This window comes from Synchiropus splendidus, chromosome 13, assembly GCF_027744825.2.
Source record: "Synchiropus splendidus isolate RoL2022-P1 chromosome 13, RoL_Sspl_1.0, whole genome shotgun sequence".
In the NCBI taxonomy this organism is placed as follows: domain Eukaryota; kingdom Metazoa; phylum Chordata; class Actinopteri; order Syngnathiformes; family Callionymidae; genus Synchiropus; species Synchiropus splendidus.
In genome coordinates this window covers 11,786,544-12,037,500 of record NC_071346.1, presented here as the reverse complement: position 1 = coordinate 12,037,500, position 250,957 = coordinate 11,786,544, and the positions used below count along the sequence as shown (strand labels likewise).

Below are 250,957 nucleotides of genomic sequence, written 5' to 3'. Positions count from 1 at the left end.
TAGCAATGACGACAGTCAATCCATTTATCATTATCTCCCTGAACCAGACTGGTTACTTTTCCTCTCCATATCTGCACACATCCGCATTCCATGCATCGTTATTATAATAATTATTAGTAGTATTAGTAATATCATATTGTTATGATCGAACTGAAAAATAAACCTCTAAAATGTTTGAATCTTTCTGATGGTCACATTGTTTTTGTATCAGCTTGTAACCGTCTTCACATGTTTTATGAACTGATTTGTATCGTCCACTGACTTAGATTTATTATAAGAAAACACGGTTGAAACAGTGTGTGTATGCGTTGCAGGCTGCCAGGGTCCGCCGGTGCTTTGCTGCCCCGGCATCGATGACTCATGTTTCCGAGGCTGCTACTGTGATGAATTTTGTGTTGTTGTCAGCGACTGCTGTCCTGATTTCAGTCGTGTCTGCCAGAGATGTAAGCTCGACTCTGTCAGCTATAAACTCGCTGCCATACTGGTTGCGTTTATTCTACCTCTCCATTGATTCCAGCTGCAAGCAACCCTACGACCACAGACACACCGCCCACAACAACTCTACCTCCAGGTGTTTCGCTGAGTCTTCCTCAGGCAAGAACAGCACAAGCAGGAAGCAGCACAGCACCAGCCTCCTCACACACAGCCACAGGTCTATCATCCAACAGAACACCCGAACCAGGAAGGAGTACTGCACATACTACGCAGGACGTCAGTGAAAATATCTCAACCATAGAGACTCCAACCGATGTACCCACACATGTCACCACGCCGTCGCCAGCCACAGACTCAACACTAGCATCGAAGAGCAGCCCTTCGACAGCACTGGCGGATGGTAGCTCTGCCTCAGCAACAGTGTCCGTTGCCATCCTGCCATCGAGCTCTCCATCGACACGATTTAAGGATAGGACCCTGGGGGAGCCTCGAACAAGAACTTCACCAGCGAGTATAGATACATCTTCATCTAAAGCTGATGTTGTTACAACTGTATCAACCCTTGAAACACCCACCAAACTCACCCAAACAACACAACCGGCAACTAGTGTTGCTGCAACTTCGCTGAAAACAGTGACGGTAAACAGAGGACAAAAAGAGCTCACAACATCCGACATGATCCAAACTAAATCGGGAAGCAGCGCGACATATTCTCAGGCCGATATTAGAAAAACATCCTCCACTGTCAAGCCCTTCAAAACCCTGGCAACAGACAGGACACCAGGCAGGCGCAGTACTACGGTTTCCCCAGGAGAGGTCACCACAGCACCAGTTTTAGTCACCGCTGTTCCCACCCGCACCAAATGGCAACCAACTGCCGTGAGCTCTACCGCAAGCACCGAAGCAGCCACTTCGAGTCATCTCCCAACAACAGAAACCAAAGCTCCAGGTCAGTTTTGGCCACAAATTTCACTGCACTCATGCGTTTATTCATTCTTTTTCCATCTTAGATGCGGCGTTATCCAGTGTTGTGTTGAAAGCTTCTCTTGTCTCCAGTGAGGAAAATGAAGACGCAATTCAGCAAACTTTAAGGGAAGTAAGTCAAATTAAATATATTTTTAATAGATCAGAAAGTAGTGACACTTTCAATACGCTGTTTAATTTGGATTTTGTGTCTCTCTTGCAGTACTTGGTCAAAGCCTTGAGCGCGCAGAAATGTGACAGATGCAGTTTCACTGTGCGGAAACTCAAGCGTCACTGAGACTTCAGCAGCTTATTGGTACCTGAATTTGACTGTGACATCATCATAATATTGAGTTATATGTTGCCTGCAAAATTCAAATATATAAGTCCACCAACGCCTTTAACACCTTAGCGTTCCCAGAAAATAAAGGATTGGAATTATTGAATGGTAAAGTAAAAAACTGTGGATTTTTTTTAATCTGTTAAAAAGATAATTTTGAATATTGAACGTTTTTATAGGTCACTGGTGACCATGTGAATGAATCAACTATCTTACATGACTTTCGGGAATTTATCACTAAATTATTTTTTATTTTTATTCCTAAAATACACCTGAAAAAGGATACAACATTTCACTTTACTTCTCGTGTTTGAAATAACTCAAGAACTTGAAGTAACTTTAGCTGCTTTTATATTAAAATAATTGAATAACGAGAGACTTTTTCTCTGATCTAGCGACACGATGGCAAAGCTCAGTTATACAGTATTCTTGAAGGCGGTGTCAAAAACAGATGGGAGGGTGCCATGTGACCTGAAATGTTTCCTCCAAAAGTCTTATCCTTTATGGGCGACATGTTGTACTGCACTCTGAATACTCAAAGCACTGCTGATACAATGAATAAAAGGTGACTTTAAAATGAAATGAATGCTTTTTGGGCTTAAAATGGGGTCGACTGACCAGGCCAGTGAAACCTGGGTTTGAATGACCGTCTTGAATTGTAAAACACGTTTGTTCTGGAGATATTTGAGTATCTGTCTCTTCCTTTTGTAGGCTGGTGACCCCGACTCTAAGGGAAGAGGAGACAACTACTTAATAACCAAGGAGGAAGAAGGATCTGTGCCTTGCCCAAGGGTCACTCTGCACCTCTGGGGTAGGATAGTTTCAATTAGAGAGGACCCATCAGCTCTGACAAATCCCGACCCAGATTAAATCTGTACCCTCAACGCTCCTATTTGGACATGCCCCAGTCTCTGAGGTGAATCCACAGCTGCTGCTCTTCTAAATGGTGAAGGTTGGTTGGTGCAAATTGGAAGCGTGTGTTTTGGTGGAGATCTGCTCTTCAACCCAAATGTGCAATCGGAGTTAATTCCGCAGGGCCGGCGCTGGGGTTCACGTTTCGTCACAGCTTTGTAAACCTAGATCATACGGGGTCACTCAAAGTTTGAAGCCGCGCGTCCACTCTCTCCAAGATCGGTTACATTGTAATGGCAAAGGAATGTCGCTCTGCCCGAGTGGCGTGTCCTTCTTATTTAATTCAGAGTGGCGAGCGCGGCTTGTTAAGGAAAACGCAATAAAGTTGTTGTTTTTTCTCTCGATCCTGTGCGATGTTCTTTATTAGCTGTGTTGAAGGGAGAGGAAATGCATGGTTAGGAATTGGACACACACACATATGTCAGGTGTCCAAGCCAAACTGGCTCCCTGCGGTGCCGGCGTGTCCAAAACCCCGGTGTTATTGATCCTGATTGGGCCTCACAGGAGGAGATTCCTGCCTGCCATTGACCCACACTTCTCCATGTTTCCACCCTTCGCTCAGATCATCAGAGGCAGCCGTCTCCTCCGTCCAGCGGACCTGCATGCGTGACATTTCTGATTGTCGGCGTGAGGGAGGGAGGGGGGGGGAGGAAGGGGATGAATTTACAGGAGATTTTTTTTTCTTTTTTATATGTGTGTGTAAAATCACAAGCAGGTCTTGGTGGACATTTTCCTGGCTTCGTGACTGTCAAAACATCTTCCGTGTGTTAACACGCTTCCTACTACTCCTCAGAAAAATCCACTCGCAGGCCGCCCTCCTCTTCAAAGCGGAGCTCAGCCATGTGGCCTGCGTTGGATTTCTGCATGAAGCGCTGCGTGCCGCTTGCGTACTCCTCCTCGAGCTTGCTCTCTGCGTCGCTGCTGCTTCCGAAGCACCAGAAGAGCATCAGTGCGAGGAAGCCGTAGAACAGCATGACGAACAAAATGTACAAGTAAGCGCTGTCGTGACTCCTGGGGTCGCCAGCCAGAGGGCTGCTGTCGTTCCTCAGACTCTCCTCCAGGCTGGAAACGGTGCTCTGGTCTTCTCTTGTCCTAGCATCCGCAAAAACCTGCTTGCATCTGGAGAGTAGAGAAGGCAAGTCTGTCCCGTTCATGGGCTCCATTCACAATATAAAGCGGGATAAAAAGGGAGACCTTTAGGAGACACTCAGTGTCGTGAGGCGAAGCTCGCTGTGAGTCATGACTCAACTCCCCACAAGAGTCTTGATAAGGAAGCTCTGACCATTTCCTGGACCCAACACCATCTATTTTTAGCTTGGCATTTCAACCATTCCAAATAGACTCAATGGGAGGCAGCTATAAAGGGAGGTGAGGTGTGTTTGATTTAAGCTGTTCCTCGTATTTGTTTTTTCAAATTATTATTTTTGATTCTTGATTTTCAGTCAAGAGGAAAATGATTTATGGTATTCATAGATAAAGTCAAGGGCAAATAAGTGCTGGAAATAGATGGGATTTTATTTTAATATACAACATCCGACTTATGCCCGGGATCGGTTCCAACTGGTCGTAAGTCGAATACCATTCAAAATAGCTGACGCGAGGGTTACAGGTGCTACTGTAGTGGTAGATGGCTGTGTGAGAGAGAGATGCTGGGATACTGTGCTGCTGTAACTGTCGTACATGCTGCCATGCTTCTACGTGCCACGGTGCCAGACATTGAATAAAAGAAAATAAGCGTCAGCTCATAAGGACGGGTGGATGTAAGTCGAGCAGGTCGCAAGTCGGATGTTAGTTGAATGTATTTTTAAAGAATAAAAATGATTTATTCAAACATGAAAATCAAACCATTTGAAAAGGTTTAAGATATTCTGGTCGTATCAAGAAAGAACAGATTGAGATGGACAGTCTGCAGTCCTGACTCCACCACCACACCACACTGAAACTGGAGGCAATGCTCGAGTCTTTTTAAGCAAGTTAGAAGACTAATAATTTTCGAAATACTATATACAGGTATTTAAACTGAGAAACCAAAAAATCAGAAATGGCATTCTAAAAAAATGATCTTGAATAAGTTGTCTCTTATTAATTTGCGGAATTTTGGATAGTTTTTACTCGATGACCCGTCCAATCTAAAACCACTCTCCATCGTGCGCCACTCTACTTCACCACTCACATGTCTCTTGGGTATAATTCCACTTTTTCTTTTGTTCAGCTGATCAGGACGATTCCTGTCCCTCTCCATTCAGCAGCCTTTGAAAAGTGAAAGAACTTTTTTTTTTCCTTTCTTTCCTTTCACAATCAATTTGAGGCCTTTGAAAGCTGCTGAGACTCACGGATGGTTGTCAGCCTGGTCAAGTAGTCTGCCCATTTCAAAGCGTGGTGCGGTCAAAGGTTAAGTTGTCTCCAGTGTGTTGCTGCTTGACTGGCACTCCAAACCTTTTAACTTTTATACCTGTTGTTCCGAACAATGTAATCACTTGTGAAAATAAACAACTGAACCTGTCATCTTTACAAACAAGCGGACATTGAGCCAGCTTCAATAGTCTCATATCTTGTTATTTTTCAGATGTGTCATTGCGATTAATGATAACTATTATTCCAATAAATCTCACTCTGAAATCTTGAGCTGCAGAAACATGAATGACTTGAACAGCTGGACTCAAGCTTCCATACACCCCCGGATGAGACAGAAAGAAAAAAAAAATCATTGTTGTCTGTAACCTTTTGTGGAATCTGCCAACTGCTGGAACAGTGTTTTCACTTGTGTTGGGCGCTGAAGTTGAAAGCTTGTGAACTTTGCACAGCCGTGTCAGTGACTGATGTCCCAGTGTGTCTGTGGGCCACTGTGCTTATATAATTTACAGCACGTCTGCTTTGGTCATTAGGGGGTGTGAAGGAGCCCCCAGAGAGCAGGAATTTGTCCAAAAGGAGCGGTCATATATATGTATGATTTAGCGCTCGACTGGAGGTCGTGGTCAACAGAAGAGCAGTGTGCAGACAAAGGGTGGTAACATTAAACATGGCCAACATTGTTCCCTGGTGTTTGTTATGAATGGACTGTTGGTGAAGCCCTCCCACCTCTCATCTGCCCGTCCCATAATGTGCTGCAACAGTTGAACACAGTCAAAGGTGGCTCTCAGATGGGTATGGTTACCTTAAGAAAAGGTGTTTAAGAAAGAAAATTGGAAAAACAAAACACTGTGGAACGAATAAAAGGAATCTTTATTACTCGATTGTGTAGTTGAAGACTTGGTTAGAAAGGCCGTATTTAACAATACGATCGATCCAGACGAAGACACGAACATTTTCAAATAGAACCACTCTTGGAACTGATCTTGGAAAGTTGATTTTTAAGTGACTGAACACTCTGTTTCATGTGGCTGAAACGCCTGCGCAGCACAGCAACAACCAACACGTTTTTGTCTTAAATTTCTCTTGCTTGTTCTCAAAAGAATCAAAATACATTCAAAGATTACATAGAATTATAATGAATAAAAAGTTTATATACATTTTCATAGAAACATTTCCTATTTTTGTCTACCATAAAAACAGCCGCCCGAGACCAGTGTTACTGTGTACTTTGAATCACTAAACTTGATACAGGTAGTTTGCGTGTGGCATTGTCGGCAACATGTTGTGTCTGGAGCGATTGAAGCAAATGAAACCATATTTATAAACCTATATTTAGCAGGGAACTGGGCAAAGTACAGCATCATTTTAACAGTATTTTTAATCCATAATATTTTTGGATTTATTCATAAATCACATTGGAAAAAATAGCTTGGAATAAAATGCATTTTTAGCATTTTTTACATATTTTACCCGGAGTTTTATATATATATATATATATAGTGTACAGTATATAATGTGGCCCGATCAGTATTTTAACAAGCCAATTCAACAGCAAAAGTACTTCATGTTATAGCAATGAAACACAAGACCAAATGTGGCTGCAGCCTGTTCTTTCTTCTCAGTTGCATGATCATGTTGGATTGTTGAACCCCAGACTCTGCTGGGGTGAAATCAGACTGGGCAGGATTCACAACAACTGCCTTGTCCGCGTTGTCAGGACTCACACAGACACGAGAGACAGGTCAAGTTTTGTATTACACACAGCAAGGCCACGTTTGAGTATCAGGACTGTGTACAAGGTTTGTGCAAACTGAAGATGTTAAGACTGAGTTGAGATTCAAGATGATGGTCCATGTTTTGATTTGTTTTTACGATCCTCAATATTAATCGATATTTTTGCCATCTAAAGTGATGTCTTTATTGGATCATGTCTGGACTAGAAAATGGTGAATTTGTCCACGATTTATTCAAAATGCATTCATTATTGCAACCGCACATTTTGCTCAGCATGTTTTGAAATATTGTGTATTACTCGTAATTTTTGCCTGAAAAATAATCTTTTTGGCTGAAATGTTGCAGAAATTTAATCTCAAATTTAAACATACATTTGTGTTTTGTAAGTTACTCACTAAAACTTAATAAAAACAAGCATTAACACAATGGACATGTGCTCAATATATAATGAAAAATATAAATAAAAATGTTCCGTTTCTGTTTATAAGATGCTGTGCAGAGTGAACCTTTGGTGAATATTCTTGTGTGAAAATATAGTCTGGATGTACAAGACGTTAAAAAGTACATTACAATAAAAAATAACTGGCTAAACATATTTTTGTGGTAATATATGTAGTATAATCTAAAGTGTTACTATTTTTTTTTAGATATGTAGTTAATATCTGTGTCATGAACTTGCAAAAAATGAAGTAGACTTAGAAATGTGCCATTATTTTGACACAATAAGATCTTTAAATTTAGAATAAAAATACATTAAGTGAATAAAAAAATTAATTTAGTTAAACAGTTAAACACTCTCCATAACCACCCAGGTTAGGTGAGTTCAACTATCTTAGTTTGGTGATCTGGATAAACCTTCGCCGCCACTGTTTTGATTAGATTAGATTTCCTTTACAAAGAAAAACAACCAAGAAATCTGTGTATTTTTCATATAGTTTATTATAAATAGTCAATAGTGCTGTATTGTACACAGAACATTTACAACAAAATCATTATATGAAGAGTGAAGATAGTAGAAAAGCAAGAGGAAAACATGAATCACAAATGAATAAGACATGTGGAAGCTCTTTAGAGAACACAATATAAAAAGAAAAAAAAAACTAAATAAATAAGAATCATCGGGACATTTCTCATGGAAAGTAATTGAAGACAGAAAAAAAATATTTTCCTTTTTGGCTTATTGACATCTCGTATACAAGTCCACCATTTCCCCTGATTGGTCAGTGCACACAACCAAACATATAAATGAAAGTTGAAGATCCTTGTTTCCTTCACATCAACTGAGGTATGAATGTATTGCACTTCTTTGGGCTACTGTGGTTCTTTCTCTGTGATATTTCAATTTCATCGATGTCAATACCAGTCAAATCGGTGTAAAGTAGAACAGTTTATTTTAAGACTCTTCATGAGGACGTGCTGTACCCTCATGTGGTCCACTTCCAGACTGGACCCAAACAAAATTCTTTAAAAGTCTGATTCAGCTTACAAAGTCGAAGACGGATATATCCATTTTGTTTTCTTCTCAAAATAGACGGGAGGCGCCGAACAGTTGTTTCCATCAGGAGGTTGTGTGGGGAACACCTCGACCTGCTCGACCAATCATCTTCTTGCTCTGTCTCCTTAAGGATGTTGGTGGTCGGGTTTGTCACGTTGTGGAGTTTAAATAATGAAAGGCACCTGAGGAAGATAACATTTGATTAGACAAGACTCGCGTTGAGCACTGTAAAGCAACACATCAGGGCACGATGTAAACATGGTTTTAGCTTCACTGAAGCTAAACAGGAAGTCAGTTGCCGACCTTGCGTTCCAGAGAAGTAATGCTAAACATCGCGCTGGTCGGTGAAATTTCCGAGTACTGGACTCTTTTTAGCTTTAGCTCGACTGATCCCGGTTCTGCTCCACTGATCAATAGCAACTTTGGATCTGACCTCCAGTGGGACACATGGTTCTAATCCCAGCCTGCCAAGGGCCATAATAGCCCCCTGCTAAAGAGCCCCACTCACACACAAACACACACGCTTGTGCTTTAATATACACACATTTCGCAAATCAAAAAAGCTACAAGTGGTCTCTCCCAGGACGCTCCAAATTAATGGCATCAAGATGTTGCCACTGATGGAGAGTCAAAATGGAGTAGTGCCGCTCAGATCAGCGCTAACAAAACACAGCTCTGACCCACGCGGACCCCTCCCTCCTGTCAAACACGCTTTAGGAAGTGGCTCCTAACATTCGGGTTGCTATCTTTGTTACATGGCTGGGTGAGCTGCATCAGAGGGCGAGCTCATCACACGGGGTCACGGCAGGAGAGTGAAAATGTGCGCCTAAGAGTTAAGTGGATCCTCTGCCGGTGGTAACCTCGCGAGCGTGCGGCGGTGATTTGAGACGCTTGCTCATCAGAAGGGTTTTGTAATTAGCGTGGTTTTGGTTACGCTGAAAAAAAGCTAAATAAACAACTCAGCCATATTTTACTCGCCGCATAGCCCTCGCAATTACTTGCTGCTACCTATGTTTTCTTCGCAAGCTTGATTTTTATGGTTCGATATTGGCTTTCAAGTGGATACGAGGCTCACCTTGCTCTGACTGTATTGGCCGTACTGGTACGAGGGGTGGTGGTCCACGGCATAGGCTGGGGAGGTGTAGGATGGGGGGCAGTAAGACTGGCTGCTGGGAAGAGCAGGCATACTGGTCAGGCCGGGTAAAGCCTCCAGTCGCTGAGAGCCATGACAGCTGGTGGCCATGCTGGCATTCGGTTCCAACCCTCCGGTCAGTGGGGACAAGGCAAAGTCAGTTTGGGGCTGATGTGGAACACCGCCGGGGTTCAAGAGGCCCATCACCTGTAGACAGGAAAAGAGAGAAATGTGGTCAGTTAAACTGGCCCATCTATTTATTTTCTTGCTTGTCCAATGTGGGGTGATGGGGGCAGCAGCCCACACAAAGAAGCCCACAATTCTCTCCCCCATGGAATCGCCTTCAGTTCTCCTGAGGACGGCACTTCTGGATGACTCCTGTTTCTAAGGCAGAGTCGAAACATCCTTATTCTATTGGACACTACCCTGTTTGTACCATGGATCAAACAGTAATGTAAAAGCTTTGCCTTTTGGCTCAGCTCTTTCTTCATCTTCCTCAGTGCTAAATCAAAACAGGCTCTGAATCACGCCGCCTCTCAAAACCCGAGACCATAGTCTCAGATTTGAGGGGCTGAGCCTCACGCTGCTGCCATATACTTCACACGCCATATTTTGTTACACGTATTATGAGCTAAATATCAGTGTGTATGTGTGTGTGTGTGAAAGCAATAAAAAAAGAGGTCCCTCACTTTCTCCTGGTGTCTTAAAACCCCTGCGTCCTTTGAGGCTCGGGGTAAAGAGGCCAAAGGGTACGTGGGAACAATAGGTGTGGGAGTGTGAGTGGGAGCTTTGTCTCCGGATCGGTGTTCGCAACAGTCAGTGTCTCTCTGTGTGTAGACGCAGGCACCAGCTTTTTCGCTCTGATGTCAGGGGTGCGGGGTATCAGTGATACATCGGGAACAGCTGCAGCAGGTTTGCGTGAGAAAGAAAGTCATGAAAATATTTTAAAAATATATGGATTCTTAAGAGCCACAGAGGAAGAGTTATGGCCCGTGACTGTATTATACCTGTTTTACCAGCAAGAAACCTATAAAATTTGCGATGACAATACTTGTGTATTGTCAGTTGTGTTTTGCTAGCTAGAACAGTTTAAAGCTACCGCTTTCTAGATTTTTGCATTGCATTGAAGCTTGTAGCAAATAACGGAATAAAACTCAGACTTAAATGTTCTACCACGATCAATAAAAACTGGACGGCCAGGACGTTTGTCTGCACCAACCAAACGGCAGCCCCTTCTGACCGTGTGTCTGTTTTGAGGTTGTTCCGCAGATTAGGTCTCAGGGGGGTGCAAATCCCAGCCGCTCGCTTCCTTGGTGAGAACGGATTCCTTAGGTATGCGACCAGATCAGCTCCGAGGAGCCAGAGAACCCAAACCTCGGTCATCGTCTAACTCCTCCAATAATATTTCAGCATGAAACCAAGTTATTATTGTGAGATCTCAGCGTGCCCAAAGAAAAGGTGAATGTCGACGGAATTCAGCAAACAGCTTTTAATAGGGTGTTAAATAAAATCCTCTTTTAAAACCGGTGCCGTTTCCATAAAATAATTACATCCCCACCTGAGGTATTAAAAGCATCTTGCAGTCACCAGCTGCACTGAATACACAAATTAAAATGAATTAGCCAACACAGTGAGTCATTTGCATAAATTACACACTGTATTACAAGCGGACACGTTTCTTCATCCCGATCTATTAGGTGGCCAAAACACCCAGTGATTGGAATTCCAGACAGACGCAACATTCCGGCCTCTGCCAGATGAGCCGTCCATTCCGGGCTGAGGTTAATGTTTAAACCATACGCTGCACCTTTGGCCTGAGAGTGAAGAGCCCTTCTGCTACCTGGAGGGTTCACACGTGCTAGAAAGTGAACACTTTTAAAGCAACTGCCGCAGGAGTTTTTTTTTTTTTTATCAGTGCTTGACAGGAGTCTGATATCCCCTCTCATGGGAATGAATACCCAGCATGCATTGCGTGCCAGCTCGCCACCCTTTGTGGCTGTTAAAAGCTCGTTTTCCGGCTGTTAGCGCGTCCGCGGCGCTGGTCGGGAGCCGCTGATGGACAGTGATGACTGTGTAATCGGCCATAATTGTCTTTTCACTTCTGATCTGTGTCATCGGCGGACGTTCCGATCTCATCAAAGATGTCGGCCGCCAAGATTGACATTGAGCACTTCTTGAAATTATCGAATTGCTAATCAGACTAAACGGATACGACCGAAGAAAGATGTTCAGAGCTGACACATCTTTGTCAAGATCATGGCACAGGGTCAAAAGTGGATTTCATTTTCACTACTTAGAATGTTTTCCAATGTACTTGTCTCATCATAAAGCAGAGGCACACTGACAAAACAAGCTTGGCATTTGCTCAAAAAGTGCCCGTAGCTGCTTGATATCAAACACAATAAAGTCTTTTTGCCATAGATTGCATGCCCCAAGCAGTTTTAAAATCCGCCTTATTGTCAACAGTACTTGTCTTTCGTCTGGGTGGTATTTTTGTATAGCATTTTGCAGCCGTCTTTGTTTTCCTCAAGCAGAACACAGTGAGATCTCTCACTGTCAGGCGGATGATACGGAACCAGACAAGGACGTACCTGTGGTGAGAGGCTGTTGCTGATAGCAGGGTTGACAGTGTTGGTGTGTCCAGTCGCAGCGACAAAGCTGTCTGAATATCCAGAGAAGCTGTGACGTCCCGAAGACAAGCAGTATGCGGAAGTTCCGTCCTGGGAACCCGGTGGCGAACTCAGTCCAGTCTGGTGGACGGAGGTGGGAGGCAAAGGCTGTGGTCGATGGACTGTTCCTGGCTCAGACGCTGCAAATAAATAGTTGTTTAGCCTCATTTGAACACAACAAACCTGAGTAAAGTTTGTTACGCTTCCCACCTTGAGCTATGGACGTAGCAGGATAGGGGCTGTCGGGCAGCTGATACGGCTGAAGGCTCGACATTGTAGATGGAGGGAAACCACCAGGAATGAGGTGGTTGAAAGCCATGAGCTGGTTGGCTCCTGCTTGCTTTCTCCATCGAGCTCTCCTATTGCTAAACCAAACCTGAAAGGAGAAAAAAATGTTTACCCTTTTCTCGATAACAAAAAGAGACTCTTGTCACATCCCTGATGTTTTTCCTGTCTAAATGTGTGTGAGGCCTCAGACTGCAGGACTGATGTGTATCTGGACACGTGAGAGTCAAACCGCAGACACCCCATCTTTGTTGATCCGACATGTCACTGGGTTCAGATAACGCCAGAGGGCTGTTACAGTTATTATAGTCTGCATTAGCACATTATGTCAATGAGGCGTGTATTTGGGAATCCTTACATGCCCTCTTTTAACACATAGCCCTGACAAAAATAGGAGTGTGCCCTTACACAGTGGGTGCAGTGTGTAAATCTGGGTTTGTCTGTGTCTGGATGTGTGGAAGGGTGTCTGACACGGGGTCGAGGGATGTCAAGAGGGGACCGTGTGTCTATTAGATGTATGGAATGCATGGCGACATCCCATGGCAATTTAACACTCACATGATACGTATAAGTAAGGTCACGGATGGTTGGGAAGGGTCTCTAACCTGCACTCGAGCCTCTGTTAGTTTGGCCCTCTGAGCCAGCTCCTCTCGTGTGTAGATGTCAGGGTAGTGCGTGCGCTCGAAGGCTCGCTCCAGCTCCTCCAGTTGCTCGGCGGTGAATGTGGTCCGGCTACGTCGCTGCTTCCTCTTCAACGGCAGGCCGGGTTCTGAGTCGACATCCGACCCTTCGTCTGAGTGACTTGCTGTAAGACAGAAGTAAATATGAGAATGGTACTGTTGAGACTGAAACAATCCCATCGGTATATGTGTTGGAATGGACTTCCTGTAGTGAGAGGTTTGCTTCCCCCTTTCAGACATGAAGTTCAACCAACAATTCCCCAAACCGCTGCAACAGTTAAGCTGTTGGCGATGTGCCGGCACACAATTAAAGTAGCTGCAATACAAATGAAAGACAAAGAACTCTTGTGAATGCAACACGTAGCACTTCAGACTCCTCCTGGAATTGTAAAATCCTAAGACGTTCCCGAGGGGATCAAAAGCTGGAGTTTGCTTGAACATGGATTAAAGAGCACCAGATCCCTTCAGGGCATCTATTGCCTGGGGCACAGTGTCTCTCCGTTTCTCGCTGTGCTGTGCACTTCCATTGGGTCTCAGTGGTGAAAGACAGACAGCCCTTTGCAGGTGGCTCTTAATCTATTTGTTCAGTTGAGGGTAGGAGAGAGCGAGTGGGTAACTTGGAGACCACTATTGGAGGCTAATTCAGCAGAAGGCCCAAATCAATGAAGGCCTAAAACTTGAGACTGAAGGCCCAGTGCTTCATCCAGGGGGAGGTTACTCGTCTATTAAATAATGATTAGGCATCACAAACTACCGTGACAGCCAGTCATTGTCCCCAATTTCATGTCTGCGATCCCCCATCTCTTTCTCCGACTCACAAACATGCATCTGTTACGTCTGCTCGGTGTCAATGCGGCCAGCGCAGATGGGCTGGAAAGATTCTCCTCGCAAATCCACTTGTTGAGGAGGGTTCACTGCACTTTTTTAGAAAAAGCAACTCCTCTTGTATGAAAAGAAATATCTGAAAATGGAGACAGGTGAAAGCAGCGAGATGGTTTAGACCGGGGGAGGGGGGGGGTATCTTTTCTGCTCCTGCCCTCCAGATTTAAAACTTTAATTAAAAAGCGCCAAGTCAGACATGGAGGGGGGTAGGAGGAATCTATCCCAGGCCCTGGAGCCAAGCCGGAAATGCTGGTGGCCAGTCTGACCAGGCATTTCACACGGATTTGGTCTTAAGGAATGCAGGTAGTGCCCTCAGCCTGCCAGTGCAGGGACTCTGCTAGAGTGCCACGCTGGCACCGATACTACTTTGCTCTGTGGATTTGTTTTCGCCAAGACGACTAGATCTAGCAAAACATAAAAGTCAAGAAGAGAAAACTGCATTTCTCCTTACACACTTATTGGAATTGGCGTGTTCTATTTGTTACATGGAATGCTTCAAAAGATAAAATCTGAACTCAAACACAATGAGATGCAGGTGTGGACCGGGGTGAGGGGTGTAATATGCCTCAAAGTAAAAGCTTTCCATTGGCTGCGTAACTCATCTTGTGATAGGGGTGGATCTCTATCTTTCCCTCTTTCACTGTATATATACTTATAGGGGGAGAAAACACTCAGTCACAGACTCTCCCTTAATGGCACATGACAGTGTTGCTTTTGTCATCCTTTGCCATGCGCTTTCTCCGACGCACTCTTCCTCTCTCCCTCTTTTTTATGGAAGTGATGTGGCCAAGTCTTTGTATCATAGTGGGGAAAGCCTGTGGCAGGCCTCTATTGGTCCGATTACCACGCTCCATCTGTAGGAGCCATCAGGGACGCCAGAGCCCGCATTCAGGAGCTTGTCACCTGCCCAGCAGGGGAGGGGGTGGTAGGATGGGATGGGGGGCTGTAGGGCCAAGCGACTGAGTGGGGGAATGATGGGTGGAAAGAAGGGAGGGCACAATGGGGTCCAGAGAAGGGCCACTGGGGGCTTTGGAGGGGCACAGCAGGGGTGCGCTCCTTCATCCCCTCCCTCAACTGCCTGAGGGACATTGAGTGGGGGGAGGGATGGGTAAGGTTGACAAGAAGCGGGGATGCGAGGCCGGGGGCACCTGAAGAGGATGCTGTTGTGAGTGCCAAGCGAAGGAGTCTGAAGGTCATCCTGAAAAGTGGACACTCACAACTTGGACATCTTTGGACTGCCTTCTCGGAGCAGGCCGTTCCCACACTTTCCCCACGGCAAGCACCAAAGGAGGATACCAAACGCACAAAAGGAGGCCTCGACCTTCTTACTTAAACACCCAAATCAAATTTTACGCTGGCGCTAAAGCCGCACTGGAGCTGAAATTGCTCCACAGTCGCTCACAGTCTAGTTGCGGCTCCGACAAGAATCTTAATTGAAAGATATATTATCATCCCTGAAGCGGAGATTAGGGCTGCCGCGGAATTACCCTTAAAACTGACATTTCATAACAAAGATAGACTGGGTGATGCACTGTTAAGATAGCAGGAACACAATTGAGAACCTGTGAAATGTACTTCAGCAGCGGTGAACAACAAGTGTATGCAACAGGCTGCGTTTCAAAATCGAACTCACAACGTTTTGATACGAACACTGACATTTCAAAGGGCGATCGCCGTGCCACTTTTTTAAGTTAAGATTTTCAAGCTTGTGCCGCTGAGATTTAAATGTATCAGACAAGGAAGTGACAAAGGCATGGTCCTAGAGAAAGAGATGAGGTGCAAAAGGCGAGAGTTTATGGTGGAGTTTAGTCGGACTGACAAGCCCTTCCTCCCAGGGTTGTTAATAGAGAAGGTAATTGAGCCGGTGACATGTGTCCTCAACCCAAAACAAAGAGCAGAAGAGACAAATGAACTAGTTATTTGACCAGGGAAGTAGATCAGGCCTTGTCAGACCAGAGCTCATAGTGAGCGGAGGCCACTGAATAAAATATTGGCGGGCCTTGCCGAGCCAGAGCAGATGGAGGAAAAGAATGGTTAACTGACAGCTTATGGACTCAGCTGGGGTTAATAGTTAAAATGGCAGTGAGTGGGCTGCTCACTTGACTTGCTAAAGAGCCCCCGGGAACCTGCAGCTGCCTGGGAAATAAGAGGGAAGATGATGATGTGAAGGGGAAAAAATGATGTCAATAACCTGTGGAGGTCGGCACAAAGAAATAACGGGTGATATGACGTTGAACGATGTATCCCTCGATGATGTAAGACAAAAGGCCACAAACGGCGCTGTGTGGCCATTATGCAGGGCCCAGCGTGGGGCGGTTATTATTTAGTTCCACTGCGGCTCAGTTAGGTGACAGTTTCACGGTGGCATTTCCACCCTCGGGGCCGACACAAAGCATCTGCATGGAGCCCACACGGGGCTGCAGCAACAGGCCAGTCTGCCACACGTTCCAGTCAAATGGGCACTAACCAGCTAAGTGTAACCAACAAGCAAGCAAATCGTGAAAGGCCCTGCCTGGCTTTACAAGTGACAGAATCAAGATACATTCGAAGTGAGCTCAGGGATGCCAAACATTATCGTAACCTCCTTCAAGGGGCCTGATAGTTTTAACAGTCAAGTGACCCAAGGTTGGCCCCTGACCTTCTCGCAACTTTTACACCGCTCTGCTGCGAACACAACCTCAGCGCTGACCCTCTGACCAAGCTTCACAGGCGGTCCACAGACAGGAAAGAAATCATTACATTCCTTTTCCCCCCAACAACTGTGCACCTTTACCACAAGTGTCTTGAGCAGTTTTGTTTCTTGTTTTTTGTTTTTTTTTTTTTATGAACGCTACCAATAACAATGAGCGGACCTAGAGAAAACATGGTTGGAGACCCGGGAACTGACTCGATAAAACTACAGATCTTGTTCAAGGGAGCTCAAGATGTTTGTTATTTTATGCGGTTCCGCCGCTAGATCAGTCCGCCCCACGTCTTCATAAGACATGACTGCTCTCAGTTCTTTGAGGAAATTAAAAAAAAAATGTTTGTTTATATGAAACAGAATCAGTCAGGGAGGATTGGGAGGAAAATCAATTGTCAGTTTTACTGTTCCCTGATGCGAGCTCTAATGCGACACAGCCACTTTCACTTCTCACAGTAGGGTCCATGAAGAAGAACATATTGGTATTTTGTAAACAGCTCCGCATATTTCAAGTTACTTGGCTCGGAGAGTTTGAGAAGTACTGCGCGAAAAGGGAATGGCTCCATAAAACGGAGGCTAAACAAAGTTAAGTGATTGACAACGCTGTCTGGCTTTACTCAATTATCTGTCCCATTGTGCTCCTCTTTACAGAGTCCATCGCCCCTGACTCCTTTTTTCTTCCCTGGCCTTTATCCTCCCCATCACAGAGTTTAGCTCAGCTAATACTTGCAGGGAGAAAGAAAACTCTTTCTCCATCGGGGCTGCTCCCCTTGACCTTCCATTGCTCGTCGCTTCTCTTGTAGTCGCTGCGCAGTGTCTGCGGGGTGAGCGGGGAGAATGCGGAGAGTACATCAGCGTCGAGGGGCAGGCTCGGGGCAGGACCCCGGCTCATTACTTCAAAGTTGGTCTGAATTCATTAATTGTCCTTTGAATTGATATTGGTGGGATCACAATGCGGGTGCCAGCGGAGAAAGAGGCTTTAATGAAGCATAGACTGGGCATTCAGTTGCAGATCAGCCTGTGTGGACTTTCGCTTTGCTTTTTGAAGTCGGGAGAGCGGAGTGAAAGAGTCCGGGAATCAGAAACAGATACATGCCCATTTAAGTTATCATTAAACTCACGATCCGGGAAATAGAAAGCGAGCCTTGGGATATGTTTCTGATCAGCCAAGTTCCCTCACTGAACTGTTTCATTTGCTCTCTGCAAGTTAGAGTCAACAAAAATTGGATTAGTGACCCGCACACACACACCGTCGACACAACAGTTGGGAATACACCTTGCAACTCTGTCAGTCCTGAGCACTTTCTGCCGCGGAGATAAAACCCAAAGTCGCAGGGAGCCACTAACCCAGTTTATTTACACAAACAAAGTCCTACTCAGCACCGGCGACAAAAGCAGCTAAATCTTTCATGTTTTGTCAGCACTTGATTCCTCCTGTCCCCCGGGCTATTTGCCTGCCGCGGCACAAAGGGAGCGGGAGAATGGCAGCAGATTGTTGGAATGCACCTCAATGAAACCAATTATTACATGTTGACTGCGTTCACCATGGCACATTTGAAAGAACTGGCTTCATTCAATTTGGCACCGCAGGATCCCCTTTAAAGAAAAGTTATCCCTTTGACTGTTTGCATTTCTGAGCTTTCTTCCCCCTTACTTCTCTGCCTGCCTTTCACCCCCGCTGCCATAAACGGATAATGCAAGAGTGGCCAGCTCGCCTTTTATGGATTTCATTAGTCAAATAACAATAACTACCTCAATGGAAAGGTCAAGACGACAAATATTCCCAAAGGTTGCCGGCATTAAAAATCATGTAAAGACCCTTGAATTTGTACTCATTATTAGCACCTAAATAATGTGACCCAAAAGTATCATTTATATTTCAGATTTTAAACCCAAGCATTTTGTCGATTGTAACAAAGATTTTCAATGACTCCCAAAACAGCATCGACTCCCTCCTGATCTGCTTAGTTCACGCCAAACTCCCCAAAAAAAACTCCACGTTTCCCAGACAAATAAATCTAAATGAGCCAGCTTTGATCTCAGCACTTATGGAAAGCCGACAATAGCGTCAGAGGAGAAAGGGGCAGAGAGCAACAGGCCTCTCTCCGGCACAACAATAGCCTCTACAAACACCTACTTAATCAATATTTGGCCAGAAGACACTCTCTTGGTACCCAAAACCTCCCTTTTCACATTCTAATGAGGGACTATAAAAGGGAAAAACAACAACCACTTCCACAAAGACACGCAATAAAGAAATACTGCTGCTGTGTATATGAATAGAGGATACTAGCCAACTGTGGCTGAAGGCGGTATCAATAATATAAGCAAGTGTTTGCATTAAAAATCCACCAATATAGTTGGTTATTAAAGTTGAAATGAGAAGATCGGAGTCAACAACTTTGCGGTCAGTGTTTCGGGCCTGAAGACACGGAGCTAAGTGGCTATAGATCTGGTCTGAATGCGTGCGCCCCAAGGCGGAAAGGAAAGGGGCGGACTTTGTCAGAGATGAAAGTGGAGAGGAATAATGGGTTTGGATTTAATCTAGTGGCGAGAAGGGTTTCCCCGAGCTCAGTGTGTTACACTCACCAGTCCGGAAAAAAAAATTTACAAACTAGCTCTGTGTATTTTGACACTAAAACGGCATCACTAATAATAGTTTACTCGTCATTATAACAGATTTTTTTTCCCTTAATCACTCTTAGATCAACACCAGGTTTTTAAAGAGCAGAGAAAGTTAGCAATGGCCTTGTGCTCCCTGAATAATTCATCGCTCATTGCCAGTTCATAATGTCTTCTAGCAATCTTTTGTGAGCCCAGCTTTCTCTCTCCCTTTTCTTTCCTCTGCTCTGAAAGGCCCTGGCGTCTTATTGTACACCACTGAGCCGCTCACTGCACTTTGGCTTTTGTGCGCCTCAAACTGAGGTGTGAGTTTCAATGGACTCTCCGCGCTTTGTCCCTGAAGTTCATCCTCAAGTGTCCGATTGGATGTTTGAGGAAAAAAAAAAAAAAAAAAAGACGAAGACGAAACTCGCAGGCTCCTCAGTTAGTCAAATATTTAACTTATGTTTTGTTAAGCCCTTCATTTTTCTAAAATGTCTGTTAAGCTCACAAAATAAAAATAACACAGAAATAACTTGCATCCATAAGGGAAGTCAATGTTGTAATTCCCTAACGGTGTGATCATTCTTACTATAAATGTACAACATGGTACTGGAAAAAAATGCATGACTTGTTGCTCCATATGCAAATACTGATGTTTGTTAAAATGTTACTTTTGGTCTCAATATTTTAATTCAAAAATCAAAATATGTATCTTTGTGGTGCTAATGATCTGGCATTTAAAGTTGTATTTTTATACCATTAAAATTCAAATCGTTGTGTTTAGCAGTATTATTTAATATTGCAGAGAGATTACTGTGAGCAACACAAAACATCATACTGTGTAGGAGTTGTGGTTTGCTTTTTTACTTTTTTTTTTTTTCAAGAAAGTAAACTTGACACTAAGTCTCACAACTAGGTCTTAACAGGCCATGGTCATTGCAGTAGGATGTATCTTGGTAAAATAGCAGTGGTTGTACAAGTACTGGTGTTTGTTAAAGTGCTACTTTTGGTGTCAACAGTTATTTTAATTGTAAAAATCTAAGTATGTGTCTTGGCAATGCAAATGATCTGTCATTTAAAGTTCTCATTTTATATCATTGAAATTCAAATTGTTGTTCAGCATGACTTTTTTTAAGATTGATATTGCAGAGAGATTATTGTGAGCTGATATAAAACATCATACAGACTAGTAGTTGTGGTCTACATTTTTTTTTTTTTTGAAAGGTAAACATGACAGTAACTCTCACAACTTAGGTCTTAACAGGCCATGGTCAATGTATCTTGCGTGAGTAAAATGGCAGCTTTTTTCAGGTACATTTTTAAAAACAATGAAACAACAGCAGCAAAATTGTTTATGTGTGAGGGTTCGAAGCTCAGTCAAATTCAATAATAATAAGTCTGTATATTTTTATATTTCATCAGTGGTTGGAACATAAACATAAGCAGTTTTATTATAAGCAAAAATGTTGCTAAATAAATTGTCAATTATATACTAAAGTTGAAATAATATTAAGAGATGAATTAACAACTGTGTTTCAAAAGCATGTCAATATTATAATACAGTTATATCTGCAGTATTGGATGAGACTAGGTACAAATGTTCAGAGCAATACGAAAGAAATATTACAGTTAAGTCTGGAGATACAGTTGCAGGAGTTTTCAAGGGACTGACAAGTGATTGTTCGACTTGATACTGAAGCCGGGTTAATTCACCAGACTCAGAAAAGCAAACGGTCTTGAGAGCGAAGGTATAAAATGAAAAGTGTGTACAGGTGCGGCAGAGTGTCAGCGGGTTGCCACAGTTGTGAGTATTGTTGATGCAACAGTTGATTTCAGAATGATAGCAACAGATCAAGAAAGCAGCAAAAAAAAGTATCTCAGAACTCAACATCTCATCTCAGTTCAAGCCACGGTAGCGCAAGGAATTTCAAGAGACTTACATCTGTCTCCTAGAATCCCATCGATGCTGTGTTTTGTCCGGGATTCGTTTTCCTCCATCTCCCTTTTCACCACTTCATCGTCGTCCTCTTCATCCTCTCCAACTCCTCCGAACTTGAATCGCAAAATGCGACTGATGGCGCTCACTTGGCACCAAAGAGGGAAGGAAAAACAGTCAATTCAAAGTGTCCAGGTTCTGCGTAAATGACTCCTTGTATTTATGTGCTTACCTGACGGGACGTTGTTCCTGTCGCACACTCCATCTTTCAGTAACTTGTCTCGGATCTCCCAGCTGAACATTCCCGGGTGTTCGCGCTTGTATTCCTCTATTTTCTTGTCCAATTCTGGAGACGCGTTTTGCTTCAATTGAGAGAAAAAAAGAGAGTTGTCGTCTTTAAAATATAATTTTTAAAGTAAAATAAATACCATCACATAAAGCTTCCATCTTGCCTTCCATAAATTTCTGTCCATTTTCCGACAGTTTGAAATGACTTACCTTTGGTTTGCTGCCTCCGATGGCTCCGGGCCTGATGGACCCGGTCTCCTGGTACCGGCACAGGATTTTGGAGACGCACCCGTGGGAGACGCGCAGCTGCCGGGAGATGACGCAGGGGCGCACGCCGTGGTGAGCCATCTCCACGATCTTATGTCGGATATGATTCGGCAGAGGTCTTCCGTTGATGAAGACTCCACCGAGCTGGTTGACACGGCCTTGTCCCAACGGAGTGGACACTGGGAGAACAAACGTAAAGTTATGAAAATATAATGATGTAAATAAGTCAATAAAAAGGGTGCAAAATAACGCACTTCTTCAAACAGATAAAGCAGTTCCGGTGCGTGCAGTTTAAACAACCCCGCATCATTCCATACCATTGTTTTATAACTTCTGAAAAAAAGTTTTCGTACCTTCCAAAGAGTATCCTCCTCTGGGGTAGTTCTGGTGTGGAGTGGGTCTCATCATTCTGGGTAAACCTCCAGCAATCGCCGTCATAACTCCTGACCTCTCTGTCAGGTTCTCTTAAAGACGCCGAGCTTTAATCCGCCGCACACTGTTGGCCGTCTCTTTTCTGCTCCTTTTTCTTCGACTCTGCCACTAAATCGATCACCGTGTGTCTCCGTTCCGGTCCTCCAGGTGTCGTGGAAAAAGTCGTGATGTGTTTCGGGTCAGAGGAGTCAGAGGATGTGTGAGAGGATGGATGGGAGTCAAACATTTTATCTGCGCGAGCTGTCCCCTCTGACTCCGCGCTGCGCTCTCCGATTGGTCGAGCCGGTTGGCCACGGAGGCTCCCGATTGGCCGCTTGCTCTCGGCCTGACCTCAGCAGGGTCAACCTGTTGTGTCACAAGCGACACACGAAACGTTTCACAAGTTTTGAATACGATCTGATTGCTATCTTTTCTCCAAAACAATGAGCAGGTGACCAGACGGGGAGTGAATTCAAACGTCACATGATTCCAAGAAACGCTCAATCCTTATGTCGTATTCCACAAAACCCTGTGTGTCATTACTATTAAAGATTCTAGCGAGATTATAAAGCATTTTTATTTTATGATTCCATTATTTTTATGATTCATGTCAACACTGTCTGTTCGTTGCAACACGAGGATCGATACTAGATCAAATCCTAATGTGATGACGTCATGATGTTTAAGATGACGTTGAGTCTTTTTGTGTTTGTAACCTAATGTTGTGACAACCATGTTTCATAGTCCTCAACACAAAAAATATGTTTCTCTTAATAATAAGCAAGAGATGATGAAACAACCACTAAATAACCAGTGCACACTCCAACATAAATATGATATTAAAGCTTGTTGACAAACTTTTGCTGACTTTAAAAAAATAAATAAAGAGGAGAAAATACACTTAAGGAACTGTAGTGAAGTTGTAATGATTATATTCAAGATATTACATGAGCTATTATTATATATATTATTATATATAAAAAAACGACATTTGAAAGGTGCTGAAAACTAGTTTTATTAAATTGTTGACAACGGTGTTTATTTTTCTATATTAAGGATTTGAACGAATATCTGAATATATTTGTCAATATGTTGATAACGGAAGTTAGTTATTAAGTCGTGCCATCAAATTATGACAGTTGATCATTCGTGATTTCAAATTTACCTTGTGTATTCCTCGAGTATTAAAGGTATTATTGTTGTGTATGTTGATATATATATATATATATATATATATATATATATATATATATATATATATATATATATATATATATATATATATATAATGTTATAGTATCTTTTTTTTTAAAGATTCTTCAAAAGAAAAGCGTGAGTCAGGATGATCTACTGGCTGCGCACGTGTGTTTTCTGTCCGCGCAGCGGCAGGTAGCGGAGCCGCGCAAACTGTTGCACTTGGGGAACAAAGGGGCACCACGGCCCCGTGGCTCAGTGTAACACATCCGTGCAAATGGACGATTACAGAGCCATAGAAGCACATGAGGGATCATTTGACTCCAGAGCCGCCGTGTAGGGTCGTGATAATGATGATAATAAGGCGTGTTTAATAGAGCCACACACTGCTCCGAGTCTCTCACTGGGGCGTTTTCACGCACCGTCTCTGCTCCGCGCGCCTTTAAAACATTTGTATTTGTTGCCAAATCCTGCCAGAGCAGATGATCAGCCGCGGAGGATGACGACCGGAGCCATCTGTCTTGGCACTTAGAAACATATGCTGCCGATGAAAATAGTTTTAATTCTTTTTATGACAACGCACCTGAGTGGAATCAAGGTTGCGTCATAATATGATTCTATTGCGGTAGAAACAGGATAATTTATTGAGGAAAGACTCGGTGGACTTGCACAAACATCTGAAATGCTCTTATTTAAGATTCTGCATTTCTTTCCCTTCATTGTAACCAGGTTTCTGTTTCACAGCGGGAACATATTTGTTGCATTAAAGCATGAATACATATGTTACAAACTGGATTAATATTGATGATCGCCTATATGTCTGTGTGGTTTTATGACCTGTAATGGGTTGACCACCTTTCCAGGGTGTCCTCCCCTTCTTACCCCATGTACCTGGCATAATCTCCTGCCTCTTGGGACCTTATAAAACATGCGTTAAACCTAAGGCCCAGGGGCCTGGTAGAGCCCACCGAGTCAAGTTATGTGGCCCGTAAGTGTCACTCAACATTAGGTTTTATTTTTTTCCAAACATCGACGCTAAAACTGAAAATGTTCAGGCTTATATTTATACTTTAATATTGGCTGACTTTTAAACAATATTGACACAAATTGTGAAAATATTGTATCATGAGAAACAATTTTTTTAGTCCATTATCTAAATTTGAGCTGCGTGAAAGAGTTTGCTTTACAATTCTTGTGCAATTGTCATCATTTGCATCCTATTGTATGTACAAGAATTATTTTCTTGTACATACAAGAAACATTCTTTACATTCTTTTCCTCTAAATGTTGACAGTAGGACAATTATTATTTTTAATAGAATCAAAATAAAAACTTTTAACATGAAATGCGAACCATCATAAGTGTATGGAAATTATAGAACATGCATAGGAATGCCAGTCGGGAACCTTATTACGTTCATTTATTAGCACTGTGCTAGTGCAAGTTTGATATGGAGGGGACACACTGGAAAGGTTCCTTCAGAAGGCGCAAGATGGATGGATATTTCTGAGTTACATATGTAAATAATATTATATATGACTATGTACAGAGGCATATATTGAACATTAAATAATACAGAACAATGTCATTATTGTGTTTTAAGTCAAAATATATAAGAAAAAGCACAATAATCTACATTACTTCTAGCATGTATTTATTTAGTTTTTAGACTGTCCTGTCAATCCCACTCTCTTGTGGGTTTATGTCTAGTTATATTTGTGTACAAGTTAGCGCACAAGTTATTGAGGGATTACTTGGGATTAATACTGGAGGATAAATGAATGTATTTCATGATGGCGAGACCCAACAGCAAACAAACGGGAAACATGTTCTAGATTATGTTGTCAGTGGTGCGTCAGTGAAACTGGAGATCTGCCTTCATTACACCATAACACAGTGTGTCCTAATATTTTTATATCATTTAGCGAGACATTCATGTAGAAACTGATGCTATGTGTTCAGAACATGTGGAAACATTATACGACCATAAAAAGTCCTACTAAAGTTTGACGATCAAGAAAAGGACATTTGATCTGGCGTGTCAAATCCATTGGAAAGGTAAGCTGAGTCCAAAATGTGCTGCGCTGGCAGAAGAAACGCAGCAGAAATAAGAACAAAATGGCTGGGAGAGACATAGTATGGCCTTCGACTGAAGGACCCTCTGCATGGATGCACAGGGAAGTGTCCCACTCGTGACAAGCGGGTCATAAGATAGAAGCACAATCTCAATCATTTAAATCATTGTTTTTCTTTAAACTACAACATCTACGAAGACTTGAAAAAGCAGAATGACGAACATCATTTGCATTATTTATTGGAAGTATTGAGTGCTGGAATAACATTGAGCTATAAAAGCAGCATGTGTTTTGGAAGGACAAAGGACCTGCTGTGAAGGGATTTCAATATCTGTTGAACCCATGTTGCTTTGAAATGAAGCACCATTACTTCTCCTTTTTCTGAGAAAACTGTACAAGTTATTTTTATTTTTATATATATATATTTTTTTTGTGTGTATATATATATATATATATATATATATATATATATATATATATATATATATATATATATATATATATATATATATATATATATATATATATAAAGCTCTAGATATACAATTTTTTGGGGAAAAAATTGGTTAAATACTTTGCTGTCCTACCTTTCCCATTTTTCATTTAAATGATTTTATTTTGCTGCCTCAGTTAATCGTTTCATTTTACCGTAACACACGACTAATGACAGAAACAAACAAACCAAAAATTGATGATTATATAACAGTCATTTCACTCTGCTCCTTTTCAATCTCTGTATGATGTCAGAAGAATTTGTGACTGATGTACACAAAGCAACATTTAAGGAAGCCATGTGACTTAATAGTTATAGGAACACAGCTATAGAGTATTAGAGGAGACTGAAATAAACAAAAATTGTATTCAACAGTATGTATTTGAATTTATGTAGTGTCAAATATTTTTCACATTTTCTTTTGTTTTCCATTTTTAACACTCCACTTAGTATTAAATTCGTTCCCCCAATAATGTTTTGTGTTTCCCATTAAAAATGTATATCATCAAATTTTGTTTTCTTAAACTTTATTTTTAAAACAATAATAGTAACAATAATAATAAAATAACTATAATAATAATAGCTATTATTATTGTTATTATGAATGTACAACTTTCCCTAATTTACTTCAGTATTTTTTAAATGTATTAATAATTGCCATTTTAATTACATTTTTTTTCTGGTTACATTTATTTATTTTTGTCTATTAACATTCTTAATTTCATGCAAAAAAAAAAAAGGAAACATGTCACAACTGTCCTCAGGCTGGTTTAAGATGGATCGATTTTCCACAAACATTCAGTCACTTGGTCCCCCGAACCTAACTTGATTTCAGATGTAGGAGAAAAAGCCCTAACAGAGCAGAAACCTCACTGACCTTCCAACTTCGAGGTGACCACTGATAAAATCTGCATCGGCAAAAGAAGGACATCCTCCCTCCGATTGTCAGCCTTGGCATGCTACAAAGTTCTTCCCTGTTTTTCGGATGTGTTTGATGTTATCTCACGCATGTGAGCCACACCAGTTCCAGGGGGGCTCCTACTGAGGGGACTTATAATAACAAAGACCCCCAGCGTGAGCTCAGGTAAGAAGGTGAATAGACTAAAACAAGTGTTGCATTTGTTAACCACACAGCCTCTGGTGATGAAACCACCTTAGTTTGGTCACCAAACTAACTTTTTTTTTCCCCTAACGTGTGTTTCTAAACGGTAAACAGTATTTCAGTGTCTTTCCTCGGAAAGTCCCGTTTTCCCTTACAGACTTTGAGGCTGTGTGTTCATTAACAACCATAAGTCTTTTGTCATTTGTCACACCAAAATGTGTCACAGGTTTGCTTGGCGTTGTGTACAGGTTCAACTTTTCAACTCTGTTATATCTGTATTTTAGAAAGTAGGGTCTGCTTCATGAGCTTCACTTGTGGGGACTTAAAAATAAATAAATAAATAAATAAACTATATATATATATATATATATATATATATATATATATATATATATATATATATATATATAGTTTTTTTTACAGTCATTTAGTTATGTGAGGCTGTGAGAATATTAGAAGAATAAATTGATATGAAGAGCAACACATATATTTAAATAAAGTCATTTTGACATGAAAGGCTTCAGTTCTTCATTTTATGCACTAGCTCAGTGGGTAGTGCATCCGTCTAGTATATATATTTATTTACTTTTCCTCACAGCCTCATATAACTAAATGACTGTATCATCTGCATATTGAGTGAGTTTGACCGTCATATTTTTGAGGACGTGGATGTCAGGGTGAAGAGTTCAGCATCTTCTGAGCTGATGGAACTCTTCACAGTCCCATGAGGCCAAGTTTCCTCCAGTTAGATCTTTATCTTCTAATGTGCCTTTACCTCAGGTGATAGAACATGACCTGGCCGTGTGCATGCTATCTATTGTGTTATCAGGTGTTGCCACAACACTGACCCTCTCCCTTCGCAGGAACTCAGAGCGTTAAGATGAAGGACAATTAGGGAGCATGTTTTCCTTTAGATCTGTTTGACAAACACCTGACTAGAGGTGTGGAAATGAGTTGTTTATATGTGCAGCTCAAATGTAATCGCAAGGATATACGTGGTTGGATGAGCATAATAGTCACTTGAGTGTTGTTTTCTTGGCTTTAAATCAACAATACTCGCTTTGACAAAGTGTAAGTGAAAAGTCTTCTAGACTGAATGGATGTAATCTATATAACTGTATATCTAAATATATCTATCTATATCTATCTATATATATATATATATATATATATATATATATATATATATATATATATATATATATATATATATATATATATATATATATATATATATATATATATATATATATTGTCAAAGCTATATATATATATTTTTTTTTTTTCGGATCAGAGAGGCGGAGTTACTGAGCTCTTAGAACAGGTGTGGCAGACACGTTTAATTCAGAGTTTATATCTCTGTATGCAAAATGAAATGGATCCGGCAGGATCCAGGAGATTATTTATTATTATAAAATCTACCCTTTCATCTTTCCATCTTAATCTCCACCACCCTCTCAGTCATCATCATCACCACCTGATGATGGAGACCCCCATGTTACATTTCTCATTCCAATTCTTTTCATTCCAATTGCATCAACCATCTACTGTTGAACTTCAACTTGTTTGGTGGTAAATTCTTAACCGCGGGTGTGAAAGAAATGTTTTCTGCTAATAATTCTCCGGGAATTGATTTGTGTTTCTGTGTATGCCGTTGCGCCTTCACTGTGGCTAAATACCAGGAGATGCTTTGAAGGTAGATTCCGTCAAGGATCCAATTACAGGGTGAAAATGTTACTGACATTTTCTTATTAAAACGTCTCCCTCAATGAGACATTTGTTTCCAAAAGCTGTAAGTAAACATGTTTTTGTGTGTTATTACTAGCATATACAATGTACTCGCCTAAATACGTCACGGAAAATCTGTGTTTGCAGAAGGTTAATACTAGCGAACAAATGTTGTTTTGTAATAACAATATAAAATATTGAACATATTCACGCAGCCACAGATGATGAGACAAGCTGCTGTCCACTTGTGTGGTGCTGATATCCAAGTGGCTCCTGACTGTGGCTGCAGGCGCTAAATCCCAATGACACGCTTACATGAGCTTATCAAATCCTGCGCTCACACATGACCCACGCAACCAGGTGACAGGGACCAGATCTGAAAATCAATTTGAAACAAGGCTGGAATGGCGCAGATTTAGATGTTTAAGTGCCGTTCAGCGCTGCTAATGTGAGTCTGCTGAGCTCTGGATAGTTTCCGGTTCACAGGACGGGCCCCAGGCGGAGGGTCCCTCATTGTCTTGTCTTGTCTTCATTGTTATTTATTTGGCTGTGAAGGTGGTGCCTCTTTTTCATAAGTGCACCCACTCAACCTTACAGTATGTACATTTAGTTTCAGCAGATACAAAGAAAACTCATGCATCATGCAATGCTTTAAAGGGTCAGAATATTCAGCAATGGCAGTGAAACTTCCTGTCTGATAATGACTGTGAAGATAATCCAGATATGATGATGAAAAAGGAATGTTGACATATGACTGTACATATCATAAGGCTTAGTTGTTGTCATATATAGTATTGACTGAAATAAGTATGACCACTAGCCGCTGTTTCAGGGTCATTTTAGGCTGAAAAAAAAGCTTCATAATGAAAATCTGAAATGTATTTATATTGAAGAAAAAGCATAATATAATAGAAAAAGCAATATAATAAGCTTAGAATACAAAGGGTGTTTCTTTACTCTTTATAAATACACAAAGCCGTTCATGTGCAATATCAAGGAGCAAGAACATCTTCTGTCAGCAAAATTTGGGGGTTAAATTATTATGTGGTAGAACACCTTTGTAAAATGTTCCGGGCTCAATAGTTCTCAGGGACCTCTGCTCAGGTGCAACAGTAGAAAACACTGTAATTCTACACCTCAGTACGACCCTCCACCGTGGTGTTCATCGAGTCCACAACCTCATGAGTCGTGATAACAGCTATGTCTCAAGATATGACTCGAGCTCTTGCTTCATTCGGGTTGGAAAACACAGGTTTGCCTATATTTATATTGAAGAAAAAGCATAATATAATAGAAAAAGACATATAATAATTGTAAGTAGATGTGATAGATAATATTGTATAATATAATGCATAATATATAATAAATCAAAAATAAACTCTTTGTAAAGGTATAGGTTATTTATTTATTTTATTATGATTTTTTTTTTTTCTTTTTTTGGGAAAAAGTGTGACTGAGGTTGGTGTTGCTCTTGGACTGAGCTACTGGCTGCTGTTTGCGACATGTCAGCTCTTTGTCTGTTTGATTTATAAGCTCATTCACAGCAGCTTATGACAGCACCTGCCAGCATCACATCCACCTCTGTGTAATTACCTGAACTCCCCCATGGTGGTTGTGACCAGCAGGGGACCCCAAACACCCCCCGCCCAAGGGAAGAGTCGCCTTCACAAGATGAGAGAAATAACCATGGAGCAGGGGGTCTAAATAAGTAGTGTTGTAAGTAATGAGACAGAAGAAATGCTAATTCCTCAGCGGGGTGTTAAAACATTAGACGCAGTTAATATCTCTCATCTACACCTTAAGGTTTTCGGATCGCCGTATTGGGTAGTGTGAAGAAAATACAGCGTTGTGAGGGGGAGAGGGAAGGGATATAGCAAAATGGATTGCAATATATTGAGTTAAAGGGCAGTTCAAAATGGTGAATAAACAAATAGCATGAAGACGGAAAACAACAGTACAGGGTGTATCTACATAACTGTTGCAGAATGGAAAAAAAGATTTTCCCTTTATGAAGGCGTATGATTCACAAAGATGTCATAACTGTATAGGACAAGTCGAACAAAGGAAAGCAACAGCTCTGCACTAGAATTTCACAAGCCTTTAGTAATGTTTGAATAAAGTTCTCAGAGAACACCCGGACACCTCCAGTGGCCTGGGACTGGTCAAATGAGGTGTCAGTTTACTCATGAAAACATCGTCTCCTCATGTCTTATTATGAATTCAGTCATATTTCTTGCTCCACAGAGAAAGCTGCAGCAGAAACTACACGGCGTTCATTGGGCCAGAGACAGAAAACAACGGCTCGATATGGGTTTAAGAAAGGTATGTTCATTTTGCTAAGATACTTCTCCTTGACAGTATGTATGAGTGGAAAACTGCGCACCTTTTTCTGACATTGTTTATGACGTTTCAAGTTGGTAACCAAATATATGGTACCACTGAAAACCATGGAGACAAATACTGCTTCATTTGGTACCTGGCCTTGTTTATAGAAGTATTTTAAATAAGAAGTTTTAGGCCAAAAATAAGTCTCCAATTACAATGAAATACTGTTTCACCAAAGCCGCGCGGCAAGAAACATGTATATAGGAGCGGCTTGCACTGGCTCAACATTAACAGGAAACAGGATGAAGAGTCTGAACACAATCCTCCTTTTTAATTTTTGAAAGTTATTTTCAGCATGAATCTTCTCTATGGTTTTTGTTCTTCGCAAACACAAGGCACAAACATTAAGCCATGAAACTGGCTTTCAGCAGTACATCCATTTTTACCTTACTTTTTGGTTTCACAAAGCTGCTTGTTTGAAATGGTCTTTCTGCTTAGAATACAAAGGGTGTTTCTTTACTCTTTATAAATACACAAAGCCGTTCATGTGCAATATCAAGGAGCACGAACATCTTCTGTCAGCAAAATTTGGGGGTTAAATTGATATGTGGTAGAACACCTTTGTAAAATGCTCGGGCTAAATGGTTCTCAGGGACCTCTGCTCAGGTGCAACAGTAGAAAACACTGTAATTCTACACCCCAGTACGACCCTCCACTGTGGTGTTCATCGAGTCCACAACCTCATGAGTATTGATAACAGCTATGTCTCAAGATATGACTCGAGCTCTTGCTTGATTTGGGTTGGAAAACACAGGTTTGCCTCAAACATTAAACTTGCGTTTTTATTTTGCTGGTCTGTTGCGAACAGTCAACTGTTTGAGTTTTTTGGAAGTTAATAAAGGTTGAAAGTCTCTATATATTTGCAATGCAACATCACATTGACGTTTTTGCACGTGTAATAAAAGTGTGATAAAAGTGCGCTCGACTGACACCTACAGGTCTTTCAAGCTAATATAAGTTTACATATACAACTGACCAAGAAGGTTTCAGTTTTATGGAAGTGATCTCGAACTAGAATTCTTCTGGAACAGCAATGTAACATAACCCTTAATAACCCCTGGGTTATTCAAACTTTCAAGTTGAGTGAAGCTATTTTCTGACAGGACGTGACCCGATCAGAGAGTGAGGACTGTAGAAAATGATTCTATTCCATTTATAGTTTTCATGTGGGTCAGTTCGACATCACGCGCTCTTATTTTTAAGTCATATGTTTGTGGATTTATTTTTAATGTGACCAAAAGGTCTCACTTTTGACAAGATAGTGACAGTTTTGTCTTCGCATCTTCGAACAGGAAAAAGCACAGCAGGCATTTATCTGGACTTAGTGTTGTTTTAAGAGGCGACACTTGTCTCCAGAGTCAAAATCCATCTCTTTCTAGTCTCTCAAAGGGGCTCTTTCACTGGGTCATCCAGTCAGTGAGTAATGCCACTCATGTACCACCGTGACAAAAGCTGGAGGGGGTGGGAGAAGAGGGGCGGTGGGCTTCCACTGGGAGCCACAGGCAACACCGAGTCTGGACCAAGGAGCTTCATTTCACAGGCGGTGTGAGGCTTAAAGCTGAAGATTACTTTGAAATGTGCTTCCCCTCCACCAAACTTGGGCTCTCCCTCCAGCCGTCACTCCTGCTCCCAGAGAAATAAAAAGATGTTGCTAAAGAGCTGGGGTTGAGTCGGGAGTAGATCCTCTTTGATGACAGAGAAAGATCCTTTTGTTCTCTAATCCCAGCACAAGCACTGCCCCTCCTGATCCAAAATCCAAGTGGACGTGGAGGGGCTTCATTAGCAGTCAGGGGCTCAACAGTTATTAGTTTACCTGTTGGAGTGAAGTGAAACACTCGTGGCTTTGATGCTCTGATTTCTACTTCCAATTGTCAGGCTTTCATTACGTTCACAGCTCCAGGCTCATGGACTTTGGTTCGGCTTTAGAGCACTTTGTCATTTCGGAGCATCAAATTAAATGAACTTTCAAATTGAATAAAGTGAAAATATTGAAGGAAAACATATGTTATTAAGAATTCATACGAGCAAATTTCTTATTACAGTACACAGTGATCCGATACCTTTGTACTGCTAGACCAGTAAAAATACAGTACAAGTGTGTTTAACCCCAGTGTTGCTAGCAGCAGTAGTAATTGAAGTAGTTGTAGCAGTAATAATAGCTGCAGTAGGAGGAGGAGGATGTAAAATACCGCTAATATTAGCAGTACTAGGAATTGGAGAAGTACAACTATTTGTAGTGGTAGTCATCGTGGAAGTAGAAGAAGCAGCAGCTGGGGTAAAAGTGGGCAATGTACTTGAAATTTTAGAGGTCGAGGTAGTAGTTACAATGTAATTACAAATTAGATTAGCAGTAGCAGAGTAGGAAGTAGTCGTAGGCTAGGCTTTAATACAAAAAACATTATTTGTATGCTTCTTTTTGATTATAATAAACACATCATCCCTCAAATGACCACAATGTTCTTGCTCACAAGTACCAGCTTTTTCCACAAGGTGTTTTCCAACACCGTACGCATGGTTTCAGGTCCAATAACGACTAGACTGTAGCCCTTAAGTTCATGAATTTTTTTCTAGGTTTATTTAGGCCGCCTTCTCAAAAAGTCTGATGCTATCCCATCAGGTGAACGTGGTGGTAAATTTTTATTTTTTTATTTTTTCATGTTCACCAAAATTTTCGGTCTCCCTTCCTGTGTGTGCGGAAGCTTCATCCAGTTGGAACCATCATCTTTGACCCCTTGATTACTTCCTCAAAAACATATATAAACTATATTGTCAAATACAATACAACAATATTTTTTCTTGAATTTAAGAAATGTATATTTGTAAAAAGCAGTTTTTATATTCTTCAGTCGTTCAGTACTCGTCCTACTGGAGCGGTGGTGTCAGTGTTAATAGTCACAGAAGCTTGAGTTTGTTGTAGCACAGCATTAGAGGTAGCTGTAATAGCAATTGTACAGTGCATGTGATCAACATAGGGTGAGTACCCTGTTGGTGTGGCTCTTCTCAAAACAGGTAGAATTTTACAATGCCAATGAAACGCCCTCACAATGTACTCACGGGAGAAAAAAAGAAAAACAAAGTTTGAGAAGTTTGCACTTGGCCAGTTGGTGATGTCAGTCATCATTCAGGAAAACAAACAAGGTATGATGTTCAGATTCAAGGATGTTTTATTGACATTCCAGTTCAGTAAGAAATCTGAGGCCCAAACTGAAGTCGTTGACAGCAAAATAGGAGCATTCACTACCATAGAAAACATATATCAATGATAAGACCGAAGATAATATATATAAATATATATATATACTTATATATATATTTTATATATATAAGTATATATGTATATATGTATGTACCCTATTAACATTTATCTTTTAGTATGTATAACAAAAGTTTATTTATTAACTTTTGTTTTCAAAAAACTATTTTCATTTAAAAAATATTTTCCAAAAACTATAACAATAAACCAACAGACTACTCAACAGTGGCAAGTTAATTGAAATACGTGTGAAGTCAGGAAATCATAAGACCCGGGTCAAAGGTCACCAGAGGTGTTTTCCTTGCGAACAACCTTTAGCTATTAAGCTTGCCGTCCAGGAAGAATGGGGTCACTGAAAGACAGACAGTCGCAGGGATACATTTCCTCCCTTCCTGCCCTGCTCCATGATGTTGCACAAGTGTGTGCAAAGTGTGTCTTTGAGTCATTATCAGATTGGACACACATATTTGACAGGGCAGATGAAAGTGTTCCTTTCGGTCACAACATCTGTCCTGTCAGGATGACCTCCAACTCATCGCCCGAGGAAGCGATTATCTGGAGAGACACACTGGGGCGTCATGTGGTTGTGTTGTCTGTGTGTGCGTCAAAAGGGACTGCACTGCCTTAATTTGTGTGACAGCTTTATGTATTTGCAAGTTATGTCGCACTATATGGCCTTCTTCATTTGGTGATATTAACCTCATATTCTGCGTATATATATATATATATCAGAGAAAGTTTACTTTACATTAGAGGGCTGGGCATCATATCATACAAGACTGAATTGAATTTTGCAGAATAAACAAATAGTATGCTTATGCAAAATAAAGGGAGCTTTATTTTCTGTTGAGGTGTAGGGCAGCCATATTGGAATACGGCCAACAGCATCTTCATTATATATTATTATTTAGTTATGACATATTATTCCAAATGAGGTTGAAAATAACGTCCAAATGTACCTGGATTAATGGTCACTAGAGAGAGGCCGAGTTGCCTGGTTGCATGATGATGATGACCAGTAGGCTTCATCTTCCTTAGTAAAGCCACTGTTCATGTCAAAGTCATGAACTTTGGTTTTAGACGGCCTGCTTCAGTCAAACGTAGAAGATGCGCTGCTACTCTAGCACCCTCTGCCGAGAAGAGTGGAGAATGCAGTGTGTAATGTAGGATTTTAAAAGATACGTAGGTGGAGGGATAACGTCAGCCTTGTTTGTTTTGTTTTGTTTTGTTTTGTTTTTTGTTAGGAGGAGCCACAGAGAGAAGCTTGGGAGAGTTTCCGGTCATGTTCAGAATCAGGTATTTTTTCTTTTTTTTTTGTGAAGAATGTAGCTATTAAATATAGCAGACCCCATATTGATGTATTAGCAGCTACAACAAACAACTCCTCAGCCCCATCTCGCTCATAATTTTGACTTTTTTTCCGATTTGCTCAACTGTTTTAGTTGACCACGTTCATCTTGTTTGTTTTTTTTTTAATTCAGGCAGACTTAAAGAGACCAGTGGTGCATGCTCACATGGTTGCTCGTATTTGTCACCTACACCACCAAATACCTGTAGACATTCTTGTCTGGGAAAACATTAGTTTTTTCTGCAAGCTCTGTGACACTCTACCACGGTCCAGTGCGGAGACAGGAAAGGTTTTACACCTCAATATGAAGAAAAATCAGCCAGTAAATGTAGCTAACGGGACACGTCTGCATACAGAGGCTGCGTTATACACAATAACAAAGTGCGTCGTGGGTCAGCTGATCGGTCCGCGCACGTTATGGTTTTTCCGGCTTTTTTCGGGGGCATTCGAGTTCTGGATTTTCGTTCAAAATCCGAAGGAAAAAAATCTCAAAATTTTTTCGAACTCCCGATTTGTTTGAATTCGGGGACGTTCGAAAACTGTAGCACTGTCCTCATTTTCATTTTGAGTGTTCTTTGGAGGGTTTGTGTGGACCCCCCATTTGTCGCTAATATAAGCGAAACGGGTGAGTGACGCACCTGGATTCGTAGAGCTTAGGTTGCCTTCAGGTAACTACTATTTACATCAACTTTTTATTTCATCTCATTGCCCATTCACGTTTGACATCTTTTCAATATTCATTTTTCATTTTTCCTCATTTTAAATTTGATCCCGACAAGGTGAAACTCAAGTATATATTTCATTTTAGGATGATTGAATTTGGGGTGATAAAAGCTGGAGGTTCACTGCTTGCAATGAAAAAAGATTTCACACCATTTATCCGCTTGCAGGTTGGTTTTCTGGTCGTAGGAGAAAACCGGAGTCCCCGGAGAAAACCCACGCTTCTTTGAACGTCTGCTGTGTTTGAGTAAAACACAAATACTCAGCATTCTTTTTTTTCCAGGGTCATGTCGGAGTGCTGAACAAGAGAACATTTTCCTGTCTTCCCCTTTGACGTTTGATCAAGCTGAGACACGCTCTGACTCTCCTGGACGTCACAGCCTCTTTACCTGCATGTTTTTGGTCTGTAGGGGCAAACCGGAGTTCCCGGAGGAAACCCATGCAGACACAGACGAAGGAAAGGCTGTGGCCACTGAAAGTCAGCAGTTACGGGCCAGTCTTGTGGCCTCCTGAGTGTCTGCGTGTGAGGTAAACACAAAGCAGCTGGTTCCTTCCTGGTTCAAAAAGAGACCTCAGATCCAGCGTGTACATTTTGACTCTATAAAACATAGTTGTACACTCTGAGGTCCTCCGGAGTCCTCTCCATGTACTCTCTCTCTATCAGTCCTTCAATCCGTGTTTTGATGAACACGGGGCTGGGTTGGAAACGTCCCTTTAGCTGCTGTGTGACCTGCAGACCAACAAAATTTCATCAAAGTTGTCTGAAAAAAAAATCTTCTGAGCTACCTCACCTCTGCAACCAGAACATTGTGATGCATCTTCTTCCTTGACTTCATGATTCGCACGATTGCCGCTTCGATCTCGTGCTTCCTGTCGTCGTCCACTTTATGTCGCGTCTCCCTTAATTCCACATCTGTTTCTCCATGTTTAGAAGCCACTGAAAGAGATATGGGGTGTCACGAGAAGGTGGATCAAGGAGAGGTTTTCAAGTGAGTTGGCATTTTCTATTTGCTCCAGGAGCCTTTAGCTGACACTGAATAGGATGTCTGGGTTTGGTAACACTTTTTAACGGCACTTCAAGTGCATCACAAAATTCCACATCAACAGTATTGAAGGGTTGATGAGGTTTCATGAAACAATGTCTTGATTTTCTGAGGCCACCAGATGGCACTGTCTGCCGTATAATGTTTGGTCTTGAGAAACTCAACAGGGCTTTACTGATTTTATGATGAAAACCAAAACGTATTGGAAACTACTCAATATTTGTGTGTTGTACAATTAAAAATCGAGTAAACTTCATGTGCATTTTTATATATAAAACTATATATCAATTCAATTATTGAACTATATTGTAACACTATTGGGCATTTCACTGTTTATTATCCCTCATATTCATTGTTTTTTATTAATAGTCATGTGGCTAAAAATACATAATTCTCTACACAAACATGGGCTTTTGTATGTTTTCACATATTCATTAACTTATAAAAAAACAAGCTTTAAATAATGAAATAAAACTAATAATATGACACAAATTATTAGGATTTAATCGTTTTGTCCATATTTTAATATTCATTACATTTACAGAAAATGAGGCATTATTTTGTGTCCCCTCTTGTGGCTGTGACACAACAGAACTGGTTTAGATTCTTACTGCCATTTGATCTGTCGGCAACAGTTTTGAAACCTTTGCTCAACATCGCCTTTGCAATTCCTTGTCCTCACAAAAACATAGCTATGACTGGTGATGGGTAGATGAGGCATCATGAAACAGTATTGCTGGGTTGATGAAACAGTGTCCTGATTTTCATGGGCCACTAGATGGCACTCGTGGTTTAGAAATGATGTGAGGCTGTGAGACAGTGCCACCTGGTGGCCTCTGAAAATCAGGACACTGTGTCATGAAACCTCATCTACCCTTCAATACTGTGTCACAAACCCTCAATTCCCCATCACAAACAATAATTCAAAGATGGCGTACGCGTCCAAACTAGATCAAAGTGTGGACTGACAATGGACTGCGTTCAGAATGGTGCGACTTTCAAAGGGGAACGCTGGAGGTAAAGGGGTGCCACGACAATGTTTTCAAAAAGTGGTTGTTTTGTTTTGATGAAGACGTGACAGCAGGACATCCGAAACAGAACTTGTATGGATACAGCCGACACCATCTTTGTGTGACCTTCACATATAATGTCCTCACAAGATTAGATTGTGATCAAGACTACACACCAGTTAGTATCTTGACTCTGTGCAGTTTAGAGGCAAACTGGTCATTGACTGTGAACTCATGATCCTTCTCAACCTCTTTGGACCTGGGCTCTTTGATGAGAACTCTCTGTGTCTGTTTCCCACACGCCAAAGACTGAAGCGCTCGCACCAACTCCCGCTCTGGGATGTCCGTCTCTTGCTGGATCTCCTGCAGTTTGGAAATAACAGATTGATTTGAAGTTAATCATCAGAAGAGAGGTGTAGAAGGTTGTGCACCTCAAACGTCCACTTGTCTCTGTTGTTGAAGAGCATGAGGATGGTCATGTGGAAAGTGGAGACCTGCAGAATGTGCTTGCGGGTGTTGTTGCCTGTCACCTGGGCGCCTCCCACACCCACATCAGAACCGTCCTCCTTTAAAACAGACATTGTTCAGCGACTCTGAAGAATACACTTAGAACCCTTGTTCCAAGTGACACACACCTTCACTACGACTCCATAGAACATTGCATTTAAATCTGCGCTACCCATATGATGCTGCAGGGTGAGCCGCCGTCCGCTGTGTTTGGCCAGATAAAACCTGAAAGAAATGTTGGAGATGGTGGTAATGGAGAATAGGTGTGACTCAAGATAGGATCAAATCGGAGTGGCTGACTTGCTGTGGCAACCCTTGATGGGAAATAAAGTAAAACCTATTGTCAGACCCACTTACATCCTGAACACTTCAAACGCGTGTCGAGGAGAAGAGTGGATGTTGCACCTCGGCGTGGCCAACTGCACCGGCCAGAAACCAGTTGTGAGAACTCTGACTGTGAGATCTACACCGCTGAGTGACGTCTGTGGGAGACATTTGCTAGGGTCATGCAAGCCTTTTCGCATTAGAGAATCCTGTAACAAACTCACTGATGTGGACTGAATATGCTGCCTGAACTCGTCCATGGTTGTGACGGAGACGCACATGTCTCGAAACATCCCCTCCAGTTTGGACGTAAACTGGCACCCACATTCCGTCTGCAAATACGTCCAAAAACAGCGGTCAGAGAATAGTTGCTATTTGAGGCATTAGGAGTGAGAATGTGTTGGACAAGTCGCATTGAGTCATGTACCTGAAGATGATACACAGTGACACTTAGGGATGGGCGATAACTTGTTGTACACAATATACCGCCAAACACAATCTCCACGATGACAGTTCTGCATCTCACAATGAATTAGATAAACACGTGCCACACTCAGAGCATCGGACCTGCACATGTGACCGCAACTCCACACTGCGCTCTCCTGCGTTTGACAGCCGACACCGCTGTGTGACAGTTGAGGACAGTGTGGTGGACTTTCATGATCGTAGTTGTAAACATATTTTTAATACAGGGAACCTTTCATAATGACACTGGTCGACTCAAGAGTGTCTGCACTCATGTTTATTTTATTAGACGGAGTGGTCGTCTGCCTTTGTTCACATCAACACACGCAGCTCCTGCTGCGCTGGCGCCTCTATTATATTAACTATTATATTTAAACATAAACAAATAATGATGTTGGAGACAAACTCCTCCAATAAGTTTCGTCATAAAACAGTTTCACAAGAGACTGTAGTGTCCAACACGTGGAATAGAGTGAAAATGTATTTAGTATCGCCAAATTTACAACATTTATCGCGATAACTTTTTTTGGTATCGTATCGCCCATCCCTAGTGACACTTGGCCAAAGTTGACGTAGAAGACAGCCTTCAGCAACGCATGTTGACGCAAAAGGCTTTTCAATTGAAGCAAACGTTTCCCTATCAGCAGCGTTTCCTGATGTTAAAGAATGGCTTGGACAAGGAAGCACATTGTTGACAATCATATGCACATTACTCATGATGTTACTTGGTCTATGTGGTACCTCGTGAATATGAGCTTTCAGCACCTTACAAGCTCATTATCACAAGGTATGATATATGTCAAGTGTATACAAGATTGCTGCCTTGGCCAATGGCTAAACCCTTGCTACAACTGTTTAGAATGCGCTGTGAAGCTCTACCAACTGTGTTGGACATTTTAGGAAACACCTCAGTTTCTTCTAGGTTTTGCAGGCAAATTTTGAAACAGTCGTGCTACCAACTTCAATGGATGATTTTTCAGATGTGTTGGTGGAGGTCTGTGCTCTCTGAGTGTTTTTCTAGCTGTGTTTGTTGAAACTTTCACCTTGAGTCGAAGCAACATGCTCTTCTCCGGGTCGTCCGACACACTCCTGTTGCTGAGGAGTCTGCGGGCTAGATGCTGACGGTAGTATCGTTCGAACACGTCCTTCTCCTGCAGGAACCTGAACAACACGACTGACTTGTCAAAAATAGACTCCAGCTCCTGTTCTGCAGACTGCTCAAGGGGGGAAACGGAGATCATGAGTAATGTTGCACCTCATCAACAAGTAATGTCAATACAGTATCTAGGTATCCACAAACCCCTTTCACCCCCTTTTTAAGTTTATCATCGATGAAAAGAGAAAGGTACTCTGGGGAGCGGGAGTTGAGGTTGAGGAAAAACTCAAAATCTCCGGCGATGGTTTGTTTAAAAATCTTGTCGTTGTTGAAGGACCCGAAGAGGAAGGTGTCAAATTTTGTCTTCAGGTCGAGCAACCCCTGGAAGAAGCAGGACGTTATGGCATATGAAGAATGTCTTTTCCTCTTCTCAGGAACATACCTGAATTAGTTCAACTGGGTTCTTGCTCTTGCAGTCCTCCGACATGATGGCCTTCCCCTGCTCCCTCAGGTAGGGACTCAGACAGTCACACATGGTTTTACGGCCATCAGGCACACGGCAGAACATGTTGAACATGTCTCTCATTTCTGAAAAGCAACATGAAGTTTACGCTAGTAGCAAGAGTTTCAATAGATTCCAAGCGTCATGTTCTCATGCGTCATTCTTTCGCTTTTGTTACCTTCCATTAGTCCATTCTTCAGCATGTGGACGAGTCCTGAGTCCTCCATTTCAACTATGGTCTTCATGTGCTTATAAATCATCTCGTTCTCCACGACCTTCACGACGAGCTCCTCTGTCATCTGATCCAAACAGTGCGTCACTCTGTCGATCTCCTCCTGGATCCTGGCCTCCACTTTCTTAATGTAGATGATGGCACTGCATTCTGGGAGGAGGCTTTGACTTTCCAGCTGAAGATGCAGGCAACATCACAAAGACCTTCCTTTGACAGTTTGTTTGTGATTTATAAGCACGATGGAATGATACTGACCTGATAGAATTCTTCGGATTTCACTAAGTAGGGCATCTCAAAACATTCTTCATAAACAGATCTGCTCTCCAGGCCGAGAACCTTCAGCATGTGACAGGTGTTTCTTATGGAGCCCCTTTAAAACAAAACAAGAATTAAATCTTACGGAGCCCCTTAAAGCATTTTAAGATATTCCCACTAGGGGGCAGCACGTGATGGTGCTGTGGTGGCCATGGTGTTGGACAGACCAGTGTCTTCAGTGCGATTTCCTCCATCGGCATGTGACCATGAGTATCTGCTTGATTTCGCAGTGATGGGTAGATGAGGTTTCATGAAACAGTGTCCTGATTTTCAGAGGCCACCAGATGGCACTGTCTGCTGTAAAGTGTTTGGACTTGAATTCAATGAAACCTCACAGCATTTTCATTCCAAGAGCGTCACCTAGTGGCCTCAGAAAATTAGGACACTGTTTCATCTACTCTGCAATACTGTTTCATGATGCCTCATCCATCCATCACTATGACTACGATTGGGCTATTCTATATATGCAACAGGTTGGCTGCTGGGTTGGGTGCTTATTGGGTGCAAAATTCTCACCACTTAACATACATTTCAATTTTCTTTGTTTTGACTTGATCGTAAACCAACATTTGGTCACGCACAATTTACCTGTCGACAGCTTCTCCTCGCCGTTCTCGCAAGATCATGTCGAGAAGAGTGGCTTGTAAGTGATCTTGTATAATGCTGTAGTTGATCACCTGCACTTTGAAGATGCTGAGGCCGAGGTTGTACACATTGTGATTGTTGCCTTGCTCCAAAAAGACTTTGTCCTGTTTTGTAAAGAGTTGTCCAGTTTTAGAGCGATAATTTCAAAGTGCAATTGTTTGAATTCATGTCGCCCCACCAGGTACATGAGGATGTCTTTGATGAGGACCATGGCAGTCGTGTGGTCGTTCCATGCTTGAACCAGTGTGTGAAGAAAATTATTGTTTATAGAGTTGAGGATGTCTTCCCGAACCTGTCGTCATAAAAGGGCAAATGAGTATTTCTAAAAATGTTGCATCATAGTTTATTGAGAGCAAATAGATGATAAAGAAAAGAACATCATGACTATGGAAAGAAAGTGGAAATAATGTAAAAACAGAATCTGGAAAAAAATTCAAGTCAAATAAAAACATGAAAATCACTTTTTAAAGTTTATATTGACTTGAGAGAAATTCAGAAATTATAAACAAAGAAGTATATTAAATATTTCATGATTATTTACTTTTAATTATTTTGAAATTAATTTATTTTAGTCAAAAATGTTGAGTTTTTCTGTTTATTATAGCTAATCTATTTTGAATGTAATAATTTTGGAAAATGACATTGTGAAAAAAAATATTATTGAATGTATTAATAAGAATGTCTATGTTGCAGGAAATAAGATGAGGAAGAGTCGGGTAAATAAAAGTGAAATTTGAGCTCGAACATAAAGCAAGATTAATTAAAAGATATTGGTATTTAAAAACAGGATTTATGTTGATGCAAAATATTGTTATTTTCATACTATTGTTTTTTTATGGTAGAAAAATGGTTTCATTACTTTTCATTCTATTGTTTTTTTTTATGGTAGAAAAATGGTTTCATTACTTTGTTGATGAGATGCTCCGTGACCACCTCCTCCAAGCCCGCGTAGAGCTTCTCTCCGTGTTTGTAGCGGACAATTGTGTAAGTGTTCCGATACAAATCATCAAAAATGAGCCCATTGTTGTTCTTATGGGTCTGTATCTCCTGGATGGCGGTCCTGAGAATGTCCCAAGCATTCAGACACCTCTCATCCATAACTAAATGGAAAAAATACATGTCAAAGTCAGGTTTTGAATCCATATCAATCTAAGCACATTTATACATATAAACATTAATTGAATTATTATACATATTATTGTGGTTAATAAGATCTGAATTCACTAGAATTATTGTCAATGCTTTAAATTTGTTCATCTTTCTTCAGGGACCAGAGGATGAGAGAGGACGCAGGAATTAGAGGTGATAAAAACAGGTCAAAGGGAAGTGAAGAAGACAGTGCCGGGCTGTTTTCATTGGAAAGGACAAGATTAGAAACAAATACATCAGTTGGGAAAAGTTTGATGCTCATGGAGAGCCGGACATGGAATGTACGAAATGTCGGAACAAAGAGAAGATAAAGATAGAGGATGCCCAGGGGGCAAATGCAGGGAGACAAAGATCAAGAAGTTTTCCTTCCCTCAGTCCAAAACCATCTGTAGCTGTTGGCGTTTTCGGTGTGTTTACTGTCGATATGTGTCCTGTGAAGGACTTGCGACCTGTGCTGGGTGTCCCTGCCTCTTGCCCCAAGTAGCTGGGATAGGCTCCAACCCCCTGCAATTCTGTCAAGCAAATAAGCTGAATATTAGAAAAGTTACAAAGTCATTTGGTACAGACCATCTATGCTTCATTCTGCAATCTAATCTGTAACAACTGTGAAGGTGCTCACGATATAATAATGCTTTATTAGACGCGCACAAATGGTGTCCTTGATGTGTTTTGCATGTGAACATGTAAAGAGTTCTTACCGTAATATTAAATTCTAGCTTCTAATTATTTGGGGGTTGTTGTGATGGTTCCACAGCTACTATATATGAACATTAATCCTTTGATCATCAAAGGGTTTTTTAAAACAGCCTTTTGACTAAAACAGTTGAAAAGCAGTTTTTGGGATGATCTCATCTGCCATCTCAATATAAACTGAGAATGTTGGGGTTATATCATTTTCACATAGAGAGTGCTGTCTCTTTTTAAAAGATAAAACAGTCGTCCATGAAGCTCTGCATGTGAACAGCTGAAGGAAACCAGCACGAGAGGACTCGAGCGTCCTTTGAAACCAGTTTCCTCAAGTTGGTTTTGAACCTGCATTGACAACTACGCCTTAACAGACATTCCACCTTTAAACATGAATAGTCAAAGTTGAAAGTTTGGGTGAATATCAGTGCTTTAATCTGGTTACAACGGAATGAATATTAGTTTTAGTGTTGCTGGCATTGTGGGAAAATGAAATCTGTCAGTCAAAAGTATCTGGAAAACGTGAATACGAGCTAAATACGATTTGCAGAAAAAATGTCATGACAAGAGGAAAAAATAATGGGGGGAAATTCAGGCAAACAGGCATGACCCAACTGTGATGATAACAATACTCAAGGATGCAGTTGTGCATTGGGGCGTCCTTTGATCCCAAGATTAGTATCAAAGTCTTTTTTTTTACGAATTTATTTCCGTATGTTTTCTCACTCAATTGCATTGCTCTTCACTGTTTCTACTGTGTATGTGTTGTCAGAGCTTCTGCCCCCTGCTGTTCGGCATCCAGGAGATATTTTCCTAGCTGAACTTATTCACCAGATTTTTGTGGGTATAAACATTTCGTATGTAGTTAAAAATGTTTTTAAAACGTTCATTTCATGTGGCATTTCATAATGACAATCTAAAAAAAATATCCCAGCACAGACTTGCATAGCGCAACATCACCACACATTTTGCACCTACACTTGCCAGCTTGCACTGTTGCCATTGACAGGTCACCCATCTTGTCTGTGTCACCACCCGACTTGTTGCACCTGTACTCTTAAAACACTTATTACCTTCTTTCTCTTCTCTTTCCTGGTGAATCTTCTTGTTTTTCATTATACACGGCTCCGAGTTAATGTTTTTCTTTGTCTGCTTTAGGATGGCAGGCGACGTGACAAATGTGAACAACCTCTGGGAACTCCTGAAAAATGCCATCCAGAAAATCCAGGTTCAGGACAACGATGGCTTGAGCTTTGAGGAGCTGTACAGGCACGCGTACACCATGGTGCTCCACAAGCAAGGAGAGAAACTGTACAAAGGTGTGCAGGAGGTCGTCACGGAACATCTTGCCAGCAGAGTAAACGCTCCCTTATTTTCTAAAAGAAACAACGTTTGTGAGACCGTATTATTTGAGGAATAGTTTAGTGAGAGTTTACCTAAATGTTGATGTATAAAAGCATCATTTGATATGTGTCTGCCAGGTGTTGAAAGAGGTTCTGAATGCTCCAAACTTTTTGCAAACAATGAACCAAGCCTGGGCCGACCACATGAATGCCATGGTGATGACCAAAGACATTGTCATGTACTTGGTAAGGAGAAACCAAGGATGACGTCAACTGTGAACTCAGAGAATAAAAACTATTTTGCGCTTCCAGGACAGAGTCTATATTCAAACCTACAGGGTGCCAAGTGTGTACAACCTCGGCCTCACCCTCTTCAGAGGCTGTATTTTAGGTGACGTCTGCGTTCAAGACCGCCTCCGTCAAACACTGCTGGACATGATCTCACTGGAGAGGAGGGGAGAAGTTGTTGATAGGTAAGAAGGACGGAGAGCGCTTGAGTATATAAAGGCATTGATGGTATAAGGCCAGATCATTTATGCTTTTTATCTTTCAGGAATGCCATTAGAAGTGCCTGTAAGATGATGGTGACCCTCGGTCAGGGCAGCAGGTCTGTGTATGAAGAAAACTTTGAAGAAGCCTTCCTGGATATGTCGCAACACTTCTTTAAGGTGTGTCATCTACTTTGGTTTCTTTAAAAAAAATTACCTAAACAATTCTGAAGACTGAGTCACTCAATTTTTCCTCCATTTACTTTGCGATAATAAATGTTTTGTAACTACACATATAAGCAAATGAAAGCTTCAGGGGTTTGTCGGCAGTGGGCTGATCTGATTTAGGGGTGTCATGCGACACCAAGCAGCAGGTAGAAAAACTCACTCACACATGCTCAAATCCACAATTTAGACTCTTGGGCGCTTGGAAGAGACGTACAAACTCCTCACAGAAAGGATGTTGAGGTCTGGACTGGTTTCTGGAGCATTATGAGGTTGTGAAACACGTGTTTATGGGGACATGTACAAGTGTTTCACAAGCTTTTTTTGCACATTATTATTGTATGTTGACAGCTATGGAATCACAGAATTGTCTGTGCAGGTGTAAAATCCATGTGGAACTACAAGCTACTATAGAAAGGACATAAATCAAAGCCATGTTTACCAAATTTTGGAGAGGTGGATTTTAATAACGTAGATAACATCACTCTTTATTATAGTTTGTTTGTCTCTGAGTGTACCAGTGATGCTCCAGTGACAAGTGGCCCTATTTTTATCTCTATAAACATATATTCCTTGGAGAAGGTGGTTCAAACAGCAGCAGCCACATGAAGTATCATAATAAACAACAATAAACAAACTAACTTCGCCCCTCACCCATGAAAAATGACATTTTCAGGTGCGCAAGAAGCCTAAACCGAAAGTCTTCAGCGTGTAAATGGGGCGTAGTTTTTTGGCGCTTATCTAATTTCACTCAAAAGTTCAGTTTTATTCAGAGTTTGCAGTTATGTTTCCACGTGGTCTATCGTGTTTCATGATCTTGTGTTTCTGCTTAGATGGAAAATGAACGATTTCTTCAGGAAAAGAGTCCAATTGACATCATTAAAAAAGTGGAGGCCAGAATTCTAGAGGAGACTGAAAGAGTTCAGTCTTGTTTGGACAAATCCACGGAGGAGCCACTGGTCAGATTGATGGAAGAGGAGTTGATTTCTAAACATGTGAGGAATATTGTGACAGCTGAGAGCTCTGGCCTCATCCACATGCTTCAGGAAAACAAAACAGAAGGTAAACATGAGTGAAGGGTTCATGAGGTATCATGAAACAGTGTTGCATGGTTGATGATACTGTATTAGAATTTTCAGAGGCCACTAGATGGCACTCTTAGTTTAGAAATAGTGTGAGGTTTCATTGACTTAGCTCAAATCCAATTTATAGGAGACAGCGCCATCTGTTGGCCTCTTAAAATCAGGTTTCATGAAACCTCATCTACCCATCACTCGTAAACACCAACCGGTCAGGCTGTTCTCCATCAACAAATGTCTTTATTTTTTGTTCTCCTATTAGACCTGGCCAGCATGTACAAGCTGTTCAGTCGAACACAGGGTGGTATAAATACTATGTGCGAGTGTTTGAGTACTTACTTGAGAGACCAAGGAAGAGCTCTCATGTTGAAGACACTGAAGAACATGAACCCAGTCACCATCGTCCAGGTGACTTGAGAGATGCATTTCTCCCTTTAAAGAAACCTGTAACTCGTAACTTCTATCCATTTTCCCAGGGATTGTTAGATCTGATGGCCCACATGGACCACTTCCTCCTCGAATCTTTCAACAATGACTATGAATTCAAACAAACCATTACAAGAGACTTTGAGTATTTGCTCACCCTCAGTCCTCGATCGCCGGAGTTTCTCTCCCTGTTCATCGACAACAAGCTGAGGAGGAGATTCCATGGGGTGAGTGGCTGCTCTCACATGTGCAGATAGGAACAAGGTAGCTGATGTTGTCTGATCTCTCTCACTAGATTCCAGAAAAGGAGGTGGAGTGGAACATTGTGAAGGTCATGCAGCTGTTCAGATTAATGCAAGATAAAGAAGCATTCAGGCGTTATTACAGCCAACATTTAGCCAACAGGCTGCTCTATGGCAGAAATTTCTCAGAAAAATATGAAATGAAGATTATATCTAAGATGACGGTAAGTCTTCACTCTTTATATATTTATTAAAAGAGATGATAAATTGACTTTCTGTTCAGGTGGAGGCTGGCGCTGAGTTTACCTCAAAACTTCAGGGGATGCTGACAGATATGAGCACGTCTGTCACCACGATGGAAGAGTTCAGTCAGCCGTCTTCAGTGGTGAAAACAATAAAAAAAAACAACAAAAAAAGTCATTTTTGCAGAGGATTTTTAAAGGATTGTTTCTTTTAGGAGCTGACGGTGAAAATCCTCACAAACGGTTACTGGCCAGTGGAGTTGGATTTAAACAAATACAGCATACCATCGTCAGTCAGACACATCTTTGACAGCTTCAGAAAGTGAGCATTGTGTTGAATGTGGTGATGTGATGTGAAAGCTTTCCGTGCTCACTGAAAGCTTTCACATCACATCATATATATATATATATATATATATATATATATATATATATATATATATATATATATATATATATATATATATATATATATATATGATGTGATGTGAAAGCTTTTAATAGGAAAACTATACTGTTAGTCATGTGATAGTTCCTGCCTTGGAAGTAGAATAATTCACTTTCTTCTCAATTTACATGAAGTACACAATCAAAACACATTTACTCCCAAACTAATCAATAAAACATGTCTTAAACTTAAGTCATCTGGTAGATGCTACTGTCTTTATCAGGATGTTTTTACAGACCTTGGTGAAATGTTTAGAAATTGAAGTTACATTCTCACGAATTGACAATTAGAAACTACTCAGTAAAATTTTTCTGGACTCGACTCTTGCGCTTTAGAAGTGGATTCCTCGCTTTAAAATATGAAAAAAAAAAATCCTTGTTGCATCAACAATCCATGCAGCAAAATGTTTTTACTTGATTGTAAATCTCAAAGGAAGTTTTGTCCGATCAAGAAATACTAGCATAAATCTGATGAAGTCCTTCAAGGACCTGAAATGAGTTCAAATACTCTTTTTGAAGGTAACATTTCTTGCTTGAACACAACTGTACATGAACAAAAAATGAGCAAGCATTTCTCCCTAATTGCAGTCTGCATTATTAACATACATAATACTTACTGTATTCTTGGTTACTTTTTTTCTTGCCTAATTTTCAAGGAATAACAAAGCAGATCTGTTTTTTAGTCTAAAGTGCCACTACGCACCTGATACTGATGTTATTCTATTGAACTGCCATCTTCTACAGTAGCCTCTAGTGTGCCTTGATTTGATGTACGGCATGTGTAAATAAAGTTATGGACAAGAGGATAAAAATGTGAGTAAACAGCCATTCAACTGATTGATATTGACCTTATTGTCTCCACAACATTTTAGTGAAAACCCTCAAAATCTATCGTCCACAAACATCTATTGTAAAACCAGGTTCACCAGTCACATGCTAAGATCAGGGAAACCATTTAAATCATACATTCCTGAATATATAATGGACTTGAAACAAGAAGGAAAAATGCCTTGCAATATTTATTTTTGAGCTAAAGGTTTGCTCATATATGACAGTTTATGGAGACTGTATTTTTAAGAGGTTAAAGTTGAAATGAAGTCAACTTAAATTCCGTCCACAGATTTTACCTCAGCAAACACCCCGACAGAAGACTGATCTTACAGCCCCACATGGGCGTGGCTGATGTGCATGCAACGTTCCAAAGCTCTGCTCAGATGGTAAAAACGTTTTCATTAACGTTCTCATACACACTTTTCACTGTTGATGTTCCTCTATATTTTGATCAGGAGGAAGACGTGTCAGAGGAAGACACTGGAGGAACCCAGATAAGCAGCGCCTCTCAGTACATATTGCAAGTGTCCACTCTCCAAATGATCATCCTCATGCTCTTTAACAAGAGAGAAAAGTGGACGTTTCAGGTGGGACACAAGAACTTTTTTTTATGATGTTTACACTGCTTCTTTAACCTAAAATTGCTCTGTCTCAGGACATCCAGCAAAAGCTGAATGTCAGAAAGTCGCCGTTGATTTCAGCGCTGCAGTCTTTGGCCTGCGGGAGTCGGATGCACAACGTTCTCAGCAAAGAGCCAAAATCCAAGGAGATCAAGAAAGACCACGTGTTTGTCGTCAATAATCAGTTCAGTTCAAGGCGAAGAACAGTCAGAATTTCAAGTGTCCAAAATTTACCAATGTTTTCTTAAATGCCTTATTTATATCGACTGACATTTATTTTTATACAACAGGGTTTTGTTGAGCCATTCCAGTCACACAATTGTGCAGGCTGCAACATGGAACATTTGTCCTTCCATCAGTGAATCATTCAAAAACTCCTTATTATGCTCCAACTGTCTCAGTCGAATATGAATTTTATGCGAAAATAACCTGATGCAGATTGCATTTACTGTAATGAAACCAAACCATCGCTGACCATGACCAATCGAAACACATTTACGCCAAAACTAAGCAATAAAACGTGTCTTAAACTTAGTCATGTGATAGATGCTACTGTCTTTATCATTTACTGTCATGAAACCCAACCATCGCTGACCATGTCATGTCGCTTAAGTGTGATGAAGAAAGCAGCCCTAGTTTAGTTGCGGTGTCGTGCAATGCTTCGCCACTAGGTTGTGCTCTTTCACCACACGACAATTTTCATTTTCCAGGGCCGCAATGCCGCAATCACGACCTGTTAAAAGTCAAAGATTCATCCGCAGTTTTGCCAATAATTACCCTAATGGAGCTCAAAGCCCCTAATCGAATGTAGTATACATAGAGAAGTCCCTGATCCGTATTAGGTCAACATTATGACTCATGATTTCAGTAGCCTGTTTTTGTGTGTCAAGACAAATATTTGTACAATAATTTCAACAAGGAAATCATGCGGCTTTTTGGAATTCAGTGTACTGGAAAATAATGTGTATAAATACTTGGACGAAGCTTTATAGTGTTATAACGTGATATTTGTATTAATACAGTAATATTGTATATAAAAAAATATATAAAATGGGTGAAACGTAAGCGAAACATTTTCTGCTTTTATGGTGAGAAATAAACATTCAGCGTGAAGCAACACAAGTCAGGTGATTTCTCGCGCCTTTCGACCAGGCGGTCGACCTCCAGTTTGGCTTCTGCCCTCTTCCAGCAGAGGAATGACACTTTCGCAGATGGATGGCGGCGCATATGACCGGGAGTAACCTTGCTGGCGTCACCGCTGGCCCAAGCACGCGCCACCTCCCGTCGTCCAATCACATACGGGATTGCGTATGACGAAATGAAGCTACTTCCGGGCTGCTAGCGTTGGCCGGGTGACGGCACAATTTATTTTATTCTAATACAATTTTCTACACATGGTGTGACATATATATATTTTTACATTTATTTAACGAACGAAGTCTCGGCGGCTTCAGTTCATGTCTGGCGTCCCGACTCGTCTTGGGAGCGCGTGCGGCGGAAGAGAAGGTGAGAGCGTATATTGCTATGCAGATGTTGATGTGAGGATGCGATTGTTAGCTACTGGCATGCTAACGAGCGGTACCAGCCATTGTTATAGAAGACTTAACAATGAACTCTTACAACCTTTTCCATTTTTTCGTCACAAAAGCTTTGCTTTAAATGGGGTAACCGAACCGTTCGTCTCCATTTTTACCGTTTGCGTGCTGCTAATTGATCCGAATGTATTTTACGCCTCGTTTCAGACGCAGTTGTGTCAAATAAACGTGAAAACCGAAACACCGTTATTTGCGTTTCATACACATTTAAGGTCAGTCGAGGTTTCTCCCGCAGTGTTTTCCGTTACGCCATAGCTTGATCGCCTTGTAAACCGAAGGAGGGTCTCAGCCGGTTGCATTTATAGTTGCTATATTGAAAGCACAGTCAAGACTTATCATTTATTGGCATGTGCCACTTGGAATCCATCCATCCATCCATCTAGTTCAATCTCCCCCCTTTATTCATGATGGTCTTTGTTAATGCAGAACATTATAAATCAACTAGGGTGCATAAGAATGTGAGCATTTTATTCATCCTGTGAAAGCTTCAATGACCTCCTCAGGCTCGTGTTGTTTTCTTTACTTCTAAATGAACTGCATGGCAGTAGACTCTTGAGCGCAGTGATAGATTCTTAGTTTGCATAACTCCTTATAGGTGAATAGTTGTGTGCAAGCTGATGATCATAATGGACTGTCACTCTGCTCCTTTTCAATCTCTGAATTTCAGTCTATATTGACTGAACTGCATGTCATCTAACAATAAACATGTTATATAGATGGTCGGATAAGATATTGGAATAAACATTCATTCATGAAACAAGTAACACCAGTAAAATGAAACTGTATGTGTACTATACTTTTGTCTTGGATAACAGCACTTCTGTGATGACATTTAGTTAGACAAGTTTAGAAAAGCACACCCTGCTGTCTAGGTTAAAGGTCAAGTAGTCTTGGTCAATACAATGCTGAAGCTACATAGTATAAGGCATCGTGCATATTTGGTTTGTGAATTGCTCTTATGATAATATGGGTGTGTGTGGTCATTCATCAGCTGGATTTACTGGTTGTGCATCAAAGCTATCTGCACCTTTGGGTGTGCCAAATAATTGCATGGTTTTTATAGAACCGTAAGTGACTAAAAGTCATGTTGAGTAATAAAGTGATGGCCACATAAAAGACTTTTGTTGGATAAAAACAAACACAACTATTGTCTTCATCCACTTTTTGATAAGATATTGACTAGTCATTTTGAGTATGCAGTATTTGCAAAGGAAGTCAATCTATGTGAACAGCTTAGAAAATGTAAGTTTTCATTTTAATATCTCTCAGCTTCAAATGGTTCTCTTGAGCAGTCTATATAGTGTTATGCACAACTGCATATGTGAAGGTTAATAATGAGTTTAAAAATGGCATTGTTATCAATAGCTTTGGTACTGTACTCATTGATGCAAAAATTGCAAGTAAGTGGTAGAGTCGCTCTGCAGTCAAAATGCATACTATCATCTTGACTCAAGATAAGTCCTGAAGAGTGAGCAAAGCTCTGATCAATGGAAGGAAGAACAATCCCCAAAAGGTCACGTCTTGTCATCACAGGAGCTTATACAGTGTTGACATACTCAGACACCTCTGTTGCATCTCAAGGTGCAGCATTTTGCTGAAGGACATTTGTAGGGAGAAAAGGAGGTGGTGGGGGTTGTCTTGGTTGCGGATGAGAAAAATAATGCTGACCTAGCAGTTGTCTCAGAATAGTCAGAAGTGCGCTTTTGGTGCAAGGATATGATTACAAGGGGGGCGGGATCAGATTAGATTTGTTCAGACACTGATGAAGGGTGTCATGAAGGCCGTGTGACTTAAGTTTCATGTTCTGTTTCGCAGGTCTGGTTGAGTCCTGAGAGAAGCTCTGCCCGGAAGGGAAAAGCAAATATCCTATAGCATCTTGACACGTGTCTTCAGCTTTTGTGCTCAGCTTCAGCCTCCAGCTCTGAGTTCATCCCTCGAGATGAAGTTAAAGGAGGACATAAACCCTCTGCTGCTGCAGGTCTTCCGCTCTGTTGCTTGGGTCTACTCCGTCATCACCTACATACCATGGTACTTCCTCTCTGGGGCAGGCAGCAACCAAGAGCGCGCCAGCCGCATCAAAGCGCTCTCAGTCAGCGGACACCCATCGGGGCCTTACAGGGCCATCAACAGTCAAGAAAAGCTGGTGGCATGGTTCCACCCTGGCGTGGATACACTGGATAAAGTGTTTGAATACGCTGTCAAGAGGTTTCCAACAAGAGACTGCCTGGGCACCCGAGAAGTGCTCAGTGAAGAGGATGAAATCCAACCCAATGGCAAAGTCTTTAAGAAGGTGAAAGAGATCGTCTTTACATTTTACTGCAGAATGTTACATCAGACATTGAGACAGAAATAACCCTTCATAGCGTACTTGGCTTCTTAGGATAATTAAATGTAGACTGTGAAGTGAAGAAACAAATTGTTCTAAAACATAAATTATTACATTTTGTGGTCTACTATTAGTGGGCACTGAGTTGTGCTATGCTTCTAAAATGGATGCACAGGCTGTTTAAACCCAGATGTGTGGGCTTTACGTGGTGAAGCTGTTTTAGTTTCACCTACAATTCTGTAAGACTCCAGTAGATGGCAGTAGCCGACTTGATAAAGGATATGATCATGAGGACAGCCATGGCATCAGAATTTATCCAATGTTTGTTACGCATCGGAGTGGATAGTGTTGTTATTCTAAGATGCAAATAATGTTTCTGATATTTTTCAGCGCCTTGGATTAACATGTTGACTTTGTTTTGTTTGAAGGTAATCCTGGGGAAGTACAACTGGCTCTCATACGAAGAAGCGTTCCATGCAGCCCAATGTTTTGGTAGTGGGCTGGCTGCTCTCGGGCAGAAGCCTCAGTGCAACATCGCCATCTTCTGCGAAACCAGAGCTGAGTGGATCTTGGCAGCGCAGGCCTGTTTCATGTACAATTTCCCTGGTGAGTGAATGACAGTTATAATAAGACAAAATACTCGAGATGACTAGTTAATGACTTGTTTTCCCCTCTATAGTTGTCACCTTGTACGCCACCCTAGGACCAAAAGCAATAACTCATGGACTGAATGAGACGGAGGTCACGCACATAATCACAAGCCGAGATTTACTTCAGAGCCGCCTTAAGGTGCGTTCATCACGGCGCACTTTCTGATTCACTATTTTGTGATGCACCCTCATAACACGGACTACCTTCTATTGCACCCCTTAGAACAACTTCTGTTTCACTGTTTACACAAAGTATTTTCTTTATTTCAGTATTTTATTATTTGTCTGAAATGGTGTCACAACTACTCACCAGAGCAAACGGTCCCTGTTGCATGGCTGGCCATTTCAATGAAGTTGACTGCCAAGCTGGAGTAATTTGCTCCAATGAGAACACGCCACATTCCTTTCACACCTCTCTGGGTCTAGAATTGTGGTAGCTTACACAAGCAGTGAAAACAAATAAAACAAAAACAATATTTGAATAGCAAAAAAAAAATTTGGCATTGAGGCACGCGTTGCAAAAAGGCTTTCTTATTTTCCCTTGATGGAATTGTGTGAAAATACATTTTTTCTCCACCAATACAATATATATATATTTTTTAATTATATATATTACATCCAAAATGTCCTTTCCTATTCTTTCCATTTATTTTTTTTTGAAGGAAGCAAAGGAGTCTCTAATCAAGTCGAACTCAGTGCTGGTCTCCCTCTAGCAAGACAGTGGATTTTGTAGTAAAGTAAAAATAAAAATAATAATGATGAAAAAGAAATGCAATAGTTAATGTTTATTTAAATTCTTGGATACTTTGTGTGTTTGAAGTTATATGCCATTTGTAACCACTATATAGCACATGGGTCAAGACAATGAGAGCAAAATTAAGAAAATAATTTAAAAAAATCTTTTCCAATACTGTTTTTTCAGCCTACATTTTAATTTTTAATTCAGCAATCCTTTGTTTCAGCGTATTTTCTCTTATCTGCTGAGCGGGTACTCACTAGCCACATACATCTCCACGCTACTTTTGATACGGAACACAGCACATTGGTGTATTGAAACATGGATGTGGCCCAAGTGTTCCAGCCTTTATTAAATGTAAACGCCAATACTGGTATTTTTAAACCATTATCACTGTCATTCACAGTTTCCTTTCTACATGCTGTAGCATTCAGTAAAAGACTCAATCAAATGTTTCCACTGTTTCATGCTTAGGCCATACTGTGTGACATTCCGAGGCTGCAGTATGTCATACTTGTTGACCGGAAGCCTTCAAGCTGGCCAGATATTCCCAGAGGCATCACTGTCTACACCATGGACACTGTGAAGGAAATGGGACGTCAGCCTAACAACTGTGAGTGACTGACTGCGTGTTCCCATTGACTTTGTGCTGTCTTTCAGGCTTATATCGACACCCTTCAGTCTATATCGTTCTGAAACTGTTGACCTTCCAACTGGAGTATAAAAGAAATCAGTGTGTTTGTGTTGTGGAGCTAAGAAATAGTGCACTATCTGTCAGCAAATCAATGCATATTGAGGTGACGGATTAGCTCCAACGTGTTATTACAGACCTTGTTTTAGGCTGAGTTATACAACACCCACTACAAGCCCATTGGTGTATAGATGCAGTGATGCAAGACTGCGGGCTGATGTTTTGAGATTAACCGAGTTAGCGAAACACGTTGCATGCTAGATGGTGCACATAATTATTCTTGTGTCCGTTACTGAGGTGTGCTGTTTTTAACCATCATGTCCTCTGCCTTATGGATGTTTGTGAGTAACAGTTATCTAAAGCCATTCAGTGCAATGGGATTAAAAAGCTTTCTAATTTTGCCCAGGAAATGAAAGTACACTGATGGCAGCTTAGTGAAAATCCAACACTCTGGTGAGAGGTGTCGTGAATGACAAGTCACCATGAAAACATGCCAACACATGCAAATGCTGCCTTTATTTAAGTTGGCATATTTGTGAAATACGTATTAAACTTTCACTCTGTTTTAATAATCCTGCGTTTGGATAAACGTTTTCTCTTTGTCTGTAGTTGCAGTTGAGCGCACTAAGCCCAAGTCCTCTGACATCGCCGTCATCATGTACACCAGTGGCTCCACAGGGAATCCTAAAGGTGTCATGATCTCACATGGGAACATTGTTGCTGGCATCACTGGAATGGCTGAGAGAATCCCTAATCTCAAGTACGGAAGTATTACAATAGCTCTACAGAGGTCTTGTGATAAAAGTATATTTACAAATGTGTCTCCTCTGGCAGTGAAACAGACACCTACATCGGCTACCTGCCATTGGCTCATGTTTTAGAGCTCAGCGCTGAACTGGTGTGCGTCTCAAATGGCTGCCGCATCGGCTACTCCTCCCCTCACACCCTCGCTGACCAGGTCAGTTATTCATATATCACGCACAAACAAGTTTGCAAATATTGGCTTGATCTTGCTATTACTGTGGATACCTAATGAATTACACTTCCGTGAGATTCAAGTTGCTTTTTTTTATTGCTCGGTTTTCAAAGTACGATTTCTCTGGTACCAAATATGAACAGCAAAAATTTCACAGCAAATCGAAAAATGTAAAATGATGAGTGAATGTGCTTGTGTTATGTCGCAGTCCACCAAGATTAAAAAAGGCAGCAAAGGCGACACCAGTGTTCTAAAACCAACGCTAATGGCGGCTGTTCCAGTAAGTTTTCTATACCATTGCTAATCCTGGTGATGCGGTGTGACGAATGACCATGTGTCTGCTGTCAAGGAAATTATGGATCGAATCTATAAGAACGTGATGACCAAAGTGGAGGGGATGAGCAAATTCCAGAAGACGCTGTTCGTGCTGGCGTACAACTACAAGATGGAGCAGATCTCCAAGGGCTACAGCACTCCTCTCTGTGACAGGTAGCGCGTCATTTCTGATCGCTCAGGAGATTGTTTGTCTGAGTGACTCCTGTTTCGGCTCTTTTTTTAAAATGCCTTCTCCCTCATCCTGATTCTCAGTTTGGTGTTCAAACGGGTCCGTGCTCTGCTAGGCGGTGAAACAAGGGTGCTGCTCTCAGGCGGTGCTCCACTCTCAGCAGCCACTCAACGCTTCATGAACATCTGCATGTGCTGCCCAGTGGGTCAAGGCTATGGTCTGACAGAGACCTGTGGGGCTGGCACCATCAGCGAAGGCATGTGGAGCCTCTTTTATTCTGTCGACCTGCTGATAATCATAGTGATCTTATATTCAGACATTTGTTTTGTTGCTTTCCAGTTTGGGACTACAGTACGGGACGAGTGGGCGCTCCTTTAATATGCTCTGAGATTTCACTTAAAAACTGGGAAGAAGGTGAGTTTGAAAAAAAACATGGAGTGAGAAGAACCAGAAATTCATCAAGTCTGGGTTCATGCTTCTTTTAGGTGGCTACTATAGTACTGATAAACCAAACCCACGAGGGGAGATCTTGCTCGGTGGGCCCAATGTAACAATGGGGTACTACAAAAACGAGTCCAAGAACAGGGAAGATTTCTTTGTGGATGAAAAGGGCCAAAGATGGTTTTGCACTGGAGACATTGGAGAGATCCACCCGGACGGTTGCCTCAAGATCATCGGTAAGGCTGGCATCAGTGAGGTGAGGTGGAACACACCAAGGTGTTAACACTCGTCTTCTTCCAAAAGATCGCAAAAAAGACCTGGTCAAACTGCAAGCTGGCGAATACGTCTCCCTTGGAAAAGTGGAAGCTGTTTTGAAAAACTGCCCACTCATCGACAACATCTGTGCCTACGCCAACAGGTACACACACACAAACCCTCATCCCACTGCTGAATCCCACTGAATCATGATGGGTAGACGGGGTACCATGAAACAGTATTGAAACGGTGTACTAATTGTCAGAGGCCACTAGATGGTGGTCTTGCTTTAGAAATGCTGTGAGGCTCCATTGAATTAGCATACTGTTTTAGCTTTGAAACTAAACAATGAACTTCGATGTGAGTCGCAGTCTTGGACTATCATCAGATCCACGATCAACACAATTTACATGACTTAGTTCCACGTTTCACTTTGTCATTCCCTAAACTGAACGTATGGCATGTGTTTCACCTGTTATTCATTGTTGATCGCCGTGAAGTCTGTTAAATCCACTGTTAAATTCGGTGGAGTGAAGATGCCACGTTATTGGTGGCATGAGCCACGTAAAAAAAACACAAGTAAAATAAATGGCGCACACATTTCTATCTATGCTGCTTGATATTTCGAAGAGGATCACAGTAAAATGTATGAATTTTAAAAATACATGCACTAGTGACGGATACGCCAGATGCGAACCAGCAACCTTGTGACACACAGGGAAGTGCTTTAACCACTATACTGCCGGAAATTCACCGGCTGTTCTGGTGAGCCTTACAGCCTTACATATTTGTAGGATGTGGCTCTTTTCAGCAACACAGTAAAACAATGTGGCTCTCAGCCTCTGACTGGTTGGTCATTCCCGAATTAGTTGTTCAAGTCCAGACAGACAGCGCAATGGCTTTCTCTTTGCTGCGCTTGTCTGGTCTGTAGAAAACGGATCTGAAGGTGTATTGCCTTAAACAAACAGGATTGCTCAAACCCACAGAGAATAGTTGATGTGCCACCTAGAATGTCAGCTTCATAACCTTTACTTCTGCTCGCAGTGACCAGTCCTACGTCATCAGCTTTGTGGTGCCGAACCAGAAACAGCTGATAGCCCTCGCTGAGCAAATGCAGATCAAGGCCTCGTGGGAGGAGCTCTGCAACCACCCCCAGATTGAGAAGGAGGTCCTTCGCATCATCACTGAGGCGGCCGTGTCAGGTAAAGGCAGAAGGACTGATGTTCACTTGGGCTTCTAGTCTAGAGTTTTGTGGATCTTCCTTTCAGGAAGTCTGAAGCCTTGCTATTGCTCTATAAATGTAATGACAAAATTGAGGTTCAGCGTTAAGTTTGCTCAGTGGATGTTCTCTTCCTATTTTAGCAAAACTGGAGCGATTTGAGATCCCAAAGAAGATCCGGCTAAGCGCTGAACCCTGGACCCCCGAGACTGGCCTGGTCACTGACGCGTTTAAACTGAAGCGCAGGGAGCTGAAAACGCACTACCAAGAAGACATTGAGAGGATGTATGGTGGGAAATAACACACACACACGCCCAAAAGAAAGAAAACACATTGCCAAAATTCCACACGTTCAAAAGAATCTCAGAAGCCACTTTAAGGACTATTCCACACTACACAGACTGAGCGGTTCAGTGGTAAGAACCGCAGAGGAAAAACAAAAGTTCCAGGTTGTAGCCAGAAGGTCGCCTGGGGCCGTCGGGAATGAAGTGCATGTTTTGCTCGTGCCTGCGCAGGTTTTGGAAGGGCATCAACTCCACCGGCACATGCGCGTCGTTCGTCTATTTCTGCTGCTGCTGATCATCACTCTCTCACGGACTCTGGACCAAAATCAACAGCCCTGTATGTTTCACCAGCTAAACAAAATGAAAAGCATCATCAAATAAGTACATTTTTGAAACCACAGTGTGGCTCATTGGATGTGGAAAACGGTGGTCGAATACTTGAATGATAAAATGTCCAAATGTTCAGGATCCAAAGACTGAAATTTCAATTTAGTCATGGTTCTCTTATTTATATTCACAAAAACAAGGATGGGAAAAATGAAATGCTCTGTGGAGGATGTGTAATGTAACAAAATATTGGCACATCTTGATGTCACTGTAAACGTCAATTTATGCCAATAAATTATAACAGTTGTGCTTTTAAGATTTTTTTTTTTTTAATTCTCCATTTTTATGTTTTTATTGGGAAGTTGAGGCATGTACTTTAGCATGCTTTTCTTGTCTCCTCTAAGGTTTCTGTGCCCCACATTTATGTTTTGTTCCTTTTTTCGCCATGCCGAATGTAACATCTTTCCATATCAGAGGAGCATGTGAGGGCTGCGGGACCTTTAGTCCAGCGGTTAGCAACATCCCGACACCTACAGTGCCCAACAAAAGTGTGGAAGAGAGAGACAGAGTGCAACAGTAAGATCAGAACTTGTCTTTTTTTATGTATATGTATCATATACATATGCTCATCTTTTTGTCTGCTCGGTCAAAAAAAGCACAAGCCCAACTCTCAAGCTGAATGAAAGGTTATGGTCATTGTGGATTCATGCTGACTGTTTTCTGGTGATGGAACAAATTTCACCTGAATTCAGTTTGTCAAAGTGATGCCTATGAGTCCTGTTGCACACAAGTGCAAGACCTAAAAGATGGTCTTGTTGGGGTTATTAGTTCTGTATTATTTAACTGGGAACCATATAAGAGGAATCACTTTTGCGTGGCACTCTATCCCCCTGTATTCATAAAGGAAATCTGTTTACGTATTACAGTTACTTTAGTGTGCAAACTTCTGTTTTGTAAAGCCCTTTTTTTGCTACTTCCTTTACCCCTTTTTATGTATTGATATGAACTGCAAACGAATGTGCAATATTTATACACATTTTAAAGTGATGTAAGGAAGGAAGACGCGCAGCAGTCTGTGGATGCTTTTTAAATATCGCAGTATGTAAACATAGGAAAGCCAGACGCGGTAGAGAGACACTGAAGATAACCAGATGTAGCCCATTCTAACCCACTGTAGAAGTAAAAATATCTGGCTGTTCAATGACTTTTACGGATTAAATGCATGTCAAAAAGTGTACTTGAATATTCAAATGGGCAAAGCTGCTGTCGAAGAAGGCTTTTAGAAAAACACTCCCATTTCAATTACATTTATCCTTAGATTTATAGTAGCGTGACTTCAAACTGTGTAGAGACAAGTGATAAATTTCAGTTGAGCATACAGAATACTCATCATACTCTTGGGCAAAGTTGGGAATCATCCCCAATTTCACTCCTTTAGAGTAATAGCGTAATCTGGGTCTGACTTTTTTGACTTGGCTCGGTAAATATATTTATAAAATACAAGTATTCGTGTCTACAAAAATCTCTCATGAAGAGAAATTAGCTTTGAATCATAAGATATAAGAAGTTTTGTGTCAAGAGGAGGTTCAGATTCTGCGCTCAAGTTCAGTCTTCTCTTGGTATCGTACGCCTGTATATGAGGCAAACCTTATCAAAAATGTAGAGGGCAGCATTCCCTTCGGTTTCATTGTAACATATCCACTATCTCTGACTAAATCATTTCAACACGAGGGGTATAAATATTTTGGCCGATTCCATTTCACCTCGGCTTCATGGACTGATGGATTGTTTGTGTGAAGACAAATGTTTGTGAGATGTGAAGAACCCACCAAGGTACAGTCAGGTTACACGTTTCCGATGTCTGCTATCTCAGTATTTGTCGGGGTCCTAAATATATTGAATCCCTGAAGACCTCTTTTCTATGACACGTAAACCTCCTAAATACTCGGTAGCTTACTGTGCTGTTTGCTGCTTTTCCTCTGCCTGACTTTAGGCGGCTAGTTGCCTTCCAACACACATGAGCTGTCCCCAGGGGTCAATAGAATATCAAGCACTCCCCATGTTTTTTGATGGAACACATGCTGCTGCGCTCCTTACTAACACCGAGGCAGAGCTCAGTCATCGCCGCCTGCTGTAAATAACTGGTAACATAAAGAGAAGTAAGTGATCAAAGCTCAGTAAATATGCCATTATTGTACAGCTGTTTACAGATTTAACGTTTGTTACTGCATTTTCCATTTTCATTTCCAGTCAGGGGTCATCTCCTTTCTTCTCTGTGTTTTTAGCATCCCCGCAAGACGGGTCTTTGCAAGTGTCTCCTTCTTTATTTATTTGTGATTTGGCCTTGAAACTGTAATAAAATTCAGTTTGTGTTGAACAAACGTGACTTTCTCTTTCCTGAGCATCGTATCGCTCGCGACGTGTGACGGAGTCGACCAGCGGTTTGATCAGAATCATCCTCAAGCCGCGGTTACTATGGCAACAAAGAACTCCCATGCGTGTGTGTATAAGCGCAGGGGAGAGAGGGAGGGGCGTGTTTGCATTATTGCTCATGGAACATTCTGTTTTAGCCTCCATCATTTGGTTTGTATACACATTCTGTCTGGTCGATAAGATGAATGTTTATCACACTCATGAGTGTGGTAAACATCTTATGTTAAGTAATTTGTTTGCTTTTCTGAGATGCTGTTTTTAATTGTATGGAAAGTTTGAGTCGTGGGGGCAGCAATCGGAGCAAAGAGGCCCGAGTCTGGGTTACAGAACCCAAAACCCCTCACCAAGAGGGGGACAAGATCCTCAAGCCAAGAGTTCTACTCTGAGTCTCATACAGATGACCTGACTTGTTTCGCTGGTTATTACTTTAAGCCTGTGAGCACAGATGAGGATGAATCAAGAGCTTTGCCATGTAGCTCACTCCTTCCCCTGTTCAGAGTGGACCAGCCTCCTCATAACTGAAGATCCTCACCTTGCAGAACCCCACCCTCTAGCATTGCATTTCTAGTTCCAAATGTCCTACATGGACATGGGACTGCATCTTTTTGCATCTGAGAACTGAAGTCTCAGACATAAGCAACTGTTACATACCCAGTTTTTCCATCTCCACCTTAAAATGTGTTGAGTCTCCCCTTACATTACATGACGCTAGAAGGTACTATCCAATTCCCATTCGATGCTCCAGCATCAACTTTGCACAGTGTCTCCCAAGCCGAGTGAAAGTAGTGTGGAAGAAGACATTTTCGGTAAAATCAAGTGTATCATTCCGCTCGAACATGATCTCAAGACTGATAATCACTGTAAGTATGCAGCACTTTTTTTTTAGCAATTCAGGAAGAGTATAAATTCTGATAGGGAACAAACTAGAGCAGAGGTGGGCAATTACATTTCCTGAAGGGCCACATTAGAAACAGCAAGTGTTGTGAGGATCCATCATCAAAAGAAAGACAGCGATGACCACAAAACATGATGCAAAAATATGCAAAATACACACTTGAGTAACAGGGACAAGTCGACCTAAAAAGATTAAATGTAAGTGAGGATAGTAAGAAGTGTAAATATGCTATGAAAACTATTGAAATATTTAATTTCATATGCACCAATATAACTATGAACCAGATTCAATATATATTTTCAGTATTCCTTCAATGTATTCTGAGGAACACGAACATTTTAGAAGGAATTTTTTGTCTTGAACCAAGAACATGCTATATTTAATGTTAATGTAAAAAATTATGATGTATCAGTTTTAGCCACAAAAATATAGGCATCGGGCCGCATATGGCCCCCGGGCCGCACTTTGCCCAGATTTGAACTAGAGCACAACACTGCTGTCCGTCATGTAATGTAGTAGCACTTCCCATTGAAGAATATCATGCAATTCCTTTTATTTTATTTTTTTAAAGTGACTGTTTTGCTTTATTTTCAGACCCTTATTTCTTACTTCCTTCAGTAGTGACGGATTCAAACCAGAAGTCTCGCTCAGAATGCATCTGCTCAGATCTTCTCATTCCCAAAAGAAGCATTTCTGAACCGAATTTTACGTGACTTTTTACTCGAGCTCATGCCAGGTGGAGGCCGGTCCTCAGATTCTGGCCGCAGCCAGGCTGGAGATATTCTGTGGAAACTGCCCACAGAAACAAGTGAGCAAATCCCAGAGGACGTTCAGATCTGGACGCTCAGTTCCTCCTCAATATCTCAGTCATATCCTCTGTAAATCTGCTTTTTAAAAGCAGTAACGGTGAAAATGAAAATGAGACTGAAACAGTGTCTTGTCTCATTAGATGAACATACCGTCTCATCTTGAAATGCATTTGTTATCTTCTGACCTTCTGAGCTTGTTGTTCATAAACTGGAACTGGAGTACGTCTGAAGCCGAGGAGATTATTAAGAGATTCGCCACGAACCAGATTCTTTCGCTGGCATCACTCGCAGCGTTAATTAAGAACGGAACAACAAGGGCGACGATGAGGAGCTGTCAGCTCCGTCTGAGCGCCACTGCGGGGCCGTGAGTGAGTCACAGCGCACTTTATTAACACAGCTCACCGTAAGACAAGAGTCTTGAGAGAATATCCAAGGACATTGTATGAATTCTTTGGCTGTTCCTTCCAACTTTTTTTCCTCCCTCTCTGGCTGTGCCAGCTTCCTCCTTCTGTCTCTATGAGTCAGAAGTGCGCAAAAAACCCTATCTGTTTGTGCTTCACTCCTCCCAGAGTTTACCCAAGGATGACTCGAGTCGGACCAGAACTGGGGAGGAATGTTTGTACTGTGCGGACGGAAGCAGAGAGTTGAAGAATAAAAGTTGAGTTTTGATGACCTAAAAGGATCAGTAGCTTGCTCGTAGGCACCTCGGTAGTAAATAAAGCAGTTTCAATGTGACCCACAGCACTCCACAAATATAAGCTGTCAGTGCTGATATGATGGAGGAAATTCAAAAACTTCTTGCAAACAAATAATGTTTATCGCAAACAATGTGATATTAGATAATATGGCCACAAATATTTTATATTAAAAAATATTATCTGGAAAGTGCCCCTCAGATTCCAGTGTGCTGGACACTTTCCCCCATATCCCACAATGTTTTAGGTCACATGTTACAGTGTTTCATGGTGATGAAACAAAAGGAATTCATGTTAGTTTACAATAAATAAACACACCATATCACCTACTGCAGGGACTATGAGGTGTGGGATAGTGCTCCAGCGCCCACTACTGGAGTGTTGAGTTAGACTACGCAGTGATCTTCCATGTAGCTTGTACAGTTTAGATATCTGAGCCATCTTTTTTTTTATACATAAGAATGGTCTGCTCTCTCCAACTGACTCCTTATCTGGAGTTTCAAATTCTGGAACAGCTTTACAACCTCAAAAGTTCAATATTCCTTGCCTTAAAAGTTCTTTGCGGCAGCATCTCAGAGTCCAACTAGTCTGACAAAGGCAATCGATGCTCTTCATCTTCAACGTTTGTAATCGCATCACACAGAAAGAGAAAACAAAGTGAAGTCAGAAAATAAATGTAAATGACACTCTGTATTTTTTTTTTTTTTTTTACCAAATACAGATGTTGCCAGACCATTGAGTACATCCCACCTATTTGTATGGCTTGCTGTATAATCTTTGCCTTTGAACCACTATTTCAAGAAAACCTCGCCACTTTTCTTAACCAAGAGCGCCACCTACTGAGCTCTGACACTGTTTCATGAAGCCTCATCAAGCCATTTTATCCTGCTACTGCACCTAAAAGTCAGGTCAGGGCACCACAACGTCATGTGACCATGGAAGTTTTTCTGCTTCCAAGGCATAAAGACAGTATACACCAAAAGTCTGTTCAACATTAAGGACAATAACTCCTGGACTTTGACAGCATCATTGGCAAATGATGATAAAATGTTAGTTGTTTGAGGTACCATTGGGTACGGCTCGCCCTTATGTACCATGAAAATGGACAGCCATATCAGCTCGTGTTTTTTTTTTTCTTGTTTGCCTCCACAGTCAGGGAGTGCAACGTGACTTTTTGGGAGTCCTGCTGTGATGGAGACTGGAAGAATGTGTCGGTAACTAGCTTGACTGGGGATGTGAGGGAGCGAGTGAGGGGCGGGAGAAGTGATATGTCTGGGCGATGACTCACCGATGGTGGGTATTTATAGCAACATGGGAGGGGTCTGATGTGGAGGGGGGGGGAGCGTGGGTGCGGAAGGCTCAGGGAGCGAGCAGCTTGGGAGGCAGCCAGGATGTTATCGTCCCTCCATCAACTGGGAGTGGTGGAGGAGGGGGGAGAGACGCCGCAGAGATGAGAGAGATCAGGAAACTTAATTGGTGTAAAGGGAACAGAAAAATGCAGAACAGAGGGATGTGATCTAGAGACGATGGCGGCTCAGTCGAACCAACAAAGTGTGTTCAGTATTTGTGGCCATTGTGGACACCATTAAGGATGACCGTCCATAAGCGACAGTAATTAATGTGTCATATTCCTGTGTACCCTCCCTCTTTTTTCCAATTAGACTCCTCTGGTTCCTTCCCCACATCCTCCCTCCTCTCTGCCCGGGATGACGTCAATGACTCTGTCGCGCTGTCGGTCTTCACCACAGACTCTGACATGATGCGTCCGCATGCATTCAGAAAGGCGTGAGTCAGAATGGGTCGCTTCAATAGTCGCTTGTGCGTGACATTGATAACAGTCAGTGGAATCCACAGGTTTCTATTGTGGGAGAATGACAGGTAGACGCTGGCTCTGGGTTTTCGCACACAAAAGCATTTGGAATATTAGTTGCTAAAACACTCAAACTGTGTTTTACACTGCAGATGTGCGTTTGTATGGTGCACATAGGTTTATCTCAGATGTGTGTGTGTATGAGGAGAGAAGCGTCTGTGTAATGAAAACAAAAGATGGTTGTCAAGTGTGTGGCTGGTGTTTTCTGAGTGTATAAGCTTTGCTTTTTAAGTTTTTATGTGTGTACATGTTGCGCCAATCGTGCGGGTTTTGTGTGTTGTGTTTCTATTGTATGTAATTGCAGCTTTTTCCATCACCTGCTTTTTGAGTGTGTGTTTGCTGAGCTTTGAGATTGTACATATGTCCACGGTGTTTGTTTTGGTCCGTGTTTATTCGCCAGTGTGTACACATATATATTGGAATGTCATGCGTTGCTGCAGTATTGTGCGCCTGTGTGAGTGCAGTGGTGCTCATGTAAATATTTCCGAAGTGTAAATACTTGCATGCACACTGCAAGTGTATGTGTGGTGAAATAAAACTGTATTTCATTTCTGTCTGTCTGGCCATTGTTTAGCCATACTTGTGGGGACCAACTCTTGAAAACACACACATCCCAGCAAGCTTCACTTTAAGGATTAAAACTTAAGTTTAGGTTGAGAATCTGGGGAAAGCATGAAAGTCAGTAAGATGTCCCCACAAAGATAGCGGTACATGTGTGTTCCTTGTCCTTGTGAGGACTGTATGACTTTGTGGGGACATTTGGTTGGACCTCACAATTTGAGGATGAAGACTTCAAAATAACTGGGTCATTATGATTGGGTTTCAGATTGGTTAAGAGTCCTGGTTATGGTCAGCCATTTGTTTTGGAAGGTTGAGTTTAGGGTGAAAGGCTGGAAAAAAGGGTTTTGGCAATGAGAAACCTCACAATGTCCCCACAAGGATAGAACACACAACATATGTGTGTGTGTGTGTGCTTTGTTGATATTACTTTGTGCGGACCAATTCTTGACAAAACTGTGTGTGTTTTCTGTTGTGGTTTGCATTGTGCAGTTGTGTGTGTTTGTCAAAAGCCCCCGTGCACCAACATTATTTCCATGTGTTGCATAGGTTTGAGATTGTTGCTGTGCATGTGTGGACCTCAAGTGTGCTTTTGTGTACCTGTGTGTTTTGACGTGTGAGTGGTGCCTTTCTGCTTGCTTAATTAGGCGTGTGTGTCCTTTTGTGTGCGTGTAGTGTGACGTAGTTTTTGTACCAAAATACTGTTTTACTTTGGGACCAAAGCAGAGGACATAAATAGCCCGCATTGGAGAGATATCTTTCAAATGAGGAGCAAAAGTGTTGTTTTATGGGAGCAGAAGTCTGGTGGAGGTGAAGCCATTAAAAGCTGACTCGCACCGGTTCTCACTGACATTTAACATGAAGCTGGACCTTCATTACTTCCTTATCCTTCACTTTCCCGTCTGAATAGCGCTCCCTCATTACCACTCCTCACTTCTAATGGCTCATGGACAAAATACCGAGGCTCTCATCAACCAAATATCTGTCCGGCGTCAGTCTGCGGTGAGTGAATAGAGAGCAGCGTGTGGCACAGATGGGAAACAAGTGACTAATAATCTGGTTATCAGAGGCTGGATGTATAACGCTGGAGGAGAAAGGCTGCATAACGCTGTGAGGCTGCGTCACCATGGAGACCATGGTTGAAAAGGTGAGCCATGACAACGGATGTGGCGCCTTATGATGCTGTGATGCGTTGAAGAAGTGAGGGAGGAAAACAAACAGGCGGCCCTGACGTTTTTTCTTTCGCTCTATTCAGCGCTGAGGAGATGGTGATGCAGCTGGGTTCATACAGCAACCCAAGGTTTTGAAGTCTTTCATGGCAGTTACTGGTTCTGTGTGAGAGACTGGAGAGAGCATTGTTTCATGTGTGTGTTTTGGGAAGTAAAATCCTTTATTGTGGTAGTTAAGTCGACACAAAGCAACCCACTGTGAAGGGTCGGTGTGGGAAGGGATTAGAAACTCTTCATTATATCAGAATAGGCTTTTCAAATGAGAGGCTTTGAAAGGGTTAATGATTCGGATGGTCCAATCCAGCCACGCCCAACATGAGTCTTGTTGGAATCAGCCAAGATTTGAGCTTTTCCACCTTAACATTTCTAGTATTCAGACATGCAAATATGCAAAAAGCAGCAGAGGCCTGTTGACTGACTGCGACCCAAGACAACGCTGGTGAGCGTCACGCCGATGACTCATCCATCAATGGAAAGGTTGTGGCAGCAGCAATGGAAAAAAAACTCCTTCAGTGTTTTGTTTTAGTAATGAAGTGAAAAATACAAAACCTCACAGTTTGGCTTTGTTAAAAAGTTGAGAAACGGTTGCTGTGATTATTCATGATTGATGTGGAGCGAACCTCAGTGGGAGCTGAGCAGAGAACACGACTCCTCTCCCGGCTGGAGAAGCTTGCGATCTGCGCTTCCAATCGATTCTTCTGTTTGTGGTCAGATGGTGGATCTTTTGTTGGAGGGAATGAAAATCACAGCCCTGAATGATAAATATTTCATCTTACGTCTGACACTTGTTGGCCATTAGGTTTAAAAACTGAAATAATGTAACATCTAACTGTAACATTTTATTTTCTTAATAAATATTCTTTATTATTATGAACATTTTGAATTTCTGTCTTCTGTCCACCATCAACAAACTCCATATAAGAGCCATGTAAAAACATAAACATGAAATATAAAAGGGGAAAGTCTGCAAATATTTGAGTTGAGAAAATGATTGAGTTAGGAGACAGAGTCCAGCAATGCAGAGAACATAAGCACTGCTGCCTCCTCGCTCACTATTATAAGTTTGTTGTGTGGCTCAGCGCTCCTGTTATGTGGTAGTGGTGGTGTCGCACTTCTGTTCATGTGAGAGACTCTCAGGGGAGGATGGTTTGAAATTAAAAAGTATTGAGAGTGGTCAAGACATGGGACCTTCACAGCACTTGAAATGAGCTGCGCAGTCTTGTACCTTAACCAGTCACTTGGGACAGCCGGTTGCGAGACTCGAAATGTCAACAGCTACGTCAGTGAAGTGAAGGAAGTCGAACAGGAGCTCACCTTGACTCACCCCGCAACCTGTCCACCTGCCCAAATGGTCCAATCCACTGGCTCAACCCAAGCTCAAATGTGATTTTCCAGCTCCCCACTGGACCCTCTTCCAGCACTAGTCTAACCTAACTGGGATGTACTGACCACAGCCCACTATTCCATCATTATCATGGAAAGTTTCCAGCGTGAAATGTTACACCCCGACCAACAGGTGACTGGGCATTGGAGAAAATTGTGGCTGCCAACCCAAGAAAAAGATTCAAAAGACCCGAAGAAGATCCTGCTGAAGTTAGCTGACCAACACTCTGCCAGGGAGACACCAAAAACATTGAGGAAAAATGGCTACAACGGACGCAATGGGATGATCATAATCTCTTGCACCAACTAGGAGTCACAGTTGGAGCCTATATGAATGAGCTGCCCATTAAATGGACTGATGACATTTGTGTCAGGTGGCAAGAGGCTCTTTCAAAGGACTCTGACCTGGAGCATAAGTGGCTTGAGGGATGCAAATTGAGGCTTTCTAGACCACAAACTTAGTGATGCCATTGCTGAAAGATACTCAAAATATTCGACACAAGTCATGCAGTTCAAAGGCTTCAACACAGTACAGAAGGAAATGGCCAGACGCTTAAAAGAATTCTGAGCCCTCACAGCTGGTTCTGGCATGTCGTCGTGTGAGTCTGCATGGTACGACGCACAATGACAGCGCTTCACAGTCTCTGGAGAGGAATCGAGCACTGAGACTGTGACTCTCCCACCTCAGGAACCAGAAGAGAATTCAGTCTGATCCGTCAACAAAAGCAGTCGTGGATGTCGAGAGCAAACAAAACAAGGGATGTGGTCTGCCTGTATGCTCATTAAAATATGAGGCTGTTGAAGAGGAGCGTGGAGGAGAAGAAATATGCTGACCACTTTCTTTGTTATTGCGATGCACGAGCAGCCTCACGCGTCACCAGCAGGGGTTATTTTTAGTCAACAGTGCAACCAGGAAACAAGAGTCCTGACGTCAGGATCACGTGGGATCAATCAGAATCTCTTTACCTGAACAGTTCTGCAGATATAACATTATTTCTTCAACCGAAAACACCAAATCACTGCCTTCTCCGCACTGCTTCACTCCAAAAGCAAACCAGGCAGGCGCCTGATCTCTTCACATGGTTTTGATGTTCCCATTTAAATGATTGATGATCGCGTCGGGGCGGAGCCGACCTTCTTAAACTGCTGCAGTCCCTCTGAGTATAAGAATGTTTCTGAATGAGCAGTGATGTCAGAAGTGACGCTGGAGGAGGATTATACAACGCATCCCACACCAACTTGCTGACTTTCTTTTCTCACTAGTTTCTGCCGACGCGAATGAATGATTCTGGAAGAAGCGGCTGTGAATGAGTGTGACGTGACCTTAGAAATATAATGTCATGTGAAATGCAGCTGTTTTTTTCTGACACTGACCTTTGAACTGTGTATTTTACTTTATTTCATTCACTCACACTTTGGACCCCTTTTTTATGTTTTTTCTCTTTGTCCTTTATCCCATTCTTAATCTCCTTTGTTTTCTTTCTCTTCCTTTTCTATTTATTTTTTTCTCACTTATATATTACTCAAATGTTTTCTTTGTCTTTTCTTTTTGTACCTCTCTTCATTCTTTTTCTTCCCCTGAGAAAGTCAGCCTCCTCCCCCATAAGTCTTGATCATCCTCTCTCCCTCCTACATTCTTCATGTATCCTCAAACATCATTGGTTGTCCACCTCTCCTTTCACCTGGTGAACAGTCTTTGTCCAAGATATTCCTCTGTCTCTCCTCTTAACATGTCCCAAACACCTCACTCTCATCCTGACATTGTCTCCAAGCATCTCCACACGAGCTGTTCATCTGACATACTCTTCAAAAAGATCAAAACCTGTATTTTTTTAAGTTGTAAAAACACAAACAATTGTGTGTGAAGATGTTTTTATTTGCAAATTCAGATGGAGATCTAGTTTGAGAGTCTCAAGCTCTGTGGATCAACTTTTTATATTCACCAATGTCCAAGTCTGAAATCGGGTTTTGAGGCAGGTATCGCCCCGGGGCCAGCTGAATGTGGCTCTCTTTGCACCATCTGAGCCTGTGAGTCATCCCTTAGGGTTAACTCTTCCCACTCCGCGCCATCACATATGACCATTGTCTGTTTTAAAATCATATTAATGCTGTTTTGTTGTCTGACTATAACGGTGGTGGATACCTGGCCATCGATAAGTGACTTTAAAAGGCAGGAGGAAAGTGATCGATCAGGAGCTGAGCTGGGCGGCGCAGTGCAACAGACGGCGCTGAGAGCTATTTTTAAAGGCAGGGAGCGTTTTTATCATAAACCTGAATCATTTATAGGTGGAAGCTGAGGAGCGGCGGCTGCGTGCGTGGAGTGATGACGCGGTGGTCAGGTGTCGAGTCATATATCGAGTAGAGCTGTCCGGGTGCTGAAAACACCAGAGCCGCTCCGAGAGATGCGACACACCTTCACTGCTGTCTGAGCTTTATTACCAAAGGTAAGCGACGCCTTTTCGCTTCAGATGCCACAGCCTCCGAGTGGCTTGTGTTGAGCCGCGATTATGAGACTGGATTCTGATTTTAGGTTTTGAAGCGTGATGTTGCCCATAACAACGGCGCGTGACTCATCGCGCGTCCTCATCACGCATCAGTCAAAACGCGCATTTTTTAATGTTTTTCTTTTATTTGTTTGTTTGTTTTCAGGTAATAAATAGCCTATAATGCTGCATTTTCACCACAAGTTGCCCGCGGGGGGAGCTCTGCTGCTGCTCGCCGTCCTCCATGGATGCGCGGTGCAGTCCGCGTCTCTTCCCCGACATTACAGGCTCCGAGGCGGCGAGAGCGACGCTCCGGCTGCGCCCAGCCCAGACATGGTCAAAGCCCTGGAGTACATCGAGAACCTAAAGCAGCGCAACAGGGCTCGACCCGAACACGCGGATTACGACGAGGTGGACAAGTTTCGGGTTCTGCTTCAGCTCGCCGCGCAGCAGGATGAAGAGCCCGGGGCTCGTCAGTCGCCGAGACAAGATATCACCGCCGAGCAGCTGATGCAGGCTCTGCTCAGATCCCTGCAGGATCCGGCCAAGCAGAGCCCCGCGTCCGCGCCCAGAAACGACCGCCGGACGCACCGCCACCGCACCAAAGAACCGGAGGCTGCCGAGAGCGCACCAGTTGACTACGGCAATTTCCCCAGAGCGCACAAGAAATACCCGCTGATGTTCGAAGATGAGGAGAACGCGGACGCTTCCAAGCGGGCGACAGAGGACCTGGACGAGCAGTACACCCCTCAAAGCCTCGCCAATCTACGCTCCATCTTCGAAGAGCTGGAGAGGATGCCAATCGGACAGAAGAGAAACGAGGAAGAGGAGGAGGAGGATGGTGATGAAGAGTGGGTCCCGGTGGAGGAGAGGGAGGAAACAGAGGAGGTTGTCAATGGGAGTCATGAGGAGATAGCTAGGGCTCTAGGTGAGGAGGAGGAGGAGATGCAAAGGCGGGAGAACCAGGAGGAGGCTGATGATGACACCAAGCTGGTTGACTACTACCTGCTGAAGGTTTTGGAGATGAGCGATCAAACCCAGAAGAGGGATAAAACGGGCGAGCAGAGGAAAAGGCTCATCCGGCCCTCCATTGTTGACCCCCGGACTGTGAAGGAGCTGCTGGAGCTCTCCTTGAAGCTCCACGTCCCGCCGCAGGACCTCATTGACATGCTGCTCACAGAGGAGCTCCGGAAGCTGCACCGCAACCCTCAAGCCTCCTCGACTCGATACACCACCGGTCCGGCTCCCAAGATCAGGTACTACAGCCGCAGGCTGCCACTGAAGAGCAAGACCGCCCCCGAGGACATGGACCGAGAGGATTTCTTGGACATCATCGGCGTGGAGACCATCAGTAACGAATATCCAGTGATTCAGAGACCCCTGAAGACCTCGCCGTCCTCAGTGGCGTCCAACCCCTCTGGAGTGGCGAAAATCCCGCCTCCAACCGGGCGCAGGGAGAACCTCTTCCTATCAGAGCTCAACAAGATGCCACTGAAGCGTCAGGCTGATGACGACGACGAAGACGACGTTGAAGATGAGGTGACCACCTACCTGGCAGCTAAAATCCTCACCGAATACCCCAACTCCATCTCCAAGAGGGACACGCAGGCTCAAATGAAGGGCCAGTTCCCTTATGATCTGTACGAGCGGGCCATGAAGGAATACCTGGGCCAGTCGGAGTCAGATAAGAGACCGGTGGCCAAGAGGGAGGTCGAGGAGGCTAGGGAGGAAGAGGTGAACGCCACTGACACGCAGGAGAAGGAGGAGGCTGAGAAGACCGCAGCTCCACAGACCATGAATGACGGAGCGGAGCTGGAGCACCGCGAGAAAACCGCAGCCGGGATGTAGATCGGACCCCCAACCCATTTCCCGCAAGGCGCACGAAATCCTAAATATATTTATTTAACAATAAAGTTTGGTGTGATCTAGTTTCTCTTATACAAACACGAGATATATAACCTGGTGAAAACTAGTCTGCTGCAATGGTGATGTCCATGAATGTATGGGAAAATAAAAAGTATGACGCAACATTGTAAATCCAGTAAATCGTGTGGAAATGAAGCAGTATTTTTACTAGATTTTGCTGTTAAAACCTGGCGCAGCAAATTTCCAAAATTCTGGATTGTATAAGGAATTTTTTTTAGGGCCACATGAGAGGCCAAGAGCGAGTGTTGTTGTGACTCGTGATATATTCAGGGTTAGTGACTTTGTTGTTATAATGGATACTTATTTCTCGGTCTGAATATTGGACTTCCGCTTGCCTTCTGAACCCTTTCATACTGCAGAGCTCTGTATCGTCAGCCTACCAGTGGTTGTGTCATGTGATGCTCATTTTTAAACCATTTTGTACATGTTCAACAATGTGTGACCAAATCACAGATGAATAAAGCATCAGCGGTATTATTTTTCTTCTTTGCTGAGTTGTTGCCTTTTTGAAAATACATTAAAAAAAACAGAGAAAATATACCAAAATACAAGTTTATTAAAAAACCTTTCACATTTATAAAATTTTAATTATCACACACAATCGCCATGGTAACCAGTTTGAAAGATTTTTGACTTTAACAATGTTGAGAAACTACCTCCAACCTCTATATATGAACATTTCCTAATATTGACTTAATAATAATTAAAAACATTTCCTTCAAACAGAACACATGTTAATGGCTCATAAATAACATGAAAGAAGCCATTGTTTTGCTTTGAAGCATTTCACATTGTGTTTCATTGACCTCCGTCCACGATGTTAAAACGCTGGTTTGGCCATGTACTCCTCCATGGTCTGGAAAGAAGGAGAAGGAATTAGGGTCTTTGCCAGACGCCTGGACGTGACATGTAGACACCACCTGTTACGAGGTGCTGAAAACAGCAAACACACACAAACTAACACAAGCGTGAGCATCTAACCTTTCTGTCCATATTCAAGGTCATCCAAACAGCTCCACCTCAAACCACTCACTGTTGCCATCCTGAAGCGATAATGGTCAAAATGAATGAAAAGGCTACACTGCGCCACAAAAAAAAAAAAAAAAAAGTCCAGCCCTACATTTCAGTTGTTAGTCAGCCCGACTGAGAAGTGCAGAGCAACACAGCCCCGGATTATCAACCACACAAACCTACAGCAGGAAGTGATCAGCCACAACACTAAAACCTACGTTCCAGCAAATCTGTCTCTCGCCCGCTTTCCAGCAAGGGTGAGCGAGCGAGCGAGAGATTTGAAGGTGAGGAAAAAAAACCACGAAAGAGGCGAGACACACACCAGGACTACATGAACGGATGATTGTGACAACCTGCCGGCCAGTTCACACGCTAAACCGCTTTGATTTAACCGGTCCCACCTGGAGTACAGGCACAGTTTTGGAAACGACGGAAACAAAGCTGAATATATCGCCATTAAATCACAACACGCTTTTTCATTTGCGATTTAAGGATCTGTCTTTTACAGGTGAAACCAATAACAGAAACCTGATGCGTCGACCAGGATCACAAGTTCCTGGAGGGACCGTTAAACACCTGAAGAGTCTATCATGGGAACAATAACTCTAGCCCTTGATGATTTCCAGTATTGCCACAGACGCCACATGCTCACACCACCGCAAGCTCCTCACAGTTCGGTGGTCCAACTGTGCCACACATGCGTGTTCAGACTCACCTCCTGCAGCATGTCGGAGGCCTCAATGGATCGGTTCACTATCTGCTTGGACGTCTCCTGGATCTCCCCGCCCATGAGGAACTCGTCCAATATAAAATAGGCTTTCTCAAAGTTAAAGATGATGTCCAGCTCACACACCTGCGAGATCACGGCAGCAGAGGTGAGTCAGACCAGGCTTCAGATCGTCCTGTAAATATTTTGAGGAGGAGGATTAATACATTGCCAAAGTATTTATCCAGCAGCTCCACATATCGATGGATGACTTCCAAGGCGAGCAGCTCGTTCTCTTCATGCTCTATGGCCAAGCAGAAGTACAAACTTGCGTATCTGTGTGAGGAAAAGTGTTTTTAAACAGCATAAATAATTTGTTGATTTACATCAGCATTCATTCTGGTCATCGAAAACTGTGGTACATTCATGAAATCTCATTTGACAACAAAGTATAAAATAGTGAGGTTGAGCAGTTGTTGAGGTAGTGCCCACCGCTTGTAAATGATCTTCAGGTCTTTCCAGTGCAGGAAGTTGCAGGAGCGTGGTTGCCGTGCCAACACCATCGTGGTCATGTCCCTGATGATTTTTTTCTTCTCACGCTCCGGCAGTGGCGTGAACCATTTCTGCAGGCGCAGCTTGCCTTGGCGACTGAAGAGCAGCAGGAAGCGCATCTGACAAGAGACGGCCGGCGTCGAGTCAGTCGGTGAGAATAAAAAAGTTTGATTTGGATTGTGATGGCAAAAGAGGGACTCCAGCTCTAATTTCAATTCTTTTACAGGGCGTTGGGCTGACTTGGGAAGTTGGGAAGAAGATGAGTTTCTGCTAGATGTTTATTTAACAATTGGTTCAGAATTAAAAAAAAAAAACAACAAAATTGTAATAACAATAGAATAATATGATATTATTCTTGACCATTCACAGTGCTCAGGGTGAGAAAACAAACCCAGAATTAAAAGTTTTTTTACATGAAAAAAATCTGAAAAGAATTAAAGAGGAAATATTCAGATTGTTGTAGTTGTTAAAATATATGAGGTGAAGCACCTAAGAGGCTACTTTTATTGTAGTGAAACAGATTAAAGTTAGGCTATACTCTTAAATTTAAGTGAAACCTTTACCTCCAGGTGGAACATTTATGAAGTAATAGATAAATGCAATGTGCAGTTATCCTCAGTCTACATGTTGTAATTATTTCATTGGTTGTTTTCAATTTAAAGTACAGTTAACTTGCTTGTGTGCTATAATTGAAGCCAAAGACCCGTTCAGTTTAAGTGTCAACACCTTCTTGTTTCACTCATCTCTCCAGGTTCCTCATATAAAAACGCTCCCCATATGCTGCTCTTTACACCAGTAGTTCATGAGCCGACAAAGCCAGTGAGCTCAATGATTTACTGAACATGAATGTGCCGTAAACAAGATGCTTGTCCACCTGAATCACTCATTCACTCCAGCGCCATTATGGTTTAGTTATTAAGAAGAGTATTGTTTGACTCATCGGGGTGTTATGAACTTCTTCTTTTTTTTTTTCTTTTTTTTTTAATCACACTTAACAAATGAAAGGTGATAATAATTTATGGCAGTGAGACTAACTGAGAAGTAATAAAAAAAATAACTACAGCTAGAGGAAACACTAAATTGAACGCTAGGGGGAGCGAAATTGTAATAAAAAACCTTTTGTTTGTTTTGGCTATTTCGGTCTTTTCGCGTTGACTGAAGAGAACGTTACGTCACGTCAATGCTCTTCAGTGATACTGTACAATAACGAACCTAGTTCAGACAGATGACAGAGAAAGGCAACATATAGTGTTTTAGATATTAGAGCGTCAAAGTGACAAAACCTGTTCCCAGAGAGGTCGGGCTACACCTTACTTCCGCCTGTCGATTGAAGTAGATTCTCAACTATTTCTGAAAATCCAACGCATTTAACAAATCTAAAAGCAGCGCACCGTCATTAGAAGTTGTTATTACACCCATCTGTGGTGAAATAGTGACGCATTCATGGCTGGAAACCTTCAGTTTCGCTACCTGTCAGGGACAGCAGGTGCACCAGGTAGCCTCATCCTAAGATGACGTATACTAAGACGCTCAAGCGTAATAACACTTACCATGTTGGCGCGTCGCTGGTAGTTGTAAACACGATGGGGAAAATAGATTAAAATACGCACTTTAACCCCTACTAAGGGTGACTCGGTACAATTGAACACATCTCCCCGTCGTCCAGTCCCGTCAGTCAGGGTGAAAGTTGTTTAAAGTCCGCCCTCCCACACTCCGGCGGGCGGTGCTTGCGCAGTGAAAGCAGCGCACCCAGGAGTCACCTGTATAACTTGAGAGTGGTTTCGGGCGTTTGGATGCGCGTCACGTGACCCGAGACCGGTTTGAATGAAGAACGCTCCTCATTTGACTGGACGGACTGGTTCCGTGAGTCGCTGTTGTTGCCCATCTTGTCACTAGAGGTCGCCCTCTAGAGCTCATCTTGTGATTCTCATCCGTCACAGACGTGTGCAGCTGGAAATTCACACCAAAAAAAGTTTCCATCTCATGAGGGAAAATGTCGCTGTACCGGAACGCCATCTGGTTTTTGAACGGAATCCATCAATACACAAGGTCAGTCATGAAACCGATGTCATGTTTTGAAGTACTATGAAGTAGCAGTGTCGTTCAGTCTACTTTATATTTTATATTTAGCCATATTAGGATAAAGAAATGTCTGAATACACTGGGAAAATGTAAACATTGCTTGTGATTTGAGGCATAGAAATGAATCACCAGATGCTGTTGTCAATGGTACCCACTGATACAGTTGCACAATAGATATCTGTGGTTCGAGTTTCATCATTCAGTCCTCCGTTAATGATATTTATAGTTCATTTGAAGGTTGTTTGACTATTTATTTATTTATTATTAATAATTTTTAAATGACATTGTTGCTAACTAAATCCTGTCTTAGCTGTTTTCGCAAACTGAAGGTTTATATCATTGCTGAATGTCACTGAAAGCAGTAAAATGAATGGAAATTAACTTTGCAAAAGAAAATAAAAATACTTGTTCAATTCCACTACACTCATATTCAGTATCACTGACAACCAAGATCACTATCGAGGCGTTCACTGACCACTTAGACATCGTACAATCGTAATTTAATTTCTGTCTGCATGAATAATATTGTGTTAAAAAATCCTTGTTATTTGAATAGGCAGAAGGTCCTGATGTAAATGGATCCAGGTATCATACTATTGCTTTTGTATTTACATTTCAGGAAAGGATATGAAAAAGCTTCCAGAGACTTTGAGCCTCATGACTTGGATGTGTCCGTGGTGGGAAGATCTTTCATGGTCACCGGAGCAAACAGTGGGATTGGCAGAGCGACTGCTCTAGCGATCGCCACAAAAGGTAGATACTTAGATTCGTCATTGAATTGTGACAAAATTTCTCCATTGCCCTCAGGTGGGAGAGTTCATATGGTGTGCAGGAACAAAGAGAAAGCTGAGGAGGTCCAAGCAGACATCATTGAGAAGAGTGGGAATACGGTGAGATCTGATAATCCAAGCAGTTGTTGTTTTCCAAATAGTAAAGCTTTATGTTTGCGCAGGAGGTGTATGTCCATATTCTGGATCTGTCAGAGACTCGAAAGGTTTTTCTGTTTGCTGAGGCCTTCAAGAAGCAATATCCATCTTTGCATGTCTTGGTAGGTGTATGTTTGTATGTGTTGACCTCTCAAACAGCCAGAGTCATGATCGGGTTATTGTGTTGCAGATAAACAATGCAGGATGTATGATTCACCAGAGACAGGTAAATGAGGAGGGACTGGAGAATAACTTTGCCATAAATACTATGGGTAAGTTATACTGAGATGAGTGACTATGGTGTAGTTATGGGGTATCATGAAACTGTATTGCAGGCTTGATGAAACAGTCCTGATTTTCAGAGGTCACTAGATGGCGCTGTGTGCTGATGTGAGGTTTCATTGAATTAGTTTACAGCAGACAGTGCCATCTGGTGGTCTCTGAAAATCAGAACACTGTTTCGTGAAACCTCCACTCTTCTCTACTGTATTAAATAGAGAGGCACTGTCTTTATAATACATGCAAATTTAATTTTAGAACTTATGAAATAGATTAAAATTGATAGAAATGAATGCAGTTACTGGATATAAATGTTTTATAAAGACAGAGGTCACATTTAAATAAGTATAATTTGATGTTATTCAAAATCGAATTTGCAAAATAAATAATCTACAATAAAAGTAAGAAAGTAATACTCTAATACTAGAGCTAAAATATTAATACGTACATAGATTCTGTATAAAATATAATTGGAAAATAAACTTGAAGTGTGTATGTATTTATTTACTGGATGTAAATGATGTGTTAAGAAAACAATAAAAAAAAAGACTAAAAAAGTAGGGATTAACAAAAAATTTACTACAGCATGACTTAAGAAATCAGAAGGTGAAATACTTTATTATTAATTTAAGTAATTGCTGGCTTTAAAAAATGTCATTCACACATGATGTCAAAGGTGAGAAGTGGGTCTTTGTGACATCCACAGGGATGTACATCCTCACCGTGGGCCTCATACCGCTCCTGCAGAAGAGCCGGGACCCACGAGTGGTATGAAGTCACACACACGCAAACAATCATCTTGTTGAAATTGTGACACAAGGCCACTTGTGTAAGTGCTGATGCGGTCGTTGTTTGAGAACTGGGCCTCCATTCTTCCCGCATGTTAGATCACTGTGTCCTCAGGAGGCATGCTGGTCCAGAAACTGAGAGTGGATGACTTGCAGTGGGAGATGGAACCCTTTGATGGTCTGATGGTCTACGCTCAGAACAAGGTGGAGACTATATCAAGCATGTCACGCATATTTAAAAAATAAATAAATAATTTAAAACGTGTTGCTTTCCCTCAGAGACAGCAGGTGGTGCTAACTGAGCAGTGGGCCAAATCGCATCCTCTCATCCATTTTTCTGTGATGCATCCGGGCTGGGCAGATACTCCAGGTGAGGACTGGATGTGTTGATCAGTACATCAGCACCAAAAACTGTCACATAAATACACAAATAATTGTAATACGTGCTTTGAAATAGTAAAACAAACCAAAAACGAGCTACAAAATTTCATGAACTCTAAAAGTAAATTACAGCTCTGCTTTACGAGTCCCATAATGCACTGCAACAGTTGCGGCTTGAGGTTTAATTCTGGATTTAACATGGTTATTTTCAGACATTTATTTAACTATTTATTTTAATATGCTTATATTGACCTTTTTTTTTCTTTCTTTTCAGCTGTCTCTACATCAATGCCTCAGTTCCACCAGATGATGGATGAGAGGCTGCGCACTGTGGAGCAAGGCGCTGACACTGTGGTGTGGCTGGCTCTGTCCAGATCGGCTTCCAGAACCTGCACTGGGCAGTTCTTTCAAGGTGAGCTCAGCTTTCACACCCGCCGACGCTCCCCTGGATTCTTCGCGACACACTGCTTGTCTTCCAGATCGCAAGCCTGTTCCGACTCACCTGCCGCTGGCCTGGACTCACAGCTCTGCCGAGGACATTGAAATTTTCATGGTTCAAATGGAAAATCTTGCTAAGGCGGTCCAATCACGAGCTGAGACAGAACTCAGCGGGCCTCTGAGCCCTTATAGGCCACAGTTGATCTAGACGCCAGCATGAACACCCAAGTATTCACAATAAAGTACTTCTGTTTCTCAGTTTCCTTTGATGTGGTTGAAGTAATCTCAAGTTGTTTGTAGTCATAGGGAGGAGTTTGATATCATGTAGGGTTGCTGTCCACTTCATGACCCAGTCAAAATGCAAAGGGTATTTCTTGCAGTAATGTGGATTAGCTGTCGGAATTTTAGGAGCTTGTTCCCATGTATAAAGACAATTGCAATATAATAATATGGTACTGTGCAGCTACAGCACTGGATTGGTAGTATTTTTCTTACATACTTAATTTTCCAACTAATGTATATAGTAGTTGTTGACATAACCTAACATAAAAGAATGTTTTTTCTTTTCAGGAGTTTACGAGTTAGGATGACACAAAAAAGCCCTTCTACATTAGCAGCAACATCAAAGTTTTACATAAAGGGACCTACAGCTGTGGAGTCTTTTAACCAAAATACTCCGAGGTAATATAAACAGAGCTTTGTTGAGGTCAACAATCGACAGTTGGGGTGCTGGGACGATGTCAAACACAGAGAAAGGACAGCAGCCAGAAAAGGCCAAACAGTGTCCCAGCCCTGGGAACCCAGTCTTTTCCTGCATGTTCGCTCCTCCAACCAAAGAGAAGGCTGCACGGCAGAAGTGGGCCATTAGTCAGAACATCCTTTACAGGACCAGTTCCAACGAATATGGCCGCCTCCCTTCCACAGCGGACACTGCGCCGACAACCTATCGTCCCAAATCGTACAAGTTCTCCAAAGATCTGGCCAGGTGCGGGATGTACCAGGAGAACTCACTGAACACAGCCATTGACAAAAGCAAAGTGTGTGACTTTTCTAACTTGAAGAAGACCATTTAATTGCGGGAAAAACAAGAAAAAAAGACATTTGTTTTTCTCCTGATCAAGTGAAGCGACAAGATATTGACTGAATGACTGAATCTAAAAATATGAATTGAGTTAATGACGGTGTAATCTTTTTTAAAATCCAGTGGGAGCATCATTTAGTGTTGTCAAATGCATTTCAAACACTCCGAGCCTCAGCTTCTGACTGTCATCCTGCAATGGCTCATGCAAGGCTGGAGCGCAGTTGGAGATATTCCTGGAGAAACCTGAGGGTTAGCAGAAGATACAACATTGTCATGAAGTACCAAGCAGTTAAAAGTTACCCGGGGGACATGGATCTGGACCGGAATTGCACATCATATTCATAGACCTCAACCATAAAACACAGATGATGGAAATGTCATCCATGCCATTGTAGTTAATATCAATAAAAGCTCAAGCTAAAAGCTGATTGTATTATTTATCATTTTAGTGTCATTAATTGATTAGTTTTAATATATATATATATATATATATATATATATATATATATTTTTTTTTTTTTTTTTTTTTTTTTTTCACTTTTTTTTATTGTGACATCACCAAAGAATCGCAGGCAAACGTCGAAATCTCGCGAGAAACGGTGAGATCGCAGGTGCCCAAGCTCTCCTGCGGTTCCATAGCTTTGTAAGTACTGTTCCTGTAAATGAAGATATTCAAACGTTTCACGCCAGTAGTAGTCATTCTCACATCAGCGTTTGAGGGTCAAATAATGCTATGTTACCAGAGGTAGTATTACCATTTTTATATCTACATGTCGGCACTTTTGTTGGCTTCAACATGAGTTGCATTAGTGTCGTCGTGTTTGTCTAGAAGTCGCGTGCGAGGTAGGCTCTAAAACACTCGTCGGAAGTGATTTTTGTTTCGTTTTATCAATTTATTTACTTGACATATTGCTGTTTTTACCTTTGCCCATGATCCCATGAGGACAGTTTTTGTTATATCCGATACAAAGTCCGTTCTGCCTCAGTGCTCACTTGTTATGATAACGTCATTCTGCTAAAACAACCAGGAATTTTGAGGAGTTTTACGGAGCCAGAAAGTGGTTGTGAAATGTGATGAAATTAAAAAAGCCTCTTGCTTTTCAGGGCACTGTCCATTTTGTCCAAATGTGGAGGATGTGCTGACAGCTGGAAGACTCCATATCGCCTCACAGTCATCACAATACTGTCTAAGAAAAAAGAGGAGAAAAAACAAACATCACAACAAATGTAAGTATAAAGCACTAAATATAAACTGCATTACTGTGCGATGGTTGATCGCTCTGACACAGTAAGTTAAGACTACTTACTACCTTTGCGTTCAACAGTCACAATAGGTACTGTTGCAGTCTTCCGGAGGCAAGTCCCAGGTTCTCGTTTCAGGCCCAAATTCTCCAGTTCCAGCCTTCTGATTTCTGACTGCATAGCTTGGACGACCTGTATCAGCTTCTCATGCCTGTCCATGGTGCGCACAGCTCATGCAGCAAAAAAGCAAGCTGTTTTAGCAGTAGCCAACCTGCATTTTCTTTTCTGCACTCCTCAGTATTCGGTTTGCGACTAGGTGAAAGCAACACTATTGATTCTGTGGTCACATGACTAGATAGGTGTTCTTTCTTCTAAGTGCCCTGTTGCCCCCCACTTTCCTTCCTCCTGTTAAATATTCATCACCTCTGTCAGTAAAAAACAACAATAGGTACTTCAGAGAGGCGTAGCATGTGGTCCAGCTCAATCAGGAACTTTTTCCACTCTAAATTTAGACTCTCATCTTCTCTGTCTGTTGGCATTTCTCATTACACTTACCCTCACATATGTGACCGAAAGGAAACATGTCAGTTTACAAGCCTTCTTTTTGTCCTCTTGGTGTGTTGTGGATATGCGATATGACTGTTTTGAGCCATGACCCTGATTATGAATGTGTATTCACTTCATCACTGTGACAACAGAGAATAATTGTTTATCTTAAAGAAAATGGGTAGGTTCACTGACTAAAGCACTTAAAAGACAGCAATGATTAAAGAAAGATCTAAGTATTCACCGTATAATCTATTATGTAACTTATCTATGATGGGTTTCATTTTATTTTATCAGTTACTTCTTTGTCTTGTGCTGTTCCTTTGGCCGTTCTTTAGGTGTAGTTATTGAAATTGTCGTGTGTTAACTCAGACAACACACTTTGACTCCAGTACATTTATTTTTGTCTTTGAAAATTTCATAGTAATTGAGCTAAAATTCTGATCAATAAATACATGTTTCCACGTTAAAACATAACAGTTATTGAATGACTATTACAGTTGACACAGAAATAGGAAAAGCTTGAGAAGAATTTTAATTACGGCGTTTCATAGAAAGAATTCACCCGATTGGAATGGCTGTTAAACATGTTGCGACGCTGATTCCATCATGAATTTTTGATGTGATCTCTTGAATTTTTCCAGAGCTCAGGAGTATTTCAGAGGACATTGTACTTTGCTTCCCTCTAGTGGCAGAGATTAAAAGGATACGTCGCATGGGTCCAGCACTTGTATAATTGAAATTTATTTTTTGGGGGAAAATAACGAAACAAAAAAACAAATGTATTTATTGTGATTATTTTCTTCTTTAATTCAATCTTCTACTGCAATACACAGTTGTATTGAAGTAACCACAGTCTTACTCCGGTCCAAATTACAATTGTCTGTATAAGACAGCATTGGAATAACAGGGTGACTGGGTATGAAGTCTGTCACTGACTCATGACTTTCATGCCGATTAACCAAAAAAATGATGCCACTGTGGTTTTTATTTTGTTGCTTCTACTCTGACTACTGGTTAACTTCTTATCTTGAATTTGCAGTTACAGTGACAAAGTAGTTTTCCCCCACAGTGGGATGTTATGTTCATCAGCTCATATTCTAATGATAAAAATATCCTGTTATGCAATAAACTGTTGGCCGAATTGACTGCAAATTAAAAAAAAAAAAACAAAAACAAAGTGAGTTAATAGGAGCTTTTGTAATTATTTAATAAACGAATCATGATTTATTGCACTTCGCTACATAAAGTTCAATGCGCATTTTTTGGCTTCTATGACGTTTTTTAACAAAATAATTCCTTCCATCTACATTATCTCATTTAGTCTCCTTCATCATGGACAATATACACGATTAATCTGTGTTATTAGCATCATTTAATGATTTGATCTGTAATTTATTGAATCCAAATTAATCTGTTGCTGTCCCAGTCGTAATACAGTATATATCAGAATAGAATTTATTGCCATGGTCAGTGGGGGTTCCACCAACTAGGAAAGTGCTTCGAAATAAAGTGCTGGTAATATATATATATATATATATATATATATATATATATATATATATATATATATATTACACACATGTATATATATATATATATAGAGAGAGAGAGAGAGTATAATTTTATGGTTGTTCCTCAAAGTAACTGCTGCCATTAAAAACTTCCTCACATGATGTGTTAGCATAAACGTTTGACAGTTTATATCCCCCCTCATTCCACTGTGTGTGTTTGCTGCTTGCCTTCTGATAACACTGCTTCTGCCGTTCAGAGATAAGTTCCTTATTGCTACCGTCATGACCACGAACCGAAGGAGTCACTGTGAATTGCTTACATGCCGAATTTCAAGAGCACCTCTTTCACAACTATGTCAATTACATTGATGTTTCTTGGTGTCCATAACGCTGGGCGTAAGGCCACACGTCATCCCTTTACGCTGCCTTTCTTTCCTATGCCAGCAGATGGCGTTGTCCTGTAATGTCTGTTTATCTTGAAGTACTGTACCTGAGCTTCCCTCAGTACTCAGGGACTTGCCACACACCAACTGCACAACCTTTGCAGTAAAAAGTGCTGCATTCTCGAGCGTCCACAATTGATTTTTCTTTTAAGTGTTTACAGCGGCAGAATTTAATACACTGCTTTGAATTTCTGCATTCTTGTTTTTCATCTCAGCAAACGTGACACCGCAGGGTCAGGACTAATGTGTCTCCCCTGCACAGAAAAAAAAACCCTGCACTCATCGTTTTAGCCGAGTCGTTTCTGACCTGGCGCCAACGGCACAAAGCAGGACGAGTAATTTAATTTGCGGCTGCTGTCGACCTTGAAGCAGCGAATGTAGGCTATCAGAATCCCAATGGGGAGGCTTAAGGGGGACGTCATGGAGGCTGAGAGGAAGATAAGTCGTGGTTCGCTTTTTATTCCCCACATGTCAAAGTGTTCACTTTTAGGTTTGCTTGCTGAAGATTTGAATGTAACTTGAACCGAATGCAATGGAACCTTTGAAAGAAAGTCCTGGGTGTGGGGCGTGTCTTTGTGCACTCCTTGCCTCCCCCCTCACACTGGTCATCCATGTAGGTTATCTCACAGTTGGGCTTCCTCTGCTCCACCCCCTTTGTTGATGGGCGAATGTGTGTGTCTTTACACACCACTGTACATCCTGTCACTTCACTCTTGTAGCTACTCAGAGCTTGTGCGCTTGTTCTGTCTCCTTTTTAACAGAAGATATCAAGAAATGGTTGTTGAATTTAATGTTTTTAAAAACCTTTTAGAAAATAGCTGAACTGCAGAGCATTTTAAAAGTCAGCAAAGTGGCATCATTTCCTTGAAGACTGGTGTCCTCATACTGTTGTAAAACCTTGTGAAAATCAATGCTATAAGTGCACCGATCACATTTCCTATCTGATTTTTTTTTACCTTTATTTCCGCCTCTCTTTTACCTTTTAGTCTATCTCGCTTTGCATTAGCACGTTGTGAAAATAAGAGAAAAATAACTTGCAAAACGAATCAACACTACATTTATTGAAACCCATTGTTGGATCATTTGACTTTTAAAAATGGACTTTAACTTTATGATTTGGTTAGATGCGTCCGTTGGCCTATTCAATGCAAACCACCAACCTTCTGAAGAGCTTCCAACTGCCTGCATTAGAGTAGTGATGGGTAGATGAGGTATCGTGAAACAGTACTGCAGGGTCGATGAAAACAGATGGCACCCACAGTACTATGTGATGAAGCCCCATCTACCCATCACTACATTAGTGCCTATGAAGTGCGTGGACTGGCCAAAACGCCTGCCGGGCTAGATTTGTTGCTTTGCTTTTCTTTCTTTTATGGCACTCTTGTCATGCTGCTCACGTTCTCCATGTACTGATGTCTGTCGCGTTGTTAGATTAAATCTCTTGTGTCTTGAAACCTTTGTCTCCCTCTTTGTGTCAATATAGTGTTGATGCTGCACTGTGCTGTCTGACAAACTGTGACACGTTGGTGCCAAAAACAGAGATCTCTATAAGCCAAGTGACCTATTTTATGCGTCAGGCGAGACATTGAACATCTTTTATTGAGTTGGTTTCAGCTCTGATGACTGTTGCTTGGTATTAAAGTGTGCCAGGAACCAAGCGAAACAGATGGAAATGTACAAGCGAGGGGTTGTGTGTGTGTTTACTCGCATCTCATCGACTGCTGCAACAGGTGGTTTTCCCAAAAAAAGCAGGAATAATTCTCCTTCTGGTTGCGATGTGACACCCCTGCCCTTTTTTTTATTCATTAAAATCTCTCTCTCCAGCTTGGCAAATCGTAAACATCCAGAAGTAGTTATAAAGAAGGAAGCAGGTGCTGTGCCCAGGAAGTTACTGAGTCGGAACTGTAAAAAGAGGAAAATGGTTTTATGATAAGGTCATGGTGACATTGCTGTTCAATGAATTCTCCTAGAATCCCCTAAAGTGTCTGTGTGGAATCAAACCGGAGTCCTCTTCCAGCCATGTGATGTTATCTAGCTTTAATTACGTTCATAAATTCTTGGCCCCTCAAAAGTGGCATCAGTGGTAAAAAAATATCCTGGGTCAGAATCCGATATTGGTCATAAAATCTAAATATAAGGCCCCAGAGACTAAGCTGTTTTGCAGAGCTCTGTGTTGACTGGCAAAAACATGAAAAGGCGGCCTGAGGGAAAGCTTCATCTCCACTCCTCAGAAGCTCTCCACGGGTATTAATGTATGTCATTCTGCTTCAATTTTTAGGTTTCCCTCTCTAGTGCTGTGTTTAATAACAGCTCATCCCCTCAGTCCCACCCAACCGCCGTCATTATGACTCAGTAATCACAGCCTGTATTTGTTGCTTCTTTTTTTCTCCCCTCTACTCCGTCCGTCTAGAGACATTTTCTGGAAATCTAGCGGCTGCTGCTTCTTCCTGCGCCGCTCTGTTTGTCTTCTGAGTAACATGAATCCAGAAGCAAGCGAGCGCTTCTCCAGTAGAAAGTGTTTATTGACTTATGGCTACAGACTGCTGCTCAGTAGGAGAGCAGTTTGTTATTTATGGCTCAGGGCCTCGTCCGATTGGCTAAGGGGATATAATTATGTCTTGTGCTCAGCTGGGGTAGTTTTACAATAGATTTTGAGTTGCTAGGTTACATAGAGGAAACTCAACCATTTTGATATGTGTAAATATTTTAAATATTATTATTATTATTAAGAGTGAAGCACGTCAAAAATACGTCAAAAGTGTTTGCCATCAACTTAGGAGTGATATTCTTTAATAAAAAAAAAAAACAACTTGGAAAAATGATGGTATTTAGATTTAGCATTCCTAAAATAAAAATCTCTTAAAGTCCTCTTTTTTTTAAGGACATTTTTACCATGGACATTTTTCATTTCCTCTGACTATAAAAACAGTTCATTTTGACTTCCTAATTTTATGTATACAGCCTCACCTTTGAGAAAAGAGCTGTGCAAAGTGCAACTACCAATGTGAACGAATAATATCTATGTAGCAAATTCAATTTTCATACATGGCGATGGAAATAGATAGGAGTTTAACAATATGGCTACTATATTCAATAGTGCTCAATGATTGGATTCTTTAGTGATTCTCTAAATGGATGCAATTATTCGTATCATGATTGTTTTTTATGTTAAGATGACCTTGCAAACCCGAAGGTTTGGTGTTAAGACTAGGGCTTCTCGATGGGGTGCCAGGAGGGTCCTCTCTTATCCCCCCAAACAAACTTTTGTTTTGAAAAGACTATCAGGTAAAAGCAATTTGAAAATATGTGTTAGTAAGATAAAATTGAATATTCTGTAGCAGCAACGCAAGAATGGCCATTTTGCCGATGGATATGTTTTACATGACACTCAAAACCAAACAGTCATGGAAGTGCAATGGAACCAAAGCATGCATGTGATGTCAAGAAGCCTGTTCTCAATCGATACCAGTTGCTGATACTTGTGTCTTTTCTTAATTTAATCCTTTGTGATTGTCTTGTAGTAACAAATGATAATATAATGTGAAGAAAAGATTGCAAATATCGAAAACCTGGGACAATTCCCTCATTGCGCTGATGTCTGAAATAGATGCTTATTATAGTCTGAATAATTACAACATCATTACCATTACTAACGTGGCATGGTGTGGTTGTTTGCACTGCTGTTACAGTCATATTCATTTACTTGTTTAAAACAAACTTAAGAATGACTGTGGCTGATGCGAGTATTAGTTTTGTTTGTGTGTTTGTAATGATTGTATTTTAAACAGCAACTCTTCTGAAGAGCTTGTCATGTTTACATTGAAACAACAACGCTCATTCATTCACTGTCTGAAATATCCATCACCCACTGAAAGTTATATGTATTGAAGCATCGCAAAGGAAGAGGCAGATTTTGGTACCACCTCCTTCCCCGCAGCTCTAACTGTTGGTTGCTGTTTTGCAGCAAACACTCTGCGCCTGGAAGACTCCTGGAAACAACAATAACACTCTCTGAACGAGAAACTCATTGCCAGAAATGACTTGACTACCATGTGAGTATAAGAGCCCAAGTTCCGTCTTTAGACTTTTTAAAATTAATCTTCATAATTTTTTAAATATATAATAAAAAAACATATGTTTCTTCCTGTTATTTTACTTAATTATAATTTCTTCTTTCAATTTCTTTTATTTTTTAAGTTTTGTTTCATCAACATAAAGAGAAAGGTATGAGAGGATTTTGATTGGCATTTGTGTAACTCTTTATAGTCCAAAGCATATTTGTTCTTCACATCAGGCTACATTAAAGTTAAATAGGTTGGATGATGTTGTCATTTCAAGTGGCCCTTTCGCTGGAATTGTTTACTGTCAATTCCAGTGCATTTGTGTGCTCCTCGCTGGCTGTGGGAAGCTTCTCTGCGGATAATCCAATTGTGTATTCTATACTCCAGAGAACGTGACCACGCATTCATTTTGCTAACAGAAAGCACAGTAATATAAGAGGTCTGGTGGAGCGTCAAGTAATCCCTGTCTAAGTCATTTATTTAAAATACATAGACTGTCACAGTTAATGCTAAGTGATGTGTGTTTAAAAATAAATAAATTACGCCGTTTAGGTGGCCGTTATAGACTGATACGTAGCAAGTCAAGTTGCTGTTTTGATAAGAACCTTGCGTCAGTTTGGTTCCCAGGCGCCAGATATTTAATGTCTTTTGATGCTAGAGTCTGGCTTCCGTTTCTTCCCTTCCTTTTCAGTCTCTTACTTCAGACGGGAATGTAGTAGCGCCACTTGCAGGTCCCAGTGTCCTGAGAGCCCTAAAAAGGGAAGAAGTCTCACTGTGATTCCTGGCAGCTCATGGAAGAGTGAGGGCTAAATTAGGCCTGGTTTCATTGACTTGCTATTCTCCAGAGTCCCTCCATCACTGCAGTCCTGAGTAGTGGAGGTCAGGTTATGTGATGCTGTCTCCGATCTCCTCCTCCAAGTACTTGGTCAGTTAACTGGGTATCTCCACTCCTCAGGTAGCTGGCTGGTTTTTAGTTACCATTTGAAATACTTCCTTAATCCTTTTGGAATTCAGTGTTGAGTCCTCTTCTTTAAATAAATAATGAAGAACATATCAAATTGTCTGAGACTAGGACTGAACAATATGGCATAAAGTTTAAATTTTTTTATTCACTTTTTTTTAATTGTTCATTTTGGCATTCTTATTTTTTAGCACTTGCAATGGAAAACTATAGAACTATTTTTTTCACATTAAACAACAAAGCAAGTTAAATAAAAAAAATATATATATTTTATATGTATTTATATGTATTTTTCAACTTCTAGTTCACTTGGGGACCACGTGGGCTTTCCCACAGCCAGCCCACTAAGCCCATGCGGATACCACCTAGCCATTATGGGTCCCACGGGGGACCAATATGTTAGTTCTTGCAGGAGGAAGGTGACTTCAGTGCGCTGCCAACAGCGCTTATAGATGTCCTATATGAGTTGTTTATGGAAATTACACACAATGTCATTCCTATTCTTCGGATTTATTTAAGTGGTTTGGAAATTTTTTGTGTGTGTGGGGGGGGGGTGTCTATTCAATATAAGTAGATTGAATTTGTGTCTCCCGTCTACTTTTTCTTTGCCCTGCTGTAAAGGTTGATTGACCATGTGTCTTCCTCTGTGCTGGCAGTTGGAGACAGGTGCTGAGTGCTGCTGACTTTTGCTGTGTGTGGGCTCAGGGGGCCTTGTTCGGCATTCCACCGATGCGTTGATAGACACACTCTTCGGAGGATGAAGAGGAGATGGGCCGGAGCCTGCATGAGGGGTGAGTTGAATCCTGCAGTGATGAACTATGCCATGGGGGTTCAGTGACAACATAGGACAGGACTTTTACAACACCCTACTTCCTCTCTTTCGTAGGTCCCTTATTGCTTATCTTGTTAGCTGTTTGAATGTTGAAACAACTTCCCCATTTCACATACTTAAAGACAGCAGCGAGCATTCTTCTCGGGGCATGCAAGCAAAGTGCGTACGCACAAAAAGAGCGAGTGAGTTATTTAAAGAATACGCAGAGGGGTGGAGGGTTAATGCGACCATATTTGGCATCAGAAGATAATGCAAGCGGAAGATGCAAATGAGATATTGAGTGGTTGTCATGGCGACTTGATGTTGCGCAGTGATGGCTTGCTATAAACCTGACCGCACTTGTGGTATGGCCGTTGCTATGCAGACACTGCTATTATGAGTGATCAGGGGAGTAAAATTTGAAAGGAAGTGAGAAGTGAGAATGTGACTTTCTCCCACAATGCATCAGTGTGGCCTGTATCCGACTGCTTTTGTCTATTGCTGTCGACACACAGGTAAGCCTTTTTCTTATGAACTCAGCAAAGTTCTTTTTTTTAACTAGATGTCTATACAACATTTTGGTAACTTTTAAATTAAAGTTTTCCAGTTACCATTTAAGTTTCTTATGGACAGTACTTAAGCTCTCGGATCGTTTTGTAGGCAGTATTTTGTGCTGTACAGTTAAAGATCAAGTTCAGAGTAGGTTTTTATTGCTGCATATCTTCAGACGAAAGTCAAGAGAAATGACTTCAGGCCCACCGTGCAAAGGGGTGTTTTCATTTCGTTTTCAGTTTATCTCTGAGATAAGCTTTAAAGATGTGCACACGCCCAGACATTTTCTTGCACTCACAGACACACTGACTGCTGTGTTGGATGAGGACAAGTCTGTGTGAGTATTTCAAACTTGACAGCTTGAATTGCACCTGCTTCCTCTCTCCGCGGCAGAGTGGAAAGAAGTCTCAGTGAAAACCACGAGATATACAGCACTGGGTTTTGTTGAAATGCCAAATAGCTTAGTTGTTAAATCTTCGACGTTATTGAGTTAGACACTGCTTAATATATGTATGTAACTCGCTAACATAGGTAGATTGCATACATTTGAAGACACTTTCTGACATGCTCAGAATCTAGCCTGGTGTCACATTCATGTCAACTTAAGAGAAAAAGTTTTTAAAAGTTTTGTTCCCCTAACTGCTTTATTAATAACACTGAGCCCGTCATGCTGCCAACACATGACCTCCTCACTTTCGCCCCCAAGTTGAACAGTACAAATGTGAATACAGAAAGAATGCTTTTGCTTCAGGATTCCTTAAGACCCAAAACTGATATTGTGAAGAGGTTCCATTATAAATTCCTGCTTGAGGCACCGTACCAGCCTTCTTTTCAGTTGAAGCTTAGATGATCTGTACTAGAAGGTTGATGTTTATTTGTGGCCCGAGTGATAGATGAGCCGTCAGACTTTGGCTCACAAAAGCTTTGGGACGTTTCCTCAGTGGAGTGAGAGTTCACATCAGCCGGCCAGTGTCATTTACAGAGGGTCGGGAAATAGCAGAGTGCTGAGATGGTGGGGGAACTCAGGGCGGAAATTCATCAGAGATGAGGGTGGCGATATAATGGTCGACTTAAGTCAACTGTTTGGAGTTGCTACATTTGTCAGTGTTGAAGCCGTATCATAGATTTAAAGGTAGTAGTTTCTGTTTGCAGTGGTTCCTTATTTAGTCGTGATTTATAATCTAATCTTGTATCATAAACATGAGATTCTTGGATCAGTTTACAAGGTTTAGATTTAGACAATCCTTGTTAAAGTCTCAGTTTTGGTTCTGCTAATGTAAGTACCCTTTAATAATGAATTACTGAAGTACCGTAGCTTGTAACATTTTGTGCTTAATGCTAATTATCTGGCTTGCTTAGAGTCACATGACCTGTTTCAGTGGAATATTTTATTAATTCGATTTTAACTTTTGATACCAGTGCATTTTTGTGCTGCTGTCTTTTCATTTTCTATCCATCGTCACCATCTCTTTTAGTTTTCTTCATCGTGAATGTTATGGTTATGTGATGTGGTGCACTGAAAAAAATATTCCCAGAGAAAGAAAGTTTATACGCAATGAATCAGTTAATTATTTTTGTCTGTTAATTCATAATTAATTCACCAAAAACTAATCTGTCAAGGTTCAAACCCTGGTTGTAATACTGCATATTATTACAAAACAACTCCTGCATTGTTGGTTTTGGTTTGAGGAAGTGATTTTATGAATGAATGTTTATTTGAATCTCCTCAAATGCATTGTAATTACTGCACTATTATTATACATTCCATGCAGTGCTGTTAACATTTCTTCTTACATTTCACAGAGACTGAAAAGAAGCAGTTTTATTCACACATTTCCCTATTTTTCTGAACTGTGATTATGTGTAACTATGTGTTTACTTGTGTCTGTGTGATGTCCTTTATGTTGTATTGTGCTTTATTGTCAGCTGTTTGTGTTTTATAGTCACTGTTGCTGTCAGTGAGTTATTTCTAATCTTCGAAGTCTCTTCTCCAGAGTAATCATTGAGTTTCTGTGACAAAACCCTCGTGTTGTTTAGGTTTTTCATTTCCTTTGTCAGTGAGTTCCGCATTTTCACCCCGACCACAGTGTACATTTGTTTCAGTGTGGTTCTAGCATATGGTTGGAAGCAGTTCCCCCTTCTTCTCTGCTCCTCCTCATCAGGAGTTAGTTTACACAGTAGATGATCTGGTAGCAGTACATTTCTGGCTCTAAACATGAGTAGCTTTTGTAAGCCGTTGGGTTCTATACATTGGTGTGTCACTCATTTTTTTGTTTTTTTGTTTTTCATAGAAGATATGCTCATTCGTATTGTAACAGTCATTTGTTTCAGTGTCAATTGTTAGCAAGTCGTATGCTCAAGTTTTCATTAGTTGTGGCTCCTTTTGAAAACAATGAAATCAATGACAGATACAATAGCAATTTAAAAGAAGAAGAAGAAGAATTTCACCTCCAATTTGTCGTTGAACAACCTTTGCCTTGAGCCGCAGTCTTTTAATAAGCCTTGATAATGTCACCAGATTTATTTTCAGTGGCATTCAGCCAAGATCTTGTGCTGATTATTGGAGGGTCTGACCACTGCGCCAAGACACACACAGATTCACAAAGATTCTCAATGGAGTTCAGGTCTTGTCTCTGTGGCGGCCATGAAAATGACGCTGTGAAAATGACCCTGTTCTGTTATCACAGCAATAAAAAATTTTTTATTATAGATTCCAATGAAACAGGGAAATAATTACAGTTAGGTTGTGTTTTGGATCCAAGAAGTCATTGAAGGATTCGTTTGGAATGGAGGAAGGGCAGTGATGGTCTGGTGGTGTTTGTTGCCCTGGTGGAGAGACTGTCAGGGTGATCAGTAACAGAAGAGCAGCAGCTAGAGTGGAAGTAAAGCAGTGAGACATGCCACGATGTGTGCTTTGGAGGCAGTAGCTCTGACACCAAGACAGGAAGTAGAGCTAGAGGTAGCATAGTTGAAGATGCGTGGGCTTTCATTGGGTTTGACTAGGACAAGATAAGAAACGTATATCATAGGGACAGCTCATGTAGAAAAGTTTGGAGACAAAGTTTGGGAGACCAGACTCAGAACCAGACGCCATCTTCACCATTTGTGGAATTCTCATTTCATGAAACATAAATGACAGGAATCACAATGGGTCGTGTAAATGTCAGACAGACAGAAAAGCAGTCTAGTTTGTAGTGTCTTTTATTTACACATACTTTCACGTCAGTTAAATAGAGAAAAATGTCACTTATCTCTGACTCATTGTAACTAAACACAGCCTATATTTAAAGAAAGTGAACGCTCCTGGTTTTGGCATCGGTTGCACATGGCTGTGGTTTGTGACTAATACATGAGTAGCTGTGGCTGAGTTTAATGTGAGTTATTTGAGGGAATAATGTTGCAGTCATGAGTACCAAATTGAAAAAAAACTTGGAAGAGGAAAATACAGATGCAGAAGCAAAAACTTAAGCTGCAGTGACAGAAAGGAAGAGAAAAACTGGCTTCAACTCAGCTGTGGTGGTAGAGGGGAAATTCCACGTCAGTGTCTGAGTTTCATGAAAAGCTCAGATCTTTGTAGGAGTTACTTTGTCATTCTGGGGTGAAAACAAATTCAACCGTCTGTGTGTTCACACTTGAAAGGTGGTTTGAGTTTCGATATAATAATATTGTGACCGTTCTCTTTTGTTTCACTGACCTCTAATGTAAAATACACCCGGATATTGGCAGTTAGCACCGCAGCTGTTGTTCCATGACAGATTCTCACTGCAGGCTTAAAGACGTGCTGTGTAAATTAGTGATGACTTATCACCAGCTTTGTATTAAACACAGCTTTGCAGCAAGTAAGAACTGGTTCCGTTTGCAAAGAGATGTGTGGCAGAGTACAGACTTGACAGTTTGATGCATTTGAGATGGTGGCAGTTCACGTCAATAAAATATAGAGCTTGAAGCTCCTTCTTTTCGGTTTGATCACATATTTATTGTGATAAAATTAATGAAGTGAATCAATATCATGGAGCCCCTAGGCGCATATGAGAGAAAAACAAGCTAAACCCGTGCTCACAAGATGATTTCCAAAGTCACTTCCTTATCATGAAATGGGCAAATTGGGAGACACGCATTCATGGATGAGTTCGATTGAATATGATTTGAAAATGTGGATCAAACATTTGGTCATTTATTCAATCATGGATCTACACAACATCAGCGTCATTACCCCAAAAGACCTTGTTGCTACTGTTTGTGTGTCGTGGACCAGTGTATGAATATATAACATGCAAAGATACAAAAGTAGTTATGTGTAATTGTATTGGCGAACAGTTGTTGATGCTACAGTATATATTTTTGTTGGGAGTTTGTAAGAATCACATTCCCCTTTGACATTGTATGTGACTTCAGGAGTCCTGATGTTGTTTAATTATTTAGCACCTGAATTGCTTTCAGGCAGTTGTCTAACTCAAGGCATGGGGCCTAGATCCGGCCAGTCAAGTCATTTTTGGTGGCTGCTGAGAGCTTCAAATTAATATTGTTGGATGAGAATTAAAGATTTTGTTTGTGTGAAATGTAGCTTTCTGCACAAGGTTTAAATCCATATTTCCCATCAAAGGACTTGCAGTTATGGAGGTATAAGAATATATTGTGATATTTTATTGCACTATACTGCATTGATATTTTAAGAGTGTAATATCAATATTTAGCAAATAAATAGTATTATTATATTGCCAGAATCCTGCCAAAACACAGCACTTAGTAGTACAGTACTTCTATAAATACACATTTTGTATACAACTTGCATTGAGTACTCTCCGCTCATCCTCGCCATCCATCCTCCATTTTTTATTCAACTCTTCCTCTGTGACTATACCAATACCAGAGGCTGATTAATGCTGCTTTTCAAATTATATGTTTAAGCAAAATCAAGGTTTGTAGCGTGTGTAATGTACGTAAGTCATAGCAACAAAAAAGGTTATTTAAAGCTGCATCTTTATTCACATTCCTTCCCGTGCTCCATGTGCTCTAGCCAGGTTTACTCGAGTTAAAAGGTGAGATTTACTGGAAGATTTTCTCTTTTTTTCTGAGGTCCCAATCATTACTCTTTGCGAATGTGTTACTGCTTACTCAGGACAGGTCAGTTTGATGTAGTGCAGTCTGTCTTTTCTGAATGTGTGTGGAGAGCTGAGCTATGGTGTTGGAGGGTTGGACGATGCAGCAGAAACTTGTGTGTGAGTGTGAGGAGTAGCAAGAGGGAGGAGGGAGATCCTGACAGAAATCAGGTCGATTCTATTGCAGAAGTGTCCATCAGTTTTTCCACTGTTCATTATGCAAATATCCAAAAAGGAAAGCTTTGTTCCGCATTATTTCGCAGTATTTTTGTTTTTGTATTTTTGTTTGTCCTTCCATTTGACAAACAAAAGGAGATCCTTCCAAATATTTATCCTTTTTCATGATTTTCATTCCGTACTCACAGCTCATTCACGTGGTGATGACTGTAATAGGATCTAGCTTTTCCATCGTGTCGTGTAATGGGGAAAAGGTTTGAACAATGCATCTTGGCTCGAGTGCGCAATATCCTGCTTTTGAAAGTTTAAATAGGGTAGAAAATCTTTGGCAATGAACCTTGCAATTAAGTATGAGTAGACTTCACCAATTCCAATTCGGGTGGAAACCTTGAAGGCAATCTTAATGTTGACGGCTGGCGGTTATGAAACTGGCTCTATTCCATCCATCTGAATATGGATATGAAGTCGTAGGCTCTGTGCCTTGTGCATGCTGTCCACTTATGAATCATTAAGTGTCACCCACCAACCTGCAGAGTCCTTTGCCGTTGTTTACATAGTTCATTAGTTTAGGCGTTAAATAATATCCCCTTCAAATGAATTGGCTGTTTGCTGTGGAAAGCTAAAATGGAATGTGTGAGTCAGTCTCAGGTTGGAAACAAATATTGTGCTGTGCCCTATCTTTACATTATCATTGGCTGTGGAAATGTTAGTGTGTATGGCCTACCCCAATCGTGCATGTAATGAGAAAATAAGTTCTTATTTGCTTAATAGTTGGGGGACTGGATGATTGACTGGCAAAAATATTGATAATAATTTATCTATAAAGCCAGCTTTTGCTCGACGAACAGTGCCAATGTCTTATCGCTCCGCTTCCTGGCACAAAAGTTGCTGCTGCAATCGCACTGTGTTGATAGAATTCCTGTTGTTTGCGTCTGTAAAACATGTCTCTATGAATGCATTAGTTCTCATGTTTGACATGTATTGATGTTTGTTTTTGTGTATTATATACCCCTCTGTTCACAATACGTCCTCCCTCTGAGGGCATTGCTGCTGTTACTGAGTCAGCACTTCCTAGTTTCTTTTGGGGGGCGTGTCTGGCTTTCAGTGAGGAAGAGAAGGAGGAAGAGAGGACTGCAGGATCTGCATGGCCTGTGCATGCAGAACGCCCTCCTCCTTCCCCCTCCTGCTTCCCAGCTGTTGCTACTGCTGCTGTGCACCAAGCACTTCTCTCCTCGGGCAGCAGACAGAAGATCGAGAGACTAAGAAGAGACGCAACCCGCTCCACTCAGTGCAGCTCAGACATTTTTAAGAGGCAGGGGTGGGGAGACAGTAGCTTGCACAACCAATACTGCAACGCTCAACCGCACTTACAGTCACACGCAGACACTCCTCCTCCTCTCTCTCTCGCCCTCCCTCTCGCTCTGTCTCTCTTCCCCCCCTCTCTCTCTCCGTTGCTGTCTCTCTCACCCTGGTGCTCAGCTTTGCACAGCTCCTCTACTCATTTGCTGCTGATTCACGCGCTTGCCTCTCTTCTGCCAGACGCTCTGCCTCGCTGCTCTGCCTGCCTGCCTGAGAATGGTCCAGCCGGTGCCCGGGGGTCTGCTGTCGCAGCCAGTCTGAGCACACGCATAAACAAGCAGAGTCAATCGACAGGCAGAAGCACACACATATACACGCATACACAGGCTGGAGACGAATGTGAGAGGTAAGAGCTCAGTTCATAACCCTTCTGCCTGTCTCATTGGTTTATCTAGATCTTTCGTCACATGTGTGCTGCAGCCTTTACTTTCCAAAGTAATAGCCTGTGCCAACGAAAACGCCTTGAAGCTTGGGGATCGTGTCAGGGCATAGGTTTGTTTTGTCTTTCCGTACAGATGTAGGTAGAGATAAAGATGGTCCACTCTTAACAGACAGAATTAGCTCCTCCTGAGTGTTGTGGTACTTAGCAAGGAAATGTTCTGGTGAGTGTGCGCATGCATGTGCTGTGGGCCGTTGTTGATCCAGGAAGCAGTGAGGAGAATCAATAGATCGCCCACTCAGCTGTCATTCCCTCCGTCTGACTCAACGTTGAACATGTTAGGAGTTATCCTGCATAGGCATGGTGATCGAGGATTTTTGGCAAAAGCGGGAGAAACCATTTACCTTTGTGAGCTGCGTCAGACATCACTCAACCTGCTTTATGTATGTGGTAATATGTGTCCGTGGTGTAAGACAAACTCCCGCCCCACTGCATGTAAATTATCTGTGACATGTGAGGCTGAGGTCTCCTTATATGGTGAGCGCAGTATTTCAGTACAGTAGAATCTTGCCAAGCATTTCGGGTCGCGGGAGGAGAGAGTGTGTGAGCGGGTGACTCTGTCTGTGGGAGTGTGTGTCTTACTTTGGGTGAGTGACTAAATGACTGTTTACATGCGCCTGACAAAGGGGAGTTCCTCATCGGGAGAGAAAGTTGTGCTTTAAAAAAGTACCTGACATTATATGCTGCGAAATGAAGATGGAAATTACAGGGATTTTATGTGGCGTTGACGTGAGTAGCTGACCATTTTGTTTTTACCCAAGAGTGCTGTTTCATGAATTTCCTTCATCAGACTGTTTAATATGCCTTTTCTGTTTGCGACCTCTGCCACCCACTCTCTGCTTTGTCTTTTGCCTTCTATGATATGAGGGCACGCGGAATGTTGTTTTGACTTAAAACACAACGGAGCAGCCAGGACTGAATCTTAAGAGTTATCACATCAACCATCACAAATGCGCTCATGCACACAAATGCAGTCATGGGCCACAAGTTGCAGATGTGTCGCAGACCTCGTGCCCGACGGAGAAGAGGATTTTGGCCGGTAGAAGTTTGAGGAACTGTTGGTTATCATGTGATCCTGATTCTTATGTCAACATGTTCCTCACTGACACACACACACACACCAACTGCCATGTTTTATTACGTGCAACATCTCATCCAAGAGGGAACCAAGATTAAATGCATGGCTGCATTTCTGCTGACAACTTAAGCCTTTCCCTCTTGCTCATCTCTGTTATGAGTATAGTCCGACTGCTCAACAGTACCTCATGGAGTTTATTTAAATTTGTTTTGACAAGAGACGAGTGTTTCTCTAAAATGATACATAAGTCATAGTAAGTTTAGTCTATCCCGAATCTATACCACCAGTCAGTCTCAAGCGATAATTCAAAATAGCGTTGTTGTAATGTCAGCAAATGTATGAATGTCTAGAGATGAAAAGCAAAACATGGTGTTGATACACCTTCGGAACAAAAACATTATTTTTCCCAGACAACTGTAATTACTACTTAAACTGTAGTCCTTTTGTGAAGTTTTGTGAAATAACCTGCGGCATGGCAAATTATGAAATCGTATAGTTTGATATCATAGCATAAAATGGATTAAGTTTCGTTGTGTTTCATTAAAGTGATATGCTCAGGTTTGAGTTGAAAAATATGCTCTTAGGGTTCCTATAACTCAAGGGTGAATTTTTTTTTGATGAATCCCATACATTAAAAGAAGAACTAACCCAGAGGGCGAAGCTTTATTTTCTGATCACATCATGTTCATGCCCTCACCTTCGGCTATGAACTCCCGGTCATGACTGAGGAGAAGGGGTGATCAAAGGCACTCGCTGCTGATAATGTTTTTCCTCCGGCAGTTAGCTAGCCTCTTTTTGGAGAACTGGGTCCTCATTAGGTATTTCACAGAAAGAGATGATGCAATGGATGCGACCTGGTTGCTACCTAGTCCGATTCTTTTGGGATTCCTTTTTGGAGCGTCCAAATGTGCATATCGAGGCTAGAACAGATGGACATGCTACATCAACTCTAGCTTAGAAAGGATTTAGAAACCCTGCGCCTCAGCTAGTTAAACTGGCCCAAGAAGAAGCATTATGGGAATCCCTGACTCTACAAACCAGTAATTGATAAATGTTGCTGGTGGGTGAGAGGCCCTCTATGTTTCACTGCATTGACACATACAACATAAATACGAGACCATGAGCTGCATATTAGAGCCGAAGGCCTCCAATTATCTGTTGACATCACCACAACACACGCTCTCTCTCTCTCACTCACACACACAACGATGCAGTGTTGCATACAATCAGATATTCAGCACAGTTCAGGAACGCACTCAGCAGGGCACACAGGCGGTATCTGTGGCATTTCTATAGGTTTGTGTTTGTGTGTGTTAGTTTGTCTGTTTGTTCATGGCTCTGTCTCTGTATACCAAACAACAGATCTTATTGTCTCCAAATGTTGGCTATTTGAGGAATCAATGGGCTTTGTTAGACTGTCGGCCTAAAACGCCCTTTTACCATTTCATTATTTCATCACATGACAAATCAGACCAATCGCATTTTTGCAACTTTACATTCCAGATATCTCATCGATATTTCAGTGGTAGAAGAGAGTTTGACTGCATCAGCAGCATCAAGGCCAGCAGTGTTATGTTACCTTCAGTGTCCTCAACTGTAATGTGCCCTCCGTCACCTTGTGTCCTCTTCTACAAATACACCGAAGCAACCTCTCCCACTCTGATGAAAAGATGTTGTTTTTAAAGGTTAAGCTTGACGTAGAGATTGGCGTCATCCTTTTTATTGCCATATCAACTTAAAATCTATACCTTTATTGGGTTGCACTGGAGGATACTTGGAAGGTGCTGTTGCTCTGGTTTTGAATTTACATGAATTGAACTGATGAAATTTGCTGTCGTCTTATGTGAGATCACAAAAAGGTTTTTTTTTCTGGTCTCAATTTTAGATTGAAGGTTTGTAGCCAACGGTGACCTATATTTGTTGGTCTAAATAAATTGAGGTCAGTACAGGATTCTGATCTAAAACCTGTCCTGCTCATTTGACCGAGGCGCTATGTTATTTTCTCTTCTACAAAGGTACGAGGGCATCTCGAGTGTTAGCATGTTGGTGCAAGGTGAGTGTGTTTCAGCCGCGTGTCAAAATCAAGGCCCCCGGGCCAAATGTGGCCTGCCAAGTTATCTTATGAGGCCAGCAAGAGCTTTTAAATGTTAGTTTGCTCAAATTTGATACACATATAATCACCTGAATGCGTGTCCGTATTGTGACCCGTGAAGATACTGGTATTAAAGCTTTAAACAGGCTACTTTCTAGAAATTAAAGAAAAACTCAAAGATGATATCCACCGGGGGAATTTGATGTTGGTGCTTCAGTGGAATCACCCGCAGTGTCTCCTGTGTCTTGAGGCGGAGTCCGTCGTGTAGGAGGAAGAGTGATATGTTTTGAAACTAACTGACTCATTTTATTTCGTTTTTTTTTTTTTATTTCCTGTTACAGGAGTGCTGTTTATAGACAGTCCAAAAAATATCAATTTTATTCGGGGTGTGACTTGGACCAAGTTAAATATTTTGGCCCCCTTGTTTAAGACTGCAATAATATCTGACTGGGGAACATGGGACCTGGCCTTATTCAGCGGGTTCATCCAGAGACAAATATCTAAGTGTGGGCGAGTCAGCTACAGCGCTTCTTTTCCCCACCCTGTGCTCGTGTTTTTCTTTCAGACTGTCAGACTGACAGTTTAACCATGCGGCCTTGAACAAGGCTATGGTATCATGATTTCTAATGCCTTGAAAATGTATGCGCAAAAAATAAAAGACCATAATCATAATAAAATATAATTCATAATCAATTCAAATTATGTTTATATACATCATGTTTCCTAGTAATTGGTTAATCGGTGCTCATACTTTCCCAATTCTGATTGTCCATAACAACTTTCTATTGAGTTGTTGGAAAATACCCCAGAATTTCTAACCAGGACCCTCCATGTGTGAATGTTTACTTTAAAATAATAATGCTTCATTTGTAAAGCAAGAGCTTCCCTGAACTCTGTCGTATAGTCACCCAGACTAGTAGTGTGTGTCTGCTGTCATTCTGTTTAGGGAGGCTTGTTATAAATGTGTGCCACACCCTCTTGCTCATTGGGAAATTGTTTCTCCAGGAGTTACTAACAATGGCAACTTTAAGGCCAGCCCAGATTAGGAAATGTCATGCAGCATTAAACATTTCAGTCAGTTGAGACATGCCTTGACAATGAATCACCTCTCAACCCAGTGCTTTTCAACACCATCTTTCCCAGTTCATTGGGCACATTCTGAGCTTACATTGACAGTTAAAGCCATTTATTGGGTGGCTGTGGTGGTGCTTATATAAATTGTCTCTCAGTCATGACTATTGGAACCTTCCTTGATGTAAGCAGACGTATTGTAAAGAAATAAGACTCAACTACTCTCTCTCTCCGTATGTAGGCGGAATGAAATTGAATCACAAAAAGAGGAAAGGTCTCAAATTTAGCAAGAAGTGGCAGTTGCATTCAGGGGAGACTTGAATGTTGATGTGTGGAGAAGTTTTTATGACCGAGAAATGACATATCCTTTGTTAAACACCATACAATTCGGTGTTGCAGTTATGTGAAATTAATGCCCCAAAGACTGGCATGTCAATTAAGTGGAGGGAGTGTCATACTCACAAGGGAGACCGCAGAGAAGAAGAAATCAATTGGAGGAGGATGTCCATGTCCAGACATGATGGATCATAATGAGCCCTCATTATCACTCTTGCACCAAATACATCTGTCTCACACAGACGTAAGGGCTCGCAGTGTGGGATTGCAGAAGGAGTGGTAGTTCTCTGTGGGTCGGTACATGGCCAGATCTGTCATTATGCATGTATCAAACTCTTCAAATTATAAACCTACATACTGTACCTTTCCCCCTTTCCCCATTTGTCAGTTTCTGTCTGTTTCTTCTGTGTTGTTAGTCTGTCATGGGGTGGTGTAAGGAGAACTTTGAGGCACTCTGAAATCCTGCAAACCCACCCTTGTTTATGGAGGCAGAGCTTGAGTAAGATGGACGATTCAAGTCGATTACTCTGGCGGAGGTCACTGTGGTGGTCCGGAAGCACCCAGGATTGATGAGATCTTTCCAGAAATACAGATGGCTGTACTGTAGGTTTAGTGGGGCTGTAGTGGGTGTCACATCTCATCTTAGAAAAAGGGGGAAGAACGAGGTGAAGGTTTCTCTCTTTGAAACTGATAACTTGATGGTGTGTAGCAATGTCGTCACATATCTTTGTTGCTTTTGCACCGACTAACTGAGGTGGCTGGATATGTTCATGGGTTGTTTTTGTTTCATGACTTAAAACAGGAACATTGTTGTTGTTGTTTTTTTTTTTACCTCTCAGTGAGCCTTCACTCATGGTGTGTCCTATTACTGGTTCTGTTTTCCACACGCAGAGTTTCTAGAAGAAGGATTGAACGAGGGTGAGGCCAGAAGATTGCTTTTCGGCTGATAAATGATGATGTGGTAGCGTTGCATGATTTCCTGTCTTAATTTTTATGCAGCCGGATTGAGATAATGGACTTCCAAGTCATGAGCATTAATCAGATGGAATGCCTTTTTTTCCTGCTGTGTCAACCACCATGATGGGCATTGAACTTTCGAGAAGATTTATATATTTTTGCTAATTGTTAAGAACTATAAAAAAAGATGATTCATTTATTTTCTCTAATTCAATTCAAGCCACCTATAATTTCCAGTGATCATGACAGCCTGTACGTGTAATGTACACCTTTTCTGTCACTGCTTCAAACGTATGTCAGCGCTGCTGGATCATCTTAAAACATGGGCTGCACTGCTGCAGGCTTCTGATATAGCGTGTTGCTCTGCTGCAAAGTTCACATTGCTGAAAGCGCACATGCTGTTCTGAGTGAAGGGATTTCGTCTAACGCAGGGTGTGGTGAGTAACCCTGCTTATGAGATAAGCACAGACTAGTGTCCCCAAGAGTACAGTCATGCTCGAGGATTCAACCATGCGGATTCTCCTAAGCAGAAAAGTCTAGTAAGACTAGAGAATCCAGCCTAGATGCAGAAATACCAAAGTACATAATCTCTATGCACGTTTCAAAGAAGTTGAAGAAAAAGACCAGATTATAATAGTTAATAATTAGTATAGGAGGAAAGCTAAATATGAACATAGCTGACCAAAAGAAAACAGTATAAATTATGAAAGTATGACAAAGGCAGAGTGTTCCGAAGTCTGGGCACGTTTTTTTTTTTTTGGCCAATTTTGTTTCGGGCTTGTTCCCCTTGAGCAGCAAACAAAAATATCTTTCCTGTCTTCAACTGGTTCAAAATAAGATCAACATTTTCAGCTTCCTGTTGATTGCAAAAGAAAGCATTAGTTGAGCTCCAAGTTATTTAAGTCAAAGTGAATAGCACTTCTGAGAGGTCACAGGAGCAGTCTTAATAGTCATAAACACACTCTGGTCTATTCTAAAATATATTTCCCTGAAGTTTGAATATAAGAGAATTGAGAGACAAAATAGCTAGTGGATATGAATCACAGATAACTATTTGGTTCCATGTTTTTCATGGCAAAGCCGAGCACATAATTTAGTGTGAACTTTGTAACTCTATTAATAAAAAAAGTGCTATTTTTGAAACTTGTTAGTTAGTCTCGTTTAGCCTTTGACTCCCTTCTGTGTCCCTCAGAAGCGGCGGGCAGGTCAGCCTCCTCCCCCTGCTCTCACCTGGCCCTCAGCCCAGAATGTTGTTGCAACGCTGGTAGCTCTCATTGGTCTTCACTCCCACAGCTATTCGCAAGAAGGGAAATGACTAACCTCTTCTCCCTCATGGCCTGCCTCAACTTCCCCTTTGCTTTCAACATCTTCCCTCCTTTCACCTTTAAGCACAGTTGCATGGACTGCAGCTCACTTTCACAACCAGATTCGCATTCGATGTCTCTGGATTCAGGTATAGGGAAGTCGTGAATGGCGGCTTTGTGATTTTTGAGCGAGTGTGCTAGCACAGCACGATGAGTGTGCGTGTGTGTGCACACCATGTGTGTTTAGGGCTTTGGTCGGGTGAAAGTTTTATTTGTCTAGCTGACAAACTCTACATTTCTTACATTTTTTCATATTCTTCTTTCCCACAGTTGCGTTCTATTATGCACAAGGTCGAATTCCTGAAATGAGTTGAACTTTAATAATACTTGAAAATGAACGGCCAAACTAAATGTCCTCCTCTTTTGATTCTGTCTCCCCAGAGGAAGTGCCTTCTCTGATGTCTGCTACAGCTTTGACCTGCTTCTCCAGCTGAAGCTCCATCCTCCCCTTTGCATCGCTCGCTTGCTGCCAAAGTAACAAGGAGTGCACTGACAGCAGCCACACCCTGCTACCAGTCTACTGATCTGTCCTTCCATCCACCCCCCACTCCAGCCAGGTTGCTTCATACCGAACTCCCCAGGAAACTGCTCTCCATCACCTCCACGGTCCGGTGTACCAGAAGATCCCCGGAGCATCCTGCGCACTTTGCCTTCAACTCTTTTCAGACTTGCAAAGCCTCCACGCGATCCACAGTGTCCTTAACCATCTGCTAGCGGGATTTATTTATCCAGAGTGCATCACCTTTGCTGCCTGCTTCACTTCATCTTAATTGAGGGCTCATCTTGCCTATTGGTATATAATTGCTTTCAAGGACAAGCAATAAACCGTGAACAGTGAAGAGGAGGATCCTGCATATTATCACTTAAGTCCTTAATTTTTCAAACTTGTCAGGCAGCATTTCAGAAAGGACAACTCACAGGAACTGTTTCATCAAAAGTGAAAGGATTCCTGGACAAGCGCACGAGCAGTACTTTCTCGGCAATCGCCGCAAGTTGTTACCATGGCGTCGATGAACATGACACATATGCGCGACACGAAGTGGCTGACGCTGGAAGTATGCAGAGAGTTTCAGCGGGGTACGTGCTCACGCTCTGACCAGGATTGTAAGTTTGCTCATCCAGCGAAGAGCTGTCAGGTGGACAACGGACGTGTCATCGCCTGCTTCGACTCTCTTAAGGTAAGAAAGGAGAAGTGGCGGACGGGAAGTTATGAGGTCAGCGATGAAACAGGCTGAGAGGCAGCTGATAAGGGAGTGAACACTCACTCTAAGACAGTCCTTCTCAAATAGTGGGACGGGCCCCCCTGGGGGGGTACGGAGCGATGGCGACGGGCTGCATGTGACCTTGGGGAACATGCTTTTTTGGCGTACTCCAATAATATATAATTGCACATCCACTCATAATATTTTTAAAATTTCAGACAAAAACAAAGTTAATAAATTACCGTAAGTTGAGCTATATTAATTTCTTTTCTCTTTTCTTTAATGTTAACAAGGATACAGTGTTATGCAGCGGTATACTTTTTATAGACAATTGATACTATTTATAGTGGTGGTAGAGTAGGGGAGCAACATAAAATAATTGAGAAGCACTGCTCTAAGAACATAGTTTAAGTGTATGAAAAAGCTGCAAACGAGAAGAAGCAGTAGTTGAAGGCATGCGCCTCCATCTGGCCGCAACATGTGCGTGACTTGGTTCCGCCCTGGTCATGTGCCTTGATCCAGAGCAATGAGGTGAAAAACACTGACGGTCTTTTTGAATCAGAAATACGTGTTGTTTTCTCAACTCGGCGTTTACAGTTTTGCTTGACTATTATCGCCATCTTGTTCATTCACTGTACAATGAGTCAGCTGTGGAAAGAAAAACAAGTGATAATGACTAAAAGGTACATGTATGAACTCATTGATATTTGCCCAGAGCGCAGCACGTCTCAACAGCGAACGATGAGTGTAGCGCTAATTCAGCCAAACCACTTCCTGTCATTGAGAACGATGGGCAGTTAGTGGTGTCTATCTTTACTGGTTTCTGTTTTTTTTCCTCCTAAATAACCATTCACCGCTCTATATGCGGTCATTTTCCATTTTTAGTCAGCGGCATGAAAACAAACACCTCTTTCTCTCCTTTATTTTCTTTCACAATCTGTCTCACGATTTGGCCGCGGACATCTACGCACTGTGCTTCCAGCGCACAAACATGCACATCACAGATGTTTTTTGGCACTTCTGTTTCTTATTCTGCACCAGATATTGGGAACTTGTGGGTTTGAGAGTGTGCGAGCTGGCCAGGGTTAGAATGAGGACAGTCTGTGTGAGTAAACGCAAAAACTCTGTTTATCGCCAGATGTGAACAGAGGATCATTGTCAGGCCCAACAGGAATGATTTACCAATTTCCTCACATTTGCCAGTGCCTGTGCGTTGTGTAGCTAACGGTTTAATTGAAGGCTAATGCTTGACTCTTATTGTTAGGAAGGACTTACCACACATATTTTTTTCTGTGTGTTTTTGTGCCTTAGCAGGTAGAAATTTCAAGATAACATTTTGATGATCTTCGAATTCACCTCATGGTTTGTGAGATTTGTGCTACGTTCCCGTTTTATTCGAACAGCAAGTGAGTGATGTAATTTTTGCCAAAATTGTCTGATGGTCTGTAATGCAGATGCGGCTCTGCTTACATTTCAAAAAGACACATGCTACGACTTCAGTGTTCAGGGCATTTAAAACGCAATAGACTCTGTTGTTTTGTTTTAAAATATGGCATGAAAAAAACTGTTTTCTTTTTTATTATTATCCTTCTCCCAATTAGTATTAAAGGCTGTTATGAGTCCACGTATTTGGGATCAATCATAGAGAGTGAACCGATATACGTGATGATAGTACAGGTGGGTTGGAGCAGGTAGAGAGGACTTCTTGGTGTGAACTGTGACAGTGAAACGGAAGCTCGATTGATCGTGATGTTTGGTTTAGAGACAGTAGCTCTGACACAAAAACAAGAAGCAGGATTAGAAATGTTGGAGATGATAATGCTCAGGTTTTCATTTGGAGTGACATCAGAATTGGATTGGAAAGGAGCGTATCAGAGGGGCAGTTGGTGTAGTAAAGTTTGTAGATAAATCACTCTCCTTACTTGTTCCTGCAGAGACACCTTCTTGGTGCACATGCAGGCAGTGAGCTTAGCAGCCACGATGGTGGTCGTATGGCCCTACTTCTCCGTCAAAGACGATGACATCCGACTGGCAGTTCGCAACATGTGCACCCACGGAGTCAGCCTCAGCAGTTAAACAAGACACTTGGCCTCAAATCACAGCACTGAATTTGAGCGCTACCAATAGGCAAACCGAGTGATAGCTAACCGGAACGAAACTAATGCTAATGGAATTTAGCGTTTTGGGCGAGCGGCCGAGTTCTGCTGTCAAAAAATGACCATCATTGCCCCCTAGTTGCTATGGCAATCCCTGACAGGAAATGTCCAAAGGCATTGAAGAATGAAAGTCTACTCAGTTGTTGTGAATTTTGTGTCCGGGTTTCTGAAGTCAGGAGATTCTCCAATACATTTGAGTACAACGGTATTATACTGTAGCTGCATAAATTGGTTTTGTGACATTATTATGGAGTTATTCAAAAAGTCAGGTTAAAAAAGTCATTTAATAATGTTGCCATGTATTTTCAGCGTTAAATGTAAAATACCTAGGGGGGGGGAGTTGATTTTTTTTCTTCTCAAACTCTGGAAGTCTCAAGTAAAAATGATGGGAACGTTGGTTTTAGCGTATCCTACACTGTATATCCGAAGCAAACAGCGTAAGCTATAAAAGCAGGTCCAAAGTTAATAGAAAAGTTTTCGTTGCTTCAGGGGAAATGTAACTCCTCCAAAAAAATATGCACACAGAGATGTGCCCATGCTCAGACTGTCTGTTATTCTTTTGTTCTGTCGTGAGCACATGTCGAACTTTTCTGACAAAGCTGGGGAGCTTTTATGCCTCAAATCCCAAATATATGAGCATGTGTTTAAATAGTCATTCACAGCGAGCTAAAGGTCGGCTACTGGAAAAGAGAAACAGGCAGTGATGGGGAGATTTTTGAAAGGAAGCGAGGGGCCTATTTTAGTTTGAACTCATTTTCCACTAGAATATGTGTAGTAATGCAGATATGTTCCTTTTATAACTTCTACCCCAGTTTTTTTTCCACAAGTAATGAAAAACAGAGCTGGGTGCTTAAACCCACATAGAAACGGCGGGAGGAAGAAAGAGCAGTAGAAAATGAACAGGCGGGCAATTTGCTTGGTGTGGCCTCTTCTACAGACAAGATAAGAGCTCAACCACCCGCATCCATAGGTACTGGCTCAAAACTTTCTTGTTCTTCTGACTCCATTTTTTTTTTTTTTTAGATGTAGGACAGTTTCTCAATTCTGATCAAACACACGGTCTTGGATCTGTGCGCACTCCATTGCCTGTGAGATATGATCGACCTTCTTCTAGAAGTGTATAATTAGAACAGGTCTCACATGATCACCAGCGCATAGCTGAGCAGGTCACACCCAAACCCAGTCATTTCCCTAGCTCTCTCTCTCGTGCTCGCTCTCTCTCTCGCTCTCTCTCTCTCTCTCTGGCCTCTTTTATCAAATTGTACAAGTTGTATACACAAAACACATGTTATCATGAACCCAGTGGCGAAATTCTAATTTTATGCTCCTATATAAAACTATATGATAAAGATAATTGGGTCCCTGGTGAATAATACACCATAAATAGTAAAAAAATAAATAAATTCTCCAAAGGTTTATGTGCTGGTGTGATGTGAGTGTTGAGGGCACACTCATCGTGAACTTGGCCCTCACCCCCATGTCCAGTCTGCTCTGCTGCCTCTGTATCAGCAGAGTCAGCTCACTGGTGTAAACATTTGGAAAAGGATAATGAATGCCTGGACTGCCTGATAGAAAGTCAGTTTTCTAACTTTGTGTCGTAGTATTTAGCTTATAATCGGAATGTTAGTTGTAAACCACTTGTGTGAAATGCCTGTGGTTCGTCCAAATTCTAAATTCTTTCCAATTGGCCTTCAGATGTCATATACTCATGTAATAATAATCTCTTTGTCATGATTAGAATTGATAGGATATTTATTGTCTGGTGTCTCTTCATGTCTCATTGAAGGTGTTTAGCCATCATAGAGAAATAAAAATCACCATTTTCAAATGTGAAGGAAAGATATTCACTCATGAACTATTTGCTTAAGTGATCAACAGAAAAATTAGAACAGTGAGAAGCAAAATGTAGCAGAACATCAGATAAAGTAAATAAATATAAGAGGAAATGGGTAATAAAGCTCTGCTTTTGATGCATTTTATTGTAGGGTTTGCATTGCAAATCAATGAATATGTGCAGATTATGTATTTATATTGAAAATACAAGTACAAAGGAGTTATGTGTAAAACTAAACAAAACAATGTTATTTTCACATGGGTCACATTCGACCCCTGGGCCACGTTTTTCGCAGGTCTAGGGCCTGGAAACATTATCAACCATGAAGTATACTTAAAAATCAAGATGATTCGTGAATCATATTTAGCATCCACATCTTCTTAATCTTGTAATTCACGACTTTATGATAAATGTATGAAAATAAATGATACATATCTGACTTTATCTTCCCAGATTGAAACTAGCTCAGCTAGTAGCTGCTTGACCAGTTTTGTTTTCTTTCCTATTGTAGACTGTTCTATTAATATCACAGTATAATTATCAAATCATTTGCAGTTGTTCTGGTGTAAATGTCTGTGTTATCTTAAGTTCTAGAAGTTTTCTATCCTTTGTACCAGGGGTCCCCAACCCCCGGGCCGGCGACCGGTACCGGTCCGTGTATCAATTGGTACCGGGCCGCACTAGAAATAATTTATTTCCATTTTATGTATTATCTGAGTTTGAATGATCTTTTATTTTGAAAAATGGTTAAATGGTTAAAAATTGGTTAAGCCTCAGTCACTTGGGAGCCAAAATGTAACCCACAAGTTTGCAAAATGACTCAGAAACCGCCGTCTTTGTAAAGTTTCTTTGCGAAGAAGGCTCAGTGAAGAGACATGACTTCCATGAAGAGGAAAGTTCAAGTGGTCAAGTGTAAACCGGTCCGCCGTGACAAAAAGGTTGGGTACCACCGCTTTGTTCCATTGGTGTAGAGTCGACTTCATATTGTGTGAAGACTACTGCAGCCATTGTTGATGATGGCAATGTCACACTTCTGTTTTCAACCTTGCTCTCAGCTCTGATGACTAAATTATCCTTGACTTCCTTCCCTTGTTTTTCTCCTCTTGTTTTCATTCCCCTCCAATCTTGGTAGCTCCCTCCACTTGATTTCCCACACAAGCTGGTTTTTGCCTCATTAACCTCAGGCCACACCCATCCTTGAGCAGCATGGTTCACATTACACTCTGGTTAAGGCACACACATGCAGAAGAGTGCACACGCACACAGTCCGAGATGCATGTGGTTCGAGTTTAGGCACCGAAATGACTTCAGCCATGACCTTGAGTGAACTCAGCTGCAGCAGCTCCTTGTTTACCCCAAATTTGTGCTTAAATAAAGGAGCAAAAACTGTCTGAAATGGTTAGGTTTGACTCACACAATCATCTTTGTATGCTGGCTTGCAGCCCTGACACACCCACTGTCATCATGTCTAGGCTCTGAGAAAACGTGTGTGTGTTTGTGTTCTACCTGCATAGGCTGTGCTGTTGCAGCAGGTTCTTTTGTGTTACTACAGTGTTCCCAGCCAAGATTACATTCCTGCGAAGCAGATGCCGTGTAAATATTTCTTATTTATCTCTTTGTCTGTCTGTTTTGCTTCTCCTTATCTGTTCACATATTTGGCGGCCATTTGTGATGGCATGTGTATTTCCCGTGTTTATGTCGCCAGGTAGAACTAGAAAATAAAACAAGGAGTAGCTGAACCCAGCACATGTAGGGTACATTTTGAATGCATTATTATACCTGGAAACAAACACAAATTTGAGGAGAGGAGTTGTACTTGCATTACTTTTTTACTAGCAATGTATTTAAACAATGTTGCACCTCTGAGCACATTTAAATACTGTAGAAAAAGTGAGCGTTGTTTATCTTGGATTAATCGTCAGGATGTTATACAGCTATTAGTTCAGTCAACATGGAAATATATTACGCTGTATTATGTGAACACGTGGAGCAAGCTTTATTTAATTATTCCATTGAAAAACCTGCTTAAATGAAAGTACCATTCATAACATCACCTGGAAATCCCATTGAAAAAAAACGTCAAGGTATTATTACCGGGTTATTATTGTGCTTCCCTTGTGAAAACACTTTACTAGCTAAGATGAACAACACAACTGCTACTATCAAGTAATACAACTGAATTCAACCAGCGGTTGATAACAATACGTGATATTGTCTTGATATTTTAAGTTGGCTATATCAGTATTTGATACAGCAATACTTGGATATACTGCTTCATTTGTGACAGGTGTAGTACTAATAACATTTTTCAGTACACTGGAGTTATGTGGTTGATGAAGGACTGATTTCATAACAACAAACCTGTTTTCATGCACTTAATATAGGAATGCATCTGATTTTCCTGCTTAAAATGATGTCTTGCTGACAAATATTACTGTATTGCTGAACATACAGTGTTGGAATATATTGCACTGTATCGTATCACCACACCTGTATCAGGATATGTATCGTATCGCAAACTACCTACACAGCCCTAGGATCTAATATTATTACCATAGTTTTGGCTCTTTATTTATTTATTTATTTATTCTTCATTTATTGGAATTGAAAGTAGAGTAGAGAACTAATGTTTATGAGCCACCAAAATCAGGAACAATGAGATATACTTGACACACTGTAAAGAATAAAACCAGCAGCCTCTTCCCCCACGCTGCTGGTGTTGTTAGGTTTACGCAGATGTCTATTTCATGTTTATGCTAATATAAACACAGAGAGCCTGCTTTTTCCTCAGTGTTTACATCCTTGTTAGATCAGCTCGCCTGTGCTTTTCATCAACAGCACGTCTTTTCTTCTCAGTGACAGCCGCCCCTGTCCCCCCCATTACACCGCGAGCCTTCATGACACCACTGATACAATAATTAGCTCTCTATTCTCCCCCTCGATTACTGTATCTGGACAGGAGTGTAATAAAGCTGTCGGAGGTTGACCAGTTTAAAATCACCAATGGCTTGCAGCTCTCAAAAAGTGTACTTTTGAGGCTGACACAAACTGAGAGGCAAACCTTTATTTTTGTTATATAATCTTCGCCTTTGGGTGTATTTATTTTGTCCAATTCTAAAAATGAAAATGACATTTAAAGGTCTTTTTTTGTTATTATTTCTTCCACCAAGGAGGATGTGTGATTGTTGGATCTTGAAAAGTAAAAACGGATTTCAACTCAGTTGTTTTGGTCTTTAGACAGTCATTGTGAGGAGGTTGGAGAGTGCACATATATGGCTCCCCAGCTTTCAATGGATGGTTGTGTTTTAGTCAAGACCTCTTAAATCGAGAGCAAGACCAAGACCAATGAGCGAGCAAAGCCACTGAGACCAAACTGACCACAGAACAAACTACGGTAAAAAGTTATTTTGGAAAAATGAGTACAAAACCTTGTTTGCTGTGAGAAATAAATATGTGTGCATCTATATGGCTAATACACAGTACATATTCTTCTGTATTCTGCTTGGTCTTGGGGTCTCAAAGTCTTAGTCTTAGTCTTGGACTTCTCTATACTCTGGTCTGAGTCTCAACTACAACTCCTACAACTGGGCTTTGTCATAAGGTTTTTTAACCCAAGGCTGTCTACAACATCAACCTTGGACTTTTTCTAGTGGCTCCAATTTGATAGTGGGTTATTTTGAGACCATATTTTGTGATCATTTCAATAACTTTATTGTTACAGGTGATATATTCAACTACTGAGAAACCACTGCTGTTTGACCCAATGATAGAGCATGTTCTCAGACCTTTGACCTGAAGGTCTGTACCTGTAGAAGGTCAGAGCTTAGAGAATTTGTATAAGCAATCCTGGAACAGCAGTGAAAGCACCAAACAAAAATGCAATGAAAGATTCAATCATCAAACCAGTTGACCTCATGGTCATGGCTCAATTTGATTCAGTGTTTTTATCATAGACAGCCCCTGCAGACATTAGCAACTCATGTTGCACTGGCTCAGCTACTGTGGGGATTCTTTCAAATGCATGTTCGTCTTCAGCGCTGCTTGTCACTCTGAGTGTGCCCCGAAGCCAAATGTGACTTTCACTTGAGTAATGCATTCCAGGGTGCTTTTTTTTTCTTGACTGAAATTAACTTTTAACTGCTATGGTGTGTTTTTTTAACCTCAGATAATTTATAGGTCCATATTTATATTGGTCTCACATTTTTTGTGTGTTTTTATCTTGCATGTGATTTTTTTGCATGTCTTTCTGGATGAGCTGTGAAGTGAACCATTGATGCTGGATTTCTGCTGGATAATACACGTGGTTTAGTAGAAGACGCAAACACTCCTCGTATTTAAACCTGGCAAAACTGGTCCTGCTTAAAGTCATTACTGCAATTTATGTCACTCTCAAACTTTCTGTTTTCTGGGATGTTTTTTTTTTTCAGAAATAGCTAGATAGTCAGCCCTGCTATTAGACAGGTGAAAGGGCTGCTTCAGGGCACTCAAACATGTTAAGCTCAATTCACTCAACACCGCTCCCATCGGCCCCTCCTTCTCACCAGCTGTTAGATCTGTCAGTCAGGCTTCACACCGGCCCGTATCTCCGTGCTACTGACGATCATAATAGACTGATGCCAGAGGCGACACAGTGACATGCCTGCTGGTGATGTCTGTGAATGGAAGACGCCATAAAGAAACAAGAAGGATTGATGTTTGGCGTCCATCGTTTTCCCAGTGTTTTCCCCAACATTCTTTCTCTTGTTGTCTGGGCCTGTCATGACACCGACTTGCATTTGAATGCCTTTTTTTATGCCGTTAATCATTCCTGGTTTCATCATTCGTCCCCACCTGTTCACATCATGTGCTCTGTAACCTTGACAACCATGTATTGATTTCTTGTCAACAACTACTCTGCCCAGTGTTCTGCATTTTTCTTCTACCTGTTTTACATTTATATTAGTTCTCGACGGCCAATTTACTGTTACTTCAGATGATTCATAACAAAATGTAATTGAAATAGAAGGTTGTTTTGATGGTTTCAGATCTTTTTACTTTGGTTTGCAAAGGAAATCTGAATTAAAATACATAATTTATGTGTCAGCTTTAACTAAAAGAGAGCCATTTATAGCTCCATATGCTGTAAACCTGAAACCTTTTAATACACTTCAAGATTACCAGTTGACTGCAGTTGTGCCACCAAAATGCATAATCTCTGAGAAACGGTTTCTTGCGCAGCCTTCCTCATGACATAACTGCAGACATGTGAAGGACAAAGTAGGAATTTCAGTTATTTTGGCTGTCAAGTTCGTGTTGAGGAGTTTGATTGCTACACTGCTTCAGTGGAGGTTTATTGATCATTTAACATGTTTATTTATGGAACCTGCTCAAATGGTGACAGCTGCACAGAGCTGTAGCAATAAATATAATCTCCCAACTGCCGAGAGTAAGACTATAGATTGCTCATATTGTTCGCACGGCTCATGCTAAATGCCACTTGACTGCCTCATCTTTCCTCGCAAAATCACAAGTTCCAAGTTCTGCTGTCTGTTCTGCAGTCATACTCTCATTTTGTCTCCGTATCACATGACAGAGCAGTGAATGTCATCTTAAGACACACGTCTTAGTTTGTTTAGCTGTTTACTTTTGACACAGAAATAGACTGGGAATGAGACTTCCTCTTTGACAAAACTTTCTTTAGCGGTTTTTATTGTTTGGTTCTTTTGCACTTGTGCCTGCTTTTACAGTGGATGGCTGCTGCAAGTCTTGCACAATGTCCTGGGTGTACTCTGCTCAAATGTGGTCAGGGTGGCCAGGCTTTTGATGAAGGGTTGAGCTTGGGAGTCGCAGATGAAAATATATAGATATATTTTCTTTATTGTTTTTAGTATGAGGTACCCATTAGTGAGTGGGAGTCATCTTGACTTTGAGAGGCTATGATGCTGAAATGAGATGGATTGATGCATACATTGATATGAATCACATGTCTTTATTTAACTTTTATTAAACTATGAAAGTGATGTAATTGTTGTAGGATATTGACTTCAAGCCTTGTAGGCATGCAGTGTAATTATCATGAAATAAAATCAGAGAAGGGAACAAAGCACTGCAGCGCATGAAAATATATATGTTAACCTAACCCTGGTAAGAGTGTAGAGGGGCACCCACACCCCCAAACGTTGGACACAGAGGGCGTTTTTTTCTCTCCACGTCTAGACTGGGTTCCGGTGGTAGATGGCTCCGGAAGGGAGTCAGTCGATGAAAAGCAAAGTGGACTGGTATATTCTTGAGTTATCGTACATCACAATAACGTCATAAAATCTAAAGACGTGGAAACTGTTTTTTTTTTTCTTTTTTTAGGCCAAACAACTTTTGAAGAATGAGATGAATTCATGAAGTACTTATGTAAAGATGAAAAATGCACGCCCTCTGTGACATTACTTCAGCCATCTACTCTCAAGACATGTTAAAAACAAAAGAGCCAGAAGGTCATGTTTAATAAATCACCTTTTGTGGCTTATCAACTTCACTTGAATTTCATCCTCTGATCCCCCGAAAATTGCTTTTGGACAGGCCAAATTTTACCTTTAAAATATGCACCTCTGCCAGGAGTTTTGTTGAATCTTGCTTAAAAAAAAATATACATGCGATGACCATGCTTGATGAGTGAAACAAACAGAGGTAGGGCTGTAAGAAAGTGAGATATGCTCAAATGTTGCACAATATTGTATTGATATTTTTGCTGAAATATTGCAATACCTGTTTGTGTCATATTGTCTTCATATTTGATGTTAGCTATATCAATAATTAATACATAGACACTTTGATATGCTGCTGCATCTGTTTTTCTTTCTGTACACTGGAGTTACTTTGTTGATAAGCGATTCATTCCTCTGTCGGAGTGTGAAATTTAAAAGAAAGTCTACCTGGACTGACATCACAATAATATACTTTTCACGTTCACAATATTGTACTGCATTGTCTGATGGATCTTATTACTACATATTGCTGAACTCACAGTTTGGCAATATGTTGCAATTTATTGAATCAACACTCCTATACCTAGATACCTATTGTATCACTAGATACCTGCCAATGCCCTCTGGTAGTGTTGTAAGGTTATCAAGCTGGTTCTCAGTCGCAAGTGTCATTTTATTTTCAGCAGTATGTGTGTGGAGATTTTTGCGAAGCGGATTCTCTTTTCAGCAACATGGAGAGAGAGGTTGGAAACATCCTGCTTTTGCCCGTGCCAAGTCCGGAGGAGATAATCGCACGCAGAAACAGGATTAGGCCAGTTGACAGTGGGATTAGAGCTTTGGATAGGATTACCGTCGTTGAGAACAGATTAGCATAATACTTGCCAGATTGATTCTCTTACTGCAGACCAAGCCATTCATCTGTCCCATGGTTATTGCTTTTCCAGCGATACTTTTAATGTGCATTCAGTCACAAAGTTACAAATAGTTTGGATCACAGAAACACTTCTGCATGGACAGATAGAGGAGACACATTTGGTGGAAGTGAATATGGGAGTGAGTCCATCAATGCGCACCATCTTTGGAGGACAATAGCACTTTTTCATTTACTTTTTTTTTTTTATCTCTCAAAGCTCTAAAATGACGGACTTTGATAAAGGAGAAGCAAGCTCAAATTTCACAGACATTGGTGCAGAGAACACCTCAGTTATTTCAGTCTTCTTTGGCCTGGACCTTGTGATTCCTTCACAGTAACTCTATTTTCTCTCTTCTTCCGGGAAGAAGAGCTCAGAGATGATTAAATGAACATTCGCACGCTGTGCACTGTGTACTTACACAGCAAGTACTGGACGGATTTCATAAAGCACCCCTGCTCAAATCAATACCTGTGTGATCGCTGTGTTATTACTCAAAATGAAAAGCTTGGAACTAACATCGCTCCCCCCGAGAGGCGATGAAGAGAAACCGAGCTGAAACTGTGGAGGAAATTGGCATGATTAAAGTCCAATGAAGGTGTTTGTGTGAGCTTCGATGGTATGAGTGTCACCACGACAAACAAGCAGAGGTCTAAGTCTGGCTAAAGGGCTGCTGTGTACGTGACATCTGACCCAAGGCATTTCTGAGAAGCAACACCTTCTCAAGTGTGAATAACTTTTCCTGCAGAGCTTTATTCATCACTCTCTCCCAAACGCTGCGACAGATACACAAATATATGTATGTCTTTAGCAAGTAATAGGTTGTCACTCGACCCCTGGTGCTGCAGTCGTTTTGTCACCATCAGACTCGCAGCATTGGCTGCATACCTACACTTCACTATCAGCTCCAGCAAACTCTGACCCGAGGACCAATAGGCTGCTTATTTTTAGGCAATAATTCATTGACCTGTGAAGGTGCACTCACACTGTCACATTGGATCACAGCCAGAAACGCAGCACAGCGGGATCATGTCATGTCGGCTTGTCAACAGGAAGCAGAAGATCATCATCTGATCCCCTGTTTGGAAAATGCATCTTTATTTAGCAACTTTGGAAGATGCTTGGATATCATGTTTTCATTACATAACACTCAAAATGGAGTTATCAGTGTGGATCTACTGGGGTGTTATAGCTGTTGCTGGGTGTCCGTATGATGAGGAATTGCTTAACCTTGCTTTTTTCTTCTCTTTCCTGTTTACCATCCCTTCTCACTAACTCAGAAATACAGATGACCCTTTAAAATCAAACACACTGAGGCATGAACCCGTAAACTTCTGATTGGTAGACCCAATTTTATATTATCTTAAGTGTAATCTTTCTCAACCATTCTGAAGTTAATGGTCGAACCTCACATGCAAAGGTGTGGTTAGTGAGTTAGCTTCACTGCCTTGCCTTTCAGCAATGATAAAGTTCTTTAGAATCATTTACAGCTCTATTATTATACTACACCATATGGGTATTTAGAAGTATTTATATCCTCATTATATGGTAATAAAGTGCTTTAGTTCAATTTTTTTGAACTGTTTATTTTTCATCAATGAAGAAATTAAATGTCCACAACACCATAGTGAAGGAGGGAAGTAATCTAATTTTCAGCAATGTTCTGACAATTTTACAGTGTACTGAGAGCATGTTCTCCACCATCTCCAATTTATCTTTTAATAATAATCTGGGCTATATATATATATATATATATATATATATATATATATATATATATATATATATATATATATATATATATATATGCTGTTCTTTTACTATTTTAGCTTGTTTTGTTTTTAAGTGGTTTGTTGTTGGGCTCTGTAGGAAGTGCCATACATCCTTTGTAGAATTTCAGGAAGGGTTCCATTGCTGCCTTTGAAAATAACTTTCTTGAGCATGTCATTTTGTTTAGCCTTGTTAGCCTTGCAGGCAAAACAGAGCCATTTTGACTTTGCCATTACCCCTCCACAAGTACTTGTATAAAATAGAAAGCAATGGCAAAATATGCTGTTTTTGTAATGCTCTTTTGATATGACAAAGAAAGCATTCAAGCATTTTTTCAGCCTAATCCTGGTGCTCCTGCCTGGGATTCTAGGTCCCCAGTTTACCACTGCTGCAATTAGTATTTAAAGAAAATTAGCATTTTATGTATTCATTTTCTATTGCTTTGTTGTAGTGGGGAGAAGATTCTGGACAGATTTTCAAACCCCTCTTCCCCTGGCAACTTTGTGGAGCCAGTTGGACTGTAGTCCGTCCATCTGGTACAGTTCCATCTTCCATTCTAATGCAAACAAAAGTGTCGGCATTGTTGACATACTGTAGATACCCGTATTCCTCCTCTGATCATCTTATCTTATTACATGATAATACCAGCGTCTGAGTGCGACAAGTCTCAGCAAGAGAATGCAGGTCACGTCTTATTGTTTTGTATAGTGACGAGTGAAGTGTATGTGCTTGCTCCCTCTGCTGCTCTTATAATTCTGCAAAATAATAATGAATGATTCACGTGCAAAGACTAAGGAGAGCTATGCTGTGATTGCTGGGTGTTAACTGGATTGGCGTCATTACGCCTCATAAGATTTGATTGTGAGATTACCGGATCACCTTTTTATGTCAGTCTCTACTTGTGTGCACGGAGGGAAGCGAGTGCCACCTCCGGCACCAGGCCTTTGAGTTTGGGCTTAAAAGCAGCTCAGAGCTTTATTCGCACAGTTTGTGTGAAGGAAAAAAAAAGGGCTTTCATCTCTGTGTTTGTTTAGACAGAAGTCAAAGGAACACAAGGTGGAGAGATGTGTTGCTTCGTATCAGCTCCAAGCTCAACCATTTCTCACATTGGAACATCAATCCACCCACGGTGACGAAAATACATTCTGTAACTGAGACTTGTGAATCGATTTCATGCCGTGTTAGCGCTTAAAAGTCTTGAATAGTTAAGGTCAAGACGTTGAAAAGGTCTTGCTGCATGTTTCATCTTGGTCAAAAGGAGAGGACAATACCCCACCCGGCATTCTTTACACATCACTTCATTGTTTGTTTAAACCACATGGAGTCACGGGGTGGGAGTCTACGTGTGAGCGAGACAGAATCGGACCATGGAGTGATGTGGGTGGGTCGTCTTTTGAAGAACTTATCATCAATCGGACTTCACAGTAGCCAGTTATTGTTCCATGATCAGTGGCAGTCAGCCAGGTCTGAGATCCCCAGATGCGGTAGCTAGTGTTTGATTTTGCTCTCCTCTACTGGGACCGTCGGTGTGGAAAAGTATCAAATAATGTTTGGGCAAATTTCATCAGACTACAGTGAGTGTTAGTGTCTGGTCAAGATTGCTCTTCACGCCTGCTCGAGAGAATGAATCACTGGAGTTCTCCTGATCATGCCTTCTTGAAGAAATGTGATTTTCTTGCATTTTCTTGGTGAGTTTTAATAAATCTTCAGTTTGACATCACAAGGTTAGATTATAAAAATAAATCAATAAAAAAATGCCAAAGTAAGTTTTTTGTTTTTTTTTTGTTTTATATAGTGACTTTTATGGTCCAGCCTTGTTAAACAAAGAACTTTATTGCATACAGTTAAACAAAACAAAAAAAAAAAAGAATTTTGGATTTAAATTTTCACCACTCAAATATGGCAACAAAAGTGGAACAGATTACATGGTATTTATTTGTACAAATTAAACTATATTTATATAATACCAAACTATAATACCAAAATACATGTATGTATTTTTTGTCAGTAATTATTTCCATTTCATTAATTTAAACTATATTAGTACAATAATTATAAAATAAAATGGATGGATCTTTTTGTTTTGACATCACATTGTTCAATTTGTTGCATTTGTTGGAGTTGGAGATGTTCGCTCTGAAACTATCTATTTATAAGGATCTGTTGTTTCGATCATTAAATTATTTTTTTCCCTGTAATTAATCAAAATAAATCTTAAAATCCCAGCCCTAATTTAAGTTATAAATTTATTTAAAAAAAAACTTTGAAGTCATTGATAAAAGGTCACAAAACATATTCTTCATGCTCAGTTTTATAGTTTGTATTTGACCTTTTGACCGAATTAACAGATCCGAGGGGCCCCGTGTGGCTTTACTTGCTACCGTTTTTTAATACAAAATAGCTTCACATGTGTTGAATAAATTGACTCGAAAGCGAGCCAAGTGCAAGTCCAGCTCAAAAACTATTGAAGTACAATCCAAACACATAGAGAACAACCTTATTGGGAAATGATGAGATTCACTGCCGCACTGTGCCGGGAATCATTAAGTAGTTCCTATGATTCACGTTGGAACTTTTCATCATTATTTTCTGAGTCATTGTCGAACAATTCTTATCGTCAACCTTTCCACGATGCCAGATTTATTCAAAATGAAAGGGAACTATTAGGAGTGACTTGATATCAAGTGGGGCATAATGTGATAAGTGGAAGGCAGCCATGCATTCTTATCTGAAAATTTGGATTGCCTCGGGTTGTTTTTGGTGCTTCTGTTATCTTAGTTTAAAAAAAAAAAAAGGTCTTGAAAAATGAAAATGAGGGTAAGGGATGTGCTTTTGTTCTAGTGACCAATCATCTCATCACGAGTCTCAGATAACTTGCAGCCGCTGTTCCATTTTCACTTCCTATTCAGAGTCAGAGTGACAAATCAAACAGGAAATATGTCTTACACTTCATGAGAGAGAAGCTCTTTTATTCTCGATGGAGATCTGTTTAAACATTTTAAAAACAAGATTTGCAGCACAGCGACTTATTGTCCTCTTTGAATCATCCGGAGACGATGAGGGATTCGCCGTGTTGTGAGACTGATCTGTTGCCGTGGACACCGTCCCCAGTTGCTCTTCAAAGCCGCTGACGTCACATGATGCTGGAGCCTGTTATTCCCCTCTTCTTCCGTTTTCCATCCTCCCTCTGTCCTACCTGCAGCTGATGACCTGCACTAATCGCTTCCCCCTTCATGTTCTAAAATTTCCCTGACACAGCCATCACCCTGATGACTTGCTCTTTCTACGGCAGCAGCTTTAAATTGAACTCACACCGCGGTGTCTATAGGTCAATTGTTGGGGTCACGTGGGATTATTGCAATATGAGCTTCCATGCTTGGACAGCCGGTGCATAAACACGCTCGAGCTCCGCCCTCTCTGCATGTCTCCAGACGAGTGCTATCCGAGCATGCTTTTAGCGCGTCACACACAGAGTTAGTGTTACAGGGTCAAAGTTCAATTGGAAGCTGGAGCAGCTTATTTACACAACATCTTCAGCCTAATAGGGAGCCTTTCGAGCACAGAAGTCGTCCTTTAGCTTAGCGTGATTCTTACAGATTTTGGCTTTGTAAGTAGCTGTTTTTAATGACTGAGGTGCTTCCGTCCTCTATTTTCAGTTTCACATGAGGACCTCGTGCCACACCCAGTCTGGTGTTTTGATTATAAATCCACACAATGGCTGGAATTTTATTCCAGAAGGAGAGAAACTGAAAGCAAGTTAGAAATGGCTTTCGAGCACGTAGAAAACAAGTGCCGGTCTCCATGTCTTGCACCTGTCTGCTGCTCCAGTGTCAGTGAGAGTGAACAAGAAGTGAAGAGGGGAATGAAGTCATGACAGAGTACTAAGTTGAATCCCAGTGGGGACGCTTCTGTCAACGAGGGAAAGCGCAGGCTGCTTCAGTCAGCTCAGCTGTGCCCCTGGGCTGAAAGCAAATACAGACTCTGCTAAACTCTGGATGCGGTGTTTGCTGGAAGTGTATGCACCACCTGTTTCGTGAACATGACTCTGAAGTGGATGTGCCGAAGTGCTTGTGTTCTTGTTAGCGTGGAAAAAAGGTGTGTGGGCGACATTAACCTGCATTTAATATGGAGAAATAATTGGCTGCTCACAGCAGGGAGGAAAAAGGGATCCCTGTTTGATAATTGTCCTGTTGCTAAGAAGCGTGACCTCCGGATGACTGCCGATGGAATACTGAGGGATCATATGAGGGGACAGTATTTATAGAGACAGTGAGACGTGAGTTGGATGTCTGGAGATCGGCATCGGTGTCAGTCATGACCCCACCGAGCTGGGGCACACGCACACACGTGCAAATGTCCTGGGATCGACAGGAATAACATGCTGTTAACAATTAGTGCTCCTCTCAGCTCATTTAAATTTGATTCTCTAAAATTAAACGATGTTGACGTGGGGGCATTTTTATTCACGGCGATGAAAATAATTCAACTAAGCTCTTGGTTTGGTCTTTATTTAATTCTTGGTCCAACTGGCTCATGTAGTTGCCTGCATTAAAATATATTTCAGAAGTATTTGATCGAAAACAACAATTCTTATTCTTATTATTATTATTATTATGAGTATGTATGAGTAAAGAGTTTTAATAGCATTTTTTAATATTGATAATATATCAGAGTATCCTCATATATTACCAGCAATATTTATCACACTTAGATCATGTAATAACTTTGATTCACCTGTAAGTGCACAGTAGAAACTTTTTAGTGTGATGATATTTCCATTCATTTCCACAGCATGCAGAATACAAGTCACTCTCCCATAATCTTGTCTTCATAGCTAGAAAAGAATAGGATTATAGTTTTGTTGGAGATGCACAAAAACCACTGCTATTTGTTGTTGCAATATGTCCTTAAAAGTGAAACAATAATTCGAAAATGGTTTGAAAATGAATTTTTTAATTAAATGAGAAAATGTGTTGTCTATGTTGTTGACACATTTTTATATCACTTAAGAAAGTGATATAACCTAAGCAGCATGACAGATATAGAGCTGTTTTGTCACTGTGGATACAGGCTGTGAACCAAACAACTTTCTGGCTGTGAACGTAAAAGTTATTTTGGAAAAGTGTCCAAACAGAATGGAAACTCTTGTTTATAGACACACACACACTTGCATACACACATACACTATGTGATTTGACTTCTGATGCTTAAAGGTCTGACCAAATTAGACTGTATAGATACTTAAAAATGGCGCCGTGATTATGCCGTTTAAGCCGCTGGCATGGCAGATGACGCCTCATGTCTCTTCACCTTCCAGGGCCGTTGCTCCAGAGAGAACTGCAAATACCTGCACCCTCCTCCACATCTGAAGACCCAGTTGGAGATCAATGGCAGAAACAACCTGATCCAGCAGAAGAACATGGTCATGTTGGCCCACCAAATGCAGCTGGCCAACGCCATGATGCCTGGCACGCAGCTACCACCAATGGTGAGCGGACACACATGTATGAATACACCTCAGCTGCTGCACATGGTGAGAAACTGACAGCTTACACAGACCCCGCGCTCGCTTTCCTTTTAGCTTTTGACTTTACTGAGTTACCGTTTCGCTGCCGGCACCATGAGATTTAACTGCTCTCCTCTCCCATCCAGCCCATGTTCTCTGTGGCACCGGGCCTGGCCACCAACGCCAGCGCGGCAGCAGCAGCTGCGGCCGCAGCCTTTAACCCCTATCTGAGTCCAGTGTCGCCCGGCTTGATGCCAACAGAGATCCTGCCCAGCACCCCGGTCCTCATGGCCTCCAGTCCCACCGTCAGCCAAGTTCCCAACGCTGCCGCTGCAGCCCAGAAACTGCTGAGGACAGATAGACTTGAGGTAGCTATTTGGACTACTTAAAATTGTCTTGTGGTGAGAGGGCACACGGTCGAGAATAAACCAGCTCCTCCCTGGAAACTCCAAAGCAGTGGAGTTCTTTCGCAGTGGGAGAGTCAGACTGGAATGATAATCAGTCTGCCACAGAAATTGTATTAATGAGCGATTCAACAGTGTTGTATAATCTGCTCCTATTTAGACTCCGATTTTATGTACCGTATTCACCCACACTCTTGCTCTTGTCACTGAAGATTCTAATAGCATATTGACAGAAACAATCTCATGCCGAAACTGCATGTTTTATTTTATCACCCTGCGTGGTTTCTTTTTAATTAATCCTGACATTGTCCTTGTGCGGAACACATTTACAGGTCAAAATAACTTCTTAAGAGGAAGATGCGTAACAGGAAAAAGGTTCCGGTTTTGTAGCATTTGCTGCCCTCTAGTGGAGTGTATTGGAAATTCAAACGTTTTACTTCTACTTTTTTTAAAGGATGCAAAGTTCATTATCATTTAAAAATGTGTTTGCCATATGTTAGACAAGTCTGTGTGACTTTGACGTGATGTTTGGGTCATTGTAGGTGTGCAGGGAGTACCAGAGGGGAAACTGCTCTCGGGGGGAGGACGAATGTCGCTTTGCTCACCCAGCCGACAGCACCATGATCGAAACCAACGACAACACCGTCACTGTCTGCATGGACTACATCAAGGGCCGGTGCTCCCGGGAGAAGTGCAAGTACTTCCACCCGCCGGCCCACCAGCAGGCCAAAATCAAGGCCGCGCAGCACCAGGTGAACCAAGCCACTGCCGCCGCAGCCATGGTGAGCAATCACACGTAGTCATCGTGACTCACACCAGTGCACAGATTAAAGCCAGCAGTAGGGCTATATACTTCCTGTCATTGCTGCTCTCATGTTTGTAGGAATTCTCTTTTTGAATGTATATGAGTGCACTTGTCTTAATTCATGTGACAAAGTGATTGTGTTCCTTCATGTTATCTTCCACCACAACCCGAGAGTCAGTTCCTCTGGTTTTTTTTTTCTTTTCTGTCTGATAGCCTTTATTGTTTTTCTTCTTCCTTTTTATTACTTCTCTTCCTCTTGGTATTATAAAAAGACTCCATTGTGTTCTCAGTCATGTGTCATTGAGCCAGTCGGCTGCACAATATCAGGAAGGTTGTTGTTGTAAATAGCAGTAATTGAAATTTTATTGTCATTTGTTATGACTTATTTTCAGTGGTATTGCATTACAACAAATTATATTTATTTACAGGTTATGTAACACCCTCTTTGATATTGTCAAATTGCGGCAGTTGAATTTATTCAAGTAGCAGTTCATTTAAACATTCTCATAATTTAGTCTTTTCCCTGTTAAATTAAAATTAATTACATGTCACTGTTATTATATACAATTTATTAAAATATTTAACTAAGATTTTAACTAAACAGTCCAATCAAACAGCATGTGTTTGTTTTTGAAACACCAGAGTCAAAAATAAATTATATTGTGCAGCCAAAGCAAAACTACTGTAGGTTCTCTTTTGTTCTCGACTACTTTATTTTATGGACTAAATATTAATGTTGCTGCTTTATTTGTTTAGCTTGTGTGATAGTAGCTACTGCAGACTGGTACTTGATTATTGATGGTTTAACAGTTGAACAGTAGAGCTAGTGTCTACACTGTGCATGCATTAGTCCTGTTATCCCTTTTGTATATTGCATTCCAATGATTTGTTTTTTATTTGTTTTTGTTTTTTCTCACCTATACCCAAACTGCACTGCTGCCCCCATGATGCACCTCTGCTTGCTGGTTTATGTTAATGCGCTTGACCCCCATTGGCCCATTGCCATCATGTGCTCGCTGCCTGCTAATTAAGACTCAGTCGGCTGTCAAATCACTGAAGCGACCCCTCGACGCAACCTTTGACCTGGTACTATGACCTTTCACCTTTTAGCTTGGCATGTGGCTTTGATGTAGAGCAGTGTTTTAACCAAAGATGTCTACTTGTTTATGTCGTCTCTGTTTCGGTGCAAAGTCTGTGTTTTTTTTTTTGGTTTTTTTTTTTCCTCCTGTTTATCTTTTGTTAGCGCTTCAAATGAAATGATTGTGGTTTGGGATCAAAACAAAGCAAAAATGTTAGCAGTGATTTTTGTTGAGGATGAAAAAACGTCAATCCACAATCATTTCACCATGGCTTATTTAACAAAGGTTAGTGAGGGAAAAGGAAGAAGAGCTTTTTAAACGCTTGTCTTGTTCCTGTCGAGTGTCTGAGTCAGTGACGGGTGTTGTGCTGCCGATTAATAAACTGTGCATGTGTGTGTCTGTCGCATGTCAGGTGGAAAGGGGCGGGGCTAAGAGGAACCTCCAGGGGTGATTGCACATGTACAGAATTTACCGTTCAACTGATAGTTCACTCCACCAAACCTCACTGAAAAAAAATGGCTTCTGCTCGAGATGTTTGTAGCTTGGCCGGAGTCCATTTTTGGCATTTGTCTGCGAGTGAACCATCATTTAAACACGGCTTACACAGTTTATCATGGAGCTAGCAGTGCAGCCTCCCTTTCTCTGTGCTTCCTTCCTGTTCCAACTGTTGTCAGCAGCTGTGTTAGTTTAATGCTTGCTTCGATCACCTAGTCAGACCAAAAGTGCAATAATCAATTGTCCTGTTAAATTAAACTAATGTCAGTACTTGTTTAGCTCCAGTAGGCATCATGCTCCTGCTTGTGTAGTACTTGTGTCAGGTCGCTGCTTGCTTGCTACTGATGATGATATTTTTGTTGAACAAAAGGATGTTTTAAAGCTGTTCTTATGATGTTCGCTAACTATTGTTTCTTTTTGTTTTGTTTTTCTTGTTTTTTTTTTCACCTCTCTCTAATTCCCACACACTTCTCCATCTTTCACTTCCCTCTCACTCACTCCCCTGCCTGTGACGGGACAGGGCATCGCCCCTAGTGTAATGGCGCCCCTGCCAAAGAGGGCAGCCCTGGAAAAAGCCAACGGGGCCTCTGCCATGTTTAACACCGGCATGCTCCAGTACCAACAGGCCCTGGCCAGCATGCAGTTTCCGCAGCAGGCTGCTTTCCTCCCATCAGGTATGGTTCCAAAGCAAACCGCAGCTAGAGTTTGACCACACAGACGACGCCTTAGTGACTCTGGCTGTGGGTGGAAAGAGGATGCCGGCTATATTTGCAACCCAAGAGGTTTTCATCAAATGTGCTGATACGGCCAATATATAGCAAAGTAAACAGAAAAAAACTTATTTTTTTTGTTTCACGCCTTCAAGCCTCATCTGCTAACCAATGCTCCCAAATAACTTCCTTTAACTTAAAAGGTCAGTTAAAGGGAAGATGGTGGTCAGTTGTTAAAGTAGAGACTGTTTTGGGTTTTTTTTTTTTAATGACCCAAAAGTGTAAAAATATGGACAGCTCATTAAGTGCTCAGTGTGGGCAGCTGGACTTGGAGATTTCATCTTTAAATGGAATATTTATTGATATATAAAGCAGTTTAATTGTGGCACTTTGCTTGAGCGTTCTTGGAATGTATGCTGCTTTGATCTGTATTTTTGCACAAATAGTTTTCATTTTGCTCAATGTTCTGAGGTCAGACATAGAAGTCGCGTATCATATCTTAAGGAGTGATTTTGGTGTTCTGGGAGTAGAGAGTAATTCCGTTCAGAAGTTAATAAAAGCGATGCTCATCTTCTCACGAACACACTTCTAGGCTGCAGCGAGTCTTCTCAGTGATGTAATGACAATAAAGTTTAAACACAACAAGAGCAGGGGCAGCTGTTTAGCTATGTTTTCTCATGGGATTCTCTTCTTCAATTTTCAGTCATCAGACTGTGGCCTAAATTCTTTTTTTCCGTGATCAAACCTCAATATTTAAGCTAAGTCCAGCACATACTTTGTACTTTGTTTATATAAACATGAGCACACAGAGATGTTTTCTTTCACTTGTGCAAGTCCAAGACTTTATCTGCTCTGTAATGTCCGCTTGTTTGTAGTTGAGGTTTTGGCGAGACAAGTTCCAATTGCCCACACTCGGCTCTCAGAGGAAAACTATGAGATGCTTCAGTATAATGTGCTTGGTATGGCAGTGCATGGCCACGATCTGTCCCAAACAATGTAATGTCTAACTTCCCTCTCTTGTTTTACAAACTGAAACCAATGTGGTATTTGCCAGTTATTTCTCATGACACTGAGCTTTGGCTGGAGCTTCGGTGAACGTGGATCCTGGTGTCTTTCAGTTTCGGCAAATTTAGCTTCTGTATCTTGCTTTTGTTTCACTATATCACTTCGGGTGACGCGCTGAAGGCGACAGTTTGATTGCAGACTCATGGGTTTTCACGACTATCACTGGTCGATGATTGTCAGAAATATTAACATCTTTTTTTGTTTGTTTGTTTTGTTTATCACCTTATCTCTCCCCACACTCTAACGAACCTTGTGATGGGCTGTTATGATTTCTCTTCCCTATCCAATCCACTTCCTGTTGCACTGCATGATGGGCAGGCTCAATATTGTGCATGACTCCTGCGGCCAGCGTTGGTAGGTTCCAGCTTTTCCTTCTTTTACTTCTGTGTAGCCTCGTGTCTATGACTCGCATGTCGTCCTCGTCTAAACAGCAGCGCTAAAGCTATTCTGTGAGCGTCAGTGTCACAACAGGCTTCGGTGTACAATGCAGCGTATTCAGTTGGGTCAGCTGCTGTCTGTCTGTTTAGAACAGGGTTGTCCAATTGCATTTCCTAAAGACTACCTTGACTGGCCCCAAAGGACGGAAGAAAATGTGTCTAAAGTTTACTGAAATATTGCAATGCAAGAGAATGAGGTTACATGTCTACAATGTTATTTCATTGTAGAATATTATTATTACAAATAATCTCAGACTTTTTTATGAGATTAATATCTTGGTAACTGAACTGTGTCACATATATATAACTGTGATGTAAAGACACTTGCTTACACAGCATGTTTTTTAATGTAATTTACGTATTTTGAGCGAATACCGTGAAATTACCATCATGTTGGGAGAGATTAAAAGAAAATGAAGATGTTAAAAAATAAGTTGATATCCTTGGAATTCAACTCGTATTGAATGAGGGTCACATAAACAAAGGCAAATGGCCGCATGTGGCGCTAGGGCCGCACTTTTTAGATGATTTCACCAAGGTTTTGCTATTCTATTCTGGTTTTAGGAGTGATATATATAAGTTTGAGGCTAATTCCAAATATAAACGTGATCTTTTGACATTTTAAGACATTATTGTGATGCATTTAGCTGCCATTTACATATAGTAGTATATGTAAATGATATAATATAGAGTATAATTTGAAATCTCAGTTTCATTTGGTATGTTTTATGTAATCCCCTCTTTTTTACATAGTAATATATCAGAAATATATTGCATAATTTTTTGATGACCAAGAAAATATCATCTTTGTATCTATCCTACATTTAAAATTTTCACAAGTCATCTTGTGTTTTTTATCAGGCCCTTTGTAGAGTATGTAGACTGGGTAGAATACCTCCTCGCTCTGTGGTTTTCCCCGTGCTTAACTTGGCTTCTGGCTGATCTAATATGACACCTGTTTAAAAACATTAGGAATGTCTGAGAGAGTTCATTTGCCCTCCCACTTCTCATCTGCCCCCAACCTGGCGCTCAGGTTTTCTGTCGACACGTCAAAAAATTGCAGGTTAATTTGAGATTTTTGCAATCTGTAGATGTAAATGGGGATTTTTTCAGGAACCCAACACCTCGCCGACTGAGACACAGGAGTGTATTGTCATCTGTACTTATTAAATGAGGCTTCTGTGTGGAACAGACATGGCAGCTTTTTAAGTTAGTTGTCGCCTGAAAATACAGGTTTAAAGCTCATTCAGACTTTTTATTGTAATGTTTCTATTGGCTCACTGGTTGGTGTGCTGTAGGAGTAGCCTGACCTTGGTACTTGTGAGTTGTCTAGTTGATATACTGGTGAGTGTAGTTTGTGACTGTGGTTTGTCTCTCTTCTCCACCGCTCCAGGAAGCTTATCTGTTATGCTACACCCTCAGCTCATCTACTCCAGCATCTCTCAGAGGTCCCTAGAGCATCCCACTCCTGACGCAAACGTGAACTTTAAAGATTGAGCTAGCTTAACAGTCCAACGGTTGACCTCTGTGCCTATGTAGGCAGCAGTGTGAAAGCTCAGCACTTGTTTTCAATGGCAATGAGAGGTGTTGGGTTCCTGACCCGGTCCATTCGATGCGATAAATTCTTTTTATTGTTTATTGAACTCCACTCGACATGATCGACATCCTGCTATTGTTTAGCAGCACAGACTTCAAAATGGCAAGCAAATATTGACAGACATTGTTGTCGGAGTTCCCTCGCGCAGGCAGGCGGCAGAAAGGGGGACGGGGTAAATCGAATCTCTCCATCTCGCTCTCTCTGTCTGTCTGTCTCCCCGTCTGTCTCACTGTCTCTGCCTGGTGTGAATGTGGCTCCACTGCTCCTACGTGTATTTTTGCTTACATGATTTTCCCTCCAAAAAAGTTCCCATGATGCACGGTGGTACTCCAGTCACTGTGTCTGCAGCCACCTCATCTGCCACAAGCGTTCCCTTCGCAACTGCCTCCACCAATCAGGTTTGCACCTTTATCGCCTCACTTCTCTCTCTCTATCTGTCTATCTCCCTCTCTCTTAGTCCTGTATTTGCACATGAACCAATGGGAATGCTCGTGTCTTGTAGCAAGGGGTGGGTTGCTCGGTAAACTCCTTCTTGTTGGCCTTCACTAGAGTCCAACATACTGTTAGCTTTTTCAATTTGTATTTTAAATGCTCTGTATCTGTGTCCCCGTTGTAACCTCAATTTTTGTCCTTTCCCATTTTGAGGACTCTTCCTTATCAAAGTTGACTACCAACGAATACATGCAATTGGTATGTATACGGTAGTTGTTTTCCCCCCCCCCCCATTTTCGAGCCACCCGCACAGCTTCTGCTCTCTGTGCCTTTGGTGCTTGGCATTTTGATTTAATTTCTTCTTTTTTCGCTGCTGCTTTCAGCACATAAGAAGAGCTTAACCATGACTCAGAAAGAAGCCGTTTCTGTTTCCAAAAAAAGAAAGAGCAGGCGTTCCCAGAATTGCCCTGAGGCGTGCAGGTCAACAACATGGAGAACTTAGATTTGCATGGGGTACCACCTCACTGACACCAAACCTCCCCCATCTCTACCTTTAACCTCCCCCAAACCCTCCCTGCTGTTATAGCTTCATGAACCCCTTCAAGGATTGCGCCAAGACGCTTCTTTTCTTCTCGGTCATCTTCATCTTTTTTTCCGCGAAGAAGCGACTCAAATGTGGTCCTCTGTGCTGACGACTTCGCCTGAGAGCGGTTTGTCTTTGGAATGCCCTGTTTGATCAACTGTCTGTCTACCCGCAGATTCCAATAATATCTGCAGATCATCTGAGTAGTCACAAGTACTTGACTCAAATGTAGTTCCTCTGGAGAACAGTGAGTGTCTTTTTTATTCCTCCCAATCTCTCCATCTCAAATGTGATTCATTTTGGTTGCAGTGAAGACTGTATTTGCAGATTGCTTTTTCTCTAATTCCCCAGGTTTTATCGTATCCCATATACATTCTAGTGTTTATGAGAAACAGGGTGCCACAAGGGCTGATCATTGGAGTGTTTTGCTCTAAACACTGTCTGTCGGTGTGTGTGTGTGTGCGTGCGTGCGTGCGTGCGTGCGCGTGTGTACACATGTTATTGTGTATGTTTGTTTTGGCCAAGAGAACAAGAGTTTGTGTGTTTGCTTAGTTGTGAGACCAAATCTCTTCAGCAAACTAACAAATGTATTGTATGGTGTACCTCAAGGGTCCGTCCTTGGACCTGTATATTTGAACTCATTTGCGATGTGGAAATGTTTGTTTTTGTCTCTTGTGAGATTTGACTTTTGAAAAACACCTGTGTGTTAAAATAACTGGGTCATTATTGTTAGGTTTAAGTTTGGTTCAGAGTCCTGGTTAAGTTTAGCCTTTTGGTTTGGAGGGTTAAGTTCAGGATGAGAGGCTAGAGCAAGGTCCTCACAAAGATAGTGCGACTCAACTGTGTATGTGTGTGGCTGTTTGTACGGTACATGTCTGTGTGTGTTATCATTGGAGCGTTATCAGTTGCTAGATAAACTACGTCAGTGAAGAACATTGTTAGCGTTTTCCTTTGTGATCAAGTCTTGACATTGTTGACTTGTCGCCTCTGTCCTCTCCCGCAGATCAAACGAATGTGTGATGGCAGCGTCCACGCCAAAACAGTTCAGCCTTTATCTACATAAACCTTCCGAATGTTAACAGGTGGGATGAGGAGGGTCTCTCGCGAGAAGGTCTCATCACCACGCGCAAACAACAAAGGTGCAACCCACAGATCTGTTCAGTCCTCCAACATATCAAGAAGACAAATTCAACGTCCTGCCGAGAGACGAGACAAAAGTTCGCCTCCCGTTCACCACTTAGCACTCAATTTATTTTCTCATCATTTGCATTCTCTGCACACAGAAGGTGGAATAGTTGGATGAGTCAGCCGTCAGGGCTGGTTCTGTAGAAGACCAAGATTTTTATTATTATTATGATGATGATTTCTTTGATAATTAGCCATATTTCATAGTTTACAAACACATGCACCTTGACTTTGAATTGACTTCTGAAAGGCACAAACTTTTACAGGAATCTTTGGCCAAATCGGAGGGGCGTGTACAGTATTGTTTTTAGAGATACTAGTGAAACTAGATGTCGAAATGAGGGTCTTGGACATATGAATGTTCTTGGTAAACCAACATACCTGTGTACCTTGGAAGCACCGCCAGGTCTCACCTTGTCACGTGCCATCAAGGTCATGCAGCTCCAACCAGAGTGTTAATCTCAGCAGTGTTATTTGTTTACCCAGGGTGAAATTTTCTTTTTTGTATGGCTCGTTGTGTTTTTATTTTGTTTTCAGTTTTCAGTGAAAAGTGGGGTTCTTATTGGTTTTATAACATTTGACTTCCTTTTAAACAAAAAAAAGGGTGTTTTTTTTTCTTTGGAGTTTGTTATACCTCTGCCATTGTTGTTCTCGTTCTCGCTCCAGTCCATCGACTCTAAACCCTGGTGAATGATTTGATCCATTTTGAGCCGTCTCTTCTAAAGAGGGCGGGCCATTTTAAAACTGTGTGAAAGAAAGATCCACTGTCGAGCGCTAGGAATTTAGAAACAAAAAAAAAAAAGTAGGTCATTGAAAACCACATGTGCACTTGAACTGTTGTGTGCTTATTTCAGTCCTGAGACAAGCTTCACTTTTAAGAAACACGTTCACTTGTAGTCCTGTCTGCATAAACCAAAGCACAGTCTCATCTTCAAGGGTTACATATATAGCTTCAGATCGGTGAAATAACCCCAGTATAATCCCAGTTCCTGTCTAGTTTCTTACCCGATTGTACCTAACAAAGCCTTAGATTGAAGGTCCTAGACCAGTCAAATGTAATCCGATCACCATGCAGGTAAAAAACACCAATGATGTTCTCTCACGTTTTGTTTGTGTTCAAGTAAGAATAACTCTTAAATCTATCATGTGTTACTTAAGGATTTCAGCCTCACTGAGGCTCGTAGTTGTAGATTTTCCTTTTTTTGCCTTACTATATATTACTTGACTACTTTGATATAGCCTTGTTAGATTTTCAGTTAGAAGAACCGTTGAAATAATAATCTGTTGAGTCAATATCCACTTCATTCATATAGCTGGATGTCATTGTTTCGAGTCGGTGTGGCGTCACTGGGTTGCTTTGTCGAGCTCTCGTACACCAGATCCGTCGCGGCTCTCTTCAAAACACCCGAATGTTTCAACCGACTTCTTTTTGTTTCTCGTGTTAAGATATATATTGTATGAAAGTATAGATTGTCCATGTTTTAGAATATAGTTGTTTTCTACTGTATCCATTTCAACAAATATATATATGTACTTACGTTTGAATATTTCTTAAGTTTGCCCTGAATGTCAGGCCAAAACGAGCAGTGAGATTGACGGGTGTGTTTTTGTTTCTTTTGGTGGAGAGGTGAATATATGAGCAGGAAAGCTGAGACTTTTCCACACGGGTCAAGTCGAGAGAAAAAAAAAAACAACAAAAAAAAAGAAATAAATGCTGCAGATCATGAGTTTGAAACCTAAGGGACGAAGGTTGACTTTTTGCACTTCTGTATATAGTCAAATGAACAGAGAAAAAAATGTGTATCATAATGAGATATTATTTTGAATAAGAAAAAAAGATCTATAATTATAAGGAATTTTGTTAGGTTAATTTAAATTCGTAAATTAGATGACCAGCTAAAATTGCTTGCAAAGTTAAGGCACTAGTTTCTTGGCCAATGCATTCAGAGAAAGCTACGCGCGTTTTTGTCTTATTTTGTCGGCGGCTGATGTTGCCAGGGAATGTTGCCAGGGAGTAAATATCCTTATGTCATGCTGACTCCACCCACTCACACGATGTCATATTCTTGACTTACTGCTGCACCGTCACCACCGACGGGATGCAGTCCAGGCTGCACGTTTAGGACCATACTGTCCCGTCCCAGAAAAAGGTTGAAGGGAGTCGATCCCAGCTACTCAGGGTAAGAGACAGGGGATGCCCAAGACAGACAGGGAACTTGATGATTTAGTGCTGTCAATAGATTCAATCTTTTAATCTCAATTAATCGCACCGCAGCTGAGTTAACTCGCGATTAATGGCAAATGAATCGCACCTTTTGTATCTGCGCTGAATGTAACTTAAAGGAGGATGTTTAAACAATAGTGTTTTCCACTTGCAAACATTTGTTTACTCCAACAACCCAACACAACAGTGTCAAGAACATTCTTTAGATCGAGCTCAGCGGCTCAACAACATGCTGAAAGAAACAGCATGATAAGCATTAAAGGCTCCTCTGGTGTTGATAACATATTCCTTTATTCCATTTAAAACCAATGCAAAATGTGTGATTAATTTGCCATTAATCGCAAGTTAACTCTCCTGTAGTGCGATTAATTGAGATTAAAAACTGTGTACGATTGACTGCCTTAATTCACATGCCTATTCGTACCGTCACACAGTTGCCTCCTTTAAATCCAAAGTAATTTAATCTAACTGTTCACCCTTTTATCATGAATAAATATTTAACATTTTTAACTTTTTTCTATTCCCAAGTTATCATTTAAAACATATTATATATTATATTGTACAGTAAAACAGTGGAGAAAGAAATCATAACAGAACTGCAGAAAAAAATAATACTAAATTAAACAGCAATGAGAGCTGAAAATGAAAATGAAACGTTATGAGAGAAATAAATATATATGTATTGAATAAATAAATGAAATTATTTAAAAGCAATATAAAAAAAAATACAAAGTAAAGTGTATGCAAGAACATTGTACTAAGATGCAGCTTTAAAGAAAAATACCTGTAAAAAGTGAGAATAATCTTTCATTAAAAATAAGGCTTGTGTTTTATAGTGTACAATTGGTAGCCACAAAAGGACCGACTACAGTCAGACCCCGGGCCACAACACTGACCCTTACTTCCACACGTATGGTCCCAAACTTTCGACTTGGACTGTGTCGCCGTGTTTTGACTGCATGTAAGAGTATAAATAAAAGACATGAATAGACTTATATAAAGAGAGATTCAGATATCAGAATACACAACACTCTTTATCTTTTATTTGATGCAGTAGGAAATACACACAGGTTACTTCCACTCATACTACTCTGAATATCAAAGGTTCTTCTGGTATTATTCACAGGATAATGAACTAGTACACCTTTCTCCAGTAACTCACTCATGAATGTGCACTCAGCAGGCGAAGGCCCCACCAAAATGCAAAATTAGAATGAATGTAACAGTTGGTCACTGTCTGACTGTGTTACTTGCTATCGAACCAAAGCACCGTATTACCTAAAGTAGACGCTCAGTCCGATCACTCTTCCCTGCTGGGGGCACACATATCGCTTTTACTGCTTTTTTTTTTCCTTTGGTTTGTTTATTTTGACTCGTAAGTGCAACCACCTATGTATTTGCTAACTGTTGCCACAGAGATGTCAGATTTGTTTATGCACATTTAACTGTTGCCATAAATGACTCTTGCTGTATGGATGATTAAAAAAAAAAACTAAATAAAAGAATATTTGATTTGCTCATACAACACAGCTGTGGTCCAGTTTTCTTTTCTCAATCCCAACTTCTGCAGCTCATGATGTCATCATTCTGGAATGGCTGACTGTTGCTCAGGTTTGTGTTATATGATGTTTCTGGGTCGTATCTGCTCGTCTCCTTATATATTGTACCTTTGTGTAGCCAGGAGAGGTCCCGGATGGTGAGACACAAGTGTGTGAGAACCGTGCTTGAGCTTTCATGTGAGTATCTTCAACTGCTTTTCTATGATGCTTTTTGCTGAATAAACAGAGCAAAGTATTCTGTTATGTACCACGCAGTGAGGGTGTATAATACAGTGAAATTGTTGTGTGTCAGTCCTCAAACATGAGGTCATAAGGTCAGAGCAAAAGTGCAAAACTCGTCAACTTCGTCATTCACTATTATTTTTTATTATAACAATGATATTAGTAGTTCCAGTAAGTTCCGTGTGGGCGGGGCAGAAACAGGATTTCTCAGTAGGTGAGGCTTTATAACAGAGTATTGGGTTGGTGAGGTTTCATGAAACGTTGTTGTGATTTTCAGAGGCCACCAGATGGCACTGTCTGCTGTGAGATGTTTGGACTAGAGCAACAAATTCAATGAAACCTCACATCATTTCTAAACAAAGAGCGCCACATGGAGGCTTCTGAAAATTTGGACACTGTTTCGTTATACACCCATCACTACTTCTTAGCCTCCATGAAGTCTGAGCTACGTCGCCAAATGTATTTGGATGGACAGATGCACAATAGCTGCTCATGTTGTTGGAATTGTTCATAGTTTTCAAGTCATGAACTTGCTGCCAATGAAGGTGAGTCTGCAAACCTCCAGGGACGCACTAATCCATCTACAGCTAGATGTTCCGCTCCGTATAGCAACAAGGTTAAATGGCATAGAGCTGGGGTCACCAACGTGGCGGCGCGGAGAGACCACAGGAGTAGCATTTTCCAATCATAACCATCTTCTTATTTTCATATCTTGTTACCCCATATTGTGAAAAACAACAATGTTATTGAAAGAATGTCAGTCATTATTCATAATATTACACAGTAAGTTCTGTCTTTCCTTTGATGGCAGCACCTCAGGTCAGGCAGTGCCCCTGGCGTAGCTTGCAGTTGGTTGGTGGTCACTGCTGAAACACCTGGTCACATTTGTATTTCACATTAGCGTTTACATGATTCATTTCTCTTGGTCTGTGTGTTTGCGATCACATGGTTTAGCTGGTGCTGACCGGAGAGAATCTCTTTCCAGTGACCACATGACCACATTTCATGTCATCTTCTGATGGTAGAGGTCACAGTTTCTGTGGCGAGGAGACGGAGATTGTTGCGTTCGAAGGGAAAATGACATTTTGGGAGGCGTAATGGGATGTGAGTAATTATTACATAGTAGTTATTAGATGTCCTGTAAAAAAGACTAGTCATGAAAGACAATCCGCTTCAGTGAAGTGTGACCCTGTTTCTGAGGGCACGTTAGGGTCAGTGACCGTGAACATGCGTGAGGTCACGGGTCAGGCGGGCATGTCTGGCCTTGTCTCGTCTGCCCGCCCACGTGACTGCACCGTCTGCTCTTTTATTTTGGTGACGGCTCCTTTAAGAAACCGGAAGTCTGCTCTCCTGACGCGTTGAGGATGTGGGCAGGAAACGACATGCAAGAGAGGAGCGATCACGCTCCGCAGCTCAGTTGCACAACACGGCGGCCTCAAAATGCGCTTTAACGTCGAACTCTGATGTCCAGCCGCGGCCTTCCTGCTCGGTTCTGCAGGCCCGGAGCGCGTGATTCCCACCTCGGGGCTGGTCAGCGGGAGAGAAGCGGCACCGTCGCGGAAAAGGGAGGCGTCTGCGATCGTGTTCTTTAAACCCCCCCAACAGCCATGAGGGAGTACAAAGTGGTTGTTTTGGGTTCGGGTGGAGTCGGCAAATCCGCGCTGACGGTCCAGTTCGTCACCGGCTCCTTCATCGAGAAGTACGACCCCACCATCGAGGATTTCTACCGGAAGGAGATCGAAGTGGACTCGTCTCCGTCGGTGCTGGAGATCCTGGACACCGCAGGCACCGAGCAGTTCGCCTCCATGCGCGACCTGTACATCAAGAACGGCCAGGGCTTCATCCTGGTCTACAGCCTGGTCAACCAGCAGAGCTTCCAGGACATCAAGCCCATGAGGGACCAGATCATCAGGGTGAAGCGGTACGAGAGGGTCCCCATGATCCTGGTGGGCAACAAGGTGGACCTGGAGGGGGAGAGGGAGGTGACCTCTGGTGAGGGCAAGGCTCTGGCCCAGGACTGGAGCTGCCCCTTCATGGAGACCTCGGCCAAAAACAAGGGTTCGGTGGACGAACTGTTTGCAGAGATCGTGAGGCAGATGAACTACACCAGTGTTCCAAGCGGAGGAGACCAGTGCTGCTCCTGCGTGCTGCTCTGAAACACACAGCCGCTCCTGCTCTGCAAAAGTGTTTACATGACAAACTACTTGAATGTTTGGGGACTTTTTTTTTTTTAAAGCAAAAAAAAAAATAGCTTTGTATCTGACACTTCTCTGGAAACGTGCCTCAGCGGGAATGTGTTATTGTGAAAGCCTAAGAGACACACAGCTTTTCTAATGTGATTTCATTGTGGTTTTTATTGGAGAGGAGGGCGTCAGGAGTGGGATCCACTCCAGCCTTCGCTACTGTATTTGAAGTCGTGGACTGTGCTTGTGTTGCTTTTATGTTCCCTCCCCTCCTCAGTGTGCTGACATATGATGGTCCCTCCTCAGTGCACAGACTAGGACCTTGGTGCGTTTTTGCACGGGGGTTGGGGTGCATGGCCACGCCCCCTCCCGTGTCAAGTGCCTTCCTTACTCAACTCCTGTGACCGTGCCAACACTTGAGCCCTTCTCTCTCTGCAGTGCGTCTCGATGGCAATCAGAACTTTTCGCTCTTTTACCTTCTTGTTCTACTTCTGGTTTCACTGGCCGCTTCTAATCTGGATTGGACTCAAGTGGTACTACGACAACTGCAGTTTTGCTGAGTGATGAGCAGGTTTTCTTAAACACTTTTGACACATTGTAATTCTCCCTTTGGACTAATATTGTGCCATTCACCTGTTGGAAGACTTGGAATACAAATCACATTTTATGTAAACTTGTGTTGTCGGTCATTAATTCACATCATTACGGGATGACATTATGACCACCTGTCTGATATTCTGAAGTTCAGATTTGAGGTTTTTCAATCCTTGTTCAGGTGGCGCAGTATTTTGGTAGCAGTGCACTCGTATCGCAACCTTGACACCTAACTAAACTGGTGGCGCTGTGGTTTAAAAATGACGTTAGGTTTCACAGAAATGGAAAGAGTGCCCCCTAGAAGGCTCAGATCCACTTCACTTTTACATCAAAAGTCCAGTTGGCCCATTGCTACTGTTATTACACATTAGTTACAGTTAATGCTCCAGCTTAGTCCAGTGTTACTATTGTTTATGCAGAGCTGAGAAAGATGTTCCAGCCGATTCGAGCGCAGGCTCGCGATACGGAACTCAGGCTAGCGATAGCTACTGTTAGCAACATTGTACTTTGCATTTTGCATATATATATATATATATATATATATATATATATATATATATATATTTCAGACTATGTCACTAGTTTGAAAGTTGTACTTCCTGTTTATGTCGGGGGAGCCATGTTGGATCGCCAACGTTGGGTGATGAACTTGCCATGAAACACACATGGGACGCACCTTTAACTCGAGTCATCTATTGTCGAATATTTCGCAGCAAAGCCGTCGCAGCGATTCCTTTCACATAACTCAGCAGGTTTTGAAATTTCACTCCACATCAAAGACAAACACTCTTTAATCTTCTGCAGTGATTTGCATTTGGCATTTAACAGTCATGACGAATGCACAAACCATCTTCCCTCTTTTGCTCTTAGACAGAAACTGCAAAATAAGAGGAAGTTCTTCTTGAGTTCAACTTTCTCCAAGACCTTTTTAACAAGAAATAAAACCACTCAAGGGTTAAAATAAGAGGTATTAAATCAGGAAATGAGGAGAGTTTGAGCCAAGCATAATTGTATCTGTTAAGGTTTATTATTTTCTCTTTCTGTGGCCGCATCAACTGGTTCCCACTTCCACGTCGTATTTCTAATGAAGTCAAATACACATTAATACAAAATACACAAATACACACAGAGAAAACCAGATATCATGTTGGCGCTGCAGTATTTCTGGAATGTCTTGAGCTTTGTTGAGCTGCTGTTTGGGTTTCAGTGTTGCAGTGATTCCAGCTCAGGGTGGAGCCAGAAGCTTGCTGCCTTGCTCATGAGCGAGGGAAGACTCAGTCAGGAGGCTATTCATTTGATATTTCTACTGAGAGCTTTGGGTGGCGACCAAAACATTATGACCATCTGCCTACTGCCTGTTCTTTGGAACAATGGAGGCTTAAAGCAACAAAAACAAAAATAAATATGCCACAATAGCAACAAAATATCTAACCCAAGACGACATGACTGTGGTCCTCACACATGTCGTCACATGTCACATCGATGGCCTAGAAGTGACAGCACTTAATGTTCACTATCTTCATTAGATTCACATATAACATTGGTTCATATGCTGGAGAATGGTTGCCAACAGCAAGACATTTAAATGTTGACATTTTATTTTGAAAGCAGGTTGGAATGCATTGATAAACTTTCATTTCATTTCCGATCAGTTTGTTTTCTTGTTTCCGTCGCGTCTCTAGCGGACGGCGGCTTTTGGTAGAGACTGGAGGTTTGGCCTCTCAACATGCTTCTCAACCATTTCCTGTTTACCAAAACCAGGAACACTCCAGTGTTGCAAATTGATGGACTCAGCTGCTTGTGGTCCTCCATAGCTGATGACTTCATCTTTCAGATCGCGCTGTCTGTGCGACTCTGTGGTGAAGGGGCGGAGCCCAGTCTGTGCTGGTCATCTCAGCTTCACACCCCATGCAGCTTCTCGAATCTATGGCCATCCTCTAAAACGGAACAACAAGAAGTTGTGAGGGGAAAGAGACGCACGATCAAACGCAGCGCTCAGTGGCAGTATGTCTCCTGTACCTGAAGGAAAATGAAGGGCGAGTCACTGGCGTGGTCCTTGTTTTATATGCTGCCTCCCGCCGGGTGGCGAATTTTGGTGGGAAGGTTATCAGAATCAACTTTATTGCCATGGTCAGTGAGGATCTCACAGACTGGGAAACTGCTTTGGAACAACGTGTAATAATGAAAAAATATAATGATAATAATAATATATGACAACTGGGCTGTTCCTGATCCAAAATGCCATGACTTAAAAACAACTTGTCTGGCATTGTTCGACCTTATGAACAAGAAAGAAAAGCAAAATAAATGGATAAAATGGATAAAAATTCGCGAATAGGATTTTGTTGGGACGTTGACTGGGAAAATGACATCAAGGGGCCTTATACGGTGGCCCTGGAGGGCAAATGACAAACACAAAAGAAGAGTACGACCACAAACCAAAAAGCACATTCACAAATAATTAAAAAAAAAAAATTAAAAAAAAAAACACTTTAAAGTGTAAAGCAAAAAAAGAAAACACAAGTGAAAAAATAAAGACCAAGTTAAAATCTCGCAATCTTTTTTTCAGTTTTTCTTTTCTTATTATTATTTTTTCTTCCACATGTCGATAATGGTGGTGATAAAAAATGTTTTTGTATAATTATCTGGTGTCATTTCACATGATTTCAGGCAAAATCAATATCATTTTCCATATTTTACAAATCCTATAGATATTTCGAGTGCAGTATAGTGGAAAACATTTTTTTTTTTTGCTTTTAATGAGTTTCTTTGCTTTCATAAATGTTCAGGTGACAAAGGCATTTTTGAGTTTTGATAAATTGTCATTTTTTTGGCCCCATCGCTGTCGTGTCACAACCAATTTTTTTTTAATTCCCCAAAATTCGAATTTTGGATTTGCGTTGACCTTCAGAAGGTCCAAGGATCACCATAGTCTTGGACATACATGTTTCATATTTCATTAATCACACAAATGTTAGGAGTAATTTGACAATAATAATAATAATAACATACAAGTGACAGCAAAGAACGTTTTCCCCATAATACTTTTGTTTTTTTTTTACGTGGCAGAAGTGGGCTTCCATAATTTTTCCTTTTCTTTTCAAAGGTCAAAAATAATTTTATCCACCCTGACCCTGACGACTGACCCGGTTTTCAGCCAGCTGTGATGACTCTGCAACAGCGCCCCCTGGCGTGCAGTTCAAAATACACGCGGAATGTTGTTGCTTGACTCTGTGGCTTTCAATGTTTCTTGCCCAATGGAGCCGAACACGGTTCTCCCTTTATACATGAGCAAGCCGACACTTCAGCTGCTTTAGATGAAGCGAGAGTTTGTGGGCGTTGTTTAAAATACTCATCAGAACAGTGGCGTGGAAAAGATCGATCAGTCATTGCTCTGATCATATCAAGTGTCGCGTGACCTTCGCTACATTACCTCACGCTTTTATACAACAGTATAGATAAATAACAGCATTATTACTGTTAGATATTTAGATGTAAAAATACATTTCAGATAGTCTGAAATTGATTTTTGTAATGTTCTCGGATTTATTTATATAATTATGTTATGTTATATTATTGTATATATTGTGAATCTGTCGATGTATTACAAGCCCAAATACTTAACCAAGCAAATACATTTAAAAATATTTAAAAAGTTTGTAAAAAAAAAGGTTGTCTAAAGTTTGTTTTCTTATGCGGTGTCGCAACGTGTGGACTGAAAAATTATAAATATTACGAGGCCCAAAAAGACTCCATTCTATTCACAATTCTATTCATCAATAAAACATGTTTTGTGTTTTCTCTTTTTATTTTCCAACACAAAGCAACTGTCTTTATAATCTCGAGCTGTAGGGGGCGCGGTTTGCCGCCAAACACAAACCCTGAGGAAGAAAAGCGCTTTGAACTTTGGCCACCACCCATTGTATAAGCGGCGGTCGAGTTCCACATAGCAGGAGTCGACACCTGAAGACGGTGTCTGGCAGTGTTTTCTCCGGATTCACTCAAGCAGCTCAGAAGAAGCATGTGGAGGCCAGTGTGTTTGCTGCTGCTGCCCCTGGTATGTGGGGCAACACAAGGGGAGCCAGACTTTTTGGGGAAACTTCTAGTGGTGCCTATGGATGGGAGCCACTGGGTGGGCATCAAGGCCATCGCACAGGAGCTGGGTCGCCGTGGGCACCAGGTCACGGTGGTGATACCTGAGGTCAGCATGCGCATGGGCCCTGGGGACCACTACCAGACGCTGATATTCCCCGTCCCCTACGACGCGAGCTTTTTAGACTCCGTGATGTCAACTCACAAGACCATCATGCATAAGTCGTCTGACCCTCTGTTGGAGAAGGTCAGTGCTCGGTTTTCCCAGATCCAGAAGATCGCAAACCTCCTCCACGTCACAGCAGAGAGCCTCCTCTACAACAGCAGCCTCATCTCTCACCTGGCCCTGCAGGTCAGTTCCACCTCTGGATTCGCCACATTTCATATCCCTGAAATCACTGTCTCTTATCACCTTTTGTGTGAAGGAGTTTGATGCCGTCCTGACTGACCCCATGGTGCCAACCGGGTCACTAGTCGCCCGGAAATTAGGTTTGGGCTCATTTTCCTTAAGTCGCAATAAAGCCAAATAAATAAAAATATATGTTTTCTGTGAACCTCCAGGTCTCCCCACGGTGAATTTGCTGAGAGGTATTCCATGTTCCCTGGACATGCAGGCGTCCGGCTGCCCCATGCCTCCCTCCTTTGTGCCTCGATTCTTCACTGGATACACCGATCGGATGAACTTTAAGGAGAGAGTCATCAACACCTTGGTAAGAGTTTACACGCTGAAAATCTCAAATCTTTCAGAATCTAAATTCATTTTATTTCATTTGGAAATGAGCGATGTAAATTGAAAAAGGGATTTGCAAAGTCACAATGACGAGCCAGGATGCCATGAAACGGTGTGCATGGTTCATCTGGAGCGATAAGCCTCGGTGATTCCAGGTGGACACTCCTTTATGAGCTGGAGCCTGCTGGTCCAGTTCAGCGAGAAGAGGGAGCGGCACACGCCTCACTCTCACCATGTATTGGTGAAATAAAAAAACAAACACATTTTTTAATGATCACAATTGCGCAAAACAAAAAAAAAAAAGCAAACGTTTATGACAATCTATGCCAAAAATTGGGTTCATAATGTTTGACCAAACACAGTCACGTTTGCAGTCAGCGAGTAAAGCTGTGTTTTTATTATATGTAATGTGTTGGTTTTCATTGGGTTTTCACAGGTGGCTGCTGTGGAGCCTCTTTTCTGCAGGCTGATCTACTGGCACTTTGATAACATCGCTGCTCAGTTTCTGGGTGAGAACGTGGGAATCGCTGACGTCTTGAAGGAGTCTGACATCTGGCTTCACAGGTAGAAACTTCATTTCCATATAAGGATTTAAATAATCGTGGAAGTCATGAAAGTATTGGCTCCGCAGAATCGACTTCACGCTGGAGTTTCCGCGTCCTCTGATGCCCAACATTATTCCAGTGGGTGGCATCAACTGTAACGTGAGGAATCCTCTTCCGCAGGTGAAAGACGGTGAATGATAACCATGTTTTCATCCCAATAAAAATAAATTCAAACACTTTTTTTCAGGAACTGGAACCCTGGGTGTCTGGAGAGCACGGCTTCATTGTCTTCACTCTGGGCTCCATGGTGTCCGACATGCCAGATGACTTGACCCTAGTCTTCCTGGAAGCCTTCAGGCAGATCCCACAGAAGGTTCTCTGTCACATTTAAAGTCCAAAGAATGACAAAGAACGCTCAATGCTTTTGCTTTTTCTGGCAGGTGATATGGAGATTCACTGGCACGGTCCCTAACAAGGTTCCTGAGAACGTGAAGATCATGAAGTGGGTGCCTCAGAACGACCTTCTGGGTGAGAGGCTAATCTGCAGTGACGCAATCCAGCTGATGTCACATGCTCATAGTGTTTCTCGCTCCGTTTCTCAGCCCATCCTGGAGCCCGGGCCTTTCTCACCCACGCGGGGTCACATGGTCTGTTCGAGGGCATCTGTCATGGCGTCCCCATGGTGATGTTGCCACTGAACGCTGACCAGCCTGACAATGCTCAGAGGCTGGTGAGCAGAGGAGCTGGAGTGGTGCTGGACATCTTCGCTTTGACGCCAGAGGACCTGGTCCAGGGGATAAACCAGGTCATCAATGACCCCAGGTGACTCCTTCATCTCACTTCAGACGCCGCTCTGGCTCAGCTCTCTAACTGCAGCGTTGTGTGTTCCAGCTATAAAGCGAACATCCAGAAGCTCTCAGCTCTTCACAACGATCGGCCGGTGGATCCCCTCGAACTGTCTGTGTACTGGACCGAATTTGTGATGCGACACAAAGGAGCCAAACACCTCAGATCAGCACTGCATGACCTCAACTGGATCCAGTACCACAGTCTGGACGTGCTGCTGCTGCTCGCAGTGGTGATGCTGCTTCTCCTGACTGTGACAGTGAAACTTTTGAAAGTGTGTTTACGCAAAGTCACCGGGAAGAAGACGAAGCAAGAGTAGTTCTGAGCCCTTTTCACCTCAGTCAAATAGGACTCACCTTATAGTGGTTATGGGGAAATTTCTATACTTTTTTAATGATAGAAATCATTCATGAAATCATTTTTCACACCAGTCATGTGACTTTGAGAAAGTGAAAGGAGAACGTCAAGATCAAAATAGGTTTATTACTCAACAGAAAGGACGACATTGAGGATGTAGCTGTTGGCGGAGTCAGCGTCAGTGGTCACTCTTGCTGGGAGGGAAGAAGGCGTACTCTACAGCCAGAGCCACAGTAAATGCAGCGAATCCCCATTTGAATCCTTTGAGAAACACATTCGAGACGGACGCAGTCTTGGTGAAGCCGCCGGAGTACCTCCAAGCCTCGTTGCTATGGAGACAGATATGAAGCTTTTAGGTTTACATCCACCGTTTACAATTTCTAGCTCTAGCTCTGAGATTTCACTATCAATAATGGACTGAATGGCGAGTCATTTTCAGGGGAACAGATCTCATTTTTATTGAAATGGTTTTTGTGCAAATATTTTTCATTTTGAGATTTTTTTTTTCTTGACTGAATGTAATTCTAAGAAGACATACTTTCAAGGATACATTTACAATTGCACCTCTTAAAAATATTGCCTCAACCAGTTTGCTCTCAAGCTTCAACGTCAGTTTGGTAAAAAAAAAAAAAAAATCACAAGGTTACTCAGGGTTTTGCAAGAATCTGAAGACGTTTCTATGCACAACAGATGACTGTTCAATATCTACATGCGAGGACAAGTGTCATGTTCTGTAACATAATTTAACACAATAAAGGTTCTGACTAGCAGGTTGTCTTTAGTGCACAGCGGTCTTGCCATGAAACTACTCATGTATCCAGTGTTTTCACAAGAAAACTGGCAACGTGTAACATTGGAATATAGCAGAGCTGCTTCAGCAGCCATGAGACTCACCGAGCCCACGGGTCGCTGAGGCCTCTTGCCTGCAGCCTCTTCTGCGTGAACTCCAGCGGGGTCCCCTCGATCTTCCACTGCCTCCAGTCGGGCAAATGGAGCTTTTCGTGTCCATGGTCGCCTCCCATTCTAGGAAACAGGATATTATTATATTGAGAAACTGTTTGGTCAACAAGGTCACCCACTAGTTTGTCACCATTTTTACTTTTCACTTATTATTCCACGTGTTTAATTTCCTTTATAAATTTGGTTGAGGTCAGCTTTGAGAAAAATATGATTTCACTGATCACTATAGTGGAAATATATAATGTCTGTATAAAACAAAACAAGGCACTTGGACGGAACAGTTTAACAAAGAGGGACACATGCTGAAAGATATCAGCGTAGGAAGTACCAAGTTAAAATCCCTCGCACACATACCAATGAGGCACTTATTTTATGTGAGTAAATGCGCCTCAACAGCAGAGAGATCTTAGCTTCAGCCCATGGCAGTCGTGGCATCAAATCTCAATCCAGGTATATGTATGAAAGTCTTTGTCGTCGGGAGTCATGTGTAACATGAACAGAAGATTCCATACGGCAACAGGAACAAAACTGACCGAAGTACGCGGATAGCAGAGAAGCTAGCGCGAGGTGATATCCATGGACTACTGCACTGCACAACGTTTAACATAACACACATCAAATAGTGGAGTTGCTACAATCATGTGGATGTAAGTTCATGAAATTGAACGTCGTTGAATTCGCAAAAAAAAACACAAGGTACCTGAATTGGTTTGTTGTGACCTCTGATGTCAGCGAGTGCTTTGCGACAGTTGCGTCCTTTACGGCAATATTACGGCATATCTTTAGGGACAAAATACGTTTTCTAAAAATGGCGTTCTGTACTTGTACGTTTATTTATTGAATTCATAAAAATAATTCTTAATATTATGTTTCTCGTGTTCTTTTTCCCAACTTTGTGCTAAAGTACAGTTATGCAAGTTAAATCAACGATCTAATGGATCTGAGTATGATAAATTACTAACTTTTTAGACAATGCAAAAAAAAATAATTCAATAATCATCATTTGGTTTAACAGAACTCATTTTACAGTGAATGTGAGATTTTATTGTGTTTACATGTAACGACCAGTTGTCTTTGCCAACAGAAAGGTCAGTGAACAACTCCACTTGTAATTGAAATGAAACACATATGTTCAATCAAAAAGGTTATACATTTACATTTACATATACATGACACTAAAATTAAATCTGATCACATGACAGCAAATCCTGCTTCCCATCATACATCTCGCCATGCTCAGCCTCCATTAGCTTATGACAAAATCATTGATATTTGAATCATCTGACTGTGTTAGTTACTCAAACAAGTCAAAGTTTGCTCTTAGAGCTCAACAGTTCCTTCAGGCACTTCAGATTCTCGCCATCTGGAGCATCAGGCCATGCACTGTGATCTGAGGAGACACAGGAAACAATGTAGAGGGTCAATATAAGATGTAACTGTGTAAATTCACAATGCAATAGTTGAGAGTTTTGGGTGATTTTTAGGTCCCGTCCAGTTAAATTTTGAAGGTTAGGGACGTTATTATGGGTGACCTCACCAGGAATCTGCCACGGAGCATTGTACAGACTCTGTCCTGCATCCACTCGAAGTGTGGCACCCGAAATGAAGGAGGCGGAGGGAGACAGTAGGAAGCAAACTGCAGGCGAGATCTAAACAAAGAAAAAAAGATTGAAAAGCCGTGAAACTAAAATAGATTTACCGCATCTGCAATGCATTAATGTTAATTATCACATGATCTTTACCAGTGGGATTAAAAGATTTCAAGCAAAAATCTAAATAAGTCAAGACAATAACTCAACAGTCGTGATGTTTAGTCTCACCTCCTCTGGTACTCCCAGTCTTTTTGCAGGGCAAAATGGAACAGACATCAAAAACAGTTCTCGTCCTAACTCCTTGTAGTTCTCCATGGCAGTTTTAGAAAATATAGTCCCCTGCACAGACACAAATATATATACATTTGCTCTCAACTAGATACGAAAACAAAGGGTTACACTTACAGGTGCCACAGCGTTGACCCTGACCCCTGAACTAGCCCACTCAATAGCCAGACTCTTGGTGAGGTTGTCCACAGCTGACCTGGCTGCTCCAGTGTGACTGGTAAAGTGACATTTAGGTGACAATAATATTGAGATTTTACATATAAACAACCAGAAAAAAAAAGTCCAGCATTGCGGTGATGCTACTCACGCCATGCCTGGAAATCCTTTCCACATGTCAGCGATGATGTTGACAATCGCACCGCCGTGTTCCTTCATCCAAGCAGTGTAGACTGTGAAGTCCAGACAAAAGATATAAAACAATGACATGACCTCTAACCCACCAGACAGACCAGTGAATTCTTACCCTCCTTGCAGCAGTGAAAGGTCCCAGTTAGATTGGTGTCAATCACAGCCTTCCATCCTTTCGACGACATGTTTTCAACGGGACTGGTGAACTGGCCGCCGCCGTTGTTGACCAGGAAGTCGATCTGGCCGAACTTCTTCAGCACGGACGACACCATGGTCCTCACCTTCCCAACAAAGAGACAGTGTTTCACACCTGCTTTAACAGCATAGTTTCAAGAAAGAGTGTGAGGGAAAAACCTCGTCCTCATTCCGGATGTTGCAGGGCAGTGGGGTGACACTTGCAGGGCTGGAGAGAGGAATTCTTTCCCTCATCTCTTTAGCTGCTGCCTCCAGCCGCTCCAGCTTTCGACTGGAGATCACCACTGAGCAGCCTGGACACATGAAACAGGACCCACCACAGAAGCCAGTATATTCAATGACTAGCAATACTACAAAATCAGCGTGAATAACAGACACTTGTTTAACAACTATTATGGGTTTTGATGGAGGCTTCACATTCTGATCAAAATATTATTTCAAAGATCCATTTTTTTTTTGCTCCCACGTCACCACCATTTTTGAGTAAACAAGATTTACCTAAATAAACATGCAAATAAATAATCTGCTCATGTTTACCAACGGCAGAACCTTGGATTAATGAATGTAAGATACTTGTTACTGTAAGAATCGTTAAAAATATATAGCACCTTTTATATTCGGGGGAAAACAGAGCAGCAAATGCATGAGACATAAATCCTTAGTTTGCGTCCTCACATGTAAACTTTCACAGTCTGTCACTCATTGACAGTGTGTCGAAGTTCACCCTGTCACACAGATCCTGCACATCAGGATCTGTGTGAGCTGAAGAAAACGCGTAAGATTTGAAACTTGCCACTTACCGAGCTCCAGCAGCTCGGTGGCAATCGCTTTTCCGATTCCGGTCCCTCCACCGGTCACTATGGCCACTTTGTTGTTGAACAAGCCCGGTCTGAAGACACTGGCGGCCGCCATGTTGGCTCTGCGCTTCGCTGAAAGATTGGACGATGCGCGCGCCGCGCTCTACTGCCACCTACAGGAATTTCACTTTAAACCATGCGGAATATAAAACAGAATCTAATGCAGCTTCAAGAACGCATTTTGTCGACATATTGAGAGAAAATGTGTTTTTTTTTTCAGCAGTTTTTTTTTCTGTGGGAGTGATCTTGTTGCACTCCAGCTCCAAAATGGATAACAGTGAGTCAGATTTACTGCCAGTAGTGCAGGATATAACTCTGTCATACTGCAGTTTTCCAGGCAATCAGATGGTAATCTGAAAACTCATAAAACTGAATGTTAAACGAAAGCTGCTAGTTTAGTGCCTCATGATATTAGAAGTGCCTCATGGAATTCTAATATCATGAGGCACTTCAGTGAAATTTCTTGACCTGGGTTCTAAAGGAAACTATATTCCACAGGCAAAGTCTTGAATGTGTCAGTACCTCTATATGTGAAGCTCAAGATCTAACATGAACGCAGAGGCAAACGTGAATTATAGAATAGACATCACAGGGTCTAACGTAAGTGAAGGAATGGATGTAGAATACTTAAAAACCCAGGGTCATGACTTCAAGACAAGATTGTGGTTCCCAGCAGGTCATATTTAAGAAAACCAGACCTTAAATGAGGAAGAAGTAATTCAGGAGGAAAGCCTAGTGGCTTCCTGTGTCAATAGAAATTGAACTTTGAATGATTTAAGAAACATGAAAAAGGGCAACAGTTTTAAATGGACTATTTTATAATAGTGAACTACATAGACCAACTATCATCTGTAGGCTTACAAATATAGCAAATGCATTCTGTTCTAATGTTGGCTTGCCGTCGAGTAGAATGTCTGCGAAAATATCACACCACAAGCTTCTCCCTTGTGAATAGAATTAAAGAATGAGTTAAATAAAAACCAAGATAAAAATGTTCCACTCCAGACTGCTTTATTTGTGGCTGTTGAAGTCATGTCCAGATAGGATAAACTGTGAAAACAAAAGTCCCAAATCCAGCAGTGTACATCCACTGGTTTACTGGTCCTTCAACTCCTTCAGCCTCCTGATCGCAGACTTTACTGTGACAGCCGAAGTTGTGCTGCAAAATAAAAAAAAAGTTATTTCAGTAGCAGAACCAAAGGTATGCATTTATAAAAGACAACTTTCCAGGCCATGCAGTTCATCTATACTCAATTCTGCCAGTCTACGTTCATAGAGTATCCCAACGTTTTCAAATGCAAGTATCAAACACAAGCTATAACACTAAGATTTCTCTACAACACCAGTACTTTTACTGACCATTGTGAGTTTAGCCTCTAATTCAAAACAGTTTTTTCTATTTCAAACATCTTAAGAAGCCCTATCCAAACAAAAAACAAGCAGCAGCAACACTTTCCAAAAGCCAGCAAAGACAAAACTAACTTGTAAGTCCAGGCTCCACCAGCCACGGTCTTCATGCAGGACCCGCAGTGCCAGATGCCCACAGCCCTCCTCTTCATTTTGGTCTGCAATGCAAAAAGCAATGAATGAATCGTTCATAAAAAGGTCAGCCACAGAAGCTCCAGGTGGGACTTACCTTGCCACAGAATGAGCAGGTGTACTTGGCATGCTGGGAGATTTCAATTTTCTTCACCATCTTCCTCAGCGACGCACCGTAACGGGTGCCATATTTACCGACGATCCCCACCTTCTTGGTGCGCTTGGCCTGTGCAAACAAGTAGAGATGGATTTTCACTTTACAGTCTAACATTTAGGACGAACTACATGACAGCTGCACAATCGAATCCCTACCGGGATTAAGCCCAAATTAACTTGAGAGTCCGGGTTACATTGCTGAACGCCTCGGTCTGGACACTTGAAGTTAGTTCTAGGTGAAACGCGCTTCATCTTCCAGTGAGCTACTTAGCATGTTGCTAATTCAGCTACCACTTTTCTGCTTCGCGTTCAGAATTTCATTTGAAGCCAGGCAGAACTGTATGCTTTCAATACACTTTATAATTCATAACTATGGCACTAAGAGCGGGCGCCGACGGCCCATACGAGGACTCGTCAACCAGTATTTGGGTTTTTACACAGCACCGGTGGCAGCCATTACTGTCAATATCAGAGGAACATCACATCAAAACATCGGCATTTTCTTCTTCGCAATGCGACCTAGTCTACAAATAGAGTCTTGAACGAGTGTCTCGCAACATTACTGAACCATTATATGAATTGTTATGGTGTTATAGGGACGGGAAAGGACAGATTAACATGGATTGAAGTCAGACATTCAGCCCTCACCATCGTTTCAGTGGAGACGCAGGTCCAAAGAGGGAGTGTGTAGTGCGCGTGCGCGATTTACCCACTGAAACATGTTGCATTATGGGAATTTGAGTATTTACTGCGGCCAGCGCGGAGATGAGCTGACATGTTTTATATATTGGATCTTTTTTTTGACAAAGTGATTGTTTTGTTTTTAATGTCATAGTGTTTTTATTTCTGATTCATGGTTTGATTTTATCACAGTTGTTTACTGTAACTAAGGACGCTGGCTTCATAAGACTCGCGCATGCGTCGTCTTCTCACGGTCGTCAACATCCTCGCAGACACAGGAGCGAAAATGTTTGTCCACCTTGTCCTGGCAAGACGATCGCGTTTATGTCAATATAACGGCTGACCTTTTTGTTAACCGGGTAATACTGAGCTAAAGCCATGAAGCTCACACGCAAGTTAGTGCTTGCCAAGGCTAAAGCCTCTGACTTGGAGAGCGTGAGGAAGCTAAACTGCTGGTAAGTTGGTCAGTTTGAGTCATGCCTTAGGTTTACCTCATGTGTATGTATGGTTAATATATTTGGGCTTTCGTTTCAGGGGATGCAACTTGACTGATGTAAGTAATGAACACCGGCCTATATATGTTTGTAAGCTCATTAAAGGCTCACTAGCACTGACTTTTATCCCGAACTACATTATATTAAGCTGCCTCTTTGCAATCTTTTTATTTCAGATTTCCATCTTTTCTGAAATACCAAATGTTGAAGTTCTGACTTTAAGGTTGGTTGGTGACGCCCACTATCTTTTCTTCACATCTCATGAGGCTATTTCTCTCTTGTTCTCTCTAGTGATAACAAGATCACATCTCTGTCCCCATTCTCTGGCTGTCTGTCACTGACTGAGCTTTACCTGAGAAGAAACATGATCCAGTCCCTGTCTGAGCTCACTCATCTACGGCCACTGACTCACCTCAGAGTCCTATGGTTGGCTGAGAACCCATGTTGTGGTGAGAACACGAGCCAGTATCGCCTCACTGTCCTGCGCTGCTTACCTGGCCTACACAAACTGGACGACCAAGGTTAGAATGCACAATTGTTTTGTTTTAAATCCATATTAAAACTGTCTTTAATGGCTTGATTATGTACACGATGAAACTGCTTTGTTGCCACACTGAAGTTTGCTGTTGTGTTTGTCCAGTGGTGACAGAAGATGAAGTTGCGTTTGCACTCACCGAAGGGGAAGAGATTCTTACCCCGCCTGGTATTGTTACCAACCAGCCGGCAAAGAACGGACATCAGGATGCCGACACGGAAACTGACCCTCTTAACTACAACATGGAGGAGACAAAGTGAGGTGGTTTGATTACCATAATGTACAATTACAGCTCTAATTTGAGATTTTTATCTGTAGTAAAATCAGACAAGAGTTGGGGATGAAGCCCTTGTCCAGAGACAAGTTCCCGTCCGTGTCATCACCTTTGACAAGAACATCCATTAGAAAGGTAGTTTTACTTTGAAAAATTCCACAAAAAAAGTACTACTAAATGCTTTCTTTTACTGTATCACTCAGAATCACACTTTGGATGCCATTCTTCTCCTGCTGAAGGATTTGGATGAGGAGGAGCTTCGCATTGTAAATACAGCCACACACAACCTGTTGCAGACTTACACACTGGGGACTGACACGATGAGAGCATCACAACAGTCACTGACAAACTGCTGACGGTTCATTTGACTCTTTCAAATTTTACTTGATATGAGCCTAAACAAATCTGCTGAGACATGACAGTCCACATGTATATCTGCCTTGCAATACTTCTGAATGTAAGCTTTTGTTTGTGTATTTGTGTTAATAATAAAGACAGAAAAATGTGATTTCCTTTTTGGTACACTTTAATTCATCCATCTAGTTACAAAACTTCTTTCACTCTCTTTCAAAAAATTGTTCTTCTCAGTCCCCTTCCTCGTTCTCCAGGAAGTCCACCAGTGTGTTGGCATCCACGGGAACAATCAGGTACTCCACTCCATCTGCTCCCTGGATAAACAATCGTATGTCAGAGCTCGGAGACCGGAGTACAAAGAGTTAAAGACCTCACTTTGCGTGTGCGAATCAGCTTGTGGTCTCTAAACTCGGTCAGCTGCGTCCTCAGTGTGAGGTCAGAGTTCACCAAAAAGGCCTCTCGACAGCGCTGGTAGAAGTCTTGGAACGACAACCCTGCGCAAAATAATTTCAGTTAGAAACCGTCATGATGGAAGGAAGAAGATTTTGAAGTTGTCTTCACCTGTGTACGAAGGGTTGTCTTTGTTTTCCAGTTGGAATTTGACCAGCAGTTTGAAAATCCCTCTGAAACGGAAAGGCACAGTTCAGTAGATCAGTGTTTTTTCAACCGGGGTGCCGCGGAACACGAGTGTGCCGTGGGAAAATGATCCAGTTTCACCTCATTTGTCCGGAGATAGAGGTGGGCGATATTATGACATTAAATCATGAACGTGAGATCACATGGATTCGCTGACATTCTTTCTATACACTATACTACAGAGCTACAGTGTGTTGATGCGCTGATCTGTCCGTCAGTCAAAGCTGCGCTGCTTCACACACACTCACGGCGAAGAAGCCGCTCACATGCGCAACTTCCAGCTGTTTTTAAACGTGATGCGCCTCTAACTTGACCACACACTTTGACCACAAAACGTTGGAGGGAGTGATCCTTGTCGGACCCGCGACGCCAAAGATGTTCTGCGCCGCAGAGCTAACGGCTAACTTCAAAACTTTATTGATACTCGTAGACGGCCAAAGTTTGCTTAGTGGTTTAAAAGTTAGCAAAAAACTAAATGCACAACAAAATAAATGCGCTCCAAAATGTGAGGAGAGAAAGAATAATTGTTTTTATGAAGCAAGTTCAAGCAAAGAATACTAAGGATTTGTCTGGAAACTCAACAGTACAATAAAGTCATGCAAACGAGACAATACATGAATAAAGCATGATATATTTTGCCATATTGCCCACCTCTTTCTGGACACATTTCAATTTGTTTCTGCAAATATCATGGCAAAATAACAACCAAGTGTCAGTAGCTGCAGTTTTTTTCACAAATGAATACGGATTTTCTATAGGACTTTAAGCACCAGTACGCTTTGGCTGAAGTTCCAACCAAGGATGCGGTGGCTAGAAAAAGGTTGAGAAACACTGCAGTAGACAACCCAACGTCTTAAGCAGACTGAAAGTCTTACCTTGCATTCGGCGTCAAGCTGCGCAGCACATGTGTTAGCGAGGAAAGCGCCAGTGCACCGGTTTGTTGCACAAGCAAAGAGTTCTCATAGGACGTCTCCTCTCCGTAGTGCTGGTAGGTGACGCACTCCCACCACAACCAGTTAAATTGGCTTTGCTTAAACTGGTCCCACACTGAGAGAGCATGTGTCCAGTTAGCTACACAAGAACATCAGTAAATAGCGTCATGATAGCTCACCCAAAGGAGCGTTTATGTGGTCAATACTGGCCACGAGGTGAAGGTTCGGCAGAGATGCCAGCTGCCCAAGTGCACTCTGGGTCTTCTCCCCTCGCAGCATAGGCCCATCAATGTTATGAATCAACATGTAGATATGAATATCTGGGCCTGTTCAGTGACATACAGCACAGCATAGAAACAAAGACCCAGTTTGACGGTGAGATGCAGACACACTTACTCGTCTTCAGGGTCTGAGAGATGAACTGGATCTGGTCAGATGGTGTTCGAAAACTTCCTTGATGATCTAGAGCCTCAGATGTCAGAGAATTTAATATCTGCGGTGAAAGAAAACTGTCAAGTCAAAGGCATATTTCCAGGGTATACAGTTTTTAACCACCGATTTCAGGGTGATGGAAGGGAAGAATCCATTGACGACGAGGTGGATCTCTTCAGACAGGTGGGTTGTGCGAAAGTCCTCCAGCAGAGACTTTTTGCTTCCCAAACCGTAGAGCAAGACACTGAACCCCAATCTAGACACCAAAACACACTTTAAAGTCTAAATAAAGTGCTCATAACAGTGCAGACGATCAGCCTCTGTCTCCGTCAGACACCTACTGCAGCTGCAGCATCCACTTGTTGAAGTGCTTCCTGTGCTTGCTGTTGAGCAGCTGGATGTCTTTAGAGAAGCATGAGGGTTTCCCTTCCAACAGCTGGATCAGCTTCTCCTGGCAACACAAAGACTCACACATGAAAACAGCTGACTGGGAACATCACTGCATGTTGGATGGTTAACAACTGACTCGATCCAGTTTGGGAGTGTTGAGTCGCTCCAGTGTGCGGTCAGACGTCAGCACTTTTGAGCTGCCGTGAGCCTCGAAGTACTCCTCGACCATGCTGGGCTGGCTGACCGGTTCCGGAACATTCTTGGTTTTCTTAGCAGGCGTCTTATACAGCGCAGCTGAGGAACTTTTTTTGGGTGTTTTCACGTTTTCTTTATCATGCAGCTTTTTGTCATCCTCCATGGCATTTTCATCCCCCTCCTCTTCTTCTTCTTCGGAAGCTGACGGTGACAGTTCGCTGTCGCTGTCTGACCGAAGGCTTGGTGCTGTGAGACATATCAAAATAAATGATCTGCGTTTGAAAAAGACATCCTCACTCAAAGTAACTTGTCATCCTCTTCCGAAGTCTGTGTGGCGTCGTGGAGACAAACTGCACTTTCTTTCCCTGCGACGTAAAACAAAGTGAAAACCTGTCTCATGAGAAAACATCTGCTATCAGTCTCACCCTCTGCGGCGTTCTATTTTCATCTTTGTGGTCTGCACGGGAACATAAAACCCAGTTACGCTAGACGAACAAAAATTAAGAAAAAAGAAAGACTTGAACTTACTTCGGCCAGTGCGAGTGGGGGTGCGAGGCTCCATGTTTGGGTTTGTGCTGAACGTCACATTCTTCCCCGGAGTCCGCGCTAACTCACTTGCTACATACAGCAAGGATAAATATAAGTAACAACTAGAGATGTTTGTTAGGAGCACCAGACTGACTCACCGGTCTGAGCCATGCTGTGACCCCGTCTACTTTTCTGAAAAGTAAAGATGGATGATCCGGCCACCCTGGACAAGCCATCCTCCTCTTCTGGAAGGAAAATAAACTGTGTTAAGGAGAGCTTTCTTATACAGTACAATAGAGAGCGGCTACGTTTTTTAAGTGTGTCATCATTTATTGAAGGCTTTATCATTGAAACCTACGTAAATATATCCAGCACTGACCCTCTGTTCCCAGAACTTGGACATAGTTCTGTTCATCCATGAATCCATTCTCGTCCAAATCCGTTGCTCCGTCCTCTTTACTCGCTCGTCCGGCTGGGCTTTTAAATGAAACCATTTTCTGGACACCTCCGGAGTTGCTCTGCGGGACTACAGCGAACACAATACTGAGTTTGGGCACAGCATATAAGTTGAAACCGACCACACGCACCTTCCTGTTTGTCCACAATGTGGTCCAAAACATCTCCATCACCGATGAACTTCACTTCCAGCACACTCATGGCTGCAGGTGGTTGTCAAACCTTACGCTATAAACACACGACTGTCATGAAAATATGTATCGTAGAGGGTCCAAAGCGATGGAAAACATCCACCTCACCGCTCATCTGTCACTACCACAACAAACTATTGGAGACAGAGAGACACACGGAGAGCTGCCACAACTTTCCCCGCCATCCCGCAAACATTTAAGTCACGTGACATGTGAAAGGTCGCTAAGTGGCCAATCACAGCGCGCCGACTGGAGAAACAGCGTTTCCCATGATGCTTTTCGCAAAACTCAAGCGTGACGTGTAGAACTGCTTAGTTTATTTTAAATTCATTCTGTTTTAAGTACAATTGGGCGTCATTCTCATTTTAATCACAATTTACCATTAATTTCAAGAAATTTAAAAACTGCTTCCTGTAGTTTTGTGATGTATTCACAAATGTTATTTTTTTACTTATTACAGAATTTTACAAAACCTTCTTTTATTTCGCTGAAAAATACCACAACCACACCAGTCCTGAATCAGGGAAACTGTTTATTCCATCTGCATGAAAGCTTCATGTGTGTATATTGATTAAGTGGTTCCGCGAATGTCTCTCTATCGTAGATATCCTGGAATACAAGGAGAAATGCTTTATGTAAAAAAAAACATAATAATTTCATAGATAGATCACTGGAATGAAAACACATCTTTTATTTTATTAAACATTCCATTCATGTTCAGTCAGGAATTTCATTTTATATTGTTCATTATTATCTCGATGTCTGTCTTCTGAATATACGTATATATTGAACTTAAAATTGTACCCTAAAGAGTTAAGTATGTGTTAAGTATAAACAAAAATATCTCAAAAGATTACTTAGTACTACCTTTTCTTACATTATTTTTCTTCAGCTGCATTATTTTATTTGCAAATGTTCTCTTTCAACTGTCCTATTTAATGTTTTATTTGCTTTCTTTGTACCCGATTTAAACAACCACAACCGCAGATACAAATGACATGGCACATAATTATTCATTTTCATAACCAAATAATATTTCCAAGCACAAACTTGCTTGAGGTGACTTTCCAAGTGAAAAAAAAAATTCAGCTAAAAGGGCTTCTCTTCACCATCCGCGGGTTGGTGCCCACTTCCCTACAACACGGCCCTCGGAAGTAACATGATACACAGGGTGCATCATCGCAGTTGCACAGGACTGCAGAGACAGAGAAGATAGAGATCAGTGGCTATTAGACAATAAAACGGGTTGAAGATTGAAATGGAAAAGCACTCACATGATATGGGATCAGTGAAAGCAGAGTCCCGAGGGGGAATTTGCTGTAATCCAGTTTCCCTGTGATTGGTTCCACTCGTCCATGCTCTTGAGTCATGGACAACAATCTGAGGAAGATGAAACACCTATGAAACTCAAGTCAAATATGTGGCGTTGAGTGAGTGTGTCGATAAAGCTCACTTCAGGTTTGGATGGCCTTCAATCACCGCGTATCCAGTCGGAAGTTTCCCAGCACCATCCAGACTTACGAGTGGAAATTGAGGATCAAGCAAATAAAGTTTAACTTAGAACACATGAGTTGAAAGACTGTGGTGATATGAGTGTGTCAGTACCTCAGTCCAGTCCAACCACAGTCAATGAGCAGCTGGTTCCTGTGAGGACAATGTCCAATAACTCGAGTCAAGACCCTGACAGCCACATCCTCCAGAGCACAGGAGCCGATCAGCGACTGCTGCACGTCTACGGAAGCACGATACCAGTCAATAAAAACTGAGAGCAGTGATGGAAATATAAGATTATAAAACCAAACCCAGCAACATAAACATAAACTAGAAGAGTGTGAGTGTGTGTTGAATTCATGAGCACGAACCGTAGAAGGCATAGTTTCCTGGATGCACCTCGCTGAGTTGCTCCATTTCTTTGACAGGGTGACTGCAGGAGGGAGTTGATCCAATGCTGGATTTACAGCTGATGCCAAGATTCTTTAACCTCCACACAAACAGAGCAGTAAAAGTCAGAAATTAATAATTATTATTTTAAAAAAATACAAAAAAAAAATCGTACTTTTCCATGAAATGCAGGGTAAAGTTGGTGGTTTCCCGGGCAACAGCTTGTATTTGCTCCACGCCCTTACAGTGGTAGGTGTTCCCACAGTGGGCGTACACACCAGTCAGCTCCACCCCAGGTGCCTCAGCAATAGCCTGGGCCAACTCCAGTGCTTCTGGTTCTGAATGCAGGATACCAGCTACAGAGAACACAGACAACCTTCACTCGAGAGGTGCAATATTTTCAATACGTGCAGAGTCTTCTTTATACCTCGTCCATTGCCACAGTCCAACTTCAACCACACATGCCAGAGTCGACCCTCTTTCAGCGGCCTCTTCTTGAGAAGTTGCAGGGCATCCGGATGGTCCAACAGAACCTGGAATAGGTCCAGTTTCTCTGACAAGGCAGCACAACGCTCCACCTGTCAATAGTAAATAAACTTTCTGTCAGCAATATTCTCTAAACTCAGATTATATTGACAGGACTCGATGAGTTTGACAACATTAACATGCAGTTTGTAGTCCAACCTTATCAAAGGGAAGATTATAGGCATAGAGGATGTCATCATATCCATGCTGAGCAAAGAAAGAAGCCTCTGCAAGCGTGGAGACCACGATGCACCGCCTTGATCCACCAGTCATGATGTCCGCACACTCTCTAGGATGGGAAACACACGAATAGCAGGATTTCATGTGGTCTCACTGTAAATTGTGTTTTTCCTCACAGGGTTTTGTGAGTCTTCATATGGGGCCGTAGAGTGACTCCCATACTTTCACAGCGCTCGATCATCTTCAGGGCGTTTTTCTTCACTTTCTCCACATCCAACACCAGAGCTGGGGTGCAGAGAGAGGACAGTGGCGTCCCCGCCTCCATGCTGGACACCAAAACCTTCCGCACAAACACACAGACTGACACATCAATGCTTCATAAAAGGCGCTGCAGCTTTATAACCAGTGATGTTGAGCAATGAAGAGAACTTTGAACTGCATGACAGTACTGTATCTGTCAACAAATGGAAATAGATAACAGAGATACTTTTCGGACACGCAGAATAAAGCACGTATATAGCAACCCAGTTCTGAAATTAGATGTTATTTAAGTTATTGGATGTTAAAACCAAGTATCTGCAAAGCTACAGTCAAAAGTTGCACGACTCAAATGGCGGTTTGCATCTTAAATTCTCCAAAACATGCATACAAAACCGCACCGAGTATATTGAACGGTTATTATGCGCAGATAATATCGGAGTAAGAGGAATTAAAGCGCTCTTTTCGCTGTTCGAAAAGGTTCGCTTGCTCTTCTTACCCGATGCCGTCACCTGATCAGTCAAACTGCGCATGCTCAACATTTGTTACCCAACAAATATGGCGGCCCCGGCGAGCGTCTTCAGGACGGCTATGAAAGGTAAAATACTTTTTTTCAGTTTAAATAAGTGACGTCATGAAAAGTCGTTAAAAGAATACGCTGCCCATTCAATTCCACCGCTTATTTGCCCCGTATTTTGTATTGTATGTCGCAGGTGTCCAGCTACATGGTCAGTGGTTGAACTCTCAGACACCGACGTTGTTTCCGTGTTTGCGACCGCTGCAAGGGTCTATCTTCCGGTGTAACTCCAGCGCTGAGCCGGAGAGAAACAGCCGCGCGCACGGTGTTGCGGATCCCGCGACACAGAGCAGGACATCAGCCGCAGAGGATGAGCTGGACGATCACGTGTACATCCCTCAGAAGAAGGCTCGGAACCCCATGAGAAAGATTGGATACGCATGGTAAGGGTCGCCAGACTCACTCGGGAACCGAAAATAAACTGGCCAAAATACATTTCCATTAAGTAGTGATTTTGACAGAGGAGTCATTTTTGAGCACAGTAGGATGAAGTTTTAATATTTTCAGTCCTATATTATCCAATATTTATTGTTTTATCTGTCAGTATAACAGGATAATAAAGGAAGGAAGCTATGCGTCCCTCAAAAATATGTTTATCTGGGTGTATAGTGTGATAGGAAAATCTAACTTCCATTTACACCATTTTGCCTCTTCCATTTGTCTCTGATAACTTTCTTCTTTCCTGCTCCCAGGATGATCGGCCTTCCTGCAGGAATAATTGGGTTCCTCCTCGCGAAAAGGGAAGTAGACAAGAACAGACTGAAGCAGTTGAAAATTCGACAGAGGATGAGGATGTCAAATGAGGGAGAATATGGAGGAAGCCGCTATAATCAAAGCAGAGACGTTGTCAAGGTTGACTAATGTTATTGTGGCAACAGCGACAACACTGCACAGTGGAATCTGGGACTCCCGAAGATCTGCAGGAAACAATCGACGCAGACTTGTGTGGATATTTTGAGTCAAGCAGGACGTTCAGTCGAGGCACGTGAGGCATCATGACATGTCGACGAGAAAATTGCTTTTCTGTTGTACACAAGATGTTTATTTGACGATGTAAATAATTTATATTTGCAAGTATTTAAAAGCCACCTGCAAATAAAAATCTTTATTTGATATATAGGTTCAGCTCTCATATTTACATTTGTTGCATCAAACACACACAGTGAAAATGTTCGTAAATAACAGCATCATTAGAAACAATGATCCTTTCATGTCAAAAACCAGCATTCGTCCGATTGATATGACAAAGCACTTGTTATTTAAACACTGAACCTCTCAAAAACTATGTCTGGATCTTCATCATGGAGGCTCTGCAGCGGGGTGTATAAAAGGCTTGTTAGAAAACTGGGGATAACAGAAACCAGCAGACTTTGTTACATGCAGACTGACCATTTGAATGGTTCATGAGTAACAGTGGGCAGATTATCTAGAATATATTGGTTGCAGCTGTGAGAGTATTTGTGTTTAGCCCTTTAATGACGTTCCCTGGGAGTGTGTACGTGTCGCCACACCAGGATATAAAAAGTGCATTGCTGCAGATCTATCGGTTTGACGAGCCGATGATCTGCAACAGGAACAGGAAAATCTGGATGATGTCCACGTAGATAGAGAGAGCGGCGAACACGTACTCCTCGGGGCCGATGGAGTATTTCCTGTTTCCGATCAGCAGCTGAGTGTGGTACGCCAAGAACTGCGGGCGAAGGAAACAGATTCGAGTTAATAGATTCCCTGAATTTGCACTGAATCACTGCAGCTTTGCACCAACCAGAGTGAAGACGATGGCTCCCAGTCCTGCGTACACCATGTGAAGCCAGTAGATCTGCAGTGATAGAGAGTGAGTCATTACTGTCAATAATTAACTTGTTCTCTGGCTTTGCAGACAATAGACAATGTAATAATTGCACTAAAAAGGAATGACAAGAATCTAACTTCATCTAACTGCCAAAGAAGCCAGAGGTTTGGGGATGTGGTGACTATGGTCAGGTGTTACTAGGAGACATGTGACAGGAAATTCCAAAAGAACAGGTTTTTTGCTAGAGGAACATTGGCGGTTATTTTGCAGTACATATCCCAATATAGTAGTGGTGCTATGATACTGCAAGTTCAGCAATATATTTTCAAGTGACAAATGAATGAGGACTTACATATTTGAAGCACAGCACGATGACTGAAATCAGGCTAACCACAAACATCACAATCCCCAGGACGCAGAACAGCCCCTGGCATTTAGTGAAGTCCACCTGGGGGCAGAGAAAAAGACATTCATGGAACATGAATAAAGCATGACTGGAGTTTCAGAGCAACATTTTTTAGTCACAAAAGACACAATAACACACCTTGGTCTGGAAACAGAAGACGGTGACGGCGATGCACACAATAGCAGTGATGCCCAGCGCCAAGAACACAGCCTTGGTGTCATAGTAGCTGGAAAAGATTGTCAAGTTAAAATACTCTTATCGCACTGTTTTCTTTGCTCGCATCGACGTCCTCACCTGGAAATGGTTCCAGTCAAGTACGACAGCGCCAGAGTCTGCCGGAAATAAAAAGACAGAACAAAGTGATGCAGTGATCTTGACAGACATCTAAAGCAGGTGTGTCATTGACACAGTAATATAGGACTCACAAAGAGCAGCAGCAAGATGAGGTTCAATGGAAACTTCCTCCTACAGAATGAGAGGGAATTGAATTCTTTATTGGTGTTCAATTAGAAGTCCTCAAACTCACCGGGGGCCCTGACAGCAGACCAGCACCAAGTGTGTGACGATGTACACTGCGCTGAAAGGACATGAGGGGTTGAGCATGTTGTCACTCAAAACATTGCTTGACTATAGAGGAAACTCACTATGAGGCCCAGTAGACCCCCGGGTAGGCCCGGACAAAATCTTTGACTGCGTCACTGGCAGAGAAAGAAACACATTTACAAACTAATACAGACGCATGAAAACGCCCTGCGAGGACTCACACAAATACGAAGACACAGACGATGGCTGTAGTGATGAGGAGCTGAACTGCCAGAATCAAATACACCTGAAACACAAACAGATCGTCTCTGAGAAGATGGTGTTTAAGTTGAATTATCCGTCTTACTATGATCAATGAAATGAATTGTTGTGAATTGGATGCAATCCTCAAACGTAAACAGGAAGTAGAAGTTTTCCATCAATGAAATACGGCAAGAAATTTCAAATTTCAGTTTCATTTTCGCCCAGTGGGTTATCTAGTTGCAAATGCAATGAGTATTTATCAAGAAGTTTTATCAACAGTTTGCATGTGGCACAGTGTCTGCCTGGGGAATTCAAGGCTTTAAGTCTCTTAAGTATTTTAGATTTAACTCCTTCCACTATTTTTATATATATATATATATATATATATATATATATATATATATATATATATATGCACAAGAAGCCACATTTTTCAATTTGAATAAATTTAGTATATTACTGAATGAAATGATGGATCCATACATACATTTAAACAACAAAATATTGTTTATTTTGCATTGGTTTGACAATAGGACAAGAAATCACGACGGTGGCTATATTCAAGTTTTTATATCACCTTATGAAAACTAAAGCTCTTTTAATGTCTTGAAAATATTTGTATAAGAATTTCAATTTTATAAGAATTTCAAGTACATTTTTTTTTCCATCCAGTCACAAAATGTATAAATGTCACGACTATGACATCAATGTGCTTCGGTTCCTTTGGGTTTTGTTGATAGAATACCAGGGTTTGAAGCCTTAACAAGATGGTATCGAGTGAACTTGTGGGGATTACTGTAAATTCTGGACTATAGAGCGCACTGGAATATTAGCTGTACCCACTTAGTTAAGAAGGAAAACAAATCTTGTTGATACATAAGCCGCACTGGTCTATGAGCTGCGGGTGCAGTGGTGCTGTCTGCACTGTAGAAAGGTCAGTGGTACACTTCTAAACTAGTTTTGAAAACAGGGTCCAGCAGAGACTGACTCATGAAACAAACTGGGCAACGCTCTGAACTCCTCACACCTTTTATTGACATTATAGCGCTCAAAATGCGCTGTTTTCACCCGCGTGTCCAGAAATTACGGTAATGTGTTTGTGGTACCTCAGAAAAAAATGAATCCCTTGTGGAAGGAAACACATGTAGGAGAGGCCTATGATAGTTGGTATGATGCTGATGCATGCATGATGCTGTTAGACTTCTTAATAAAGGAACTCAAGGTCAAAAGCGCTTCCCTATTGTTTGGATGGCTAATAAAATGAACACCTCAATCATGACTTAGCTAACAGTGATGTTACAAACCAACATAGTTCATTTTTCGGTGTCGTACCTTTCTGATGAAGGCATGCCGAATACTTATATTGTCCCACCCACCGCCTTCTGCAGAGAACTCCTCATCTGTAACCAATATAAACAAAATGATGTTGCTTTGTAGTGTTAGCGATATAATGAGTTGCAGAAGATTCTGATGGAACAGGAAACAAGTGTTGATGTTAAATTGCACATGTATATTAGCTTTTACATAAACTGCAGTGTGTTTCTGGACCATTTGTCAAGTGTCAATACACTTTGTTGTGCAAGATCATTCAGTAGTTTAAACAATGGAGATAAATATCATCAGGTAAACTTGACAAAGGTCGTGACTCAGGTGACATCTCATCAATTTAGAAAAGAGTGAAGGCAAAAGTCGTTTTTGTGGTAAGTTCTGTGTCTTCAGTCAAGCTGGGTGCAGTTTATAAGACATAATAAGAGCTGAGTGTGTCCAAAAGCAAAGCTGGACTCCATCCTCAGAGGTCTGAAAGACAAAACTCACTCGAGCGCAGGACATCTGACGGAATGGTGGGCGGGATGATGGGCGGCATTGGAGGCTGATTTGGGTATCCGGCTCCAGGAGGTCCTCCAGGGTATGGCTGTCCTTGGTATGGTCCTTGAGGGTAGCCCGCCGGCTGGCCCTGGTACAACGGTGTGTTTGGGTCTGTCGGGTAGGGAGCAGAAGGCTGTCCTTGTGGAACTCCACCATAAGATGGGAAGCCATAGGCAGGTGGTGGAGGGTAGTTCCCATCCTGCTGGTGATACAGAGGTCCTCTGGACTCATCGTATCCAGGAGGAGGGTAGTCCAACCGAGACATGGTGCCTGAAGAAAAAGGGGATTCATTTTAGCTCCACCATGACTGTACAGAAAACAATGCTCAACAAACCATCTAGAGCTTTCAGGAGATTTCCTAATAATTTATTGCTCTATTTTAGATACCTATAAGGTCTAAAGATTAGACCAGACAACGGCAAAGTGTGGCCCGATGTCTGTGTTTTCATGGCCCGTCTGACATCAGACTAAAACTATAACTAATTGGTCCTAATATTTCTGCCTTTTTTTGTTCTCTCATTTAGTCACCACCACCACTTCAGCAGCAAATATAGCATGTTCTTGTTTTAAGACTAAAATGTTCTTCTTTTCATTGGCCATTTTGTGTTTTTCTTGTTCCTCAAAATACATTGAAGGAATACTGAAAATATATTTTGAAATAAACTTCTGGTCCATAGTTGATTTATATTCAAATTAATTGCATATAAAATGAAATATTTCAAATGGTTTCATGGCATATGTACACTTATTAATATTACTTGCATATCATCTTCTTAGGTATATTGTGTCCCTGTTACTTAAGTATATATTTTGGATATTATTCCATCATGTTTTGTAGTCATCCCTGTCTTTCTTTTGATGATGGATCCTCACAACAATTACAGTTTCTAATGTGGCCCTTCAGGAAATTGAATTGTCCACATGTGGATTAGATAGTTAAATGATAAAAAAAATTAATCTATTTTTTGTTGAGACAAGGAAACAAAAACTAGTTTCTCTATATGATCAGGAGTATTTTGCTAAATATATATTTAAAAAACGGTGCAAGGCAAAATGAAATATCAACGGTACATAGTGTGCAATTAGCCACACATTGTTTATCAGTGGAAACCACATTTGAACAAAACCTTTCATGAATAATAGAGCACAGAAGGGCAAAAGAGCCCTGTGTTTCCCTGCGGAGCTGTCAAACTTGGGCTGAAAGCATCAGACACGTGGTCCTGTTGAGAGCTTCCTCCTGCTGCAAGTGACATGCCAGATAGTAAAAGGATGTTGTCAAAATAGCAGAACTAAAAACATAAATAAAAGGAAATTATACACAGCGAAAACGTTGGTTCATGACAAGCGTGGCCGACTTCAACAAATGATAAGGTCAAACTACCGGAAAAGGCAGCATGTAGAGCAGACAGACTTGATGTCTCTTATTTATATTTATGAAGCCAATATTAAGTTAAATCGGAACAGGGCAGCACGGAGGTAGTTCACAGAGCCATTGAGAAGTCAGGTTACATTCAGCTTTGTCTTGGGAACCACCATGGAAAAGAGATACATCTAACAACGTCTTATTCAACTCCGTCACCGCAGTGCAGGGCGGCAGGAAAAACACCCATTGGAAAATACATCTCACTCTCCCAGCAGTCAACAGACATGAACTCGCACACACAACACAAAACAATGTCTCAGAAGAAGGTGGGAACCAACGTGCATTATGTCATTAATCCCTGAGTCATCTCAGTTCTGCACCACAGACGTAACAGTTGAACCTAATCCTGACTTCTCTTATGTGACAGCATGCTAACTAACATGAAAGTACAGCATACAAACGCTCAAACTGAGTCGTGGTGGAAGTTATAACTCCCATGATTAAGTTGTTATTTATATAGTTATTAGGTGACACTGATAGAGTGCTCATCTGAAAACATTCTAGCTTAACTCATTTTTAAAGAAGAAGAGGAGAGGAAAAAAAAGGTTTTTCCATTTACGTTTTGTCAGTCCCGAAATGAAAGAGTTTACCCTGAGCTAAATGTCAAATTGTTGCGCCAAGAAGACTCGCTATTTTTGCTTAAAATGTTCTTTTCTTAGAAACAAACATTGCATATTACGGCATGTGTCCTGTTCTTCTGTGACATCTCGCATTTATGACAGTCAAACTAGTTACAAAACTAGTTCCATACGATGTTTTCTATCAAACCGGTCGTCAGTTGTACAATAAAAAAATGGAAATGGCGCAGTTTAAGCTCGGCTCGAGTTGGTCTGAGCAGGTTCCAGCCTGGACTCCACCCTGCTTTCACAAACAGCCTTTTCACGGAGCCCAACACAAACATCAGGCCGCCATGAGCCATCGCTGCAGTGTGACGTCAGCAGCAGCAGCAGCAACAGATGAAGCTCAGTCTGTCCATGGACTTTGGAATTGTATGTTTTGAGAGGATAGTCGAGCATCATAACTCACCAAGCAGCTGCTGCGGTGAACACAGGTAAGAGGTCGGATCACAGGAAGAGCAGGGACAGATGACGAATGATCCCGGTGAGAGCTCACCGACGCGCACGGCACTGACGGGCTGACTGCTTTCGGTGTCGCCCTGGAGGACTGGGCAACACCCACTGGAGGGAGTGAATGGTGCGCAATCGGTCAGCACGAAACACTTGCATTTTATGATAGAAAGAAGCAGGCTATAAAGTTGGAGACTTTCAGAGTAACTGGTAGATAACCACATCATACACTTGCAATGTCGAGGGTTTTTGTGTTTCCATAAAAATAAGAACACAGCGGAGAAACGAAAAAAAATAAAAAATGAAATAAAAGGGTTGAGGCAACGGGTCAGGCCCCGGACACCATCTGGAAACAATTTCTAAAGTGGATTTATGTTGTTTAAAGATTTTGATTTTTTTTTTCCACACACACACGCACACATATCTATCTATCTATCTATCTATCTATCTATCTATATATATATATATATATATATATATATAATTATATATATATATATATATAATTATATATATATATATATATATATATATATATATATATATATATATATATATATATATATATATATAATTATATATATATATATATATATATATATATATATATAGAGAGAGAGAGAGAGAGAGAGAGAGAGAGAGAGAGAGAATTTAATTTAATTCATAATTGCCTCTACTTCGCTACCAAAATCAATCGTCGCTTGCAACTACGGTGCAACAGGCAGCGGTTTCGGACACACCTAGAAAGCGGGTAGGGGAGCACGAGAATGTGAGACAGATGGCGCGGGTGGGGGGGAAACGAATACCCACCCCCTTTTGTTTAGGTGAAATGGTTCAGTCCACCTACTCGCTAAGCAACGGACCGATAAACTTTGAACGGACCACGAATGACGAGAATGTAGGTGTATGTGTGAGATAAAGAAGCTGCTAAATCAGGAGAAAGTTCAGAATTGTCGACATATGTTAGCTAGAGGCAAGGTGTGTCTGTGAGGGTGTCGTGTGACGCATAAGTCCTGATGTCCAGAGATCACTTGGTCCAACTGTTGAATTACCAAGAAAATAATGCGTGTTCTGAACAGACCAATCGATGGTGTTTTTTTTTTTTTAATTTAATAATCTTTTTCTATTTTTTGATGTACATACTGTATTGCAGATGAAAATACAAATTATAGATTTAGCTGATTTTCTATTTGTTTCTCCTCAAATTACAATTGCAATTCATTTAATGGAAGCAGTTCTCCTTCTTTTGCGACAGTGATGCTAACTAGAGCAGAGATTGCATCATTTTAAAATGAACCATGTCATGTTAGCTTATCAGTAAGGGAGTGTTTGGCTCTCCGCCCAGGAAGGCACCTCCCACCACATACAAGACTCCCCTACTCCCTGCTCCTTTTGGAACTCAGCAGAAGTAGAAGGGCAGCCAGTTAGAGGGCTACGCACATATTCATAGAACCTAGGTTACATGTGTAACCACCATTTCTATTTCATTTGTGCTCCGCCCTCTAACAGCCTTCGCTATTGATTAAAAATTGAGTAGTTTCCTTCCAGCATGGCCTGACAGAAGACCAAATCACGGAAACCAAAGATCAACGGTCCAGCCATGGCCGAAGACCTTTGTCCAGACAAAACAGTGTGAGCCACTGAAGTGTCCATCATGTCTCTCAGATAACTCTGAGCAAAGGTCGAAGCATCTGCTTGGCAGATGTCTTCCATAGAAGCACCTCCAAAAAGCGCAGCGGATGAGATAGCTCTCGTCGAGTGAGCTCTGAGGCCACCAAGCCCTCTGCCTCATATGCGGCAGTAATGACCATACAAATCCAGTGAGCAACACGCTGTGATGACACAGCTCAGCCCTTCAGATTCCCCCCATGACCGGTGCATCCTAGCTTCGCGCTCAGTCTGATGAAGCGGTGAATAAAACGCCCTCAGCATCAGCACCTGCGACCGATAAAGAGGCAGTAATGACCTTTGGTCTGAAAACAGGGTTTGGATGAAGTGTCACAGATGTCTGACCTTCACCAAATGACATGCACTTTTCGTTCACTGACTAAGCTGTCAGATCACTCACTCTCTTAGCGGAAGCTAAGGCCAGGAGAAGAGCCGTCTTCGGAGACAACATGTCCAAGGAAGCGGCTGCCAGTGGTTCAAATGGAGCTCTACATATCCCTTCCAGAACCTCCTGCAAACTCCATCTTGGAATTAGGCTTCTGACCGGAGGCCTAATGTGCCGAGCGCCAAGGAGGAATCTTTTAATAACTGGATGACTCCTTACAGAGACCTGGCCAATGCCTTGGTGTCCTGCCGAAATGGCGGTCGCAAGCACATTCAATATGGAAGCCGCCTGGCCCCTGTCCAGAAGCTCCTGCAGGAAGGACAAAACCTCGGCAATAGAGCAGCTGGACGGCGCAAGCTGTCTCGCTGCACACCAGCTAGCAAACACACCCCACTTGGAGGTGTAGAGCTTGTTAGTTGCTGGGGCACGAGCACTCTGCACTGTGTGAATAACTGCGTCCGACAGCCCCATGTCCAGCAGTCTCACCCTTTCAGCAACCAGACCTTGAGGAGGCGGCCTAGTACTGGGCGGGGTCGAATCCCGCCCTGAACTTGCACCAGAGCCCCGTGACTATATCCGGAAACCATTTGGTCCCGGGACTGTCGGGGGCCACTGTGATCAGAATGAGACAGTCGTCCAGATAAGTCAGTATTCTTATACCTGATAATCTGAGCAGTTCCAGCACTGCATCCACTACCTTTGAGAAGGTTCGTGGAGCCAGTGAATACCCGAAGGGCAGTCGGTTGAACTGGTAAAAATCGTCCCCCACTGCAAACCACAGGTAGCGCCTGTAGCGTGGCATGATGGGGAAGTGAGTGCATGCGTCCGTCAGACCCACGGAGGTCATCCAGTCCCCTGGTCTGACACACTCGAGCAGTTGTCAACATTCTGAACGTGCGGGAACCAATGTGAGCGTTCAGCCTTCGAAGATCCAGGATGGGTCTGAGACCCCCTGACCTCTTCAGAACCAGGAAGTAGACAGAATAGAACCCCTTCTCATGGTCTTCCCGTGGATCTTGGGAGAAACTGAAGTACGGCCCAAGCAGACGACACAGGCGTCGTGCTTGTCCGACTCACCCAAAAAAGCAGCACAAGACATACGGGAACGTGCCATGATCACCCAATGGTGTTGACTGTCTCAGGCTGAGTGAAAAAAGGAGCAGAATGGTGAGAGTAGGGGAGTCTTATATGTGGTGGGAGGTGCCTTCCTGGGCGGAGAGCCAATAAATCGAAGTCTCAGGCCGAGGCCAGTGCCTCGATGTGGATTAACCAATTGCGAAATAGAACCTTGTGCATTGATATGTGCCTGTGTGTGCCTTTTGCCTCAGAACAGTCACACTTGAGTGAAGTGTTGCAGCTCAGAGTGAACGTAAAAGAGCCTGTTAGCTGCCTGTAGTCCCCAATGGATATGTTCTATTCAAGTTAAAAAAATGCTGTCTTAATTAAGAAAATACCTGCTGTTTAAAAACATCCTGCTTTGTGTAAGTTTTCAATCCCTTGCTTGTCTGAGACATGAGCTTTTAAGATATGTATTTCATGCAGGTGAGTCAAATCGACCGCCCACTGCTTTATCGAGTCTTGTTTTCTGAAGACGTTTCAAAACTACAGAGGCTTTGAAAATCAAGTAAGACTTTTTTTATTCCTCTGGTATCTTCAAACAAACAAGGCACTTGTTTTAGAAGGCACCAGACCCACCTTTCACACCATTTGTAGAGAGGACTACACGATTGAAAGCCTGTGCGCTCATGAAAAAAAAGGACACTGGAGCTACACTCTAATCGAAAGATCCTCCCTGAAAGTCAGGTCACAACAGTAAATGAAAACAAAAAGACTGCCAGACATTCATCACATGCTCAGTTAATTCAAATATGGCACAGATCAGAATCTGTAAAATAGAATGAAATATAAAAATATGAGCGCATTTAGATTTGACACTAACATCATGTTGAGATGTCACCATGCGATTTGACACATTAGGATGAAAGTGAATCCAGCTATTTGCAGTGTTGCAGTCTTGATCGATGTCACTGAACAAGTTTGAGGACCAGCTTCCTGGTGAGAGTGTACTTGGGCTCCGGCATCTGTTTGTGTTGCATAAAATCTTGTTTGCTGATTTCTCGGTTCACGCGCGTAAGCACAGTGAGAATGTCGTCGTCTCTTGGGCTGAAAGAGAAAAGAAAGTAAGAAGTAAAATTCATCCACTAGAGGTATTGGGGGGTTTAGAGACGTCACTTTGTAAAAGGTAGGTTCTTCTTAAATGCTCCACTCCGAGTCTCCGGTTTGCCTCACCTTTGAGCAGAAATCCTCAGCTGCTTGCACAGCTCCTGGATGTAAATAGAGCCAGAGGTGATGCGTCTGAACGATCGATGTTCCGGGACTGTGGCCATGCCAAGAAGGAAATCAGCCTGCGCGGGAATGGTCTCCCCCAGCACGGGCCCTGCATCCTCCTGTAAGTTGTCGCTTGCCAACTGCGCCTCCGCCATCAGTTGCGTTGGTGGGAGATTCAATCCGGTTTGAAAGTCGTTTCCCTGACACGCTTGGATGAAGAAGAGTTTGGGTTTCCTGGCCAGACTGGGAACCAGGTTACTCTTGAAGGGATGCGTCAGCTCTTTGAGGGTCACCCTCCCTGCGTCGGATCCAAACACGATCTGATTTTCTCCATGGGACAGCACAAGCACCACCTAAAATGAGTGGAAAAACAAACATCATAGGAGAATTATTTATGCTCGGGAGGAAGTTTCCTTTCCAGACTCAGGAGCATAGACGAACGCTATTTAAGATAGGATACACGCCGGTAGGGATGGGTGATAACTCGACGTGCATCTCACGATAAATTCCATAAACACACTGCACAGTCGCTGCATCGGATTTGCATACATGAAAATGACAAGACCGCGACGGTGCGCCGCACTCTCCAACTCCGAGGCGTTTCACAGCCGATGCCAGTTGTGGAGAAAAGACCTTTGAAAATGACACTAGTCGACTCTGACTCTCTGGATCCATGTTTATTTTATTAGATGGATTGGTCCCAATAGGTTCTCTGGCGCGGTCGTCTGCCTTGGTTCACATCAACACATGCAGGTCTCCAGCTGCGCTGGCGCCTCGGCGAAACACCGTGGCGAAAATAATTGGATATTGGACGGAGCTACGCTCTGGTATTGGCAGCGGCGTCCTCTTCTGCGTCCCCATTAGGGGTCAATGATCGCGGACACACTCACACTGGGAGCGCTAATGCTACAACCCGGCATCAGTTAGGGACCATCAACAAATTTTAAAACGGTAAAAAAAAAGTATTAGCCAAACCTTCAATAAGGCAATGGAAAGAAGAAGTGTGAAAAGGTTTTCATCACACAAGACAAAGGACTGACTGTTTGTACAATGATTTGGAGAATAGAATATGACTAAATGATAATTTATTCACATTATTTCTAATATTTCTTCAATAACATCTAGGAAATGTGTCCAGACTGGTGCATAGTTCAAGTCAACTGTTCCGAGACATGAGATACAGCAGACAGACGGCTCAATTTAACCCCTAAATAAAGCTGGCAGAGCAGTCTGCCACACACCAGCAGCTTCTACCAGAGACATGAAAAATGGAATTCTTCAGCTCTACACTTAGTTTACTATTATATTTAAACACAAACAAATAATGATGTTAGAGGCAAACTCCACTAATGAGTGTCATCATAAAAAAGTTTCAAGAGAGACTGTAGTGTCCAACACATGGAATAGAATGTATTTAACTTGATAATTATCATTATCGCCAAAATTACAACATTTATCGTGATAACTTTTTTTGTCCAAATCTGAAACGCTCGTGAGCAAAATTAGAAAATGACCTACAGTTTTCCTAAATTTCCAGGTAGAGTGAAAAGGAAGGCTTGTGAGACGGTAGTGAGACCTGCTACACATTAGTGATGGACAGAAAGACTGACATAGATACAATAAGGTTGTTATTGAGCGGCGGAGGGGGGTGTCATTCTTACCAAGGCATCAGCTTCACTGAAGTCCTGTGTGCTCAGCTCCTGAAGCACTTCACGCATTCGACTTGCTGTTAGATCGTTGTACACAGTCACTCTGAAGCCAAGATCGGAAAATAACTGCCTCAAAGTGTCTGGTTGAAAGACAAGAGAAATGTAAACACAACACACTAGAAACAGTTTAAACAATGGGTGGATGACAGCAAGGATATCTAGACAATATATAAATAATAATTTAGCGGAACATATCTCCATTTTGAATAGTATATCACAAAGACAAGGGAAAGATTGGGTTCATAGGTCATAATGACGTAACCTATGAGCTTGTGAGTCACTGAAAATCCTGAGAAATATGTGGTTCGTTCCAAAATGGAAAAGATAATAGTTCTATTGTTACGTTTTCCAAGAAATCCCAAGGGTACACACCTTCATCTTTGTCGGTTCCTCTTCTTTTACTCAAGTAATTTGTGAAGTTCTCATTGTTAAAGATCACACAAGGACCACGAGGCACGTGATTGAGAGGATAGTAGTCGTCGTCCTGCCACACAGATGCATGTTAATATTTCACTTAGGTTGAGATCATGTGTTCTAACTGTGAGGATGAATACATATTCGAGGACTATTTTTATTGTTTTCTGTACTTCATACTTAGAATATAAGTATGATTCATACTGATTCAATAGATATGTATATCAAATTTTAATTATATTGTTTAACATTACATATAAAAACACATTATAATGAATACTACAATAATGAATACTCTAAAAATACATCAAATTGAATGTAATGTGCTCAAATGTTTACAGAGAATTGAAACCTTTTAGATTTAAATTGAAATTATTTTTTTATGAATTTGCTTAGCAAACTATGTTCAGTCACTTGTACCGAGCAGACAATTCAAAGTTCAGCAAACAGAGATTTTGAATGCCGTTTACATTGCTACTATAGATTCTTAGTGCTCGTGGGCATACTTCATCATTGGGCAGCGACGGGGACACGATTGGCTGAGCGTCAACAGAAACAGGCTCTTGATCTGAAAAGCAGCAGATTTAGAGGAAATAAGTTCAAGCTGATAAGAAGTGAATTCTGTGGGTAAAGACTATAGCCAGGACTTGCTCACGCTCCAAAGCTAAATACTAAATTCTCTTTGTCAACATGCTTCACAATATGTTTGCAGAAAAAAAGGTTTTCTGATAGCTGACTGAAACCCAGTTCATATAACCACTTGAACTAACGTGCACTGCGAAATATGACAGATGGGAAGATGAGAATGGGCAAAGAAATACCTGGCATTGGACGTGCTGTATTCCGAACTCTCTGTTGGTGAAAATGTGTGTTAGTTCATTAGCTTTAAACAATACTACTACACACAAGCGCACCTCTTGACTCTGGTGAGCCAGATTCTGGGGTCTGGTCGACGGCGTCCGAGAATTACCTGCAAACAGTAACGGTTTGACTCAGAGACAATATTAAAAATCGTCAGGGCTAGCGTGAGCGTGTCACCTACCTGCTTTGTAACGGCGCACAGTCGTGGCCAGATTGCGATCCACATGCGACAGCACTTCATGCAGTAGATCAAGATCAGTATTTGATAGTAAAGAGCACCTTTCCATTTCGGCAAACACATCCAGTGCCGTCTGTAAAAGAACCCCAACTTACATTACTGAAACTCTTACTTTTTCACAAAACAATGACACACCAACAGGAAATGAACTGAAGACATCATACTCACTTCACACTTCTCTATTGCTCGCTTGCCGAGCCTTTCCAGCAATAAGAATTTCATTTTATCAATGCTTTCTTGGCTGCAATTGTCGTATAAGTTGTACAGCATCTTCCTGCAGGTCATAGAAAATGATGCAGTAAGGGTAATGGGAATGTTAGACATAAATAAATGATGTGACCTGTAATCTGATAGGATGGGTGTTGCATCTGTGTCATACGACCATCCATGATGGGTTCTCAGGTCATTGAGAAGACCGTTGCGATTTATTGTTTCTAGAAGCTCAGCGAGAAACCCGGAGTGATCCAGCAGACCTCTGTCACTCAATTCAGTGAACAGCCCTTTAGCGTCTTGAACCTGCACGCAGGAAAAGACAAAAAAAAATTGGAAAGTTAGAGGTGAAAATGTCAGTCGGGTTGCAACTAACAAATATTTTCACCAATTTTCTTATGGACTAGTTGAGTAGTCTGTACATGAGGTGTACCAGTTGATGAACATGGCGACATGTCTTCATAGTAGTGTTAAATATTTGACTTTTCATTTGGCAATAGTTCAAAATCAAGGCAAGAAAATGTGTCTCCTACTCGGATTCAATTTTGAGTGTATGCGTGATTTTATCAACAATGTATTATTGTGTCAAAATTAAACATCGTTTTTGGGGTTAAATTGTGTGAGCAGCCCAGCTCCACTCAGGACACAGCAATACTGAGAGAGACACTGTTGCTGGATCAAATGTTCTTGTTCTACTGAGCGTGGAACGTAGTTCACGGCAGTTGTTTACTTGCTCTCACTGAAGAGCATAGGAATCCACTTCAAATATTCACCTATGGTGGACACCATTCTAGGAAAGGTACGTTTCCGAATAAAAAAAAAGTGTTGTTTGTATATTTGAAATGCTTCCCTGTCATTTTATTGTGCGTGCAATGACACAGTGAGCTGTGACTAATTCAATACGCTGTGTATTGGCAGCAGGTATCTAGCGATACAATACGTATCCCGATACAGGATCGATGATACAATACATTGCCATATATTCCGATACTGTAAGTTCAGCACTATAGTGAAATAAGAACCACCATCTTAAGGGGGCAAATCAGAAAATACAGTACAATATTATGTGCATGAAACCAAGTTAATTGTTATGATGCCAGTCCACTTAGACTTTCAGTAACATTTTACAGTCCGACAGAGGAATGAATCGCTCTCTTCATCAGCAAGTAACACCAGAGAACAAAAAGAAAACGTTTGTCTTAAACACGTCACAAATGCAGCAGCACATCCAAGTATCTATGTGTTTAATATTGATATAAACAACTTAAAATGTCAAGATGATGTCATACAATCAAACATTGCAATATTTCGGCACAAATATTGATAGAATATCGCAGAATCAAGTATCGCATGGATATTTTCTTATCATCGACTATCCGTCACAGCTCTAAACAGACAGCAGAGAAACTGAGAAATCCCATTGCAAACGTCAATAAGCAATTTTAGACGACGAATGTAGCCACAAGTTGCATTGAAGGACAATGTATTTACGTAACAAGTCGCTGAAGAGCGACTGTTATGACAAACAAAAGCAAGTTACCTTCTCAAGTGACTTCCTACTGACCACATCTCGGCAGAGAAAGCAAAGAGCAGCAACCTCGTGGGACTCCAGTTCCTGATCTATTTGAAGTAGCACGGCTTGAGCCATTGCCGGCCGCCCATGTGAAGAGGAGGACATGCTAAAACAGGATCTGAAAATAATCATAAATGTTAATACGTTGAAGTGCATTTGAATGGCAACCTGAAAACAGCTATTCCCCCTGCATTTGCCTGTCTATGGAAGAAGGACTCATTTGCAGATCAACAAACCATTATACTTTATTTCACAAGTGACAATCCACTGCTGTCGAATGAGATGGTGACGGCATTTGGGTGTCTGGTAGTATATTGTACATGGACCACCAACACCAATAAAAAACACCAATAAATAAATAATAAATAATTACAGAATGTAGTTGATGGAATGACAAAAATATGTAGATATTTTTGACAGGGCATTTGTTTGTTATTTGTGGCTATTTTTGAACGGACTTGTAGTAGAATCCATGTTTGTAGTTTCTGCCTATTAACACGGACGTCGTTGAGTAAAATGCTGTGATCGATCGCCTAGAGACACACTTTACCGTCAGCTGGATACAGAACATTAGAATCGCAACTACTTTTTTTGGTTGTATATATGATTATTACCGCTTCTGAAAATAGTTGACACTTCATAATCACGAGTTTTGAATTTCGATTGAAATTTGACGATTCGGGATAAACGACAATCCTCAGCTTCCGAATATTTTAGGCCTGAGTGACTGGAGTTCCTATATTTTAAGCCTGAAATGAGTGACAAAACCAAAAAAAACCAAATCGAAAAAAGACCGTGTTATCACGGAAAACAACTCGGATTACACAGCAACTTTTAACAGACAGGAAAAACTCACTGACGCCGATATACGTGTCTCTTTCGGTTCTGTTGTCGCCCAGTTTCGTAACGTTTTATGTCCTTCACAAATACCAGGCAAACGAAGCCACTTATCGAAGCACTGAACTTAACTCTCTAGCCGTGTATCAAACAGCCACCTCACTAAAGTTTCGCTTTGGGCGGAAATGTGTTATATCACTTCCGCCTGTCAAACAAATAAATGCGTCTAGATGAACGATAAAACAAAACAATTTAAAGCGAAACACTAACCGACAGAGTGCTCATATAGGATGGTTTATTGTTCAAGAGTTTTAATGGAATTTTAACATTAACGCGTATGTAACTAGGTGGGAAACGGCAATTCCTCTGAGATCCACTGGAGGCAGTCACGTATTGTATTGTAATCGATTCAGATTTCGAACAATTTGCTTCTTGAACGGCTCGAACGGATTGTGGTCGAGAACCGAGGTACCACTGTATTAGTATGAAGACAGGAAACTGCTAAGAGCTTGTATTGACTTAAAAAGCATTCTCTTTTTGTGAAACATCCCTGCATCATTTTTTGTTTGGTAGTATAAAATATCCTAAAGGGTGCACAAAAATACTGCCCTATCATAAGAGCCATGTAATAATATAGGCTTATTTGAAAATAATAGGATAAATATTCCGGCTTTTTCTCGAGGAAATTATGGCAGAAACAATTAATGAGTGAAAAAACATCCTCTTTATTTGAAGCATCACACAGTTGCGACGAAGTCTTACATTTTGAAAACCTTATTTCACCTCAACTGCGGAACTATCATTAAACATTGTCACCCAAAAAACGTAACTTCTATACGTTCGCTTTTTTTAACATGAAAGATTAATAGTAGTTTACAACAGACACTTCCTAAGTCACACTCACATTCAAATCTGTGGGCAATCGACAATATCCAATTTAGCGTGCAGCATCTTTTTAGTCAGTGGGACAAAACCGGAGTACCCGGGGGAAACCCACGCAGGCATGGTTTAAATATGAGTATGATATCATGGTACTGGCCTCACGGTAGACCGCCACTCAGTACACATTGAACCCCACCTCTTGGTGTCTCCTACGATCCATTGAGCACTGTCCACACTGTTTAAGGCAAAAGTCAAAGGTCAGGTCGGTAGACGGATCAAATGGAACAGAGTTGATATCAGAGCGACTGGCTTGACTCTGCGGGACGGTGGTTAGTAAAAGGGAGGAAGTATTCTTTGGCGAACGTAAAGACATCTTCAGGTTTTCGGAGTAACAAGAACTGCAGGAAGTCAGAGACCAGGGCACGGATTTCTGGGTGCTGTCTCAAGTACAGGGCGTGGTCAGCCTTCAGCTCTGCCTGCCACACAAAACACCACCCCACATTCCTCAGGTCATTGGATTTGTCAAAGGCAGTTTGTGTTTGTTTGAGCGGTTAGTCACCTTTCTATCCAGGAATTTGGAGTGCAACTGCATGTCTTCCTCCCATACCAGAGGAATCTTTTCAGGACCTGAGAGTCAAGTTAAGATAAAGAAAAAGACAATATTTGAAGCAGTGACCACGAAATCATCCACTAAATGGCGGTGCATTTCTATATTGCTACGAATAAATGTGTCGTCTGTTCATTTTTTCCATCTTAATTTCACTTCAGTAGGTAGTGTCTACAACATATCACGTGACATTGCAGAAAACTCTGGAATATTTTACCTTTTTCTTCTTCTGATGGAAAATCTAGCCGCATCATCATAATCGGTGATCCCAGCTGCACCCGACTGGCCAGGTGTCTGAACAGAAAACAGAATAGTATCATAGAATAAATAGAATTTCCCTGACCTCTGATGACCTTTGCAGCTGTACAAACTCCGGTCACTTGCTTGTAATGTGGTGTACACTGCCATCACAGCTTTAACCCAAATTGAGTTTGACTTGAACTCACCCATCGGGCAGGTAGTAACAATGCCACGTCGTGGGGCTCTCCACCACAGAGTGGATAATCCTCTGGACTCCAAAAACCTCCACAGTCTGACCTCTGACCTCCATCTGCTCTGGACTCAGCTGGGTCTAAACATGAATGACAATGAAACAGTTGCCACCCTTCAAAACTTTCAAAGTGGTTTTGCACGTCTTACAAAGCTGGTTTGAATGATGTGCAGTCCATTGTCGAAGCAAATAAACGTCATGTCTGCAGGAACCTTCTTCCTCAGGGCCAGCAGCCGCATCAGGATCAAATTGGAGCCCTCTGTTACCAGTCCTCTCAGGTCACTCATGGGGTAGGAAACGCTGACCTTTGACACCTCCTGTACAACAAAAACAGATCTTTGCTATTATTTAGGTTTTAAAAAAAAACCTGAAATTATGCCACAGCAGCACCAGCTATTTAATGCCAGATATTTTGAGTATTACACCACTGCTGTTACTACATTTGACTGTACAGTGGTAGAAAAAAGATCTCAGACAGCCCTATGCCTTCTACTGTGTGATCATGGCAGCGCTACTAAATACTATTTTTGCGGTTTAACGGTTTAATTCTCTGCTACTTTTGATACAGACAGACATTGAAAACTGATGTTTTGTTAGTTTTCCTGGCAAACAATAAGCTATATATATATATATATATATATATATATATATGCATGATTGAATGATGATGGATGTGCATTGTCAAAGCAAATACATACACACACACGACTATATATATATATATATATGATATATAAATATCTGTAAAACTGTAAAACACAGCCACACCTTTTGAAATTAGTACTTTAAACACACCTCTCACAACTTCATCCATCAGTACAAATACATCCACAACAAATACAGCAGTCATTATCATACAGTATAAACACATAATACTTCTCATAAAGCTACTACTACACTAATACTACTTCTGTGATTAATACAAATAGCACCACCGCTACTCCCACTGGTACTACCTTTACAACAAATACAATCATTACTGCAACCTGACTGAGCCAATAAACATACTTATTACCACTTCCTCTTCTACTAGATACTCTTCGACTAGATAGTAGATTCTACTGCTGGTACAGATACTTCAAGTACAACCAAAGCTACTATAATAATCACCACTTGTGTTATGCTCTAGAGGTACTATTTTCACCACTGACACTGGGACTAAAAATGTCTCACCTCTCCAACAACCGTGACCTTGTTAACCACCATTTGCCCATCCTGCTGCAGCATGTGACACCGTCTGTCCAAATTGTGTCCCTCGATCTGAAAGAGGAAGCCAACCATTTTATAGTAGGTCACACCTGGGACTTCAGGCCTGGGAGCGCAGTCTGCTGTGACCTGCCTTGACATACTCGTGGTACTCCTCCTCAAGCACCTCCAGGTCCCCGCTGAGGTAAGCTGGAACCATAAAGACGACAAAATAAGTTGGATAATTGGATTTCAAGGAGCTTTTGAGGCGTCTCACTTGTCACCGTGGTGCCACAGGGCGAGTCATCGATGGCTCCTTTGCTTTGAGCGTGCAGCATGACACACGGCTGCAGCTGTCTGTGGGCGAAATCCACCGTCACTGTGAACTTCCCCAAGTGTCGACCGCCTTCGGACACCGTGTCCAGGGTGTCTGGGGAGACACACTTCACCAGCTCAGCCGGCTCTGTAAAAGCAAAAAGATGATCCATTTAGGATAGACATTAGTGCAGGATGATAGAGGAAGTTTGGGTGGAACAGGCCGATGTACACACTCAGTATTTGCTGCATCTGAGGTCAGCTTTTACTATAAAGGTATACTTGAACTATTAAAACCTGCTCTCTTAAAATATATTTACTATTTTAGTTGAATCTAATAAACAATAGCGGGGGTCAATAGATTAAAACTGTAATATAAACGTCTATAATTCTATAATTTTAACGTCTACATGTCACTTTTATTTATTCTGAGGCTTTGGTGCACACATGTACAAGTAAAACAACGTGTCTAAAAGTGAAGCTTTTGAAACGTTCCCTTATGGAAAAGTGTCAGGTCCAGATGGTTCCCCTGTCAGAGACTCAGGGCTCGGGACCGTAGCGGATCGGGATGTAAAGCAGGACAACGGTGGACTCACCAATGCTGAACATGAAGGCGACTGCATTTTCGGAGGCTGTTAACATCTCCGGGAGTTCCGGGGCGACGGTCTCGGCTTCGGTCGGAGCCCCGACCTCCTCCTCTGCTCCCTCCATCACGCTGCTGCTCCCGCCTCTCAATCACGTGTTCGTGGAGCAGGACGGTCGGAAACCCGGTGCCGAACTCTCACAGGACGATTTCGTCAAGCATTTTACCCACATAAACGCTGAAAAAAATGTTGTTTGAGGGCTCACTCTCGTGCACAAACGAAACCCGGTCGTCAAGGCAACGACGCTCAATATCGTAATACACCTGATATGTGCGCAGTTCAATCTCCCGGCCAGCGATGCGAAAAGAAAAACGTCTAAAGCGGAACAAGTAAAAGCTTTAATTGAACATATAACATAGGAAAAATCAGACCATAGACCAAATACACATTTAGAAGCATTTAAAGATTAGGAATCAAAGTCAAATGGCGCTATGAAAAAGATATCAAGGGATTAAAGGGACAGACAAATCAATCAACCCAAACAAAAAGAGTTTAAAAGTTCACAATCTCAACATGAAAAAAAGGCACGAGAGTCGATTTCCTTAAAATGTAAAAAATTTATTTAAAAATATTTAATATAAAAAAATGTAAAGGCCAACAGGACACTTCTTTAAATTCAGTGTACAGAAGTGTAACCACACCAATCACCCGAAACAATTAAAATTAAACTTCTCAGCCAAACATTTACATGACATTTATATAAACAAACAAGCAAAAAAAGACATTAACTTCAAAACAGACGGACTTATTTAAAAAAAAAAAAATCTAGGCTCGCTGTCAATTGGGATTAATTAGACCTGATTTTATTTTGTGGTGTTCTGTAGGTTCGTTTGGATTTACAAACTTACAACATTGATTTTTAATGGAATGAAAGTTATATCCGCTCACGTGACCAGCTACCGTTAAACCCGGTGTAGGTGTTGTTGTAGAGATTTGACAAAATAATTTATATAGTGTGAAGGCTCAAACAACAAAACAAAAACATGACCATCGAACCACTATTATGGACCGGCTTTCACGGTGACAAAAATAATTTCTATTTCCCTCCTGCCCAGAGGTCTGGACGTCTTTCTCTTCCTCCTCTTCTTAATGACTGGAATGTGTACGATTTAGATGCGCTGTGCTAGTACTGGCATCGCTTGTCCATTTAAGTCCATTACATTCTGACATTTTAACTGAAGATATATTCATGAAATACACGTAAAACAATGATTTTTGCCTTTGAAAAAGTGGATGTAAATGAGAGGCTAAGGAGAGGCACACAATAGTATCAAAAGTATTTGCTCAGCTGCCCTTGAACTTTTGAACTTAAGTGCCATCCCATTCCTAACCCATAGGGTTCAATATGATGTCGGTCCACCTTTTGCAGCTACCACAGCTTCACGACTTCTGGGAAGGCTGTCCACAAGGTTGAGGAATGTGTTTATTGGAATTTTTGACCATTCTTCCAAAACACATTGGTGAGGTGTGATGTTGGTTGAGAAGGCCTGGCTCTCAGTCTCTGCTCTAATTCATCTCAAAGGTGTTCTATCAGGTTCAGGTCAGGACTCTATGCAGGCCAGTCAAGTTCATGTATGGCTTGGAAACCCATTGCATGAAGCTCTCTACGTACTGTACTTGGGCTAATCTGAAGGCCACATGAAGTTTGGAGCTCTGTAACAAGAAAGTGAGTGACCTCTTTGCACTATGCACCTCAGCATCCGTTGACCCCTCTCTGTCGGTTTACATGGCGTTGGCTGAGATGCTGTTGTTCCCAGACTCTTCCATGTTCTTATAATAAAGCTGACAGTTGACTGTGGAACATTTAGGAGCGAGGAAATGCCATGACTGGATTTGTTGCACAGGTGACATCCATTGACAGTTCCATGCTGGAGTTCACTGACCTCCTGAGAACGGCCCGTTCTTTCACAACAGCTTGTAAGAACAGTCTGCAGACCAAGGTGCTTGGTTTGATACACCTGTGGCAACGCCACGTGACGCCTGATTCTAATCATTTGGATGGGTGAGCAAATAATATAGCGTATATTGACAAAACAGTTTTTGGCTTTTAAAAAATTAACAGTGGATGTCAGCAGATGTACCGTATTTTCTAGACTATAGAGCGCACCGGAATATTAGCCGCACCCACAAAATTTAAGAAGGAAAATAGATATTTTTCGCACATAAGCCGCACCGGTCTATAAGTCGCGGGTGCACTGGTGCTGTCTGTGCCGCAGAAAATGCATGAGGGTCACTTCTCGTGATCCTCTAGTTCTAGTTTTGAAAACCGGATCCAGCACCGAGACTGACTCATGAAATAATCTCGGCAATGGTGTGAACTTGAATCATGAACTCCTCACACCTTATTTACATTTGAAGTGTTCAAAATGCGCTGTTTTCACACTCCAGTCGAAAACCTCCATAGTACACATGTCGTTGCCAAGCGAGCGGTGAGTCACATGGAGGGAGGGAGGAGCGGACGCATCACAAACCGCGAACAAACCGAGATCAGCCGTTCATAATCTGTGTCCTATAGTATATAAACTGTAGGGTTTAGACCGCAAGAAAAATGTAGCGGCTTATAGTCCGGAAAATACGGTATGTGCTGTAGCAGTGCCTTTCTAGATTGTGTTCCTTTGAATAGACTGCTGACATCATGAAAACTCAATTCTCATGTGGTTTCAGCACAAGTGACTTCCTCAACGTGAACCGAACTTCGGGCACCTGTTTCACAGCACCGACTTGGCTGGATCCTTCTTTCCGGCTCACCCCATTAATGACACGCAAGAGGATGGAGAGAAAATCGTCAGCCCTGAAACAAAGCGTACAGAAATATTTACAACTGGTATCAAGCTTCAGATAGTCAGAATTACTGTGACAGAATAACTGTGACTGTTGAAAAATGTCTAGTCTAATGACAGTGAAGTGAATTTACCTTTGGCTGCCGGCCATCAGCTCCTGGCACAGCGTTTGAATAAACCAGCTGCCTTCGACCCTGTGTCTCAACGCAGCATAATCTTCTACTGTAGCCATAGCTACCAGAAAATCTGTTTTTTCAGGGATGGACGTCTCACAACTATCTTCCAACAGATCCGCCAGCAACACCCCCCGTTGCATCAGACGACCCTGGCAGGCCTGGATGAGGAAAACTTTGGGTTTTCCGGTGAGCTGAGAATGAGGGGAAGACATGAAGGTATTTGTGATGTCTTTGATAGCCAGGGGTTTGGAGTCCACGCCCAGGACGACACCCTTGTCTCCGTGACTCAGAATGCAGCAGAAGAAAGCATCTCCATGCTTCGGGACATCCTGAAGCGCAGTGAACCCTCCCCCGCTGAACTCCATCAAGTCCAACCCCTGCAGCTGTGCGGGGTCACAGAAGGAACCGAAGCACTTCAGACATCGATCCATCTGCTCCGTCGTTTGATCTTCACACATCAGGACGCGGAAGCCGAGCGAAGTGAACACCTCTCCCAAGCACTCTGTAGGATGAAAAACCTGAATTTAGGAGCCATCCACAGCTTGAGAGAGAACGGGAGCTTGTCTACACACGAGCATCTCTGTCGGTGCCATGTCTGGGGGAGCAGCTCAGGAAGTTCTTATTGTTTATGATCAAGCACAGACCAACAGGGCTGCTGTTTAACGGATACAGCTCTTCCTAAAATCAAAAGAAAAATTGTCAGTGTGTATCTGAGTATGAATCCTACGTTGGGTGTAAAGACATAAAAAGTGTTACCATCTTAGGTCGCTTCTGCTCCAGCTGGTCTGCAGAGATATAAAGAAAATCATAGCATACTTATTTTTTTACTTTCAATAACATTAGGAGTCAGTTCGTGACACATGAAGGGTATTTTCCAACCTGTACAGGAGTCTCTGAGGCGCCGACGGCTGAGGTCTGTCATTCCAATGCTTTTAAGCTGAGGGAAAGTGCTTCGAATGTCCTCATCAGTCTGCAGGAGGCTCAAGAAAGCCTGGGCGGTCTCCTCTCCCTTGTTCATGATCTTGTCCAAAAGCGCAGTGATGTGTTCGCTCACAGTGCCGCCACTGATGCACCTCAGGTTGTTGTACTCCCGTTGAGTGATCAGGTTCCTTTCGTGCACCTTGTTGAGGATCAGAGAGTGGTCTGAGGATAAAGTCCCTTCAATGGCTATTTTTTTGCATCTCAATATGTCTCTGGCAGACATTTTGGATCTGATGGAAGTTCAGTTAGGAACAAGGACCTGCCTGGAGAAGATGAGATGAAAAAACAGAAGGTGTAAAAAGTACGTTCCATATAGGACTCCTTGCGCCTTTGGAGCAAATAGCATGTAATAATGCAGTAATACACACATCATCCACGAGAGGGACAACACAAACTGTCAAAGCTATCATCACCTTCTAGGTCGTCACTATTCTCAAGCAAGTAAGAAGTTATAAAAATGAGACCAGCTACTAAACCACTTCATAAATTTGGACTCTAAGATCAATTCTCGATCAATGTCGGGATGACAAATACATTTTTGGTGGATACAAACCACAACTCTGATTCGGATCTACAATATCTTTGATAGAAAATACATTTAAAAAGCTAGTTAAATGACGTTTCAGTCATGACTTGTGTCTACGTAATCGTCCGTTTCGTTCTGCAGATACTTGTGAACGAAACTTCAATCGATGACAGCGTGTGGGCGAACGTGAAACAATACGGAAGTAAACACAACTTCGTGCCAAGCTTCCCCCATGGCTACTACAACACATTTTTTGCGAGAAATGCCTTCACAGTTCAGTTCACAGTGCCGAGTCTGAAGTATTGTTAAGTTTAAAAGACAAAGTGGTTCATCTCGTTTTACACCGAGAGGTTCATGCAGCGTTTAACCATCGTGTCCGGCGAACTATCAGGCATTTTGCACTTGTTTAGCGACCTTAACAATTCAACTAAAATATTTAAATATGCAAACAGACAGCAAATAAAGACTAGTTACAAGACTACGATCTTACTGATTTTTTTTTCCGCAGCTCTCAACACCCGGGTGAAATTAGCCAATTGGAGTAGACAACGTCATGACGTTGCTGCATGCGTAACATGACGCAATGTATTAAACCCGCCCACTTCAACGTAGTGACCCAAAACGACCGTAAACAAAGTATAAAACTCCTATCCCAAGAAATCTTCGATTCAGTGAAAATCCAAGAGCAAAGACTATCGACCTGAAATCTGAATAGTAAACCACATATAATGGACATATCATGAACACAAAACATTTAATCTACACATTTATTTACTCACAACAACATTATCTTATCTATTTAATTTAATAAACCTTTCCATGACTGAATTGTCTATTGTTAGTTGTGAGTAGATACACAGATGGAAATTATACTGTATATTTTAATCCTGATTACCATAACTAAAATGTAAATAACATTATATGAACAAAAGCTTCCTACCTGTAATCTAAAAGGTTATTGCCATGGCCTCAACATTGTTCATATTATCCTCACACGATGATTCTGAAAGTACAATGGACAAAAGATTATTCTATTAAGATGTCGATAAATTGTGTGTATGAGTGTGTGATTGAGGCAACAGAAAACTTTCAAGCATGTTTTTGACTATCAGACTCAATGTTTATCTTAAGGAAGTATGTAATAGTAAAGACAGAATATCTGTAAAATTCTGATTTTCTTTTGGATAAATATATGTTTGCTTTGTTGTAAATACAAACATACATTTTCTAGGTTCAGTTCAGTTGTTGCGAACACCTTCATCACTTGTCAATTGTGAGAAAATACCGCACAGCCTTACGTTTCCTTTAATTCTGGTCAGTCATTGTGTGTTGTCACTTCTTCTTCCCCTTAAATTGTGTCATTATCTCGGTCAGCAAAGACAAATGCAAGACTCAGCCACAATGGAAGGATTAAACTGAATAGAATTTCCAATATCCTTTCGCGTTGAAGCAGAAGTGTCATGACATTTTGCGACCCATCGGTGCTTGAAAGATCACTCATGTTAAATCGGGGAGCGGCAAAAGTGAAGGAAACCGTTTATTTCTATCTGAAAAAAAGAGGAAGTGCTTTAACACCCAGATATTATTGTTTCGAGTGTAACAAAACGGGTCCGTTGTGCGCGCTCACCCTTGTATGTGGAGACTCCTAAATGGAAATGACACTTTCACCTCTCGGCTACTTTCTTCTCTCAAGTTTTCTGCTACTGTCCGGATCAGAAAACGGTAAGTTTTCGTCACTCGAGCTCACAAAACTGACTCTTTTTAAGTGGAAACCTTATGTTCCTCACTCTTTTCTGTATCCTGTTCATACCAGGGCTCAGAATTCCAGATGTTTGCCAAGGAAAAACCATTAATGATGTAAGAAGCAAATTTTGTTATGAACAAAAGCAGCTGTGAGTGATTGTAATAATCTTCTTATATTTCAGATCCATCCAGAGAGTTCTTCAGTCTCATGGGAGCATGTTGATTTTGATGTAAACCAAAACTTCTCCTGCTTACTTCACACATCTGACATTCTCAACTGCTCCTGGACATTTCCGACATTACAGCCAGATCTTCAGCTCTATAGCAGGTATGGTCTTGCTTCCTCACCACTTGCATTACAGCCACTTCTTTGGGCTTCAATTCTCGCACAGTACTTTGGGGTTAAATATTCTGACTGAGAGTCAGGCACCTGAGAGTCTGAAGCCATGGTTAAAGCTGGGTCTTGAGTCTTCTTCTCTCTTGGCAGCGTGTGTGAAGACGACAAGCCCGTTGGTCCTCCCAGTCTTCTATCCAGGGAGAGAGTTGGCTGGAAATCTGTGAACACGGTCTGGAACAAGACATCTGAGATGATCCTGCTCTTCAACATGACGCTGAACGACTCATGGGGCCTCTACTCTTTTAAGTACGACACTGATATGCTTGGTAAGTCAAAACGTGCTTCATGGAAATGACTAGTTATGTACTTTTCAATGAATGTTCAATTATTCCCACATTTGAACGGCAGCCTCTCTTGTAGTGATTTCAGCTGCATATTTTAAAACAAGGGAAATACCGAACTCAGGATTTGGGTCTGTACTTCACAGAGGTTCTGTCTCCACCCGCCAACATCACAGCCTCAGTGAATGATGGAGTCCTGACGGTGAGGTGGGCGCCACCTTACAGTCGATTCAGCAGCAGGAGGGCTCCGGAACACTGTTTCCAGTACCAGCTGGGAGTCGAAAAACAGGTCTCCGCCATAATTCTGATGTTGTCTTGAATTTCTTTATTCACTATTTCACTGAGTGGGTGTTGAACCAATCAAATAAGAAAAGGTGTCATGTGAAAAATGTTTTGTTAAATGGAGTGATGTGGCATGAACAACTCTTGAAAAGGTTTTCTAATATAAATATATAATATATCATATTAATATATATGTGTGTGTGTGTGTGTTAATATCAATTAATCACAGTTTAATGGTTTAAGAATATTTTGAATATTTTCATTTTGAATGAATGTGGTATATTACTGGATCAAATGATGGACCCACACAATAAATCAGAATGGTGGCTATATTCAAGTATATATATATATATATATATATATATATATATATATATATATATATATATATATATATATATATATATATATATATATATATATATTCAGTGTGCAATTATCCAAAGTGGTCAACAGATGGCAGTAGAGATGCGGCGCGCCCATAACGCACTATAACGCCCATAGCGTTTCAGAAGAGGCCGCTGATGATGAACACCTGTTTTGGTGACAGTTAACGAAGTGAATATTCAGTTTTAACACCACTAACTAAGAAAACAAAATGTAATCTGAAGTTTAAGAGTCGTTTTTAAACAACGTTTTTGTTCATGTATTTCCACAAGAAGAACCTCAGGCATGCAGACACTGGAGCCCTGGTTGGACTGACCGACTTGGGCGACAAGACATCCTACATGATGCCAAATGCAGATCCTTCCGTCTCCTACCTCGTGAGGCTCAGGGTCAAGAAAAGCCAGTTGTGTTTTGGGTCTCCTCAGTGGAGCGATTGGACTCTCACCGCAAGTAAGCAGGGGATTCTTATCGAGTGTTTTCTGGAGACGTGCTCTGACGCACATGTGTTGTCTGCAGCGGTAGGAGAGTCGAACAGCATGATAAGCCTTCCTGTCATCATCTCCATCACCCTGGTCGTTCCCATGCTCCTCCTCAGCCTGCTGCTGTTTCTGCGACTTCAGAGGTGCTGGCTCTCTCACGTCTGCCTCATCTACATTACAGACTCCAGAACTCAAACACTGGCTCTGTTCCTTTTTTTTGCTGTTAATTTAACATTCACAAATTCTTGTCTGTCAAAATGAAACTGATCTAAAAGTAGATTTTAACCCATAGGGACAGAAAAACAATGAAAAGAAGAAGTGAGAAATGCAAATGTGTTCTTCAACTTTTATTTAAACAAAAAAACAAAACAAACCTTCCATGTTTTCACCAACTGACTCATCTTTGCTTTTCAGGGTGTCTGACATGTTGTTTCCTGAGATTCCAAACATACCAAAGAAGTATAAACATTTCATTGAAAAAGGTGACACCAATGTAAGTAACTGTTGTGAGCTGACATATACAAGCTGCAGAGGAAACTGGGTCACACTTTGGTCTGTTTGTTGCAGGTTAATTACCCAGCAGACCCCTTCAGGCAGGAGGAGGAAATCACCATGGTGGAGGAGTCAACCGCTGCCGACATGTGAGGGACAGGAAGCATGTCGGTTGAGACCATTGGTGTGCATCTATGTGCTGCATGTGTTGAGAAGCATCAATCTACTAAGTCAGCAGTGTGAAAGCCCCTGGCGTGACGCTGGTTTTGCATGATTCAAACATGTGTTGCAATAGTCGAAACCTGAGTCCAATATTTATGCTTTGGCTTCATCGTTTTCTGCTGGAAGTCCGGTATGGATCTGGATTTTGGGAGGAAACTAGAGAACATGGAAGCGGCACTCATTTTAACACCCATTTTTATATATAAAACCATTGTTACCACTACAATATTCCTTTTTCATACCCTCAAAATCTAATCTCAATATCCACAAGGTCTTATTTATCCTTCATGGATCAAGTTTTAATAATTGAAAATAAAATAAATCCCCAATAATGCATCTGTTGTTTTACTATAACGTTTTTTCCAAATGAGGGCCGCTGTAAGTCAACTTGTTTTTAAACAAAAATATGGTTTACTTGCAAAAGTCTCGCGGTCAGCCATGTTTGTTTACATTCGCCCCTATAGTGTTTGGTTGACAGCGTGATAGTGGGTTCCGCTTTTTAGCTGCGTCTGGCACTGTCTAATGATCTTCACTATTTTGCATATCCCCTTCAACATTACCAAGCGTGTGATAGTACCAGAGACCAAAATAGAGTTGATTTCCCCTCTCTTGCTGAAAAGTATTAATGTCTGTAATGACTTTCATGTGTCATGCGCAGTTGCGATTGACAAGACAAAAAACACACTTTGAATTTTAAAGCACAAGCTTTTTAAAAATGTCATGCCATATTTATTGTGTATGAGAATATCTGCATCCAAAGTTCAACATCTGATCTCTTTTTTGTTGCTGTTATCACAATTTTTTTTCATCCCTTCATATGAATAGTTTTGCGTAGTGGATCAATTTCCAATAATTCATGATAGAGCATAACAGTAATAATAGAATTTCAGGGGAAAATAAAACCCTTGCACCTTCATCATTTAAACATTGCTTCAACTTCCATTACGGTTGCTGCTTTCCAAACCAATATAAAAATTGCACTGCTGCTTTAAAAATGAGTCATCAATGAAACAACTGATTTCACAATACTTCCCGCTTTTGGAAGAGTCTTTCTGGTAAACAATATTGCCCAATCGGGCGTTAATGACATAGGTCAGTTCTTTAAATGAAAAAAACAACAACAACAAATTCAAGTTCACAGATACACACATAGAACACACAGTAAAGCAGCCTTCATCTGCAGAAGGCTCCTTTACGGTGTGTCCGGTGGGAATTGACGCCATCTACAGGCCAAATCAAGAACAGCATCTGCATGTTGTTTCCATTGCGCTTTTTTTAAAAGAAAAAGTGAAAATAATATCGCTAAATACTTATAGAGGGTTATAAATTACTTGTAAATCAATTCAGTTTATTCACGTTTTTGTCTTCTCACAAACTTTCTTACGTCTGCGTTCAATTCCCCATTGATCGTGACTTACAGAGAAACGTTCAAACTTTCCAGCAGGCTCTGTTTTTCAACTGAAAATACTTTAAATACACCAACATCCAGTCAAAGACGACGACTTTCTTAACCAAGGTGAAAAAATGAGTCAGGGGCAGAGCTACTTGCCCTTCTGATCCAACTCAGTTGTCCAATGACATTGGTCAGTTCTTCAGATAAATGAACACCAAATATAATCCAACTTGATGTGTCCTCCTCAGACAGTGTTAAATAAGACGACAGGCAAGAGTTTAATCTGCAGTTCGGGCCTCCTCTGTTCCCGCTTGCAGGGCTATGACCTGTAGCTCCTCTGAGAACCTCTGGCTCAGATCTTTGTTGGCCTGCAGGAAGCCTGACAGACTTGAAACCTCTTTGCGATCCTAAAAACAGGAGTAGATTCTGTCAAGTCATGTGACCACTTGTCAAGGATAAACCAGACCTGAGTCACAGACTTTTCTCTCACCAACGACTGTGGACTTTCTTCCTCACTTGCAACAGCGAACAGCTCCTGCAGCTTCTCCCGCAGCAACTCAGCTTCCCATTGGCTGATCAAGTCCGCGCTGGTCTCCGGCCCGTCCAAAGCATCAGTCACCAGCTGGTCCGAGCCTGATACGCTTATTGACAAATCCACGCTCAGCATCTGTGCGATGAACAACGTCAAGCGGTGCTAAAGCCTCACCAGCCAGCATGAGAGCTGCAGTGTCTCCTTCACCTGGTGGATCTGTCGCCCCGCTGCAGCCATCTGAGGAAGCTCCCTGAAAAGACGGGTGAAGTGAGCGAGCGTTGTCTGGAAGTTCTGCAGCCACTCGTCCTCCACACGCAGCTCGCAGGAGTGCATCAGCTGGTTTCTGTAACTGATGACCTTGAAACCAACAAACATGTATCTCATTATAGTACAATACATTTTATGAAAGAGCACCTTACTGGACAGACTTTAAAAGAAAAAAGCAATAAAATAAAAATGAAAATATGATAAAAAGCAGACAAGATTAGAGCTACAATCAGTGAGGGACAATAAAGCAAATAGTTGGTTATGACTTACTTAAAAAAAACAGACTTAATGATTTTAGAATAAATATATCTCAAAATCTAATTTATTCATCAATATAATTTATCAATAACGTAATGTAATGTTGCAGACGACCAAAAACATTGTCCAAATCGTCGCCATCCAAAGGTCAAACCGAGAACTGCATTGGCAAGTTGTGTATGTATATGTATATTTCAAAATGTATATCTCAAAATATTCCTTATAATAACACTGCAGCTGTGCTAACTTAAGAGCCAGTCGCCTGCTGGTGTGTTATGATGTGCAGGACCTCACCTCTCTCACACAGTATGTATCTACTGACTGGAAACACCAACAGTGGTTGATGAGGTTGAGCAGAGCAGCAGCGTCGCACTGATCAGCTCTTTTCACTTTGGCTTGACCTCGGGGCATGTAGGCCTGCAGACATCACACATTCCGGTGATAAGACTTCTTCAAGCAAATTCGTTTCTCAAACAACAGAAACATAAAGATGAAAAATAGTACAGTGGTGCCTCGGTTTTCGAACGTCCCGGAATTCGAACAAATCGGAGTTCGAACAAAAAGTTAGAGATTTTTTTGCTTCGGATTTCGAACGAAAATCCAAAACTCGAATGCCCCCGAAAAAAAGCTGGAAAAAACATAACCTGCGCGGACCGATCAGCTGACCCATGCCGCGCTTTGTTATTGTGTATAACGCAGCCTCTGTATGCAGACGTGTCCCGTTAGCTACATTTACTGACTGTTTTTTCTTCATATTGAGGTGTAAAACCTTTCCTGTCTCCGCACTGGACCGTGGTAGAGCGTCGCTCTCGACACCTCCGAGGCTGGAGCGCACACTCCAGGGTTTGATGTCCTGTTGTGGGCTGGAGCTGGGACAGGGATGAGGCGAGTCTGGGACAGAGCGTGACTTGGTTTATGACTTTGTCACAGCCAAACTGCACAGAAGCGCACATTCAGAGCTGGACACGCACCGGGCACCTCTTCACTTCTGGAGAGACGTCACTCACTCGGCAACCCCTCCCACATGCAGCGGCCACACACATAGAGGAACAGCGCACCTGCAGCAGACACTCTACATTCACTCCTACAGAAGCCTATTTTAAGGCTTGGAACACATTATTTCTTTTTCCATTAATTGTAATGGGAAAAATCCATTCAGATTTCGAACAAATCGCTTCTCGAACGGCCGTCTGGAACGGATTGCGGTCGAGAACCGAGGTACCACTGTACTACGTATACTAATAACATTATTAATAATAACATGTCATTTTCATCATAACTTAGATATGTAACTACAACTAAAAATAAAGTGTGAAATAACGTCAGTTGAATTTGGCAAAGAAAACGTCCCCAGCATCATGCAGCTACCTTGGCCACTTCCCAGTGGTCTCCTCTCCAGGATGGAGGGTAGCAGTTGTCCCAGTTGATGGTCACCTCCGGCTGTCGGTGGTGCCTCAAGATTTCAGCCTGCCACTCTGCACACAGTGCGCAAGCCCCGGACAGCTGGAGAGGATTACAAAATGACTTGTACGGACTTGTACCCGCAAGAACGAAAGTAAGACTCAAACTCCATCCTTCGAAGGTGGTTATTTTATGACAGTTTAGAGGGGTCAAGTCACCAACCTTATTCCTTCTTGGTCTACAAGTCAAAGAGTGACATGGCTTCCTCAGAAAGGGGTTTCCGCAGAGGAGGTCTCTGTGGAAAGTTCTCATCCGAGCGTCGATGAAGGGATGGAGCGCTTCCTTCAGGATGAGCAGACAACGACCTGCCTTCAGCCAGTTGGTGTACTGTCTGTCGTTCAGGCGGAGTACAAGTTCAGTGTGGACCATGTTTTCGTTTAGAGAATCACAACAAGGAAGTGGCGGAAGTGACGTGTCCACACTGTATCGTCGCACTGAAACCACGAGAGGGCAATGTGTCCTAAAAGAGGTTTTTAAATCAGTAGTTTTCAGGATCCCGTGTCTGTTTTGGAAAGAAAACATAGGTCAAATTACTAATGCGATTCTTCTATTGATTGTATTGTGTTTTATTCGCTAGGTTCAAAACGACATAAATATGTAGAATAGAATAGAATAGAATACATGTTGTCTTTGTCTCACCGACTAAAAACAAACAGCTCTAAAAATAGTGGCAACAACATACAAAATTGAATAACAACACCAGATAAAATGGCAGGTAGATATATAAATAGACATGGAAATGGAAATTGAGCAAATAAAAGGAGTGTGGTGTTTTTTAAAGGCTTTACTGAACATGTACACATTGGTGTTCTTATCTTTTTCTACCATTTTTCATTTATCCATTGTGATCCACTAGTCTACCGGTTGTGGGCGTTGTGCAATGATGACTCACCAATGCCTTGTTTCTTTCGATCCATCCATTGTTCCTGGACCTCCTCCCAAGTTGTTCATTGCTGACTCCTCTTAAATGCTTGTGCTTCTCTCCCATCAAAGTTCTTTCCTGTCCCGGCTGACAGGAACGTTGCACCTTTTCAGGTCTACTCTTTTTGTACTTTGCTCGGTCACATCTGTTGGTATCATGTTGGATCACTTTTACCAATTGAAGCTCCTATCCAGGGCTCCTCTTAAATGCTTGTGCTTCTCTCCCATCAAAGCTCTTTCCTGTCCCGGCTGACAGGAACGTTGCACCTTTTCAGGTCTACTCTTTTGTACTTAGCTCGGACACATCTGTTGATATCATGCTGGATCACTGACCCCAGTCGAGGACGGCTCTCGGGCGTCCGTTTCCTCAGACTCTCTTGCTATTCAAGGTGTAACCTCGTTGTCGTAGCCTGCTTAACATAAGAACCCTTCTCAACTTGGATATCCCTGGTTCAGTAAATTTCGACCAAGCAAATACTACTACAGTCTAATGAGAGCATGGCTCAGAAAATATTCTGACCAGGTCGTTCCTAGCAACCAGCTGTTTCCTTTTAGCTTCCACAGAGGCTGCTTCACCTCAAATATCCTCCCAATGTCTTTGATCCTCAACCATCGCGAAGGGAGACATCAACCACTAGAAACTCATCTTTCCATCTCCTTGATCTTGTTTTTCCGGACCACAGTTTTTGGCTGAGATTTAGAAGAAAAAAGTCAGTTCTCTAAAGACAGCTATTTTAAGAGAGGTGTTCATCTCATGTAGATTCAGGGATTGTCTACACAGGAATAACGTCGCCTGTGGAGGCTTCATTACATTCAACCTCACATCAAAATTCTGTAAATCAGGATCAGGATCCTGGACTGCACAGTAATGTTAGATGCTTATCAGCCAGACCTGCTGATTCATCAGAGTTAGGCAGTCTATGTTACTGATACGGCCACATGTTCTGGAGAGTTCCAGCTGCCATTTGATATCAGCAAGTCTGTTAAGATAACAGGCATTAAAGGTAAGTGCGACAGAGGTCAACAAATATGCACTTATTAATTTTTGCTGAGGCTGAGAGTGAGTGTGAAGCCATCTATAATCACCTTCATATTGTCAGTCCTACACTCTCTTTTCTTTATATTAGCTCCCGCGATAACACTGGGGCCATAAAAACCAAAGCAGAGGCTGGAACGATGCCCTGGGGAAGTGTAAAGTCCGATCATAGACTTTATGAGTTCGATGATGATTCCTCCTGCGCTCGCCACTGTAGTGACTGATAACATCTGCTTCCATAGTGCTGCGAGGTCTGTGCGTTGTGGCAACCAGAGCAAGGCTCTTATGAGAGCTGGCACCACCAAGCTGCTGCATCCGTGAGGTGGAGCCTTGGAGGAGCAGCTGCGTGTGCAGGAGGTGTTCATCAGGGAGGACCGGGAGTCGCTGTGAGCGACGATGTTTCAGCTGAGACACCGGGTTGGCAGCGGCAGAGGCGATTCATCATTGCTATTTCCAGCCTGAGCGAGATATGGATGGATGTGTTGAAAGAAAATACCCCTGGAACTCTTCAGCTCGGTTGTCAGCTATTGACGCTGCATCTTCCATTTATGGCTTGTTTGGTGGTTTATTTTCCTCATTGCTGCAGATATCTGTCTAAACTTGACAACTAAATATTTGAAAAAAAAAAAAAAGAACTCCCTGTCTGTGTACTGCTTCCTCACAATCAACAACAACATTTCACTGTACAGAAGACGTTTAAGAACGTTTAAGAAAAAAAAAGACATAATTTCTTACAATGCAAGCTTCTATAATTCATGGTTGGGCAATTAAATTGAAATAACATTTCCTCAGGGGCCATAATCTATGATGGTTCTTGTCTTGAGGGGAAAAAGAAGCCTAGCATTGCATGAAATGCATAAAAACAATAAGTAGTACAGTAAACAAGGAGCTCAAAAGTGCAGTAATGGTGTGACATTACATTAAATTATTATGTTGTCATTCATATGTTATTTAAATACACTTTCTGAAAAAGTTTTTACAATATTTTTCAGTGATATTGAGTCTGGGGACTTGGTGGAACAAGTAATATTTTGAATTCAAAAGTCCAATCCCCTTTCCTTGGACTCTGGAAAGGCATACAATGAAAGGGGGCGGGACAAAAAACAGTTGAGTTTGATACATGACATATTGATATATCTGCGCCGCATGAACACAAGGTGGTGCAGATGCAGCGCATTTTCTATATTATTACCCTACACAGAATTTATCTGCATCATTTGTGTTCATAATATTCAGAGTGCAATGAGCTCGATCGGACAGCAGGTGGTGGTAGCGTCACAGAGCCTCTGTAATATAGGCATGAAGAAGGCTGCTCAGAAAACGAATGAGGAAACCTTCAAAAGGTAACTACCACACTGATGAATTACGATTGTGATGAGTGATACGTTTGCATGTTTTGTTTTATGAAGTCAAAATGTTTTAACAAGAACTAGACACGTGACCGGATTTACCTTTCATCTTACTGAAAATCAATGGAGGGATCTTTTTGCCCTATACAGTGGTACCTCTGTTTTCGAATGTCCTGGAATTCGAACAAATCGGAGTTCGAACGAAAATGTTTTTGCTTCGGATTTCGAACGAAAATCCAGAACTCGAACGTCCCCGAAAAAAGCCGGAAAAAACATAACATGCGCGGACCGATCAGCTGACCCACGACGCGCTTTGTTATTGTGTATAACGCAGCCTCTGTATGCAGACGTGTCCCGTTAGCTACATTTACTGACTGTTTTTTCTTCATATTGATGTGTAAAACCTTTCCTGTCTCCGCACTGGACCGTGGTAGAGTGTCACAGGGGAGGTGCTGGCTCTCCACACCTCCGAGGCTGGAGCGCTCACTCCAGGGTTTGATGTCCTGTTGTGGGCTGGAGCTGGGACAGGGATGAGGCGAGTCTGGGACAGAGCGTGACTTGGTTTATGACTTTGTCACAGCCAAACTGCACAGAAGCGCACATTCAGAGCTGGACACGCACCGGGCACCTCTTCACTTCTGGAGAGACCTCACTCACTCGGCAACCCCTCCCACATGCAGCGGCCACACACATAGAGGAACAGTGCACCTGCAGCAGACACTCTACATTCACTCCTACAAAAGACTATTTTAAAGCTTGGAACGCATAATTTCTTTTTCCATTCGTTGTAATGGGAAATCGATTCAGATTTTGAACAAATGGCTTCTTGAACGTCTGTCTGGAACGGATTGTGGTTGAGAACCGAGGTACTGCTGTTCTTGTAATACACATACATACACGCCCTACTGGATAGCACAACCCAGAAATGTTGACCTGTTGAGGTTTATTACTAAGCAGACTGGATAAAGAGGCATGTGAGTGCCTCTAGAGAAACACAAAATTGAATGGCTTCAACTGTTGCAGTACATAGTGGGACTTCTGAATTCAAGTTCACAATATGATGGGTTGGATATGTTGGAGGGCCTGTTGTCGAGGCAGTAAAAGAGCCGTCCATTGTGTGTACATGGCGGCCACATATATAATTACAGAGGGATGAATATTGGAGGAAGATGAGACTCACTCAGCAGCTGTTCTATTTTTTGATATGGCTCCCTGCTCGACTGAAGAAATTCACTTTTTATAGTTATAGATTTGAGTCTCGCTGTTTGTTTGTCTGTTTTTTCCTCGGTGTTGTGATTGCCGTCCTCCAGACCGGTGCACGCTGGGATAAGCACTCGCCTCATGACCCCAATCTGGAGTGATGCGGAGAAGCATAAAAGGAGAAGCACATGGCACGTCTCCGGGTTTGAGCTGTTTTATTTTGAAAAGCAGCGCAGGGAAAACTGGGGCAGAACTCTAGCAGGGAGCACAATTAAAGCACATTACGGCAAAAATCACAGAGACGAGAAGGCGTTTGTGTTGTATCAATTAATTTCATCTTTACATGGAAATTTAATTAGTCTTTTAGGAAGAACAGAGAAAAACAAATACCCCTCTATCTTTGTAATTGGATCTCCATGGAGTTGATGATAGTTAAAGTAGATTAGAAGCCTTTGGTGTGTGTGTGTTCGAGGGAATGTGTGATAGAGAGTGAGCTGTGTCAGTGTGTGACTGCCACATGGTGAGCTTTATCAATGTGTCCATTTATTATGTTGTGTGTGTGTGTGTGTGTGTGTGCACGTGCCCATATCCCAGCAGGGTGTTTTTTTTAAGCAGAGAAGATCAAAGACATATTAGTATTCCGAAATAAATCACCCACAGTGCGGGTCCCCAAACACGTACACAGGAGACTCCCTCTCCTTCCCTCGCTCCACCATCTCTCCCTTCAAAAGACACCACACCTCCGCCAGTCTCCCCCTCCCTCCATCACTCACCGGCCCCTAGCGGCCTTCAGAGATATCTGCTTACTGGCTCTGAATCCTTTGTTACATCCTTTCACTTTCTCACATTCCGACTTGAGCCCTGTCTCTTCCCGCTGTCTGCAAATAAGGAGGAAAATGCTTTGTCAGAGAAAAATCTTGTTCCTCGCAGAAAAAAAAGTTGTGAAGGCAAAATAGTTTTTGACAAGTGTATCCATGCGGAGAGGATCTCCACCAGTGCATCTTCCCCCCTGCTCCTTTCAGAGGTCACATCCTCGTCATCATCATCATTGTCGCACACACAACCACTAACATTGTGTTGTCATTTATTAGCCTGTACGATTTTCAACACTGGGAGGAAACTTGAGTGCCCACAGAAGACAGACAAGACCATGTGTTGAACATACAAGCACCACACAAAAACATAAACAGTTTCTTCTCCTACCATTTGAAATGCTAAGACTCAAAATGTACTGCAACAATGAAGTGTTTACAATGTAAGGGGGAAAAAGAAAAGAGAAAAAAGTTTAGTCAAACTGTATGCTTGACATTAACAGGGTTAAGTCACAGGTCAAACTCAAGGCCTCCAAGGAACTTTCCATGGCTCGCCACAGATTTTGAAATTCAATGGTAATTTAAAGTTCATACTCGGTCACCTACCCTCCATATTGACATCATGATATCAGGCTGTTCTTGGGAACACAGAGATTATCGAAGTCACAGTGACTTGGTCTGGATGATGGAAGAGGCGTTGGATGAAGAGGTTTGGGGTTCGTGAATGTGGTAAATGAAGATAGACAGGTGTGACTAGGGAGGAAGATCAAGTCAGGAGAAGGTGGAGGAGAGCAAGAAGGGGAGTCACGCTTGGAAAAGAAACTGAGACCCCAAAGATGAGATGGCAGTTTGGAGGCAGACAAGCAGGATTACATGTTCAAGCCAGCCAGAAATCTGTTCCAATATCAAGGTGGGGAAGCCTCACTGCTTGTGTTCTGGTTCAAGACACTGCGCTTTAAAGAGTTTGAAAACTTGAACACGTCTAATCTGTATTCAGTCAAGCTTCCTGAACTCGGGAGAACCTACAGGATCAGCGCCTATGCCCTGGACCTTATGATATTTGGAATGCTGACTATTGCTTTTGCCAGCGGGAGCCAAAGCAGGAGAAGTGAGGGGATAAAAAAAAAGGGGGGGGGGGATGATTGAAGTGGTGGAGCTGAAAGAGGAAGAAACTCATTTTAGTCGCAAAATTAGAATGAGAGCGCCATAAATGCCCCCTGTAGCTCCCACTTTGTTATGCGCGTGGATATTTGTGTGTGTATTTGCATGTGGGCACGTGTGTGGGATTGATAAGTTTAGGCCAGCGTGTACATGCCTCTGCCCGTGTGTGTGCGTGTGTCATTTTGATAGCCACCCACATGAATATGCAGATCAGTTTTAGAGAGCGTGTGTGCGCAGCATTAAAGCCCACTCTCCAACACTGACCCAATTTTACACTGCCGCGCGTGTGTGTGTGTGTGTGTGTGCAGGCGTGCACTTTCTTATCAATGTTTTTGCCAAGCTGCGAAAAAAAAAATCCATGCCTAATACAGAGAAGTGTGGGCAGGTGTGTGTGTTTACAGAGAATAGATATGTGGTGAGGCTAATACATACACTCAGAATTAACAGTTACAGCTGTCCCTGAATGCCTCGTGAACCTTAGCAACATTTGCTTTCCTTTAAAGTTACACAGAAACTCAATGACTCCAGAACATGAATTAGCTCTGTTTGATGAGCTGCTGGGATTATGAGGGGTTCCCAAGTCAGAGTGAGTACACATCCACGCAACCAAATCATCATCATCATAAAGATGAAGGCTTCATGAATTTTGTAAGGCGCCTGTTCGACAGCAGCTCACCACATTAAACTGAAAAAAAAAAGAAATAACAGCCTTGTGTTGTAGATTTTGCATTTTTTTTCACCTGAAAAAAAAGATTGTCTCGTTGTTTTACAATTCTTATTCAGTTCACCTGCGGGTTCATATTATTATAAAAAAATGAGCCCCACAATATCAAAAATGACTAGACACAATTATCTTAATGATTAGTCAAGCTGTGAGTGTGTAGTCTTTTATGGAACGTAGCTCTTGTGAAGGGGGTCTGAATATATCAGTTTGTTTTTCCATTGGTTGAAATGTTGACTTGTGACGTCATCCCCGTTGCCAGTCAGCACAATCGTCCGGCAGAACCCCGCGATGCGTCCATTCACCAGTAGATGGCGATGTTGAGCGGCTCAGAGGCGGCGCTGAGGTAATGGCTTTTCTGCTCCATTGTTCCCTCTGCCCCTCCTCGCCCCCCCCTCCTCTGCCTTCCAGTCTAAAGTCCCCCTTGTGGACTTCAAAGCAGAGGAAGGAACTACACAATAAGGTGAATTAATTTGTCGCTCTCTGGCTCGTGCACATGTGCAAGCGGATATGCTTTTAATTGCTCGCGCCGAATGCATCACCCATTGTGCCCTTTTCACAAAAGCCTAAATGATGATCTCTGTAGAAGCCATGCAGATGCTCCCAGGCCTCATAAAACATTGAAAACACCTCATCAGCAAAGCACCTTGAAAACAAGAAGAAAAAAAAAGGACAGCGTGGTCATAATAAGATCTGGCACCCGCTGCTGAAAAATTCTGGCAGACATTCCTCAGCATCTTTCACCCTCCACCCAGAAGCCCCCGTGCAGACCCGACTCTCTGAAGTAGATCAATGGAGGATTATCGCAGGACCAAGATGCCAGTTACAGAGCTGCCTCAGTGAGGGGAGAAGATTGAGAAGCTTTCTTTTGATCTGCTGCTGGCCAATCTGAGAGGGGGCCGCCGCTGCTGATGATAATGATGCCCAGGCCCAGCCAGAGTCGGGCTGGGGGCTGCTGCAGCAGCACTCCGGCTCCCATTCCTATACAGCCTGTATAAAAGACGGCCCTATGGAGGGCTGAACGGGACTAACAGATTTAGCCGGATGGATTGTGTTGTCGAAAATGTTTTCCCCTTTTCTGAAAAGGGATTCTATTGATGCCAGAGTGGTGTGTGTGTGTGTGTGTGTGTGTGTGTGTGTGTGTGTGTGTGTGTGTGCCTCACTTGTTTCCTCCATCACATTAGATCCAGCTGAACACCTCTGTCCTCCTTCAAGGACAACCCCTCCCTCCTTCATGCCGCCGTCCCTCAGCTTCTCACACACTCACATTTACACTTCCCCTCCGTTTGTGTGACAGGCCTTGGTGCTGAAGATGGATGCTGACATTCCGGACAGTAAAAAGCTGAAGGTGTGTGTGTGTGTGTGTGTGTGTGTTCAAAAGCACAATTCTCCGTCGCGTCTGACTGAGCACCGTTGTCACACAGAACCCGGGGAGCAACCCCGCCGCTATCTTTCTCCACAATCCTGTTTGTCTTTCGCTTGATGATTACGATTATGGGATGTGAGGTCAATAATCTCATAATTAGTGCTAAGTGGGAATTAGATTAGGCTTGAATTCATTTCTCCAACAGCTCCAGTTAACCAGATTAGCACAGTGTGGATTAGGATGGTGCTTCAGGGGTCAGCGAGGGAAATGCGCCGCACTTGGTGGAAGGTTGCCGGTTCCATCCTCTGATAACTCTGTGCTCAGCAGTCTGACAGTTCATTGTGCTTCTGCTCTGTTTCTTGACACCTTTATTTAATCTCAGTTCAAGCAGATTCACACTGCACGTATCAGGGGGATTAAGCTTCTGGCGCGGGAGGTGACTCAAGTTCCTGTCTGGGCTTCTGTCATCTCTAGGCTGCTACGACTTCTCTGTCTGTGACCAGCCTGTCTGTCTCCAATACAACTGTAGAGTTGCCGGTTCATCTTCAATGCTATTATTTTGACATTCACAACTAACATAGCTGTTGCGTCTCTCCTTGTAACATTAAGCAAATATTGTCTTGTATATCTGAAGTAGGGACCTCAGGGGTGTCAATCTTACTAGGGGCCAAAAAGCAGAACAAATTTCACAATTATTGTACGACCTGCAAACAAAGACCAATTTTAGCTAAACCTGCCGTCAATTCTAGTCAATAAGAGCTCTTCAATAAGCGATGGTTCGACGCTGTCACCGCCATGGAGCTGTCATCGTCATCAACAAGCTTCCTTCAGCAGGTTTCTGTATAAAACTCAAATGTATTCAGGAGACAATTTCTTTGTATCACAAGAATGATAGCTGTCATCGGCTATCTAAAGCACAGAGTCACATTTTTGATCACTTGGCAACCACGCTAACAGTTGCTAACGTCGATGAAATGTCATCTCATTGAACCAACATTATAACATTGTGAAAGTCCGAACTTAGCCACACTAGCGCAATTATTTGGTTGTCCGAGCCGTCATGCAAATGTGTGTCTTAACTAGTTTCCAGTGGCTGTTCTGACAACGCTGTTTTCCCTCCCATGAATGCTCATAATGTATCAAGTACAACATCCGACTTATGACCGGGATCGGTTCCGACCGGTCGTAAGTCGAATGCCATTCAAAATAGCCGACGTGAGGGTTATAGGTACCACTGTGGTGGTAGATCACTGTGTGAGAGTGAGATGCTGGGGTACTGTGCTGCCGTAACTGTCGTACGCAATGCCAGGCTGCTACGTGCTGCGGTGCCAGACATCGAATAAAAATAAATAAATAAGCATCTGCTGCCTGTGGTCGTAAGTCGAGAAGGTCATAAGGCGGATGTTACTTATATCATGTAATGTTGCAAACCTCCTGTCACCTGGAGTAGCCGTGGCGCAGTGCCTGCTGAAAAGGTTGCCAGGAATAAGTCGCCACGGGAGCTTTGAACTCTGGACGCTGGTGACATTGACATGCTTTGTAGATGATCAAGGTTTAAATTACTTTTGAATTTAATTTCAACTACATGGATTTAAAGCACTTGTGGGCCGCATGACATGACTATGCAGGCCGGATTTGGCCCCTGGGCCTTGAGTTTGACACCCACTTTTTGCTGTTTTCATCAAACTTCCTATGCTTTGCTGGAGCAGAGAGTTGGAGGATGTAACTTCTTCAGTGAACATGCAAAGTATTGAAGCTAGCTAGCGATCCAAGATATCTGACAACAGCCCCCAATAAAGTGCATGAAAGATGAAGTGAAACTAACACCATCAAGGCTCTCAGTTTTTAGATAAGTGGGGCGACGCTGTACGCAACAAAGATTTGGGAGTGCAAGGGACCATCTGGCGCGTAAGATGATGCGCTAATCTCAAAGCTACAGTCCGGTTGAAGAAAGCGAATGATGTTGAGTGGAATGCCAGACAAACAACACCCGACTTGTCAATCTCCCGGAGAGAGAGAGAGAGCGAAGGGAGAGGATGCCTGCTCCTATATATCTAAGATCTTTGCTTGCTCTCAGCTGAACAGGATTGGCCACCAAGACATGGCAAAAGTTGGGGCTGAGTGAGCGCCACATACGAAACTTGTCCTCACATCTTCAACAGCTGCTCGCTGAGTGACGCACCAAAAAGACGAAATCAAATATTAATCTTTTTCTCAGACAGCTATTCATGCTACATGTTCAGAACTTCAGAACTTCAACTCGGCTGAAACCTTGAAAGACAGAGAGGAGGAGAAGAACTAAACTATAGCTCCTATTTTGGTGACTTCTCTCGAACAGCCTTTTGTTCCTGTGAGAGCTCTGAACATGCTTCACTCCCTTCTTTTTTCTCTTTCTTTGCCGCTCTAAAGACTTTCTTTTTCTCCCACTGACCTCCAATCTACTTCACATGATGGGCCCCTGACTAAGAGGACTCCAGCTCCACTTTCTCTTGGTCTCCCTGCCTCTCAATCACTCCCCTCTTTCTCTGTCTCAGCTCCTTCATCATCCGCCGTCCCGCCCTCCGTCCCCTGCTACCCTCGTCTTTTCTGTGGCCCAGCGTGGGTGGCTGAGTTTAATGAATTCTCTTTTCTCTCTGCAGCCCGCCGCTGATTTCTGATTGTGAAGAGTTGTGTGTGAACGAGTGACTGAAACACACACACGTCGCTCGCTGCTGACAGACACATGGCTGCACTTTGATCATCTATCCAGTCTAAACAAATATCAATCTGTTTCTCGCTCACAGCCTCACTCTTTCACTGGGAAAGGTCACTGACTGAAGCTTTAAAATAGCTTTGCGCCTGTTGTTGTAAACACAAACTGCCTCAATACGATCTCGTGCTTGACGCTTTCCACGAATTCATATACGCTCCCTCCTGGCCGCTAATCTGCTAATTGTTCTTAGCGCTTAGCTTCGCCTCATATATTAGCATCTCATTTAGCCACACATATGTGTGACCTGTTTTACATAACATTCGCACCAATTTTATTTCATCCGTGAGGATGTATTAGCATGAGTCCAATTATTTGATAAGAGCTGATAATGTGTTACATAAAGTACGTGAAATGTTTTTAAAAAACAGGTTCAAGCAATTCGTTTTTTGAGACAGTAAGATATTTACAGCTTCAGTAAGTCAATCCTTCACTTCCTTATATTCATGGATGGCTCAGATTAGCATGTGTCTATGCTGACGCCAGCACTTTTATCTACCAATGTAGCATTCGCTACCTTGCTAACTCTCTTATATTCTCTTTAATGTCAGCAAAGAATTTCTCCAGTTGCATGTGTTAGTTTCTGCTTCAAAGCCTCGGTCCATGGCTTGACATTTTGGCAAACTTGCTATCTTGTTGGCGAGTCGCGTTGGATTAAATTGTGAAGGGCATTAAAGTTAAACTGCTGTTCCTTTCCTCGATGTGAGGATGTGACACTGGAGTGTTCCACTTGAAACTTGAATGTGCACGGAAAACCCTTGTGGTTTTAATTTTGTTGTACTGTACAAATAAATAACCAATCTTATCGACACACTTTTTAAAAATATAAACTAGCCACTCACTGTTTGTTTGTGTCCAATAAAACTCTCTACTCATCTTGTATGGCGGCCATGTTGGATTGTCAACTCAGTTTTCTCCTCTCCAGCGACTCAGATTTATGGTGCCTTCCAGTTGTGCCCAGAACTCCTACTGTTCAGGAGTCGGAAAACTAGAGAATCCTCACCACCCCGAGTACGCAACCTAAAATGTCTTCCCCGAATCTAAACAGGAAGCAGTAGTTTTCAATGGAATCTGCTTTCTTGGACGTCGTCTTTTTGGGCTTCGATAACTGGAACTCAGTGTGACATCATTCCTATCTCTGAATCCCACTTCCGAGATAAATGCAGAGGAGGAACGTAGTTTTATCTACAGGAAATGACAGGAAAGAGACCCAGAAATCAGAGAGGTACTAGGTAACACGTTGCTGTGCAATACAGCCTATGTCACATTTCTGCATGACACCACACATATGTTTTATTTAGCTATATTAACTATCAACAAATATAAGAAAAAAGCTACAAACAAAAAGAACAGTGTGTGTAGCGATTAGCACACCAGTGCTAGCCGAGTGTTAGCCTCCAGACTGTTCTAGAAAATGGGAAATTTTTGCATGTAACTGCAGTTGTGCTTCAGGGGTTAGGTATAAACACAATGGCAGACCATAACTACTTTGTGGCGATTCTTATTTTGAGTTGTACTTCAAACTTTTACTGCACTATATATAATTCCCATTATTATACTACAGTGGTACCTCGGTTCTCAACCACAATCTGTTCCAGACGGCAATTCGAGAAGCGATTTGTTCGAAATCTGAATCGTTTTTTCCCATTGAATGAATGGAAAAAGAAATAATGCGTTCCAAGCCTTAAAATAGGCTTTTGTAGGAGTGAATGTAGAGTGTCTGCTGCAGGTGCGCTGTTCCTCTATGTGTGTGGCCGCTGCATGTGGGAGGGGTTGCTGAGTGAGTGACGTCTCTCCAGAAGTGAAGAGGTGCCCGGTGCGTGTCCAGCTCTGAATGTGCGCTTCTGTGCAGTTTGGCTGTGACAAAGTCATAAACCAAGTCACGCTCTGTCCCAGACTCGTCTCATCCCTGTCCCAGCTCCAGCCCACAACAGGACATCAAACCCTGGAGTGAGCGCTCCAGCCTCGGAGGTGTGGAGAGCGAGCACCTCCCCTGTGACACTCTACCACGGTCCAGTGCGGAGACAGGAAAGGTTTTATACCTCAATATGAAGAAAAAACAGTCAGTAAATGTAGCTAACGGGACACGTCTGCATACAGAGGCTGCGTTATACAATAACAAAGAGCGTCGTGGGTCAGCTGATCGGTCTGCGCACGTTATGTTTTTCCGGCTTTTTTCGGGGGCGTTCGAGTTCTGGATTTTCGTTCGAAATCCGAAGCAAAAAAAATCTCTAAATTTTTGTTCGAACTCCAATTTGTTCTAAATTCCAGGACGTTCGAAAACCGAGGTACCGCTGTACTTATATTGGTGATTTCTCGAAAGCATCTCCGTTGTCAATGCCATTTAGCACTTGAAGATTTCACGTGAAGTGCTTCTGAACATCTATCCACTGGTTCAATACTCTTATTTTGAAAAGCACAGTGCACCTTCAAACAGGTACTCAAACTGAAATATGTGTAAAACAAAAAAAAAAAACTCAATCTACTTTGTTTTTTTTTAGAGTGTGTATCTTAAAATACTGCAGTTACATCCGACGAAGGTTATCAGGCACTTTGACTTAGTAGATTCAATGTATTGCAAATATTTAACGTAAAAGAGAGCAAGCAGGAGCAGATGATCTATAACCAAAGCAACAGGAGGAGGATTACGAATCCATCCACTGACATTCAGTCAAGTCAGAAAAGAGAAAAGGCTCTGCAGCAAAACATGTTGATCATGTTTACCCACACGAGAGCAAAGCTGAAGCCCGGCTCAAAACCTGGATGATCTCCACATCTGTCAAAGGCTCAGGTGCGGCTTGGACAGATGCATTGGCTGCTTAACAAGGCAAATTTGTTTAATCTGATAATTGTCTCGGCGATGGAAACATATTCAGTAATTCTCTGTAGCCTGTCCCTCTGATTAAAGCCACACGCTGGAAAATAATGGAACAGTTGTTGTTATGACCAGGAGACAATGCTCTTAGGTGCTGAGGCGCGCACACTCCCACCGTCCCCCCTGTGAGTAGCCTCCCCCATGTGGTATGGTAATGAGCTGCTAATCTCTCTGGTTTACACAGCCAGACCGTGTGTGTGTGTGTGTGTGCGTGCGCGTCACATTAAGGTGCAATGTGGAAGAGCCTGAGGAATTCTCTTAGGCCGTCAACCTTCTGCTCTCGCTTCCGAGCCGGCTGTCAACACATTAAATCGTGGAATCTATGTGTGTCTGGGTTTCTGACACAGGACGAGAAATAGGAAGTGAAAACTTGACAACAACGCGGCGCCAAAGCGTAAAACTGAGACAAAGAGGAAATGAGGGTGGAGATGGAGGGCGCCACTGAGCTGTTTCCATCCCATGCTAATGTGGGCTGCTTCCTACATCTCGCCCGTAAACGCCGACACCGCCGTGACTTGCTTTTTGTGTTATATTTTTGTGTTTTGATGCTGAATTGATGAGGCTGTGTGTATACAAGTATGCCAGAGTGTTGGTGTGTTTATTTATTATGCCAGAGTCACATCACTAATTAGTCCCTTGGAGGAGCCTGAGGCCATTTGCAAAATCCCGTTGATTAAAAACAAGACCAGATCCAGCCGTGCGCTGCGAACACACACGAGCGCTCTTTGAACGAGAGACGCACAGCAACGTACACAAAATCGTGAGCTACTTATTGTCAAGGCTGGAGCGCGTGTAGGCGAGCGTTTCTCAGCAGAGTGTTGGAGTCGGCAGTTGTTGAGGCCAGTTTAATATTTAAACTCACCATCTAAAGTTATATCAACCCCAGGGGTCCGCCCTGTCACATCGGGAAGCGCACACACAGTCGCTCAAAGCCTTCAGGAGGTTCAGCTTGTCACAAATCACAACCAACATGTCGAGGTCACGAGCGGAACTGCAGCAAGGGTGACAGGCAGCGAGGCGGAGAGGGAAAACAGACGAAATAAAGGACAGTATGTGACCTAAATAGCAACCAGCTAACTTGTTGAGTATTCATCTCACTGTTTAAAGTGTTAAACAAGCACACAATCATGCGACTTGCGCTGCATCACTGCAGCACAGAGATACGCTACCAAACAACTGAGCAAGTGGAATGGAGAAGAAATAAACAAGAGATAACAAGAGAAAGGAATGCTAGTTTATTATTAGGAAGCATATAAATTCTATACATGGATTCTATGATACTCTTAAATGTAGCCATCAGTGCACCAATGGTGCCCTGTCTAAACAGTGTCCTCAGTAAAAGGTACATTAAAAATGATGTTTTTCCTATTTTAAGTGAGTAATAAACCAGGAAAAACAAGTGTTTCTTCGACGCAGCCATTGGAGCAACAATACTGCTAGACACATGCTATGTTAGCAGATGGTCCTTTTTTTCCATTTTTCACAACTCCACTGAAAAAAAATCAACAATGGCAAACATAGCAACATAATCTTTCAAAAGTAAACCAGACTTCAGTTGTCATTGTTAAGCATTTGAGGTTTGTCACGTTGTCTGAGAGGAAAAATACTACGGTACTTACATGCATGTAATATAAGCCATTTAATAACCCCTTCAATTGTTCATTAATGTTTACCTATTCAGATAAACTCTAAGTTTATTTATTATTTAATGATAGTCAAACATTGTGGCTTTTGAGTATGAAACTTGTTTTGTGGTTTATCTTGTTTTATTTTGTATTTTTATCCCTTCTTTTGGGAGAAGGGACACCAGCGCAAGTGGTGCAGAACAGTTTTTAAAGGTTGGTCGCGGAAGATTACACAGTTCTTAGTTTATTTTTTCATTCTTTAATTTAGTTTTTGTGAATAAAGCTGAACAGCAAAGCTAGATTCACAACATTTTTTTTAACTTTTGATCCTTTAATCCACCCGCAGGAGAGGCATCATATGAATAGCGCCCAGACTCTTTGTACTTATTGAATGTAGCCATTAGCACAGTAATGCTATCAAGCTAAAAGCTGTGTGAGCTGTTGATTACCTTCAGTTATCTTTGTGAAATGAGTGAACAAAATGGCACCTGGAACCTTTCCAAAGGGCTGTCAACTGCGTAGAAACATCTCAGGTAGCAAAGGAAAAGGTAATAAGTGATCAATATTATCGCTCAGTGTGGAGGAGACTTTGACTATAATCCATTAGCATGGCATTTTGATGCATGAGACATTCAAATGGATGACAACACTCGATGTGTGACACCACAGGAGTGAGAATCTGTTGCTGATCACAGAGGAAATTTTCTGCTTGTGTCGCCAAACATTTTCATTTTAGCTACATTGGAATTTGACTCAATTCAAAAACCTAGAAATTGAGCATCAGTAGCACCAGCAACATTATATGTTCGGCACCAAGAAGATGGTATTTGTTTATGTGATGTTTTATGTGATGTTTTCTATAGTTGTCAAGTCCACCAGTCACAGACACAACCATACACTCTTGGCAGAAGGTTGCAACGGAGCCCACCACCTGACCCTACAAGAGTACACACGGGTCAAGAGTCAGGTACACAATGACACATACAGGCTGACCTCACGACGTCGCCTGCAAGTTAACACACTGGCTACATATCCCACCTGGTAATCATTAGAGTTTGTCTGACTTGTTGGTTTTGTAACATGTTTGCCTTCTGAGTTCCATTGTTGTGACAGAGAACCCAAGTACAAGTTTCCAAGGTAAAGCTTAGACATCGAAAAAACATGTATAGGAATTCAGCGCAGTGTTTCTAAACATCTAACTTTGAACGGAAACGGAGCGCGACGTGGGGGCCACACCCATGCTAATATTGGGCAGCCAGTGGTGGGCCACGGACCTGCATCACGGGAGCCACAAATGGCCCACAAGCCACAAGTTTGAGACACCTGCTTTCCTGCTTCCGACTCACTTCACAAAAGATCTCCGTCAGATATCATCCATACTGTACTGTATATACTAAACCTTTCTAGAAGGAACTTTCCTCCAGAGGTTTGTTAAGTGAGCAGACCAAACACTGCGAGCGCTCATGGCACATGCCATCCATTCAAGAGTTGGTGCTGTAATAGAAACCGTGTCTGCCTGCCTCACTTCCAGGACCAATTTTACATTTAGAATTCAATCTTACATTTGGGGCTTTGGGCTAGTGTAATACCTCCGAGACTAGTGTAATACAAGATCGGTAAATGAGATGCAAATGTGCAGCGACGGGGCCTGAACTTTCTGATCATGACAAGTTGAATTGATTAAACCTTCAAAAGTTTGTCAGGACGTAACGGGCTGCTGTTAACTCTGCTTTGCTTTTAATAGCCAATCGCTTTAACCTGAGTATCTGTCATAGAGGAAGATCCTATTTGAATGATAATCCAAGTTCGAAGGCACAGTGTTGGTGATGGATGTAGATGAGGCTGTAAGGAGGAGAAAAGAAGGATGAGATAGTGACAGCATGGGAGAAGGGAGACGTGGAGCGGAGGAGGCAGATAGTGATAAATTGCTTTGAACTTTAATGGACGGCTCTGGTGCTCCTTGTGTGATGTGTTCAGACAATATAGAACATTTTTGGCACACGTGAGGGCTGATCGTAGCTGACAGGGGAAGAGGCCTGTCCCCGACGACCTACAACACTCTGCTGCTTTACAAAAGTGGCGAGGATGGAAACTTCTCGCCACAAACGGCGAGTGAATTAAGGCAGGGCAGCAATAAAAAAAAAAGGAAGGAGAGAAGCAGTAAGTCCAGGGGGGGAGAGTAGGCGACGGAGGACGAGTGGGAAAGGTGCCGCCATATGGTCAGGGTTGAGTTCAGACAAATAAAATGTTGCTTTCCCTTCACAATGGTTAACTACACACAAATGAATCACTAATGGAACACTTATTCACAGTGGCGAACCCGCGCACACACAGGCGCACAACCTCACAATGGGAAGACATGTGAATGAAAGTCCAAGACATTCACACAGAAGGAGCAATAAATGTTGACAGAGGTGGGCGGGCAGAGAGGGAGCTGTGGAGGGATGTTTGCGAGGGTCCTGACCAGTGTGAGTGTGTGTGCAGCAGCGTATCGTTGGAACCTCCCCGCTTCCCTTCCACCCGGCTGCTTCACTGTGTGTTTGTGTGCGTGCAGGCCAGTCTTTGTGTCCCTTTGAATGGGGGGTTTGTCCCTCAATCTGTGCCCCTCTACCTCGCCAGATTTCTAATGATTTTCCAATGATGATTTAGGCTTCTCCCTCTCTCTCTTTGTGTGTGTCGTCTGAACCTCTCTCTCAATTCTCTGCCAAGCTTTTCTTCACACTGCTGCCTTTGTGGTTCCTCTCCGACAGCCTCCCTCCACCCAGCGCAGAAATACTGATGACATGTGACGGCGAATAAAATGAGACGGATTAATAAATTATTCCGGACCAATTTGCAAAACTCTCATTTTGTCAAAAATTCTTGTTCTATTGATGATTCAGTATCCGGAATTGAGAGCAGAGCTGTACAAGTCATTTGTTATGGATGTGGAGCTTGATGATGGATGCTTCCGTCACAAATTCCTCCTTGTGAGTCTTGAACTCCGTCGTCTTTGATTCGCGCTATATAAAAGCGTTTCAGAGTTCGGAGTCGATGCTTCATTTCAAAGCATCCACAGGCTCATTCCAAATATTGGTCAAAAAAACCCCACCAAGGACAGAAAGCTCCAAACAACATCTTAGTTGTGAAACCAACATCGTTGCAGTAATCGACTGTTCAATATGTGTTTATCAAGTGGCCTGTAAAACTGGTTCTGTTTGTGTGTTTCCACAAACAAGTACACAAATCAATGGGTAGAAAACAGAAGGTATGGGAAAACTGCAGTGCTAATGGCTCCAGTGTAAAAGTTCCTTTGTTCACTCCAGAAGGTACTTTGTAAGCAGCGCAGTTGGCTTGACCAATTTGGAGGTGAACTAGCTTGTTGCACAGATGGGGATGGTGGTCGGGTGGAATCCTCAGGGAGGGTGGAAGGGGGCACCAAGTCGTCTTCTGTGTCAGTGACACCCACAACTGACTCCACTGCAGAATGGGGCTGATGCTCATCACCCACTTCAGGTAAAGTAAAGGACGGACCCAGGAAAGCACGATCGAAGTGCGACCCAGGGGCCACATGCGGTCCTTTGCCTGTACTTGTTTGGCCCTCGTGAGTCTTGAAGGAGTTTGTTGCCATTTGGATTGAAATCATCAGGGACCACATGATGGCACATGTGCTGCCCCCGTTTGTTATACGCATACGGTTTTTCTATTTCTAAAGATTTACATTTTTTATGCACATGAAGAAAAAATATGGCACAAAACATGCCAAAATCTTGCCCCACCAACAACCTAGAATGCGATTACATGCGACAAAACAAAGAAGAAACAATTGGAAAACACCATGGAAGTCGACAGAATGAAGATGTTTTTTTCTAATGGAAGAATCCCCCCAAAATGACAGTAAGAAATCATTGGACAGCGGTGTCATGGGGCAGTGACCAGAGGTGCATATGCTTGTGTACGGTAATGTTTCCGCAGCTTTATGCTTTCATCTATACAGCCAGTATCTGGAGACACAAACCAGATAACAAGAATGGCTGCAAGGGAGGAAGCTCATCCGTGTGGTGTAGAGACCAACAGAGTGTAAGGAATGACCAGGATGTTATCAGGCGGGATTGATCAGTCTTGAGAAGTGCCACCACTGGTTGAGTGCGGCGGTAAGGAAAGACAAATACGCCACCATAGACACCAGAAACGGACAGTTGGGGTTCAGTAAATGGACTAGACTCAACCAGAAAATGAAGCCTCACAGACACAAACAGTTCATCCATGATCTGGCTTACATTTGTGCGTGAGACGGAATCCGGGAGTAAACTCCCCGCAGGCGGCAGCCGCCTGGAAGCAAGGAATTTTGCAAACACAACAACCCCAGTTAAGAGCCTCTTAATGTGATGAATGAAGGCGCAGCAGTCATTTTTTGACTTCGACAAGTGGGTCAAACTAGTGTCTTTCCCCTCCTGTGGAGCCCAAACGACCACACTGACAGTTAACCAGACAATATTGGCGCGGAAACGCGAGCAGCCCCTGCCAGAGAGCATGTATCAGTCTGAGCAGGAGCCTGAATGTTTCATAGCCAGAGAAACAGGGATATAGATTTGTGTTAATGTTTCATCGGTGTGCGTTTATCAAGGCGTGAAGACTTCCATGTGTGTGTTTGTGTTGTGTGCACTTCTATGACCACTTTAATGTTTGATGACGGTTTGAGGAGCCGCATGGTTGTTTATGCATCAGCGCCTCGTCTCCGGGCTAATTCATGGGGGGCCGACCTGCGGGCTTCAAGGTTGCTGTTCCTGTGAAAGCGTGTTTGGGGGTGAAGGTCCAAGGGAGTCATAAAAGATTCAACCCCTCTGGCAGTATTGTTGTGGCGATAACAAATGTATCCATTTAGCGATCATGCATGACTTATAGCTCCCTTGGCATTGCTGAGACTGTTTGGGTGTTTGTCAGGTTCGCCTAGTCTCACGTGATCTCAGCTTCTGGTGGGGCAGCATGTGGTCTAAACCTCCAGGAATGGAATCGGGCTACATCCGGAGGAAACAAGAGAACAAGACTGACTTATAAGTGACGAGCAAAAACAGACCCTCAGCTATACTTGTTAGCAACGCCGCAAGATCAGTATCTTGTGTTTACTAATGGGAATAATACAAACCTTTCAGTGACTGTATCCCAATATGTGTACTGGAAAGCTGTACTTGTACTTTATTTCCTGTTCCAAGGAGGTAATGGAATTTGCATCATTTGTCTGTCCGAGTGCGAGCAAAATTGAAATTTTGAGGGAACCTCCATTTGGATCAACAAATCTTCAGAAGGTTTCCCCATTCTCAGTGGCGGTGAGCTGCGTCTTATGATATTTCAAATGCTAAAAAATGTTGCATGTCCTGACCGAGTGGGTTGTAGCCGCAGAACTTCTGTGTCAGATTGGGCTTTTTGTCCATGGACCATGTAGCAAGTGGCAAAATTATGTGGGAATTACTGCTCAACTGAGGTATCAGTCAGCCGTTCGGGTTTTGGTGTTTTTGCGTTCAGCACTGAAGCTTTGGTAAAGGAATGCGCCAGTTTGTTTACAGGCCTAGCACATGCATCCCATCGTTTACAGATGTACTTTTCTTGAATGGCGGGAAAAAGATTGAATAGGAAAACATGAAATGAATACTGGGCAATAAAATACTATTCTCTGGTTTGATTTGTAACAGCCTTTTTACATACGCATTGCAACATCTTGACATTTTAGCCACCACATCGTCCGACACAGCAGCTATTGTACGTATTCGTCGCGAAGTGGAGTTTTACAACCAAGCAACAGATGCATGTTGCTGTCCCTTAAATGTATCGTTTTAGAAATTGGAGACGTGTGGCGGCTAAATCAGGCTGGCGCTGACACGGGCTATGACGCTGAAAGGGTCAGACAAACAAGGAATGTGAGGATTAGCCGAGGAATGTCGACTAAGGCCAAACAGTTTTGGAGGGTGTGCGAGGTTTAGAACCTGCGAACGGAGAGGCGGGAAGATTTAGAGGACAGGTGCACAAAGAGAAATTTCTGACATACTTCTTCCTGATTCCTCGCATTTCTCTATCTTCCTCGTGCAGATGAGCAGACACAGATGAGCCCAACACCTAAACACACACACACACACACACACAGGGACCTCCATTATGCAGCAGCCCTCGCCATCCAATTGATCACAGAGATGAATTTCAGAACAAACAGGAAATATTCCACCTCAAAGAGCAGAGAATTTCTGACAGAATGCCTAAACGCGCCGCACTGTCCTCACCGTACACTTCTAAAGCCTTTGTAATGCTGAATGAGTTATAAAGAAGTGTGTGTGTGTGTACATTCAAAGCCGCTGATGACTTCAAACCGCGGGCCTAATCAGCACCCCACTGCCCACCCACACAACCTCTCACTGTATCTCCTTCTGCTCCTCTTCGTTCCCTTCACACTCCCCCTCCCACTCACTTGCTTCTGCATTCCTCCTTCCTGGCCTCCGTTCTACTCTCCGCTCCTCCCCGGAGACACCGGCAGTGGTTAGGGTGTCGGTGGAAGGGAAGGGCGTTGGTAAGGTCCGGCGGGGATTGTGGGCTAGCTCAGCTACAAGGGCAGCTGAGTGCTGAAGTTAGAGGGTAGACGGTGGGCAGGGCTAGCATCCCGCGGGACAGGTGGCGACAAGCCTGCCGGCGACCGCCGTGACGCTGCTGAAATATTAAAGCTAATGGCGACATTTGCCTTCACATGCTCGCGTGCACATGCGTGTGTTTCACATAAGTCGAAGTCTGGCGAACAAAGTGGAACGGAGATGGATAATGCATCACACCGCCGAGGACGTCACGGGGTTCGGGCACTGGAGCCGTGTGTGTCTGAGAGAGGGCAGAGTCGCGAATAGGAAAGAAGGACATGGAAATTAGAGAAAAATGAGAGACAGTTTACACACACACACACAGGAGCGGAGGCTTCAAGCTATCATACACATCGCCTGAAGCACAATACAGCTCATTAGTGGATACATGCTGGAAATGAGTCCCTTTCCATCTCTCATCCGCTCCATCTCTCAAGCAGTTGTCAATGTTATTATTTCCAACCGAATACACACAAGTGCGCACAACATTGTCAGACGGAACGCGCTATAAATACCCACACAGTGGAAAACCGCAACGTGAAGACAAAGTCTGCCACGCCGGAAATGGTGAACTCTGTTGTGCTATATGTGTTTGAGGATGAAAGAGGGACGAACAATTAAAAATACAGCAGTTGTGTGACTTGGAAAACAGCCGCGGCAGCACTTGTTCATGTGAGACGGGAGCGTGTCGAAATCAGTGTTGCTCTGTGCAGCTCGTGGGCATACAGTTAAATTATGGATTTCAACTCTCCGTCTCTGTCATTGCTTCGCACTGACACACACACACACACACTCCGCGGGTGTAGAATCCTATTGCTGCGAGATACAAACAGAGCGCGGCTTTATCACCACGGATGTTAATTAAAATGAGACATTGGAGAAATAAGGTTGATTCTGTAGAAGGAGGTTCTGGAAACACTACTCACAATGAGGCGCGAGCTGTAGTTCTAATCCGAGATGCAATGTATTTGTACCAGAGATTATTCGGCCAACAGGTGCCTTACAAAATGCTATGTGGGGGCTGGATACTTGGTGGGTAGCCATTGACTAACCCCATACTTAGACGTAGACTTTACTGTGGAAGTAAACCAGTACTGAACTGTCGGGCCTCCTGACAAATGGTGTCGGAGGTAGGATGATAAGGCAAAGTCTGTGTGATGTGTAGGACAAACTCAAGGGGGTGTCGTAAGAGTGTCCTTTGATGGGGATGTACGAATGGTATGCATTTGGTGTCTAAACAATGCAGTTGTCAACATGTCTTTGAGACTTTCCTGGCTACTGTACTGCAGTTTTATTTGTAGTCTACAACCAATGCCTCCCCTCCAGGCACTGGATATACCAGTAACACTCCAGGACAAGCTTCCTGGTTCCAAACACGATGCACAGTTTTTGCAATCTGAGGCCTGAATTCTTGAAATATTTGTTCAGTCTCCATTTTAGGTGACTTAAAACTAAGGATGTTTTAACATTGTTACTATGGCACTTGGTGGTGTCCACACAAAGTCAGACTTGGTCTTCCCTCAGGCCTTTTGACCACAAAAGCTGGAATTTACAGCGACTAGAACATTTGGAAGTCAAAAAATGGATTGATTTGAACATGATGGTTTTTGAAAACAATGATGTCATTGGCCCATCTTTGTCATCTTCCACCCAGATACTTCAATGGCAGACTACAAAGGTGCTAATTCAGCAACACCTGCTGAGCTAGCACCAAATATTTGGCTATGCTTTCATGAGGTTCACTCTCAGATGCCTGTCGATTTTCAAGAGTGACTCGTAAAGATCGGTCACACTGACTGTCGGTCCACGCCAATGTCTCTGCTTCTAGTTTTCATTTGGCCCTCCATGTTTGTGTTCTGGCGTGACAGTGCAGGATCTTTCATTGGCATGTGCCATGGCTTTTTTTGTGAGACCCATACAGCATCACATACTGGCCTGGCATGTGTACTACAACATATTTTCAGTAGTTTGTTGGGATGCCGAAAGCCAATTAAAAAATAAAGAGCACTTTTATTTAAGCAGCACTTGAAAAGATGGGATAGGAAAAGATGCATGCACCTCTCAACGTGCTCACTTAGATGGAGACTATTTTTGTTTTGCATACTGATGCATAAACTTTTCAATGGAGAAGTGTTTCCCCTCCGTGTGACGGTCCAAAAGGAAGGTGTGGTGGGTTGATGACCTGTTCAATTTAAGGGAGACACAGATGAGGATTTTCAAAATCCAAGGTGATTTTTTTGGCACCTTATATGGCTCTGCGCTTTACTGCCTGTGTCTACCAAATCTACCAAATGATATGCCACGCCGAACGTCATTCTCAGAGGCAGAAGACAAACAAGAATCCAGTTTGCCGAGCTACTGCCCTGTATTGCGGCGCCTCAGCTGTGCACAGAGCTTATTGAACATTCAAGAGTCGGTGATCATGAAATATTTGTTCAAGCAGTCGCTAGGTTTTTGTATTTCTCTAAATAAAACAGCTGCCTGTGTATCAATGATGCTGAGTCTGTGTGATGGCGCGTCCCAATCACAGCTAAGTAGGCCACTTAGGAGGCTGGCCAACATCCCCGCGAGAGATTGACAAGCCTGGACAGGAAAGGGCAAGACTGAGGCAGGGAAGGAGACGACCCCTCCGAGTTTGTTATCCTCTCAGACACACAGTCAGCGGACTGTCGTGCTGATGTGCTCTGTTCATCACCTCCCGAGTCTCCAAGGTCTTAGACTGGGATTTAGACGTGACTGTTGCTAATGCGTCCTGCCCTCCCAGTGCTTCTCACCTCCCGGTCAGGTTTGGCAGGACACTCTCTGTCATCTCACATAAGGAGCCGGCGGATGGCTGCGCCGCAGACAGGCACACACAAGCGTGTTGCAACACTGATGGAGCTGTTCATTAAAACTCCACATGAGGGGAAAGTTAGTCACACGCGCTCATTTGCATCTTCATAAGCTGCCTTATATTCTAAACGCAGCGCACGCACATGCAGCACACGCCAGCCTGCCGTCAGCCCTCGGGGTAATGCACACAACAGAAACGCACTTACACCTAATTTCCCAAAAACCCACCCAATATGTGCCTGCTGAGATGAAGGATTTTGCAGAATTTGCCTGCCAACGAGGCTCGTGCTGGATTTCATCATTCAAATGTGCTATTCCTGCGCCGGAGGACAGTTTACAGTGGTTAAGTGAGCGCCACCTCTGCTTCACTTGGCAAGAGGGAGACGGTGAAGAATTTCCGCTACAATGAGTCCTGGCTTCACTCTGCCGTTCACTTTGAGGATCCGATGACGGCCATTTTCTCCTTCATATTAGTGGCTTTATTCACATTCTCTTGAGCTCTTGCTTGCTACAGCTGCAACAAGTAATGATAATAAGAATCTCAATATAAAGAGGTTGCTTATTTTTTGTTTTCGCAGCACATTTATAATTTCTCCCACTCAAAATAGAGACGTTTTTAAGGACAGTCCAACAGATTGGATATGTTACAACTGTACCATATGTTCCGACTGTTTCTAAGAGCCATTTATTTTTCAACAACTGTGGCATGAGATCAGTTCCTCTTCTCACTTCCTCCATTCATTATACATAAGAACACCCACTTTGTCATTGCACGCTTCACTCAGTGATTCGATGCATGTAACAAAGAAACCCTCTTGGTGAATGTAGTAAAGTTATAATATTGAATGAGGCACCTTGTTAATCCTGTCAAAAGCTTTCAGTTTATCTCACTTTAATGCTTCTATTTTCTAATATAATCTTTTGTCCTGATCTCATATTACGTCATTCAAGAGGAGTCTCCTTAATATAATGATGTTTGCAGATGATATAGTGATTTTGGCGTAAGAAAAAAAGAAGGTAGAAATGGTGAAAAACAGTTCAAGTATGGTTGGGTTCAAACATCCAGAGCAATGGACAGAGGTGAAGAAGAAAGTGCAGGCAGGGTGGACCAACTCAGATGATCGTGTTTAAAGACAGGAAGGAGAGATAAAGATGCTGAGGAGTAAGGACAGGATCATAAATGGGTATGTGGAATGGACAAAGTTAGGGTGGCCAGATGGTTTGGATATGTCGGGGGGAGAGACAGTGTTGTACGAGGGATGGCCACCAATGAGGTTGATGGATGTGGTGGTTTTGGTTCAGAGTCCTGGTTAAGGTTAGCCATTTGTTTTGGATGGTTAGGTTTAGAGTGTGAGGCTGGGGAAAGGGATATGCCAATGAGAGGTCCCCACAAAGATAAAGAACACTCAGCCATCTTTGACTCACTTGCTTGGTGAGCCACAGTCACCTGACCCAGGACAGTATGATACCTGTGGATGACAACACAGTTACCCACATAAAATGATGATTTAGGTCGGAAACACTCCTTAGGAAGGGAGCAGCACCAGAAGCAGGCTGAAGCTACCTACGTAACTCAGTGCAGTCCACTGCATGATTACAAACTATTCGTGTTTTAAATTTCCTAAAGTGCCACATTGGAAACTGTAACTGTTGTGAGGAGCCATCATCGAAAGAAAGACAACGATGACTACAAAACATGAGGGAAAAATATCCAAAATATATACTTAAGTAACAATGACAAAATTAACCTAAAAAGCATAAATCTAAGTATGGTTATTAAAAGGTGTAAATATGCAACGAAACATAATGAAATATTTTACTTTATACGCAATTAATTTGACCAGACGTTCAAGATAGAAAGGCAATTTATTTCAAGAAAAACACAAAAATTCCCAATGAAAAGAATATAGATTTATATATTTACTGCTGAAGTGGTGGTGGCGGTGACTAAAAGAGAAAGGACAAAAACAGAAAAACATATCAGTTATAGTTTTAGTCTGATGTCAAAAGGGCCACGAAAATACAGGCATTGGGCAACATATGGCCCCCGAGCCGCACTTTGCCCAGGTCTGCGCTAAACAAATCACCTGCAAGGACTTGACTGGTATTTTTGCTATAGGAACCTTAATCTACAGCTGTGTTTTGTTGAGAGAGTTCTGGTGAATAAAAGACACTTTTTTAAAAGGTCATTTGTTCCAGTTTCATGGTCTGCCAGGAGGGAAATAATAGCAATAATGCCAACTGTGATGTGTCCAAGCCTTAATGCTGCTGCAGGTGGAATTGATCCTGGCACCTGACTACTCCGCTGAGCCACAATGCTCCACGCAGAGTTGATATTCCAAAGCCTTGGCAGTGAAATGAATGAACGAGCGGCAGAAGAAGAAAAAGGTAAAAAGTCAATTTTGGATTTGCTCACGCAGCCTGACAAGTCTCTAATGAACGTAGTTGAAAACTTAGCAGCTCCACAGTGGTAAATATTTCCCCGCCGTATTGAGAGGCGACCAGGAATAGATGTAAGACTGTGACGGAGATTGAAGCTCAGGAGTGCGGGATGAGTAAACAGCAATAAGGCGTATAAATAATGCATATTTGTGTTGGTTCTCAGGACGTTTGTGAGGCTTTATCGTCTCATTTTAATTGCTCCATCTGTGGAGCAGACTGCGGAGACGCTGATAACACTTTCTTTGCCTCTTGTAGGAATCTACACCTTTAATGTATCTTCCGCGTGTTCGTTTACTCGTGAGAATGACTACCGAAAACCCACAACTTAAAATCAAAAAGAATTTATTCCCTGACAGAGGAGTCTAATTACCCTAACAGAGCTCTGGGTCCACAACTACGCCTGACTTAGCCTTAGCTCCAGTGGTGTAGAGTGACAAAGACTATCTCTGGCCCTGACCCTTTTATGACACATTTCAGTTCATCTTGGGGTGTAGTCTCCACTTATTGGTCCTGGTCTCTTGGGGTCCCCGTTGCCATGGCGCCACATTCCTGATCTGGTTTCGACACCCCTTGGTTTGGAGCGACGTTGATGAATCCTCTTGTTGTTGCCCATTTCCTGGCCTTTTTTGGGTGGAAAGCTGTAAACAGATAATCCAGTCCCCTCCTCTGATTGGCTTTCTTCTGCTGGTGGACTGGCTGGTCCCATCTCTGCCTGGCTCTGCCTGGGTCCATAATTCATCCTCCTGACCCATCGCTGTGCCAGAGGTTCCTTATCTTCCACATTCCTTCACTTGGGGGAAGGTAGATGTTTGTCCCCACAAACTCAGACTCAGCTCAAGCTGTTTGGGCCAGTTCTGGGTTAGATGTCTCCTGGGTTCCTCAATGGTCCTGGTACCAAATGGTTCCTGCCTTTCATAACTCACTCTTCCATACACGCATCTCTCCCCACTATCCTTATCATACACACCTCTCATACTGGATCAAACTGAGGTTACCTTACCCATTATCACTGCGTCTGTTGGATTCAATCTTTCATTAGACAAAGCATTTATTCAATAGCAGATACTTGATGAATATGATCATAAGTAAAATATCATGATTCCCACAATCCCCCTTTTGATCTCTCCTAAAAGAGATCAACAAAACATCCAAAGTATTATGCAATTTTCTCCCCAGAATCTACCAAAGTAAAAATAAAATAAATGCAGATATACATGGAGATGTAAGCAAATCAAATATAAGAGTAAATGTTTCAAAACATTTCAGACCAAGGATACAGCTTGTCTTCCTCCAGATGTGTCTCCTCATCTCCAGGTTGGGTTCCTTGTCCCCTATTGTTAGCCTGCACAGCCACGACATTACTCCCAAGGAGATCACCAGATCCCCAAAAGTCACCAGCCGTCCTTCACCATCATCTTATGGTCCCCCTTTTTATATTTTCCTGCAAAATATGAAATGAGCAAAGAAAACAAAAACTAGTGACAATACATTTAGCTTGAACCATGACTTCAAAAGATCCAGTCCAAAGTAGTTCGGACCACTTTCTCTGCAACACATGAAGATAAATGGATGAAGCTGGCGGAGGTCCGTCTGGTTCGGCTGCAAAAGTCGCATCGTCCTGCGTACAAAAACATGAAGAAAGTTGCTCCCAGTAGGGCTTATAGCCGGCTGGTGGGTCCACTTCCGGCTGGAGCAACACCGAGGCTGGACCAGGCATCAGACGACCAGTCAGGAGTTCAAAAAGTGTGAACCCTGTCCGGCGGTTAATGGACTGTCTGATTGCCAAAAGAACAATAGGCAGGGCTTGTAACCAATTCAGCCCTGTTTGTGCACATGTCTTGGCCAAATGCTATTTCAGCATACAATTCCTTTGTTCAACGTGAGCTTGAAATTAGGGATGATGTGCAAAACCAAATTTATAAATCAATCCCAGGAACTACACAGCTTTTCCATTAATTTTGCTGTAAAATGCATGCGATCTGTGATGTGATGTGATAATTCCTGAAAACCCATGGGTAGAAATATAATGGTTAACCAGCGCTTTGATGGCAACAAATCCTCTTTCGCACATGGATACACCTCAAGCCATCCTGAAAAAGTATCCACCATCACCAACATATACCTCTTTATCTACACCGGTGTGATCATGTCTGTGTAGTCCATGACCACCACTTCACCCGGAGTCCTCCCTGACTCCGTCTACTGCATCATCCTCTTCATCGTTGAACCAATGCTAAAACTCTGACAAATCATCAAGAAGGACCACTCTTCTTGGTCCCTTCCCTGGGTTGAACCACAGCCTCCCGATCAGCGTTCCATCACGCCCCAGTGGCACTCCAGTCTTGCTTCTCACTGTCCAGCGCATTCGCCTGTAGCTGCTGAATAACTTGTAAAGTGATTTCTGGTAACAAGTCCTCAACTTGCTTACCTCATTGAGGAGAAACCTGACAGCTTGCAGCCTCCTTGCTGCTGCATCTGCCGCCTGGTTACCCCTGGCAACCTACGTGTTCACCTTCATGTGTCCTGGGCATTTAACCACCACCACCGCGCAGGGTTGACAGCCTCGTGTCCAACCTATGAATGAGATCCCCATATGCAACTGGATCCCCAGTCGCTGTTACAAAACCACTGCGTCTCCAAAATGCCAAATCAACAACTCACAACATACACAGAATCCAAATATCCTCACCTTTCTTTTGGTTGAGTACACGGTTTACAACATCATCAGATACTAACACATCTGAGCACAATCATCCTGGTAGCCTCCAAACAAATACCAGAACGATTCTGTCTCAATGTACAGATCGTCGAGATACTATACCAAGAGAGCACCTGTAGGTAATGAAACAGTGGAGAGCATGTCACACAAATATTGGCTGAAAATCACACGGCTCAATTCCCACCCTTGTGGGACTCATGTGATACATGAACGCAAAGAACTTTCTACATTCTGGAGCTAATAAGATACAGAAAAACGCATTTGGCAAATCGCTCACTGTAAACCACTGAAGTTTTGGACTTAACACATTCAAACATCTGTGCGGGTCAGACACTGGAACGCAGGATGTTAATGTTACCTTATTAGTTTCTCTGAGGTCATGTGCCATACGATAATTAACGCAGTCTGCTTTCTTTACCGGTAAAATAAGTGTGTTCCACGCCGATGAGAAAACCTCCAGCACTCCTGACTCCCATCATCCATCCAGAGTGTTGGCGATCCCCTCAGACGCCTCCTGTTTACGTGAATATTGTGGAACATTAACAAACGTGCCAGGTGTGATTTCAAACGTTACCGGTTCACAATCGACACAGTGGCCCACGTCCGCCGGTCTTTATGACCACAGCGAATCAGGCAGGGTGTCCAACATCTCTGCTGATAATTCATGATCAGAGCGCTCTCGTCCGTGAAACCTAGTTAGTGTGGCCAGAACATCTCAATCTCCTGTTTTATCCTGGATACAAAAAGCATTTAGCAAAGGTGAAAACGGCACGTTTGGTACTTGCCCACTCTGTCAGTCTTCTGCTGCCTCACACTGCTTCACCATGGGTCCCAGCTCTCTGAGCACATGCCCGTGAGCTGGTTCAAGAAAGATGTGTGGATTAGATTTTTCGGACATCATGAACCACTCACCTTGTGACCATGTCAGTTTGGTAGCTACAGCTACTCCCTGTTTCCCTACATAAATGCAGGTACTTGAGAGTTGCCATTCTTCCCCCTTTAACTGATCCAAATGCTTCTTGGTAGATCAAATCTTGATTTTGGCCATAAAACAGAGTGAGGTGGAGGGGGTCAATCGGAGGTCTTAATGAGGCCACTGAATCGTTCCAGGGCTTCCACAGCAGGAAGGTCGAGTACACACCACCTTCCCCTTCTTGCTCTTGAGTCATTGAGGCTGCAGTTCATCTGAGTCCCATCAGCATCATATGATTTCCAAAGTGTCTCTTTGGTGGGATTCAAAGGCTTGATGATGGACAGTGTGGTTCCAGTGTCCATTAACATGTTGACAGTCTGTCTCTCCACTTTGACAGAGGCTGAACTCTGCTGCTGCGGTAGATAATGTTGTTGATTCCAGGGCGCTGGTCCTCGACCACCTCGACCTCTGGGGGCTCCCCCTCCCCTAGGTCCGGGTCTGGCGCCTCTCATTGCCACTCCTCCAAAACTTTGTTGTAACACAGGAGGGTGTGAACAGTCTCTCACCCAGTGGGTTGGATCTCCGCAGCGATGACACACTTGAGGTTGTTGCTGGTAGGCGGGTTGAGTGATGCTTCCCCTACCGCCTCCAGGGTCACCCCTCCCACGATCCATGGCTCTGCCTCTCGATTGACCGGTTCCCTGAACCATCCACATCTGTTTCTCCCCTTTAGCTTTATCCCTTTTTGTTTATCGGTCGTGGCGTCACGGCGGGCTTGTGCAAGTTGCAGCTTCAAAAGCTGATCCTGCATGCCCTTGACCGCTTTTTCAGATTCAGCGTGACGATCTCTGCTGCATCATTTCTGGACGGACGTGCACCAGTTTTATTGGTCCACAGAATCAGGCACTTGTCATAGTGAGAGCTGGGGTCCGTGGCTGGCGTGTGGCCTGGCAGAGTCGGAACTGTCGGGGCACTCTAGGGAACAAATCTCTGATCACTGTAAAAAATAAGAAGCAAAACCTCCAAAAGGAGAAGTTAACTCTACAGAATCAAGTCCAGTCATATGAAGAATTTGGTCAGATTGTTATACTGAACTGCAACATGCACGGGTGATTCTCACCACATCGCCAACTGCAAGTAAAATGCTGTCCATATGTGTCTTATATGCTCCAATCCACTCCTCACCACCTGCAGTCAAACTTGGCAATTTATTAGTTACCAGGGTCAGATCTTGCATCTCCCACTCATGATACTGCAATACTCCCTGATTGTTGATCATCATTGGATAGTTGGATAGCTCGTCTGCGCGCTCCTGTCTGTGACCTGTTGTGGACTCCGTCATGGGGGGTGGGGCTGCTTCCTCCCCTAACACTGAAGCCACTACCATCATATCAAAAACAGCATTCTGGTCTCCTCATTCTCTTCTATCAGCTTCCTCAGCTCCCTCTTTTTCAACCATGTAGCTGGTTTCACCTCATCTTTCAACTTCTTTCCTTTATCCTCAACTCTTCTTTCCTTCTGCTGCAAATTCTCAGATAAATGTTTCATAGTACATTTCTGCCTCAGAAATTCCTTCTCCTTTCGTAACACCACCCACTCTTTATTTAATCTATTTCTATGTTTTTCTTTTCTCTCCTTATCCACCCCAGCCAAAACTTGTATCTCTATCTCCGCATACAAGTCATCCATCTTTTTCTGACTCTCGTTATTATACTTATTACATCCATGTAAAATACACACATCCGACCACACATCTTCCCCTGACTTACTAAGCAACGAATTCATCTCTTCTCTTACCAATTTACCTTTTCCTCGCTCTCTCTCTCCCCCTTTTTTTTTTTTTTTTTTTTTTTTTAAATCTCAAAATAAGTTCCTGACCTCACTATCACAGACCATCAAACTCAAAATAAAAGACAAATAAAAAACTCTATTTACTGGGCATCAGACCCAGATAAAACTCTATTGTCTTGATATCCGATCAAGCATAAAACTCTCTCCTGGTATCCGACCAGGCATAAAACTCTGTCTTGATATCCGATCAAGTATAAACTCTATTCTCCTGGTATCCGACCAGGCATAAAACTCTGTCTTGATATCCGATCAAGTATAAAACTCTCTCCTGGTATCCGACCAGGCATAAAACTCTACGCTGTTTCAGGGGGTCCCAAAAATCCCCTATGTGTACAGCAACATTGCAAAATGAGATCGCGTCCGATCTCAAGCCAGTCTACGGCGGGACAGAACCGAGTCCAGTTCCAAACTGACTCGCGTTCATGCAAAATGAACCAAAGCCCGCTCTATGGCTGCTTTGCATTCATATGCAAAATGAACCAAACCCCGCTTTTTCGCTGATTTGCATTCACAAATAAAAAATGAACCAAACCCCGCTTTTTCGCTGATTTGCATTCACAAATAAAAAATGAACCAAACCCCGCTTTTTCGCTGATTTGCATTCACAAATAAAAAATGAACCAAACCCCGCTCTCTGGCTGATTTGCATTCACAAATAAAAAATGAACCAAACCCCGCTCTCTGGCTGATTTGCATTCACAAATAAAAAATGAACCAAACCCCGCTCTCTTGGCTGATTTGCATTCACAAATAAAAAATGAACCAAACCCCGCTCTCTGGCTGATTTGCGTTCACAAATAAAAAATGAACCAAACCCCGCTCTCTGGCTGATTTGCATTCACAAATAAAAAATGAACCAAACCCCGCTCTCTGGCTGATTTGCATTCACAAATAAAAAATGAACCAAACCCCGCTCTCTGGCTGATTTGCGTTCACAAATAAAAAATGAACCAAACCCCGCTCTCTGGCTGATTTGCATTCACAAATAAAAAATGAACCAAACCCCGCTCTCTGGCTGATTTGCGTTCACAAATAAAAAATGAACCAAACCCCGCTCTCTGGCTGATTTGCGTTCACAAATAAAAAATGAACCAAACCCCGCTCTCTGGCTGATTTGCATTCACAAATAAAAAATGAACCAAACCCCGCTCTCTGGCTGATTTGCGTTCACAAATAAAAAGAACCAAACTCCACACACTTGTCTTTAACCAAAATGACTATGGACCAAACACTGTCTTCCAACCAGTCTCCAAAATAGTTCTTATCCAATATGCAGAATTCGTGATATCTCAAACAGGTTTCTGCTCACCTTTAGTCCGGTGCACCGTGGAGACCAATCGTCCAACAGAAATCAAGTCCGACTCCTCTGTCCTGTTATCCAGCCACCTCACGATCACGTCGGGGTTCACCAAATTGTAGGAATCTACACCTTTAATGTATCTTCCGCGTGTTCGTTTACTCGTGAGAATGACTACCGAAAACCCACAACTTAAAATCAAAAAGAATTTATTCCCTGACAGAGGAGTCTAATTACCCTAACAGAGCTCTGGGTCCACAACTACGCCTGACTTAGCCTTAGCTCCAGTGGTGTAGAGTGACAAAGACTATCTCTGGCCCTGACCCTTTTATGACACATTTCAGTTCATCTTGGGGTGTAGTCTCCACTTATTGGTCCTGGTCTCTTGGGGTCCCCGTTGCCATGGCGCCACATTCCTGATCTGGTTTCGACACCCCTTGGTTTGGAGCGACGTTGATGAATCCTCTTGTTGTTGCCCATTTCCTGGCCTTTTTTGGGTGGAAAGCTGTAAACAGATAATCCAGTCCCCTCCTCTGATTGGCTTTCTTCTGCTGGTGGACTGGCTGGTCCCATCTCTGCCTGGCTCTGCCTGGGTCCATAATTCATCCTCCTGACCCATCGCTGTGCCAGAGGTTCCTTATCTTCCACATTCCTTCACTTGGGGGAAGGTAGATGTTTGTCCCCACAAACTCAGACTCAGCTCAAGCTGTTTGGGCCAGTTCTGGGTTAGATGTCTCCTGGGTTCCTCAATGGTCCTGGTACCAAATGGTTCCTGCCTTTCATAACTCACTCTTCCATACACGCATCTCTCCCCACTATCCTTATCATACACACCTCTCATACTGGATCAAACTGAGGTTACCTTACCCATTATCACTGCGTCTGTTGGATTCAATCTTTCATTAGACAAAGCATTTATTCAATAGCAGATACTTGATGAATATGATCATAAGTAAAATATCATGATTCCCACACTCTTTAGCCATTGTGTTTTTTTAATGCATTAATAAAGCTGATATAAAGATTGTGAAAACACAAGACTGTTGGTCAGATGTATCCCTGAAGAAAACGCTCATCTAAATGAAAGGGTCCAGTTTGAGAGGGTGAAGGCAGAATTTGAAAAAAGCTTGATAAGTCTTACTTTAATTCACGTCGGCAAAGTCAAATAAATATGTTTTATCATTAACGCTTTCCGAAGATGCTCAATATAGAGTCACAGTGAAGTCAGATCATTTGAATGGCTTTTCTGCTGTTACATTTGAGCGTTGCTCCGATGAATCGCACGACAAAAACACAAGATTTCATGGCATTTCTAATGGAAAGGAGAAGTCCACCCTGGCCGTGCTGCTCCACATTCGTCTGTCTAGTTAGGGTTGGATGGTCCTGGGCAGACTGGTGCTGCCTGCAGGGGGCCGCGGCTCCAACAAAACTCCTGCTGCTCGGAACCATTCTGCACCGTTTAGCGAGGAAGACTCTCTGATGGCTTTTGTTAGTGTGGACTAATGGTAGAATGGCTCTGCACGACGCCTCTTTGAAGCGTTTGATGTGCCTCATTAACAGTTTAAATTTACACCTGCCTCTTGCATTCCTGTGGGACCCCCCCCTCTCCTACCCCACAGCCAATGAGTGGGAATGTTTGTTCGGGGTAAAGCGCCTCCAATGTCTCGGTGAAGCTGCAGCATATTGATTCTTCACATTTTTGTGCCACACAGTCAACCATCTTTGATAGGGGAAGTCCCTTCGTATGAGGTGCAGCTGGTTGCTGTTACTGAAAAGTGTACTCGAGTATAAAAAGTATTAAGCATATGCCTCTGATTTACTTTTTTTTTTTTTTTTACCGAAGTCTATGAAGGCATTCGCAGAAATAGCACAACATATAAGTGTAGCTGACAGGTGTTGTGTTTCATATCCCTCAGAATTTGTTTCCCCCCTCAAGTATTGAAAGAAATGTAAAAGTACTACATGTTTGCAGTGACTGTAAGACTTCATTTCAAGTCTGAGTGGGAAAAAATGACAATATCACTTAGCATCACGCAATGGGGGAACACATCCTGACTGTAAAAGCACTTGTCTATCTATGTTTGGAAAAGTCAAACTGTTTCATATATACTATGATTATTAGTCTTAGATATCGTGTTCGAGTCAAAGAAAACCCAACACTTCACTGACACACACAAGAGGGAGGTGGGGTGGAACATATTCTGACAACAGTGACCTGACAGCATTTGCATCAGCTCTAAACAGGATAAAACATGGCATGAAATTTGACTATTTGACTGTGTGGAAACCTTTGAAACAGAAGATGGCACGTATGAAATAAATAAATAAGTGTGTGTCCTGTTTTACATTGAATTCCATCAATATATACTGTATATACATATACATTAGGGTGGGATTTGGTGGGTGGGAATAATCTACTTAACTAGAGAATTTGTGATTAATTCATCTCAATTAATCGCAGTTTAATGGTATAAGATTATGATGACTCCTAAGAATATATTATGATGGAGCCATACATACATTTAAACAACAAAATATTGTTTATTTTGCATCAGTTTGACAGTAGCACAATAAATCACGATGGTGGCTATATTCAAGTTTTTATATCACCTTATTTAAACTAAAGCTCTTTTAATGTCTTGAAAATATTTGAATAAGAATTTCAAGTCCACTCAGAGTAGTGGAAACTCTGGCCATTTTGTAGTGAAAAACCTTCCTGAACAAAAGCAAACAGATGCTTTTGTTTGCTTCATCTGTTTGCTTTTGTTCAGGGATTCCTCCATGTTTGTTGTTGTTGTTATCATCCTAGCTGCCACGTGTCTTGTGCATCAGAGTGATCGGTGGACCAGGAACTCCTGCACTTACAAAGGTTCCCTGTTGTCTGGAGAGCAAACTGTTAAGTAAAGTAAATTCAAACATAAAATAAAACGGTGAATCATATATTTTTAAAAGGTTTTCTTCTTCTTCTCATAGTGTGTGTCAGTGAAATATGATTATTATTTAGATTTTTTTAACAAGAAAAAAAGTACATACAGTGTTTTCTTATTATTTTAAATGAAAAAATGCTGGCTCGGAATAAAGAACTTGGAACGTCACTCACCAGCGAGTCATTAATCCGAATGTTAATCCTTGTCTTCATTTGACTGACCTCGTAGACATCAGAGAAGACGGATATTAATTAGACTTGATGAATGTGGACGTCCAGAATTGGAGACAAAGAACAAACAAGTTAAATATTCACGCCGAAGGGGGGAAAGCCTGGCTGCGGCTCGGTGCTGGGAACTGTGGCCCCGGTTAATAAATGCAAACATTTGTTCCTGATGGCTCACTTAACCTCTTAATTTATGTATGACCACCGCGTCTCTATTCAGGGGAGAGCCATCGCTCAGCCGGGCCTCACAGAAAAACTCTGCGTGGCCTCTGAGCCTCTTTCATCTGGGCTGTAATCCCTGTGCAGCCAGGACTGGCGCTCAAACGCCCGGAATTGTCTCCGGTATTGACAAGTCGGTTCCGGTGTATTAGTGATTTTCCGCTGCTCCGGCGGAGGTTGGGACATCTGCAGGGGGTCAGGGGGGTGAGGGCGGCCCTGGAGCTGGCTCCATCTGCCCAACAAACACCCGGCTCTCCTGCTAAACACCTCTAATAGCCTGTCCGACTTGTGCGTCATCCGTGGTAATGAGCGAGAGCGTGACTCTCGGGGAAAAGCCGCCAATAAAGGGAGAATGATGGAGAATAATGACACGGTGCAAATGTTGACCATTAGTCCCGAGCTGCACGCTCCTCTTCCTGCTATCAAAAGGCAGAATCTGGGACACCAGGCATGAAACGGCAGCTCTGAGATGCTTTCCTGATCCTCTCATCTGCTTTTGGGAGGACAACTTCGTGACGTGTCCTCAAACCCACTGGATTTGCCTTTTAAATATTCACTGATCGCGGCATCAGAAATTAACTACACTTAAAAAATAAATGTCGGGAGAAAGATGAACTGATCCTTGTTAAGTTCTTGTCTCGCTGTGGTTCATCCATCCTTTCTATTATGTTATAGCCGACTCTCTATTCATTCACCATCCAGCATCACCATCGATCCATCCGTCCATCCATCTACCATTTATTCATCCATCCATTAAACAACTTGCCATTTTTTCACCCTTCCATCCATCCATGAACCCATCCATCAGTTTAGTCACCCATCCATCATCAATCCATCCATCCAGTAAATTACTTGGCATTTTTTCTCGCATCATTTCATCCATCCATCCATTAAATGTCCATTCATCCATCAGTTCATTCACCCACCCGTCATCAATCCATCCATACATTAAACAACTTGGCATTTTTTCACCTTTCCATCCATCTATGGATCCATCCATCAGTTTATTCACCCATCCATCCATCCATTAAATTACGTGCCATTTTTTCACCCGTCTGTTCATCCATCCATCCATCCATCCATCCATCCATCCATCCATCCATCCATCCATCCATCCATCCATCCATCCATCCATTCATCCATCCATCCATCTTTTTACTGGTCAATCCTGCAAACAATTCAACAGCCACAGTCCTCATCCATCTTTGCAGCATTTCTATTCCCATGTCCGCTCACACATTCATCCAAATCTGATGCCATAACAATGGCAAACAACAATGCCATAATAAATGCATAAATGCAACAAAGACAGGACTCTCCCTTCATTCTAAAAGAGGCGGGTGATTCTGTTTCAACATCAAGATCATCTGCAACATCAAGATGCAGCGTGAGTCGGAGCAACCTCGTGTCCCCGTGATGCCTAAATCCAATATTGACTCTGCTCTCGCGCCCGCTTTGGTCCAAATCCTCCGGAAATATTTGGATTCTTGAACATTTAAGTGTAAGATCTTTACTTGTGCCAGAATTTCCTGAGTGGGATTCCAGTGTTTATGGAGGGTGAAGGAGCCTTTGGGGACGGATAAAAAGTAATAATATAGTCGATCAGATGGACTGTTCTGAATGAGACTCACTATTTTAAGAAATACTTTCTATTCTGGCCATGAAGACATGATGTGGTTATTAATTCACACAAGAATTCTGCAATATTTTGACATAGCAAATAGCTTCATTGTAGCTTAAAACGCTAATCGCGATTAGCATTAGTGTGCTGTAAACATTCTACATATTATGAACATGAAGACAGTAAGCACTGAAATTTGTAATGACAAGTAAAGGCAAGCATAAAGTATGTCATTTTATAATAGTTTTCTGTGTTTTTCTTTCAATAAAACTTGGCATATTAGCATGGTCAGCAACAACAGGTGTCAACATTGTTTAGATTTGGCATTATTTAAAGATAAATTGAGAGCTAATCTTGTGATTTGTTATTTAGCAATGGAACAATTTATAGTCACCGACCTGAGAGCAACAGCCCTGCAGTCAAAACTAGCATAGCTTAGCTACCGGACACATCTAAACTGGGCACCTTTGCACAAATACACTGGGACCATTTTTTGTTTAAGGTTCAGGAAAAAACAAAAATCTGCATCTTTACAGGGGGAAACTATCAATGTTTTGGAATAACCGTCAGAAAGAGAGTCAACGACAAAGAGTTTCAGACTGTCTCAGTTTGCACTGTTTGGTTTTTGGAGGATAGCTGGACCTTTTACAGCTCAACGTGTTCATAAAGAAACAGATGACCAACCATTTGGGGTATTTTGAGAAGACTGTGATTTAAAGTGAACACCTGTATCCTCTTCTGACTTGTGGACATTCAGCTAGAACAGACGATGAAGTGCTCTGACCACATCAGGCACCTTGGGATTTGGCTTTATTTGGTGTTAAAAGGGTGCGAATATTGGATTTCAACTGGTTAATGGGGGATTGTTTTTCTGTATTTCTTCCCAACATGTTTTGCAGAAATCTGTTTGGAATTCAATTAAAAACAGGACACACACTGTTTTAAAAACCAATAACGGTGGAAACCAATTCACGACGGCGCCGCTGAAATAAATTACACTTGGGTAAGTCAGCGTGAAACACGGACGTTAATTTGATTTCATCTTGCGATTCAGACATTACTCATTGATTGATTTTTACCACCTACGCCGCCTTAAATTGCCCAATTTAGGAGCCATAAATGAGGTAAAATAAAGTCCTCAAACATCAATATCTAGTCCGAGGTTGATGGGTTCATCTGCGTTTAAGGACGAGTGGAATAATAACACGCTCCGGTTAATTGTGGTTGCGTGAGGACCGTCCGTCCCGGCCGGGCCACACCCACCTGACAGGGACAAAAAGAACGTTGCTCTGGCGGAACGAAGCGCGTTTGGCGCACTCATTGCGCTTGCTAGCCCCACTGAGACCCTGAATATAGAACAGCTATTCTATCTAATGAGGCAGAACTTCATGGCTGCCTCTATAAAACTCTGTCAACCTTCTGTTCTCTGGCAACAAAGAGGGAATTTTGAAAAGTTTCGCAGCCTCTTTCTCTCAGTGTCACATGAACTGTTAAGATGAATCAAGCGCAGTCTCTTTCCTCTCGGTGACGCTACACAAGAGCAGCAAACAAAGATGAGTATAAGGAGAAATAGGGCGCTTAGTCGGGAGGAGCGATCAAGAATAACGCCTCCGCAGGGAGGGCTTTGATGACACGGGTTGTAGTTTTATGAAATAGCCTACATTTGGCTTTGTGTCGAGGGTCTGTGAGGAATTCTAAGTGGGAATGTTTTCCTCTTTTTGTTTTTTTACATTCCGATCTATGAAAATACTTCCTCGGCCCGATGCTAATTTGACTGCTTCTGGTTAACTGGGGGAGAAGATAACTGCCTGCTGCGCGTGTTTGTCTGCCTGCGAGGACTTCTCTGTTTACATGACTTGTTTTGAACTTTTAACTCCTAAAATTACAGACCTGCATTCATTTCCATAAAGACGAGCATCCGCAGGGTTATTAGCGAGCGCTTCCTCCAATGAGGAAACGTCACGTTTGTTAACTGGTGAAAAATGAACACAGTTGACAGTGACAATATTGGATTTTGCTGCCAATGAAGATGTCATTTTCATGTATCCTGTAATAACTGACATGAGCATGGCTGGCTGGGAATAGATCCTTAATGTAGTTTGGGTTTCTACAGTCACAACATATTTTTTTGATATGTGAAGTAATGGCCTCCCACCACTAGATTGCAGGGTGTTTCCCTTCAGTGTTTTACCCTCAATCTACCACAAAATTGTAACTTGTTTCTCTGGTATACTGTTCATATCAACTTTTCATAGCAACATTTAAACAACACGAATGAGTTGATTCACTGTTTATAACATAGTCATTAGCATGATGGTGCTACTTCTGCTGCTGTTAGACCTGAGTTTACTCACAAAACTGATGCAGTCAGATGGATCTGTGCTTTTTTTTTTCAGCCAGAAGGTTTGAGACGGTTACGTTTCATCTAATTTTTCTGTCAAGCTATCAATTTGGTTTTTATCAGTTTTAGCAGCGTCCATACTCTTTCAGTCCTGCTGGTTTCACTCAACCATGCTTATTTTACATCCACAATTATTTTTGTGTCAGTCAATAAACATTCTCTTTCTGTCATTACAGTGCAAGTACTTAGTAGTGTAAGAATAAAACTCATCAACTCAACATTTCTCGGGAATCGAAAATCAGAAACTACGATTGTTGAAAACCTGTTGGATAACGTGAGAATGAAAAATAAGATGCTATATAATGTATTTAAATCCATTATTTTGCCCCCTAAAAGCCTAGTATCTAAGTATTTTTGACAAGGACTCATCATTTCAAAAGAATATTCTTCATTATTTTACACATTTTCCACAAAGATCCACAGGATTAATAAGCTAATGCTAATGCTCTTTGTTTCCTATAAACATATACAACTCATTTTTGGCTTCATCTTGGTCAACATGGTGATGAAAATGAACACAAATGACACTTCCTTGAATGACTAAGCAACAGCAAGAAGAGGTTTGATTTGGCGCAGTACATTTCTGGGGAAATGTTTCTTGGCAGATTTCGGCACAACACATGTCGAACATATGTCAAACTTCTTAGCTTCTGAAGTTGTCAACGCTAGCACAAGTGTATGATCGGCATAGTGCCACCAGTAGGAGGTCGGTCAGTGAAAATAAAGACCACGTAGTTTTATTCATGAAGAGTTTATCACTCTCAACAATCTTTCACATGACCAGCATGCATGCTGCAACTCGCTTTTCTTCTCTTGTTGGCGAAGACATTTGTTGAGACAACACTATTCAGGACGACAGTGGTCTGACCAGGTGACCGAGCGCTCGGGTGAGAAGCTACTCCTCCAGCCTGAGAGAGGATTTCTAGTACAAACCCTCGGTGAGAACACGTCGCTCAGTTATCCAGGAAAAACTTCAGGATTCCAGCGACCAAGAAAATGGACTGCGGTTATCGGCATATTTATGATCATCACCAAGTTAGAAGAAAAACCTGATCGTAGAAGATTCCGGGTCAGTGGCTCATTAGCAGCGCTAGCACGTTCCGCTCCGCACAATATGCAAAGTCTTTCCTCGACAATCGCGAGGACACAGATCAGAGGAAGACACATCGGCTTTCAACCACAGACATTTCAACTCCTAACCAGCCGGCAGTCTCCAGCGGTTGACTTCAGTCGCCTGTCATCCTCGACAGAGAGCGACTGATCCGCATTTTTGTCCTTTTGTCGTATGCTTTACTTTAGTGAGCAGACTGTCTTTGCCGCTTCACCTCGGTGTGGCCTGCATGAACAATTGCGGCTCGCCTACTGAAATATTGATCAGCTCTATTGAGAGCTGCGAGATTTATTAGCGGGTTTCTGCGCTGTTGGGCATTTTTGGAGCGTGTGGAGTTATTCGTTGTGTACAGTTGTATGTGTTGTGTTTACTCCCCAGAGGAAGCCATCCTCCTTCAAGGCAGGGAGGCACAGAGAGGACACGGCCATCACAGTCAGCCTGATGCTTGTGTGAGAAAGCCTGTGAGGTATCAGTGTGCTCTCATATTTCACCTTGTTTTATATGATGCACGTGCCGCATCTTTGAAAGAGAATTATATAGTGCTGTTTATGGAGGGTGACTCCATAAACTCAGCAGCTTTTACACTCAGCCAGAGAGTGAAAGCCTGCTGGACTCGTGTTACCTGCTCCATCCTCTCCAGTCAGGTTATTACAGCCCTGCTGCACGCTCCAAATAGCACCGTGGAAGCACGGAAAAGAAATGAAAAAAGATAAAAAACACTGTGAAAGGTAAGACGGAGGAGTAGTGGGGAAGGCAGATAAGAGCAAGTGGGAGTTCTGTTGCACATCAGATAGGTGAAGAATCATCTCGCCTCATGTCTACAGTGACTAACAGACTCTATAAAGTAGGTTACTGGGTTATTGTTTAACATTAGACACTAATAAGATTGGAGATGGTTTTATCCTCACGTGCAATAAAGATGCCTTCAGTAAAGTTTATCTCTGAAGATTAAATGTGCCATTAAAAATAACATTTTATAAGCTCACACCGCAGTAATGGTTCCACTGCAGGCAGCGGAAAGGATTTTATGGAAATGTTTAATGGAGTGCTGGCAGATATTACCGTTCGCAGCACTTTCTTTTTCGTGTTTCATGATAGTAATTGGAGGGGCTTCGTGCAACAATGTGGCACATGTTTTGAGGGTTTTTTTTTTAAGGCGTTACAGCGCCTCCACGTGTTGCTAGGGACACCCTGGAAAGGCTGCCATGCCTCAATATTTTCCAAGCCTGGCATAGGTAATTTGTTTTCATCACCGATGACTATTTCAATTGCAAGTATGAGTCAGTTATTTCTTCAGTTTCTTCCATCCTCTCATTTCCTCATGTTGAATTATTAAATTAAACTGTATTTTTTCTCCCTCCAAATAGATAAATAAAAATGATTTTATAGAATATTTACCCATGTTTTTGTTACCAACATATTCACCACTTTAAAGTATCTTTCAATATGTAAAGAAATGTATCATTTTTTAAATATGTAATGTCATGGGATAATAGCACTTTTTCAATAATGTTTTAAGCTAAAAATTAAGTTCAATTTATGACTCTGTAGCTCACAGTATTTAACTTGGCACCACAGAAAGCTGAATTGTGTAAATAAGTGGTGACATAATTGAAGACTTTGAACATGAAGGATGAATTTCCTCGACAGACTCTTGACTTGAGCGACACAACAGGCAACCATCAGACTCAATAAAGATTAGAGTAAGGAGAGGTCGGACCGCAGAACACCATCAAGCTGTTGAGAAAGATCCTGTACACTGTATTGTTATTATCACGCCCAAGAGAAGGAGCTTTTAAAACATCCCACCCAGAAAAGCTCCTTTCATTAATGAGCCCTTCCTTAGGTATGTACAGAGAAGTGTTTTGGCACTTGTTTATTCCTCTGGAGACGTACAGGAGGCTCACCGCTTTGGGGAAAACTCAGCCTGCGCATGAAGATGCAGCTGTTATTTGTGTTTTTGAGGGTGAACAATTCATGCTAAAGAGCATTTTAATTAGGAGGATAAAAGTCGGTAAATGGAAGTTCAGCCCAGAAGAAACGCTGGAGCACATGAGAGAAGATTTACGAAGGATGCACTATCAATACAAGTACATAAATGTTTCAGAAATACTACAAGATCTTGTCTTAAAAACCCTAAAATGAAATGTTCAACAGCAAATAAGTGAAGTTACAGGGTCTTTCATTTCTGATCCAGTGGGTCATTACGCAGATGGGTCTGGTTCACAGGGATGCTGCGGTCCTCCTCTTCATTTCGCCTCCTCTGATATATACATATACACCCTTTATATAAGCGTTTAATGCAGCCCTTTATTAAGAGGATTCTCTTTCGATGTGCCACCAAATCATTTTTCTTTTATCTGTGACTGTCTTTTATACAGTTTGACGTGCAGCAGCTGCCGTTTGGCGGCGATGCCTCAGTACTTCTGTGAGTTAATAATGGAAAGATCTGAAGGCTTGACCCGAAACATGGTGTTTAAATGTTAAACAAAGCTGCGTTCGCTCATCAGCGGTGAAATATTGAAGAGAGTCAAGAGCTGAAAACTCCAGATGCTCTGTCTGAGTTGACACTCGTGTTCTGTTCACTTTCATGACGGCTGTAATAAAAAAAAACTTGTAGCATCTGTTACTACAGCGAGAGGATGGAGATATAATCTGTTCGCCGTCTTTTAATATTACAACAGCTTTGGATTTGATACATTCACTGGCATCAGACACAATGAGACTGAATCCCTGAGTGTGAGTGCAACTGATGCAGCTGAATTGTCCAGTTCCTCCATAACAGTACCTCTCGAACCTAAAGCGCATTGTATTATTCAACATACATTTCAGTTTTACGACTCTTGTGTCATGAGGCCGTATGAATCTAAGGCACAAACCACCCACTGAACGTGGCGGTGTGGGAGTCGCAGAAGACGGCGCTGTCCTCTACTGCAGGGGTTCTTAACCTTTTGGATTTAAGGGCCCACCTTTCCCAGAACAAATGGCCCCGGGGCCCATCCAATAATAAAATATAATAAAACTGTGTCTAAATATCCTAAAATAAAAATAATATATTTTATTTAAACTCCAAAGACAATAACAAAAGTGTAAACGAAAGTATCGGCATAAAATACATTTTCTAAACTGCTACAACAGGTGCTTTCATGAACAGTTTTTACTGTTGGCGGGGGGCGACATCGCTTTCTTTTACATATTTTTCTTTTCAAGAACTTCTCCATAGTTGTTAACTGTCACATATTTGCAGCTGTCAAGTCAATTCAGTGACACACTACTGCCACCATATGTGGCTAATGTATTAAAGTGAGCATCTCAAGGCCGTCACGACCCAAATATGTACAACAAAACAAACTTTTAGCAGCCCTCTCGAAGGCGGCCCTATGGTTAAGAATGACTACTCTACTGTACATTTTTAACCGACTGCCTGCTACATTCTTTTCAATGCCAGTAGCGCACATGGTTTTCCAATGCATTGTGGGTCGCGGTCACTATGCTGGCGGTCAACAGACTTTGTTTACATTCACCGTCAAATGGAGTGCTACAAGAACAGAATATATCAGTTTAAAAAAAAGGTCGATGGCTGGAGGTGGTCAGCTCTGCCTTGGTGATGCTTCTTATAAAACAGCACAACACTTGCTTGGATGGAATTTTTGATTAAAACATTCCAATAACTCAAAACAGATATCCTGTGTGTGAAGAGAGATGATCTGCCTCGGTTTGTTGCCTTGACCTACACATGCTAACTCGGGTGCCTCGACTGAGCGACACTGGTGAAGCAGCAAAACACATGATTTGAATCTTGTATGAATTATCAAAGCCTGAAACAACAACTAACTCCACCTGAATCTCTGAAGAGTGAAGAGAGATGTGCTTCTTTGATGTTAGCACTACTTGTGAGCAACACGCATGCTTTGTTTCAGATCTTATTCAATGAAATTTTCCAGTCTAAAATGCAGTGAACACACCAACATGTGTCGAGTGAATGGGTCGAGGTGACGTTTGGGTGCCTTTCGGCTGCTGTCCAGGCTTTTCAGCGCAGCTTTGTCACTTCTGGGACCCTGAGTCCTTGGCTCCTCCACCACTTTGGAAACAACAAAGATCACAAACCAGTGTGGTAGTAAATAACGCAGCATGTTTACAGACAAACTTATACTAAGGAGCAGAACAGAGAGCTGCCAATGGTGTTGTGTTATTCATTGGACTTATGAGCCCATAATGCATTGCAGTTTTTCTAGTCTGACCTAACACTTTGAGACCGGTAATTGTTTTAATGCTCAAAATTATGACTTTGCAATCTATATATATATATATATATATATATATATATATATATATATATATATATATATATATATATATATATATATATGGTACAGTATAATCTGACTTCAAATAAAACTGGAATCCTGTCGTATGTTCAGGATCCACTGCATTTAATTGGTACTTCCTTTAGTACATTTTGAAAGCGAGATGCTGAACATCATCAACATACTCCCAGCTTTAAACTCAAATTGATCTTGGGCCACATAAGATAAAGGACCGGGTTTGGCCCACGGGCTATGAGTTGGACACACCCTCAAACTCATCATCATCTAAGACACTCTTTACACTTGCAAGGGAAATATTTTTTGGGCATAAATATTTATTTTTCATTTAAATTAATGCACATTTCTGTCTTTTTGCTATACAAAACCTTGAAACGTCTCTTTAAGTCTGAACTATTTGAATGATGTATTTCGATTTTAGGATCTCTGGACATTGAAAATAAGACTTTCAGACCGACACAAATCCTCGCATCGGGTTGCTGGTTGTTGCGCACACGCTCACACACGACCGGAGACATAACTTCACATGAGTAATATGCAGACGTCTGCCACCCTCCACCCCCTCCACCCTGCTTCTCTTAACTCATCCAGTCCCATCTGTTCATCCACGGCACAATCTGGCGTCCTGCGCCATCAGGTGCGCACACAAGGACGCGCCAAAGCGCACGCGTTGATTTCACGATTTAAGCCGAGATTCCAGGTAGAAAGCTCTGAATTTTGAGCTTAAACAGGTCGTTGGGGGGTCGCGCGTCTGACCTGTCCTGCCGCATGCCACTGTTGGAAACTCCGCCACACAAAAGACACCGCGATTCAAAGCGGTGAAAGGAGCGAGGAGGCGGATATTCCGCGAGGGGATGGGCTCTGATGCTTTAAATCATCATTGGAAAGTCATTAGAAAGCTGGCGGGGCCGGGCGGAGACGGCCGCACAGATTGCGCGCTCCCGAGCACAATACTGGTAATGAAGTGGAAGAGAAGAGGGAGTTTCCCGGCACAGATTTCTTTACACTAGAACTCCACTGGCCCTAAACTTTCCCCACAATCTGTGAGAGTGGTGTAAAAAAGCGGTATTCATGAGGTGTTAACCGTTTTGTGTGTGTGGGGAGGAATGTAATGGGCAGATGGGCAGGAGGTGATGGATGGGAGCAGAAGTTAACCAAGAGAAAGACAAGAGCATGAATGTTTAATGGGACTGGAAGTTTTCAGTATGGTGGTGATCTGGCGCCCATCGCCGCCCGCTGCTTTCACCCCAATAATGGAGTGACTCGAGGTTCACACACAGCACATTGATGCGGATGGTTACAGCTGCTCCATGCAACTGTATCTTATCATGAGTGGTTTTTTTTCGTAACACCTGCACTTCAAAAGAAACTCAAAGTTGGAAAACAAGATGCCGACGAAAGCTATTCTCACGAAGCAACATGCACGTTGTGTTTGCAACTAGAATTTTTTTTCTTCCTGTTATGGTCCGGGGAAGCCATTTAGGGAGGTCCAAGCTCACTGCTTGGTGAACTCCACTAGCAGGATTGAACTCCAGACGTAGAAGTTCTGGTATTTTTAAGTGCTCACATTTGTAATGCTACCAAGTCCATTTCTATAATTCAACATAAAGGTCCACTGCTGCTTGACATCAAGCTCATTCGCTCTGCTAGAACATGTATCGGTTTTATTTTAATGTCTCCTTCTATTGATACCTGACAAAAAAATTTTATTCATCAGATTTAGTGACTTATTTGGGTTGTGACCCAAGTTAAAGCTTGAAATTTCTGTTCTTTCCGGGGAATGGACTGTGTTAATCCGCCTTTTTTCACTTGTCATAGTTCACAGTTTATTCAGGAATATTTTGAGTTTCATCTGTCACATATACAAGTAACATCCGACTTACGACCGGGAACGCTTCCGACCATCCAGTTGTAAGTCTGGTCGTAAGTCGAATGCCATTCAAAATAGCTGACGCGAGGGTTATAGGTGCTACTGTAGTGGTAGATGGCTGTGTGAGAGTGAGATGCTGGGACACTGTGCTGCCGTAACTGTTGGGGGCTGCAGTGCCAGACATTGAATAAAAAAAAAAAAATCTGCAGGCCGTGGTCGTAAGTACGGGTGGATGTAAGTCGAGCAGGTCGTAGATCGGATGTTACTTGTACTGTAAACACAGCACATTTCAGCAGTGGCGTAATTCCACGCGGAGACATGTTTGTAGGGCGAGATTTTATCTTCTGATTCTCCCAAACTGTGAAGGGGATCACTTGAAGTATATTAGCAGTTTGCATGCGGAGAAGCTACCAACATAAAATTGACTGAAGCTCATGGATCGCTGGTTGGATCTGCACTTTCTGATCCATTGGATTGGATCTGTCCTATTGAGAGAAAGGAGAAGTCTTGAGAGATCTAGTTGAGGTCACTGAGGAGTCTCCTTCTCCGAGGAAACCAAACCTACAACACACTAGAGGAATTTGTTACTAGCTTCAACTGCCATATGTGTCTGAAGTGAAGGCAGTCTTGGTCTCTTTACCATGGCTGCTGCCCCCGTGATCTGACCTTGGCTAAGCAAGAGAAAATAGCGTGTTTCCTTCACAAAAAAAAAAATAAAAAATGTTGTGGTCCTAAATTGTCAACAGACAGTCTGCCTGTCATTTTCAAACAATCCTGTAGGGGCAGTGTCAAAAACTAGGTGACTGAAAAAATACTCATGTCATGAAACAAGAGATGTTGTTGAATGATATGTGTAATTTTAATGGCTAAATTGTGTGTTATGGCAGGCAGCGTGGAGTTTCGGGCCACAAATGGCCCCCAGGCCAGACTTTGGGTCCACCTATATAAACCCTGACATATTGAAGAACTCATGCAAGACTCGCCCTAACAGACCCTTGAGCAAAGCGTCTAAACACTGGACTTGACTTGACTAAACTGCGCGCCACTTGGTCATGAAGCCCGTTTCCATCAAGTGTTCCGCAACAATTGCGGCTTGAGCGCGCGCATCTGTCCCGACTGAACTGTTGCTCTCTCCTGCTGATGGCTTCTTTCAATCCTCACCGTGGCCCTCAATAGTGAAGAGGACATCCCTGGGCCCCGGAGTGGCTCCTCTCGCTGGAGGGGCGATAATTGGATAATTAGTGCCGGGAACCAATTAGGACTGATGGCACGCGAGTTAAGCAAAGGTTAGCGGCAAGTGTGGGGGGAGGGAGGGGGTGGTGCTGAGGGGGGACTTCAGCTATTGATCGATGATCTGAAAAAGCCCCCGCCGCCGCTGACACACACGTACATCATCGCTTTCTCACAGCCCCGCTCCTCTCTCCGCACTTTCTCCTTCCAGCGCTTATCTGCCCAACAAAGGGAACCAAATCGCCCATTTCCATCTGAAAGAGATAAGCCTCCCAACAAGAGGCACGGATCGGACGACCCGCTTCAGACCCCTAAAACCCGGCCACCACTAGAGCAAATGGGAGTACAATAGCGGAGAAAAGAAGAGGGGGGGAGGGAGGGGTGCGGGAGCTCTAAAGATATATTTATATATGTTAAAGAAAATGCTAATACAAGCCGTGAAGAATGGAGGGATTGAGGAGACCCCCCCTTTAATTCCGTCATTGTTGAACTCGCGTGCAGACGGCCGAGGTGACACGGCGATGTCACGTGACGGAATCATGCGGGAGATGACAGATCTCGGTGTGTGTGCTCGTGTCTGTGCGCGTGAGGAGTTGTGTTGCCTCGGACGACTCGCGTAACGGGACACTCGTTTGAAATAAGGAAACACAAATGGGTAGAAGTTCTTATCACATCTGGACTGTGCCAGGAGCTTTCATCTGAGAATAGAGGCGCAAGTCAATGAAGGGAAAACTACAGGTAAAAACAGCAGTGGCCAAAGCACTAGTCGTACGAACAGTTGTAGTAGAGAAGGAAAAATACATTCTGCTGCCAGTAACAAGGAATGTTTTGGTACAAAATCTCAATAGGAACTTTGCTATTAGGAAACAGGAGTGTAGTTTTACACCAAAGAAGCCACAAAGTTCACTAGTGGTAAAGGTAGAGACATTTAAAAAATCATTAGTACTTGTATTCAAGATCATTTTCAGTGCAAGTCCTATAGACAAAGAAGCATCAGATGCAGTTATCAGAAGAGAATACTTGCAGTGGAGGAGTTAACAGTAGACATAGATTGAAGAAACAGTTGTAGTAGAGAAGGAAAAATAAATTCTGCTACTACCAGTAACAAGGAATGACACTGTAGGTAGGATGAAATATTTTGAAACAAAATCTGCACCAAAACTTTACTATTAGGAAACCGGAGTGTAGTTTTACACAAAAGAAGGCACAAAGTTCAGTAGAGGTAAAGGTAGAGACATTTAAAAAAAATCATTAGTACTTGTATTCATGATGATTTTCAGTCCAAGTCCTATAGTTAAAGAAGCATCAGATGCAGTTATTGGAAGGGAGTACTTGCAGTGCAGGAGTTAACAGTAGAAATAGATTGAAGAAACAGTTGCAAGAACTGGGACTTTGTTTGTTTGGTTTCCCTTCCATTATAATAAATCACTGCAAAGAAAAGATCAATCTTGTATAAACTTTCTTTGCCAGGGTTCACCAACTCCATGTGATGTATATCCAAAACAGCCATGAGGACACAAAGTAAATGAGTTGAAAAATAATAATTCAGGTTATAAAGCATTGCAGTAGGATTAATCACAATGAATTAATTTAAAATTTGCCACATTATTTCCTGCCCTTAGTTCTAAGTGAGTCGCTGCACTTCACTCTGTAATACCTTGATAATTACTAGTTACTAGTCACTGTCCTTCAGGGACCTGAAGACATACTTCTTCACTCCTCCATTTATACATTTGCTGAGGTGACTGTGCCGAACTCTGCAGGCTGCTGCTGGAGATATTGTCCATTCAGGTGTGACTCTCTGTGGCAGATGGGTTCTTTATAGAACATGCCAAGTGATATTAGCTTCTAGCACAGACAAGTGTTGATCCTGGCC

General features: G+C 42.2%; 24 protein-coding genes across 75 annotated transcripts; 11 read left to right on the top strand and 13 right to left on the bottom strand.

The window, feature by feature from the left end:
* Positions 1–7,711: 7,711 nt before the first annotated feature.
* pax3a (paired box 3a) lies at positions 7,712–22,261 on the bottom strand. The gene is made up of 9 exons (XM_053882737.1): positions 22,011–22,261; positions 21,601–21,836; positions 21,335–21,464; positions 21,107–21,250; positions 12,923–13,122; positions 12,243–12,408; positions 11,955–12,172; positions 9,307–9,570; positions 7,712–8,413 (listed from the first exon to the last, which is right to left on the bottom strand). Exons 1-9 carry the CDS (start codon positions 22,093–22,095, stop codon positions 8,396–8,398), a joined length of 1,461 nt encoding a protein of 486 aa, XP_053738712.1. The 5' UTR covers positions 22,096–22,261; the 3' UTR covers positions 7,712–8,395.
* An 8,556-nt stretch (positions 22,262–30,817) lies between these two features.
* Positions 30,818–51,364, top strand: LOC128769227 (cullin-3-like). 23 transcript variants are annotated; one of them, XM_053882710.1, is made up of 16 exons: positions 30,818–30,982; positions 35,543–35,594; positions 36,777–36,894; positions 37,298–37,355; positions 45,497–45,695; positions 45,820–45,927; positions 45,994–46,154; positions 46,235–46,349; positions 47,228–47,456; positions 47,736–47,881; positions 47,950–48,126; positions 48,195–48,365; positions 48,425–48,526; positions 48,599–48,705; positions 49,951–50,248; positions 50,317–51,364. In XM_053882710.1, exons 4-16 carry the CDS (start codon positions 37,315–37,317, stop codon positions 50,527–50,529), a joined length of 2,067 nt encoding a protein of 688 aa, XP_053738685.1. In that variant the 5' UTR covers positions 30,818–30,982; positions 35,543–35,594; positions 36,777–36,894; positions 37,298–37,314; the 3' UTR covers positions 50,530–51,364. The 23 variants fall into 23 exon arrangements, with proteins under 23 accessions (XP_053738685.1, XP_053738684.1, XP_053738682.1 ...); XM_053882709.1 differs by lacking the exon at positions 35,543–35,594; XM_053882705.1 differs by lacking the exon at positions 30,818–30,982 and adding an exon at positions 43,773–44,061 and having other exon boundaries at positions 30,989–36,894.
* On the bottom strand, positions 35,508–44,382 carry LOC128769226 (cullin-3-B-like). The gene is made up of 16 exons (XM_053882698.1): positions 44,353–44,382; positions 43,412–44,166; positions 42,684–42,797; positions 42,449–42,609; positions 41,801–41,915; positions 41,492–41,720; positions 41,254–41,399; positions 41,016–41,192; positions 40,759–40,929; positions 39,475–39,582; positions 39,284–39,408; positions 39,055–39,151; positions 38,851–38,985; positions 38,596–38,782; positions 37,158–37,303; positions 35,508–37,096 (listed from the first exon to the last, which is right to left on the bottom strand). The coding sequence occupies exons 2-16, from the start codon at positions 43,646–43,648 to the stop codon at positions 36,965–36,967; spliced, it is 2,280 nt and encodes a 759-aa protein (XP_053738673.1). The 5' UTR covers positions 43,649–44,166; positions 44,353–44,382; the 3' UTR covers positions 35,508–36,964.
* A 234-nt stretch (positions 51,365–51,598) lies between the features above and the next one.
* On the top strand, positions 51,599–62,689 carry acsl3b (acyl-CoA synthetase long chain family member 3b). The gene is made up of 15 exons (XM_053883949.1): positions 51,599–51,787; positions 53,692–54,166; positions 54,631–54,808; positions 54,882–54,991; positions 56,063–56,201; positions 56,889–57,039; positions 57,114–57,237; positions 57,464–57,535; positions 57,605–57,744; positions 57,844–58,016; positions 58,100–58,174; positions 58,246–58,437; positions 58,505–58,619; positions 59,501–59,658; positions 59,819–62,689. Exons 2-15 carry the CDS (start codon positions 53,816–53,818, stop codon positions 59,974–59,976), a joined length of 2,136 nt encoding a protein of 711 aa, XP_053739924.1. The 5' UTR covers positions 51,599–51,787; positions 53,692–53,815; the 3' UTR covers positions 59,977–62,689.
* Positions 62,690–72,397: 9,708 nt separating this feature from the next.
* On the top strand, positions 72,398–75,049 carry scg2b (secretogranin II b). The gene is made up of 2 exons (XM_053883354.1): positions 72,398–72,602; positions 72,808–75,049. The coding sequence occupies exon 2, from the start codon at positions 72,825–72,827 to the stop codon at positions 74,487–74,489; it is 1,665 nt and encodes a 554-aa protein (XP_053739329.1). The 5' UTR covers positions 72,398–72,602; positions 72,808–72,824; the 3' UTR covers positions 74,490–75,049.
* Positions 75,050–75,115: 66 nt separating this feature from the next.
* On the bottom strand, positions 75,116–78,686 carry ap1s3b (adaptor related protein complex 1 subunit sigma 3b). 2 transcript variants are annotated; one of them, XM_053883358.1, is made up of 6 exons: positions 78,387–78,686; positions 76,777–76,955; positions 76,512–76,620; positions 76,294–76,431; positions 75,549–75,610; positions 75,116–75,423 (listed from the first exon to the last, which is right to left on the bottom strand). In XM_053883358.1, the coding sequence occupies exons 1-5, from the start codon at positions 78,387–78,389 to the stop codon at positions 75,569–75,571; spliced, it is 471 nt and encodes a 156-aa protein (XP_053739333.1). In that variant the 5' UTR covers positions 78,390–78,686; the 3' UTR covers positions 75,116–75,423; positions 75,549–75,568. The 2 variants fall into 2 exon arrangements, with proteins under 2 accessions (XP_053739333.1, XP_053739334.1); XM_053883359.1 differs by lacking the exon at positions 75,549–75,610 and having other exon boundaries at positions 75,119–75,423; positions 78,387–78,581.
* Positions 78,687–78,720: 34 nt separating this feature from the next.
* LOC128769554 (dehydrogenase/reductase SDR family member 12-like) lies at positions 78,721–82,457 on the top strand. 3 transcript variants are annotated; one of them, XM_053883357.1, is made up of 10 exons: positions 78,721–78,885; positions 79,538–79,671; positions 79,726–79,808; positions 79,871–79,966; positions 80,035–80,116; positions 80,830–80,891; positions 81,011–81,115; positions 81,191–81,281; positions 81,567–81,704; positions 82,301–82,457. In XM_053883357.1, exons 1-10 carry the CDS (start codon positions 78,830–78,832, stop codon positions 82,318–82,320), a joined length of 867 nt encoding a protein of 288 aa, XP_053739332.1. In that variant the 5' UTR covers positions 78,721–78,829; the 3' UTR covers positions 82,321–82,457. The 3 variants fall into 3 exon arrangements, with proteins under 3 accessions (XP_053739332.1, XP_053739330.1, XP_053739331.1); XM_053883355.1 differs by lacking the exon at positions 82,301–82,457 and adding an exon at positions 81,772–82,290; XM_053883356.1 differs by lacking the exons at positions 80,830–80,891; positions 82,301–82,457 and adding an exon at positions 81,772–82,290 and having other exon boundaries at positions 81,027–81,115.
* A 10-nt stretch (positions 82,458–82,467) lies between these two features.
* LOC128769771 (piercer of microtubule wall 2 protein-like) lies at positions 82,468–82,803 on the top strand. The gene has a single exon (XM_053883746.1). The coding sequence runs from the start codon at positions 82,468–82,470 to the stop codon at positions 82,801–82,803; it is 336 nt and encodes a 111-aa protein (XP_053739721.1).
* Positions 82,804–83,371: 568 nt separating this feature from the next.
* Positions 83,372–139,291, top strand: LOC128769941 (muscleblind-like protein 1). Of its 23 annotated transcripts, none has more exons than XM_053884072.1 (16): positions 83,372–83,454; positions 83,916–84,038; positions 90,521–90,608; positions 92,284–92,369; positions 99,757–99,922; positions 107,295–108,091; positions 126,562–126,732; positions 126,897–127,118; positions 127,697–127,936; positions 128,992–129,045; positions 130,054–130,207; positions 131,627–131,662; positions 133,649–133,740; positions 133,988–134,032; positions 134,533–134,604; positions 135,361–139,291. In XM_053884072.1, exons 6-15 carry the CDS (start codon positions 107,915–107,917, stop codon positions 134,587–134,589), a joined length of 1,248 nt encoding a protein of 415 aa, XP_053740047.1. In that variant the 5' UTR covers positions 83,372–83,454; positions 83,916–84,038; positions 90,521–90,608; positions 92,284–92,369; positions 99,757–99,922; positions 107,295–107,914; the 3' UTR covers positions 134,590–134,604; positions 135,361–139,291. The 23 variants fall into 23 exon arrangements, 22 of the variants coding, with proteins under 22 accessions (XP_053740047.1, XP_053740054.1, XP_053740042.1 ...); XM_053884079.1 differs by having other exon boundaries at positions 92,235–92,369; positions 134,006–134,032; XM_053884067.1 differs by having other exon boundaries at positions 92,235–92,369.
* A 1,601-nt stretch (positions 139,292–140,892) lies between these two features.
* On the top strand, positions 140,893–142,531 carry LOC128769943 (ras-related protein Rap-2b-like). Its single transcript, XM_053884091.1, has one exon. The coding sequence runs from the start codon at positions 141,155–141,157 to the stop codon at positions 141,701–141,703; it is 549 nt and encodes a 182-aa protein (XP_053740066.1). The 5' UTR covers positions 140,893–141,154; the 3' UTR covers positions 141,704–142,531.
* A 3,715-nt stretch (positions 142,532–146,246) lies between these two features.
* LOC128769929 (UDP-glucuronosyltransferase 1A1-like) lies at positions 146,247–149,660 on the top strand. Its single transcript, XM_053884022.1, has 9 exons — positions 146,247–146,768; positions 146,842–146,905; positions 146,978–147,126; positions 147,583–147,710; positions 147,778–147,871; positions 147,939–148,064; positions 148,132–148,219; positions 148,294–148,513; positions 148,583–149,660. The coding sequence occupies exons 1-9, from the start codon at positions 146,346–146,348 to the stop codon at positions 148,854–148,856; spliced, it is 1,566 nt and encodes a 521-aa protein (XP_053739997.1). The 5' UTR covers positions 146,247–146,345; the 3' UTR covers positions 148,857–149,660.
* On the bottom strand, positions 149,001–150,656 carry ndufb3 (NADH:ubiquinone oxidoreductase subunit B3). Its single transcript, XM_053884024.1, has 3 exons — positions 150,555–150,656; positions 149,789–149,917; positions 149,001–149,223 (listed from the first exon to the last, which is right to left on the bottom strand). The coding sequence occupies exons 2-3, from the start codon at positions 149,914–149,916 to the stop codon at positions 149,073–149,075; spliced, it is 279 nt and encodes a 92-aa protein (XP_053739999.1). The 5' UTR covers position 149,917; positions 150,555–150,656; the 3' UTR covers positions 149,001–149,072.
* A 215-nt stretch (positions 150,657–150,871) lies between these two features.
* Positions 150,872–153,195, bottom strand: pecr (peroxisomal trans-2-enoyl-CoA reductase). Its single transcript, XM_053884023.1, has 8 exons — positions 153,078–153,195; positions 152,437–152,570; positions 152,198–152,363; positions 152,042–152,123; positions 151,852–151,948; positions 151,675–151,785; positions 151,392–151,503; positions 150,872–151,244 (listed from the first exon to the last, which is right to left on the bottom strand). Exons 1-8 carry the CDS (start codon positions 153,187–153,189, stop codon positions 151,162–151,164), a joined length of 897 nt encoding a protein of 298 aa, XP_053739998.1. The 5' UTR covers positions 153,190–153,195; the 3' UTR covers positions 150,872–151,161.
* A 933-nt stretch (positions 153,196–154,128) lies between these two features.
* Positions 154,129–155,628, bottom strand: rpl37a (ribosomal protein L37a). The gene is made up of 4 exons (XM_053882980.1): positions 155,478–155,628; positions 154,771–154,899; positions 154,617–154,699; positions 154,129–154,293 (listed from the first exon to the last, which is right to left on the bottom strand). Exons 1-4 carry the CDS (start codon positions 155,478–155,480, stop codon positions 154,230–154,232), a joined length of 279 nt encoding a protein of 92 aa, XP_053738955.1. The 5' UTR covers positions 155,481–155,628; the 3' UTR covers positions 154,129–154,229.
* Positions 155,629–155,749: 121 nt separating this feature from the next.
* cfap410 (cilia and flagella associated protein 410) lies at positions 155,750–157,339 on the top strand. The gene is made up of 7 exons (XM_053882979.1): positions 155,750–155,965; positions 156,045–156,063; positions 156,181–156,227; positions 156,296–156,525; positions 156,645–156,795; positions 156,858–156,948; positions 157,017–157,339. The coding sequence occupies exons 1-7, from the start codon at positions 155,889–155,891 to the stop codon at positions 157,167–157,169; spliced, it is 768 nt and encodes a 255-aa protein (XP_053738954.1). The 5' UTR covers positions 155,750–155,888; the 3' UTR covers positions 157,170–157,339.
* orc2 (origin recognition complex, subunit 2) lies at positions 157,328–161,109 on the bottom strand. The gene is made up of 15 exons (XM_053882978.1): positions 160,868–161,109; positions 160,660–160,806; positions 160,439–160,525; positions 160,281–160,370; positions 160,178–160,209; positions 160,060–160,117; positions 159,694–159,998; positions 159,509–159,618; positions 159,291–159,423; positions 159,132–159,228; positions 158,915–159,061; positions 158,679–158,850; positions 157,729–157,790; positions 157,543–157,661; positions 157,328–157,481 (listed from the first exon to the last, which is right to left on the bottom strand). The coding sequence occupies exons 1-15, from the start codon at positions 160,935–160,937 to the stop codon at positions 157,398–157,400; spliced, it is 1,713 nt and encodes a 570-aa protein (XP_053738953.1). The 5' UTR covers positions 160,938–161,109; the 3' UTR covers positions 157,328–157,397.
* Positions 161,110–161,442: 333 nt separating this feature from the next.
* On the bottom strand, positions 161,443–164,502 carry zgc:162816 (uncharacterized protein LOC571260 homolog). The gene is made up of 10 exons (XM_053884249.1): positions 164,271–164,502; positions 163,690–163,853; positions 163,493–163,622; positions 163,236–163,386; positions 162,984–163,164; positions 162,790–162,908; positions 162,533–162,659; positions 162,381–162,443; positions 162,202–162,307; positions 161,443–162,122 (listed from the first exon to the last, which is right to left on the bottom strand). The coding sequence occupies exons 2-10, from the start codon at positions 163,836–163,838 to the stop codon at positions 162,033–162,035; spliced, it is 1,116 nt and encodes a 371-aa protein (XP_053740224.1). The 5' UTR covers positions 163,839–163,853; positions 164,271–164,502; the 3' UTR covers positions 161,443–162,032.
* si:ch73-71c20.5 (DUF4748 domain-containing protein) lies at positions 163,979–165,452 on the top strand. The gene is made up of 3 exons (XM_053884251.1): positions 163,979–164,369; positions 164,485–164,731; positions 165,041–165,452. Exons 1-3 carry the CDS (start codon positions 164,303–164,305, stop codon positions 165,207–165,209), a joined length of 483 nt encoding a protein of 160 aa, XP_053740226.1. The 5' UTR covers positions 163,979–164,302; the 3' UTR covers positions 165,210–165,452.
* tmbim1a (transmembrane BAX inhibitor motif containing 1a) lies at positions 165,439–171,805 on the bottom strand. Its single transcript, XM_053884250.1, has 12 exons — positions 171,648–171,805; positions 169,148–169,468; positions 168,665–168,732; positions 167,311–167,375; positions 167,191–167,244; positions 167,073–167,123; positions 166,972–167,011; positions 166,841–166,878; positions 166,685–166,772; positions 166,493–166,588; positions 166,114–166,167; positions 165,439–166,038 (listed from the first exon to the last, which is right to left on the bottom strand). The coding sequence occupies exons 2-12, from the start codon at positions 169,461–169,463 to the stop codon at positions 165,889–165,891; spliced, it is 1,020 nt and encodes a 339-aa protein (XP_053740225.1). The 5' UTR covers positions 169,464–169,468; positions 171,648–171,805; the 3' UTR covers positions 165,439–165,888.
* A 3,556-nt stretch (positions 171,806–175,361) lies between these two features.
* On the bottom strand, positions 175,362–182,081 carry LOC128769404 (caspase-8-like). Of its 3 annotated transcripts, XM_053883094.1 has the most exons (12): positions 181,931–182,081; positions 181,042–181,192; positions 179,632–179,807; positions 179,460–179,565; positions 179,235–179,364; positions 179,107–179,162; positions 179,014–179,044; positions 178,699–178,760; positions 178,151–178,262; positions 177,731–177,858; positions 176,031–176,422; positions 175,362–175,904 (listed from the first exon to the last, which is right to left on the bottom strand). In XM_053883094.1, the coding sequence occupies exons 2-12, from the start codon at positions 181,177–181,179 to the stop codon at positions 175,766–175,768; spliced, it is 1,470 nt and encodes a 489-aa protein (XP_053739069.1). In that variant the 5' UTR covers positions 181,180–181,192; positions 181,931–182,081; the 3' UTR covers positions 175,362–175,765. The 3 variants fall into 3 exon arrangements, with proteins under 3 accessions (XP_053739069.1, XP_053739067.1, XP_053739068.1); XM_053883092.1 differs by having other exon boundaries at positions 179,460–179,807; XM_053883093.1 differs by having other exon boundaries at positions 179,460–179,807; positions 181,935–182,081.
* Positions 182,082–182,638: 557 nt separating this feature from the next.
* On the bottom strand, positions 182,639–186,376 carry catip (ciliogenesis associated TTC17 interacting protein). Its single transcript, XM_053883795.1, has 9 exons — positions 185,987–186,376; positions 185,353–185,538; positions 185,230–185,285; positions 185,064–185,150; positions 184,040–184,207; positions 183,847–183,971; positions 183,618–183,694; positions 183,353–183,420; positions 182,639–183,269 (listed from the first exon to the last, which is right to left on the bottom strand). Exons 1-9 carry the CDS (start codon positions 186,099–186,101, stop codon positions 183,090–183,092), a joined length of 1,062 nt encoding a protein of 353 aa, XP_053739770.1. The 5' UTR covers positions 186,102–186,376; the 3' UTR covers positions 182,639–183,089.
* Positions 186,377–186,632: 256 nt separating this feature from the next.
* LOC128770027 (caspase-8-like) lies at positions 186,633–191,026 on the bottom strand. 2 transcript variants are annotated; one of them, XM_053884241.1, is made up of 6 exons: positions 190,988–191,026; positions 189,870–190,234; positions 189,747–189,775; positions 189,563–189,668; positions 188,949–189,492; positions 186,633–188,825 (listed from the first exon to the last, which is right to left on the bottom strand). In XM_053884241.1, the coding sequence occupies exons 2-6, from the start codon at positions 190,192–190,194 to the stop codon at positions 188,678–188,680; spliced, it is 1,152 nt and encodes a 383-aa protein (XP_053740216.1). In that variant the 5' UTR covers positions 190,195–190,234; positions 190,988–191,026; the 3' UTR covers positions 186,633–188,677. The 2 variants fall into 2 exon arrangements, with proteins under 2 accessions (XP_053740216.1, XP_053740218.1); XM_053884243.1 differs by lacking the exon at positions 190,988–191,026 and having other exon boundaries at positions 189,870–190,881.
* An 850-nt stretch (positions 191,027–191,876) lies between these two features.
* On the top strand, positions 191,877–195,757 carry il13ra2 (interleukin 13 receptor, alpha 2). 2 transcript variants are annotated; one of them, XM_053884245.1, is made up of 9 exons: positions 191,877–192,219; positions 192,311–192,354; positions 192,423–192,568; positions 192,728–192,903; positions 193,065–193,207; positions 193,863–194,037; positions 194,104–194,209; positions 194,481–194,559; positions 194,634–195,757. In XM_053884245.1, the coding sequence occupies exons 1-9, from the start codon at positions 192,147–192,149 to the stop codon at positions 194,709–194,711; spliced, it is 1,020 nt and encodes a 339-aa protein (XP_053740220.1). In that variant the 5' UTR covers positions 191,877–192,146; the 3' UTR covers positions 194,712–195,757. The 2 variants fall into 2 exon arrangements, with proteins under 2 accessions (XP_053740220.1, XP_053740219.1); XM_053884244.1 differs by having other exon boundaries at positions 193,860–194,037; positions 194,634–195,756.
* On the bottom strand, positions 194,474–199,084 carry LOC128770030 (uncharacterized protein CXorf38 homolog). Its single transcript, XM_053884246.1, has 6 exons — positions 198,854–199,084; positions 198,599–198,733; positions 197,525–197,647; positions 196,913–197,062; positions 196,664–196,840; positions 194,474–196,580 (listed from the first exon to the last, which is right to left on the bottom strand). Exons 1-6 carry the CDS (start codon positions 199,058–199,060, stop codon positions 196,452–196,454), a joined length of 921 nt encoding a protein of 306 aa, XP_053740221.1. The 5' UTR covers positions 199,061–199,084; the 3' UTR covers positions 194,474–196,451.
* Positions 199,085–250,957: the final 51,873 nt, after the last annotated feature.

Excerpts from the sequence above, each read along its gene's own strand:
- LOC128769771 (XM_053883746.1), top strand. The coding sequence starts at position 82,468 with ATGTCAAACACAGAGAAAGGACAGCAGCCAGAAAAGGCCAAACAGTGT.
- LOC128769554 (XM_053883355.1), top strand. The coding sequence starts at position 78,830 with ATGTCGCTGTACCGGAACGCCATCTGGTTTTTGAACGGAATCCATCAA. Across the intron at positions 78,886-79,537 it reads GGAATCCATCAATACACAAG|GAAAGGATATGAAAAAGCTT; the intron begins GTCAGTCATGAA and ends TTTACATTTCAG. Across the intron at positions 81,116-81,190 it reads TGGTCTACGCTCAGAACAAG|AGACAGCAGGTGGTGCTAAC; the intron begins GTGGAGACTATA and ends GCTTTCCCTCAG.
- il13ra2 (XM_053884244.1), top strand. The coding sequence starts at position 192,147 with ATGGAAATGACACTTTCACCTCTCGGCTACTTTCTTCTCTCAAGTTTT. Across the intron at positions 192,220-192,310 it reads ACTGTCCGGATCAGAAAACG|GGCTCAGAATTCCAGATGTT; the intron begins GTAAGTTTTCGT and ends TGTTCATACCAG. Across the intron at positions 194,210-194,480 it reads CTGTTTCTGCGACTTCAGAG|GGTGTCTGACATGTTGTTTC; the intron begins GTGCTGGCTCTC and ends TTTGCTTTTCAG.
- pecr (XM_053884023.1), bottom strand. The coding sequence starts at position 153,189 with ATGGCGGCCGCCAGTGTCTTCAGACCGGGCTTGTTCAACAACAAAGTG. Across the intron at positions 152,124-152,197 it reads CTTTCACTGCTGCAAGGAGG|TCTACACTGCTTGGATGAAG; the intron begins GTAAGAATTCAC and ends TGGACTTCACAG. Across the intron at positions 151,949-152,041 it reads AAAGGATTTCCAGGCATGGC|TCACACTGGAGCAGCCAGGT; the intron begins GTGAGTAGCATC and ends TCACTTTACCAG.
- cfap410 (XM_053882979.1), top strand. The coding sequence starts at position 155,889 with ATGAAGCTCACACGCAAGTTAGTGCTTGCCAAGGCTAAAGCCTCTGAC. Across the intron at positions 156,228-156,295 it reads GTTGAAGTTCTGACTTTAAG|TGATAACAAGATCACATCTC; the intron begins GTTGGTTGGTGA and ends TGTTCTCTCTAG. Across the intron at positions 156,796-156,857 it reads TACAACATGGAGGAGACAAA|TAAAATCAGACAAGAGTTGG; the intron begins GTGAGGTGGTTT and ends TTTTATCTGTAG.
- pax3a (XM_053882737.1), bottom strand. The coding sequence starts at position 22,095 with ATGACGGCGATTGCTGGAGGTTTACCCAGAATGATGAGACCCACTCCA. Across the intron at positions 21,465-21,600 it reads TCGGAGGCAGCAAACCAAAG|CAAAACGCGTCTCCAGAATT; the intron begins GTAAGTCATTTC and ends TCTCAATTGAAG. Across the intron at positions 12,173-12,242 it reads TGCTACGTCCATAGCTCAAG|CGTCTGAGCCAGGAACAGTC; the intron begins GTGGGAAGCGTA and ends ATTTATTTGCAG.
- LOC128770030 (XM_053884246.1), bottom strand. The coding sequence starts at position 199,060 with ATGGTCCACACTGAACTTGTACTCCGCCTGAACGACAGACAGTACACC. Across the intron at positions 197,063-197,524 it reads ATACATACTGTGTGAGAGAG|GTCATCAGTTACAGAAACCA; the intron begins GTGAGGTCCTGC and ends GTTGGTTTCAAG. Across the intron at positions 196,581-196,663 it reads AAGAAAGTCCACAGTCGTTG|GATCGCAAAGAGGTTTCAAG; the intron begins GTGAGAGAAAAG and ends TCCTGTTTTTAG.
- LOC128769941 (XM_053884073.1), top strand. The coding sequence starts at position 107,915 with ATGGCGTCGATGAACATGACACATATGCGCGACACGAAGTGGCTGACG. Across the intron at positions 129,046-130,053 it reads TCGACGCAACCTTTGACCTG|GGCATCGCCCCTAGTGTAAT; the intron begins GTACTATGACCT and ends GTGACGGGACAG. Across the intron at positions 133,741-133,987 it reads CAACTGCCTCCACCAATCAG|GACTCTTCCTTATCAAAGTT; the intron begins GTTTGCACCTTT and ends TCCCATTTTGAG.
- rpl37a (XM_053882980.1), bottom strand. Across the intron at positions 154,700-154,770 it reads CCTGCTCATTCTGTGGCAAG|ACCAAAATGAAGAGGAGGGC; the intron begins GTAAGTCCCACC and ends TTTGCATTGCAG. Across the intron at positions 154,294-154,616 it reads GGTGGAGCCTGGACTTACAA|CACAACTTCGGCTGTCACAG; the intron begins GTTAGTTTTGTC and ends TTTATTTTGCAG.
- tmbim1a (XM_053884250.1), bottom strand. The coding sequence starts at position 169,463 with ATGTCTCGGTTGGACTACCCTCCTCCTGGATACGATGAGTCCAGAGGA. Across the intron at positions 168,733-169,147 it reads GTCAGATGTCCTGCGCTCGA|ATGAGGAGTTCTCTGCAGAA; the intron begins GTGAGTTTTGTC and ends TATTGGTTACAG. Across the intron at positions 166,879-166,971 it reads TCATCTTGCTGCTGCTCTTT|ACTCTGGCGCTGTCGTACTT; the intron begins GTGAGTCCTATA and ends TATTTCCGGCAG.
- catip (XM_053883795.1), bottom strand. The coding sequence starts at position 186,101 with ATGGAGGGAGCAGAGGAGGAGGTCGGGGCTCCGACCGAAGCCGAGACC. Across the intron at positions 183,695-183,846 it reads TGTTACTACCTGCCCGATGG|ACACCTGGCCAGTCGGGTGC; the intron begins GTGAGTTCAAGT and ends TTTTCTGTTCAG. Across the intron at positions 183,270-183,352 it reads CCAAATTCCTGGATAGAAAG|GCAGAGCTGAAGGCTGACCA; the intron begins GTGACTAACCGC and ends TTTGTGTGGCAG.
- si:ch73-71c20.5 (XM_053884251.1), top strand. The coding sequence starts at position 164,303 with ATGCTCAACATTTGTTACCCAACAAATATGGCGGCCCCGGCGAGCGTC. Across the intron at positions 164,370-164,484 it reads CTTCAGGACGGCTATGAAAG|GTGTCCAGCTACATGGTCAG; the intron begins GTAAAATACTTT and ends TGTATGTCGCAG. Across the intron at positions 164,732-165,040 it reads AGAAAGATTGGATACGCATG|GATGATCGGCCTTCCTGCAG; the intron begins GTAAGGGTCGCC and ends TCCTGCTCCCAG.
- scg2b (XM_053883354.1), top strand. The coding sequence starts at position 72,825 with ATGCTGCATTTTCACCACAAGTTGCCCGCGGGGGGAGCTCTGCTGCTG.
- LOC128769943 (XM_053884091.1), top strand. The coding sequence starts at position 141,155 with ATGAGGGAGTACAAAGTGGTTGTTTTGGGTTCGGGTGGAGTCGGCAAA.
- LOC128769929 (XM_053884022.1), top strand. The coding sequence starts at position 146,346 with ATGTGGAGGCCAGTGTGTTTGCTGCTGCTGCCCCTGGTATGTGGGGCA. Across the intron at positions 146,769-146,841 it reads TCTCTCACCTGGCCCTGCAG|GAGTTTGATGCCGTCCTGAC; the intron begins GTCAGTTCCACC and ends TTTTGTGTGAAG. Across the intron at positions 147,872-147,938 it reads TGAGGAATCCTCTTCCGCAG|GAACTGGAACCCTGGGTGTC; the intron begins GTGAAAGACGGT and ends ACTTTTTTTCAG.
- ap1s3b (XM_053883358.1), bottom strand. Across the intron at positions 76,621-76,776 it reads CTGAAGATCATTTACAAGCG|ATACGCAAGTTTGTACTTCT; the intron begins GTGGGCACTACC and ends TTCCTCACACAG. Across the intron at positions 76,432-76,511 it reads TGGATAAATACTTTGGCAAT|GTGTGTGAGCTGGACATCAT; the intron begins GTATTAATCCTC and ends GTGATCTCGCAG.
- LOC128769226 (XM_053882698.1), bottom strand. The coding sequence starts at position 43,648 with ATGGATTCAAAACCTGACTTTGACATGTATTTTTTCCATTTAGTTATG. Across the intron at positions 42,610-42,683 it reads AAGACATCCTCATGTACCTG|GACAAAGTCTTTTTGGAGCA; the intron begins GTGGGGCGACAT and ends TTTACAAAACAG. Across the intron at positions 38,783-38,850 it reads GAGACAAGTGGACGTTTGAG|GAGATCCAGCAAGAGACGGA; the intron begins GTGCACAACCTT and ends TCCAAACTGCAG.
- acsl3b (XM_053883949.1), top strand. The coding sequence starts at position 53,816 with ATGAAGTTAAAGGAGGACATAAACCCTCTGCTGCTGCAGGTCTTCCGC. Across the intron at positions 54,167-54,630 it reads ATGGCAAAGTCTTTAAGAAG|GTAATCCTGGGGAAGTACAA; the intron begins GTGAAAGAGATC and ends TTTTGTTTGAAG. Across the intron at positions 54,992-56,062 it reads TACTTCAGAGCCGCCTTAAG|GCCATACTGTGTGACATTCC; the intron begins GTGCGTTCATCA and ends TTTCATGCTTAG.
- ndufb3 (XM_053884024.1), bottom strand. The coding sequence starts at position 149,916 with ATGGGAGGCGACCATGGACACGAAAAGCTCCATTTGCCCGACTGGAGG. Across the intron at positions 149,224-149,788 it reads CTCAGCGACCCGTGGGCTCG|CAACGAGGCTTGGAGGTACT; the intron begins GTGAGTCTCATG and ends CTGTCTCCATAG.
- LOC128770027 (XM_053884241.1), bottom strand. The coding sequence starts at position 190,194 with ATGTCTGCCAGAGACATATTGAGATGCAAAAAAATAGCCATTGAAGGG. Across the intron at positions 189,776-189,869 it reads CCTCAGAGACTCCTGTACAG|ACCAGCTGGAGCAGAAGCGA; the intron begins GTTGGAAAATAC and ends ATATCTCTGCAG. Across the intron at positions 188,826-188,948 it reads CTGATGGCCGGCAGCCAAAG|GGCTGACGATTTTCTCTCCA; the intron begins GTAAATTCACTT and ends GCTTTGTTTCAG.
- LOC128769404 (XM_053883092.1), bottom strand. The coding sequence starts at position 181,179 with ATGTCCTCCTCTTCACATGGGCGGCCGGCAATGGCTCAAGCCGTGCTA. Across the intron at positions 178,761-179,013 it reads TACAGCACGTCCAATGCCAG|ATCAAGAGCCTGTTTCTGTT; the intron begins GTATTTCTTTGC and ends GCTGCTTTTCAG. Across the intron at positions 175,905-176,030 it reads CTGAGGATTTCTGCTCAAAG|CCCAAGAGACGACGACATTC; the intron begins GTGAGGCAAACC and ends TTTCTCTTTCAG.
- orc2 (XM_053882978.1), bottom strand. The coding sequence starts at position 160,937 with ATGAGTGTGCTGGAAGTGAAGTTCATCGGTGATGGAGATGTTTTGGAC. Across the intron at positions 160,526-160,659 it reads CCAAGTTCTGGGAACAGAGG|AAGAGGAGGATGGCTTGTCC; the intron begins GTCAGTGCTGGA and ends TTTTCCTTCCAG. Across the intron at positions 159,062-159,131 it reads CTCTCAGACCCTGAAGACGA|GCCCAGATATTCATATCTAC; the intron begins GTAAGTGTGTCT and ends GTCACTGAACAG.
- LOC128769227 (XM_053882707.1), top strand. The coding sequence starts at position 43,934 with ATGTACGAAATGTCGGAACAAAGAGAAGATAAAGATAGAGGATGCCCA. Across the intron at positions 45,696-45,819 it reads CGGAACATCTTGCCAGCAGA|GTGTTGAAAGAGGTTCTGAA; the intron begins GTAAACGCTCCC and ends TGTGTCTGCCAG. Across the intron at positions 46,350-47,227 it reads TGTCGCAACACTTCTTTAAG|ATGGAAAATGAACGATTTCT; the intron begins GTGTGTCATCTA and ends GTTTCTGCTTAG.
- zgc:162816 (XM_053884249.1), bottom strand. The coding sequence starts at position 163,838 with ATGGAGGCGGGGACGCCACTGTCCTCTCTCTGCACCCCAGCTCTGGTG. Across the intron at positions 162,909-162,983 it reads ACCCTGCATTTCATGGAAAA|GTTAAAGAATCTTGGCATCA; the intron begins GTACGATTTTTT and ends GTTTGTGTGGAG. Across the intron at positions 162,660-162,789 it reads AGGAAACTATGCCTTCTACG|ACGTGCAGCAGTCGCTGATC; the intron begins GTTCGTGCTCAT and ends GTGCTTCCGTAG.